Source organism: Bicyclus anynana, chromosome 1, assembly GCF_947172395.1.
Source record: "Bicyclus anynana chromosome 1, ilBicAnyn1.1, whole genome shotgun sequence".
Classification (NCBI taxonomy): Eukaryota; Metazoa; Arthropoda; class Insecta; order Lepidoptera; family Nymphalidae; genus Bicyclus; species Bicyclus anynana.
In genome coordinates this window covers 14,842,274-15,086,066 of record NC_069083.1, presented here as the reverse complement: position 1 = coordinate 15,086,066, position 243,793 = coordinate 14,842,274, and the positions used below count along the sequence as shown (strand labels likewise).

The following is a 243,793-nucleotide window of genomic DNA, read 5'->3' as shown; positions in this document are numbered from 1 at the left end:
AAAATCTTGAATTTAACGTTAAGCAAAAAACAATCAATAAACTTAAACAAAAGGTAAAAAAATATTTACTACAGATGTACTTTTATCTCTGTTGTTAAATGTTGCAACATTTGTACACACATTTTCCAGTGCTATTATTCCTGAATTTAGTGCCATTGTTAGCATTAAATACTCATTTTTATTCTTTATCAGGTACTTACTTATTTTCACCATCTTAATTTACAATGGTGAATAAATTAAATATAACTTGGAGTTTTGATAGTGTTAATACATTATAATTTTGAATAAATATAATATAGATTATACCAAAATCGGGCATCCCATCTGTGTTAATTGCAACTGTATGTAAGATGTTGTTATGTAAAGGTGCTGTTTTCACAAATGGCTATGTATGGAACCTATAATATATTTGACGTCTACCCTCCAAACTACTTTAATTTTTAATTAATTGTTTCATATTGATAGTGTATGAAGTTGGGACTTACTTGATATTAACCACACACCACACAGATCAAGCTGTAGACTTGAAGTATGTATAGGTTCCATTATGTTGACAATGTAATAATAATAAAATTCCAACAATGTATAAAATATAATAAATATAATTATATGGTTTCAATAAATTTAAGTGCACATATCTGATATTCTTTTTCATTTTCAAATTCTACTACCTAATCTAAAACCCATAATAGTAATCTCACATAAGTTGCACTGGTAGCAAAATGATATATCACAATAAGCTTATTATTTGTAACACAACAAACAATTTATTTGTTTGTTTTTGTCTTGATAAAGTCTGCCACTATGGTCGCTACTTCCTCAGAGGATTTTAAAACAAAAGCATGTTCCACTTTCTGAACTTCTATCATTTGCAGATGTGGAGTGAACTGCTTCAATTCTTCCATATACTCAGTTGGAGCCCATCCATCTTTAATGCTATAAACAACATTTGTTAAATGCTTAATTTTATTAATGCCTTCTATATTCAATGACAGAACTGTGTCCATTTCATTGAATGCCAAGTAGAAGACATTCTCTACTATGTCAGGATTTAATATTTTCATTATAGCACAATTAAGCTTTGGAGATAAAGATTTTGTCCACAAATATATGCCTATTAAGTTACACAACACTTGGTTGGGCAGCATATACAATAATGTGCTTAAAAACAAAATAAACCTGTAAATCTTCCTCAGCACATTGTTAACAAACTTGCCGTTCTGTGATACTGCCATTTTTTGTATTGTAGGAAACAATAAATTTACTGATGAAACTCTTTCAACTAAATGATTGTGCTTCTCCAATATTTCAATAATCATCCAGGCACCAATAGAATGGCCTATAAGATGGATTTTACAATTTTTATGAATATAATTTTCAATCAAATCTAATTTGTGTTCTAGTTGATCCTTTAAGTTAAATAAATATTTGCTATTTTTATCTAGACTTTCTTCATGGCCTGCATGACCTGGAAATATAAAGTTTGTTGATATAGGATTTTACAATCATTAATGTTTTTATCCACATTAAAAACATAACTTAGACTTACCAATAACACAAACAGGCATCAACATACTTTTATAAAGTTCAGAACCAAAGTCTATATAAAAATCTGATATCCCAGGGTTTCCTGTTATACAAATTAATACATTCTCAGTGTTGGTGAATGGATCACCCCAGGTTATTAAAGGAGTTTGGATTTTATTAAGGTTTTTGTAAACTCTATTCATTGTTGTAGGAAGTTATAGCAGAAACTCAGCACTCCAATATGATTGAAAGCCTATACCGTATTGTTAGATTCTGAGATGAGATTGTGTAGATGTCTTGAAAACTTTATTTTCGCAGACACAGAATATTTGAAGTTTTTATGAAAACTTTTTGTGTCATGTATGTTTAATGTTTAGTTTCCCAAATCCCAAATTCCCAATACAAATTACAACTTGAAGTTAAACTTGGCTCTTGGATTGGATTGAGCAACCTGTAAAATTAATTGGATTGTATTGGTTTAATCATAGATAGGTAGTTATTAAATTAAACTATGAGGTGCGGGTTTAACTTTAATCAATAATTTAGATTTTATTTCTAATTTCCATGGATTTCTGACGTCCACCACTGTCTATCACATTTGACTTTGACTTTGACGCAGTGTTGCCAGTTGGGTCTTGTGAAATGAAAAGTTACCCGAAATATTAAAAAAGTAACCTTTTTGTGTAAAAAGTAACCTTTTCACTAACTACTCTTGCTTTTTGCGTTCCACAGCATGGCTAAACCACCATTTCAGCCTCTGGGGGCTAAAATAATTTTGTTTTTTTGTTTATTAACTGTCTGTTACGAATATTAGCCAAGTACTAAATTACTATAAACTGAAGGACATTTTACTCGTAAATAGAATCATCTTAAGTAATTCCTCATGGGATAAGAAAAATACAAATAAAGAGCAAGAATTAAAAAAAATTGACGTTAATTTCTTAAATTCATACTTGATTTTTTTAAGAAATTCAATGTGACTGCAAGTTGCAACTTACTTATTTCGCAACGTCAATTGTAACGTCTTCATTTATAGTGAGATTGACACAGAAACATCGATGATTTCTTGAGCATTTGTCCGCATTTCTTGATTTAACGACCGTTCTGTTTTAGATATACGAAATTGTAAATAAATTTTAAAAATTCCTAAATATCACGTAAAAGTAACCTTTTTATTCATGTAACCTAAAAGTTACCAATGCAGTCAAAAAATCACCTAAAAGGTTACAAAAGTAACCTTCTGGCAACACTGCTTTGACGTGCAAGTGCACAACACAAATCACAAACCTAGTTTCGTCAAACCAAACTAAAAAAATTGTAATGATTTTATCATTTATTGTTTTATTGTAGAAATAACAAATATTTAGTCATTTCAATAATCAAAATTCAAATACTGCACACTCTAAAATATAATAAAAATAATTTATTTTGCTATGTAAGGAAAACATCGAGTAAATAAAGTATAGCTTAATTTAATTATTTATTATCATCACAGTCGTCCTCGTTATGTCATATTATATAACGTTATTCATATTTATTTTATCGGATGACAGCAGTTAGGTGCCTCAACAGGACAAATTTTAATTTCCCGCTTTATATTTATAACGTCATAGACCTATAATATATTGTACCAGCGCGGCTTCATCTGTGATTAGCTATATACTATACTAAATATATATATAGCTATATATATTTAGTAGCTTTCACTATCTTTTTAGCCGGTTGCGGGTTGTGGCTTTCACCTTCATTTGTGGTGTGTGGCTTTCACTAGTCAACCTTAGACTATTTATGGTCGAAGTCTCAGACCAATTATTGTATAGGACCTGCCTAAAAGCATAAACTCGAAAAACTCGAGCCGCCTATTTTGAATGGAAAACACATTCCTTTCTCGTGCGAGGCTAAGTACCTGGGTATTACCTTAGACCAGAAACTTACTTGGAACTCTCACGTGGATGGTACACTAAAGAGGGCGAAAACAGCCCTCGGTATCTGCAGTCGACTGGCAGGAGCACGATGGGGGCTGAAACCTAAAATAACCCTCTGGCTCTATACAGCTGTGGTGAGGCCGATTGTATCTTACGCCTCAACAGTTTGGTGCAGGAAAACGATGCAGAAAAACACTCAAAGTAAGCTTAGCAGTCTTCAAAGATCTGCCTGCTTGCTTATAACCGGAGCCATGAACACCTCACCTGGAGCAGCTCTTGATGCACTACTTAACCTCCCGCCCCTGTTTCTCTACTTGGAAAAGGAGGCAAGAGAGGGCATGTACAGAGTAATCTGCCAGAAAGAGGTGAACTGGCTTTCTCAAGTTATGAGGAACCTACAAAACTCAGTACTTGATATTCCAGTTCTGGGGATGCCATCAGACACTATGACCCCAAACTACTACTTCCAAAGGAACTACACCGTTGAGATACCCGATCGGGACAGGTGGCTAAAAAATGAAATAACTTGGAAAGCGGGAAGCCTAAAGTGCTACACCGATGGTTCCAAGTCAGGAAAAGACGTAGGCTGTGGAACCTATGGAGAGAAGCCCAGGGTGAAAATTCACCGGAACCTGGGAACGTATACCTCCATCTTCCAGGCAGAGGTGTACGCCATTATTGATTGTGCGGAAGCCTTGCAGCAAAACAACTACGTTAACAGAACTATTTATATTCACTCTGACAGCCAAGCGGCTCTTTCAGCCTTGTCCGCGGAGGTTATTACCTCTAGACTTGTTGAAAACTGCTGGCAATGTCTAAATAACTTGGGCAACCGTAATCAGGTTATCCTTCGCTGGGTTCCAGGGCATGCAGGAATAGTCGGCAACGAAAAGGCGGACCAACTTGCGAAACTAGGCGCGAGGTTACCACAGACAGGACCTGAACCCTTCTGTGGTATACCTAAAAGCCTAGCCAAACTCACCCTGTTAACTTACTGTTACTACGACACCCTTATTCGCTGGAGAAAACTTCCAGGAATGAATCACTCAAAAGCGCTAGTAAAATCCTTCAATAAGAAGGCTGCTTCAGACCTACTAGCGCTTAGTAGGAAAAACCTATGTATCTTAGTGCGGGCACTTACCGGACACTGTGGACTCAATACACACATGTTCAATCTTAAACTCCGGGACACAGATCTGTGCAGACTCTGCCTAGAGGCAGAGGAAACACCTATGCACATCTTATGCAATTGCCCAGCTCTAATACATAAACGCAACCTCCACTTAGGGCATTACACAATGGATCCAGAGGAGGTGAAACACATCCCAGCCAAGAAACTGCTGCTGTACCTGGCAGCAACCAGTATTGGAGGGGAAATCTAGTCAGTGGCGATCACAATAGATCGGTAACGGTCAATGTGATACAGGACCTCAAGAAGACCTGCAGAGCCGCGACATTAAGAAGAAGAAGAAGAAGAAGAAGATAGGACCTGCCTCGCTAAACGTTACTTTTCTGTCAAAGTATATGATCAACGATCTAATGCGATTATAAAAACTATCTCTATAGAATCGATGTTAAATAGTTGTAATCGTGTTCGTCGGTTAAAGAGCTCCGTAAAAATACCTTTTTGTGTAATTGAATTGTGTAAAAAACGGGCAAAAACTTCTAGATCAGTAGAAGATATATACCAAATCTAAGCTCGTTTTCTTCAGAAAATGACAGACAATTTTGTTCGTGACTATGAGTGCGATACAGGTCCTTCTATAATTGGTCTGAGGTCGAAGTAGCCAACCTATAGATATCATAGATCAAAGAGCCAACCCAACTTGAATTTCTCGATGGTTTGGGATTTCCTTCCGACCACAGAGTACACTCGAATGATGACAAATCGTCTCGTCAATAAATATGTTCCTTGTGCCATAGCATTATATTCATAGGTATAATTTTAATAGGTACCTACATTGATTCAGGTTCAGTCCAGTGTTGCCAGAAGATTACTTTTGTAACCTTTTAGGTGATTTTTTGACTGCATTGGTAACTTTTTGGTTACATTAATAAAAAGGTTACTTTTACGTGATATTTCGGAATTTTTTAAATTAACTTACAATTTCATATACCTAAAACAGAACGGCCGTTAAATCAAGAAATGCGGACAAATGCTGCGAACTCATCGATGTTTCTGTGTCAATACAACTAACATTCTATTAACTTTTAATACCTTTCCAGTAAAAAATATGAATAATAGTTTGTTAAACAAGGGGCTGAACAAACCCATTGTATACGAGGTGTTTCCTTTTTGTTCCATCTTCAAACTTAGGTCACAATTATTCTCACTATAAATGAAGACGTTACAATTGACGTTGCGAATTAAGTACCTACATTGACATTTCTTAACTTACTTATATTAAATTATGTATGGTTTGCTTATAAAATGTTATTTAAAATATATTAACCATATCTAACTGTTCTAAACTTATTTCTTATCCCATGAGGAAAAGGCAATCAATCAGGGCCTTACTTAAGATGATTCTATTTACGAGTAAAATCTCCTTCGGTTTAAAGTAATTTAGTACTTGACTAGTATTCGTAACAGACAGATATTAAAAACAAAACAAAATTACTTTAGTCCCTAGAGGCTGAAATGGTAGTTTAGTCATGCTGTGGAACGCAAAAAGCAAGAGTAGTTAGTGAAAAGGTTACTTTTTACACAAAAAGGTTACTTTTTTTAATATTCCGGGTAACTTTTTACAAGACCCAACTGGCAACACCGGTTCAGTCACTAAAAGTTTTGAAATTCAAACTTCCTGCTTTTCTAACATCGAAACCCGAACGATTTTTTGTAGCTTATATTAATTATTAACTTTATCTTAACGATTGCCCAATATTTTGTATAGTTATCAACAATTTATCTACTTAAGCACCTACCGGTTAACCTTGATATTTTAATATGAGCAAGACGTACATAGAAGAATTATTAGAAAGTGATGATGAACTACCGTGTAAGTACTCTGATTTTATTATTGTCAACTAAATCTTGTACCGAATCGTAAATCTATGTTCAACTCTATTACGCAATTTGTAGGACAATGTGCCTGTTAATTATTTATTTATGTAACTATAACTCGTGCACTTAAACTTGCAATCTATACTAATACTATATAGCTGACGCGTTGGTTTGCTTGAACACGCTAATCTCAGGAATTACTGGTCCGATTTAAAAAATTCTTTCAGTGTTAGATAGCTCATTTATCGAGGAAGGCTATAAGCTATATATTATTCCCGTAGGTATTCCTACGGGAACAGGCACGTCAGCTAGTGCAACAATAAAAAGTATAGCTAGTTACTGGTAAGTAAAAATTTTTGACGACCTTGATATGATACAAGCTTGATAGTACCTTATAAATTCATTAAAATATTTCCCAAACCCTCGACTTAAGTTCAAATTTAGTCTTTACTTGATTTTGGGCCATTAATATAATAATTATTATTATTATTTGATTTCAGTGGAGTACAATGAGGTTCCAGCTATCCCTGCATATCTGATAGAAAATCGTTTTGACAAGTTAAAATTCAAGTGGCTTGACAAGTGGATACAGCCTTGTGAAAGAGAATCCGAACATGTACTCATAGATGAAATCAACATTCCACATCCAAGCATTTTCAGTCAGCTCCATAGCAAACCTATTTTAAAAAAGGGTGTCCTTAATAAAAATGATTTGTTATGCATAAAATCTATAGAAGGCAGTACTGGTGACTCCACTATCATTTGGTTGATTAATTTTTTACTTTACAAAGATTTACAAGCAAATTATTTGTTTCTGAAAAGTTGCCTTGTAAGTTGTAAATAGATATTGTAAATTTATTTGAAGCTGACATTAAACACCTGCATTTTCAGTAATTAATTACCATAATATGTTATAATAAACAATCTAACCTCTAGGTTTCAGTAATTTTAATGTACTATAAATCTAACCTGTATTATAGTATATTAAAATTACTGAAACCTTAGAAAACCTTTCTGTTATATACACAAATGAAACCATAAACCTTGTTTTGTGTTTGCTGTGGTTTGTCCTTTTTTAACTGGTGCAACTAAACAATACATTGTATTAATATTCGGCTCACTGTTGAGCGTGAGTCTCCTCTTACAAATCCTTAGTCCATCACGCTGGCACGGATTGGCAGATTTCACACATGTAGAGAATTAAGAAAATTCTCAGTTATCCTCACAATGTTTTTTTTCCTTCACTGTTTGAGATAATGTAATAGTTGCGAGTATTAAAAAGATGAAAGAGTGCAAAAGGATATGATTAAAAATTAATAAAAACAATGAAAAAATTAAAATTTTAGTTTATTTGGATATCTAATTATTTCTAATTCCTGATTTTCATTAAAAACTAAAGTTTTTAATCTCTTGTTACGTCTTGATTTAATTAGTTCTATTCCTTTACTTATTACCTCTTCTAATGGATGTGTCCTCAGTCCATCAAAAGATTTGGCTGCAAATTTGTAACAACGTTGATATAAAAAGCGATGACTAAACGCATCTGGGAAATGCTTAGCAACTTCTTTCCATCTAATATCACTCCAAACTTTGTATGGAAAAAGCCTCAATCTAAAACAACATGAATATATACTTAGCAACTGTTGTAGAAAAAAATTTAATTAACTTTTGTAATTTAAAACTGGTTTCACGTAAACAGGTTTAAAAAATCTTTTTAACAAAAAAATAACATTGTATGTGCTACCTTCTGATGACTTTGAAAGTGGTGCCAAGTCAGTGACATATTAATTAAAACATTTCATGAAAATTAAATGGGACCAATCTGAAAGTATACTCTTTCAAACGACGGCCTCCGTGACACACTGGTGTGTGTTGTGGATTTACAAGGTCCTGGGTTCGACGACTGTGACGAGTCCGACTGCTCTTACCGTTGAGCTATTGAGGCTCTATTATCTGTATATAAAAGTTTTACATAATACTTACATTTTTAAAACTCTTTTTATTATTTTATTTCCTTTTACATCTGCCTTCACAAACAATTGTGCATGAAGTCCATCATACCAAAACCGTTGTAGGCACAGATATTGCTGATCCATATCATTTTCTATTTGTAACCAAACTGACTTGTCGAACTTTCGTTGTTTTAGATTGTCGACCACAGTTTCACCTGTGTAATTTAGCAGCAATTTTAAAAATTTTGTTGCTAAAGTTAAAGTCCATTTTATCGGTTTTCTGTCAGGTTTTCCTAAAAAAGTAAAAGATTATAAAATATTTTCTATCAATATTTGATTGATCTGTGAGAGATTTACTTTTTTCAATTAAAAAAAAAACTAAACCTAATAATAAGTCTTATCCAATCCATTATGTAAGCCTCATATCTATTCTATCATATTCATTCATTTTCGTGTTATTGAGTAACGAAAATACCAACTTCTATATGGATTTAATTAGTAAGTCTATATCAAAACATAATGGCAGATGGCAGTGCCTGGAGTAACATCCCCTGTTTTCACAACATTTCCCTCCACTGCTCTGTTCCTAATGATTGTAGCGTGATGAAAAGTATACTACAACCTGCCCAGGAGTATGAAGAACAATTGTACCAAGTTTTGTCAAAATCCGTAGAGTAGTTTTTCTTTGTATAAACAACATACAGACAGACAGACAAAAATTTTACTAGTTGCATTTTGCCATCATATTGATCACTAATCACCCTCTGATAGTTAATTTGGAAATATATTTCACGTACAGAATTGACCTCTCTACAGATTTATTATAAGTATAGATAAATTAAAATATTGCAATTTTACCATTACACAATTGTTCAAGTCTTTTATAAATTCCTCTAGGGTCTCGACCAAGAACTGCTGATGAATATAGACATGCATATTTCGGATAATGATAAAGGCACACTCTCATTACATTTTCTTCATATTCCCTGTATCTGCCCCTAGTTGGGCTACCATAATAGCTTACAACATGTTTATACACTTGATAAAGATTTCTTTCTAAGCCCTGCGCTAAGAAAGATACGACAAATCTTCTAGCAATTTCTTCAGGTGTTGAGGGTGATCTACATTTATCCTTATTTCTCCACCTTGCAAGACATATTGGTTTATTTGGGACACCAAACATCTAAAAAAAAATAAATGAGGAAATTGAATATTAGTAAGACACATCTTTCATTGGATATGAATTGCTAAGGCAATAGGCATACCAGCAAAATCTCTAATGTACTTAAAAATCTTGACCTGTCTAGAACTGCAGGAAAATCTTTAATATAAACTTATAATAAATCTGTAGAGAAGTCAATTCTGTGCATGAAATATACTTTCAAAATAACTATCAAGGGGTGATTAGTGGTTGATACTGATGTCAAAAAAAAAAATTTTTGTCTGTCTGTTTGTTTGTATGTTCATTATAGAAACAAAAATTACTCAATGGATTTTAATGAAACTTGGTACAATTATTCTTCATACTCCTGGGCAGGTTATAGTACACTTTTCATCACGCTACAATCAATAGGAGCAGAGCAGTGAAGGGAAATGTTTGGAAAATGAGAGAAGTTACTCCATTTTTACAGTGATACAATTATAAGGGCTGTTTTAAAGAGGTCTAAAAGCGGATGAAGTCGCGGGCGTTCGCTAGTCTATGCTAATATTATAAATGCGAAAGTAAGTCTGTCTGTTATCTTTTCAATGCAAAACGGCTGAACTGATCAAGATGAATTTTAGTATAATGTTAAATGGGACCTTGGAGCAAACTTAGGGTACTTTTTGACCCTAAAATAATAGAAAGGGGTGAAATAGAGGTGGAGTTATTTTTAGAGTTACTTGTACAGTTTTAAAAATTTGCTCATAAATCATAAAAAAAATATGAAATATATATGTATAATATATATAAATAATTCAAGAATTTTTAAAATTCAACCCCTCGTGGTGTGGTGAAATAGGAGCTCAAAGTTTACATTTGATTTTGTGTAGCTAGTATGTAATAAACACATACCTTCCGAAATTTCTTCCAATTTTTCTTTATGATTTTACATTCTTCAGAGCTTATGGTATCAGTTCTAAACCTTTCTGCTTTGTTGTCCAATTCACTTTGTTCCAAACGTCTAGTAAGACAATTAAGCTCTTGGTACCATGGCTGATGCCAAGTAACAATCATACTATCTTGTTTACTCAACAATGCCTAAAATAATAATCTTTATTAATACATATCATGTCATGAGGACTCAATAATCTTGATACTGAGAATCTTTAGAAGGGTGGATGACAAATGAGCAATAAAATAATGACTTTGCTCTTCTTCTAATCTTTTTTTATAATTATTCTTTACAAGCTAGCCCATGACTACAATTTAATTTGTATGTCTTTGCCGGTAGGTGGGTATCTAGCCACGGCCGATGCTTCCCACCACCCAGACCTGGATCAATTAAGAAAACCTCAATTAGCCCAGCTGGGGATTGAACCCAGAATCTCCACCTTGTATATTCACTGCATCACAGAGGTTGTCAAACAATGTCATAAGAATATTATTTTAATGAGCTTGTAGGAGCTGTATCTATCTACAAACTGTCCACATGCTTGTCTGTAACCCTTATAAGAGTTGTTTTTTAACACACACTGAGGATGTGATAACTTCAAAATCACTAAATGGCGCATCAGCGAAAGCTGCATAGTCTATAATTATAATAAAAATAATAAAAACATAGAAAAGTAGAGTAAAGATCTTCACGTGGTAGGTCCTGGTTGATAAACCAGAACCTTTACCAAACAAACAAACCAGCACATTATTTTTAATTTTTAGAGATAAACGAAGAGTTTATCTCTTTATTACCATAAAAATTTAACGAAGAGCTAAAAATATAACCTAACCTGTATAAATTCCTCATTTTCAGCTTGTATTTCCTCCAAATTTGCAAGGATATTGTCCATTAATGAAGGATCAGTTATATCTTCCACATTAGTAAATAGTTCTTCCATGATTTTCAAAGTTTAAATTAAAATGAGCATCACAATAAACACTACCACCTGACACCTTCCGCATTTGCATTCCCGCCGCCCGCCGGGTGCCACAGATTAATAGATTATATAAGATACTTATACGCAAAGAGTAAATTAATTTAGGGTAATACTACGAATCAGATCACAGATAGTGCTTATCTGTCAAACAATATCAGCCTCAGACTATGTACCTGTGATTGGCTGAATTTGAGTTTTGCTTTTAAAAGCTTAATATTTTTTAAACAGATCTTTCAATCAAAAGTTATTGGTAAAATACCTCTCATATCTTTTATAGACCTATCCAACGATACCCCACACTATGAAATAAACGCGTAAAAACTTCATTCCCACTTTACAAGTACCTAGAGGTCTCATAAAAAAACTTTTTTCAAGATTTTATTTTACGACTTTGTTTACATTTTTAATGTACATACCCATGCTAATTTTTGTTTTTAATGTATATACAGCTTTTTAGTAGTATTAGTCTTTGCTCTAAGCCGCAGACAGACGGACAAACGGACATGGAAAAACATAGGCGTAATCCTAATAAAAAAGATTTTAACTAACTAGTATTATGTATCAAATGTTAGCTAAAAGCTGTTCTTAAATTAGTTTTTCATACCGAATTCCTTAGATACATATAGGTGACAAAGCCTAATTCATTCACTTATCCTCAAATTCATATTAAGTGGCCTTTTTTTACGACGACAATATTTAAAGCTATGTTTTATAGTTATTTTTTTACCTATTAAACAAAGTTTATTTTTTTTTTTATAATTAAGGATTCTAATCTAATTTAATTGTATTGTAAAACAGCACAGAACGTCATTAACACTCATTAACATCATCATCAATAACAACCACCCGGAACCCGGGACAACTCCACAACCCAGAAGTTTAAAAAGCCACGGAGCACCCATGCCACAAAGCTTAATTTTTTTATAATTAAGGATTCTAATCTAATTTAATTGTATTGTAAAACAGCACAGAAAGTCATTAACTTATAATAATTATTACACATACACACACACACACACACACAACTACACGCACGCACGCACTCACACACACTTATGTACTCCATTTTCAATTCATTTTCTTTTGATGTGTTATTTCCTTAGAACGTATAATAATATATTAATTACTAGCGAGAGCGAGACCTTCTGACACAGGTTTTCACTTAAAAGAAGGTCTCAGCCCTACTATGTAATGTAATGTTTATAAAACGAATAAAATTCATTTTCATTTTCATTTTCATTAACATTATTATAATTATGCCACAGACGACAAATCCAAATGAAGGTACTAATCACAGATGATTAAGATACTATTTTGCAGTTTGCACTTTAATGTAGTATCATATTAATCTGTGCATTTTATTTTATTTCCTTCTTTGTTCATTTGTCGTCTGTGTATTTATAAATTTTATTTAGTGTTTTGCTGAGAAAAAGAATTTGGACTTTTCGAATTTAACCATGAATTTTTTCATTAATTAGTTTCATATCTTTAATGTTTGATATCTACCGGGTTTATTTATCCCGGATCCTTATTAAGATGTAAGGGGTAATGGTATGTTAAGGTATGATGTAAAATACATTTGAGCTAATTCAAAAGTCTGAATTCATGTTGCTGCGAATACACCGTTTAATAGTATTGGATTATATTACCGTTGAGCGAATTGTTTATTTGTATGTTCAATCGTATAAGTTTTGTAGCATTAAATGTTTACGCGTTATAGGTTATTACTTGTTAAATCTCATTGTTATCAGTTGCTAATGGTAATGGCAATAAATGGAATACAATAATGTTTGTGTCTCACGATATGAAGTCTAAGAAGAAATCCAAGCCCAACATTCTACGAAGAAAGCCTGTGCTTAGCAAATCGTTAATAGTACACAAACCTGAATCTCAAAATGTGCAATCTCTACTGGCACCATCTTTTGTGCTTGACCCTAAAAGCAATGCAGTAGAAGAACAGAAGTCTGAAAATTGTGATGACAGTGGTTGTTCCATTGAGAAATTAGTACCTAAAGTAGAAGTCAGTCAGTGCAATACTCAAGAGGTGGTTGAAAATATTAGTGAACATAACAGTTTAATATATTTTAATACTATACAACAAAATGGTAAGTGCATTTTGAATTACATTTTTTTTCCATCTAAAGGCAGTTGCATATCTGGCAATCCCACATTTGCAGCTGGTGTTGAAATATAAAAATAAGCTTCTATCACCATCAGTATATTAATAATTTGATAGTACTACCTACCATGAAAGAAGAATTCTTATTTATTTATATATATTCTTTAAAGCACAAAAGAAAAACAATAACAAAGAAAATAGATCAATATAAAATATAAATCTTAATAAAATTATTGTAATTATTATTTTTTTAAATATAACTGACTTCAAAACATTAATGTAACCACAAAACTAAAAAGGGAAAAATAATAATATAATTTTTTCTACCTATTGATCACTTTGAAGGAGGTGCCAAGCCTGTGTGACGTTGATACAGTGTAGTGTTATGGCACAGCAGTGCAATGTATTTTATTGTTATTAATGTGTATTATTGACAAACCATTTTTAATGTTACTAATCTAATGCTATTTTATTTATAAACATAAACCTGGGAAACTTCGAGTTTGGTAATGGGCTCATTAGTAATGCAGATAGAAGACTTATTATATTATTTTAAAGAGCATTTGTTATGTTTCTTTTTGTTCTGCAGAATATGCTTGTATAAATCTCATAAATAAAACTGAAATAGATGAATTAAATTTAATTTTGATTGTGTCTTTTCTTTCAGATAATGAATTTGGCCAAAATCAAACTGTAAATATAGGAACACTACTTTTAGGTGATGTGATAAACCAGGTATGCAAGTTTTTCATAATTTGTCTGTTAAAAAATCTCTCGTGCGAATGAGGGCTTAGTTGACTGTCAAGGATGTCTTGAACCCTACACCATTGTTACACAAATCTGGGAATCTGCTCTGAGTTTTTCTCTCTGCCACATGATGGACCTAGTGCCCGCACAAAGAATCCATGGAATGCTAAGATATTTCTTCTCTTTCCAAGTCACAGGAAAAACAACCAACTTCCCAACTGAATTTACTTATAGTTTGTTAGAAGAATTTCTTTCTTTTTATATCTGTGACTAAAATTGATATTTGAAGATTGTTATTTGAAGCTGTATAAGCTTATCACTGGTTCAACAAGTTGTAAAGAAGGCCGGAGATAGATACCAAAGCTCTGGTAGAGGTCTGGCAGTTGTCAAAATGAATAAACCAGTTTATTAGTTCAATAATTATTATCAGAGTCGAAATTTATATAAATTTTGAGAGCTGTTCAGATTGTAGGTCAGTCTGTGAGTAATGTTGTGTTGTTACTTGGAATGAAGGATTCCTTTTTATATAAAATTCTATGAATCAATACATATAAATGAAGTTAAAGTGTGTCTGTGATTTAAAAAAAATAAATAACTCCCAACTCAAGTTCAAAATTTTGTCTCTTTGTCTGTTTGGTAATCTCTGGCACAGCTGGACTGGACTAGATGGTTCGTTCGGGATTTTTTGATACACTGAATTTCACGTGGACAAAGTAGCAGGCGTCCGCTAGTTTTATTTATAAAACTTGTATGTTGTATTGACATCTTAAATTAAACTGATAGCAATGCAATATCTATACTAATATTCTAAGCTAAAGAGTTTGTTTGTTTGCTTGAACGCGCTAATTTCAGGAACTACTGGTCTGATTTGAGAAATTCTTTCATTGTTTGATAGCCCATTTATCAAGGCAGGCTATAGGTTATATATTATCTCTGTATTCCTACCGGAACTGAAACCATGCGGGTGAAACCGCTTTGTTTCAGCTAGTCAATCATTAATGTAAAATTTGTACTCAGATTTTATTGCAGAGAATTGCATTTACCTTTATGTCAGCTAACTAAAACAATACAAGATTACAATTTTCTTTGCAGAATGTTCCAGTAATTGAAAGTGACCCTTTATTGGAAAATAAAGATAAAGAAAATCAGGCAAGGGGAACATGGTGTTTTATTGAGAATCCTGAAACAATAATACTTAAACAAAGTAAGAGATATTTTGAACTAGTGGTGGTACAAACAGTACATTGTACATTGATACAGGTTTTATACATTGATTTTCATTTCTTACAGTTGATAACACAGATGAAAGTTTGATAGGATATGATGCTGAAAAGCCTGGCAATACAATAGAACCAGCATATTTAGAAGAGCCAGCACAATTAACTAAAATATCTTCCATATATAAGGTAATCTTTTCTTTATACATTTATAAATTACTAGCGGACGCCCGCGACTTCGTCCGCGTAAAACTCGATGTAAACTTTCAACTACCCCTATCCTACCCCTACCTACCTCTATCCTACCCCTACCCTACCCCTACCTACCCCTATCCTACCCCTACTCCTACCCTACCCCTACCCTATCCCTACCCTATCCCTACCCTACATGTACCTTTCTGGTTGATTTTTTACACCTTGTGTTTGAAAAACCCAAAAAATCTTACGGAACCCTATTTTTTCCAAAATAAAATTAAGCCTATGTTACTCGTGGATAATGTAGCTTTCGAATGGTGAAAAAATGTTTAAAACCGGTTCAGTAGTTTTTGAGCCTATTCATTACGAACAAACAAACATACATACAAACAAAGTTTTCCTCTTTATAATATTAATAGTATAGAAAAATGGCTTCCAAAATTCCTCTAAGTACTGATTAAATTTTTCCAACTAAAGTATCCTATAACCTTGTATGTAATAAGGTCTCGTTTAAATTCATTCAGTAGTTTCTATGTGATGAATAGTCAATATTAAATATAGACAAACAGACAAAAAAAAGTATAGATAATATAGTAGTCTAGGTTCAGGGAACATTTTTACAATTGCTATCGTGTCAAGTATTATTATCATTAAATATAAAAAATAATATTACTATTATAACCATAATTCCATAAATTCAACAATTTTATTTACAAAGATTTTTTGAAAAATTACCTTAAAAGAAAAAGTAAAATAAACATGGATATTTATTGTAATAGTTAAATAACTTTTTCAGTGTGACATATCATATTGTAATGAAGAATTCGTGACTAAACAAAAATTAAAAAAACATATGAGTGTACATCAAAAGGGTAAGGTTGGGAAGACACAGCGACATACCACATCAGAGTGTCCAGTCAAGAGGCTCCTTGAAAATGACGTGGAGGTGCCGTGTGGAAGGGTATATCTCACCAAGGAGGAACTCATGAAACACTTAAACGATGAACATACAATTGATGAGGCATTTTACAGGTAACAGGTTAAATCTTAAGTGTGGAATTTGGCTTCTAAAAAACATACCTACATTGAGAACCTCGTCCTTTATTTAAGTTGGTCAAAAAGATTTAAACAATAATAAAATCTTGTCAATAGAATAGAATAATGTTGTTTTTGTACAATAGTAAATGTTAAGGTCGGTTAAGATGGTTCATATTCACAACAAAAATTTGCAAGAAAAATTCCGTTTGGTCTAAAATCTAAATTGACTGTGCAGTTGCTCGGAATGCGGACGTCGCTTCTTCTGGGCGTCTGGTCTGCGGGCACACAGTCGCGCGCACGCGGCGGTCGCGCGCGAGTCGCTGGCGTGCCCGTGGCCCGGCTGCGCGCGCGTGTTCCGTCAGCCGTGCCGCCTGCGCGAGCACGCGCGCGCGCACACCGGCGACCGGCCCTACCCCTGCCGCTACCCGGTCAGTACAACACACGCGGCGGTCGCGCGCGAGTCGCTGGCGTGCCCGTGGCCCGTGGCCGTGCGTGAAAGTATCTCAAGTGACAAATTTTTTTTTTTTGTTTACTTAGGTCCATCAGTGATTTTTCTAGGTTGGAGGTCGCTACATTAAGCGCCTCTTCGTGTTATGGTAATACATTGGTTGGTCCACCACACATCGCTTTGCACGGTGGATCGCTTTAGCCTTTTCGTCTTACCAGGCGTTATTAGCAATTTGGCAAGACTGTTTGTGTACTCTAGCAGTTTATTGCGTTTTTAGTTATTTCTTCCTTACCTGTCGGTATTTCGAGATATTCATGCATGTCTGTTGTTTTAGTGAACCAAGGAGCGTTTAGTATTGTGCGGAATACTAGGTTCTGGTATCTCTGGAGTATTTCTATATTGGAATGACTGGCTGTGCCGCACAACTCTAAGCCATACGTCCAGATTGGTTTTAGAACGCTCTTGATGACAAGAAGAAGAGGCGAATAAAATGATTGTAACGATCGTAGTGTTTGGTTTCAGAACTGCGGGTGGTCGTTCCGCACGGCGAGCAAGCTGCTGCGGCACACGCGGCGGCACACGGGCGAGCGGCAGCACGCGTGCGCGGCGTGCGGGCGCGCCTTCCTGCGCCGCGAGCACCTGCGCGACCACGTGCAGCGCCACGCCGCGCCCCGCGCCCGCCACGCCTGCCCCTCCATAGGTGCGCCACTGACTGCGGCCAGTCCGCAGTCCAGTTTGACGCCCTCCGTGGCGCAGTGGTATGCGCGGTGGATTTACAAAACGGAGGTCCTGGGTTCGATCCCCGGCTGGGCAGATTGAGATTTTCTTAATTTGTCCAGGTCTGGCTGGTGGGAGGCTTCGGCCGTGGCTAGTTACCACCCTACCGGCAAAGACGTACCGCCAAGCGATTTAGCGTTCCGGTACGATGCCGTGTAGAAACCGAAAGGGGTGTGGATTTTCATCCTCCTCCTAACAAGTTAGCCCGCTTCCATCTTAGACTGCATCATCACTTACCATCAGGTGAGATTGTAGTTAAGGGCTAACTTGTAAAGAATAAAAAAAAAAAAAAGTCCTACTGGCCACCCCTGACTCTGGCCAGTCCTACTGGCCACCACTGACTCTGGCCAGTCCTACTGGCCACCAGTCGGCCTTGCGTGCGTCGTCGTCTGTCGACATATCCGTGAAGAGAAAAAGACATTGTCGTTGTGTGATATTGTCGATTATTGCCTCAGACTATTTACCTAAGGACCTGCCTCGCTAGACTTTTCTATTATAAAAACTTTAGAATCGATGTTACATAGTTGTCTGTAAACTTCCAGTTTAGTATAAGATATACCTAATCTAAGCTTGTGCTCCTTAAAAATGACGGACAATTTTGTTCGTGAATTTGGGTGCGATACTAGCGATTATGTTATTTTGCGGTTTGAGACTATTGCGTGGCATAGAAAATATCGCTCACTTTTTGGTTCAATCGCGTCTCTTCGTTCAACTCTATATGTCGTACCACGCGTCTTATGTAGGGGACTGACTGGGCATTTGTGTGTGTGTTTGTTGTACTACGTGGTCGTCGAGCAAGGAACACGCAGGCGCAAATTGACCCTAAATTTAGTCATAGTTGCCTCAATCAAAATCGACCATGTGGGATTCTGAACATAAACTCGCTCGATACTTTTTTCTATTAAAAATCGTTAATGTCTTTTAAACATATTTTTAGATTGCCAGCAGAGTTTCTCGAACAGGAGTTCACTATACTTGCACATGAAGAAAGTCCACAAATCTGAGGACAAAGTCCCGCTGGTCGCATCTACAGAAAACAATGAAAAAATTAGATTTGTGGTAAGTTACAAGTTTTGAGCAGTTCACATTCTCAGACTCTGACTTCGGCAAAGCTAAGCCGATCAAATATAATATTATCTATATTTTCAAACGCAAATCTAAAACAGTTTTCTCCCTAATTAGTCGAATTAACCTATTATATAATATAATATTATTCTTTTAATTCTTTTTATGTATCTATTCGAGTACTAAATTACGCATGTTGAGGTAACCTATAAGTGGGTCTATGACACAACAACTTCACTAATCTATGTTTTTGTAAAACTCAATTTTAATTGTCATAACCTGTTGGTACCCTATAAAAATAAATAAATAAATAAATGTTAGTATAATTTAATTTTGTATTTCAGGTAAGTTTATTGGAACCAAGCGAGAGCAGCAGCATTGAGCCCGCTGCTGTGGAGGTGAAGGGGGAGGCTGAGGTGCTGCAGGCGCAGGCGGGGGAGGTCGGGGCGGCGGAGGAGGAGGGCCACTCGGCGCGCACGCACTGCACGTGGCCGCTGGCGCGCGCGCCGCAGTACCAGCCCAGCGACGAGTACGTGCTGGAGGAAGACGTGCCGGTATGTATCTCATACTGATGTGCCGGATTGTTGTAACTGTATATCACCGAAGATAGATATGTCACTAGCGCGTCAGAACGGAGGCGAACAAAGGCGGCTAATTGTCTTCATTTCATTGAGTCGCATTAACGAAAGTTATTTAAATAAATAATAATATATAATGTCGAGCTGTGTGTTCAGGAACTGTAAAAACTGTATATACATACATAAATGTGTAATGGAATTATACACAAAATTGTGCATGAGAGTTCTGCAGGACTATTTTTTTTTCATGCATGAGATACCGCATGGCTATGTTTTTTTCTTCTCTACAAGTTAGGCATTGACTACAATCTCACCTGATGGTAAGTGATGATGCAATTTAAGATGGAAGCGTGCTAACTTGTTAGGTGTAGGATGAAATCCACACCCCTTTCGATTTCTACACGACATCGTACCGGAACGCTAAGTCGCTTGGCGGTCGAACCCATGACCTCCATCTTGTAAATCCACCGCGCATACCACTGCGCCACGGAGGCCGTGAAAAACTATTCAAGACTGAAGTATTGTCTGTAGGTGGAGCAATCAGAAGGGTCAGAGAGCAACATATATACGGTGAGAAGTGATCTGTTCCTTCATGGAAATGTGCTGCATAATGAAGATAGCGAGTAAGTTTGTTTGCATTACAACTCTTATTATTTCTAGCTAAAATTAAATCTAGTCAACTCATTTTCAATTATTTATATTATTCGTAGTATTGTAAATAGGAAAGATTTGATTGTTTGTATGTATGGAACGATTTGAAAAATTCTTTTACTGTTGGAAAGCTACACTACCCCAGAGTGCTGTAGGCGGTATATTATCCCCGTATTCCTGCGGGAACGAAACTACGTGGTACATAAAACCATTAAATCCTTATACTCCGTGTACTCGTATATGACATGTCATACATAATTATGTGGATCACAAGCATCCTTGGTTGACCACGTGTGTATTCTATAGGCAGATGGCTCAGTGTTCAGCCGTGTCGGAGGGCGAGGGCGAGGGCGACGGCGACGGCGAGGTGGGCGCGCCGAGAGCGGACGCGCTCGCACTCGACGCTGACATGTTGCTTGACGCGCCGTCTGTGCATTTTGACCAGGTACCTTTCACAATGATACTCCATACTTTGTAATATTTTTGCGCAGCAGCGGCGAAGAGTTCATGCCAGCCGATTACCGCCGGGTTACCTTTAAAAATCCATGCATATTCATTGTTGTACTGTAGGAAATAGTAGTAGGAAGTAGTAGGTTGGCGGGAACGACTTGCGATATAAGGCGCTCGTCGTACGGTCAGTTTCAGTATGCTCGTGGCTTTCGAGCCGTTCACATTTCTTGTTGTGTAATTTTAAGGGTTACTTGGGATAGGCGGGGAGAGTGACTTGAGTGGAAAATGGGAGTGTTTGTTAACCTATCAAGGGCGCCCTAAACCCTACACACAACGTTCACAAGTGCGTGACTCCACTTAAGATCATTCTCTTCCATTCTAGGATATTGTTTTGGTTACAGTTTGATTTGTGAATTTAGTTGTCCTGACAAATATAGTGAATCATAATCTTTGTTCGACATTGGTTCTCTTATTTTTTAAATCCACTTTTGGAGTCTTCTGCTAAAAGTACTGTATACAGAAACCTGAATTTGTATCACGCAACATGAATTTCCTTTTCTTTAGGACGACTTACCTTCATATAAATTGTATCCTTCGCCTTTATTATGATCGTTGAACTTGTGTTCTGTTTGCAGGAGGGCCTGTACACGGATGCTGTGGACGAGTCTTCCTTCCGTGTCTTCTTGCTGAGCGGCGAAGAACTCGTGTAGGACTCGACACTTGTGAGCGATATTTGGGAGGCTATTCTGTAACGATATATACAGGCTACTCGGTGGTATTTCCCATACCTCTAGGGTTATATTCCTTAAGGAAAATAATAAAAAAATATCTAAAGAACTTGTGTTTTAAAATGAATTGTATTAGTTCTAAAATGATTATGCATGTATAATAAAAAATAAATATTTTTATCACTTCGACAGTGTGAGCTGAGTTGCGAACTCGCATCTATCGCTCTCTGTCTATATTATCGTGTTAAACAAAGACAGATAGATATTAATTCGAAACTCGCACTTGCGTGTTACACTAAACATCGTTACTAAATAGCCCTCCCGAACACTACACTAGATCGTCTAACTTAAGACTGAACTTTCAATTGTTCGATTAAATTAAATTAAATTTGTTGAAAAAATTATAATAAAATGCATATGACATTAATTGTAAAGAACTGACAGTATTTTAGTACATTCTATATTCCTGACATTATTTTTAGTACTACAGCAAAATTTAGCTAAATCTATTCATGTAGATGATTGATTTATATCAACATGGACTTGGAAGGTATGACTTCATTGTTATTTACGGACACTCATTATTTTCATTTCTTGACTTTTTCCATGTCGTATTTGCATTAGTCGACAAGTGAAAGAGTCATAGACAATGTGGTTACAATATACATTATGACTTAACATAGACAAAATATAGACTCAAAGACAAATACACATGAAACACTACGAAGAATCCGCTATTTTACACGCGTTGACGTACTTTTCGACTAAATATCTTATTCGAATTATAACTTAATATTTATATAATGCCATAATTAAAATGTGGCTAAAAACGAAGCTGCCATAAACACGAACGATGTAATAGCGCTATATCTTTATAGAATGTAGGGCTCATCGGTTTGAGTCACAATTCCTTAAACGCACCTGTTTTCCCTATCCCCTAAACCTACTATATGGGTATTTTTGAGTAATTTTTTACTCAAAAATACCCATATTGTAGGTCGTAGTCGAGGCATCTTCTAGGCAAGCGCGTAAAATTGTGAGCTGCATCATTGTTTTTAATTATTCAAATAAAATGAAAACTGTTTTGTCATATCGAAACGAGGAGGTAAGGATCACGCCGATTGGTGTGGAAATAGAAAATCACCTAAAATAGGATAGTTGACACTTTTTTAAATGGTCTTAAATTGTTCATTATCGTTCTACTAGATTGAAAAAAAAATATCATATTTTTTCAGACGTGGTTACATGATAATTTTAATTTTTTTTTTGGCATTACGAGCCAGCCTGTCGGCCATGATGGTCTATATTTCAACTGTTTCATGACGTCACGTTAAAAAATCCTTTACAAACGGAACTCACTCGACTTTAGTCACTGCATTACTAAACTCAGTCGAAGCAGTGACAAAATCATATCACGCACTTTTTATATGACAGAACACGATCACACTGTTCAGTTTTGTTATTTATAACATACTACTAGTTAAGTTACGTAAATTTGGAGGGAAGTTCAGTTTTAAGTTAGACAATACTTTGAACTATCTAGTTTATTTTGTTATACGTTTATATCACTGCGAGTGATACTTGTAATTGGACAACTATATTTTAATGATAAATTTGCCTTGTATAGTATACGCCAAACTTCTCGTCATTTCTGACATTCTAAAACGTGGAACTGCAAAACTATTATGGTCTAAGATCCGGCAATAGAAATATATACTCTCATCTGTTATTCATTAACTATAACTGATTAGGGTATATAAATAACATTACTGTTACTGTTTATATCTGGCTATCTAATGAGGGAAGGAGATTATATTAAAAAAAACATATGCATATAACTAGGCAACCTATGTGCAATGTGTCAATGTAAATACATACATACATTATCAACCCATATTCGGCTCACTGCTGAGTTCGAGTCTCCTCTCAGAATGAGAGGGCAATAGTCCACCACGCTGGCCCAATGCGGATTGGCAGACTTCACAGACGCAGAGAATTAAGAAAATTCTCAGGTATCAGGTTTCCTCACGATGTTCTTCCTTCACCGTTAGAGACACTTGATATTTGGCTGGTGGGAGGCTTCGGCCGTGGCTAGTTACCACCCTACCGGCAAAGACGTACCGCCAAGCGATTTAGCGTTCCGGTACGATGCCGTGTAGAAACCGAAAGGGGTGTGGATTTTCATCCTCCTCCCAACAAATTAGCCCGCTTCCATCTTAGACTGCATCATCACTTACCATCAGGTGAGATTGTAGTCAAGGGCTAACTTGTAAAGAATAAAAAAAAAAATATTAAATTTCTTAAAATGCACACAACTGAAAAGTTGGAGGTGCATGCCCCTGACCGGATGCGAACCCTCGCCTTTCGGTTTTGGAGGCAAAGGTTCATATCCACATGGCTATCACGGCACCAATGTGAATATTTTCTACAATTTATTTACTATCCCAAGTAAATAACAGATGAGAGTATATATTTCTTATGCCGGATCTTGTACTATTATAACTATGTGAACCATACACCTCGTGTTCAGAGCGAACTGAAGTTTGGCTGCTATACCTACATCTTACACTTTATTTAAAAGCTCTCGAATGTAGACAGTGTTCACAAGATCTAAATTCTATGTTTTACAAGTTATGTAAGATGAGTTTAGTAATGTATGAAGCACAATTTGTAGCGCTATTCTGTAATGTTTTTTTCTATATTTCGACAGTGTCTCAGTCATTGTCTAACACAATAGGCTAGTAGACACTTTTTTTTTTGCGAAGAACTAATTTATGGGTGTTACTACATAACACTCTATCTAAAGATATAGTGTGATGTCATGGCACGACAGAGGTAGAGATAGTAATCCGTAACTCACACTATCGAGTTATAAAACGATCTTTACAGAATAGCGCTACAGTAGTACTATTCTGTAACGATGTGTCTACAACTGAACAGAGTGAGTCTCGAACTATTTAGGAACGATGTTTTGTATGACTCGCAAGTGCGAGTTTCAAATTCACCTCAATGTCTCTGTGTACACAATACTATAGACAGAGAGCGGTAGACACAAGTTCGAAGCTCACACTGTCGAAGTGATAAAGACATCTACAGAATAGCGCTACTGATCTCTTATGTGCGCAGACATTATGTGTGCTACTCGTATAAAGTTACATAGATTAAAGCAACGTAGAACGCAGAATACACATCACCTTTCTTTCACCTAAAGTCTACAAAAACTGTGCGGTTACATTTTGTATCATATTGAAAAATAATTCCAAAACACAATAAGTAAATGTCGTGAATCTTTTATAGTAAAACTAAGAAAAGATTTGATCAGTTTCATGTTGTGCAGTTATTAAATTGATACTGATTCAACGGGAGTGAAACCTTAATTAGTTTTTATTGATGTGGTTTTACAGTAGCGTTGGTAACCCTGAAGAAGCTGTGTTTAACGATCTCTGGTCTTCCGCTAAAATCTCTTAATTTACTATATTAAAAAACACTGAAAATAGAAATATTAATAGCTTATCCTCGTGTTTGGTTTAGTTTTGTTTGTATACTTTTTGAAGAGTATAGGATCGTAAAGGTACTTATAAGTAGTTTTTGGTTCGGAAGGTCAAATCGCTAGATTAGCTATCACACTATTATCGAAGTTTGTTTTCACTAAACAAAGCCCAAATCCAAACTATTGTAAACGAAATGCGAAAAAGCAGCGAAATGGTTTTCGAGTGCGCGTATTGCTCGTAATTTTAGTTTGTGATAGATTACTTAATTATTATTAACGGTATTCAATGGCGCGTCTGATTAACAAAATTATTAAATAGAATAAAATTAGGTGAATTATGTGCGAAATTATATAGTTAATATGAATTAAAAAGTACAAAAGTCTGTGCATATATAGGAAAATAATGAATGATGTGGTGCAATAAAATATTTAACTTAGCAAGTATAAGATTACTTTTGTAATTTTAATAATTGATAAGATGACTGTTTAAGTTTTGCAACATACGAAATTTCCAAAACAGTAGCACTATTCTCTAACGATAGTTCTATAACTCGACAGTGTGATCTTCTAATAGATCTCATATCTTTTTATACGACTACGGCGAAGTCAAAAGGAAGGGTAATTTTGGCACTCTATGTATGTATCTATGCATGTTCCACCGTAGCGCCTAAACTATTAAAACTATTTTAATGAATGAGGTGTCAAAAGATTCGTAATAATAGCCCGAAACACCTGGTACTCATATACCACGTCCACGTCTCTACCTTAGCCACTTTTGTACCTAACATTTTTCGATTTATATCTGAATTATTTTCTTGTTTCGTCCTTTTTAGACTCTTTTTAATGTAAATTATAATTTCGGTTTAGAGGGAGACAGATATGAATTCAAAACTCACAACTCACACTGTCGGGTTATAAAAATATCATTACAGAATAGTGCTACGGGAGTCATAAAGCTTAGCCAGTCGCGGATTAAGCTAACTTGATCTCTAAGATATTAAGCTCTTAAGCAATCTCCCCCTGTGGGCCACATATCCCTAAACTATAAAAAAATAATAAAAAAAAATTTATTAAGTACCTTAGGATAAGTACCTATCTAAATCGACCTCAATTGAAAACGCGCGGATTGTGAAATTGCTTGAACTTTCGCGTGCTCTATTTTTATCTGACGTATGTATTCGTGTAATATCTGGTACCTCCCTAGACGGGCTAATTCAGGACTGAGCTTACTATCACACTAACTAGTTACTACATCGACATCACAAAAATACACTGGTGGTTAATAGATACTAATATGTGTGATATTAAATCATTTAGATCACATTTTGCTGCATAATTCAACCGTGTCAATGCCAGAATCATGCGATATAGCGGTCGTCCATCGCAAATAGCAGTCTAATTCACTATCTTTGACGTATGCTAGTTGACATTCTACGAAATTGAGATTCTATGTAACACATGTCATTCGGTGCCTACTGGTGGATAATACAGTAGGTAGGATAGACATTTCTCAATTGATTTAAAGTTTATTTTAATAGGTTGATAATAAAGACCAAAATAGTGAATAGGCTAGCAGGTCGTTTTGATATGAAGATGTTCCGAGATGTCTGTTAACGAATACTAGCGACAACACACCATTTTATTGCTGCGAAGTATGATGAAGATTGTAGTATGTGTGTTTTCTCCCATAAAGTTCCCGTTTTTTAACAATATTTAAAGCAACTATTTATATTTTATTTTACAGTAATGTACTCAATTATAATAACTTACACTTTACAGTTTACTATTGATTTTAAAATATATATTAAGGAATTTTTATAATGTTGTTACAATACATCACAATACAATACTTTTACGAGTATTTTAATATCTTAATTAAAAGGAAATATCCGAGAAATAATCCCTTATTAAAAAGCTCTGTTGGAGGAAGAGACGTTATAATTTATTTATTGACATCTTATTTATACGAACTTAAACAATAGTAAGTATACAATTGAATTATATGTTTGCTTCTTACCATGACATCACGAGAGTTTACCAAAATTTTGAACTAGCTAGTAAAATATATATATATATATGTAGCTCTGTGATATAGTACAGTTTGGCAAATATATTATTCTGGAATATTACAAAACCACTGTACTATAAAGAAAGTTGAAAATTCGAATATTTTTGTATTGAAATGATTTATTTATTTGATTATTAAAAATTGCACTTGTTGCTTGAAGATGCCAAGAAATTAATATGATCTCTACATGCCTTCTAAATTATTGATTACGTATTGTTATAACATGTACCTAGTGTAGTGTCTTGATGTATGTGATAATGATTTTGGTAATTATAATGTACAATACTGTTATGGTTAATTTTAATTAATTTTACGTGTAGATAATAAGCGACTGAGGGTTGTTATTGATCGAGGAAGTGACACTACTACATTATTCAGTATACTTATTGAACTATAAGTCTTTTATTCCCCAAAGACTGTTTTTTTTTGCCTTTGAGAGTAGTAGTAACTTGTTTATTTCAGTGAAACGTTTGATGGAATAAACGAGGATCTCTATTGCATTGTATTATGAAATATATCATAGATTTTATAACTATAATTGAAATAATAATGTCATGTCCGGGGTCTTAGCCAAGTGGCACACCGATTCTCTTTCTACAATCGCTAACGCTTCAAAAGTAACAAAATGTATGGGAATAACAGATCCGATCGACAACTTGATCAAGTGACCTGATGATAGTGAATGTCATTCCCATACATTTTTTTTAATTTTTGAAGCGTTAGCGATTGTAGAAAGAGAATCGGCGTGCCATAGGGCTACAGGCCCAGGTTTCACTCGATATATTGATTAATTGTCCAGCCTAAGTTAGGGGTAATGTTCGGGTAAGCTGAAAAGTGTTAAAAATATTTATTTGGAAATATTAAAAGTTATCAGAGGTCGCGAAACTAGTTTGTTTTTTGTTAATAAAACAGTTTTTATGATTCTTATATGGACCTTAGATACGTACCTAAAGATGAAGACATAATTTTGCCTACATATTGCTCGCCTTCATCCCGTTGCAACGAAAGAGGGTACGATATACAGGCTGTCCCGTAAATAGTACGACTTACTCTACAGTATGATAGCTGACATCAAAGCCTACTAAAATAACGCAATATATGTTAGCCGAAATTTCACGGTGTGGATTTTGTACAATAATCAATATAACTTAAAAACCGTAAAATTTCGGCTAACATTTATTGCGTTATTTTAGTAGGCTTTGATGTCAGCTATCACGTGATATTTACGGGACACACTATATGTACCTATATGCCATTTCTTATCTACCGATGCAGATGTTGATTTCGGTTATAATAATTGCAAAGCATAAATAACTTTTCAAACTCGTTCTCTGATACTTACGTCACCCCTAATTTTGGAAAATGGTTTAGCTAAGTAATGCCTGTTAGGTTAAGTTTTGTGTCTATAGGTTAGGTTATAATTATTATAGTGTACATATAAAAAATATATATTTTGTATATTTTAACATAATAATATGGTGAGATGCTTATTTTTTGAGACTGTTGTCCATAAGTGACCTTTTGTTAAAAAAATGTAATTTTTTAAAAAATTGTTTTTTATATAGCTCCTTATTTGCGGTAATCAGTTGGTAGGTAGTTGTATTAAAGTAAAGTATTGAGAAAACTAGACGAAGGTTGTGTAACTACTGCCTAATAATAAATAATTTATTAAATTAACATAATTGCTCACTAAGGGCTTGGTCCGCATGAATCGGCTAAGGAATTCTTAAATAATAACGTACGTTTTATTGTAATCGACGGATTAGTTTATCGTTCTGCTGATAGTCTAAGACCCGGTATTATAAATATATACCCTCATCTGTTTTTTATTAGTGATAAGAAATAAATGATAGAATTTAAATACTAAAGTTGCCTAGTTAAATTGCGGTCAGACACATTTTTCATACAAAATCTAGGAAACCATGAATTAGACCAAAAGCAACCTAATATAGTTAAATTAAGCATAAAAGAAATTTTCATTTGACATATTAGATGACTAAATAACTGTAAAATAACATTACAGGACTGTTTATAACTGTAACCCCACAGTTGCAGTGTGAAATCAAGCCACCTTTATTTTTTCAATTCTCTTGGAAATGTGATAAAACTTCTGTATGATTTTTCAAATTCATAAGTTCTCAATGAATGAGATTAAATAAGTTGAAAAAAAAAATATATATAATCATTTAATTTATCTAGGCAACCTATGAATATTTTCTATCATTTTTTTCTCATTCCAAATAAATGACAGATGAGGGTATATATTTCTTATGCCGGATCTCACACTATAATATTTTAGCTGATCAACGCGCCTTAACTCCTATAACAAGTATAAAAAACTTTAAGTTGTTCTTTATTATTTGTTATAAAAAAATCCAAAACAATACCATAAGGGTGCACATTGAACTTTCTGAACTGGTAGTGAAGTATAGTTACGACTTTTCAAAACAGCTTATAAATTGAGTAAGTCACTTATTTATAAACAGTTTTGATAATTCATGGTTTTTGTACTGACTCGCGCATAAAAGGAATAAGGGTTCCGTTTTTGTACCATGTACGTTCGGAACCCTAAATATTAATATCATTTATAAATCTGCCAACATAGGTTAGAAACAACGAGTCTCTCTTTAAGATCGAGTTATCTATTTAAGGTCGGATTATATCTTATAGACTGAATTAGTTTCATTCTATACAGCACGTTCGTGGGTAATACCCCTTCTGTTTAATAAAAACGTACGGCAAGTAGGGAGCTCGTAATGAGAAATTCTAAATTATATTTATATAAATGAACTTTATTTTGTTGCTATTTTTTGTTTAAGTATTTTGGATAAGTTATACCTACTCGTATAATTGCATCGCACAGTGAAGTCGCGCTAAGTCAATCTTAAATTAGTCACATATCATTATTTAGTTATGTTATTTTAATGATTATATTGCAATCGATTGCTTTGTGTTTATGCAGATTTTGCTATATTATAGGAATAAATGTTTTTCGATAATTAGATGACTTTTATTGTAATAAAACTAATTTTCATTCAAATTCACAGCCGCCACGAGTTATCACTTACGCCATCCACTCACGATCAAGTTTACCACCAAGCCTGCAGGATGCTTAGGAGAGCTTTTTGTCTAATCGACTGTTGCAAATAATATTTTGGCAGATGGATGTCCACTGCTGGACATCTTGAACTCTTTGTAAAGACTTCCAAACACCACGGACTTGAGCTGCCTGCATCCAGTATCGAGGTCGACGTTGGTGGAGGCATTTCTGGTTGTCGGCTCCCATATGTAAAAGTCAAAATTCATTTATTTCAATTAGGCTTAGTTTACAAGCACTTTCGAAATGTCAGCCTCCCTAGCCAAATCTATGGGAATGACAGATCTTAATCACGTGACCTGTCGATAGCAAATGTCATTCCCATACATCTTTCTAGTTTTCGAAGCGTTAGCGATCGTAGAATGAAAATCGACGTGCCACTTGGTTGGGGGGGCTGGTTATAATATTATTAGATAATAGTGATAATAATTGGTCGAAAACTTAAAATTAAAGTTACGACCACACTTCGCGCTAGTAGCAATTGTAATAAAACAACAATATCAACACATCCAATTAATATTAAAACAACATACACATAGATTTATAACGAATGTAAGGAGAAACTTAAAATGTATACAAATAATATACAAGGTTTCGAGTGGATTTGGCCATTCGTGTATACAGTTTCCATAGGATCGAAAACTGAACGATGGTTCAGAAGTTCCCAAACTTTTTTTGGCTGGTTCTGGTGGACCCCCATTTCCCAAAAACTCGATAAAAATGTGAAGATTAGATCTAACTATGGAGATTTGCTTTGCAGGTGAATTTCAACCACGAAAATTAAAAAAAAAGTGACTATTGATTAGTTAATTAAAAAAAACAAAGTTTCTCAATCAATCAAGTTTGAAAATTTTACTTTTTTAAATCTACTTACAGCACAATCAATTCTCACATAGTCGTTATATTTTACTTGGAAAACTCTCCATTTGGTATGAAACCAGATATATTTTCGTGGATTTTGCAATTAAGTGTACCTCCGTTTTTTTGTCACGCCAACGTAGATCCGTCGAGTCTCCCGTGGACCCATGGGGGTCCACCTAGACCACTTTGGGAATCAGTGGTTCAGGACAGACGTTCTAGCGCGCAAGATAAATTGGAATGCATTTATATGAGATTGAGAAGTTTATTTAGGTAAATTATCTAAATACCTGACAAAATTATGTTAATGTAATGCAATTAATTCAATTATTCATTAGTTTTTATATTCAAGTCACTACCTTCATCGACGCTCGCAATCGTATAGCCTGTGTGATTATACATATATACACATTTTATATTACATTTTTGTCTTAATCTTGCGCGCTATAAACTTTGGTATATCTAGTAGGTAATTGCTATTTAAATTATATACATTCATAATTAATATGTAGTTATATACCACAGCCACGCTATATCATAAAACAAATTCAATTACATGTTATTCGAGTACGAAAAACCACGGGTAAAACAATATATTGCACTTAATAAGTATGATATTTGTAATATATCAGTTATGCCAAATGTTATAGTTTGATCAGAAATATAAAAACCCAGGATTGGGGGCGCAACCGCTGCTTTTAGCTGTCTGTTTGGTACGTTGATAATGATCCACACAAGATCTGGTCGCACATGATCCACACACGGCAAAATTAGATAAATTGAGCTCCTTTTTCCGCAATTTTATTTTATTTTTCTGGTCATGCTATTATTTAACTTAGATAAAAAATTAAGTTATTGTGTATGAAATTAGTTAATTCAAATCACAAATATGTATAGGAGGTATAATATTTAGGTAAACATTTTATTATCATTAGTTATGAATTTTTGTTCTACTTATCTAAGATTAAGAGTATTTTAAAGTATCAGGTAAATATCTATTTTACGTAGGTATTCGCTGGTTATATTTGCTTAATATATTATTTATTTTAATTAAAATTTAAAAATACCTAAGTGTCCGAAGACAATTATGTTCTTTAATATAATTCTCTATCCTTAATGGTACCTACTGGTATTTATACTTGACAGGTGTATAAATTTAAATAGTATACAAAATTAAAAATATCATTTTTATTAAAACACTTTGGACAGTTTTCTATAAAAGTTTATAATTGTTTTACCTAAATAGATAGTCTACTTGTCCTATCAAAATATAAACAATATTAATTTAGTATGAGTATCGTAAAAATAATATTTTAGGTATTTATATAAAGGTCCGAAATATACTGATTATATGTATACTACTAGTCCGCCCGCGACTTTGTCCGCGTAGAGTTTTGACAAATCCCACGGAAACCAAGGATTTCCCGTGATGAAAAGTAACCTTTGTGTTATTCCAGAGTAGAATCTGTTTCCATTCCAAAATTCAGCTAAATCACTTCAGTAGCCGTAACGTAAAGGAGGAACAAACATACACACAAACTTTCGCCTTTATAATATTAGTGTGACTAGTCTTACCTTACCTTAAGGTAAGGTTATTATTAGTTAATATTAGTGTGACTAGCCTAGCAGACGTCCGCAACTTCGTCCGCGCAGAAAACCACTTAGGTATAACGTATAAACATTCCTCTTGAATTACTCTTATGTTTAAGTCCTTTGCGAGTTAGTTTAAAAGATCTTACATATGGTGGAAAATGACTTTATACTATTTTAAGAAGAGCAAGCTAAAATAACTGGAGTTAAGAGCTATAAATAACAAAGGATTTGGTTTTAGGTATATTGTGCTAATTGTATCGACTAGACGTAATTTATATTGTTCTTCTTGTGTAATAACAATAAAAATTACATTCTTTCAATCGTTCATCAATATTTATTAAGACTAGCGGACGTCCGCAAGCAGTAATTTCGTCCTTTGACGTTTTTACATACGTACTCGTAAATGTATAAAAATTTAATTAAGAAAATAACCGTCTTCGGACACCTATATTGCTTCACACACATATCCATAATAAGTACGATAATGTAAGTCACAATGCCCTTTTAAATCCGCAAAATAATATCGCATATCTATACATTTCTAAATATAAGGATAAATTCGTATTCAAATACACGACTTACGCAGTTTAAAACCTTTACATTTTGTTATAACATAAAAATACCTTAAAAGATACGGAAACCATGAAAACAGAGTCTATAGCTAGAAGTGAAACGTCTTTGCAATTTACTTTGTCACTAGCAGACTCTCCCGTAGGAATACGGGGTTAAAATATAGCCTATATTATAGGCTATATTTTATAGGGCCCCGAGTGTCATAGGGCCTATAACACTCGGGGACAGTGTAGCTTTTAGTGAAAGAATTTTTTTTTCATATCGGTTCAGTAGTTTCAGAGCCTTTTCAATGCAAACAAACATACAGACAAACAATAAAATCTTTCCTCTTTACAATAATAATTAGTATAGTATAGTATCTACCCGCGCAGAGCCCATTTTTAACCGACTTCCAAAAAGGAGGAGGTTCTACGTTCGGCTGTATGTATGTTTTTTTTTTTTTTTATGTATGTCCAGCGATAATTCCGTCATTTGTGGACCGATTTTGAAAATTCTTTTTTTGTTTTGAAGGGTTTGATTCCAGGGTGGTCCCATTTTTTTCATGTCAGGATCTGATGATGGCATCTTGGAGAAATTGAGGGGAACTTTCGAAAATCGTAGGGACGGCTAGTGCGTTTGTTTGTGTTTCCATAAGGTATTTTAAACCACTACAATTTTATGAAGGTCTGGAGTTGGTCTGATGATGGAGCCGAAACACAGACGATGGAACTCGTCAACGATTTACAGCAGGTACCTTTTGTTTGGGCTTGATTTATTTGTATTGATGAGAACTTTCCACCTAGATGGGTTGTGACTGTATTAAGGGTCTGATGATGAAGACGAAGGACAGTTAAGAGAACTCCTCAACGGTTCACAGTAGCTACCTTGTGTTTGGACTTGATAAATTTGTGTTGATGAGAACTTTCCACCAAGATGGGTTGTGACTGTATTAGAGGTCTGGTGATGAAGACGAAGGATAGTTAAGGGAACTCTTCGACGGTTCACAGTAGCTACCTTGTGTTTTGACTTGATAATTTTGTATTGATGAGAACTTTCCACCTGAATTGGTTGTGACTGTATTAGGGGTCTGGTGACGAAGATGAAGGAGAGTTAAGGGAACTCCTCGACGGTTCACAGTAGCTACCTTGTGTTTGGACTTGATAAATTTTATATTGATGAGAACTTCCCAACCATATGGATTGTGACTGCATAGGGGGTCTGGTGATGAAGACGGAGGACAGTCACCTTTCACGTTTTTCTGAATATTCATATAACGTGTGGATAAAGGGGGAGTGAAATTTTGTATATGAGTTAACGTAGTATTTTTAAAATTGGGATTGTACGACTTAGATACTTATCATAAGAAAATAACTTTTCAACTAATTGCTTATTAATTTTGGTTACACTCAGTAGGTGTGCTAACACTAAAAATTAAAAAATAAAAATTTTAATAAAAAAAAATTCAACCGACTTCCAACTCAAAAATTAACCTAAACTAAAAAGCAAAAAATAACATCTTACCTATGTGCTACCTTCTGATCAGTTTGAAGGCGGTGCCAATCTAGTGTCATGTTTTAATTAAAGCCGTTTCTGAAAGAACCACAGAAATTTTGTAATTTAAACGGCTTAAATAAAAACATCACTGGCTTGGCACCGCCTTTAAACTGATCAGAAGGTAGCACATAGGTAAGATGTTATTTTTTGCTTTTTAGTTTAGGTTAATTTTTGAGTTGGAAGTCGGTTGAATTTTTTTTTATTAAAATTTTTTCTTGGATAAGTAGTCCACGTTATCACATGAAATGCACAGATGCTTATCTGGAATATTTTCTAGTAAGTTCGGTTTAGAAATTGTAGCAAAACTTAGAAGAGGAAGGAAAGTATTGGTCATGTTTAAAAGATGATTAAAAATTATTTTTAAAAGAAAAAAAAATAAAGTAGTTTTTTTTTATTCTTTCCAAGTTAGCCCTTGACTACAATCTCACCTGATGGAAAGTGATGATGCAATCTAAGATGGAAGCGGACTAACTTGTTAGGAGGAGAATGAAAATCCACGCCCTCTTTGTTTTCTACACGACACCGTAACGGAACGCTAAATCGTTGGGCGTACATCTTTGTCGGTGGTAACTACCTAATTATTTAAATGCTGCCAACTCAAACTGACGTTTCACTTCTTCGAGTATATTTAATAAATCGCTATCTAGTACCTATGCGGTCACACCATTCCACTTGGAGAATGTCTGTCTGGTGGTGCAAAGGGAAGTTCTAAACTAGTGGTGCGAATGAGGGAAGTGGATATCCTGTCCCTGCAAAGCGAGACGCCCCACAGTACGGCGTAGAGGACGATTAAGCTAGCGGCTGTTATTGCGACTATGATGCTCGCGTCCCCTGGCTCCGCCCAATTCAGTATTTCGTAGATGAACGGGTTCCCATTGCTGAAAAATTAAAATTTTTATTGTATTTATGAATAAAAGAAAATACATATATTCACTTTAGTGTCTCAAAACTACTCGACGGATTTTAACGAAACTTTGTACAATCGTTCTTCATACTTCTGGGCAGGTTATAGTATACTTTTCATCACGCTACGATCAATAGGAGCAGAGCAGTGAAGGGAAATGTTGGGAAAACGGGAGAAGCATCAAACGCGTGGTAGGGTAGGGATAGGGGTAGGGTTAGGGGTAGGGTAGGGTTAGGGTAGGGGTAGGTTAGGGGAAGGGTAGGGGTAAGATAGGAGTAGGGTAGGGGTCTGGTAGGGGTAGAGTTGGAGTAGGTTAGGGATAGGGGTAGGGTTGAGTCCCTACTCATCCTCTTTATGGTAGGGTAGCTGTAGAGTGGGAGTAGGGTAGGATAGTAGTAGAGTTTCACGCGGACAAAGTCGCGGGCGACCGCTAGTTATTAATAAAATAAAAAGACCAATATATTACATTATGTACCTAGCTAGTTATGTACCTATCTACCTGCGTACTTACAGTATTAACATTCTCATTGATAGCTGTGCCTACCTGCTCGTAAATTACTTGCTTATGACTACTTATTAGACATTAGTTGTTGATAAGACGTAAGAAGACCCGGATCTTAAAAATGTTTTTTTTTACAGAGATTTTATCTACCTTCTCACTTTCAAAATAGGTAATCATTTCATCATTATCATCATCATAATTATTAACGGATCTTAATTCTTTGTGTGTGTGAAGTCTGTCAATCCGCATTGGGCTAGCGTGGTGGACTATTTGCCAAGCCTACTTATTCTGAGAGGAAACTGAGCTCAGCAGTGAGCCGAATATAGGTTGATAATGAAAAACCTATACGTACGTGTTCTTTGCACATGATTAGGTAATAAATATCTGACTTATCTATGGTAGGTAAGTACTTAGGTATAAATATTTAAGTATTTATTTAGTAGGGAGGTACTTTACTATCTAAATACCTACTTAATAATTACTATCTAAACGTGCTATTTCGCCATTTCACCTTGACAAGAGTGAGGCGGAAATGAAAACTACAAGTCACCACGCAGTGTTGGTAACGTTGACCAAGCGGATGTTATGTTTTCTAGCCAGTAGCCACAGTAATCAAACAAAGACGCCTAGACGTTTCGTCAGGTCTGAGACTGTTATGCACCGAAAAACGTGGCACCATTATGTAGAACTTAGGTAAAAATTATTACTGCTAGCGTACGCCCGCGATTTCTTCCACGTGAAATTCAGATTTTCACCAACTCCCGTGGGAAGCATGAGTTTTTTGGGCTAAAAAGTAGCCTATATTTTGCTCTATAACCTATTCTATCTTCCTGTGAAATTCTTGTTGAAATTGGTTCAGCGGTTCAAAAGATTAGCCAGTACAAACAGAAAGACAGACCAGAAACAGCCAAAAATTAAAAAAAGTAGTATGCTAATAATATGAATGTGGCACCAATATTTTTAAAACTGCCTCGCTGGTTCAGTGGGTAGCCTATGTGTTTCGCATCACGAGGTCCCGGTTTCAAATCCTGGATCGGAATATTGAGTTTTTTTTCCAAGAAATTCTCAATTAAAATTTTCAGCCCGTAGTTGGGAAGTTGTGATGACACTTGGAGAGCACATAAAGCTGTCAGTCCCGGTTATTATCATTAACATTTGATGGTGGTCGTTAATGATTTTAATGTTATGTCTAACCCCGCCAACCCGCCTTGGAGTGTGGTGGGCTTAAGCTCCATATCTCCTCGCCTATAAGGAAGGAGGCGTGGCCCTGTAGGCCGTCAAATTAAGCTAATGATAATGGTATTTTTTAAACACGTATTAATTTAACTCGTATTAAGTTAACTGACCCATCGGTGCCACCGGCAGCGTAGTAGATCCCGGAGAAGGCAGCATACCACAGCCCCACGCCCAACGGCTGGTAGATGTGAAGCAGTCGTATGGGGGTGCGCGCCATCGCTATCTCTACGAACGCCACGCACGAGTTGAACCCGTGGGTCGCTAGGTCCAGCCAGAACCCCTCTTGTTCCCTTTGCTCTGTAACAGACAAGTTCATACGAAAGTTACCAGTTAGTAGTATTTTATGTTGTATAGTATACAGGTATGTGCTTGCGCTTGACTACAATCATGCCTGATGGGAAAGCGCTGATGAGGTCTAAGATAAAACGCGCTCGCCTTGAAGATGCCTATTCACTTTTGCCTTGAAGGTGCTCAAGTTGTACGTGTCTAGAAACATAGAAGCCGGAAGGGCATTCCACACTTTAGCAGTTCTTATTATATACGTTGATGCGAAACGTTTCGTGCGGATCGACTGGATGTCGACAACAAGAGGATGCCTTGTTTACGGTGTCTCGCTGTTCTGTGGTAGAATCATAGGCGTATATAGCGGGTGGGTCGGGTGTCCCGGGCCCACCCTAGAATGGTCCAATGCCTACTCTAGAATTCCGGGCTACCGATTTAAAATTCTATGATGGACGCCAAAATACAAAATATACAAAGAAAAATCAATAAAATCATTCGACCCGTTTCAGAGGCCAGCGTCCACAAACGTTGTAAACGACATTTTTTATAATGAGTGTCGACTCTGTTCAGCGGTATGTCAGGGGTTGGCCCCTTAAGGTGGGGCCTGGGCCCACCGTAGGAAATAATCCTAGATACGCCAATGGGTAGAATGGAGATGGAGGAACTAGATTGTGGAATTCCAGTGCACACTCTCCAAAGTAAGTACCATATAGCGAGAGTAGCAATTGCTACGAGGCTCGCGCAAAAGAGGGCCCCATAAAATTCTCTTAATTATTAATTATCTTTTTTAACTTCTAGGCAACGGAGCTGGAACTCTTTCGTACCATGCACTTCCATGAGCTTGTGGCATTTTAGCAACCCTGCCGTAAATCGTATATTTACGCCACTAATTACAATTTACATTATAATGTGTATACATATAATATTACATTACAGATGACCCAAGTGTTCTTCGATGGTGGCATTTCCAAGAAATGGTTTGAGTTTTTTTAACTGTAGCGAGTTAAGATTTCACTGCTCCCGTATGGTGAATATCAGTGTCATAGGGGCATAAGTAGGGTCATAGCACTTTTCTAAACTTTTACGTATCTATACTTACTCTTACTATGAGTTCCAAATCACACTTTGGGAGGTCTCTACAAGAGTTGTCATGTAGTCTTGTACTCACCGTACCTACCAAAAAGTAAATAAGTCTGATTTTAAAATAATTTCTGTACAAATTGTACGTACTTATTAGTAATAATAATAATAATATTGTAATATTTTGTTGTACTACCTGTTAAAAGGTACTGACAATTTCTTTCTAGATTTAGTACCTACCTAGATTTTCAAGAATAACTTCTCTCTTAAATTCTGTCTTGTATAGGATTCGAAAAGATTCACTAGGTAGAATTTCATTCATAACTTTTCAGAGTTCTTAGTTACTGCGTGTCTTGATTAACTCCGGAGTTACAAGCCGATTTGACACACCAACGATTTATTTTGTTTGTATTAACTTTTAAAATCGTATTTATTTGTATTAACTTTTAAAATCGTATAGATACGTTTAACAAATCGTGAATGATCACGAATGCTTACATTCACGATTTATTGATGTGCGGATTACGGACTTGCTCGTTAGACGTTGGATATTGAAGCTGCTTCTATCATTGTCATCGCAACCCAAGATCAAATGGTCGCTGCTAAACGCGGTTTGTAAATAGGACTGATATACAAACCAGGGTTGTAGAGCAATATCCAGTAGAGCGCCGTGATGATGATCGCCATCGTGATCGCTATGTTGTAGAACAGCCAGTATATGCTCACGTACCATGGCAACGCCGATCCATCTGTGAATATTTTGTATATTTTCTATAGTCAATTACTTCCATATATATAATATACATAGGTATGTAAGAGTAGGTAACATGCTTCTTGCTCATTTGTGACTTATAGACAGTTTCTGTAGCTGTATGAAAAAATTCGTTACGTATTTAAATAATTTACATTACAAATAATGAAAAATTTCACGCAAACAAATATTATAATAATATGTCTGTGTAATATATTGAGTCTCTTAATACACTTCATTTACATCCTTATCTTGACTGTTCGAGTAAGTAATAAATTTTTAAATAAGACCAGAATTAAATTCAAAGGACACGGAAAGATAGGTATTTTAATAATAAGTATAAATAATGTAGGTAATTTAAATTGATAAAAGAAATATTTAAAATTTTTGAAGTTTAAATAATTTATGAACCTGATATGTGAGATAAACTGTAAGTAGCACCACCAATTTTAGTTAAATTAATATTAACTTAATAGGTAATTATTATTTCCGTTTACCTAATATTTATTAAAAATACCTAGGTACCTGTCAGTATTACCTGATACTGATAACGCCTAAATAAAAATTTGCAGATAGTTTTATATGGATTACGGTGATCAAAGCTTACCTACATATCCATTATTCTATAATGGTGGTTAACAAATAAATAATAATTAATATTATATCCAAAATAACCCAACCAGAGTTCTAATAAGTGGGCTCAGAATCACTCAGCGCGGGATTTACAGGGAGCCGCTGCATGCTGGCGGCTCGAAATCTTAGTTTTTGGAAGTCCATGCAAGAGGGCTATGTCAGATTTTATATAGGGTCGAATCGAACCATTCACGCAGCATTCTTGCACGGTCATATGTTCCAAAATACTGTTGTTTGCACAATAAATGTTTATTAATGGGAATGTGACACGGTTGCTATGTAAGCGGTGGTTGTAATATTATGTCATAACACGACACATGTGGGCCAACGAGTGAAGGCAATCGACGCGTGGCGCTTGCATAGTAATCGAGCTAACAGACGCTTGAAAAGAACGAGAACAAAACGCTGTTTACAGTACATTATACGGCGATTAGATGGCTCCAGCAGACAAAGGTCTTTGCGAGTATTCAGTGAAATGCAAACATTGCACGCGTTAGCGTATTCGTAGCCATTTAAATGGTAAATATTACTTAATACAACGTGAAAGCTCGACGCTTGTGCGTTTCTTTGTCTTCAAGGTCATTTTTATATATATTTATAGACACAATAGATATATATATATAGGTATATATTTATTGTGTCTATAGGTATGATTGAGAGCCTGTAGTTGGATCTTCGTGATTTTAGAAAAACTGAAAGTATGTCAGCCCATGCTCCTTCCTACCATAGTTAAAGGTATGGTGGGTAAGTATGGGATTGTTGTGGTTGCTATGGGAGGTTTTAGGTTCGGACCCTTAAACATTCAATCTAAGTTTGAATCGAGGGTAGTTTTTTACACGCACTTTTAATTTTTTTTTCTTGGCATAATAAGAGAAATCATGTCCGTATTTTCCGGTCACTCACTCATACCTTCGTGGCAAGTGACAATTATTCAAAAAACACTGTTAAAACTTCAAACTTTAAGAGTGTCTAGTGAAGGGTTAAAAGCTCAGCGTCTCGCTACTCATATCTCGTAGGAAATATCAAAACATCACGTTTTATACTTGGACATTTTATCCTTGAAACCTACTACTACCAAAGGCATCATTGTCGAAACTGCCTATTGAAGGTACTTACTGTGACAGGATCACGAGCTGAAAAAATTTTAATAAAAAAAATACAACCGACTTCAAAACCTAAAAACGTACCCACTAAACTAAAAAGTGAAAAATAACATCATAATATGTTCTACCTGCTGATCAGTATGAAGGCGGTGCTAAGCCGGTGATGTATTAATTCAAGCCATGTGAGAATATCTTATACATTTAGATTTTGCAGACAGTATTGTTTCTTGTGGCTTGTCAGAAATGGCTTAAATTAAGACAACACCGGCTAAGCACCGCCTTCATACTGATCAGCAGGTAGAACATATTATGATGTTATTTTTCACTTTTTAGTTTAGTGGGTACGTTTTTAGGTTTTGAAGTCGGTTGTATTTTTTTTATTAAAATTTTTATTATTTTTTAATTTTTAGTGTAAAATTTCATCTTAAACGAATATATCAGACCCCTAAAGACAGTCACTACCCATCTTGGTACAAAATTCTCAGCAATACAAATTAATCAAGCCCATGCACAAGGTAGCTACCGTAAACCGTTAAGGGGTTCCTATAATTGACCTTGGTCTTCATCATCAGACCCCTAATAACAGACACAACTCATCCAGGTAGAAAGTGCTCAGCAATACGAATTAATTAAGGCCAAACACAAGGTAGTTACTGTAAACTGTTAAGGAGTTCCCTTAATTGTCCTTGGTCTTTATCACCAAACCCTTAAATGACAGTCACAACCTACCTATGTGGAAAGTTCTCATTAATACAAATTAATCAAGCCCAAACACAAGGTAACTGCTGTAAATCGCCGAGGAGTTCCCTCATCTGTTTTATGGCTCCATCATCAGATCGATTTTAAATCTTCATGAAAGTGTAGTGCTTAAAAGTGCTAAATGGAAAAGTTTACGAACACAGTAGACACCCATATAATTTTCGAAAGTTCCCCTTAATTTCTCCAGGATTCCATCATCAGATCTTGACATGATGGCAATGGGACCAAATGGGGACTATACCGTTTCAAACAAAAAAAGAATTTTTGAAATCGGTCCAGGCGTCTTTGAGTAATCGATGTACATACATAAAAAAAAAAAAATACCGACCGAATTGAGAACCTCCTCCTTTTTTAAAATTACAAAGATATAGCCATCATAAGCTCCTAGACTATAACGTAATGGCGTTGTGGAACTCACAGCAGATTTTCTACTTACGACTTAAGTAGGTACTGGTCATAGGTATTATGATGGAATTTCCAAATTAGGGTCTGCCTGTATCCTGCATCTCGATGACTGTCTAATTTTTTGTTGTATTGCTTCTTCGTTCGCTAGTTTACTCTAATTAAATGTAAGGGCGTGCATAGAGTTCTTGGTTCAGGGTAATGTGTACTTGACAGTACGAATACTCATTACAAACTATTACTGTCTTACTCTTATATAATTTTAACACTTACTTATCATTTTTATTTTATTGGTCAAACAAATTTAAGTTATTCTATAAAATTATAGTAAACTTCATATCGTATTTATTAGAAGGTTGTAGTACACCAGGAAGTACACGACCACGGGTTGCCATTCATTTAGTAAGTAGTTTTTAACCTTTCAAAAAGAAGTGGGTTCTATATTCGGTTGTAAGTATTTATATTTATACTTTTTTATGCTTTATATTTTATTTTGCTGGGGTATAATAAATTAAACCCAAGCTAAATAAAATTTGTATAATAAATTATACAAATTAAGTGACCAATCGACTTGAGAACCCCCTACTTTTAAAAATAATTTATTAAAAAAAAGTGCAAAAAATGCATTACTAAGCGAGATATCGAGCATGTTTCCAAAACATGCTTGAAGCTATAGCTATACAGACATGGCTTCCTTGCATTTTAATACAGGTAATTTAAGTGTAGATTATAATAGTACGTACTTGCATAAGTATACTAAATTATAGTGCTAAATGCGAAGTAGGTACTAGAATTAATGAAATAATAAATGAGAACAGGAAAAAAATGGAAGTATGAATGATTAAATCATTTCGATTTCTCGGCGTGCGGGAAAACCAAAAACTTTCTTGGATGACTTCCTACGTAAATACTGTATGTAGTTAATTATTATTAATACTTTGTGCTTAAAGTACGATGACTTGACTTTTAAACTAGGCGCGAACAATTCAAGTACCGCATATCACAACATGGTAGGTATTCCTACATTGCACAATTCCTTAAAACCCAAATCAACAATACACGCAAATTACATATCTATTTATGAAGAAAATCTTTTTCTATTTTTGATTTTTCATAGTTTTCTACAGAATTTCATTTGTCCGCATACTTATCCTGGAGTTTGGTGATTCTGTTTAATTTTTCCCCAATTTCTTTTTCAGCTTTCAACTTTAACAATTTTCAAGGGCTTGTAAATGAATACTGGTAAAAATGCATTTAATTGATCAAAGAAAATTCCTGGTTGTTGAGCAATTTATGTAAGTATACCTATCTAGGTTCAATACTTTTAATGTCCATGTAAATATTTATGTAATTGATTTTATAATTGCTAAGAATTTTACCTTGTGATACTTATTACCTATGTGTGTTTGTTAATACAAAAATTTTCCCTGTAATTAGCTAAATACGCAGGAATATTAATTAATTAGAAGTTCCACAGTTACAGATTCATATGAATAACTTAGATTTCCCTGTCTTAAATATTGTTTATAAGGAGAAACAAAATCTTTAAGATAGCTAATCTCAAACAATAGATTATATGCATGATTCATCTTTACGTCCATATAATATAGGTATATCGCCCGTTATTTAATATATTAGTTAAGTTACTTACTTAAACTAGTTACTAGTTAAATCCAGTAAAATATCAAAGGATATTTTTGAACCCTAAAACAACTATTAGTAAAGGGAAGCTTAAGTTTACAGTACAAACTATTTAAACTCACACAATTATTTTTTAAACTGATTCGAAAGTATCTAGTAAATATACAGTTTATAAATCTAAGCGAAATAGACTAACCAGGTAACTGTTTGCACACAGCGAGCAGAGATACCACTGTGCCACTGAGGGTCAACAGGGTGACCATCAGTAGACCCCAGTTCGTCAGGTATATGAGCCAGTAGGGAGTTGGCGACGTTGTTATTGACCACACGAAGATGCCCGCCATGATCGTCGCTAACAGCAGCCGAATCACCAGCATCGGCACTGGAGAGTCTCCACGCTGCCATGACGTCAGATAAAAGTCCGACAGTCTTTCATGAGACGACACCCACAAATCGGAGAGCGAAAAGCTCTTCCTAAAACATTTCACCATTTTTTTTTAATCACTAACAAACACTTCCAGTCATAAGCATTTTCCACAAACACTCAGAAATTCAGAACAAACGTCTGATATCTACGTATGTTTTGACAAAAATTTCGTAATACATCAGGTAAACGTGAGATCTTGTCGAGAGTTAATCTTCGTTATCGATGAAGTAGCATTATCGCCGACCAATGATCTACCATCTCAATAAATGGAATATAAAATAATCTATATCTTATAAACTTTGCTGTCTACACTCGAGCGCAGTATGTGTAGAATGAAGTATCAGGTATATGTGAAGGAAATACCTAATCTGATAAATTTAATAGTAGTTTTACTGTTGTTTTGGTTAGATATCACGATCGCGAATGTAGTTTACGTTTGAAAACGAAGGCGAACACGATCGCTCGCCGAGGCAGCGGCGCCGTTGACAACTGACTGCGTTTGCAGCCGCTCTCGGCGGTGCACTTGCGTAAACTGTGCTGCTTTATGTAATCACTGTTGTGCAGATCCAAACTGGTTCTCGTGCCCCAATGTCAAGATATTGCCTTAGCGATTACGTTAGCAAATAAGCTCAAAGGGATGCGTACACAATTCATGATGACGCGCACAATGTATACGATTACTATCTACTATTGTTCTCGTTATCCAGCGGAGTATATTAGCAATTGGCAGTTGTTTATAAAAAGGACTAAATAAATTTACTAATATAAGGTTAATTTTAGTGAATTAAGCAGATTTTTATAGGTGTATATCTTTCTTAAGATTTATATGGAATTCAATAAAGCTTTATTATTATTATTATTATTATTATTATTATTATTATATCTTTCTTTGTAAATGATTAGCCGACGCCTCGCGGTTTCCCGTTTCCGTGTGATTACAGGAATAAAATATTATATCACTAACAAGTAACCTGGTTTTCTTGTGGTAAAAGGAATTTTAAAATCGTTCATTAGATACAGACTAGAGATTAATGCCTATAATACCAAAAACTTTACCTCTTTATATCAACGGCCTTCGTGGCGCAGTGGTATGCGCATTGGATTTACAAAACGGAGTTCCTTGGTTCGATCCCGGCTGGACCGATTGTGTTTTTCTTAATTGGTCCACATCTGGCTGGTGGGAGGCTTTGGCCATGGTTAGTTACCAGCAAAAACGTAGCGCCAAGCGATTTAGCGTTTAGGTGATGTCGTGTAGAAACCGAAAAGTAGTGGGGATTTTCATCCTCCTCCTAACAAGTTAGCCCGCTTTCTTTCTAGACTGCATCATCACTTGCCAACAGGTGAGATTGTAGTCAACTTGTAAAGAATAACAAAAATATCTATTATTTGTATCTAAAGAATTTTCAGAATCGGTTCAGTAGATGTAGACTAGACTAGAATGTACAAACATTCTAGTATTCTAGAGGTAATGTTTTACAACATTACCTCTTTATAATATTATAGATAGATATAGATGGATACAATTTATGATACTTACTTATTCAAACTTACTCGTAGTTTAAATTTCAGAAGTTAGTAATTTTCATAATTTATTTTCTTAATTAGGCATGATGACATTTTAATGACTGAATCAATTGACCTACAGTTGGAATTGAGTAAGTTAAATATGTACTTCATTTTGCATTTCATTAACCTACACACTGATTATTCTGTTTGTGTTTGTTGATTTTAAAGATAAGGTCGCCTAATTGAAAAATAATATAGTTTCTATGCGTCAATGATCTTAGAACACATCTTAGCACAGCTATATTATTTGAAATAACTATTATGTAATATTTCTTGATGGGTTTTTTGTTCTACTGACTAAAATCTAACCTGATGGTAAGCGATTATCTATACTAATATTATAAAGCTGAAGAGTTTGTTTGTTTGTTTGATTAAACGCACTAATCTCAGGAACTACTGGTCCAATTAGAAAAATTCTTTCAGTGTTAGATAGCCCATTTGTCGAGGAAGGCTATAGGCTATATATTATCCCCGTATTCCTACGGGCATGGGAACCACGCGGGTGAATCCTCGCGGCGCCAGCTAGTGTAATATGAGATGGAAGCGGGTTAACTTGTTAGGAGTAGGATGAAAATCCTCACCCCTTTCGTTTTCTACACGTCATCCTACCGGAACCTGAGCAGGAACGCTAAATCTTTGTAGCTATGTTGTAAATCGTTTCCAATTATCTCAGAATAATCTGAAGGCAAAGTATAAAGATCGCGAATAGGAATGCAGCCGTTGAAATTACTCTTTTTTGGTGTAATTTCAAGAACAAGCGATTTGTCAATCTGCGTATGCCCTATCGTGTGACGTACTTTACAGGTTAAATTTTTGGATACAATGCGTGCTTTATAATAACTTCATCTAATCAACAATTAATAACATCATCTAATCATACAATTCTTATGAATTCATTGAATACATATCAGTGGAAGATCCATTAAATGTACCTAAGTTCAATGGAAACAAGGTAAATCATTAATTGACCTATATCAAAAGCCTATTACAGAAATTATCATGCACCAGATAGTCTTTACGAACATATTAAGTAGGTATATTAAATTAATTTGTAACATAACCATTGTCTTCAGGTAACAGTTGTAAAATTACTACGTCATTTACTTGTCTCATTAAGTAATTAAAATTTATTTTTTAATTAATTATAGAAACTGTTGAATTTGGTAACGATTTCAGTGAAGATACTTCATTTGGGTTGTAAGACATTTTTATAGATCGTTAACTGTAAAATTAACTAAGTAGGTACCTAAGTACCTATTATTAATTTGTGACTAAACCTCTCGTTTTATAAATATTATAGAAGCCTATGAAAAGTATAGTTATTATCAAGTCTAAAACAAGATGCAAAATAACTTACAAATAGGTAAGTACATAATATGTAACTTAACTAAAATTATCTTTTCGTAGGTTAATAATTATTAATTAATTCTTCACATTGTTCCACTCTGTGACTCTGATGTCATATAAAATTAGAACACCCGTTAATGATAATGCATTATACAAAATCGTAACTTTTGGTTAATTACAATATTAATCATTTTAAAAGCTACTTGAGGCGTGAATAATTTAATAATTAAGTTTTTGTCATTACTTGTAAAAAAAGGGAACGGGTCTCTAGACTATAAATGAAATTCTAATTCTCTACGAATTCTTGTTGTTGAATTTACTATGGATTAACTCTGAGGATTTTTATCCGAGTTAATTCATCGATAGAATCCGAGTATATCCAACGTTTATCTTAACATCAGTATGAATTTACGGAGGATCGAATCAGATTTGAGCTAATTATCCACTCTCTCTTTAACCAGTGCCTGGCAAAATAACCTGATGTTGTTCACAATTTGTGTCCCAAACATTTCAATCTTCCCCCGTTTGCCTCCTCTCCTTTATGTTAACTACAGGACTGCCTTCATCCCTCTACCGACTTCAGCGCAATAACTCCCAGCGCAGCGCTTTGGAGATTCGATGGGAATTTCAATATTGGTGGTAACGTTTTCTCGGGAACAACTCAGTTATTGCTGGCGTGCTCAGAAACTTGCGAAAATTTAATTAAATTTTCTTTAATATTGTTTAATAACTGAGTAAATTTTGTTACTAAATCCTAAAGGCTCGCAATTAAATATTGTTTAATATTTAAGTAAATTTTGTTTACGTCATCAACCCATATTCGGCTCACTGCTGAGCTCGAGTCTCCTCTCAGAATGAGAGGGGTTAGGCCAATAGTCCTCCACGCTGGCCCAATGCGGATTGGCAGATTTGTTTAATATTGTTTAAACAATATCTAAAGAACAAAAGGAAAGTTAATAATATAGGACTGAGGGAGAGACTATAAGCCAGTACAGGGATAAACACTGAATGAGAGAACAGTTTAACAATAGTTTCGATTTTTATTAAAACAAAATAACAAACTTAGTTGGCCTAATCTATTACAAAAAACGTTTAAATGCTGATACTCTTACGTTGCTCCCCAATATACATCCTGAATACTTACAATAATTTATAAATGTAACATATTAACAATTTTATCTATTTTCTATATTATTTTGCAGACAACTGTACAACCTTTGTATGAATAATGGTCGTTAACTTATTCTGATAAAGTGCGTTAGTTAAACATTGATTATTTGTTTTAGATAGCAAACAATGTGTTGCGGAACTGAGCAAACTTACACTAACTATAGGTGGGCATTCCTCTGATGTCCTCATTGCATACAAAAATACCAACGTACTGAAAGGGCGGACAAAATAAGTATATCTACTAGTTAATGGGGTGCACAAGAATGATGTCTTCCCTGAGGAATCATTACAATAAGGTATTTAACTCATATCAAATATAATATAAACAATATTAAACTCCAATAGTACTTGGTCCGAAATACATACCAATTTGAATTAAAAATAGTAAAAGATTACTTTAGAAATTCATGTTAAATATTGCGAATTTTATTTAATTTTTCCAATGCCGAAAACACTGTCGGCCATTTCGTGGCGTCATAGTATTAGTAGGTAAACTTAAACACGTCAAACTAAAGAATGTACGATTTTTGCTGTAATTCGATCTAAATGCTTTAACTCACAATTTTCCTGAAATGTCGTTAAATACCAAGACGATAATTACTTTATTTTCGGTATTAAGATTAAAAATCATTGTTTTAAATAAAAACTGAAGGCGAAAAATAATAAACAAAGCTTGCTTGACGTAATGTCACAGATAACCTAATTCAAATTGTCATTTTTTTTATAGTGAATACCCAGTGGCGTGCATAAGGGTTCTAACTAAAGTGTGCACTATATATGAGTCGTAAAAATGGAGAAATTCTTCACCAATACAGTTTCGTAATATTTCCTCAGAGTAGGCAATTTGCAATTAATGAAGTGCATGCCACTATGCATACCCTACTTAAAATCCTTGTGCACACCACTGCTAGTAGTGCTGTTGGATTAATGGGCGAATTGATCACGTATTAGCAGCGTTGTTCCGTAAAGCGACATTCTCGTCCGCACCCGCTGCAGCAGAGGAGCGCATGATACGTCCGGCGAGGATGTCTCGAGCCGCAGCCAGGCCGATGGTGACGAAGTGCAGGCATACGAGCAGCAAGCCTGTCACAAACACTACTAGTATGGTCGGACCGGGCTCGCCCCAGTGCACTACGGGGTATATCCACGGCTCTCCGAGGCTGAAAAACAAGAGAGAGATATAATTTATTTATGCCTTTGGTCCAGTGGTGTGGCTAAGGATCACGAGGTCGTAGGTTCGAGTCCTGGGTTGGGCTATGAAATACTGAGCTTTTCATTCTTTCTGTAGAAACTTTTATTACAAATTTTCAGCCTGAAGTTGGGAAGGTTGTGGTGTTACACCCCCGTTCTAAACCACCAATACGCACTTTTTTTTTAAATATGAAAGCCTAAAAAATTCAAAATTCTTTTACTTATTGAGCTTTAAAAATTTCCAAATGTGGTGGGTCTATACTTCTCTATCACCTATCCTATAAGGAGGGAGGCCTGGCTTTATAGTAGGCCGTAGGTATAAGTAAAATAGCCTGATATTGATGTTATTGGGATGGCGACCTCTCAGCGAAAGTGTATTGTTAGTTACCTCTCACTAGGTGAACTTAACCAAACTTGTTACAGGCAAGATCTCTGTAAAATACCTGCAAAACGTCATAAGATCCAGTAGTTTACAGTTTAGGCACATAATATATATAATTATGTGATATGTACAAGTTTAAGTATTGACTAACTTTTTGTTTTTTTGATGAAAATCTATACAGCAATTAATACTTATATTGTTTCGTACTAAAATGTATTTTTTTATTAACACACCATTTTTGTTACTTTTATTAAAATTAAAGTTATAGCTCAGGATCCGTGGAGAATTTTTACAATTGATTACTATGAAGCTAATTTTAAATCTTAGTAGCTTCATCAACTTTTATTTTTTCAAAAATTCTTGTTTCTGGTAGCAGAAGCAGAAGATATCTGGTAACGGCCGGAACGAGATAAAGTACCACGCAATTTGTAGGATATTGTGGTTTCAAAGTTGTTTAACTATTAATTAAACAACAGTAACCTATATCTAATGATACATGTTGGGACGAAAATACTTATAAAAGAGAAAATAAAATGATATTCAAACAATATGTTTAGGTGATCTAACAAATCATCATAACAGTTATTGTTGCATGTGAACATTTCGTGAGAACTGAGGCGGATGATCGTGATTAAACAAATAAGTAGTACGAAGTAGGTAAAGCGTATGCCTACCCAGCATAAGGGCTTTGTCTTGTAATCTGTTGGTTATGGAAATTTAGTATTGTTCTCGTGTAAAATATCGATATTCATACGCTTTGAGAGCTAAATTTCAGTAAAACAGAAAAGACCGTTTCAGTTTTTCTTTGTTTCCTTTTTGCTTGTCTTATTATTATTTATACCTAAGCTAATATTATAAGCAGGAATATTATTCATATTTTTAAACATAAGTCGCAATATTTCACTTTAATATTTTGCTAAACATAAGGTTGCGTGGAACAGATATGGCCGCCTTTTTGTATCCTACTTCACTTTTTCTTATTTGCTTGTTTGCTTTTTGTGTGGTGTACAAACGAAGTGTATAGATAAAGATAGCCCGATCAAGCCCTGATAGCCCAGTGGCTATGACCCCTGCCGCTGGAAGGCGGAGGTTCGAATCCAATTTTAAATTCTTGCGGTGCAGCATAATTACCGAACAAGTAGTAAGCAAATAGATGCTGGCAGTTTTTTAAATTGTATATAAATTAAGAGTGTGCATTAGCATACCTACTCTTAATTTCATCATCATCATCATCATATCAGCCGATGGACGTCCACTGCAGGACATAGGCCTTTTGTAAGGACTTCCAAACATCACGATATTGAGCCACCTGCATCCAGCGAATCCCTGCGACTCGCTTGATGTCGTCAGTCCACCTGGTGGGGGGTCGGCCAACACTGCGCTTACTAGTGCGGGGTCGCCATTCCAGCACTTTGGGACCCCAACGTCCATCGGCTCTTCGAACTATGTGCCCCGCCCATTGCCACTTCAGCTTCGCAACTCGTTGAGCTATGTCGGTGACTTTGGTTCTTCTGCGGATCTCCTCATTTCTGATTCGATCACTCTTAATTTACTATTATGATCATTAGATTTCTATGGGTGTTCAAACAAAATTACTAATATCTTTGTTATTTGTGCATTTATGTTTATAGTTCACATATTTAAAAAAAAAACACATTTAATGTAAGGAAGCTAAAACGGTATTAATTTTCATCTAATTACGATAAGAGATTTTGAAATTTTATAATCTTATTTATTTTACAAATATCCAGACAATCTTTGCTTTTTATGTATAAATTAGTTAACATTGACCATATTTACCTGAATGTATCATAAAAATCAATATATTCGAACCTAGTCATCATCCCAATTGAGTAGCTTTTTTTCTCAGTGCAGTACTTACGGGTTAATTCCCCCAGCGAGGTAGTAAATGACACTGAACACCACGTAGGTGAGCGCGAAGAGGAACGGGTGCGCCACGTGCAGGAAGCGGGTGGGGTGCGAAGAACTCATCAGCATCAGCAGCATTATGACCGTGTTGACTGCGTGCACCGCTATGTCCAAGCCACGGTCCATTTCTTCTTGGAAATCAACTGGAAAGATTTATCACAGCGCTATTAATTTGAAATGACAACTTCTTATGGGAGTGTAAACAGCTTCGTAACGTCTCCACTCTGTCTGGCCACCTTTCCTATCACGCGTAGCAGGTTTAAGTTATCACTTCTGTCGATCGTCTTGAGACGTACACGTTTCTTTTTTTTTAAAGTTAAATTAGGAATTTATAAGTTCCATTTGAGACAGCTCTGGTTTAGTATTTCTAAAAATAAAATTTTTAAAAATAAAATTGGCAATTGTTTTTTGTTATATATATATTTTTTACGATCTTCATTAAATAAAAGTCTTATTGCTTGTCTTTGTTTCTTTCTAAATAATAAATGGTACATAGTATCTATAGATTATTACTAAAAAACCATTATTTTTATTAATGAAAAAATAAAAGCGAGTGATCTCGCGCCGATTTGCTGTGAAAAAAGCTGTAGGCAGATAAGAGTAAAAAGAAAAAATTTAAAATCCAGTTCTAATATTAACTAGTCAAGGTCGGATACAGAAAACAGTAACCCTTGGTGTGTCAGGAGTCGCGTAGGAGGAGTATTATTTATATATTTTTGTTTATCAACGTTGTGAGAAATTAAAAAAATGTATCTATTATGAATAAATAAAGAAAAAAAGATTTTACCATTATATAGTAAGCTCCAGTAGAAAACGGTGATGATGAAAGCGACAGGAACAGAGACGTTGTGAAGCACCCAGAATGTCTTCACGAACCATGGTAAATTCAAATCAGCGCCTGTTTAGTAAAATATAGCATAAATATTGAGCAGCGTAAACAAAAAAATGTTTTTTTACAGGCTTGGAAGTCTTTGATTCAGAAATGCTTTCCGTACGCTTTGTTTGTTTTGTTTAATCGAAAATCATAGAAATAGATTTTTTTAAATGACTGTCAGTTAAATAGTTATGATTTCAAAAATTTTTAAATCGTATATTTTTGAGAATTCCGAAAATAATTGAAAAATTAGGATTACATGATAAAGCGCAGCTCGCTCACTAAGTTATTAATTTTTATTATCTTTAAAAATTGTTTTAAATAAATTGCCAGTTGTTGTTGGTGTTCTTATTATCTATACTTATTATAAATATATATAAATCTGTAGAGAGGTCAATTCTGTACATGAAATATATTTCCAAAATAACTATCAGAGGGTGATTAGTGATCGATACTGATGCCAAAAATGCAAAAAGTAAAATTTTTGTCTGTCTGTCTGTCTGTCTGTCTGTCTGTCTGTCTGTTTGTCGGTCTGTCTGTCTGTATGTTCTTTATAGAAACAAAAACTACTTGACGGATTTTATCGAAACTTGGTACAATTATTCTACATACTCCTGGGCAGGTTATAGTATACTTTTCATTACGCTACAATCAATAGGAGCAGAGCAGTGAAGAGAAATGTTGAGAAAACGGGAGAAGTTACTCAATTTTTTAAGCTTCCGTCGCGTGTACAGCCTTAATGGTTAAAGTTACATATAAATCATGTATGACGGAAATGTTCTCCTTAAAATTATCTATAAAAACACAACAGCATATACAGGAAGAAATTTTTTTTAGTGCGGATATTTTTATATTTTGTACATAAACAAAATTTAATGATCACGTATTTTTTCTTTTTTTTTTTAACTCAAAAATAACAAAATTATCGTTAGCTAAAGTTATTTACTTTTGAACAGAATTTTAGGGTCACCCTATTGTGCGTTTATTTTATTTTCGTTTGATACCTAAAGGACGTCACCAGATCACTTTTAAGCTGAATATATCTTGTTTAGTAATAATATGTATATTATTTTGTTATTTTAGAGACATAAATTAAAAAAAAAAAATTACATAAAATGTATCGAACTGTTTGTAGATTTATATTCTATTAATGATACAGAACCACGAAAAAAAATATCCGCACTAAGGACCGAATCACCCTGTACATGTCTATCTTTTATGGTTGACTCACAATAACACGTGTAACTCCCGATAGCTTAGCAGTTCGGAGCTTTCTAATTATATTTGTCTACTTGGGGGATGAATAAAGAAGTGCAGCCTTAATAAGTAGGGTAGGGGCAGGGTAGGGTAGGGTAGGGTAGGGGTTGGGTAGGGTTAATGTAGGGTTAGGGGTAATTGAAAGTTTACATCGACTTTCACGCGGACGAAGTCGCGGGCGTCCGCTAGTGTTTAATAGATTTCTCGCGTGTGAACAAAATTTGGCCAATCTCGCAACTTACAGTAAAATGGGCGGTCTGAAAGGTCTCTAAAGAAAAGCCATTTTTATTAGTAGGTAGGAAATAAAAAGAAAACTGAAATTTGAACTTTGTTATTAGGTATACTGCTCTTGAAAACCTTAGATAATGATACTGCTGTCGATGATTTAAGTTTAAATTAGAAAAATAACTACTATAAAGAAAACAAATAGGTTATAGCAGAAGAGTTTATAGCAGAAGTTTACGGGAGTTTACTTTAAGAGTAACATTATATTACCTACAACTAGATATTGTTTCAAAAGTGTTTACATAACATCTCAAAACACAACCTATCAAGTAAACAAGGATAAAACAGATCAAATAAAAAAAAACTTACTGATTGGCCCATACAAATAAACACGAGCCGAAGTTGCAACTCCAAATCCAGTCGAAGCGACCATCAATCCCAAGCCCCAATGTGTCAAATAAATGAACCAATAACCAGCAGAAAACGGGCTTATTATGTAAAAAGTGAATGAGGTTATTACTATTCCCACCGATGTTAGTAGAAGTAGCAACCTCCATAATAACAGTGGTACAGCAGAACGAGTGTTTTGCCAAGTGCTGATATAAAAATCCGTTGGTTTTGGGTGTTCCAAACCTAACATAACCAACTTGCACTCTTGCTTAAAATAATTTACGATGACACTCATGGTTACTAATGTTACACTAATATCAATAGTGTCGGCTATCGTATCGCGTCGTATTGCATTATCGTGTGACTCAATTGCTGTTATCGATGCCAAATTGTAATCTAGTTTCGTGTTCTGAATCTTATCCGTTCTATGTATTTTGTGATTTATTTTTGGAGGACTTTTAAGAATTGTAACATTAGTCACATAAGTAGAAGATTTTTTATTCGTCGTCGTCGTCGTCGAGATTAGGAGTTCCATTGTAGCAACAGTGCTGCAGAAACGGCTGTTTATCGATCGATAGGGTCATTGAGGTTTTTGCAGTTGCTTATAAGCTTGGCTACACTATACTTTATACGGTCTATTTAGATATTGACATTGCTCTTATTGTCTCACGATGTTCTGGTTGAAATTATATAACACAAATTGATACTCAAAATAAGATAGAAATAGGCTGTAAACAAATTCACACAATAATCTTTCTTTGTTTTCTTAAAGTAGGTAGATACTTACCTTCCCACATAACCAGTTTCGCAATCCTACGTAGATGAAGTAGGTTAGGGCCAAGTCCCTTAAGTTTTAACGAATTCACATGGTTGCAGCTTTTGAAAGTTGTAAAATATATTCATGTCTTTAACTTTATGATCACTCGACAATACCGCCTGCCGTGACGAGCAGTATAATAAATTAGCAAAATGCTTAAAATCGTAGATACCTACTAATTCACGTAATTCATCTACAGAACCACACGAAACCCCTTCTCAACTTCATCTTTATCTTCAGTTGTGTTAGTTGCAACACGCGCGAAACTTCAAAGCCTCGAACATCGGCAGAAAGTTAGTCGGTGTTTTAAAGGATATTTTGGAAAGTATATTTAGTAGACTCGAATCGACGCCGTTCCTCCTTCATGTTCCTACCATTTTACCGCAAGACATCGGGTGGGTTGTCATCCTTATGTTCTTTATGTCCCTAGGACGCGCACTTCCAGGGCTTGGAATACTATCCCAAGTCTGTGTTTCTTGGTTCTTATAACTTGGATATCTTTAAAACAAGAGTGAGCAGGCATCTTTTAGGCCAACGTGCCCCTTTTCAGACGATATCTACACTTACCGTCAGGTGATTCATTTTACTTTGAATAAAATCTATTATATTGCCAAATACCTAAATAATATCTTACTACCTATATTACCTTGTTTTTTGAATCCTTGTCAATCGATAAAAGGACAAAGTGTGAATTGTTTATTGATCCATCTCTACTTTGACATGGTAGGTGCATAAGATAGATGATTGAAAGAAACACTATTAGGTACCTACACGACCGGAAATAGGTAATAGAGAGATTAAAAAACAAAGACTGTCTTCATAAAAAAAATATTTTATTATTTCCCATAATGTCTAAAAATCTCATTCTTATAATATTTACACTAATATTCACATTAATTATGATAGTGTTATTATACAATTGATAATAATTAATTGTAACTAAATAGCTACCTACAAATATTTAAATTTCCATAATAATAGGTTATGTATTTATAAAAATTCCATGTTCATTCATTTATTTATTTATGTGTGTAATTTTTAATCGTTATTTCGAAACTACAAGTAAAAGATAGTACCCATTGTACGTGTAAATTATAATACAAAATTATACTTAATACAAATATTTGGAAGTCCAGATAAGTACTGTAAAAAATAGGCAATATGGTCAGGGCATACATATAAAGAGCAGTAACCAGCATGCTCCTAGTAGCCTTCAAACGACGTCAATTGGCGTGCCGTATCCGCCATATTTATATTGTTATGACGTCATAGCTATACATTAGCTATAGCCTATTACATAACGTTAGGTTTGGGACTTATATACTGTTCAATAATAATCTGAGGTTTGGAGAAAAAGTTTTCTTTTAGGGTTAGATTCACAAAATGACTCGCGGGAATGTCTTCAGGGTTAGCGTCGAATAATGGAGTTGTAGCAAACATCAGTTTTGTGGTCATAGATAGGGCAGTTCTAAGCCTTCTTCTGTCTGATATCAGACAAGGTGCTTTCTCGAGAACATTAAGTCAGTTATTCCAATCATTGGCCTTTAAGAGCTAATATGAAAAACTCAATTTTTTGAAAATTTTGTCAAACTATTTCGGGAAATTCCCTGAAAGAATCGTATTAGACAACTTAAACCGTTCAAAAATAGTTAACTTTAAATTTTAATTTTACGGATTTACCTGAAATACTGTATGTACTACATATAAATAAATTTTTGTAGTCATCGTGAAATACGAAGTTCCAAAACTAAATTAAGTTAAATATATGTATTTCGCTCACAATTTATACTTAACTTAAAAATATAATATCGTATAAGACCGTTATAGTAGATAATAAATAAAATCATAAGGAAGCCATTCTCTATAAATATTTTTATCTAGACTCATATCTCAAGTTATGAATTAATAAAAATATTATAATGATGACATAATAATTCACGTATACTATATCTAAAGTAATCATTGTAGATTCTATAAAATTATATTTTCTTTGTTACTAGATAAACACAGATAGCACAGTGCACGGCTAGGCACCAAGAAGTAGACACAAACTGTAGTCTGTACATAAGGGTTCATTTACATTGACGGCAATCAACGGCAGTCGACTGCAGTCGGCGACCGCCGTCGACTGTCGTTGAGACGTCGCCGATTGCAGTCGACTGAAGTTGACTGCCGTCGACTGCCGCTGAGACATTGCCGACTGCTGTCGTCGGTAGCAGTTGCTGCTTGTGTGAATGAACGCTAATGGAAAAGTCCTTGTTCAGACAGAGCTCTGAATAGAGAGCTTCTGGAGCGGTTACTTAATTAGATTTGCTGTGTACCTATACTCGTATAGCAAGCACATGCACAATGCATATGAGAAACCTATCTTGCGTATCTGCGATAGGCTAATAGTGTCAATTTTTTTATTTCAAGTAGGCCTTTTGAAACGTCCAATTTGATTATTTGTAAAGACCCCCACCGGATCGGAAGGCAGGTCAGTGTGCCTAGTGGGAGTTTTCAATATTTGCATACTGTTACTATCGCGTTGACGTAAACGCGAATTCATATGGAATTGAAACAGTTGTCCAGTAGTGCCACTAGATGGCGCTGTTTCAATTTCTTAGAAATTCGCGTTTACGTTAACACGATAGTAACAGTGAGATTTTACGTTATTTACGTTATTCCTAAAGCTAATCAACATTTATATACTACTTGCTGCAAATAACAAAATTGGTTATTTGAGTAAAAATACATAAACATAAACACATAAGTATTGTTTTTGAGAGTATTAATAGGCGAGGTCAAATGTATTCTCGTTTCGAGAACAACGACCGATGGCATCCCTGGCTAGACTCAGTAATACTGTGATGAAGTGGATCACAGTCACCATGGCGAGTGAAATGATCAACATAATCACCGCAGGGCCCGGGTTGGACCAATCCAGTACAGGGTATATGAAGTTATGTCCAAACCTGTAAAAAACAAAAGAAATGAATTAAGGAAAGGTAAAGACAGGTAAAGATTAGACGTTAAAAAATTTGTCACTAAAAAAAAGGTATATCTGTAATTCTACGTCGATAAGTATTTATTCATTTTGCATATAATATCTTTAATCAATATAAGAATAAGAACATAGGATAAGATAATCAAAACATAATTATATAAAAAATCCAGTTAGTAGCAACTGATACTGAAAAAAGAAATCTAGGAATCGATTCCCAAAAATAAAACGATAAAATAACTTTTAAGTTGTATGGCCATATTAAAGAATAAATAATTATATCTATACTTTATAAGATTAAATACTTCAATCTTCATAACAAATAACTTTATTTATATTTTTTTACAACGTCTAAAAATCTCATTTTTATAATATTTACAATAATATTCACATTAATTATGTTAGTGTTGTTTTATGAATGGATTCACAAACCGGAAATAACTTTTTATGTTAAGTATGGCCATATTTATAAACATGGATTAAAATTTAAGCATCAACTTAATTCAAAGTAAAGTGACCTTTAAATACTCCAAGTTATTTTGGAATTCAAACTATCGTGAGTACGAGTAGTATTCATATTAATTGAATATGGTATGGCTCTGTTTGGGTTCGAAACTAGTCGGGCATACTCGATACGATGTTGTATCACGTATTTTTAACCGACTTCCAAAAAAGAGGAGGTTCTACGTTCGGCTGTATGTTTTTTTTTTTTTTTTTTTTTTATGTATGTCCAGCGATAATTCCGTCAATTATGGACCAATTTTGAAAATTCTTTTTTTGTTTTGTAGGGTTTACTTCCAGGGTGGTCCCATTTTTTTCATGTCAGGATCTGATGATGGCATCCTGGAGAAATTGAGGGGAACTTTCGAAAGTTGAGTAGAGACGGCTAGTACGTTTGTTAGTGTTTCCATAAGGTATTTTAAACCACAACAAATTTATGAAGGTTTGGAGTTGGTCTGATGATGGAGCCGAAACACAGACGATGGAACTCGTCAAGGATTTACAGCAGTCACCTTTTGTTTGGGCTTGATTAATTTGTATTGATGAGTACTTTCCACCTATATGGGTTGTGACTGTATTAAGGGTCTGGTGATGAAGACGAGGGACAGTGAAGAGAACTCCTCGACGGTTCACAGTAGCTACCTTGTGTTTGGACTTGATAAATTTGTATTGATGAGAACACTCCACCTAGAATGTGACTGTATTAAGGGTCTGGTGATGAAGACGAGGGACAGTGAAGAGAACTCCTCGACGGGTCACAGTATCTACCTTGTGTTTGGACTTGATAAATTTGTATTGATGAGAACTTTCCACCTAGATGGATTGTGACTGTATTAAGGGTCTGATGATGAAGACGAGGGACAGTGAAGAGATCTCCTCGACGGTTCACAGTAGCTACCTTGTGTTTGGACTTGATAAATTTGTATTGATGAGAACTTTCCACCTAGATGGATTGTGACTGTATTAAGGGTCTGATGATGAAGACGAAGGACAGTGAAGAGAACTCCTCGACGGTTCACAGTAGCTACCTTGTGTTTGGACTTGATAAATTGTATTGATGAGAACTTTTCACTTAGATAGGTTGTGACTGTACACACGCAGTGGGTATGCTAACACTAAAAATAAAAAAATAAAAATTTTAATAAAAAAAATTCAACCGACTTCCAACTCAAAAAATAACTTTAACTAAAAAGCAAAAAATAACATCCTACCTATGTGCTACCTTCTGATCAGTTTGAAGGCGGTGCCAAGCCAGTGATGTTTTAATTAAAGCTGTTTCTGGAATAACCACAGAAATTTTGTAGTTTAAACGTATTTAATTAAAACATCACTGGCTTGGCACCGCCTTCAAACTGATCAGAAGGTAGCACATAGGTAGGATGTTATTTTTTGCTTTTTAGTTAAAGTTATTTTTTGAGTTGGAAGTCGGTTGAATTTTTTTTATTAAAATTTTTTATATTTAAAAAAAAAAGAAATAGTCCTGTAGAGTAAGGAGTTAAGTTTAGAAAAGAGTACTTACGGATCGGTTCCTCCAGCAGCGTAATATATCGCAGTGAATATGACATAGACGGCAGCAAGTATGATGAGGAAGTAGAAATGCAGCACATTGCATGGCTGGCGGGCGGTGAGCAGAAGGACTAGCATCAGAATACTGTTCACTAAGTGTATGAAGTAGTCTAGGGTCGGGTCTACGGCGAAATCTTCATCTGGGGAGTAAAAGGATTCAAAATTTATTTATTTTTGTTGAATTATTTTATTTTAAATAAGTAACAATGGATGAGTGATGAGCCGTGATAGCCCAGTGGACCTCTGCTTCCGATTCCGGAGGGTGTGGGTCCGAATCCGGTCCGGGGCATGCACCTCCAACTTTTCAGTTGTGTGCATTTTAAGAAATTAAATGTCACGTGTCTCAAACGGTGAAGGAAAATATAGTGAGGAAACCTGCACACTAGAGAATTTTCTTAATTCTCTGCGTGTGCGAAGTCTGCCAATCCGCATTGGGCCAGCGTGGTGGACTATTGGCCTAACCACTCTTATTCTAAGAGGAAACTCGAGCTCAGCAGTGAACCAAATATGGGTTGACTGATTTGTGAATAGTTTGTTTGTGATATCTACTAGGCAAGCTTACTAATGTCTTTCTCAACATGGCGGCAACTGTAACTTTATTATGTAACTCCAAAATACGGCTATCAAATGAATGGGTTTTCTGAGAAGAATATGACATATGATAAACAAAGATTCCGACGAATTGAAAACCTCCTCCTTTTTTTGAAAAGTCGGTTTAAAAAGTATCTAATTATCAGGAAATTTTTCGATAAAAAGTTCATTTTCAATTTATTGTTGAATGTTATTCGTTATCAATTTTTTATTTCCTGTAACACTTCATGGTTAGGTATATTATGCTCTATGATCTCTAATTCTATTGCTTCGGGCGGTTCCAAAAGTTAAACTAAAATTATTAAAATAATAATAAATAAAAGTTTAATTGGACTAATTCTAAGTGTTTCACTTAGCAGCACAACATTAAATTCTTTGTCTTTTAATGAAAATATTTAAATCATCTCGAATCTTGACAATTTATATTTTATTGGTGATTTATAAAAGTTTATTGATCCGGGATACATTTTATCTTTTCTTGTATCTAATTTTTTATCTATCTAATTATCTTTATGGTACCCGTATTTTAATATACCTGCAACATTTATCAAATACAAGTAGCCGCCGTGTGGATTCACCCGCGTGGTTTCCGTTGCCGTAGGAATACGGGAATAAATTATAGCCTATAGCACGCGGGGATAGTGTAGCTTCCCAATAGTGAAAAAAATTTTCAAATCGGTTCAGTAGTTTCAGAGCCTTTTTATTACAAACAAACTATCAAATCTTTCCTCTTTATAATATTAGTAACTTACCGGCATTAGCTAAAAATATCCAGTAGAAAATGGTGATGAAGAATGCCAATGAGATCGCTATGTTATACATCACCCAGTAAACTTTGACGTACCATGGCAGTCCGTACGTATCATCTAGAAAAAATAGACCTGTGCATTAGTACAACAATAATTTTGGCACCAATTTTACATTGTGGTTCAAAAGTTAATGGTACAATAGAAACTAAAGACATTTTTCGAGCTAAGCCGCTGGTCTATAGTAATGTAGAAGTAATATTTAAATACCATGTTGATAGTAGGTATTTACTCGTAACTTATGTTATCTGCATTATTATCTATTAGCATAATTCGCAGATTTACAATAATTTTTATTACTATACCGAAATGCAAGTGTTTGTGTATTGGGTAGGAAATCTACATGGGTAGTATTTTTTTATTTATTTAGTAGCAATATTAGTGACACATAAAAGTAAAACGAAAAATATGGACAAGGAAACACTTATATGAGATATCTCCCCGTGACCCTTTGCAGTAGGAGGTTGTAAGAAAGAATATGAATAGGAATAACAGTGGAGAATAAAAAGAAACATTACAATAAATAAGTAGCGTGGTCGATCGAAGCTCCAAATTCCTTCTTCTATAAGGAAGTCTGGCTCTGTAATGGGCAGTTATATAAATATTAAATGCTGATTGCAAAATTGAAAACAATATTAGTCCAATGGATATAAAGTTGTTGGCCCAGAAGTCCTTTACCTTTCAATTTCTTATTGTGAGTGAAATTTTAAAAATAAGAGTATTAACAAATTGCCTGAAAAAGTATTTCTCGCGAATGTTTAACGTGATTTATAGCGTTATCTACCAATTTTATATTCAATATTGTTTTTAATTTTGCATTCACCATTTAATGTAAAACAAAATATTCATATAACGGCATTATAGAGCCAGACTTCCATGAGGAAAAGGGGATCTGGAGCTTCGATACTTATTTATTGTAACTTTGTTTTTATTCTCCACTTTTTTCCTATTCCTATTTCTTTCTTACAACCTCCTACTGCCAAAAGTCTCTGGCAGAAATCTCTTATAAAAATAAGTGTTTCCATTATTTATTCACTTATCTTTTTTTTTATTTTATTCATAAGAATAATCCTTGGCATCTGAAATAAGAATGACAGCACCACTTCTTCAGAAAGACAAGAGACCTACCACTACTAATTACGAGAGCTTGTCAAACTTGACTTTTTCTTTGCAATGTTTTGCAAACTCTTCAAAGATAACCGCAAATTGTTTGTCAGACACGTTTGATTTAACAAAAACCGTGATCGTAAACTTCCTAAGGCAAAAGGTGCCTGATTTTTTGTGGAAATTGTGTTGATTATACATTTATTTACTTACCAATGGATCCTTGGAAGTGTGCTACATATGAAACTGCAAATCCAAAACCACTTGCAAAAGTTATAAACAGAAGACCCCAATGGGTTAAATATATCGGCCAATATGGCCCAGCGCCGAGTTGTGACGTTAGAATAATCGACGCTAACACTATGGCTAAACACCCAATAAATAGGATCCCCCTGATAAGCAATAGAGGTAATGCTGAAAAATTTCTTTGAAAGCAACTTAAGTAGAAATCCGATGATGTTTCGTATTGTAACGTCCACATCCGATATTGAAACTGTTGTTTAAAGTAGCTCCTTATTGCACCCATTTTTAAAAAACTAGACCTGATGGTTACACGTTTAAATATAAACTAACCGTTTTGAGGTTGGAGGGACCAGTCAGGTTGTAAATACAGAAATTGTACGAAACTTATCTGCTACTATTACCTACTGATAAGATTTGCGATCGATGCTATGGACTGTGCTGTGAACAAATCATTTCACACTACATTGTCCACTCGAGCTATGTAGAAAATAACCTATAGTTAGGCAGATACTACTAAGCTAAAATCAAAGATTCTAAATACCACATACCACTATTACCTACCGACTTATTTATTAGTTACCACTGTTAGATTGTCTTCACATTTTTAAAACAACTTAGTGTGATTCGAAATTTTCGAAATGAAATTCATGTTAATTTAGCAACATTTCATTTTATTGATTGATTTTTATTACTTTAAATTAGGTACCCCCCTTTGATAGCTTTTGCTTATTTCCTTCTAATTGACCAAGTATATTTTTTATTCTAACATACAAAATGATAATGTTTTTATTAGCAAATTAAAATAGATTACCGTCGAACCAAATGTTTCCTGATTATTTGTTGGCATAGCTGATATTGAGTCATGTAGAGATATCAATTATCATTACACATATTTTTTATCATTATATTGCAAATTAACGTGCCATTGCCGATAATCTAACTACTTTACCTCTTGGTAATTGATTATTTATTATTGTATTACAGTGTAGGTCATTATAACTAACGTTCTTGTTCTTCTTCGTATACCTCTCTATTACTGAAATCAGAATTGTTTTTTTTAAATTATCATCTTAATCAAAGTTTAGTTAGTTATTGTCCAAACGTCTTAATGTGATTGATTAGCCAAATTGTAGTTTTTCAATTTCTCTTGTTCTTAAATTTTCATAAGAATAAATGTTACAGCTCCTTTATTTACGTTCAAGTATGTTTCTACGAATCGTATCGTATCGGAAGCCCATAGCGAAGACCATCAAGCGTTAGCTTTAGCGTTTTCTGTTCTGTGGTTAGCGTTGTAGAATCTGGCAATGATCAATGAGTTAACCGGATAAAACTATGCTAGTTATATCCGGTAATCACTAGTATCCGATTATATCACTGTAGTAATACCCGATGATCACTGGTTTTCGATTATATCACTGAGTTAGCATAGTAATATCAGGTGACCACTGGTAATCGATTATATAACTGAGTTCATCATCATCAATAGCCTGCATTCGTCTACTGCTAGACATAGGCCTTTCCGAGAGCGCGCCACCACACACGATCCTCCGCCTCCCTCATCCAGCCACTTCCCACTACCTACCTGAGTCAGCATAGTATATCACTGAGTTAGCATAGTAATAATATCCGATGATCACTGATGATTCGATTATATGACTGAGTTAGCATAATAGTAACCGATGATTGGTGAGTTAGCATACCTATGTACTTTGTAACTATGTATAGATTGCATCACATCTCGAGGAAGTTCTTTATGTTTCAGTGAATTTTTGATGTGACTAATAAATACAAAGATAATCAAAGATTACGTAAGAATGATAACTTCTTTTTTGGAATCAATATTGGATTTGATTTTTGTTATCAACGACTACATACGTGTAAGTGAGATCACTGTCCGAAGGCTATAATACATATAACTAATCGACGTAAAAATAGTTGGTAAATGGTACTTACGAGTAGGTATATGACCGACTCCGGCCTTTAGGAATGGCCCTAGGACTTTGGTCGCTTTTGGTATATCTTTTTTAATTTCACGGGGGTGGGAAAGCTAACCCCCTGCCTCCCCTTGGTGATGTATTTGTGTATTAATGACATTGTCGACCAATAGTGGTGGAATCAAAATTACGTACGTACGTACATCGCAATGAAAGACGGGAGTGATAAGTTTGTCATTCTGTGTGGGGAAAAGGCAGTAAGTATGATTTTTTTCGATGTTAAAATGTTTCAAGTTGAAACACAGATAGGCTTCAATTCAGTGTGATTATTTTTGTTCTCTTATTCTCATGCGATTTCTCATGCGGTTCGAATCCGGTCCGGGGCATGCACCTCCAACTTTTCAGTTGTGTGCATTTTAAGAAATTAAATATCACGGTCTCAAACGGTGAAGGAAAACATCGTGAGGAAACCTGCACACCAGAGAATTTCTTAATTCTCTGCGTGTGTGAAGTCTGCCAATCTGCATTGGGCTAGCGTGGTGGGCTAGCGTGGTGGAGACTCGAGCTCAGCAGTGAGCCGTATATGGGTTGATAACGACGATAGTAAACTGGACAGCCAGGTGATTCGGATGGTTTCTGAGCCTAGCTTTGTAGTTGTTGTTACTGGGTATTATATTTTCTTTCACTGTTGGCATTTGTAGAAGCTCGTGAATTTCCGTTATTTTAGATATCACTGCGCGTTCCACACTAACTTCAGTTTCAACGTGAATAGATGACGAGTATGAAAAATTGGATAAACCTGAATTCGGGGACAAACTTATAATTATAAAATAAAAAGATTCATAGATCTCAAAATTTTAATATTAAGTACTTTACACGAAAAAACTATCACAACACTAATTCTTACAGCATTAGTTACCCTACCATTTTAGAAATATTTGCTGCATATTTAGGAAAGGTATTTATTTTTCTTATTTGGTTGCTCAAACACAATCAATAATATTATTTCCAAAAGTGGTATCTCGGGAATATAACATTAAGTATTATTTTCATAAGCGGGCTACAGACCTGCAGTTTTAGCAGTCCGTAGGCAAAACTGAGAACTGAACTTTTTTAATTGTACAGTTTTTCTAAGGTTTTTGACTGAAAATTCGATTAGAAAAACTGTAGGTACAGTTAAACTGCGCGGTTAAAACTTAAGGTCTGTAGCCCGCATTAGGAGCAACTACAAATTTTCAATAATATTGTCTGTGTGTGAAATTATCTATAGCCGTATGTGCTTATTAAGTTAATAGACAAAATTAGATCCTTGTTTTTCCGCAACATGACGAGGTTACAATACTTATTAACAAAAAAATATCATAAAAAGTAAATGTACCATAAACACACTCCAATAATAAACCATTAAAAATCTACACTAAAATCACAGAATTCTTTAAAAGTCCATTGAGTAAATTAGTTAAATCTAAACACATTATTTTTAAATGTTTTCCTTACATTATTAAATGACCGGCGCAAGACCTACCCTTAATCTATGATGTTTTCGAAACAGTAAGCCCAACTTTAGCTTAAGCAATGACGTATTCCTACCTCTACCTACTTATTTCTTTGTACAACTGGTTTATTCGCATTGTTCAATAAAGTTCATTGTCGACTGCGTACATACGAGTACTGTCACCTTTTCAGAGTAGTTTGAACTTTCGATAACATCGAGTGCTTTGGAATTTTTAAAACATTTTGGTTAAGATTAATTATTTAATTCATAAAAAATTCATGGCGATGATTCTCATATGTAATATATATTATGTGAGAATATAATAATAATAATATGCTCTCGACCAAATTGTAATTTTTTTTCGGTCACGGTGGCCAATTTCATTCTGAGATTAACCCTGTACGCAGGAGATAATATAGTGCACAAGTGTGTGCATAACATGAAAAATATCCAATTGACCATCCATTTAGATTTAGAATAAGTCTCTTTAGTCTAAGTCTCTGGTCTCTGACATAAGCGATTGAGCCGATTGATATTACACTTGAATAACTGAAGGATTGACTGACTGCTTAAGCATTGAAAATAAGTGACAGTAAAAGTAAGCAATTAGTAACAAATATTGTAATTATAATTAGTAATAACTTATTATTACTAATTACAAACTTAATAGGTATATACTTTACTTGTTACTAATTACGGTTCTGTAAATTTATTTTTTATTGAAAGAGGTGAGGTTTCTTTAATAAATCTAAATATTATGTATTAGATAATATTAAGTTTAACTTTACAAAGTACGTAGAACCCACTCACAAAGTGTAAATAATTATTCGATTTTATCTATAATATAATAGAAGAAAATATTTGCAATACTTCTACTGATATCGGCATATAACTTCGTTGGGTTTTTAAAAAAAAAAAAAAATGTCAATAGGTATAGGTGCTAAATATCTGCTTACAACGACCCGATAATATAAACTGAAATAAATTAAAGTTTTCTTTTTTTGTTACCAAACACATCAAATTGCCCCTTGGATAAACTTCCACCAAAATTTCTTTTTCCGAAGCTAAAACCAAATTAATGATTTAATCGTGGTTGCTGTTGGTTATATGAAGGGTTAAAGCCGTGTTTACCTGTCTCATTTTGATTTATTCGACAATTATTTCGCTTTCATAAAATTAAAACTAAATTAAAAATACGCCTTCTTGTTGTTTCTGAAATCTATTAATGTCAATAAGGCAAAGCTCACTGTCAAACTATTGGTATCAGTCGGTTGACTTTATCCTTCGAAAGACATTGACCCCCCGGTGACGCCACTGAGGTCTCATTAAGAGTTCATTTACATGAGCGGCAACTGCTACCGACGACCGCAGTCGGCGACGTCTCCGCGGCAGTCGATGGTCGCCGACTGCAGTCAACGACCGCTGTAGACCGCCGCCAAGAGTCGACGACTGCCATCGTCGGTAGCAGCTGCCGCACGTGTAAATGAACACTAAGGAGCCTACGGCATTTACACAATCAAAAAATAAAACATTGAGTTGGAGAGTAAAATAATCCATCAGCCCTGCATTCTCTAGAGTTACAGCGATGTGACATCGCTCATTTCCATGGCAAGTTCCAAAGAAATGAAGTTCAAATTAATTTATAGGCGAATATTGAATCGACAACTAAAAAACTAGAGATGAGTAGCAGAATCACACTTCAGGTCGCAGACAGTTAGAGCTGAGTTTTAAAATGTAGTCCATTGTGCATACCATTATTAATACTTACGTAGATTTTTAAATGTATACATTAGGTAATTTTCATATGTTGTAAGTTGTAACACAATCACTTTAATCCTAACCTACACATCATTAAAGAAGTCTACACAATTATCACTATAGTCAATATGGCTAAGCTTCGAAAGCATCGTTGTATTCTCCACTTTTGTCTTTGAGGCATTTTCTGGCGATGAAGTTGCGTGCTGCAGCCACGCCCACGGTCAGAATGTGCATCAGAGCCAGGAAGAGCGCAGTCAGGGTCACCACGACAAGCGTCTGTATTGGTTTCGCCCAGTTGATAACTGGGTAAATAAATGCATTGCCCCATCTGAAATTGAAAAATATTTCATTTGAATATTTAAATAGTAAAAGTTGCAGAGCCGTGATAGCCATGTGGATACCTCTGCCTCTGATTCCGGACGTTGTGGGTTCGAATGCGGTCCGGGTCATGGACCTCCAACTTTTCAGTTGTGTGCATTTTAAGAAGATATTTATTTCACGTGTCTCAAACGGTGAAGGAAAAACATCGTAAGGAAACCTGCATATCAGAGTATTTTCTTAATTCTCTGCGTGTGTGTAGTCTGCCAATCCGCATTGGGTGGTGCGTGCGCAATACAGCGTAGTGGACTATTGGCCTAGCCCCTCTCATTCTGAGAGGAGACTCGAGCTCAGCAGTGAGCCGAATATGGGTCGATAATGATGATGCGATGATGATGAAAAGTTGGAATTTTTTACATGTTATCTACTATCATCAGATGTTTAAAAATTAAAAAGGCTTACGCTTAAATAGCGGAACACGCTTGCCCAGATTATGCCTACCTGGAAGTTGTTCAAAATGTAGTTGGGTTAAAAACACAGACGCGTACACCCGTCTGTCAGACGGGTGTACGTACAGTACTGCGTAATAGTACACACTTTTTGCTTAGGTAAGTATTAGAAACGTGGATACAAAACGTTTAATTTTGCCAAAAACTTCCGCGTCTTGCTTTTAAAAAAGGAAGAGCGACATGGTATGTTCCTGAACACACTGTTCAAAGTATATTTGGTAATAAAAAGAGTGCAATATTACGACCGCATTGAAAAGTGACGATGAATGATTTTCCCTTTAGCGTCGCTAACCATCATCTTTGATAGCGGAGATGATGGCTTTACGAGTATGTTACTCGTACACTGTCAATAATATTGTCATTATAACCCTATAATGACAATATTAATTGAGAATTTAATTAAAGAGTTAGGCTGCCTAAAGTTTTACCCTTGCATGAAGTAGTACCTATACCTATTATTTTATTTTGGGCAACTTATATACGGGATCTTAGACTATAATAATGATGTTGTCCGCGATTGACAGCTTAAGAAGAATAGACGAAAAGCAGGCATATTCTTTACAGACGCTTAATATAACGAAAACGAAAAGCCTAATAAATTTTCGTTTTTTCCCATAGTCAGGGTAGGAACCTAGGTTAACTTTTAAAACAGACAATTAATTAGTTTCTTATATCTAACTCTATGTTAATGGTGTATTTAACGCGTAGAGCGTGTGGAGCAGTCAATGACTTGTGCATTAGTATGCAATGAGCGATAATTAGATTATATTTTCCACCTTGACTTGTTGTGGATGACTTTCCTAATAAGAATTAAGGTCGCTTCTTCAGTGCTGTCAGAAGGAAAATGATTAACTGGACGTAATTTTCCGCCTTTATAACATAATATTTACGGCATTATTCAAAGAGTGATGACATACACACATACAGAAACTTTCGCCTTAATAATTTTAGTGTGATGCACCGTGGTAGGTATATAAAGTGATGTTTATCTATATACTGTTGTATCTCTTGGTGCATTGCTAAATACAGTGGAAAAATGGTACCAATAATATAAAGTCCAAAAATAATAGAGTCGAAAAAAAAGAAGATTGAAAACAAAGAAAGAAGACATAAATCAAGAATTACAAAGCATACTATATGAGGTCAATTGAAAAAATGATAATGTAAGTAGTACCTACTAAATCACCTGCCATAACATTTTGAAAATTTGACCGATTTCTCTTCTCCGTAATGCTAGCTACAAACGGTCAATTATTCTCACGTTTCTGTAGCACCGACGACTATAATAGATCGTGTGCTGGTCACTGCGTACATGACTTCTATAGTATGTCGCGTGAGTATTGCCGTTTGCTTTTCAGAAATGTGAGAATAATTGACCTTCAATGGCGACCTTAACATACACATTTTGCTCTTTCGGTTTATACCTAATTCAATTGTTTTACTACCTACCCACGGCTTATTTTATTTAAAATAACGTCAATTTATAAAATACATAATTCATCAAAGATAACTTTATTACCCTGTGCTGCTATGACTAATGTTTGATACTTAATATTTTATTAATATAATGTTTAAATAAAAAAAAGCATCAATATTATCTGTAAAATCCTTACACTATATTTAACTCGTCAATTCGAACGCTATGTGGTGTTTATTCTTCGACAAGTTAACTAACATAATAACAGCTTCAATAGGCAAAAAGCCTTGCATCTAACGAAGAGTTTTAGGGTTGCCCATGCTTATTAATAAATTTATCGATTAATTTCATGGCATTGTTTATATCTAGTTTCATATTAGGTACTTATCAAACTACAATATTGGGCGAAGAAACTCAGGCATTTACTAAATTAAGCCAAATATACAACAATACATTATAAAATTATCTAGTTATTATATAGGTGGGTACATAATGATATGATGATAGTTTTATTTTGATTACACCTACTCAAAATAAAATACGATACTATCACATACACTAATTGTGAAAAGAAATCATTGAAAAGTGAAAAAAATATATATTAACAACCTGATTAAGCAACAGAATAGGAAACTATAAATAATAATTACAAGTTTTAATTGCTAAGATGCGATATTTTCCTAAACAACCTTGTACTATAAGATACGAGGAGAAAAACATGGCCTCGTCGAATTATCCTTATAACAATTAAACTGATGAGTTTTCTTTTTAAAAGCTCTTTAAAATATATTTACAAAAGGGATTTTTCCAATAGGAAAATGAGTACAGTGTACAAATCATCATCATCATCATCATTAACAGATGAGCGTCCACTGCTGGCCTCTTGCATGGACTTCCAAACAAAACGCTCTCGAGCCGCGAGCATTCAGCGGCTCCCTGCAACCCGCTTGATGTCCTCGGTCCACCTGGTGGGGGGACGACCAACACTGCGCTTTCCGGTGCGGGTCGCCATTCCAGCACCTTGGGACCACAACGTCCATCGGCTCTTCGAACTATGTGGCCTGTCCATTGCCACTTCAGCTGAGCTATATCAGTGACTTTGGTTCTTCTGCGGATCTCCTCATTTCTGATTCGATCACGCAGAGAAACCCCAAGCATAGCTCGCTCCATCGCCCGCTGAGTGACTTTGAGCCTTTTTATGAGGGCTACAGTGTACATATACATTATAAAATAAAGTTTTCCATCGCGGCTGCCCGTTTGTACTTGTGTTCCTGATAAACACGAACCTACATAAAGAATTTTTATGCAGTTTTCACCAATAGGTATGATTTTATTAATTTGATTTGTTGGTTGGTTGATTGGTTCGATCCCCGGCTGGGCCAATTGAGATTTTCTTAATTGGTCCAGGTCTGGCTGGCCCGGCTTCGGCCGTGGCTAGTTACTACCGGAAAAGACGTACCGCCAAGCAATTTAGCGCTCCTGTACGATGTGGTGTAGAAACCGAAAGGGGTGTGAATTTTGAACCTACTTATTAAAAGTTAGCCCGCTTCCATCTTAGATTGCATCATCACTTACCATCAGGTGAGATTGTAATCAAGGGCTAACTTGTAATGAAAAAAAAGAGCCCACAAAAACTCAGCTAAGGTTTATTTTTTATATTTACCACGTTACCACTAAGGTTTATTTTACGTCGAAGAATAACGATCATAATAATTGTTGGAAGAATTATTTGGAGTAAAGGTTGAAGACACGTTAGCAAGTATAGCAATCTAATTTCACAAAATAACTGTATTCAATGCCTTGCATTGCGATTGGCAACCCTAATGAAAAAATTATGTAAAGGTCAAAATCGGGACATGGATGTTATTAATGTTTAGTTGGTACTCGGCGGGTACCTACATCAGATTTACGTCGGTTTTGCAACGAAATTGTGCAATCTATTTATGTGCCTACTGCCTTTGATCTATAGGTTAAGGTCATTGCTATCATATTAGGAATGTTTAATATTGGTAGTGATAAATATATCTATTGGTTTTTTAAATACATATCACGGTTTATTTCTATAACATTGTCTAATAATAATAATAGGAGAGGTGAACGCTACTTCATTTAACTACTAATTTATAGTGCAGTGATGAGAGAATCTAGGTATCAAAAAGAGACTAACAATTAACCTAAATTTTAGAGTGCATGTATCTATATCTATGAGTCCTGATAGATATGACCTCTGCCTCCGATTCCGGAGGGTGTGGGTTCTAAACCGGTCCAATGCATGGACCTACAATTTTTCAGGGGTGTGCAATGTGCATTCTCTGCGTGTGTGAAGTCTGCCAATCTGCATTGAGCTAGGTGGATATTGGCCTAACCCCTCTCATTCTGAGAGGAGACTCGAGCTCAGCAGTGAGCCGAATATGGGTGATGGTAAAGGTAATGATGATGATGATGATGAGTACCTATCTGGCTTGACTTTCCATTGGTCTTTTGGGCTTTTTATATATTTTTTTCCAAAGTACGGAGTATTAGAGCAAACAATAAATAGGTACCTACTCAAATCTGTTAAGCGATTTTTTTAAGAGTTTTAGCGAGATAACACTTAATTTTGATGTCTACAGTATTATTTCGACGAATTTATTATAGCTAATTTGATTTATTCATGTAGCAAGTAGCTAGAGCCTATAATGGTTAGACCTTTGCCATTTAATAAAAGTTAAACGTATGTTAGTCCACACGTTTACCGGTGATGACTTTTATATGATTATTTTATACTTTAGATAATAATTATGTTACGTGCCTACAAAATCACCGCAAGAAGTAATCCTAATTTAGCGACTCCACTAAGCGCACACATGCATAATTTCTTGTTTACACAACTCGACATTATAGACAATATTTATCTATTATGAGTTTAAATAACTTTCGTTGTCTAATAAGCGACTAAACGAAATTAAGACAATTATGCACATTTGTCGGCCTCAGTTTTGAATCGCTAGTCCCCTATTTCTAATACAAAATATCGTTGTTTACCATTGTTAAAAATAGAAGTGCGCATAACTATGAAGTTCAGATAATATATCATTATCTGCACAGGGGGTTTATACCTATTTTCAGCAGGCCTATTTTTTAACTTTGAGTAACTGCAATGGTATTAGGTTGTAGCGGTTGGTAATTACAGAACGACCTACACGAATATTACCAACTAGCTTATTGTTAGTGATTGTTAAGTCACATGATTTCGTATTCAATATTAATCAATCAACATATTGATTTAAAATTACTAACTTGACATTGTGATTTTCATTAATAACGGAATATGAAAAATGAATATGAAAAATTATTGATTTGATGTCAATATATTTTTATATCTATATGTATATTAAGTTGCTAATATATACTAAACTTAGTGAATAGGTCAGCCATTTACACAGCTTTTACAAAATGACGAAAGTCTGGTCATTTCAGGCTCCTAGATCATTCGAATAACTATGCAATATTTCATCATTTAATCAAAGTCAGAGAATAAATTATACATCAATACCATTTATATAAAATTAAAGTGTATGTCTGTCATTTCATAATAACTTTTAAGCCTCAATAGCTCAGTGGTAAAGAGGCCGGACTCGTCATCGAAAGGTGGTGGTATACAGGATGCTCGGCACTATTTCCCATAACTCTAAGGTTATTCTTAATTAAAAATGTCTAAGGAACATGTGTTCTGAAATTAATATTTCCGGAGTAAAAAATATTTCTTTTGTAAATAGATCTTAAATTGTCTCCCTTATATCGCATCCTTATATTATGACCTAGCAAAACTTATTAATTGATAAAATCATGAAGTAGCTTACTGGTGAAGTGCGAAGTGCCAGTATCACTACGATTACGTATTTTAAAATGCAAGAATAGATAAAGGCGTTGTTACATGGATAATCGGAATAATTTAAATTAAGAACGAAAATTTAATTTTTTTTTTATTTTATTTTTATTTTTTAATTTTTAAATTTTTTTTTTAGTTTTTTCCACGTGGGCATGATTTGTATAGTTATTAGGATAAGTTAGCTTAAGTTCCATATTGTATTCTTTCTCAATAAAAAAAAAAAGTTAAAAATAAATTAGTTCTGCAGTTTGGCTCCTATAAGTGGACTTGTCAGCAACTAGAAGTTATGGGAAATCCGCAACACCCTGTATATGAGTCGACGAGCTATCGTGAAGTTAGACACCACAATAAATCAGTAAACATCGTCTGTTTGATAACTAGATACATACGAGTGCAAATACGAACAAGGTTTGCTTTACCAACTGTCAAAACTACATTATTTATGTAAACAGCTTGTAACTAAACTTTTGTATCCGTTTTTGCTAGTTTGCCCTTGAAGAAGGGAAGGATATGCTTATATTATGGCTTATCGTATTTGCATCTCCATTTCTGACACCAATAAATATACTCGTAACATACGACATACAGATATTTACTTATTTCTTGGCAATGCTAATAAAAAAATCTCTCAAGTTACGACTGATGTACCTATTATTTTCTTATCGTTTGAAAATAAGTAGGTATGAATAAATTAAACAAAATCGAAAAGATGAATATTATGTGTAGCAGATATTCCATGGATTCGTATGGACTCGAAATGATTGCTGTACAAGATGTCTGAAAGTATTAGGCGTAAAGTTTAAAAATAATAATATACGTGTATCTATTGCCTTATAGACGTAGCCTAGTAGATATGACCACTGCCTTCGATTCGGAGGGCATAGGTTCGAATCCGATTCTGGGCATGATCCTCCAACTTTTCAATCGTGTGCATTTAAAAAAATTAAAAATCACGTGTCTCAAACGGTAAAGAAAAAACATCGCGGGGAAACCTGCATACCTGAGAATTTTCTTAATTATCTTCGTGTGGGAAGTCTCCTAATCTGCATTGGGCCTGCGTGGTGGACTTAGGCCTAACTCATTAAATAACATTCTGAGAGGAGACTTGTGCTCAACAGTGAGCCGAATATGGGTCGTAAGTGATGATGATCTACTGCCTTGTAGACAGGGAAATCGGATGAAAAATTATGGTTAAAAATTAGTTCTTCGAGGTTGAAGTAAGAAGGGTCAAGGTTTTCAAACGGACGAAGTCGCCGGTGTCTGATAGTTAATTATACATTAATGCTTTGTTTCTAACATCATAGAGTTGAATGGATTAAGCCAGCCAACAAGCAATTAAAAAAAATATACATCAATCAATTTTTGACGGCCTCCGTGGCGTGGTATGCGCAGTGAATTTACAAGGCGGAGGTCCTGGGTTAGATCCCCGGCTGGGCTTGAGATTGAGGTTTTCTTAATTAGTCCAGGTCTGGCTGGTGGGAGGCTTCGGTCGTGGCTAGTTACCACCCTACTGACAAAGACGTACCGCCAAGTGATTAAGCGTTCCGGTACGATGTCGTGTAGAAACCGAAAGGGGTGTGGATTTTCATCCTCCTTCTAAAAAGTTAGCCCGCTGCCATCTTACTAGTAAATTACATCACCACTTACCATCAGGTGAGATTGTAGTCAAGGACTAACTTGTAAAAAATAAAAAAAAAATCAGTATCAGGGGTCATAATGAAATGATTAGGACCGAAAGTGTATTCACTACCGACTTCCCAACTTCATTACGGTTAGTATAAGTAGCTACAGATTTACCAAATAGTGGATATACCGCAAATAATTATAATAATAGTCGTACAATATAAATACCAAATATAAACTCTGATAAATACAGATGATGATGATGATGATGAGTGATAGATTAGGTAGATATCCTATTAAGTAGGTAACACAAATCACATGTCGCAACTCGAAATAATGTCGTAGGTACCAATTGGTCCTTTAAACGCACTTAGTGACTATAGTTTGACCTACAAATAATTTAATGTTTGTTGTAACTTGACGAAAGATAATTAGCAAGTAAATGTCAGACTTCGAGAGACGTTCGGTGTACATTATTTAATTGACTGCTATGACCAGTTTTAGGATCGTCTTCAGCTATTTTATTCCTTAGTGACTACTGCCTATTCTAATTCAAGAATATTTTAACCAGTACTGACTTTTGGACCTTAGATAGTAGCGATAACGACAGAAAAATATATGAACATCGCAGAAAAATAAATTAAAGTTATATACGTCATGATCAAGTTTTTGATACTTTTTTTAGTACTTAACTACCGGATATCTCCATCTTTTTTTTGTTTCCGATAGGAATCTTTTCCTTATCTTGAACTGACTTGTAAAAAATATATGTACCTATGTATTTTCTGCTTAATCTGATTTTTATGAAGCTAAACTATTCGTGAAAGCTGCAAGTTGTGGAGGTTAGTGCGACTGTTAGATTGTTATCAATTATCAATCAATCAAGAAATCGTTAGATATTTGTTAGTAATTTTAATATCTATCGATCTTTGTAATAGAGGTGATGACAATTTATTAAACTGTACATAAATTAGGAGTATGTTAAAAGTAAAACAATTTTGTTGAAGTAACTTTATACGGGTATCTGCGATTATTACTTTAGGAGCTACAGGGATTTAAATCGTCAATTTTGCGGCGCTGTTATGGATTGTTATACATGTTTCTTTTTCCTAATCATTGGTTAATATTGACCTCATTTACCCGAATCTCTCAAAAATATCAATATATTGAAATCTTGTCATCTATTCAGCATGGATTGGTAGATATTATTGGCAGTGCTTTACGAAAATTATATTACTTACTTAAGTACTATTGGAAAACCTGAGTAGGTAAGTACTTAATATGGCCATTTGAGTTTTAGATCAATCGAAAACTGGGCCACACAATTTAGTATGCTAATTACAATTTCCGATATAAGTACATTTCTCATATTTGCGAGCATTTAGACTAAATATCAAGTCTAAGGTATATATATTTTACTTTTAAAGTTGTAACCTGTTTCTAAATGGTACGAAAAATTGAAGTCATGGACAACTACATTTTCATTTGGTATTTAGGTGAAATTTTAATGACGGTATCCGGCTTAGTTCCGTAGCTGGCAGTTCTTTTAATATTTTAATGTTAATGACTTTACTAGCAACAGTTTTAAACTATGTATTTCGATTGGTTACCGAAAGATTTAATTTGGAATAGACGTGAATATCTATTTTTGGAGTTTACTCCTTAAGAATCGATTTTTTATATATAAGGCGCCCGGTATGAGAAAAATCCGAGGGGTAAAACCAACTGAACTAACGAAAAAGTGTCACGTTTTTGGTGCGCACCTTTAGTGCGCAACTTTCTAATTTAGCTGTGAGTGTATTGAGACGTACATGGGGTATGCTGTATAGGCGACTATACCTATACAGCATATATGTATACTATATGTTATTGGGCTTGTTTGTTTAATGATTATATCATACATTGTAAGAGTAAAATATATAATGTGAAGTATATTATAAAGTCTATTAGTTATTTAACAATTCTATACATTTAGTCTTCTTTAACATAAGTATTACTAAAGCCCTACTCGATGTGCACTGTTTACCAACAAAAAAAGTGTGTATGTTAAAAAAAACAAAAAGCTAGCTCGAAGCACGTCTCAATACTCGCGCCTTATAAGTGAAAGGTGCGCAACCGAGGTGCAGCAGGCCGCGGCGTGCGCACCCGCCTACAGCGTGCACATGGGTGCGATGTGCAAGTTGTTGGCGGCACAGCGCACGGTGAAAGGTGCGCAGAATAGGTTGCGCACAAAAAACGTAACGCATGTCATTTCATAACTTATTGGAGTTTACTCCTTAACAATCGATTTTTCATTTATACCCCTCGGTACGTTTTTTGTGCGCAACCTATTCTGCGCACCTTTCACCGTACGTAGCCGCCATAGCGTGCACATGCCTAGCGCGTCCGCACGCACGTGCACGCTGTTGGCGGGCGCGCACGCAGCGCTGCACCTCGGTTGCGCACCTTTCACTTTTCAGGCGTTGCTATTGAAAAGAGTAAACTCCATTCGTGCGTCGGAGCTGACACACTTTTTTTTTCCCAATAATATAGATGCTTAGCAGACATCGCTATTTCCCGTTAAATCGCCTTTTTGTTGTCTTCGCCTTACTCGCCGTACTTTGTGGTTCTGGGTTATCTGTTTTTTATCTACCCACTTTTTATGTAAAGTTGCATCCCAACTACCTTACTATCAATAACTGGATTATGTCTAAAACCGGTGTCATATAAGTCAAGACCATATGAAGTCAAGAAAGTATGTTTTCTGTGAAGATAAAACAAAAACATTTTGATTACCTATTAGAAACACACACATTGAGGAATGAGGTGAGATAAAAAAAATTGTAATTTTTAATCTATCTAAAAAATAGGAGGAGGTTATGAATTTGAATGTGTGTTTATATTCATGATGTTATTATACGATTATACGAAGACGACTACCGAATTGGATGATTCTTTTTTTTAATTGTAGGTAAACTACTCGTATGATAATGTATGATTTTTGAAAGTGCAAGTTGAGTACATAGCCGGCTTTTCATAGCTGTCACCCTTTCGCTGTCACCCTAGCTGTCAAACTAAGAGTCTACTTGAAATAAATTGATGATGATTGATGAAAATTTTGAAGCTTGGTTTTTTTTAATTTTGTAGACCAGCCCCCCCTAGCCAAGTGGCACGTCGACTTTTTTTACGATCTACGATCGCTAACGCTTCGATAGAAAAATGCATAATGTAGAGGAGAGAGAAAGAGAGCTGTGATAGCCCAGTGGATATGATCTCTGCCTACGATTCCGGAGGGTGTGAGTTCAAATCCGGCCCGGGGCATGCACCTCCAGCTTTTCAGTTGTGTGCATTTTAAGAAATTAAATATCACGTGTCTCAAACGGTGAAGAAGGAAACCTGCGTACCAGAGAATTTTTTTTAATTCTCTGCGTGTGTGAAGTCTGCCAATCCGCATTGGGCCAGTGTGGTGGACTAAGGCCTAACCCCTCTCATTTTGAGAGGAGACTCGAGCTCAGCAGTGAGCCGAATATGGGTTGATAATGTAATGAAATAATGTAGAGAATAGACGTGCCACTTGGCTAGGGGGGCTGTTTTAGAATCATCATCATCATCATATCAGCCGATGGACGTCCACTGCAGGACATAGGCCTTTTGTAGGGACTTCCAAACATCACGATACTGAGCCATCTTTTTTTTTTTTTTTTTTTCTTCTTCAGGAGGGGAAATCCTCATGGACACCCTAAAGGGTAGTGCCGGACTCCTACCGGCTAAAACCCCTCCTATCGCCCTGTTAGCCGTGTACCCGCCTTTCAGCCTATAACACGGTAACATTTTTGTCTGTCTTAAGTTCTTGTTATTTTCCTCCTCTTTTCCTCCTTTTCCTTTTCCCTAATAATATCCTCAAGGAAATTACTGATAACATTCCAATTTTTATCAGATTCCAGCATTTTAGATACCAAATTTTGTACACTAATATCGCCCACCTTTGCAGAAACTTCTCGTCTTTCATGTTCCCACTTTACGCAGTGGAAGATGGTGTGCATCGCATCATCTGTATTCTTACAGTACATGCATGTGGCATCTGGTCTTTTACCAATACCTGCAAGATAGCACATAAAAACGCCATCTCCAGTAAAGCACTGTGTAAGTCGATATGTCATTCGGCCATGCCTCCTGCTGGTCCATTCTTCTATATCAGGAATAAGGCTGTATGTCCATCTACCTTTAGATACTGAGCCATCTGCATCCAGCGAATCCCTGCGACTCGCTTGATATCGTCAGTCCACCTGGTGAGGGGGCGGCCAACACTGCGCTTACTAGTGCGGGGTCGCCATTCCAGCACTTTGGGACCCCAACGTCCATCGGCTCTTCGTACTATGTGCCCCGCCCATTGCCACTTCAACGTCGCAACTCGCTGAGCTATGTCGGTGACTTTGGTTCTTCTGCGGATCTCCTCATTTCTGATTCGATCACGCAGAGATACTCCTAACATAGCTCGCTCCATCGCCCGCTGTGTGTTTTAGAATAAAGCTTATATATACTTACGGGTCGAGTCCACCAGAGATATAATAAGCGACGGTGAACAAGAGGTACGCCAGCGCGAAGTACAGCGGCTGCATGACGTGGAGCAGCCGGCTGGGGTGCGCAGACATCATCAGCTCCACAAACATCAGGCCCGAGTTCACGCCGTGCAGCATCACGTCTAGTATCGGGTTTGGGGCGTAGTTTATTTTCTTTCCTGCTGTAAATAATCATAATTTTAGATTTAACCATTAACTGCCTCGATGGTCCAGTGGTTAGCCTATGAGTCTTCGAGTCATGGGTTCAAATCCTCTTCGGGCTTTATGAGGTACTGAGTTTTTCAGCCCTTGGAGAGTACCTTTTATATTTTCATCATTAAGCCGTCGGTTATGGTCATGATATTAACAGCTGATAGTGGTCGTTAATGAATTTAGTGGTCGTAAATGAAATCACCCTAAGCTTGCTAACCTGCATTGGAGCAGCGTGTTGGGTCTCTATGTCCCTCTATATAGAAGCTTATATGTCCCTTGACGTGTGAGGAGTGAGGAGTGAGGTCTGACCCTTGTATTTTTTTTAATTCTTTACAAGTAAGCCCTTGACTACAATCTCACCTGATGGTAAGTGACGATGCAATTTTAGATATAAACGGGCTAACTTGTTAGTATGAGGATGAAAATCCACACCCCTTTCAGTTTCTACACTGCATCGTACCGGAACGCTAACTCGCTTGGCAGTACGTCTTTGCCGGTAGGGTGGTGACTAGCCACGGCCGAAGCCTTCCATTAGTACCCTGTAGTGTGCCGTTAACATAAGCTGATAATGCACATGCTTATCAGCCGATAGACATCCACTTGAACATAGTCCCCTCTTAAAGTCCGGCCGCTCAGAGATTATATTTCTGACACCTATCAATGTCACCTTTTTATATTTGGTAATTAATTAATTGTTAATAATTTCAGCCCAAAATTAATACGTTTATTGAAAGTTGGCATAATTATATTATTTTTAATATTATTAAGGTTAAGTTACATCGCCCATTCGATCACGACCTGTCAGACGACCTGTCAGAAATGCAATCTTTGAGTGGCCGGACTTTTTTTGACGGCCTCCGTGGCGCAGTGGTATGCGCGGAGGATTTACAAAACGGAGGTCCTGGGTTCGATGGAGCTGGGCCATTTGAGATTTTCTTAATTGGTCCAGGTCTGGCTGGTGGGAGGCTTCGGCCGTGGCTAGTTACCACCCTACCGACAAAGACGTACCGCCAAGCGATTTAGCGTTCCAGTACGATGTCGTGTAGAAACCGAAAAGGGGTGTAGATTTTCATCCTCTTCCTAACAAGTTAGCCCGCTTCCATCTTAGACTGCATCATCACTTACCATCAGGTGAGATTGTAGTCAAGGTAGCCCTTGTAAAAAACTTGTAAAAAAATAAAAAAAAAAGGACTTTCAAGCAACACGGTTTTGAGCCGTCTATATCAAGCGACTACCTGCTCACTTGATATCTTCGTGATATAAATACATGGAATTTAATTGAAATCGTTTCTAATACTGAGTTAAGAATTTATTTTCTAAATAACCGTAGATACGTACGTGCTCTTAAAACGGCCCAGTAGAAGAGCGTGATGAGGAAAGCCACGGGAACAGTGATGTTGTACAACACCCAATATGTCCTGACATACCAAGGCAGCCCTTTGTCATCTGAAATACGAAGGAATTCTTTTAACAATCGTGACATACTTATACTCAGTGTCGTTGCTATCCTTTCAAAAAAAACATTTGCTATGTCTTTTAAACCTGCCGGCCAATTCACTAACTTCACGTATGTTCGCTACCTTATATGATTAGCATCATCATATAAGATGAAAATCGTATACCTACATATAATAATCATAACGAAAATCACAATAGCAAAAACACTGGTTATTTATTTGATCTTAGTGAATACGAAATCACGTGACTTGTATGTAGTGCACGGCATTTGCTGAGCTGTACACCCCCTTTCTTTTTAAGGGTTACAGACGGACATGCTGTCATAAGGATAGGGTACTGACTGTCTGTAACTTTTAGATTTGAATAAATTTATTTTCTTTCTTTCTTTCTACTTAAGAATTTCTAACAATGGCCAAGGGCTACCCTACCCGGCAATTTACTTACTCGTATATCCAAAACAATCTTAATAATTTTACTTTAATAATAAAATCACATCACACATCACATTATCAAAAAAAAGTTTGTTACAACGTTTTACGACATTTTTAATTTATCATTAATTTGTTCACAACCGGGACAAGCTAAGATCGTTGACCTGAGATTTACAATATTTTTTGAAGTCTCATGATTGGTTTGTTTGTTCGTTTTCTTAAGCTTGTTGTTAACAGAAAAAAACAATACAGCGAACTTTTTGAGCAAGAAGATTGACAAAAAAAATGATTTTTCAAGAAATATACTTTTATTAGCCTATTGTTTAACCATATTTTTATTTATACATCATAATTATTTTCAAGTGAGGTGAGCGTTCCCCTTTTAGTGTATATCCACCAATGTTAGTGAATAAACAAGCAGATCAGTTTTCTTCCTTTCCAAATGGTCATAGAGACAGAGGATTTTTTAAAATGAAAATTAATAAGTTCACATTCTATTGTTTATTTGTGGGTTTATATTTTATGCAGACGACATGTGTTTCAACATTTTGGATCCGAAACATTCCAAGTTGACGCATGTGAATGACCAAGGACAAGGAGGCATTTACCTTGATCGAAAGAATGCCATATCGAGGCATTTAATAGATATCATCTCAGATTATTAAGCAAATCTATTCTGACAATATCTTAAACAGTATTAAAATCGATGCGAGCTTGTTTGTTACGAACGATCAAATACGATCTTCGTCGTATATGTCTGACATATAAGTGATTAACATAATAATTATTCAATATGTTGCTAATACAGCTTACGGCCGTTTTCAATAACCTATCTATCCGCAATTGCGCTTACTAAAGTTAAGAAAAATCTATCTTTCTGTCCATATCTGCTTTTCAATAACAGATAGTTTGACTATGTAAAGATAGTTTGACTGTTAGATAATCGAGGATAGCTATCTATCCGTAAATTTGAGTAGGTTATTGAAAACGGCTGTAAGATGGTACCTACCTAATTAGGTTGGTACTAACCTAGGTCCAAAACCAAACTAAAATCTGAAAAAACTAAAAATTAAAATCTGTTGAATTTAAGGTTTTGTGCTTAGAAAAATATAATAAGTGAGTATATCTTTTCATTTGTTATTAACTTATAATATAACTCGTCCAATTTGTCACGATACTAAAATTCGGCTATTAATATTATGTGATAGTTATGAAGCACAAACCTGTTACACCAATTAAGGAAAGGTCGAAATAAAGTTTACCACTTTTATCGCGTGAGACCTTGATAACATAAAAGATATTGATTTCTCATTCAAGATCAGCTCACATGTCAGATTATTATGTATTCCGAAAAAACGTGTCTCTCGTTTATGTTACTATTTTCACGGTCAGCCACTCACATTCTCATAATTGCTGGTTTTTGTGTTGCAATGCAACATAATGGCATTAAAATTGATATTGCGATAAAATCTCTCAATTTTTGTACGCTAATTGTGGTTTAATATAACTATTATTACATTTTAACTGTTATTATTTCTAATAGACATTAGGCATGCCCATCATCTGAAGGTTTTTGTTGTTCATATAGTTACTACGAGTTTAGCCAATTAGAATTTGGTTTCGTAATAATTGTTGTAATAAAGTAGGTACCTCGTTGGTCTATTGAGTATTCAGCTGTAGGATAGAATCCTCATATCAGAACAAAATGAAAACATATCTGTAGGTACCTGTATCAGCGTTAGAGTGTTGGTCATACAGAAGACCTATGATACATAAGCCTCGGAAGACAATACGTACTGATGATAACATAACAATTAGATATAACAAGAGCTGTTTTCATTAAACAACTATAAAAATATTTATGTGATGTGCTGTCGTCGATAAATCTACTTGTCTGCGTTAGAACATTTAGATTCAACGACTAGGTGTTGTGTGTATGGGTATATTATTCGAATGGTGTAAGCAACTTTATTTATTTACTAGCTGACGCTGCGCGGTTTCATCCGCGTGGTTCCCGTAAGAAAATGGGGATAATATATAGCCTATAGCCTTCCTCGATAAATGGGCAATCTAACACTAAAAGAATTTTTCAAATCGGACCAGTAGTTCCTGAGATTAGCGCGTTCAATCAATCAAACAAACAAACAAACTCTTCAGCTTTATAATATTAGTATAGATTTATTTACTTACACAACTTAGATCCTATCCCAAATAAAATCACAAGCTAATCTCTCAAAAAATGTGCTTACAAGATTAAATCTAGGTACCTACTTAATTGAAAGAATTGGTATATTTGGCATATTAGCACATTTAGATAAAGAAATGTATAAAAACGGGTATTTTTATCATGTTAATTGTGTGGAAAAGTGATCAATCATCAAAATATTATACATATTTTATCACAATTACTAATCGTTACTGTTTGATAAAGAATCAGTCATAGACCTTGCTTCTTAACGGACAGCGAGGCCGATTTTACTATGCAATACACGCATTTACGAGTATGTACCGACATTACGTCCGCATAGCCTCATCTTTGACGTTGTTTATTGCTTTTAAATGCTTTGTTATAGGTAATAATATACACAACTTCACGAACACACTCAATGACTGAAAAAAACTTAATTAACCTTACACATTAAATAAATATTTAATTGTTCTAAATTACTGTCATTATATCCATACCTACCAAAAAATATTGTTTGTATAATAACGAAGTAACTATAAATGCGGTCATATTTTTTCTCTTCTATGTATATTAGCAAGAAACATAGGTATTATTTGTGTAATTATGTTATTCAATTGTTATGTAGATTAACTGAGTAGGATATTATGAATGGTATAAAAAAGAAACAACTGTAAAAAACAAATAGCATACATAATGACAGGCTTTATAGTTTATTTTTGTTTCTTGCAGTACAATGTAGCTGCTTAACAATTCTGTAAAGTTAGAACTCACGTGAGTTCATTATCACGGTAACTTCTTTGTAAGAGACGAAAAAGTACATTTTAATCTTAGTATTCTGCAAACATAAAGTTTAAATTCGAATAAGATAGGCGAACAGTTCGCCGACGAGTGTAAAATACCGGAATCGCACGGATGATGTTGAGTTTGAATAAACTAATACCATCGATGTATTAAGATAGGATAGGTCTGTCTACGTGTCAAGCGGTATTTTTCACGTTTGACTCATACCTGATGGAAAGTGACGATGAGGTCTAAGATAGAGCGCGTTTACCTAGAAGATTCGTCACCTATTCTATATCGATGGCTAATACATTAAATATTGCCCTATCCTATGCATATATCCTATATACTTTCTAATGCAGGTCAACTATATCGTGTACGAGTACCTACGCACTGTTGCCGGGATTGATGACGCCGTGTGCCAATAACATTAATTTTGTTAGCAGAATGGGAGCGTTGGCTATTTGCGTTTTGCAATTATGTAGTCGCTAGTATCTAGGAGAACTCATCATTATTAGCTCAAGGAATATAACATGCAATTCTTAAACGGAAATACTGAAAGAACTCTGGTTGATCTATTTATCATTATCATTATCATCGTTATCAGCCGAGTTATGTCCACTGCTGGGCATATGCCTCATCGCGAGCAGCCAGCATCCAGCGGCTGATATATATATGTAATACGAGCTATGAACAACAAAAGGTAAACTCCCCTTTTCCCAACTTGTATCAAAAACGAGGTTATTAAAAGTTGTTACTAACTAGCTGTTTTTTTTACTGAACAGCTACAATGTCCTACAAATTGCGTGGTACATTATCTCGTTCCGACGCTCAGAAAATTTTATTACCTGGTAACCCAGTTAAATACCAGAATCAAGAATTTTCGTAAATATAAAGTTGAGTGTCTCAAGATAACTCACGAAAAATTAACTGGATAGTAATAAATTGTAATAATGCTCCACGGATCCTGGGCTAGAACAGCAAACACTACACTTTGTTAATTTTGGTAATAATAATAAAAAAATAGCTGTAGTGGTTTATCGACTTCGGCCATATCATTAAAAATCCGAGCTGTGATAGCCCAATGGACCTCTGCCTCCGATTCCAGAGGGTGTAGGTTTGAATCTGATTCGGGGCATGCACCTCCTTAAGTTGTGTGCATTTTAAGAAATTAAATATCAGGTGTCTCAAACAAGAAACATCGTGAGCAAGCCTGCATACCAGAGAATTTTCTTAATTTTCTGCGTGTGTGAAGTATGCCAATCCGCATTGGGCCAGCGTGGTGGACTATTGGCCTCTTTTTCTGAGAGGAGACTCGAGTTCAGCAGTGAGCCGAACATGGGTGATAATGATGATTAAAAATCCGTTTACCGCATCTAAGCTAGGTCAAACTTACCAGGTAAACTGCCATTAATTTTCTTTACAGTAACTATGATTCCGAAAAGTGACTCGAGGAAAATGAGAATCAATCCCCAATGCGTCATGTACAGCAAGAACATTTCTCGAGGTCCCCAGAAGTACGCCGTCGACCAGGAAATGATGGCAACCGACCACACGAATATTGGCACCCTCCAGAATAGAGGTGACAACCTTCCTCGCCATGACCTTCCAAACTGATCTGGCGTATCATTTTCTTCCTTTAGCGCGGCAGTACAACACGCATAGCAGTTTGTGGGCGCTTCCTCTTTCCATTTTTCTAACTTCGTCATTTTCATTTCCATTTTGTTTCTATAATAACGGGCTCTTTATAGTAATAGACTCCTTTCCGTACAATGACTCTGTGAACAAATACGTACCATTAGTTGTCTCGTTTCAAGTTTATCACTAAAACCAAGTATCTTCAGATTATTTGAAGGTATAACCTTAATGACAAAATAATTCAGTTGTTTAACCTTAACCCAAATTTAGACTTTGGTCAAAAAGTGCTCGTACCAACATGTATTCTGTGTGAACGACCGTGAGAAATGAATTAACCTCTCCGTAAATCGTTATGGTCGCGACGCAATGTCTAGACTTCGCCGTCCCGGCAAAGCTTGCCGTCACGATTCTTCTCTGATTGAGTATTTGCTGTGGACACCCTTTTGTGACCGCATCAGCCTGTAACAACGTCTGCCAGAGTCTAGGGCTAGAAGAATGTAGGAGATAGAACGAGTCTTAGTTTAATGCCTGCCGTTACAAATTAGTCTACGTGTACGTGAACTACCCTCCTTCTATCAGGTCACCAAGAAATTTCCAATAGCAGTCTGGTGCAAGCGGAGAGTACGTTATACGTTTATATAGTATAACCCATTTCATTATGTGAGGAGACTCGAGCTCAGCAGTGAGCTGAATATAAAGTTGATAATGACGATGATGAAGTATCTCTAATAGCATAACATCGGGTAGAAGTTTGTTTATTTTTTGTTTAACACAACAATTATGAGCAAGCGATCACGGCATGGTTATTAGTATTTACGTACTTTGTCGTTCTGTTAGAACAAATTATTATATCTACTCGTTATTAGAATAGGTAATTAGAAATTACCTAGATGTTACACGCGATAACTATAATCAGTTACCTACTCTACTAGCACTTAGCACTTTTGATATAATAGGCCATAATAGGGCAAGGCCATTTTATTTTGTGTTACGAATCCACATTGATGGGTTTTTCTTATTTGAAATACATGATACTTAATAAATTCTTACTTTTCTTGTAGCATACAAAATGTTCTATCCATATCAAGATAAATATGTGCCTTATAAATATTTATATAAATTCTTGAGCCTTATTCAGATTTGAATGGGGAATATTTACATGGATTCGTGGCAATGGCCATAGATAGTCCAACGTTAAGGGTGCTGTAGATTTAATTGAGCGTCGCGTGGACCTAGTAGATTATTATATTACCTACATATCAGAATTAGGTGATATAGTAGGAGACCCCATATTATGATAAAAATGTAAGTACTCCAGCGTGAGGAGCTAATAGGGGGAAAAGAATCACAGACTTCAAAGATAATTTTTATTATTTCTCCTTCTGGAAATTCTCAGGTTCTTTCAAAATCTTTAAAGTGTTCTTTCTAATTATTATTATAATATTATAATTATTAACGAAGACCAAAACCAATTACTCAATTAGGAACCCTTAAATTGAGTTGGAAATCTAGGACATCTAACTTAACAAGCCAAGGCCAGCTGAAAAGGTCATCAATAGGTTATAATCGTATCCTATTAAGTATGTATTTTGTGCTGATAGTTGTACAATATTATTTTCATGCTACATAGTTATTTGATTGTTTAGGATATCCGTTCATCAGTCGAGCGATTGAGAAAATTGCATTCATAAGATTTATTTAAATTGTTTTCCATTTCGCTTCCCCCGTTTAACACAAATCGCGTGTCGATGAAAAACATAAACAATACTGCACTGTAGTGTAGTGTACTTGGGTAATTGATTCACGGTCATAGAAATCGAGGGAAATGCGTTATAACTGAGGCGAGGATGTTCTGCAACTAGTTTGTGTGGTCTGGTGTAAGTGCTGGGAAATGGATCAAACTCAGGTGCGAATTGAAAAAATTTTAAATCAGATAATTCATTTATCAAGATCACGCTACAAGATCATCATATCTGCGCTATGTCAGTGACTTTTGTTCTTCTGCGGATCTATATATCTGATTCGATATATAAGATCCGCAGAAGACTTTGGGCCAATAGTTAACGACCAAGCCTCGAATCCGTAAAAAGTGAAGCAGTTAATGATAAACATTAAGAGTCGTTGTTGGAATGTAAAATGTGTCAGTTGACGTTGTTAAGTTCAAAACACTTGGTTTTACATGAACGTCTTTAGTTCGAGGGAAACACCTACAAGAAGAAAGAAAGAAGAAGAATGGTGGGCGTTAAATATCCTGACCCTTCTAGCTTCAATGATAAGACTTTCATACATAGTTTCCATATCCGCCTTTAAAAATCTGTCCTATTTCTTCATATGTGTTTGTCTTAAAAATAAATTTCTTTAGTTTGTTTCTTTCATATGTAAATAGTCAGTCAGTTATTTGTCAGCATAGACTTGCCACACTGCTCTAATGCTATTTGGGTATCTGCGGTCTCATTAGCGGTGTAACAATCAAGAAAAAATCAACAAAAAATTCAGTTCTGTTATTTGGAGCCTGGGAAAAATTGCAAGATTTTGACACAACTAAGTATATAAAGTTATAGTTCAACTACTAAAACATAAAGAAAAGTATAAATTAGACAGCGTATCTACTAAAATTAAGAAATTCAGAAGGACAGAATTTTATTAATAACAACAAGAAAAAAAAAATCATAAAACAAAACCAAATAAATTACTTAAAATAAAGCAAGGTGCTAAAAGCGGCTATAATGATAATTTGCGTTGCCAAATTATTTTAAAGATATTTATTACGTATATTATTATGCAGAGTTGCACCATAGTAATATCACCTTTATTATGATCAGCCTATTTAAGTCAGTGCTTAAAAAATTCTGTGCTCAGAGAAAATCACCTTTTCATAAAACGTAGAGGTCCGGGAAATTCCTGATGATCAGGGATTTTACGAACCTGTTCATTTTTTTTTAATTCTTTATAACAATCTGCATTTTTTATAAATTGGCATTGGATTTCCAGATTGATTAGCAGCGCACTAAATATTAGCACAAAGCGTATTTCTATCAATTTCGCGTATTGTTGTTCGTAGGTACCTAATTGTATATTGTTGTTGTTGGTAGAGTGTTTATGACGTCAATAGATACAAATCTGATACGTCATATTATGCGTCAAACTTTAAAAAAGTACCATTGTACGATTATATTTGCACGACTATTTGTGGATGTAATTCATACATAGTAGTAGCTTATATTGGGCCTCTTGCCAGGGATTATTTATAATTCACTGGTGAAATGTCAGCTATAAAGAATTAGGTAGATTTCCATAGCAATTTGTTGGAATGTAGACTTTCCCCACATATGGACAGATAGGTCGAGACAAATTAATAGGTTAAAGGTACTCTACTTAACTTGTAGAGTAGGTATGAGACTATAAGATATGAGCGACTAGATTAAGACAGAGAAGAGATTGAGTGTTCGTTGCTTGTTATATACAGGTACCTATATCGTTCATATTTTGGGGCAATTTTTGCCGCTTTACCTGCTCTAGTGAGTGCAAATCAAATCATAATTTGCATATAACAAGTGGTGAAAAATGACAAACAATTGAATTATAGGTAGATAAGTACAATGTCTTCCCGTTCAGGGGCGTCCAAATTTTCACGAAATTTTTGATTTCTTGGTACCTACAGAGTTTACACGCCTGAGTCATTAAAATATAATCATTAAATAAAACCTTAAAATATACCTAATAAAACCTAAAAAGGCAGTGCGAGGTCTCGTTTAATAAGTCTCGCTAGCTCTTTTCTTGGGAAGGTTATATATTACAGTGTGTCATTTTAATTAAATTACGCTATTTTAGTTGCAAAAGCGTGTTTGCTAAATACATAATTGTGGTAATTTTGTCATGTCATTGCTATGAAAAATAAGATTTTTGTAGCAATAGAGTTAAATACATTTTGTAGCAATATAAATGTATTACATATAGACACCTACTGTAATAACCTTACCCTAAGCATCTACCTCATCAATATTAAGGCAAAGATGGGCAGGGCATTTGAAATGGCAGTACCTATACTAAACTGAGAAAATAATATACTTAAAATATCCCTTAAAGGCGTTATTTACTTGATACGTCACAGATAGAACATGCGTATCACGGAATTAATAAGCGTCATTTTATGATCGTATTTCCGGAATACTTTTTTAAATGTCGTGAATGTTGTTGTTGTGACTATAATCGTAAACGTAACTTACATTCTTATAATCGTGTAAAGTGTATCGTAAAGTGTTTCGCGCCATGCATTTTTCCTTATTCAATCAATTTATGCACTTGTTACTCTTTGTATTGAAAAAACCGAGTAAATTTTTTTCTTGTTTACAGGTATACCTACCAGCAAAATCTCTCTGTAACCTGCTTGAAGACTTTGGCCTCTTTAAAACTGCAGTAAGTTCTATATTAGGATATCCAAAGTTGCTCTAGTAAGATCCTATCAAATTGGGCTGGGCAGTGAGCAGGGTGACCAACACGAGCCGATAAGTGTGGCTTGTTATACAGGTACTCCCTACAACCGGGTCACAACTCTAGGGCTTTCCTCGGAGTTTTTCTCTTTTCCAAAATGGACCCGGCAACCGCAAGGTGAATATCCATGGAATGCTAAAATATTTGTCTCAACACTTAATCCTGTACGTGCTATTGATAAACGGGAAACCTATTAAAAAAAAACAAAGTTCATTTATTTCAAGTATGCTCAGATTACAAGCACTTATGATACGTCAGTTGACTATCTATAAGGATTCTAAGGTTCTGCTGAGAAGTTCAGATTCGAGATGTAATTCCGTATAGAGACTCTTGAACACAACTGTTATGATGTGGTATTTTTTGTTAAATGTTGCAATTTTGTGTGTGCCATTGCTTCGATAGATAATGATTTATTGGGGTTACAATTAATTAATGATTTTTACGAAATAACCAGGTATAAAATTGTAAAACTGATAAATTGCTCTTAAACATATAAATAATAAATATGTCAGGCAACCTTGAGGGATTGTAAAAAACATTGAGTGTTTACGTAATTTTAATAATTGCAGCAAAATGTTAATAAAATATTAAAATGACATGTCAGGTCAGTGTCATGTAAAAACAGCACTGGTGATTCGAAGTATCCTCTGATTCTACAATGTTATCTCCATTAAAGAGGAACGATTATTTTGATTGTTTGTTTGGAACTATCAGGCGGAAATCTCCGAAACTGATATTAAAAAATTCTTTCTTCAATGGAAAAAAATGGCTTTCACGATTCAAGAATAGTATAATAAGAAAAACCAATTAGGTATTCATTAACTTATTAAATTGGTTTAACATTAATTAAATAGATGAAAGTGGTAAACTTATAAATACGAGTAAATATCGAGTAAAGTGAAGCTTTCATGATATTTCATTGTGGTCTAGCTTATTAGAAAGTTCTTCGTAATGAAAAGCTGAAAGACAGTTAGCCCATGCTTCTACTACAGCTATGTACCTACGTCATCGAGGCAAGTTTGCATTTCAGATCATGGTTTTGGGACTTTAGGAGCAGTGGTATGCAATCTATATGCATAAAATTAAAAGCACTGCTGCTTTGCCTCCATCTAAGGGTTTTGGCGTTGTAAGGATTTAATATTATTTTCGCACCTAGTGCTTACTCTAAATGAAAATCTTGTTCACACCACTGTTGGAGAGATAACAAAGCTCCTAACCCTTAATAGTCCTAGTAATGAATCGTTCTAGACTCGTATGATGAAAGTAATTGATTTATATTTTCCTCGGGTTATGATGAGCAACTAGTAGCCAGACTTCGTGACAACCATGATAAAAACACTGCTAAAGACTAAACTTTTTGGATCTTTTAGAAGTATAATTACAAAAGCCTATTAACTACCATTTATTTATTCGACAATTATTGTCTTGTATCAATTTTTTATACTTATAATAAATCTGTAGAGAGGTCAATTCTGTACATGAAATATATTTCCAAAATAGCTATCAGGGGTATCAGGATGCCAAAAATACAATCAGTAAAATTTTTGTCTGTCTGTCTGTATGTTCGTTATAGAAACAAAAACTACTTGATGGCTTTTAACGAAACTTAGTACAATTATTCTTCATATTCCTAAGCAGGTTATAGTATACTTTTCATCACGCTACGATCAATAGAAGCAGAACAGTGAAAGGAAATGTTGGGTAAATGGGAGAAGTTACTCCATTTTTACAGTGATACTACTGTAAGGGCTGGATTAAAGAGGTCTAAGGGCGGACGAAGTCGCGGGCGTCCGCTAGTCATAAATAAAACATGAATAAAAGAAATTCCTCATACCCCCATTTCAACCCCAATTTCACATCCCTACAAGACGGATGTTTCTTACATCCGTCCTTCATATATGGACTAGCAAACGCCGCGCGGTTTTACTTACGTGATTCCCGTTCCCGTAGGAATACGGGGGTAAAATATGTAGCCCATGTCACACGATGAAGACATCGTGAGGAAGTATCTACCTAAAAATTTTCTTAATTCTCTTTGTGTGCCTCTTATTCTGCGAGGTGACTCGTGCTCAACAGTGAACCGATTATGGGTTGTTGATGATGATGATGATGATACATGATGAAGATGTAGCTTTCTAATGGTGAAAGAGATTTTAAAATCGGTCAAGTAGTTTTGAGGTTAATAATAAAGTACCTACCTCTTTAATTATAATTTTCGTAATTAGTGCAAAATATTAGTGATGCCTTGGAGCATTCATTTTTAATATTTTTAAATCTAGTTTATCTACCTATTTAATTATTCTTGAAATAAAATATTTCATATTATTTTTCTTACCATTTTATTACAACCGGATACTGCAGTAGATAAAACAAAATCCAAATTAATATTTCAACTACATTTAAAATTAGCATAAATAAACAATTACGCGGGCGTTTAACTGTAACTAAATTAAATTAAGTTTAATATTTAATTTATTTAATTTGTTAATATTTAATTAATTAAAGTTTTGATGAATTGACGAGATAGAGCGCGCGCCCGCGCCGCCCGCTCAACCAGCGCGAGACTGCGGTTACTGCGTGCGTACTACCGACTGCGTAGTGCGTACTATACTGAACAGATGATTTAGCAGATGGTGCGATCAGGGCTGCCAACACGGCCGGACGTGATTATGTATTCTGATCGAATAGTTGTAATCTGACCGCAAGGCTACAATGTCTACGAAGTTCAAGTCGTGTTGTGGAAAAATCTATGGAAAATTCTTCGAGGGATTCGACAGAGCTAAGACTAATCTGCGAATTCAAGTCGTGCTGTGGAAAAATCTATGGAAAATTCATCGAGGGATTACATTCATCAGAGCTAAGACTATGACGTAGTCTACGCAGCTCAAGCCGTGCTGTGGAAAAATCGTTGTAAAATTATTTGAGGGATAATATATGCAACAGAGCTAAAAAGACTAATCTACGAACTTCAAGTCGTGCTGTGGAAAAATCTATGGAAAATTCTTCAAGGGATTACATTCATCAGAGATTATGATGTAGTCTACGCAGCTCAAGTCGTGCTGTGGAAAATCTTTGTAAAATTATTTGAGGGATAATATATGCAACAGAGCTAAGACTAATCTACGAACTTCAAGTATGGAAAAATCTATGAAAAATTTTATGAGGGCTAACAATTATTAAAGCTGAGGTTCTTCTACGAACTTCAATTTAAAATTCTATGTGGGATAACATTCAACAGAGTTAAGACTAGTTTACGAACTTCGTGTCGTAGAAAAACCAATGGTGGTTCAAATGAGGAATAATATTTAACAAAGCAAAGTGTCAGTTTGAGGCAGGCCAGTTTTGATTCTCATATGCCTGTAATTAAACCGTCAACCATGCCCTGATACTACAACAGCATTTCTGCTTAGTGGCAGATATAATCATGGCATTATGCTTTGCCAAACAAGCTTATTCACAGAGTTGCCATCATCATAATCATTAACTGCTGGACATAGTATGTCCGGCAGTCCTCACAAGGCCACTCTTTGGTGTTTATTAAAGAGTTTTACTACTATTAGACGATTAGTGTAATTATTTGGAAGAATATCGACTTATTTAAGCAAGTTCAAGGCACCGCACGGTGCAGTAACTGGAGCAGCCCTGCGTGAGCGCGCGTGCCGGTCTCAAGGTGCGCGAGAAAAAATCGCCTTCACGCATCGCCACTCGCTCCGAAGCCGCTACGAGGTACGGCTGGCCGCATACTGGCGTCACATTAGATTATACTGTGCTGGTGTTGTGTAGTGGCATGCACAAAGTTTTTAAAAGGGTATGCACTATACGTACAAATAGTGAAATGACCATCTTTTGCATAATCCGTATTACCTGAATAATATTTTATTCTTTTCCTAAGCTTGAGGTTGTTTTCTTGTTTTGTGGCGTGCAAATAAAAAGTATGTCTGTATGTTTGTCTATTATCTTTTCACGGTTAAACTAAATTGATTGTGATGAATTGTGGTTTAATTTTCAATGAAAGTCTGTATCTATTCAAGTTTATTAACTCTCTCTCTCTTTCTTCCCATCCAAATTAACGAAAGAGAGAGCGATCTTTTCAATTTCGCCGATTGTTGACCAATGTCAACAATAGGTATATCTCTCTTTTTCATCACGAGATATTTTGAAGGACCTCCTAACTCTATTATCGAGGAATAAGGATGCTCCACTGCTGGAGGTGGACTGACGGCATCAAGCGAGTTCAACATTCGCTGGATGCAGGCGGCTCAGGTTCGTGACGTTTGGAAGACCCTACAAAAGGACTATGTCCTACAGTGAACGTCCATTGCTCCGGTTTCGGAGTGTTACGTACGTAAAGGATTTTCTGACGGATCTGAGTGACTTTGTTGCTTGGATTAAATAAATAAATTATTCACTATAGCTAACCGATCACAGAGTGAGTATTTCATGCGATAGTATCAATGTGCGATCAAACTAATGCCACTCCCACACTCGTTGAGCAATCTCGCGCAACCTCTTGGGACTATAACTCATTGTTCTGTGTGTTTGTAATAGGTTTTTATTTTATAAATACAATCTGAAGCCTTTGATCGGACGGTTTGCTATTGCAAAGCTATTTAATATCCTATTCATAAAGACGTTCAAAAACTCTTTGGTGTCTACTTCACGGCCTTAATGAACGTAAATATTCCTAGAGAGGTCTTGAACTTAAAATACTTACCCGCATGGTTTAGGTAATTATTCAACATTTTCTGTAACTTTGAATCAAATAACTTTTATTTCGACGACGAAATAGCCCAGTGGAGCCTTCGATTCGGAGGGAATAGGTTCGAATCCGGTCCGGGGCATGAACCTCGAACTTTGTAGTTATGTGCATCTTATTAATTTATTATAAAACACGGCTAAAACTTACAATGATAACTCATAATGATCATTATCAGCCGACGATGGGGTCCACTGCTGATAGGCTATTGTGTTACGATGGTTTGCTTAATTCGCAAGTGCGTATTACGAATTCTCCTCTATCTGTCTCTTTCTATAGAATCGTGTCAGACACAGTGAGATAGAGGTGAATTCGACACTCGCACTTGCGAGTTGTACAAAACATCGTTACTTACAGAATAGCCCTGGTGGACTCAGGCCTCTTGCAATTCCAAACCACCTCGATCCTACACTGCCTGCATTCAACGGCTCTCTGTAGTCCGCTTGATGTTATCAGTTAACAGTGGCGTTTTTTTGACCGGTGGTAGCCTTGGCTAGTTACCTACCTACAAAGACGGTACCGCCAAGCGATTTAGCGTAGAATGAAAATCCACGATCAAGAGGATCGTGGATTTTCATCCTTCTTTTACTTTCAGCAAGTTAGCCCGTTTCCATTTTAGATTGCACCATCACTTACCAATTGCCATCAGGTAAGATTGTAGTCAAGGGCTCACTTGTAGAGAGTAAAAAAAAATGGAAAAGCCTCTTCCATTAATAGTAAAGTCACAGAAAACATATGTACAAGTATAGTATAAATAGTTCATAATGAGGCACGTAAAGTCAACATCGACGTCATCACAAACGCCTGATGATATAAAATTAGTGAATTGGTTTGTTGGAGATTTGCCTTGTATTTATTGCAAGGGGACTACTCCTATATAATTCTATTATAAATATATTTTGCTTTAGAGTTAGAAATATTATTCGTCATTTATTGAAAAACTTATATTTAGAAAAGCCCGCGACGATTATTAGATCTTCATCTAAAGTTTGTGTGGTTGTAGTGTATAATCTCTGGATCTATTGAATCCATATAGAACATTTTTAGCAATAAAAAGCCACGTTATTTGCGTGACTATACATTTGCGACATAGGCTATATTTTATAGTGTAGCCCTACGGGAATGAAACTATACGTGAAACTGCGCTGCGGGGTGCCTGCTAGTCAATGATATATAAATTTTTGTATGGTGATCCTCGGGCTGAGGTTGAGCTTGGTACTGAGGTCATCCAGAGTCTCTGCCATAATGACAACATCGTCGGAAAACCGTAGTTGAGTGATGTACTCGCCATTGATGTTGATGCCAAATCCATTCCAATTCAGAAGCTCAAAGACGTAAGTTATAGTTCGAAGAGCGAATGGACGTTGGGGTCTCAAGGTGCTGGAATGGCGACCCCGCAAATGATAGTGTTGGTCGACCCCCTATAGGTGGCCCGAGGACATCAAGCGGGTTGCAGGGAGCGGCTGAATGCTGGCGGCTCGAGATCATTGTGCTTGGAAGTCCATGCAATAGGCCTATGTCCAGTAGTGGGCATCCATCGGCTGATAATGATGATGATCCTCGGGTGGAACTAAATGTGATATAAGAGGAAATAAGTAGATAAATGAAAAGCTTCAGTATAAGAACAAAATTTCTATTATCACGATACATTATCATAATAAAAATTACTATTATTGAATCGGAATTAAATCCATTATACAATATTCAAAATTCAGCTAATACAATTTGTACATGTTCATGTATGAACCTACGAGTATTCAGACAAGGTATGCAATTTAATTCCTCAATAAACTACCATCACATATAAAATTATTGCTTTTAATGATATTACCCTCACTACTTCGGCAAACGATTATAACTATAATAAAAATATTCAACTTCTTCACAACTACAAAATCCATTCAAAGTGTATAATTGAACATCCGTTTATATCTACAGACATTTAGCGTGCCAGACACGTACCGTGGCAGACAAAATAATATTCTTCTATGTAGTGTTTATTATCATATTTATGTCTATCGTAACGCGCAGTCGTTAACAGACACGGACCGTGCCCGGCCAGTATTCCCGGAAAGAATATTTTGTCGGTTCATGTCTGTAGAGTCCTTTTCATGAAACCTGAACTAAAATTGACAGCGCCTTATACAAATGACAATAGGACCGCCATTACCAAATGACAATTAGCGCCATTAATACATTAGCGCCGCGTCTGGGGGACTTCTTTCATGAAAAGGACTATAAGTGTCTCCAGCTACCTGCTGGGCAGTGTGAATAGAATGTCTGTGGGTGTCTGCCACGCTACTTGTCTGTGACGCACTCTGTCTGTATATATATAAACGGACCTTCAGACAACTCATGCCACACACCGTAACGTGCACTTCATACATGCAAAAATGCCCTTCATACCCTAAGGATTCAATACAAATCTGTATTGGAGAAGGAATACTCAATTTTGTGTAATATGTGCCTACTACACAATCAAGTTTACCGTCAAGTCAGCTTCGGGCTAGCGCTCTGCAGACTTGATCGTAAATATTATCTTGAGTGGCTGACGTTATTTTATAGGTAAACTCCGCGCCACGAAAGAAGTCCTAGTTAGTCAACATAGATTGATAAATAAAACCAAGCCACGCAGAAAAGTAAAGCCAATAAAATAAAAAAAGCCACGTTGAACATAGCCCGGTTTTTTATTTCTTTGGTGAGGCTTTGTTTAAAAGTAGGTTTAACCACAGAATACATAATAACTACATAATACTTAGTGATATAACTTAAATAAATGCCAGTGGAACGCCATCACATCACACTTGAGAACAATATAAATTTTTAAATAGCGATAAGTATACATTCAAAATATTTAATACTTCTAAAAGTTAATAAATAAAGGGCTTAAACAAAATAGGGCTTCTTCACTACTTTATATGCCAATTTCACAAGTACTTTAGTAAAGTGTCCGTTGTACGACATTCATAAATATATAGTCTGGCAAGATGGTTGATAACACTCCCATGATATGCGGGCGACGTGGGGAAAGACTACGCGGGTGTGAAATCATGCGTGCGGGGAAGTGAGGTTTCATCAGTCGTGGGTTTTTCATTCATCGCTACACGCCCCCCGGCCCGCGCGGACCATCGGGAGTGTTACGAACGAAGTTGCCAAGCCATGGTCGTCTAGCTTAATCGCAGTCGATTGAAGACGATGTAAACTAACCACGACTTTGATCATCTAGCTGCAAATCATTTATCAGTCAGTCTATTAGTATGTACATTTTTGGTTCAATGTTCAGAATTGAACTTCTAAAACATATTTAAAGTAGGTATTGATTGTAGAGATTGTGTTGACGGCATGATGTCATGCTTATTGCGACCAACACACGATCAGTTGTACCAGCTGTCAAGCCGTTAGCGCTGCAGGCATGTGAGACTACTTGATCGTCAGTGGCTGACATAAGATCCACAAGAAATGTAAACCTTTTTAAAAATCAATTTTAAATTCTGCGCGTCGCTCACGCGCTACACATTGGTTTCTTTTTTATTTTGCTGTAGGCAGCAAAAATAGACTTTGGCTCGTCGACTTCGCCGAGAAAGGGAAACTTTCATCGCTACGTATAGACATGCACATATTATGACGAATTAAGCTAAAACTTATAAACTAAACGCATTCAACTTAAACTAAGTAGCGTGAAAACCGCATCACAGTTTTGCCAGAATATTTATATTCAGGCTAGGAACGATTAATTAAGCCTACAAATCACATACAATCACTGACAAAAGTTACAAATTAATCATCTCGTTCGCTTACAAACACCTATTATATGCACAGTAGGTACTTTAGTGGAAATAATAATGCGTAAACTTATTTAAAATAAAGGCAAAATACACAGCCTAGACTACTGCTAAGTTTTATTCTACGAAATCATTATTTACACATGATGTTCAACTTCTAAGAAAATGCATAATATTGTAGGTATACAAATAAATATTTCTTACACAAGCCACACACGTTTAAGTTTGCCGTCCTGCAGGCTAGTTCACTATTTTGACATAGACTAGTTAGACTTACACGAAATTGAGATTCTAAAATGATATCCAATGTCTACTGGTAGATATCACGTAGATGTCATTCCTCAATTAATTTGATGTTTATTTTCATAGGTTGATAATAGACCAAAATATAGGTCAGCAGTTTACAATGTGCAGTGAGGATGTGGGCAATGAAAAAAATATCAGAAATTCTTAATTGTTACGGTTTTTTTCAATGCTCACATCTCCAAGCGTGATAATGATATCAATCGATCGATCGGACAAACATGATAGTGTGTGGCTGGCATTATAATTATTAGATAGGTTTTACCAAATGTAAATTAATGTAAATGTTATAATGTTCACATTCATTTTATTTATATATATTGTAATCAGAGCCGGCCCGCCCATACGGCGAACGGAGCAGTCGCTCCAGGCGCCAAATCTTAGAGGGCGCCGAAATGATAATCCTACTCAACCGTAGACAGTAATGCTCCTAATATTCAATTGGTCACCCCAGAGTATGGTCGAGATCTTCGCGTTCCATTCTTACTTTACACTCTTTGGTCTAGGTATCTACATATTATTAGGGACAAACAGGAAAGGCGCCATAATTGGATCTCGCTCCATTTTAAAATTAACTTCGGGCCGGTGCTGATTGTAATAGCTATTGTATCTATTTATTACAATAGGATCGATTATTACCATTTAACGGAGTTTTATTAACGGCAGTGGTTTTCATCTGAATTATTAGTAGGTAATTATGAAGGCTGGGATAATGTATGTACCTATGTAACATTTAGGAGTAGGTACCTACATACATATTTTTAGTAGCAACCTTTTTAGTTTATAGAATGTAGAGGAACCTATATTTAACCTAGGTTAAATAAAATAAGTTAAACATATAACCTATATTTAACCTATTATGGATTAGTTTCGAATTGGTGATGACGTAGGGCACTATTAATTATAATTTATTATTCGCTAATAAGTCCATACCGACAAAACTTTTGGCGTGTATTCATGAGGATTTCCCCATTTACTAAGAAAAAAATTATCTATGGATTAGTAGCTAATCAGTAAAATATTTTTCCTTACGGAAAGTACTCGGTAGAACATCGCTAACACGTATACAGGATAAAGTCCTACTAATAATATAATTATGTGTGTATATATGTAATGATTATTGCAGGACAATAATTTCTATTAGCGTATTAAGGAAGTGGAATTAAATGTACAAATTTATTCTCAAGGGAACGGGAACTAGGCGGGTGAAACCGCAGGGCATCCCATAAAGAGGAAAGATTAGTATTTTTATATGTAAAGAATAAACTCGGAAACTACTGGACTTCCGTGGCGCAATGGTATGCACAGTGGATTTACAAGGGCCTGGGTTCGAACCTGGGTTGATTGGTTCAGGTCTGGCTGGTGGGAGGTTTCGGCCCACCTGTTAATTCATTCAATAAACAGGTGGGTGAAGGTCGTTTCTAATACGGATCTTGGTCTATTTAGAAATCAATGGCGTAGCTACCGAGGGGCTAGTTGGTGCAATGCCCCGCGGCCTTCAAGCTTCGGGGGCCGATCGAACTGAATTAGAAAATTTCGAAACGAAAAGAGCTGATGATAAAGTAACTTAGCTTTTTATGTATTTGTATATATTTAATATTTTTATTTATAAAACTTAGCCAGTTCTGATAGGAGTTGGGTCCATTTTTTTTTATTCGCACCAGGGCCCTGTGTTACCTAGCTACGCCACTGATAAAAACATATCGAAGTGTTGAGACTTGACAGTAAAGTGACAAAAAGTTTCAACTATAGGTACCTACTTCACTGGTATAGACCTAAGTAGTTAGTAGCGTGTATCAAATGACGAATTAAAGGATTTGGTTCAGTTACAAAAGAAGATGGATGGATGCATCGATGGTGACATTGTAAAAAGTCGATATGACAAAAAATTTTAGTGAGACGGGACCTATGAAGCTATTATTAAAGACTATGCGAAATGCTCAGTTTCTAAGTGGGCCAAATAGTTCCATGGCCTGAGCGTAATCGTTTATTAGCTTGAACAATACGCACGTCAATTATAGGGAACATGATATACGTCATTCTATTGAATGCCGTCATCCATTCATATAAACAATTCAAAGATACTTATACATAAGAGTAGTAGGCATCCGACGTTAAACGAAAACGAATGTAAGCCATGACGTGACGAATGTATGCCATGTTTATGCCAAGTCAAACACTGTATCTTCAGATACACTTGGCAGTGGCGTAGCGTGACTAGGAGGGGCCCCGTATCAAAATTAGCTGGGAGGCCCAATTAATTAAAGGTAAAGATTTCCCACAAAAAAAAACGAAAATGTTCGCTTAAAATAATTATGACAATGACTTAACCTATGTGTTTCCAACTTTTAGGCGCACTTGTGGATTATATTTTACTAATTTTTGCTTTTAAGGGGCCCCTGTAGTCCGAGGGCCCCGTATCATTGATACGGCTGATACGACGGTAGCTACGCCCCTGCATAATAGTATACACTATTTCTAACAAATAGTAACTAAAATCTATAACTGCGATTTCTCAACAATGGGGATGATGACTAGGTTTGAATATATTGATTTTTATGATACATTCGGGTAAATAATGTCAATGTTAACTAATTTATACATAAAAAGCAAAGATTGTTTGGATATTTGCAAAATAAATAAGATTATAAAATTTCAAAATCTATTAATTTTATTTACCATAATTAGATGAAAATTCATACAGATTTAGCTTCCTTACATTAAATGTGATTTTTTTCAATAAATGAACTATAAACATAAACGCACAAATAACAAAGATATTAGTAATTTTGTTTGAACGCCCATACAAACCTAACGATCAGCGAGCCAACGACGTCACTAAATCGTGCCATTTTGTATGGAGCGTTTTTCATGGATCCGCGGCAGCGCCGCAAATCTGACCCTTTATATCCCTGAAGCTCCGAAAGTAATGATCGCAGATACCCTGTTGCTTTTACAAAATTGCTTTGCTATTAGTATACTCTTAATTTATATACATTATACAATTTAAAAAACTGTCATCATCCCTATTGATGTTTTGTAGATACAGCGTTTTGTCATGTCATGGCAGTATTGTTGAGAAAGAAAGAAATGATAAATAATAAATCGTAATACATGAGTGTTTAATTGTAGATGTTGTTATTTAATACACTTGTAAAATGTTTGTTGGTTTTAGTACTTATTAATGTCATCTAACAAAATATATTGTAATCATAAATTATTGGCCACAGCCTTTATATTTTACTGTGTAAACAATACTGGTCTCGTTTAAAAGGATATAAATTATTTAGTTTTTAATTTAAAAGTTTTTCTATCAATTACAAACAGCTAATATAGAAAAAAGTCAAAAAGTACGGCAAAACTTTAGTAATACGTAAAAATGCTACTCTACCTACTTCACTTCTTCTATATACTTTGAAAGTTAATAGTATTTTTATCTTGACATAAAAACTTTACTAACTAAAGGTTCAAAGGTGATTTGAACCAAAAGTGGTTTTACTAGAAAAATACAATAACCTGACAGAATATGCGTTTCTACTTGTATTAATGAAGTAATAGTAGATTATTTTAAAGCATGTTTGAAAAACATTTTATTTAGAGGTATTTTTGGCCATAAAACGTTTGGCTTTATTTGATTACATACCTAAAACCTAAAAATCTAAAGCTAGAAAACGTATACAAACAGTAACTAAAATAAATGCTTTACACACTTATCTATCTAAAACTGATTTCAAGTATGCGCACAACTTGTTAGTTGTATGCGGGGGGGGGGGATGGGCTGAATGACCATAACCACAGATGTACGCGTTGTACTTACGTATACATTACACGCATACTTATGCATTTTCAGTAGTAGTAGGTACCTAATTACCTACATCTTTTCTTGACAGAGTTCTTGACAGAGTCCCAGCATATAAGTAGGTTATTGCTCTTCTTATTTTGGTCGGCCATTTGACTCCTAAATGGACGACCGGTCGTCCATCGTACCTGTTACGTGACATGTAAAAAAATATAAAACCCACTAAGGGCAATAGGCGAGCACAGTATCATGCTCCGCGCGATAGAGGAATATAAAGATTTTTTAAATGGCCCACAACGGTAGATTAAAACCGCATTCCCTGACTATCGGCTTCTTCAACGCAGACGGGCTCACCGATAAAATACTCGCGGGCAGCGAATGGCTAAGCAGCATTGTTGTAATCTGAAGGGTTACCGGTCTAAATCTTAATAAATAAATGCGAAAGGTCATTCATCACGAAATCTCGAAAACCGCTTGACGTACAAAGATGAAATTTGGCAGGGTGAATGGTAATTTTGCGACAAGGGCGTATTAAGGAGGTCTAAGGGCGAAATCGCGGGCGTCCACTAGTATAGACATATGAGGCTTAACTTCTATAATTCATGATTATATAATGATTTATTTATTTTGCTATCATCCGCGAAAATTCGGCGAACCCATGCGACAACGTCACCCAGGTCCGACAAAATCCTCTCTACGTACGTTTCACCCCGAAACCGGAGCATCCTCAGGAGATGTTGACTCTACAACGTGCAATTGCAAAGTTGTAGAGTCAACATCTCCTGAGGATGCTCCGGTTTCGGGGTGAAACGTACGTAGAGAGGATTTTGTCGGACCTGGGTGACGTTGTCGCATGGGTTCGCCGAATTTTCGCGGATGATAGCAAAATAAATAAATCATTATATAATCATGATGAACTTCCGCAAAGTAACGCCTGCTTCTATCCAATATTCTATAATTCAGGTTTATGTACAGCAGACATGTCCTTTGTATGAACTGCGAAGTGTTGCTCTGTAGGCAATGGCTTTCCGCTGACTATCAGGTGGGGGTTCCACTTGGTTCGTCAATAAAAAGAAAACATATAAGTAGGTGCACACTGTTTTACTGTGTTTGTGTCAAGATCTTTATATGCAGTGGTCCCTCTCTTGCTCCGGCCCTTGAGATGTTAAAAAAGCCAAAGCCTTACTCTATGTACACTGTTTACCAACAAAAAATTAACAACGAGGGTATAAATCGCTAGTAATTTCACACTTAATAATAATTATAATTAATTGTTCTTATATTAATGAAAACATATTTGATTAATACGCTTAAAACATTAGGATTAATGACATGCGTTTTTTCACTATACATACCTTTTATACATACCTTCATTTCTAATTTGTTTCTTGGTAAACAGTGCATCGAGTGTGGGTTTCAGCCTAAGTAGTTGTGCGCAAACCATACCTACAGTGCCTACTTATTGTAGTTTTGCCCTTAAAAATATAATTGAGCCTGATCCTAGTTATAACTAGGATGGGCCTATTGAAATGCAAAATTATTAACATATTATATACATTTAGTAGATATATACTCAACGTCATGTACCGAACTCATTTTCTATATTTATTTTTACAACCACCTAATATCGTGGTATTCGAAGAAATCTAACTTTGGTTCGTCAGCTCCTTTTCTTAAATATTATTTAAATATTAATTTATGTAGTTTAGTTTCTTTAACTTAGCTAACTGTTATTAGATACACAACAAAAAGTCTATTTTTCTACACTATACATAATAAACAGCATATATTTATTACGATATTTGTTCTAGATTATTGCTTATTTAGTAGTATATAAAATAAGCAAAATACTGATTTTATAAACCCGACAAAACCTAGCCTGTGAGCGATTAGGTGCTGGTTACCTTAGAAAGCGAAGAAACATTTATTTACAGGCTGAGGGACCGTCTACTTCCTGAGCTATGCCCACACTTACCTAGTACTACTTAGGTACATAATGAATCTACGCGAGCACGAATATTGCTTAGACATTTCAACTAAGAATCATTTAAGAGTAATCTAACGGATCAAACACCTTAATACTCCATAACTCTTACAAAGTACGGTTTGCTTCCCAGAGGCGGTGCTAGTGCAATTAATGATAATAAAATTATGTTTAATTTTAAATAGACTTAGTAACTTAACTAACAGTTTAATTGGCAGACTCAAGACAAAAGTTATTCACGCGTACTGTAATCTCTATGACCAGACACAAAAAAAAATACTTTGGAAGTGGAACAAACACTTTTTAGCAATCTGTAAAGAAATTAACTTATCTAATTCTGCTACTTAAGTTTTTGAAGTACAAATTCTTTACGCCCGCTTGACTTCAAGAGTAAGCTGGTAAATGTGTTACGAAACTTGTAATCGGGCGAGGTGAATGGACGTCGAGAGAGCTAAAGAAGTTTTACTTCAGTCGTGTGGTCTAAAAATCCAAAGCACACTCGTTTTTTTCTGGTCAGGCCTTTTTGCGAGGCCTCCTTAACCGTCGGCCCAACCTAGCTCCGCCACGGGTGCCACACATTGGAGTGTTAATTACATATGTGTCGATCCGTTGTCGGATGGCTCAGTGCGCGGGCAGCGTGAAGCGGTCGGAGCGCGCTGGCAGCACCTTCGCAGCGAGGCGGCTGCGAGCGAAGGCGAGGCAAGTTGCGACTCCGTGTGCGAACATCATGACCGCTGCGCAGAGGGCCACGAAACCGAACGCCGAGCCTGTAATGACGACAGTTTCTGTTAATACATTGTAGGCCATGGCAGATATAATATACAAGGTAGTGCTGGTCACCCTAAAGTAGGTATAGTCGCCCCATCAGTACCCATCATAGTTTATTAGATGTTTTATTGCCTTTTATCCCAAGGTCTTGGGAATTATTTATTTTATTTATTAAAAATTATTTATTTTTAATAAATAAAAAAGCGCTGAAAGCCCCCTGGTGACGCCGCTGAGATCCCATTAAGGATAGGCTCCTTGATTACTCAGAAAAAAAGGCCCGGCCTATTGGGCCTTAGGGTAAGTCCGCCACTGATTGTAGGAACGTGATATAACAATTATGGGCACAGCAAAATAGCTTAGGTGTAACTAAATACAAGTATTTACAAATACGTCATCGTCTAACTATTTGCTATCGCGAAAAATATATCGTAGGTATAGTACGATTTCTCAGTATCTATGGGTGGTCATGTTTACAATGAAATAGTAAACCTTGCAAATATGATATTATCATTTCTCAAAAGTCGTATTACAGATACTAAAGCATATCGAATATGACCAGGTGTAACTTTGTGAAAGTTAATCATGAACAGAGCTAATTGATTGATTTTGTTAGTCTCCACGAAAACTCAACGAATTTAAGAAACTTCAAGACCGGAGCATTCTGAAGGTGTTGATTACATGCAATGTTCAATAGTCCACGCTATTCAACATTGTCGCTTGACCGAAGTTCTTCGTACTAACAAATGTAATATGGATTTTATACTACACTGAGTGGCGTGCAGAACTGAGAAGGTTATGGGTCAGGGTGAGCACTACGGAAGACTTAAAATCCGTTTTTCAATACCATATAAAAAGTAAACCTTTGTTCGTATATCTGCTTGTAAACGTAATCGTACGTCACTTACTGCGATAATGTTAAATACGTAATGTTTTATCATCTGAGCATAAAATCACATTGGTTGCGGTAGTTTTCGCTATATATACCTTTGCGGTAGATTAACTACTCTAGAAGAGTCGGCACCTTAAGTTCAATTAATCAATTGGTGTTAAATATAAAGTTAAAGATCAAGATGACAAGTCGTCATCTAATCAGATGTAATTTAATTCGCAAAAATGCTTATGACATCATTTTCTCTTGTTCATGCCATATTGTTGTTAGAGCAACTGCGATCGAATGTGATATTCTAAATCAGGGAAATCCTTTTATCACTTTGTTAACGAAACATCAACAATAATAAATTATTTGTTTGTTACCTGCCTGCTAAAATAGCGCCTCATCGCAACGAAAGAGGGATCGATATTTACGATTCAGTACGATAAGGGTATCAAACAAACTATTTATAATTTGTTGTATAATCTATTCATCTTTAAAGAGCCTATCACGGCTCTTTAAAGATGAATAGACCAAACCAGACCAGACCCAGTGGGCCTCTGCCTCCGATTTCGGAGGGTGTGGGTTCAAATCCGGTTCAGGGCATGTACCTCCAATGTGTGCATTTTAAGAAATTAAATATCAAGTGTCTCAAACGGTGAAGGAAAAACATCCTGAGGAAACCGGCTTACCTGAGAAAAGCTGAAAAGGCTGAAAGAGTGGATATTATTCGGAGAGAATAAAATATGTTAGTTTGAATAAATTAAATCGCTCGACGCGTTAATGAATTACAATACTCTTGCCGGATATGTAATAAAAAAAAAAAATCACGCGGAGTCGCGTCTCCTAGTATTATTAAAATGATGATATTGAACTTGCCTGGCTTATTCCAGTCCAGTGCCGGGTATATCGCTGGTAAGCCAACGCGGTCGGTGCCGCCTACCGCCCAGTAGAACGCGCTGAAGAGCCCGTAGGCGAGGCCGGCGCCTGCGCCGAACAGAGCATGCGCAGCGCGCACTGGGTGAGCTGTGACCGCCAGCTCCAGTAGCATGACCAGAGAGTTGCCGCCATGCACCAATAGGTTCAACGCGTTGATTTCATGGATTCCTGAAAGTACCAATTGTTTTTTTATTAAAAACTTTCATGATTTAATATCGCTTTTATTTACTAAATTTATAAAAATTGTATTAATAGACAAGCATGCAGATTTTGTTACATTGTTTTTGTTGAATCACTGCTTCATGCTCGCGAATGGGTCACCTTACCACCGACGCTGTATGCAATCGACAAACTAGTAACTGGCAATCTAACTGAGAGAAGTGTCTTGGACAAGCTCAATTGGATCATTCTGCCCATTGCCAATTCTGATGGATATGAATTCACCCATGTTCAGGTAATAGACGTATATTAACTAACTATGGTTGGTTTAGACTATTACGCTTCCAACATTTACATTCACCCTCACCTTACCAACCTATTATTTGATCTCCTTTTATTAACTTTACGTGAACAAACGGTAAACCGTGAAAATGCACATATATGAAAAATTGGCGGTGCATGCCCCGGTCATATCCACTGACTGGGCTATCAAGGTATATGACTTGCTTTCAAAAAAATATGAGGTACGTATGAATGTCGCTACATATGTTTTCTGTCGCAGACTCTCGGACTATATTTCTGTTCAAAGTTATCTTACCCTGTGTTACCGACGTAATTCAATTTCAGCGTCACAGTATGACGCGTGCACGTGCACGATTATCGCCTTCATCGATACGGCCAGCCCCGCTAGCCAAGTGGCACGTCGATTCTCTTTCTACGATCGCTAACGCTTCGATAACTAGGAAATGACTAGAAAAATGTGATCTTGATCACGTGAACTGTCGTTAGCAAATGTCATTCCTATACATCTTTCTAGTTTTCGGAGCGTTAGCGATCTTAGAAAGAGAATCGACGTGCCACTTGGCTAGGGGGCCTCAGACACGGCTACCATTCCGATCCCAGCGAAACACAAGACAACGACTAGTTACGGACTACTGTATGTGTAAACAGAATTTTTAAAGCTTCAATATTTGCGCGGTTAAGCCGGGCTTCTTTTACTCATTCTTAGCAGTTATCAGTGTTTAAGACTAATTCATATTTAAAAGATATAATAAAACTACACCAACACTATAAAAACGCAAGAGTTTATTTATTCCTTTTTGCAACGAAGTTCTTTTATACCTTTAGCAGTGGCGTAGCGTGCCTGGTAGGGTCCCTGTTTCAAAATTACTTTGGGGTGTCCAAATGACGGGTAAAATTTTCTCACAAAAGAAACAAAAATGCTTAGTTAAAATAAATATGACAGTGACTTAACCTATGTAGGAAGTTTCCAACTTTAGGGCGCAAACTTAATTCCCGGGGAAACAAATACTTATTGTATTTTTTTGCTTTTGCCATTTCATCATATACAGTCCGGGGATCAGCAGAACATTTTTAACAAATGGTTTTTTATTATTATAATGATACCAATGATAATTGTATACTACAGATAGGTTATGTAACTACGAAATCACCGCAAAAAGTGATCCGAATTTAGCCATTCCACTGAGCGCATCGGTAGGTACACGCACAATTTTGTCTTTAATTCCATTATATATTTATTTTATAATTCCTCAACACACAACTCGACATTGCAGACGATATTTAGGTATTACTTGTTTAAATAACGTTCGTCGTTTAATAAGCGGCTAATTGAAATGAAGTCAATTTTCCACATTTGTCCGCTTCAGTTTTGATGCGCTAGTGCACTATCTCAAGTATAAAATATCATTGGCTGATACGGCGGTAGTTACGCCCCTGGCCTTTAATTAATTCGATTTAACTGGCAGAAAACGTCACGTAACGCAAAAACATCAATAATTGTACTAGGTTATCAGAGAATAATAGCATGTTATTAGTATCTGTGCAATGTCAATAAAAATTTACAATAACCTTCCACACCATATACGTAATGAGGAGAAAGATATTGCTTTCAAAAAGAAATAAAGGGACTTTCTGGTCGAAAAGTGCTATTACGCGGTAAATTACTACATGAATGATAAAGAAAACAAAAAATAAAATCGGTAGGGCAGGGGTAGGGTAAAGGTAGGGTAGGGGTAGGGTGGGGATATGGTAGGGGTAGGGTAGGGTAGGAGAGATAGAGTAGAGGCAGGGTAGAGTAGGGGTAGGGTAGTGGTAGGGTAGGGACGACGACTTTCACGCGGACGACATTGCGAGCGTCCGCTAGTAAATAAATAAATCTATCTACACCCATTTCGAGGTTGATTTATACACCCATTTCAATAGGTGGAGAGACTTTGAGTGGTGGTCCTCTTATGAAAATTCCCAGGGAAGGGTTTTTTACATCGACGAAGTATTCTTTATATATAAAAAAAAAAAAACTAAACAAATCTTACTCGGATCGTGCACGAGGGTCCAGTAGATGAGCGTGATGACGAAGGCCAGGTCGGTGGCGATGGTGTGCGCCAGCCAATAGGAACGGCACAGGATGGGTGTCCGCTGGCGGCGCGGCATTGACACCTCTTCGTCTTCGCATGCTGTTGGTATTTACAGGATATGAATAAATAATGTGAATTACTAGCTGACGCCGCGCGGTTTCACCCGCGTGGTTCCCGTTCCTGAAAAAATACGGGGATAGAATACAGCCTATAGCCTTCCTCGATAAATGGGCTATCTAACACTGAAAGAATTTTTTAAATCTGACCAGAAGTTCCTGAGTTTAGCGCGTTCAATCAAACAAACAAACAAACTCTTCAGCTTTATAAAATTAATATAGTTATGAAAATAGAATAGATGGCCCAACTAATGGTAATCTCACTTTAACTTTTTTCAACATTTTATTTATTTATTGGCACAGCAACAATGGAAATAAAAAACATTAATAATATTCTATACAGATAATTTATAGTGCTTGTGCTAAGCGAAGCCATTTCTTAAAGGTATATACAACCACTTTACGATCTGGCTATTTTAATAGCCCACTACAGGACTATTAAAATTATTATTATCACAATTCTATATGAGAGAAGATTTTGAAGCTTAGATCACGTTGCTTCGTCTTTATATTAGACTAGCGGACGCCCGCGACTTCGTACACACGAAATTTGGTTTTATACATATCCCGCGGGAAGGGAAGGGATTTTTTAGGGATAAAAGTAGCCTATATGTTGCTCTATAACCTCCTCTATGTTCTAGTGAAAGTCCCATTAAAATTCGTCAGCCGTTCCAAAGATTAACCCGTTTAGTATTATCATCTTTGAGTATACTCGTAATGTATCAGATAATGACCGGGACTCAACATGCCATCGTAGGCAAGAGAGTGTCGCGCTATATACACTACTAGCGGACGCCCGCGACTTCGTCCGCGTGTAAAACTCGATGTAAACTTTCAACTACCCCTATCCTACCCCTACCCTACTCTTACCCTACTCTTACCTACCCGTACCCCTACCTCTACTCCTATTCTACCTCTACCCTATCCCTATCCCTACCAACCCCTAACCTACTCGTACCCTACCCCTACCCTATCCCTACCCTACCCCTACTCTACGACGATTCGAAAGTACCATGAAACGTTTCTTAAATATACCTTACGCACCCCCGCCTTAGTGACGCCCACTTCGCAAAGGGCCGTGCAGCAGAAATCGTAATATTTTAAATTCGCCATAACTTCAAAACCAAATGTCCAATTTTAATTATTCTACGCCCTCCGAATCGAAGGCAGCGGTCATCTCTACTGGGCTATCACGTCTCTAGGACTAGATATATGCAACACTAATAATAATCGTTCTACGTAAGGTCATAATATAATCTCGTATGGTAACAAGCAACCGGATGGTAAGTCACCCACGCGCGGTGGACATCAATTACCATCTGTTACGGCATCGGCTCGGCCGTCACAGCAGGAATGAGGAACCAATAAGGATAATTGTGACGGGTGGCCGCTTACTGAGAGTTTAATTGACGCGAAATTGTATCAATCAACTGCACTGTATGTTGTAGGGCTGCCAAATGGCCCGGGAGGGGAACTTTTCGATTATTATTTTACAATTTCTGTCTTAATATTGTTTGATATTATGAAATATTATTAAGTTATGTAAGTTGATAAGCGTAACATAGACAAAACTATAGATTTAGATAAGCCCTTTCATTTGATACCCATATTGTAGGAGTACATTAAAAATAACTATTCCGCCATCTTGGGTAGTCTGCCATATTGTATTTAGAATAACGTCATATAATATATCGTGCATTGTCATCCAATCTTAACGTGTATACAAAATTTCAGCTCAATCGGTTGAAGATGTCTACATCAAAATTGGGCTCAAAGAATCCACCGTAACATCCTACATATATTGCAAGTTATGATGATGTTTAGCTCTCCTGATGGTAAGTGATGATACAATCTAAGATGGAAGCGGGCTAACTTGTTATTATCGAACCCAGGACCTCCGTTTACATGGCATAACACGATTGCCGGATCAGCTACTACTATACCTATAACTGTAGCCGTGACACTGGATAAAATTCATTGTCACGCACACTCGCGGATGCAACAATACTAGCCGCTAGATCTGATCGCAACGTTATGGAAAAACTAATTTTATCTGATAGTCAATTGTTCACCGTTTTTTGTGTTTTAGAAATTACTTCATAATGCAAATTATATGCTAAGTATAGTATAGAATAGGTAATAAAAAGTGAATAATGTCAGCTATCTATAGTATTAGTATAATATACTAATAATGTTGTTAAATTTACATTAAAACAATTAAAATCAAGAGCATAAAAAAGTAAACTATTAAAGCACCTCCGTAATGTAGGTAAATGCTAATGGCTATCAAAAGCTACCAAGGGGTAATTCTAATAATACCTAATCCAAAAAACACAAAATTAATGGAAAATGTATTTCAAGTTATCTAATGAAATCACAAAGAATATTCAAATAACAAGGTGCTTCATTTACATGATTGCCAATAAAAAATCCGAAAATTGAGAGAAATCTAATTTTGAGAGACGGGAGGACACACTATTTTAGGGTTCCTTATCATTTTCAGAATATATAACAGCCCACTTCCTAGTTATAAAAGAAATATAGAGGAGGACATATAAGGGAGGGGATTAAGAACTTACCACCACTCTGCTCAGATACGAATTTTCAGGCTTAGGGTGATTTTGGACTCTATGACGATTAACGATCACTATTAGACGTTAATGATGACATCTATACTAATATTATAAAGCTGAAGAGTTTGTTTGTTTGATTGAACGCGTTAATCTCGGGAACTACTGGTCCGATTTGAAAAATTCTTTCAGTGTTAGATAGCCTATTTATCGAGGAAGGCTATAGGCTATTTTATCCCCGTATTCCTACGGGAACGGGAACTATGCGGGTGAAACCGCGCGGCGTCAACTAGTAAAATAATAAAAATCAAATTGCTTGAAGTTCACTCCAAGGCGGCGTAAAATCAACAATTTTCTGACTCCGGGCTCATAACAATTTTACTGAGAATTATGAAAGAAAAGGTCAAAACTTGATCTCTCATCATCATCATCAACTCGTCTTCTGAAACCACGTAAGTCAACGCGGCGATTTGCTTTACTTATGTACCTACTTGTGTTTTATAGTTATTAAGTTACTTTATTTTTAATCGACTTTCAAAAAATGAAGAAATTCTATGTTCAGCTGTATGCATGTTTTAAATCTATAGATATAAAAGAAAGTCGTGTTAGTTACGCCACTTATAACTCAAGAACAGCTGAACCGACTTAGCTGAAAATTGGCAGGGAGATAGTTTAGAGCCAGGAGAAGGTCATATGATACTTTTTACTTTTTTTTTTAATACTTTTTTTTACAGCATTCCCGTGTGACTTGACATGAAACGCAAAACGCAAATGAAAGCTATGTAATTGACGAATAATGACAGATATGTAATGACGTATGGATGAAGGAGTAAGGTAGGAGTAGGGTAGGGGTAGGGTGGGGATAGGGTAGGCGTCCGCTAGTAAATAAATAAAATACAAATTGAAGCTATGCCTTATGATAAACTTTTCTAATATTTGTTACACGCGACATGGCGTCAAAATAAGCATTTGATGATTGTGTTGACACGCGACTCAATAACTCGAGTTGATTGTACCAAATGAGCAGTCGGGAATTCTTTGAAACGCTAACGGACTAAATCACGCAAATCTCCTTGACATTGCTTACTTAAACCATTAAACACAAATCAAAATAACATAAAGCTTAATAATGAAAATATTATTCAAAGTTATAAATTAAAAGGAGTTAACAAATCTACGTTTAAATTTTAGCTAAATTGCTATTTGAGAAGTATTCTAGTATCTGTAGGAAAGTCTTATTATAGTGTTAAGGATAATATAGATGATAAAATGGCTTGGTGTTGAACTGCACTATACAATTGTGTACTTAGTTCTAGATAAGTCAGTTTGTAAAATGATGGTAAACAAAAACATAGACCTTGGCTAAGTTTCTTGTGGGCTTTTCTCTGACCGAGGCGCTTTGGAACCCTCATAACTTTAATTTTAAGTTTTCCACTTTAATTACCACCTTAATGGTGGTAATCATGACATAACTTGACATTTCAAAAGGGCTTGTAAACTAAGCCTTATTGAAATAAATGAAATTTGAATTTATTATGAGGGTTGATCAATCTGTTTTGGTCATAACCGCTTTGTGACAAACTTTAAATGTAATTCAGAATTTGAATTTATCGTAACTTTGATTTAATCCTTTTCACATTTTGGTTATAAAGATTGGTGCTGAATCCTTCAGCTGATCTAAGACTAAGTTTTAATGATAATGATGAATGGTTGCGTGAAATAAAGTTTTTCACAGATTTTGAAATTCATAAATCTAAATCTATAAATAGGTCGTTTGTCATCACATACGTACGTAAATTGAATGTTTTCTGATTTCTGTAACGAAGCACAACCGCCAGCGCAAGAGCAGCTTGCAGCACGATGAGCAAGTAGCCCCAGTTGGTGAAGTAGATGAACCACTTGAAGTAGTTCAGCTCGACGGTTGGCCCTTCATACAGACGGGGTAGACGTTGACAGGCGAAACTTGATATACCGATTGAGAGTACTGTAAGGAAGAGGAGCCACCTGTAACAATAGACAGAAAGAGACTTATGTATAAAAATGAAGCCTAGAGTCATAATCATCATCATAATATCAGCCTATGGACGTCCACTGCAGGACATAGGCCTTTTATAGGGAGTTCCAAACATCACGACATCAAGCCGCCTGCAACCAGTGAATCCCTGCAACTCGCTTGAATTCGTCCGTCTACCTGTTGGGGGATCGAACAAGACTACGTTTTCTAATGCGTGGTTGTCATTCCAGCACCTTGGAATCCCAACGGCTCTTCTAACTATGTGCCGCGCCCAATGCCAGGTCACGCAAAGATACTCCGAGCATGGCTCGTTCCATTGCTCGTCGTGTGACTCTGAGCCTTCTTATGAGGCCTATAGTTAGCAACCAAGTACCGCAAGTTAAAACTTAAGGCATTACTCTGCTTAAGGTTTCGAGACAGTCGAGACTTGAGAATAGGTACCTACACAATTTTGCCCGCACGGTTTTTATGGCCTATCTGTTTGTACCGTAAATGTCGATTTCTGTTATCATCATCTTTATCATAATTTTAACGGTCCACAGGACTGGTCTGCCCTCCTTGTAGCAGAGGGTATATGAAGCTTAGGCCCACCACGCTGATCCAATACAGAGGTGCTAATTTATGATTTTGTAACTATCTCCGATCTTTATCAGACCTTATTGTAATGACGGCTTATTGTGCTCTCCGAGACACGAACACGCCACCATCAACTTCCCAACTATGGGCGGAGAATTTCTTAGAATAAAGAAAATCTCAATATGTCATCACCCAGTTCTGGATTCGAAACCAGGCTTCGTGATCAAAAGCCACATAGCCTAATCACTGGACTAACGAGGCAGTTGAAGAATTTTTTTTTTACTTGCCTTATACTAAAATGAAATAAAAGCTTGTAAACGAATTTGATTTGATTTGCACACTTTTTTTATTCGAAAAAGTCGTCGCTCATTCATGCCTGGTGGAAAGCATAATGAGGTCTAATATGGAGTTTGCCTAGAAGACGCTTATGTACTCTTGCCTTGAATGTGCACAAATCATCAGTATCAAGAAACACAAAAGCCGGAAGGGCATTCCTCATCTTCATTGTTCTTTTTATACTACGAGATCCGGCATCAGAAATATTAAATACAAAATACATTAAAAATGTCGATGCCAACGTATGCACTTTATGAGTGGTACACTTACGCAAAATATTAATCTATACTTAGTAATATTATAACGCTGAAGAGTTTATTTGTTTGATTGAACGTGATAATCTCAGGAACTACTGGTCAGATTTGAAAAGTTCTTTCAGTGTTAGATAGCCCATTTATCATAGGCTATAGGCTATATATAATATCCCTGTATTCATACGGGACCGGGAACCACGCGGGTGAAACTGCGCGGCGTTAGCTAGTTAATAATAAATACTTTGGGGTTTATCTTACCGATAAAGAAGGTACGAAGTAGCCGGCTGTGTCCCGCCTTGCCACTGGCAACAAGCGAACACGTGAGGAGGCGAGTGTTCCAGGTTCAGGGCTCGTCTACTGGCCTGCCAGATTCTGCCCAGCATCGCCGGCTTACACGTTTTCTTCATTGCTAGGGAATAAAACAATAAACTGTTATTATTATAAGTAAACGTGATAGCCCAGTGGATATGACCTCTGCCTCTGATTCCAGAGGGTGTGCGTTAGAATTCGGCCCGGGGCATGCACCTCCCAACTTTAAGGTTATGTGCATTTTAAAAAATTAAATATCACGTGTCTCAAACGGTGAAAGAAAACATCGTGCGGAAACCTGCATACCAGAGAATGTTCTTAATTCTCGGCGTGTGTGAAGTCTGCCAATCCGCATTGGGCCAGCGTGGTGGACTATTGGCCTCACCCCTCTCATTCTGAGAGGAGACTCGAGCTCAGCAGTGAGCCGAATATGGGTTGATAATGATGATTATAAGTAAACAATAACCTAACCTACTTTAAAAACTCTTAATTAATGTAATGTGATTTGGTGATTAAATTTATATATATCAATATGATGAGGTAAAGTTTGTAAGGTTGTAGAGGGTAATCTGTGGATATGCTAAACCAATTTTGAAAAGTTTCCTATGAGTGTTATAAGCTATAGTCCAAATGGGATGAGTGCGCTGGTGCTACAGGGGCGGGGCGTTGTTTTTAGTATCCTTAAGATCTGTCAGTAACATCAAAATCATTCTCTCAATAAACAATTTATGTAAATTCGATATCGTTTCCATATCATCTTACTCGTAGCAATAATCCAGTGTAAACTTCGTTGAAGTACTTTTATATTACGGATTTTACTTTGTCAAAGCTGCTAATGCGTAGGTTGATCTTCTGACTAACTTATCCAACAAAGTTAAATTGCTGAGATGAGGATAAATTTTCATTTTACTCAATGGGATTAACGCCAAGTTATGGATATTATTTTATGCATAGGTTCTTCTTGATGGCAATAACGGAGGTAGACTTATGACTTATATACCAGAAATTATGTGTGGGCAAACTTCTGGCTCCCCCACAAGTGGGTGCTCGAAATACGGCGCTGCACCGCGAATCGAGTGCCTTCAAGTATGGGTTAGATCGTTAGGCAATGAACTACTTGCGGTCAAAAGGTCGAGTGTTGGCCTAGGTTGGTTGACCCTAGCTGACGGGCTATATGAAGAGTGTGTGATATGTGGAGGTCGAAAATGGTGTGTTTCAATGTGTCACCCGTCTGCAGGCCACAGCAATCCGCTACCCAGCCACTATGCACTTTAATATCCAAATAAATTTATCGTCCACTACAATTTTTTCATATACTCGTAAGTTGGTTATATAAAGTCAAAATAAAATAATTATAATTCAAATCAATGATTTTTTTCAGTAAGAAAATAATTTCGAATGTATACTCGTATTTAAGATTATTATGGTAACACAAGACGTAAACTTAAAATTAAATGTACCTACCTAACCTATGCCGATTCCAAATGTAATTTATTTTGAGAAGAGCCCGCAAAAACACTTGGGTATTATTTTTGTTATAACTATTGCTGTTCCACAAAATTATATTAAGCCAGAAAACTAGCAACTACTAGGTACTGAAACCATTACTTCCAAAATTTTTTGTAATCAATATTAATATTAAAATGCCAAAGTAAATCTGTCTGTCTGTCTGTTTGTCTGTAACCTTTTCACGGCTAAACGGCTGAACCGATTAAGATGAATTTTTGTATAATGGTAAATGGGACCTTGGGGCAAAACATAGGGTACTTTTTGACCCTAAAATAAATAGAATAGAAGGGAGTGAAATAGGGGTTGACAGTTTGTATGGAAAGTCCTTCATTATTCGAGTTACAGTTTAAAAAAAAATTGGTCATTGATCATAAAAAATGTGAAATTTAATGTGATTCAAGATTTTTTTAATTCTACCTCTAAAGTGGTGAAATAGGGGTTGAAAGTTTACATTGATTTCCACGCACACGAAGTCGCGGGCGTCCGCTAGTTAAAAATAATCTTTTATGTTAGTCTGTATCTTAATAGTCATTTAGATTGTTTTCGTGCACAGTACCTACGTTATTTAAAGTGTGCAAGACTGGTTGACCTGATTTTTATTTTAGACTACATCAGAAAACGGCTTACTTAGTATTTAGTTTCTAAATTATCAACGTCCAGAAATTACATGGTTACTTTTTCATATGTTAAGGTTGAAAATAAAATAATGAAGATCATGTAACTTTGTATAATTTTAGTACCTAACAACAACACAACACAAGTTGACCTTGTTCTAGTTTTATTTCAATACACCAATCCCGGTAAACAATACAATTTTGTATGACATTCATGAAAAATTTGCATGTTATATTTGTCTAATTGCATTCTAATGTCTATGTTTATGCTCAATGATATTGAACTTGTAATCACAACAAGCATTTCTTTATTAAAATCATATTAATCAGAATTCCGATGGCTAATATATTTTGCTTCCCGATAAAGACGTTCAATGACAACTTTATTGGGAACGCAGCTTCGTTACACTGATAATTCCAAAAACAGACATCGCATTCAGATACATTAGCTACTTAGTTAAATCATACTTTCTCGTTAGTAATGATTATGGTAATTATCCACAAGGAAAACATTAATTCAATACTAGAAGACCCGGGAAATGTTTCCCTGTATGTTAATGAAGAGATGATACTTCTAAATTTTAATATCATAAATTGATTAACGATATAAAATAGAATGAGAACATCATCATTATCACCATCATCCTCAGCTTTTTTACGTCCACTACTGGATATAGGATACAGGATTAGGACTTGTACTCATTTGATGCCATCAGTCCACCTAGCGAGTAATCGCCCGACAATTAGGCACCCTAATATCTGAATCTGAGCTGTGTTCTTCTGTGGATCGTCGTATTTATTCTTTGATCCCACAGGGATACACCAAGCATAGCTCATTCCAACGCCTGTTAAGTGACTGTGAGCATTATTATGAGTCCCATAGTTAGCAACCAAATTAGTACAACAGTATCATCACTGGTAACACACACTGATCTTTTCAGCGTAAAAAAGGACTCTTGGATCTAAACTTCGTTTTTTTAGAATTGCAAATTTTTGTAAACAAATATGGCCGTATTCATCACTGACATTAGTTGTGACGTCATCCTAGGGATGGGCCGTTGATGAACTATATCGAGAATTAACTACTACTAATCGAATTAAATTTGATAAAAGTCAACTTATGAAGTAAAATGACGTAAATTTTATAATTTTATAATTTCTGGATTCTGATATATTTATTGGCATATCTATTATTAACCATCGAGCATAATATCATATATTATTATTTCATCATGTCAAATGTATGGTATCTGGTAGACCAAACTGAGTTTAAGTTCGAGTACATAAACATGTTCGATGTACTATCTCCTATGATGTTTGGATTGAAAGTGAAGGACTTTTTATTTAAAATAATAATGACGGTGATTCATGATACGGCAGAGTAATTTTTTTTTTGCTCATCGCTAAATTGTTCGTCCCTTCTCGAAAATACAAAGCAAACATATACAGGGTGTGGCGTAAATAATGGATAACCCTGTACCTGCCGAAGAGCCTCCAAATGGGCTATTCGAATATAGATTTTTTTTTATTTATTGAAGTTTCGTTTTGAGAAAAATGGCTTAAGTCATGTTTTTATAAAAATGGGTACTTTCACTTACTAATTTTGCTACAGTAATCTCAAATTTTGGAATTTTCTTTTTCTGTTTTTTTTATAATATAGCTTAAGAGTTGTGCTACTGTTATTGATAAGGAATTTCTAATTCGTTACTCTAGTTTTGGCAAAAATTAACATGAAAGTTCAAAAAAGCCTTATTGATTATTCAGTTTGTTAATTTTGTACATCATATGGTTTAAAAAATCTCTATTAGAGCTGATTTGCCCATTATCTTAAAAACATGCTTGCTTAATGCAGATTCCGAAACGGTATAATACTTATTACATATCCCGATATTTACGAAAAAAATTGGCAATAGTCAAGAACATGTCCTTGTTTTATTTTTATTAAGTAAATTATTAAGCTATCACAAACAAATTATCTATTGCAATTTAAGTTGACTAGGTTTACCAGTGGGTGTGTGGGTTGTTTTAAAAAATAAATAAAAAACATAAAACGATTTTTTTTTATTGAAAAAGCTAAAACACAAAAGTTTACATTTTAAACTAAATGTTCAAAATGGCCGCCATTTGCGGCAATGCAGGCCCTGCAACGACGGATGAATGACCTTTTCAGGCGTCGTACAAAGCCAGATCTCTTTATTTCGTCAGCAGCTTGAAAAATCCGGACCTTTAATTGTTCCAGGGATGTTATCTCCGTCTTGTAGACCTTTTCTTTTAAACATCCCCAGTAAAAAAAGTCGAGAGGATTCAGATCAGGAGATCTTGGCGGCCACAAAAACCACTGCCAGATAACCACTGGTTACAAAATGATGGCCACACCCTGTATATACAAATCTTGTACTTGTATATTTATATTTACTATTGAATGAAAGTCTGATGCAAAGAATAATATTTTAGTTTTACGTACGTTTTCATTCTACGTACATACAAATATTTCTATAAACTATTCAATTATTTTAGAATTTAATGAAACTAATTTCTAACTTGTTTATTATACAGGATGATAAGTAAAAGTACAATGTGTTTATTATAATATTATTTAATGAAAATCAAAATGATGTGGACGATGATCCAAATGGTATGTTTGTTTACATTTTATATCAATTGTAAAAAAAAACACTTTATTTAAAAACTCACTTCTAAGTTGGCAACACTAATCACACAGTCAAAATACGCGCGATATTAACTATCTACCTCTTTCCGTTGCATATTAAATAATACCTATCAAATAACATTTTTTTCACTTGTATCTGTCTGTTATAAATTAAAAGAGTACTAAAAAATTTAGGCAGTATTTGTCAACGCATTATCTTTTTTTAACATATAAGTACGTAACTAACTAAACAGCGATATTACGATATCGATACTGAACGGAATACATTCGATATTTACAATCGGTAAATCGTTCATTTTTAATCTGTGGTGACCATTTTACTTGGCACAACCTTAGAGAGACGAAACGTCAAATTAACATTTAAATGTAATCTGTGTGCATAATTTCGTGTTTAATTTCGTTTATTTCTAAAAATTTTGATTAAACCCTGTGTAAATTAAAAAAATGTTACGTTTGTATGATTCTCCATAGGTGGATTGTAAAGAACAAAGTGTTTGTGCGTGTTTTAATAGCTTGATGGTTCTGGAAACTGTTATAAAAGTTTGGCATCGACAAAAGGGTTTGTTTATTTACCAAATAGCGCAATTCATGATGTTGTGTATTTTCACAAAAATATATGTTCGTAACTTAATAAAAACTGCAACGTAGATCTTCCGAGAATATTTATTATCGTAAAGTTATTGAATAATAATACTTTATTAAAGTTTTGTTAAGAGTGCAACGCTGGCGGTATAGACGGACCACAAAGTCTGAATTGCCACGAAGATATCTCTTGGGGTCTGTAACCGTTTCAGTAGGTATCTAGATTCTTGAATGGTAAATTGATAGTAATTTTAGTTCAATGGTCGAAAGCGGAAAGACTACAATGCTAAAGTGTAGCAATCAAGATACACTAAGCGATCACAATGCTTCAATGTATGTGATATTGAATTATGCAATTTAACCATTGAATAGTTGTATAGGTCGAGGAATAAAGTGTAAACGGATGACAATGTGTACAATTTAAGTGGCAATCGGCTTAGCGCTTGTGAATAGTTCTACAGAGTTTCGCAATCATTATGTATTCTATGTATTTTAATAAATCTAAAACAAAATATATTTTTATGTATATCATAAAAATGTATTTTGTTTTAGATTTATTAACGAAAATCTCTTCCTTTTTCTTAATATCCTATATTAATATCATTGATCCTTATCTTACAATGGGAGTTTAATGTCCTTGATCTCAGATAGATTTAATTTATTCCGGATTTTAATTTAATTACTTGATAAATATGATTTTTAACTTCATGCAATAAAAATAAGAACATCGTAATTAAATTATCATAGTAGGTACCGTATTTCAAAAAAAATGTTAGGTTATTTATCTATAAATATAGACAACCTAATCCAATCCTGCTATTGAGTACATCTAGTAGATATGCTTTATTATTACATTTTAGGGAATTTATTCGTTCTCAAAACCAAACTTAATTTTTGTCCAAGATCGTTTTACATTTATCAGAGTTTATTTCCACAGGAGGCAACTTTTGACCGTTGCCCAAAGCCTATCATAACATGTTGATTGTGAGTCGAGACAGTTCAAGTGAATGTCAATGTTTGAATTGCAGTCAATTGGTTACAGTTGTTGTTGAGCGGTTGCCGATAGATACTACCAATTGACCACCTGCTCAAGCTTTAGTTATGGAATATTAAACGATCCGACCAACGTCAGCTAAGGAAAACATTAAAATACTGAACGTATGTAGTGTATGCATAAAGCAACGGCTTTCATGATAGGCTTTTCAATGAGATGAAGGCCCACTACAGGACATAGGCCTTTTCTCCTATGGCGATATAGAGGGGAGTGTATGTAATATATTTTTGGAAACATGAACCCTACCATTCCTACCATCTGAAATAGATGAATAAATACGAGTATAATCCCTTGGAAATTTCAAATCGACATTTATTGTAAAACCGTAAGATATATTTTGTCCATGATATATCTTTGAATATTAAACAGTTTTAGACATTGTTAGACTAGGCATAGATAATACACTATTGGACTAAGGCCTTTAGTAAGTAAGGTCGCTTGGACTTTAGTATTTTAGTCGAGTACGGCCAATTTTTGGATTTACCGCCCGAAAATTGTTCGTACTCGACTAAAATACTAAAGTAGTCTGTACGGCCTATAAGTTTAGAATTTGCTATTTTTTTATTATTGACTTTTGTTTGGTTTGGTAGGCTTCCGCCGTGGCAAGTTATCACGTTATTTGCAAAAAAGTATCGCCAAGTCAATAATGAACCGGTTCAATGTCGTGAAGAAACCAATCAATTTTACCACGACACATACGACACATCACGGCTGTATCGCGTAACATTCGATAGGATATCGATAATATGTAGATGAAGACTCCTGCACCCTGGCACTATTATCAAAATAATTAATGGCTAATTAATGTCAGATTTTGGGTGAATTTGAAAAGGAACAACACTGATGTTTTTTTTAATAAAACTTGAACCTCATGTTTCGGATTCAATATACAAATAAACTGCTTGAGATACATTACCCAGTTCTCAAAACAAATGTACTCGGACTTTCCTATCCACATTTATCAAATTGTAGCTAATGGACATGTCACCAGGAATACGTAAATAAATACAACGGTGTTTATGATACAATCAGTTATGAAACAAGTATTGATTATATATGACGTAGATTTTGTATATAAAACGTATAAATGTTTGCTGTTAAAAATGTAAACATGAGCACGAGGCAAGAGTATTATAAACCCATCAGTGTCGAGTTTTGGAGTAGTTTCGAATGTCAATGAAAGACATAGAGCTAACATCGATGATGGATGTTATCGTATATAACTTGGCAACTTCGTTCGTAACACTCGCGATGGTCTGCGCGGGCCGGGGCGTATAGCGATGAATGAAAAACTCACGACTGCACTTCACTTTCCCGCACGCACGATTTCACGCCCGCGCAGTCTTTCCCCCCGTCGCCCATATATCATGAGAGTGTCATCAACGAACTTGCCAGACTATAGTTTTTAAGGCAATGTACGCGTTATTTAGATAAATTATGAGCGCCTTCACGAGAGAAAATGTTCTATTGCTGTTGAGATTATGGAGATAATGTCTCCAAAATTGGTCAGATTTTTAGTAAAATACTAAAGGAAAATTCATTATTACGCGTATTTAATAAGCCTACATTAGCTATTATAAACTTCTTCAAAGGAACGGTGTTTTTATTAATTTATAGTACCTAATACTGTTCTTTAAAATGTAGACGCTTAGGTCCTATAATCCAGACTCCAGACGGTATAATGACTAATACACTTGAATCGCTGTTTTAATTGATAACAATCGCATAGTTGCTAGTAGGCACAAGTAAATGACCACCTGTTCGTAGCTCATTCATTCACTGATCATAGGCATTTAAATGATCTTAGTAGTCGTGGTTACTAATTAAAATAAATTGAAAATTACTGAACATTCACAAATTATTTTATAACGAAATCACATCGAAGTATATGAAACAGACATAGATTATTGGTATGGCGACCCCGCACCGGAAAGCGCAGTGTTGGTCGACCCCCACTAGGTGGACCGAGGACATCGAGCGGGTTGCAGGGAGCCGCTGGATGCTGGCGGCTCGAAACCGTTGTGTTAGGAAGTCCACGCAGGAGACCTATGTCCAGCAGTGGACGTCCAGCGGCTGATAATAATGAAACTAGGAGTACGTATGCAAGTAAAACTATATAAAATGAGGGACTACCACTAATAAGCCAACATACCTATACCTAATAGTAATAGTCAACCGAAATTGTGTTATCTATACTAATCTATACTAATATTATAAAGCTGAAGAGTTTGTTTGTTTGATTGAACGCGCTAATCTCAGGAACTACTGGTCCGATTTAAAAATACTTTCAGTTATAGTATAGTATATTATATTTATAAAAAAATTAGGGATCCTTCCTGAAACTCTAATAATGTAATCCAAGGTGTACAAAAGTTTTGTTTACATTGCGTGCGCTGCAAAAACTATTGATGTTAGAATAAAATAATGCACTATAACTTTGAAGAACACATCATTTCCTACAAAAAGTTGCGACAGCATCTACTATCTTCTATATTTTAGCAGATATACGACCTTTTGTACATTATGTAATATAAGTGGACTATTTATTATACTTTAATAAACATGAAAAAATATAAATAGAAGGATGTAAAATAGGGGTTGAAAGTGTACATCGATTTTCACGCGGACAAAGTCGCGGGCGTCCGCTAGTATTGATTATTTCAATAATTTCAGTTAATGGTCTTATAACGAAAAGCTTCGATCAACACCATGAGAAGCTTTTGCTAAACTGCTGCAAGGGTCAGATACAGAAGGCAGTTATTCTTGAGACGACGCATATTGTGAGGAGGTTCCAGACCTCCGGTGTATTCAATGTACCACAGCGCGGGTTGATTTATTTATAAATTTTTAATAGTGATTTTTTATTATTAATAATAATCCTCTATTCTTTGAACGTAGTAAATAGGTAAGCTCAAAGTTAAAACCTACTTGAAAAAATTTGTACTGAAATTACTTCAAATTGTTCGACAGGCAAAAAGCCATCAGCTACGGTTAGGATTCCGCGATAGAATTGACAATGAAGGGTAATTTACTAGATGATCGTTATATCTATTAATTGGAACTCGATTGAGTCTAATATTGAACATCTATCTAAACAAATTTTATACTGACTGGTTGGCGTGAGCATGTTATTATCTTTAAGACGGTTCTTTGTGAAACAAAAATCTAGAATGTTTATTTTTTTAAACGTATTGTTGTGCTCCACACTATTGGCGACCTCGATCTTTGCGTGATTTATTATCGCATAAACATCTTCTGTACGCATTGATTGGCAGAAAACCTTCTCACCCAGTTTCTAAAAAGCTAATATTGCATCCAATTATTAAAGAATAACTATTAATTAACAGTAAAAAAAACATCTGTTTTGTAACAACTTTTGATAAACTACCCTCCTCCCAACTTGCATCAACAACGAGGTTATTAAAAGTTGTTACTTTTTATTGTTGTACAACTTAACAGCCACAATGTCCTACAATTTGCGAGGTACATTATCTCGATCCGACACTTAGAAATTTTCATTTCCGGGTAACTCAGTTAGCTACCAGAATCAAGTATTTTCGTAAATAAAAAAGTTGATCATCTCGATGAAGTTGATCAACTTGAAAGATGAAAGATGAAGCTTCATCGAGATGAAACTACTCACGAAAAATTTACTTGATAGTAATCAGTTGTTGTTGCAGAAAAATGTTCTATATATTCCGGACTATTACTTACATTACGGTTGTAATCTAAATTGACGTTTTAATCTCGTTATGGCATCACATTTCACGAAGCGAAGCTAAGATGCATATTCACTAGTACTAAATAAATATTCATTAATTTTCAAATAATTATCAATCTGCATATTTTGGGTCGATCAAACGTTTGTACCTACATAATATTGATTAATCAATGCTATACATTAGATGATATTTATGTTACAAACATATCTTGATTATACATTATACCTTGTTCAGTACATCTCGCTCTATTTGTATTTTTTTCACATTTATTTATAATCCGTGTACCTACCTATATTTTCATCTTGACGTTTTATCAGTAGGTATATTTTCGGTTGATCAAACATGATTAATCAACGTATTTTTAGCATAATCATAGCTTCCTTCGATTATCTATATCTTGTTCAGTAAATTTCCCAGGCATTTAGTTAACGTCAGGTTTCATCATCTTTTCAGAATCTGGGAGATTGCCTTGCTCTTGATTTGTATTTTTTCACGTAGTTCTGTTTACGTTTATTTATAAACCATTTACTTTACTTTTAAAGAAAATGTAGTGAGAAATCTTAATTAGAAAATTTAGTTTTATTTCTTCCGTAAATGAAATCAATTATGGAAATCACAAGAGGGTTAAAGCTGAGAGATAATATTAGATGATAGTGATACGTAGCTTAGTGGAAAGTAACTCTTTGGTTCACAAGGTACAACACAAGTTACGTATGATGCTACATACAGAATACTTATAAATTAAAACTTATATTTTACATAATGAACTAAAATCTCCTAAGATTATGTTTTTATCATTTGTAATTGTGTATTTTTTTTCAATTCTTAAACCAAATTTGCAGTAGAGTGGTAGAAGTATAATAGACTCACGCGACAAATGTAAACTTAATGCTCTGGGCTGTACCATGTCCCATTTTCTCAACGTCCATAATATCAAATTGTTCAATGTTCTACCTATTTACTTGGTTTATTGTATTTCTGATATATTTATATATAACTTCACATTTCTGCACTCCTCCATTAAAACTAAACACACTCCAAAACGCAACCTAAAAAGAGATCCTAAATTTTCTTATCACTGGATACTTTGACATGCCTAGGTAGGTATATATGGAGGTAAATATTTGATCCCGAAAGATTAAAAATCATTAACTAAATAATATTACTGAGCAAGCAAACACGCATACCCATCAAAACTATAACATACAACAACAACGTATCTAGACTTACACAGATCCAATTTCGGCAACCTCATCCTTCGTAAAATGCCTATTCAGTTAATAGGTTCATTGAAACAACGCCGTATCAAAACAAACAACTTTCAGCAGATGTTATTGCAAATAGCGAGTATTCGTATTTCGTATTGCTAGCCGGTGTTTATGAATTAAGGAAGACATTCGTCACAGCGCGCTTGCGCGCGGCTCGGAGCCCACTGCGGTGCGAGGTGGGATGTCAATATCGCGAGTAGGCTAAGAGCATGCGTAGTTCATATACGCTCAAAAAACGCATTTTTCCAAACTTTAATTTAACTTCCCCTGTTAGGGGTATATGTTGTTCAACTCACTTTATTAGTCATGAAATGAAACTACTTCCTGACGTTAAATATAGTTCACTTTAAATATAATTGTGTAGCTATCTTTAATGATAAATGGCAATCAATGTTTTGATAATAATTGAGCTAAATCTCGGAAACTTAAATTATCTATTCTAATCAAGATCATATTTTATTATATCAACAATATTTTTGACTTTTTATCTGCGGCGGGATCTTTAATAAAACTACAGCAGCTTCAGTAGGAGTTTTGTCGAGAGCAAAAGAAATCCAAGGTTTAGAAGAACATACATACAACATTTAGGGGAATGGAGTATCTACGCTTACAGTCACATTTACATTACTGTACTTTTTCAAACCTAACAATACCTAAAATTGTCTTTAGTTAGTATGGGCCATGCTAACCACGCTATCATATCTCATATAATTCTAAAAAATAATCATATTATAATAAAATCCGCTGTGATATTGTCGTAAACATTTTTAACACTGTCTTTTCGAGTGGAAAGAAAAGTCATATTTAAAATACATAGCAATTATTCTGTTAATTTTTTTATACAGCTACTAGCTCTTGATCTACAATAACCCTCTATTGGCTTGCCGGCTCGATTGGTATTAATTCTTCCATGGCTAAGTGGTCGCATGGCGTGACAAGCCCAGTCAATTCCGGCAAATATTTTTTCAAACAATCGATTAATAACTATATTTGTTCTAATAAAAACAGATGGCTTTCTGATTTGTTACAATTGATGTGACCGCGAATCGGTAATTAAATCACTAACAACAGCTGGAAGGACATTCTGGACCGACGTCATTAAAAGGATTTTAATAGTAAGGTACATAAAGAAGTAGGGCTCCTTCTGGCAAAGTTTGTTCAGGATAATACTACCACCATACTTGATTCTGTTGCCCACTACAGCCATCAAGGCTATGGTTGAAATACAGGCATATGAGACTTAACACACATGTCTTAGGTTGACTGGCGACGCAGTGGCGGATTTACCTGTAGGCTAAGTAGGCTGGGGCCTAGGGCGACAGATTTTGTGGGGCGGCAAAGGCCCAAACAATTTGTCATGCAGAAAGAAACATTTTATATACATACCTATAGAAAAATAAAGTATCGAAAATTTAACTAATATTCTAGTACTGTACTAGTAAGAATATTAGTAAGTGTTACTTATAGTCACACTTTTTCATCTGTCTTACTAAACTGTTTGAAGCTGAATACTCTCATCTGTCTTTAGATGAAAAATGTGAGTAGGGTAGCGAATTTCAGACGTCATCAGTAGAAGGTAAAAATTTTAACGTTTTAGTCCTTTACCGTCCCTATACTAACAATGGCCATTTAAAAAACCCAGAGGATTATTAAAGTACTTCTTTTCCACCCTAAAAGTACCTGCGTTATCCCGGACTAGTACCTACCTTTTTTGTTTTTTTTTCATGGAGATTTTACCTGGTTTATTATTTTTGACATGAATTGCTTTACTTTATTACCAAGAAGATCTGGCTTTGATTACCAGCTTGACTTACTCGTAATTAAGGACTTTATATTATTGTCTAGGTAAATTGGATGTCGTGTAGAAACCAAAAGGGGTGTGGATTTTCTTCCTACTTCTAACAAGTTAGCCCGCTTCCTGCTTAGATTGCATCATCACTTACCATCAGGTGAGATTGTAGTCAAGGGCTAACTTGTAAAGAATAAAAAATAATATATATGATATACATATATTACTGGTGTACGTATGATTGACTCCGATATAACTTAAAGTTCATTCTTAAAACGCAATCAGATAAGTAAAAATTAAAAAAAATAATCTATTTTAATTTTGGATTAGTGCTTAGACGTGTAAATGACCTAGGACGGCATCTACGCGGGAGATCAACCGAATGTCTGTATCTATCTTTTTTTAGACTTTAAATATAAAATGTACGTAAAATTATAGCTTGTGTAAAAATCGCGATCATAAAGTGAACTATGGTTACGAACTTGCAATTTGTATTGAATATCTACTATAAATAAGTAACCTTAGTTTAAGAAAAATTACAATTTAAATTATTAGGTATACTTAAAATCTAGACTTGTGATAATGTAAGTACCTACTTACGAGTATATGTATTTGGTTTATTTACTGTGTTAAAGGCAAAAATTTTATTTCTGTACCTAAATAGGTACATTAAATTATATTTGTTATTTAAGTTCGCAATTATCGTAGCTATTTAAAAGTAAGTTATAAAACCACATTTTATTTTATGATTCCTTTAATAAAACTACGTACAGGATAATTAGTTACATAATATACTTTAGTACATACTTATCAATATACCTATTCGAAACTTATAAATCTCTACTGTTAATCTGTTACTGATAAATAAGTTTAAATTTAATTTGTCATGATTAAAAATCAACCTCTCAATAAATATTGTAATAATTTAAGATGTAGGTAGATAGAATTATACCTATTAACCTTATTATAATAAGTGTGTAAGATCATATACATATCCTATAAGATCTGCTTAAAATAGTTCCATCAAGTTTAAGTTATTATCCTTTCATACTTCTTCATACGCGGGTACTTATGAGATTACAATTTACCAGAATTAGTAGTAACTAAATTAAAAGGAACGAACATTAAATCATTACAAATATGCCACACACAGTTGCCAATTAACAAAAATTACATTTAGGCTACACATCGATCTATGTATTATTTACGTCAGTGAGGATATGTAGGTTTTTCTAATTGTAACTTCTGTTTACAAATTTGGAAAAATATTAAAAATTACACTCACCAGTATCAGTATCCGTAGGATCCAAAGGAACCAGCACTAAATGTTTACACATATTTGTAATTGTAATTTTTACAATTGTAATTGTAATTTCTGTTTACAATAATTCCGCGTGGGTGTTCAATGTCACATGCTCCCGGCGGCGCGGTATGGCGCGTGCGTGCACTTGCATCCGTCGGTCCCGCACTGCGATAGACTACCGCCCGCTGGCAATTTAATAGGCCAGTGATTTCCAACCTGTGCGTTGGAATACCATAAAAATACATATCAAATGTTTGGCGCGGCTGCAACCTCTATGCTTTTTACCGACTCCCGCATAAAGGTTATGTTTTCAGAGCGTATTTATGACTGTAAAGTTATATTTACAGATCCTAATATATTGTATCGTTGTATTATTTTTTTTTGTTCAAATCACTTGTCTAACACAAACAGGAAAACTTGACGTTTCAAAAGTACTTGTATTTTTAACCGACTTCAAAAAAGGAAGTTCTCAATTCGACACGTATGTTTTTTAAAAGCTTTTATTTAACTTGCAATATAAGTAGGATGTTACGGTGGATTCTTTTTTTGCTCAATTTTGAAGTAGATATCTTCAACCGATTGAGCTGAAATTTTGTATACACGTTAAGATTGGATGACAATGCACGATATATTATATGACATTATTTATATTTCTTTTATGTTTTTTACCCCGTAACTGCGTCATTTATTAACGAATTTTGAAAATTTTCTTTTAAATTCAAAATTTTAAATATTTTTTCGCATAGCCTTTTAGATTTAAAGCCTCACATGGATGGCCCTTTATATTCTTCGTTTATGTTTATTTGCTCCAAAATTTCATTTTATTTGTTACGTTGCTGTCCTTTTTGGAAATATTTTCATTTGCTTTCATATCTAGATGTGTCTCTTAAAGATACTCTATCCAAAATCCTAAATTTACAGTTTGATGATAGGACTACGACCCAAGCCATCCATCATTGGATACAGGCTTTGCCATCACACAATCTGGGGATGCTTCTTGATAACATAAATCTTCGTATAGCAGTATGTTTACGTTTGAGAGTCAAAGTTTGCTTGCTTGCAAAGGTCATCATGGACGGAGTTGCAGCAGAAGCGCTGGTCGTTTGTATCGCCACGGTACTATCAACGTTATAGTTCGTCGCAGTGAGAACCTCCCGGTTTGTTCAGGGATGACGACAAGAAGCCCGATGGGATAACTATAGTACCGTGGTCTATGGAACGTGCCTTAGTAAGTAACGCAACCTGCGTCTCATCTCGCGCACACTTCGCAAACGCCTGGCGCAGTTGCAGAATACCCTCAATTCCTTAAGCGTCGTAAATACTCAGTCTTATCTAATGACTGTATTTGTGGCGCTGGCATTGGAGACTTTAGGCCCTTGATAATCAGATAACAAAAAAAAATTAATTCTATGTCTGACAAATTGATCCATGAGTGAGGTGACCCAAGAGCTGGCGCTTACTTGAGACGTCCCAAAGGATAAGTCTTGCCATCCAGAGAGTTAACAGCATCCAGCGTATTGGGTAGCTGCCTATGGGTGAACAATTAGATGGTGTGTATTTGTTTTTGATTAAAAACTCGCATTTTTTATTTTCACTTACCTTCGAAACCCTTTGCTACAGGTCCTTAAAGTTTTATCTTTGACAGTGCTTTTCGAAGGGTTGCCACGAAATTTAGTCTACATACGCTTTTTAGTATAGTTAGTAATTAATTCGTTTAGTGCAGTGTTGATTAACTATGTATTCCAATTTTGACTGCTGACGAGAATCTTGCTAAATAATGCTTAATGCTAAATGCTAAATGCTTAATGCTATTAAGAATATTTCATATAAACTATTTATTTATTAATAAAATAATGTACTAATATATTGAGTACCTTGAGAATTTATTTTGTATTTCAAAAACTATTTTAGACAAATAAAACAACAAAATATTCTCCATGAACAAATGAAAGTTTTCATTGAATAAAGTTACTTTGATTTTGAGTTTGACATAAACTTTGAATGTGCAGGTAGGTAAGTACCTACTCGCACCGCTGCACACATTACTTTTAATATCTTAATCGTTTTGCATAGCACACAAAAAATAGCGTTGCTTACCCTTTTTATTATATTTTAAGTTAATTGAGTTAAATAAGTAAGAATTCTTTAAATATTATTCCTTAAATTAATTTAAAAATTTCATAATGAACTGCATACCTACATACTTTGAAATAACTACTTGGGTGGGTAATTAAAATGGGTAATAGACAGTTTTTGAGATAGCATAGTGACTTGTTCTGCCAAAGTTCAAAAAAATTAAAGGCGCTATCGTCGCCCAGTGATTATTATTATCGGCACGTACTAAACAACTTTTGTATTTTCTATTTTAGGCTATATTTTTCACAACTAGGTACCATTTAATATGAGTATTGTGTAATTATAAAAAAGGAGCTCCATATTTATTTTGTCGATCCTAAAAAAATGCTGTACACACCTGTAAATGGCTGGATATATTATCCACGATTATTGTGTACTTTAATATTTATAATATGATATGTACTATGCCTTATGTACTAGCTGTAGGTGTTTCGAATAAAATAAAATAAAAATAAATATATAAAATGATTAATAACCCTTCTTGGCAGTCAGGTAAAAAACATGTCGAATTGAAAACCTCTTTTTAACGTCGGTTAAAACAAAATTAAGGATTTAAATTGTTCTCACTGAATCAACATTTTCAAGCATATTTGAATTTGTAAGGATTTAACACCAAACGCTCGTCAGGGTTGACACAAAGACTTTAGAGCCTCAATAGCTCAACGATAAGAGCGGTCGGACTCATCACGGAGGGGTGGCGGTTCGATCCTCGCCCCGTTAGTCTATTTTCGTACACACTCCTAATACAGTCTTTCCCGACTAGTTGGAGAATGGGAATATTGGCCATGTTGAAAAGATGTGGCAAATATTCTTTAAAAAAAGACTTATAAATTCATACTATAATTTTATGAAAAAAATTGAATAGTTTGTGAATCCTTGTCTTATTTGCGGTACAGTTCCGCACAATACGGTGAACGATTTATTATTAAAACACTACATCCAGTCTTTTACTATATGGACTGTGTGTTCGTTTTCGTCCTACTAAAAAAAGGCAGAGGTTCTTAAATTCGATGCGTATGCTCTTTTCTTTTCTTTTTTAAGTTTGTTACCTCTTATCTCCGTCATTTATTAACCAATTTATAAAAATTCTTTTTATATTTGAAAGAATTTTTCTTGAAAACCGATTAAGGTTTTCTTAATTGGTTCAGGTATGACAGGTGGGAGGCTTCGGCCGTGGTTAATTACCACCCTTGTACCTCTTCCAAGTTAGCGCGCTTCCATCTTAGACCGCATCGTCAGTAACTAACATCAGATGAATTGCAGTCAAGGGCTAACTTGTATTGAATAAAAAAAAGCTACATTCATACATTACATACTAAACAAATAAACAAAAGTTAAATAAAGGCTTTTAATAACAACACGAACATCGCCAGGGGAAAACCCAAGCGGGTTGGACACGCGGGGAGGCAGGTGCACCCCACACCCCCGGATCACGCCACGCGCTACCTGCCTGTAGTGTGACCATGTTTAAAGTGGGATAAACACTTGACGAAAGGTAGATACTATTTTAGCCCAGTTAATATGATGTACTCGTAATGTGCCTCATTATTTGGCGTGTTTAACAGTCTGACCAATTGACAAGACAATTGTCAAAATTAAAAATATTTATTGCTTTAAAAACACTTGACAAAATTGTTAAAGTATGTATAATAGGTGTGTAAAAAATATTACTGTCATAGTGTTTCTACTGATCGTTTTAATTGTACGAGAAATATCCCGGAAAATAGGGAAGTCCCGTTAATGATTTTAATTCAATTTGTGCATCCAGAAGCAACTACATTTGAGCCCGTTTATGTTGTATTAAATAGATAGTTTATAGTGGCTCGTTTGTCTAGTGATTAACCTAAATAGCTTTGAACCACAGGGTCCTAGAGTTGAAATCACGGGACGTAGGTACCTATTATGAAACAAGGATCGGTCCTGGTCATTAAAATCAATATAAAAAGATAGCTATTCTAAAATGACGTTTGGTGCAATTTGCAAGGGTGAGATTCGAATTCACCTCTATCTTTCTCTTTCTACAGTATCGTGTTAAACAGAGAGAGAGAGATGTATTCTAAACTCGGACTTGTGAGTTGTACAAAACATCGTTACAGAATACCTGCCCAGCTGATATTAATTGTTATAAAGTCAAACAGTTATAAAAATGGTGGTGAGTGTTAGTTTCACATCCCCTCCCCTACAAGGAGGGAGGCCTGGCCCTGTAGCGGACTTTTAAAATATAATATAATAATGTAGCCTTTAAAATATAATATAATAATATATCATTGTCACTGATTGTGCCCTCTGTTGTCTTCAGGATGCCCTCTCGGATAGTCCTCCTCCAGACACTTCCATAGTACTCTGTCTCTTGCTTTCCTTCTCCATGTGCTTTCTGCTGTCTGTCTTAGGTCATCCTCCCATCTTTAGCATCCCATCCTCTTTTCATTTTTCCTGTCCTAGGATACCACTCTGTCCCATCCTTTAAAATAGACAGACAATAATCACGATATTGAAGTTAAGGGACTAACCTATGGAATTGACTAAAATTATGGATCTTTTTACCTTTATTTCGGTTTTGTAAGCGATAATTACGACCTTGTTTTAAATGTAATACTCTTAGAAATAATTAAAATTCGAAAGTTTGGTGACACTACCTACAGACTTGATAATATCACGGGCATGCTTAATTATGTATCCTACGTGGTTACTAGAGTTAAACAGTTCGCCCGTGAACAAGGTATGCAACTTTGCACGTAAAGTAGTATAGACGATAAGCTCGTATATGAATATAAATGGCACTTTTAATCATAGAGCTTTCGGGTTTAGATATTACTAAATAAATTAGATATATAATCGAAGTAAGCAAGGGTTTATCAATACCACTCTTTTGCCACTTCAAAATTGTCTATACAGTATCTTTTGGAAAAAATACTGTACTGATAAACCCTTGCTTACTTCGATAATAGCGAAAATTGTGTCGTAGCTGACTTGCTATTCGATCTCAACGCGTCGTCGTGGCTTTTCATTGCCACCACGCGTTGAGATCAAATAGCATGTCTTGCTCATGGTTTTTCTGTGATTGCCACAACGCGTCGTGCGCATTTTCATTAGAACCGTAACACGAATTTCGCCATGTAGATGTTTTACTGTGACCACAACCCGTTATGAGCTATTTTTCCACTCACTGAGCGTTTTCGATCATTGAGCGTAACATATATATAGATTATAAAATTAGATATTAATAAATATTACTAAATATATTTTTTTAATATGAAAAAGGCAGTTAAAGCCTAAAACTGTAATACTGTTTCGGAGGGGAAAGGTAAGCAAACTGTAACCAAAACTTTATAAAAATTCATATTTAGTCCATGACATAAATGGTTACACTACGAGACCGAATGAGTCTCGTAGCAGGAGTAAACATCTATGTAGGAACAGAAGTACAAATAACGTCCATGATTGCTAAAGGTACAACGATGTAGGTACCTATATTCAAAAAACTGTAAATTACTCGTATTGGCTCAGTAGCGCTATTCTGTAACGATGTTTTTATAGCTCGACAGTGTGAGCCTGGAATTCTACTCTATTTCTCTCTATCTAACACGATACTTTACGACATACGATAAAGAGAGATAGAGATGATTTCGAAACTCAGACTGTCGGGTTATAAGAACATCATTACAAAAAGTACCTCTCACTAAGAGGAGTTCTTATATGTGCAACATATTAATTCTCTGCGTGTGTGATAAGTTTTCCAATCTGCATTGGATTGGAATGGCCAGTGCAGTGGAGTATTATTGGTCTAACCCCTCTCATTTTGAGAGTAGACTCGAGCTGAGCAGTAAGTCGAATATGGGTTGATAATGATAATGATGATATTGGATAGAAGCAGGCGTTACTTTGCGGAAGTTCATCATGATTATATAATAATTTATTTATTTTGCTATTATCCGCGAAAAGTCGACGAACCCATGCGACAATGTCACCCAGGTCCGACAAAATACTCTCTACGTACGTTTCACCCCGAAACCGGAGCATCCTCAGAAGATTTTGACTCTACAACGTGCAATTGCAAAGATAATGATGATGATGAATAAGGTACGCTAAGCTGTTTGACTGAGATATGTAAATATTGAATCAGCAATAGTTTGAGGACAAATCCGCAGAATCCCCATCGTGTGGAAACTCCCACAGACCCCGGTTCGCCCTAGCCGTGTTAACACCAATGCTTTATTCATTAGCTTTCAAAGAACTCGTACTTTAATAATAATAATTTATGCACACAACACTTTTGAAGTATAACTTTCAGTGTTACAATATTTATTTTTACCTATGTGTTATTTATTTTAACATTACCAGCTTATTTCTAACCCTATAGAGAATTTTTCGGAGAGGGGATATGGAGTTTAGACCCTCCACGCTGCTTTAATGCAGACTGGCGAGCGTCATCTCCCTTAAGGCTTGTTCGGACTACTTTAGCAGCTTAGTCGAGGAGCGTAAAATTTAGCTGCTCAAAATGCCATAAATTTAGTCGAGTAGGTTAGTAAATAGTTTAGTCGAGTCAATCCATTTTACTCTATTTCAACGGGCGATTAGCGCCTCCCACCACGCGTCCACGCTCACTGGTTCACCGGCTAAATAAGTCCGAACTTGGCGAATTAGTCGAGCTCATTAGTTGCTTCTAAAATCATAAAATGACGCTTCGCTGGAGCGAAGAAAAAACTATGAAAATGATTACAAAATATTTAAGGAATGTTAAGTCCACAGAATACTGTTACAAATAAATGCAGCCATTTTGATTAGCTTAATGAGTTTATTTAATGCGTTGCAGGTTGTTCATGTTGCAAATCACCGCTCACTTGTGAACTATACTCGAACAAAGTGCGAACGATTTTTGGGCAATAGCAAGTAGTTTAGTACGCTACTCGAATAAATTGCTAAAGTAGTCCGAACTAGGCTTTAGGTGTCCCACAAATCTTACCTTATTCTGAAGTGCTGTACCGTAATGTACGAACATTAGGGCTCGAAATTAGAACGAATATTTAGAACGACAGTTTTTTTTTCTAATACTTTTGGTTTCCGACATAAACTTTCACGTGGATTTTACGAAAAATAATCTTATAAGCATAAGTACATACATAACTTATACCTTACCTTTTCATACCTTAGCCTCATAATTACTACGTGGAGCAGAAAAAAAACCTGTTAAAATCTTAGGTAAAAAATATCTTAGTTTCAAAATTAATGTAACCCTTTATATAATTTTATTTATTGCTTACAATTTTATTTAAATTACGTAAAAAAACATAAGAAATTAATTACTTAAACCATATATTTAAAAATCTTACCAACGATTTATGAAAGATAAAGTTATAATTATACCTATTGACGCTGAATTCTGTTGTGGTTTAATAAGATAAAAAATAAATGAAAATTAAAAATTTAATAAATACCAATTATCCCTAATATCAATTATAATATAGAAAATGTTCGCTAAAAATTGTATAAAATTAATTAAAAATTAAAAAAATATATATATATGATAATCTCAGATTTAAATTAAAAAAGACTTTCCCCATCTGTTAAAGGAAGAAAGTGAACTTTAAGAAGAAACCTTTATAAAATTTTAATGTTAAAAATATATTGCGACTAGGGTTGCTTAAAAACTCCTGATTAAACTATCATTAATAGTAATAGTTAATAACGGTTTCTACAGCCAAATCGGTCCAGCCGTTTATGAGTCATAAATAGTGTAACTAACACGAATTTATTTTTTATTTAAATATAGATAAATACGGTGGAGGTGGCGGTGAAACTACTGGACCAATTTGAAAAATTCTTTCACCAATGAAAAGCTACTCGTACATTATCATATCCTATATATTTTTATCATCGTATTCCCACAGGAATAGGAACTAGGTGGGTCAAACCGCGGGGTTCTGCTATCCACTCATAAATGTTTCCCTTCTCCCTGCAACAGGTTAGGTATTTTTAGGTGATTTCTTTTCAGCCATAAAAAGAAAGGTCAGATAGTGAGGTACTTACGTACCGTAAATTGGGCGAGTAAAGGAAGCCTTCGCTTTCAGCATACGCAACACAAAATCCCATCCGTGCGTGTCTTGGGCCTAATGTATTGGGATAAATGCGTATTGCTTACTTGCCTTTCTTTTACCGATAGCTATTTATCTGCGCTTTTGTAAATAGATTTATTACTAGCGGACGCGACTTCGTTCGCGTGTAATTCAGTTTTTTGCAAATCTCGCAAAGACCATGGCTTTTTTCGGGAAAAAAAGTAGCCTATGTGTTAATCCAGGGTATTATATATCTTCGTTTTAAATTTAAGCCAAATCGGTTCAGTAGTTGCGGCGACCCCGCACCGGAAAGCGCAGTGTTGGTCAACCTCCCACTAGGTGGACCGAGGATATCAAGCGGGTTACAGGGAGCCGCTGGATGCTGGCGGCACGAGACCGTTGTGCTTGGAGGTCCATGCAAGTGGCATATGTCCAGCAGTGGACGTCTATCGTCTGTTATCGCCGTTTCGTGTTGGAAATAGTAGTCTGTGACGGATATGACGTCGCTCGATCTCGTGTTGGCTTCAGTGTGCTCGTGGCGTTCGAACCGTCCACATCTCTTGTTGTGTAATTCTTTATGGGTTACTTAGGATAGTCGGGGAGAGTGACTTGAGTGGAAAAGGGGAGTGTTTGATATCAGTCAAAGGATCCTTTAACCCTACTCACATCGTTCACAAGTACGTGACTCCACTCAAGGTCATTCTCTGCCATTCTAGGGTCTTATTTTGGTTACAGTTTGATTTGCTAATTAAGTTGTCCTGACAAGTGTTTTGAATCATAACCTTTGTTCTACATTAGTTTTCTTATATTTGCAATCACCTTTTATGTCCTAAAAAACGTCTGATAAGGTTTGTAGCTAAGTTATACTTTATACAATATTTTAAAGTTTAATACCATTTGCGGTTAATTAGTATCGTAGCAAGGCGCTCGGTCGCATACAGCGCGAGAAATGTCAAACGGCGCATCTATTTGAAATTCAAATTAACAGCCAACAGGGATGTACATGGGCAAGTTAATTAACTGGGGAGCTGCGAGAGTCAGGGATATGTTACACTTAAATCTATATCTATCTGAATAATTATATGTGAAAGGTCACTCACCATGAAATCTCGAAAACCACTTGATGTACAAAGATGCAGGGAGTTAGTTTATAGTTAGTACCTAGACGTCCGCTAAAAACAGATTTTGTAAAAGGGCCTGATTAAGGAGGTTTAAGGGTGGACGAAGTGGAGGCGTCTGCTAGTATGAGTACTAGAAACGAGAGTAGAATTAATCATGTGACTGTAGTTTATAAAAAAAACAACAATAAAAATTAAGTTGGGGCAATCAGAATCTTATATAACCTTTTAGTCAATTTTATAAAGTTTTACAATAATATTAAAACTACGTACCTAAATATCTATAACTACATATTATAAAAAATAAAAAGAAAATATACTAAATTTAAATTATATCTAAAGGCTCAGGCGTCGTAGTATTCGTCCGAATCGACGATCATAGGTAAAGTGCCCAGAAGGCTGGCAGTATTGCCACGTTGTATGGCAATACTAATTCTTTGGCCTAAATACAGGCCAGCCTTCTGGTCACGGGAGGTGTCGATTAAACGCTTTGCAATTTCTTTGTAAAGAAAGCGTGTACTCGGACTACTCGGACCCCACGGTCCTAGTGTTTCGACCGCAAACGGCTCAAATATGTAATCTCCGACGAGATTGCTATATTTGCGCCGCTTGAGGGTCTCTGCTGATGCAGCAGCAACGCCCGCACAGCCCATCGTGCCAGGAAGATGTGAAGGCGCAAGGGTGTCTACGCAAGTCGCGTCCCACACCAAAGGCCTACCCATCTTCCATGGCATCAAAGACATGCCGTCTGGTCTCTTACCATCGTCACGCGCAAAACCGTTAGGTTCTAAAACGGCTGGTACGCCGGCGGTGACAAGAGCACGACGTATGATGTCGTTCAGGCTAGCGTGCCGCGGAATACGGCCAGTGCTCCTACTGCAAGAAAGACCGTGGTGTCAGAGTTTATCGACTAGCTCTCCACAGATACAGCGATGCGGAAAACCACACGGAGCGCCTAAGCGAAGGCAGGTAGCGATACGGAAAGTTGTGTCGTCCAACAAGGTACCAGTGCTGGACGAAGGAATTGCTTGTAGCCAAAGCTCCGATTCCCATTCTCCCACAGCCAGCAAACAGGCACGCTCCGCAGCGTTGGAGGAGGTACTAATAAATTCCTCTCTTACCAGTCTGCAGAGCGGCTCATCCCACTGTCTCTGGGAAAATAAATTTTTTGATAAATCAGTGCTCGGACAAGCTGTTTTCCAAGCATTCATGGCCTCGGTCTTATACGACACTTCAAAATTAACCAGTGTGGATGCTAAAATTTTCCTGGTTAATTCCTCCGTGGCGTGGACCGAGGACAAGAAAGCTGGTAAGCTAACGTCAGAAATTTTGCGAATGCCAATGCCGCCCAAGCGTACTGGTAAAGTCGCCTGTAGCCACACTCGGTCATTCAAAGCCACATTTAAAATTTTACATAAAGAATTTTGCAAAATTTTGTCAATGTGTGCCAAAGCTGGCAAGTTTTTCCAAAAAGGGGATGATCTTAGACAATGCGTAAATTTGGGGACGAAAAGACAATATCGAATAATAGTAAATGCAGATTGTATAGTAATTTCTAATAATCTGTCTGAAACTTCATGAAAATTTTGAATCTTTTCCTCTATAAAGGATCAAACCCGTTGTCGAAAATTGGGGACCCAAGGAGGCGCAGGTTCGATTTATTTAAAATTTTAATATTGGGTGTTAAGACGTTGAATTTTGATATTGCCGAAAATTGGTCTATTTTATCGCTAAAAAAAACTACACATTTGTTGGAATTTAGTTCTAAACCAATTGATTGAAATTCATTTTTTAAAAAGGTCTTTAATAATTGTGTCCAAATCACCTCCTAAAGTCCCATCATCTAAATACTACATGTTTAATTTTGAATTTAGCTGCCGAATTATAGGGTGTATCGCGAGACTGAAAATAACTGGTCCGAGGGGGTCACCCTGCTGACATCCTACTGCAGATTCCAAAAGGTTGTCTTTATAGAGTAATTTTGTGGGGTACCTGTAACATTGCCAAAGAAATTTAAAAATTTTGGGGGTCTCTAATTTTGCTTGAGTCAGCAGAATGTCCTTGTTGACAGAATTATATATCTGAATTATTATTCTTTATCAGAATCTTAATATTAAGTCAAGAAAAGTCATTCATCACGAAATCTCGAAAACCGTTCGACATATAAAGATGATAGGGTGGTAGGTTATAGTTAGTTGGTATCCGTTAAGAACGGATTTTGCGATAGGGCCGGATTAAGGAGGTCAGAGGGCGTCTGGTAGTTGTATAATTGAACACAAAAAAGCCTACGTTTAAATTTCTTGGCTGTCTGTTCTTCACGATATTCTTTGGACCTACTGAACGGATATTGTTTTATTTTATCAGGTAAGCTTGAAAATCTATCTATTTATAATGTTATACCAACACCAATAAGAATTTTTGGAGTTTACTCCTTAAGAATCGATTTTTCATATATAGCCCCCGGTATGAAAAAATATGGAAAGTAAAATTCGATGAACGAATGACAGCGTTACGTTTTTTGTGCGCAACCTATTCTACGCACCTTTCACTTTTCAGGCGTAAGTATTGAGACGTACATAGTGTATGCTGCGAGGCAACATACACCTATTTAGACAGTCGATCTGAAAGAGAATGAAGAAGAAAAAACTGAAAGAACTCCATTCGTGCTTTTTTGTATTTTTGTCTGCGAAAGAAATAAGTCGGATTTCAAAAATAAAGTAAAATGGGTTGATAACAATAAAAACTGTATCTCTGTTTGCAGGTCGATGACAGCAGAGCCTCTTTAAAGTTTATTCAAAACAACAAACAACCAAAAGTAGCATATAATTTCGAGTACAACATAAAATATAATCCCTGAACAAAGTATTTATCAAAGGCAAGCGACTGGCGCCAGTTTAATAAATAATAAAAGCAAATTAGTAGGTAGGCTGAAAATGAAACGCAATTCGCGTCTCCTTTTAAGAATTTATCGTATACGGAGGTAATCAACCTACGTTCCAAGAGGATTCACTCCGCTTTATGAAAACTTCGTAAGCCTATACCAAGCAAAGCCCGCAACCTTGTTTGCGATACATACATGGTAACCATAAGCGTTAGCTTTTAGCGTTTTCTGTTGATTTTTTCTGTGATGTTAACGATAGTCTATGCGTCAATCATATCACAATAAAAAAAGCCAGTGTTTTTCTCCAAGGTCCCATTTATCTACCTACTAGTTTCACCTGCGTACTTCCCGTTCTCGTTAGATTATGGGGATAAAATATAGTCAAAGACACTCAAAAATAAAGTGGCTTTCTTTTTTTTATCAAAAGGAAAAGAGTTTTCAAAATCGGTTCAGTAGATCCAGAGATCACCTCTTACAACACCACTTTACTTCTTTCATATCTATACTAATATTATAAAGCTGAAGAGTTTGTTTGTTTAATTGAACGCGCTAATCTCAAGAACTACTGGTCCGATTTAAAAAATTCTTTCAGTGTTGGATAGCCCACTCATCGAGGAAGGCTATAGGCTATATATTTTACCCATATTCCTACGGGAACGGGAACCACGCGGGTGAAACCGCGCGGCCTCAGCTAGTATTAGTATAAATTCATCTCTATAGGCTCAGTGATTTAGCTTAGTTTTTTGTGATGAGGGGCGCTAAATCGCATGACAATACTACTCACAGATTGGTAGCTACACACTGTCGAAGCCTAACATAAAACCAGCCCTGATCTAGGAAATATGGCTAAAAGAATTACTTGACTCGAGATTTTTTTAACCATCGGTAGGGACCAACCTAACAAGTTTAACTTGAGTACATCGACCGCTATAAGCTGTTAACTCATAAACAAGACCAAGAAATAAGAGACAGAATCAAGACCGGGAACCGCAGCAGAAAAAACTGAAACCGGTAAGTGCCACAAGTCGAGAGCCTCTCTTACCGAGAGTTACATATTTGTTCCTGTTGCCGTGGAGATCCTTGGGAGTCTGGTGACAAGGGCTGGCTCATTTTTAACGCAAATGATTAGCCTGGCTGTCCGACGGAAATGCAGCGAGTATTCTTGTCACCATTCCACGTGGGCATGATTTCTATAGTTGTTGGGACAAGTTAGCATAAGTTCCCTATTGTATTCTTTCTCAATAAACAAAAATAACAAATTATAAAAGTAAAACGCGGTAGTATAGTGCGACATGTCACCAGGGGGTGTGAGGAAGATCACTGTAAATTGTAACAAATGACTTGTCTGAAACTTGGACGCCATTATTATTTATTACCTACGAAGATTTCGAAACCGTACAAAGTTGGGGGTAATCTCGCCTAACGCATTACTTTAGGTTATATAAATTCGAAACTTCTGTTCAAGAAACGTTAAATTTGATTGTTTACGGCTTAGAGACGCCTACAGTTATAGGAAATTTTCCAAGTTAGGTACCTATTAAGGGATAGCATAGAATTTTATTTTATTTTGTAGATACCCAAGTATACAATTATATTTTTGATGGGCAAAATTTCAGCTTACTACCAATTAGTTACATGAAAAATCAATTATTACTTAAAAACACATTTAATTGTGGCGATATAATTTTCGTACTACTAATAGATACTCGTAAGCTATGACTAAATATTGCTGGCTTAGGTATATTTTAATACATAACACAGTTTTCTACTCTTTTTTTGTCATGGGTTGCTGTGCTATTTTTTTAAAAACCTGTAAAGCGTCAAAAATCATTTGAGAATTTTTAAGAAGAATTTTAATTAAAAAAGTACATATTTAATTTCCTATAAACTATTAACATATACGTAACTAGTACTACTTCCAATAATAAATAGGTAACTGCCAATAACGAGAAATTCTAATTTCGACATAAACAAGCAATCTGTGAATAAAAAATATACGAACAGAATTTTTATTCAGAGATTTCTTTGATAAATCAACTAATAGAGCTTTCCAAGAGAACAAAGCATTTGAACTTGACCTGGTTTACGGCTCTCCTACACAGGCATTGCTAAGTCAATATTCTGTTTTCCGATTGCTTAGGTTAAAGTATTCTGTACTGACGCCCGCGACACCGTCTACAAAAAAATACAAGGATTTTATTAAAATTTATTAAAGTGAATAAATCCTACAAAATAAAAATAAATAAATAAAATAAAAACCCAAGTGTTTGATTTATATCAAAATGGCGCCCATAGAGCCACTATGAGATGACAATTGACATCAAACGTCAAATCGATTACTGCATTGAAAACGTTATCTATCCGCCATTATTACCCTTATTAATGGTGCATTTCTTGGAAGATAAATATTATTTCGAAAGATTAAATATTAAAGTAAATTCGTAGTTTTGAATAATCAAAAATAGTTTAAAAAAATTTCGTTTATTTCTGCTAGGGTACTATGACTGATCCTGGGCTCCATACATTTTTGGACCATTTTCTTTTGGTTACACACGTCTCTCTAGCCTTTCGTAAGTAATTCAGATTTTCAAAAATCCCGTAGATTGTTCCGCTATAAAAGTAGTCTACGTGTTAATCTAGGCTATAATCTATTTTCATTATAAATTTTAGCTTAATATTTTCAGTAGTTGCGGCGTAAAGGAGTAACTAATAAACACACACCCGTGAGGCCGTCAAAATATTAGTATTTCATAGGCCGACCCAGGACGTCGTCATCTGAAACCACAAAGCCTATTCACTGCACCAACGAGGCAATGGTTATACTGGTGATTAAATGTATAAATATTTCACACAAAGCTGTAAGACTATAGCATTATCTGCGAGATTTAATACAGGGTCACAATCAAGAATATTCCTCGCCATAAAACGGGTGACCCGACTTCGCGGCGCCGCCTCCCACGCCGCCACCGCCTTGCCCTTATATGGTACTTACTGTTAGGGGGACGTATCACAGGCTGCTACGCTATTTACACGTTCCAAATACTTTTACTCCCAATACTTAATATATTATATATTAGTTACTCCTATAATTTAAAAAAAATCGCTGCGGAACATTTGAGTGCCCAAGCAACGGAGGTTCCTCACTCAGGGCTCCAGAGTGAGGAACCTCCTCACAATACGCGCCGTCTCATGAATCACTACATACTGGATGCGACCCTGATCCAGCAGTTAAGTGAAAGCTTCTAAAGGTACCTATAGGTCGAAGCTTTTTGCTACAAACTGAAACGACTATCGGTGATCCACATGGCGATAATATCGTGAGCAAGTACCAAGTCGTTATAGATCTATGGCCCACGATTTTGATACTGTTTCTCTTTTAGCTTTAACCAGATTATTTATTTTATTTCCTATTCTTTATTTGTACACCTCAATTAAAATAAAAAAATAAAATATCATTGAAACATAAACATAACAACATGGTCTTACTTTACTTCCAATTTTTATTATACAGATTAGCGGATGCCCACGAGGAAATAGGTGAGATAGGAGGTTTAGAGACCATTACTACTAGAAAGTAATTCAGCATGAGTATGTAGGTACATTAAAAATGTCGACAAAGGCTTAAAATATAATCCTCAAAGTCATAAAAAAAGATACCTCCTATCTCCTCCTCCTCTCCATTTCAAGTGGATATATATTTTTTTACTCGTTTATCTTCTATGTAGTATGTTGGATAGGTCTTTAAAAAATATGGTGGATCTAGAAACATAATTTTGGTACAGTAGCGCATACGCACTTGGCCGGTTTTTATTAAAATATAAAATGGGTATAGTAAGTTATCCTTAAAAGATAGATATAAGTCATCACAGACTTTTTTGTAGATCAATAAAAGAGAAATATGCCACCAATACATGTAGTTATGGTAGCGTTTTCCACATGTTGTCCACGAATGCTCCAAGGCGGCTTGATTTTTTCCGACTCTTAACAACGCCATATTTCAATCAATATACACAAAATCTTAACAAATTATATACCAAAACCTTTCATGAATCACTCTATCTGTTGATGAAAATCGCATAAAAAGCCGTACCGTAGTCTTCATTTCATTGCGAACAGACAGACGTGGTGGAGGACGATTTTATAATGTACCTATACTCATAGATGTAAAAAATATATATATTGTACGGTCAAATTGAGAAACTTCCTCCTTTTTTAGAAGTCGGTTAAAAAAACATAGTTGAATTAATTATACCGTTTACAACGATTAATTCATTATCGACTTTGTATCAGTTGATAATAATTAATGAAAAAAATACCAATATAAATATTTTTTTTATTTTTTCAAGTTAGCCAATGACTACAATCTCACCTGATGGTAAGTGTAACTTGTTAAAAGGAGGATGAAAATCCACACCCTTTCAGTTTCTACACGACAACTTACCCAAACGCTAAATCGCTTGGCGGTACGTTTTTGCCGGTAGGGTGATAACTAGCCACGGCCCAAGCCTCCCAAATTCAAAACTATATTAAGTTATATAAGCAGGCGTTCCTTTGCGGAAGTTGATGATGAATTTGCTGATGATAGCAAATTAAATTAATTAGTCACTATTCGAAACTATATTATAGACAGAGATATAGGTACATAGATAAAAATTCCGAGGTAAGTTTTCTTCTACCTTAAGATCAAGGCCTATGGTAAACTGCCCTTAGGCAGGCTTAAGAATGTTATATAGGCACATAAATAGGATTGGCGCCGAATTATTTGTACCTTACACGTATTATAAATCCAAATATTATGCCTAGTACATCATTAACATAATCACTAATATGATCCTTATTAAGGTAATTAACATGATCATATATGTGGTCATTAATATGATCATTAACATGACCATGTTATGTTGGTCACATTGGCCAATCTATCACATTGGTTAAATTGAAACCTCTATTGTCACACGGATACGGGGCTGGACTTAAATCTGAGGAGTCTAGGGTTCGATTTTCGGACTTTGTCTTGACTATTATCGTACCGTCTTTTAACTCTGCCGAAAGGGGAATTTTGGTCACATTTAAAGACATCGCTAATATTCTTAAATCGGTCGGTTAAGTTGGTCGGAAAAAAATAGCACCAAGCTATTTAGCGTTCCGGTACGATGACACGTAAAAATCCGTAAAAACCTTAAAAATGTTTCATGCCCCTATCCTATCCTTAATTGTAGCGTTTTTATAACTCGACTGTATAATATAATGTCGTTGCTCGACACTCTCACATTCGCCTCTCTCTATCTAACACAATATAGATAGAGAGAGATAAATATAAATTAAAAACTTACACTTACGAGTTTTAAAATCATCGTTAAAGTACAGCGATGAGCCAAACGTTTAGTATTTTCAATCATACAGCTATGATTGAAAATACTAAACGAGGCCAAGTAAAGGAGAAAAATCTTTAGAAATATATGTATAATAATTGCGAACATCATGAAATATTGTAAAAAAAAGTTCAAATTTTTTGCAGAGAATTTGTAGTTAATAGATGTCCGCTAAGAACGGATTTTGCGAGGGGGCCGGTTTAAGGAGTTTTAAGGACGGACGAAGTCGCGGGCGACCCTAGCGGTCGTTATATTAGGTATATTTAAGAAAATGTGATTGTGCATTTTGTTGAAAGCTTTTGTTAGATGAATAAAGGCACAAAAGGTTGTACGGAAGGCTTAAGTGGGTCCTTTGTTTGATGCACTATTGCAGGTAGTAAGTCAAAGGAGAATGCCAGATCCTGACCTGACCCAGCAACTTTATTCCTTTTTTGTCATTTTCGAATTGCAGAAAATGTTAATTAACTAGAAATACTTAATTTTCATATAATATTTATTTTTATAAGCTTTCTCTTCTATTTATTGTAATAAGATATTTATTGTTTTAAGCTCCGCAATAAAAAATGTCAAAAAAGTAAATAAATCCATTAAGTCAAGTCCTTCCTTCCTCCTTCCTTTATCCTTATTTTTAATATGGCTTAATTTTTTAGATTAAAGTGCCCTCCTCCTGACGCAGACGGGTAAATATAGCCTGTTTTTCATTGCTAAAAGAATTTTAAAATCGATTTAGCCGTGAAAGTGTAACAAACAAACTCACTTTCACATAAATAATATATCTATTAGAGGACGCTCATGACTTCGTCTGCTTGAAATTCAGATTTTCACAAACCCGTCGAAAACATGGATTAAGTCAGGGTATATAATATATCTTTGTTCTAAAATATCAGCCAAATCCATTTAGTGTTTTTGTGTGAAAAACAAAATATCCATCAATACAAATTTCGCATTATCATATTTGTAGGAAGTATGGATTATTAATATATTTTACAAGGGTCAAAGGATAGGGTGGCTTATTGGAAATCTAATTTTGGATAATAAATTTTGGTATGAATGCGGGATGTAGCGAGATTTTGTAAATTTCGTTACTTCCCTTGCGTGTTTTGTGTCGCTTGCTCGAGATATACCGGATCAGAATATAATCCAATCATCGATCGACAAATATTTGTTTGGATTGGTCTTCCCTTCAAATATTATATTGGTATCAACGTGTATCAAACATTGGTACATCATTAGCAACCCATATTCAGCTCACTGCTGAGCATGAGTCTCCTCTCAGAATGAGAAGGGTTAGGCCAATAGTCCACCACGCTAACCCAATGCGGATTGGCCGACTTCACACACGCAGAGAATTAAAAAAATTGGTACGGTGCCGCGTAGAAACCGTTATCATTTATCATGATCGTTATTACCCGATGGACGTCTACTGCTGGACATGGGCCTCAAAGCACAACGGTCTCAAGCCAAACATCCAGCAACTACCTGCAATCTGCTTGACGTCCTCGGTCCACCTAGTGGGGGGTCGATCAACTCTGCGCATTCCGGTGCGGGGTCACTATTCCAGAACCTTGATCCTGAGGAGCTGGAATCCCCCAACGTCCATCGGCCGTTAAACCGTTATGGGTAAAAATTAGTACCTGAAGATAGTCAGTCCGCTTTCATCTTAGACTGCATTGTCACTTATCATCAGGTGAGATCGCAGTCAAGGTCTAACGTATCATGGAAAAAAACTACAGATTGTTTTTGATGCAGCGCACTGACTTTCCAGACGGGATGATTAGCATTCCGGTACGATGTCGAAACCGAAAGGAGTGTGGATTTTCATCCTCCTCCTAACAACTTAGCCCGCTTCCATCTTAGACTGCATCATCACTTACCATCAGGTGAGATTGTACTCAAAGGTTAACTTGTAAAGAATAAAAAAAAAAAGAGAAAACTCCTAAATGCGATCACATTTAGGCTCAAGTTTATGACCACTTTGCGAGGGAGGCTAATCGCTTTTTTCGCAGTGTTCATAAATTATAGCCTTACCTTTTCGCTGTGAAAATCATATGAAAATTCTACTGCCTCGTTGCCTCGTTCTGGCCTCCAGTCCTGGTTGTGAAAAACTCCACCAACCCTAATTTAGGTATATTTATATATTATGTGTCATAAAACTACAAAATCTATTTGTTTTTTATTAGTGAGCGGATTGGTTGTTAAACGTTTATTAACAATCAATTCACAATCTGTGCGAACCTTTTAAAGTCCTCAGAACTGTCGCGACGACATAAACGAAGTGAATTTCAATAAAGATGAGTTAACCGCTACGAAACGAAACGAATTACAGATAGAGTGAAGCTCTTTCAATGTCTACAGTGCTTGCGTTAAACGAGAGCTTCTAGATTTTTATTAAAACATTTCCAACTACGTAGTTTTATCGAGGGTTTTCTGAATAAACTATATTGAAAACGACTTTTAAATAGGTTTCATGAATCCGGATAAAGTTTTCCTTATCTCGTGTTGTTCTTTTGGATGTTATCGGCTAAAACCTTCTCCGAATTGAAAACTAAGCAACATTAAATCTACTTCTCAGTGTAAAGGTTCGTAAAATTATATACAAGCTATATTTGACGGCCTCCGTGGCGCAGTGGTATGCGAGGTGTTTACAAGGCGGAAGTCCTGCGTTCGATCCCCGACTGGGCTGATTTAAGTTTTCTTAATTGGTCCAGGTCTGGCTGGTGGGAGGCTTCAGCCTTGGTACCACCCTACCGCCAAGCGATGTAGCGTTCCGGTACGATGTCGTGTAGAAACTGAAATTGGTGTGGATTTTAGTCCAACGCTTAACAAGTTAGCCCGCTTCTATCTTCGATTGCATCATCTCTTACCATCAAGTGAGACTGTAGTCAAGGGCTAACTTGTAAGAAATAAAAAAAATAATAAGGTACGGAACCCTAAAAACAGCTAGATTATAATATCATTGTTTCATTTCAATCTTGCTATTGTAAACGAAGAAAGTTCGTGCTCCATAAATTTCAGAAAGCTCTGGAATATGATTTACACAGTACACACACTATTAATCACAGTTAAACTCTCAGTGAAATGATATCAATTTATTGCAAACGAAAACTTAAATCCCGGAAATTTTCTGTAGCTTAGTATTTCATCGACTTCCAATAAAATGGTGGAGGTTTTCGATTAACTTTTATGTAGGTACGAGTAATACAATTGCGTATTGGAATATTGCTCAACCACCTTTTTAGGGTTCCGTAGTCCACAAGAAACCCTAAAAAGAAGATAGTTTTGTCATGTCCGTCTGTCCGTCCGCAGAGACTATTCCTACTAGAAACCTGCAAATTAGCATGAATATGTAAATTAAAAATGTCAAGTGAACAAAGTCGTAAAATAAAATCTTCAAAAATATTTTTTTAGGAGACCTTTCCTACATGTAATGTGGGGATGAATTTTGTTTTTGCTCGTTTATTTCATAGTGTGGGATATTTTTGGGTAAGTCTTTGAAAGTTGTAAGGGGTACCAATATATTTCAATTTAGGGATCCGTTTGTAAAATACTAAGCTTTTAAGAGCTACCCTCTACCGGCTAAACGGTTGTTTATGGATACGTGAAAAAATTCACGAAAGTAGGATATATAATGAAATTAGTAGGAAAACTATAACGGCAAATAAGCAATTTCTATTTAAAGAGTAGTAGCCGACCAACTTAAAAAACGTGATTGGAAATCGAAAAAAGGATAATTAATTTTACAAATAAAAATATTATTTATAAAAAAAGGTATAGAGATAAATAAATATGGCTGTGGACCAGAACATACGCCACTTCATATCCCGGAAAACAATGGCGTACGCTAGTCTACAATACAATACAATACAATCATCATCATTCATCATCAGCAATCCTTGTTCGGCTCACTGATGAGCGCAAGTCTCCTCTCAGAATGAGAGGGGTTAGACTAATAATAATCTACCACGCTGGCCCAATGAACACACACGTAGAAAATTAACAAAATACTCAGTTTGAGACACCTGATAATTAATTTCTTAAAATGCACATAACTGAAAAGTGCATCCCTGGATCGGATTCGAAACTACGTCCTCCGAATCGAAGGAAGAGGTCATTTCCTGTCACGGTTCACAATACAATACAATATCTACGTTATACTTGTTTTTGAAAAAGGGAAAGTTCTTAAGCGCGTTAATTAATGACTACATGAAGTGCTCTTATCGCGAACAGCTGTCGTGATGTTGTTACCAACATTGGCCGACTGAAATGTTTGTACACCGTAACCGGTTTAGCAGTGTGTCGAAGCAGTGAGCGACCTACTTCACGATCGCTCGATGCGGAGCGCTGCCCGCCCGCCCAGAATAGACGCAGCACGTGCGTCCGCCGCGGCTGACGTCGCTCCGGCCGCGTCCACTCCGCGGCAAGATCGCGCCGAGTTCGCGCCGCGAAACTAGCGCGAATCACACAAAACTTCACCCAAACCGCGTTGTGATTAAATGCGGAGCTTATTTAAAAGTTCACCGCACAAACTAACTAAAAAGTTCCGTCTTCAGACTTTGCGTCGGATTTTCTTCCAAAAATAAATAAATTTATTTATAACCTCGTCGAGTTAGAATGTAAACATTTTGTATCTTTCCTATCGTAGTGGCCTTGCTTGTTATCTCTCACCGGTGAAAGCTTATTGTCGCGTTTTTCGATAGTTAATTGTGATAGTTCTATTTATGTAAGTGTTTTGTGTGTGTTAGAGTTTACATTTATTAGAGTTGTTGAATACGGTTGGATGTATTTTTGGTATTAGATTATTGTAAGCTTAAACGAAGATACGCAACGATGTGCCTTAACGAGTAATATTGTCGTCTGTTAATTTGTACGGCGGCCGTGAAATTTTATCTTCGAAGGTTAACTCGAGTCTGAGTCATCGCTTCAATATGCAGATAGTTGTTTTGTCTATTCTGCTTCTTCTACCAGAGCCGGCACCTGCTTGGAGATCTGACACGTAAGCTTTATTTTTAGTTTTCGAGTTTAAACGTCTACCGCTATCTATATATGCATAATAAATAATAAATTATCTAACAAAATAGAATCGTATTGAAATTTTACGATAATTGTATCGAGGAATAAAGACTACCTATCGTAAAAACAAAAATAAACTTGAACTTGGTTCCGAAGATGGCTTTGAGATTAGGTGACTAAACTCATTTTGATGTTAAGGATTATAATATTCATTTATATCTTCTCTTCAACTTCTAATAATGTTTATTTCCAAAAAAACGAGTGTGTCTCGAGACGGCCGACAGATGTGATAACTTAAAACTAATTGCTTTAATTAATTAGACATCCTCTATGGTCGGAGAGGTGTGAAAAACATTTTGCCAGAAACAACATAGATTTTTTTAAAATAGTCTGTGATGGGTCGTCTCTAACCTATGGTTTGCGCTAAAAGCAAATTATCACTCCGCTCCAATTTCACTTTTTAAGTCCAATAATGTAGTAAACACGCTAGTGTAGTGTTTGCCCACCACCCAAAGGCTATTCTGAAACCCTTCCAGGTCGTTCAGAACCCATTCATGACGTCACCCGGTCGTGGGATTTGTTACTCACGATCTCAGGAGCGCCCAGACTGATACATTCCGGTCTGAAGAATGACCAACCTAAGGCCTAAGCCAAGATCAGAGTCTCAAGGAAGACGCATTTAGAGATTCGTTCCGCTTCTGCCTTCGGGCACCATCAGGTGATGCTTCTGATACGCTCACCCAAAACCCCCGGTGACTCCGCTGAGGTCTTAATAAGGAGTCTACGGCACTTACACAATCAGAAAAAAAGCGAAAGCTTAAGATATTTGTTGAAGCTTTTCGCTATAAGTCCATTGACTGGAACGACTATCGGAACAGTAACGATTGACTCAAGATAAGATACTGTTACACTATTCATTCATGCGTAAAAGAGATAACATTAATTAATAGATTTTACCACGTATTATGTGTTTACTTACCTACAAGAGCGGTTTTAAAAAAGTATTTTTTGAACCTGTTTCATTTACCCTTTACTTGCTTAGTCAACTTCTGATGATGGTATGAAATTTATGATTCTATAAGTTTGAGTTGATATCATGTTATGAGGTTTGGTCGGTTTTGAGTATTTGCAACCTAAGTATGTGTTAAAAAAAGTAATCTCTCGATGATTCCTTAAGTTTCAAGTGTATTACTTAGAATATATATAAAAAATATTATTGGAATATTGAAAGGATCTTAAAAACTTAGGTTTAATATTTTCAGACGAAGATTTGGGCACCATTTGCTATTAACTCTTAACTACGAAATGAAACTCACTGGATTAATTCCAGTTTTCATTAGCCTTCCTTAAATAAATTTAGGTTATTCGATACTTCGTCGAAAATAAAGGCTTGCTATATTTCTTTAATTATAGCTTGTACCCTAGTTCTTAGTCTTGACGAATTCAAAATCGACAGCTAAAATAGGTGTAATAACAAGCCTTTTTCATTTGCCGATTTTAATAGCTTTTTATTTAACTAGGGTCAGAGAATGGGCAAGAACATTAGGAGAAGAGTTATGGCGTCTGAGCGAATCACTGACGAAATCAGACCAAATCAGGATCGTAAGTAAATACTTTAGCGTTATTACGTTTATTTATTTCTATCACGTAGCCAAGGGCGATCAAATTGCTGTTGTTTAGGTACTTTCATTTACCTAAAGTATTTCAGGGACTATCATTCATTTAAGAGAATTGGATATTGGAAAATCTACCTTTTTTGTTTTTCTTTTTTTTATTCTCTACCTTGACTACAATCTCACCTGTAAGTGATGTAGTATGCCCGCTTCCATCTTATATGGCATCATTACTTACCATCTGGTGAGATTCTAGAAGAGCTAACTTTCAAAGAATTAAAAAAAACAGATTTTATTTAACCTCTTTTAAATATTGGATAGAAGCAGGCGTTACTTTGCGGAAGTTCATCATGATTATATAATGATTTATTTATTTTGCTATCATCCGCGAAAAATCGACGAACCCATGCGACAACGTCACCCAGGTCCGACAAAATACTCTCTACGTACGTTTCACCCCGAAACCGGAGCATCCTCAGGAGATGTTGACTCTACAACGTGCAATTGCAAAGTGACTTTGCAAGATTTTATTTACTTTGAGGCATTGTTACATGATTTTCGGGTAGTTTTAAATAATGTTATATCAATCAATAATCGTAATTAAATCAATGTTAATATTTACAGAAATACAAACAAATGAACGCTAGTGTTAAAAAGAAAGATGGTAAACAGATTTTGGATTCGTCACTGCGTTCCGTCAGTACGATGCTTACAAGAAAAATTAATGCTGTCAAGGTAACTATTACTAGACATACTCGATTCTGAAAACAGAATGACATAGTTTAATTACTATAGATACAGGATGCTTGGGAGTATTTCCCATAACTCTGGGTTATATTTTTGGAAAGTTAATTAAAAATGACGAAGACCCCCACTGCAGTAGTCGGAAGCAGTTGCCTCTGCCGTTGGCAACATGCTGCTCGTGTAAATGAACCCTATGGAAAATGTGTTCTATAATGAATATTTTATGAACCCTATGGAAAATGTATTCTGTAATGAGTAAAAATATTTCTTTGTAAATATATCCTAAATTGTGTCCTTCGCATCCTTATATTATGACCTAGCCAAACTTATTCATTGATAAATATCATGAAGTAGCTTACTAGTGAAGTGCGGAGTGCCAGTTGCAATATCTCGTCGATATCCACAGTCTTACCACTACGATTATCTACGTATTTTATAATGCAAGGATAGATAAAGGCGTGTTACATGGATAGTCGGAATTACTCGAATTACTTTTTTTCAAATACAAAAAGATTCTTTTAAATTAAAAAAGAGAATAGTTATGCATTTCGGAAGTGGACTTGTCAACACCTTGAAGTTATGGGAAATACTCCCGAGCACCCTGTATATCTTTTAAAAGAGCATTTGGTAAGTTTATTGTAAAATCATACAATAATCAATTTTATTAGAACCTTTTTTAATTTTATGTTTTTTCACAGTGTATCCATGCAACAGCAGAACGCCTTGCGGCTGAGTTTGTGTACGACAATAGAACAGATTATACATATTGCTCGGCCAAATATTCGCAGTTTTACGACGAACATGGCACTAAGATTGAAGGGGCCGACGAAATACCTAAATTCGCACTAAACAACCCGCACTACAAAGACGTGTCATTGGAGAAAGATTCCCATTTTTATGATATTAATGTAAATACAAGCACAAGTTGCATCCATGTTCCAACAAACATTTATTATCAAGGTAATGGATTACGAAAAGCGTAGTATTTGTCGACCCCTTACTAGGTGGACCGAAGAAATCAAGTAGGTAACAGGTAGCCCCTGGATGATGGCGGTACAAGGTCTATATTAGGGGCGTAGCTACCGCCGTATCAATGATACGACAATGATACGAGGCCCCCAGACTACAGAGGCCCCTTACATGTGAAAGTAAATAAACTTAATCTGGTGCTTCACGGAAATAAATCTATAATAGAATATAAATATTAAAAAAGCAATATTTTTTTCAGTCTAAAAATGGAAACATGCTAAATATCCCAATAGCAAGCATGTTTGTTTCTTTAGTGAGAAATCTTTAACCTGCCCCCGCCCTCCAACTAATTTTGATACAGGGCCGCTTCCAAGGCACGCTACGCCACTGGTGTTTATCGTGGTGTTTGGAAGTCCTTGCAAGAAGCCTACGTTCAGCAGTGTATGTCCATCGACTGAGAAGAATGGCGATGAATAAATTATTTAGTCGAATAGTCCAATCTACAACGTTTCACCATAGAATCTATATTTCATTTACTAGTTCTACTAGCGGGGCTTCAGTATAGTCAATACATGACAATGTTTCATTTGCTTCATGACTAGCTGACGCCGCGTGGTGTCACCCGCGTGGTTCGCGTTCCCGTAGGTATACGGAGATAATATATGCCTTCTAGCCTTCTTCGATAAATAAGCTGACAGACTGACAGAATTTTTCAAATCGGACCAAATGTTTCTGAGATTAGCGCATTCAACCAAACAAACTCTTCAGATTTATAATATTAGTATAGATTTAACAGAGTTGTGACAAGCTGTATTGCTAGATTGTATATTTTTCAAAGCTGAGAGGAAATTTACTAATGAATTACACATTTATAGAGACTGCCGCACTAAACGCAATATTATGGTCGAAACAATTGGACGAAGTTTTCATAAACAACTACAAGTCTGATCCATCACTGGTGTGGCAGTATTTTGGAAGTGCACACGGCGTATTGCGTTTTTACCCCGGAATGCCATGGAAGAAGGGTGGAGCCGACACGTATGACTGCAGAGTCAAGTCTTGGTACATAGAAGCGGCGACATGTTCCAAAGATGTGATCGTTCTCTTCGACGTCTCTGGTTCAATGACGGGATTTAAAAACTATGTAGCGAGGAGGACGTTGGACGCTTTATTAGCCACTTTGTCTAACAACGATTATGTTAACGTGTACAAGTTTAATTCCACGATATTGGAAGTGGTGGACTGTTTCAAAGGCCTAGTACAAGCGACGCCGGAGAATGTGGCGACAATAACAGATGCTCTCGAACCACTGGAAGACGGTAAAAAACCAAAAGTAACATTGGAAGGCAACGCTAATCTCACGACGGCCTATATTAAAGCTTTTAAGACTCTTAAGGAGGTGAGCCTCTTATTTATAATACTACTACGGGAATAATATATAGTCTATAGAGAAAAGAGCCTCGTTAAATGGGCTATTTAAAACTGTAAGAGTTTTTAAAATTGGACCAGAAATTCCTGAGATAAGCGCGTTCAAGTAAACAAACAAACTCTTCAGCTTTATAATATTAGTATAGATTAAAAGATAAAGTTCATACAAATCAGATCTTGTTCATAGATCGAATTGGTTTGCATTTTTGTATGCTTCAAATCTCACGCCCCGCGGTTTCACCCGCGTGGTATCTGTTCCTGTGAGAATACTCGGATAAAATGTATGATAAAGCCTATGACACTCACAAATAACGTGGCTTTCTAAAAAGTTCTTTAGTAGTAAAATAATTTTCAAAATCGGTTCAGTAGATCCAGAGATTACCCCCTACAATACCACAAACTTTCTCTCTTTATAATATTAGTACTGAGTACAGATAATGAAGAACTCGCTTTTGTGTTTGTAAATGTATAGTCGTAATAGGTATACGTTGTTAGAATCAAAACAGACAATTCATTATTTAATTTAGGTAGCTCTTATTACATTTCATCTATCAACCATAGAAAAAAAGAAAATCTTTCTTTTTACAAAGCTCTAAAGTTATAATCCTGTCTCCATTTTAATCAACGCCCTTGCCATTATCAAAGTGACAAGGTCAAAGGACGTGTCTCTATAAATTGCCGTAGTCAATCAAGGGTTTATCTTACTTAGGGTGGTAATTGCTTTAATTATCTCGCAAAGTGAGATTTCACTCTTTAGCCCTTTAATCAGACTTCGCACTTTGTTCTTCTTTAATGATAGCCCTAAACTGGAATACAAATTATTATACTTGCACCTGATAAATTACCTATTAGGAGTATATTTTTAGGAGTAGTGGGAAAATATGAGTAAGGTTTTCAATTATCAACTATCTAACTATTTCATTTCGTAATTTTTGTATTTCATACGTATAAATTGAGAAGGACCAGAAGTGGGATTTCGCCCGCGAGAAGAGTGTCCGTTTTCGCTTGAATTTTGATCCCTCTGAGATAACTAAAGTATTGGGCTTACAATTAGGTATTTTTTAAATAGAGTGTAATATTAATAGGACATATTTTCGACAAATTGGCAGGAAAGGAGAAATATTAGTCAAATGGCTATTTTTTTTCCTTAGACGGTTCAAACTTCTTTCGAATCCTGGAAACTTATGGAGTTTGAGTCTTTTAACTCACTGAATTATTTGTACATAAAAAAATACAGATTTGTTGATCCCTCAAACAATTGATGCTCGTTATAGTTAACTAATCTATATACTGTTCTATTATATTTTATCAGGAAAGGGAAAGGAAGCAGTGTAATGTGAGCAGTACTCAAGGATGTAATCAGTTGGTGATGCTGATAACAGACTACGTGCCTGGAAATCTAACGGAGGTGTTTGAGGAGCATAACAGAGAAGTGGTCGATAATAAGACTTACATACCAGTGAGAGTGTTCACATATCTTATTGGTAAAGAGGTGACTAATGTCCGTGAAATACAGTGGATGGCGTGTCTTAACAGAGGTAATAGTGTTGTGTTTGATTTACTTTGCTAATGCAATTATTTTTTCTAAAACGATTTAGAATACTTTTAACTTTAAGTTTTTTAGAATACTAGGCCGCGACTTCGTTTACGTAAAGTTGTGGTTTCCACATTTTTTCCAAACAACAACCAAATTCATTCAGTAGTTTTTGCGTGAAAGAGTTCATACCATCATTACAACCAATTTTTCGCAAATCTCGCAGGAATCATGGTTTCTTTCGACAAAACTCCTGTGTTAAACAAGGATATAAATATATTTTCAATGCAAATTTCGCTTAATCTAAAAAATACGAGCTATTACACTCACGCCTCGTACATCGTCTCGAAATCGCCGTGTACTTCGCCTTGCGGCTCGTCTCGCCGCTCGCGCGACAGTGTAGTGAGATCAACTATTAGATTATTGGTTTAGATTAGATGGGAGGTCTGTGATTTTGGTAGTTAGTAAATCTGATATTATTTGTTTAAGGTTACTTCGTGCATATCCATTCAGTGGAAGAGGTTCAGCAGCAGGTGCTAAAGTACATCAAGGTCATTGCTCGCCCCATGATCTTGGAAGGCAAAGACCCACCCCCTACTTGGACACATGCAAACATCGATGATACGGTAAGGCTTCTAAGGTTTTATTCTTGTTAATTTTTTTTTTAAAGAATATTTGCCATATTTTTAAATATGATCAATATTACCATTCCCCTCCAACTAGTCGGGAAAGACTGTGCTAGGAGTGGGTACGACAATAGACCAACGGGGCGGGGATCGAACCACCACCCCTCGGTGGTGAGTATGATCGCTCTTACCGTTGAGCTATTGAGGCTCAATTAAAGATTTCGCAAGTTTTATTGGGAATACACCCATTCTATAGGCTGACCTATTATTAGGCTAGCCGCGGTTTTAGTTTGTGAGTTTGTTAGAACCTCAGACACTCTACTAACTAAACTCCTTATAATATTATAGTATAAATCAGATTGTTATAGTATAGATGAGATTTTTAGCTAGGCTTTCACGATGTTCTGAGCATTTTTCGCACTGAGGCAGGTTGTTGTGTACAGTTTCACTTGATTCCTTATCGGCTCATCATGAAATTTTGCATAATCACTGTTAATGATCCAGAAAACGGCACTTATTATCTAGAATAAAATACGGCCCCCCTAGCCAAGTGGCACGTCGATTCTCTTTCTACGATCGCTAACACTTCAAAAACTAGAAAGATGTCACGTGATCAAGATCTGTCATTTCAATACATCTTTCTAGTTTTCGAAGCGTTAGTGATCGTAGAAAGACAATCGACGTGCCACTTGGCTAGGGGGGCAGATCTTTGCATAGAGAATGGCGGTGTTCAGACGGTTGTTTAGCATAAAACTCATCGAAGAAATATAATCATTTAAATGGATAAATTACAGCATTTTCAACAAACTTATAGTTTATAAATAGAACTCTATTTGTTTTTTATGTAAGTAAAAGGATCAAAATTCTAAGGCCATGATAAACAGAAACCTATTCTCGTGCCTTAGAGTGGTAAATATTTAATAGCCATACATACTCTGACTGAAGAAGTAGCGCCAACCTTGCGTGTTTGAATAAATGAATATCCCTGTTGTACCTACTTTATACCGTTACCCGAAGTTTAGGTAAACTTGTTCAAAACAAGGTTACTAACTGGATCAATATGTACTTTGCTGTACGTTCGCAACTGATGGCAAATTATTATTGCTTTTCCGAGTAATAACGAGGCGAAGTTCGAGAAGCAAATAACATTTCGTAACAAGAGTAACTACGTTTATCTACCTATCTTAGTAGATATCATTTGAGTTTGCTAAATGTCAGAAATTCTATATGTGAAAGTTGAAAGACATAAAATGAATTTGTATTTATTTTTGTATTAATTTGAAGTAATGTAATATTATTAATACATATTGATATCTAGTAAGGGTTTGATCGTAATGAGAGGAGGATAGTAAGCTGAAAGTTCTACGAAACTCGTAAAACGTATTTTGGTTATCTACAAGTAAAACTTGTCTTAAGTCTTTAACCTTGTAGCCGCGTCTAAGGTATTCTATAAATGAATTTACGGTCGTAAAAATAATATTTTGCGAAAATGGCAATAATTTTATTGATCGTGCTATAAATGGTAGTGTCACCCACAAATTTTGTTTTAAAGATTTATAATGCGTTTTTGAAAAACTCGCTCTGTCTCATTTAGAGGTTGACTAATTTTTGGTTAAGATGACTGGATTATTAATAATGTTCAGGAGTGGAAGCAGCTGTTATCATCTATCCCTGCATCATCATATTTCTATGATTGTTAAATACATTTTTTAATCATTTTTGGTACTCGTAGGTCAACGTATTTACTACGTCAGTGGTTTCTCATCTAATCAAAATGTACTTAAGTACGGTCTATAAAAAAGTTCTAACATTAAAAACTTGCGAATGCTTTTATCTTCGGTAATGGTCCGGTTGTTGGTATGCTCTTTGTTATCTAATAGTAGCTCATTACCCCTCAGAATAGCGTTTTACCCCCGACAATTACCCCCAGGCTATGAACCGCGGATCTACGATCGCTACAACGCTACGCCGTAGACGTATAGTAAAGCCTACGAGTAACATATTCAAGCAATACTTACCTTCACTATACCACAACCTTTCTTTATGAGTACTGTTTACCAACAAAGAAATTAGAAATGAAGGTAGAAAATCATGTCAATTCATAACTTATTTATTTTAAATTATGTATGGTTTGCTTATAAAATGTTATTTATAATATATTAACTATATCTTATTGTTCTAAGCTTATTAATCAAATTTATTTTCATTCATTTTAGACCATATTAATTATAATTATTATTAGGTATGAAATGACTAGTGATTTATACCCCCATTTTAAATTTGTTTGTTGGTAAACAGTACTCTTTTTTTTTAAAAAAAACAATTTAGAAACCGTCAATAATTTAATTAAAATAACTACTTTGTTAATGAAACATTATAGTAACTTTCGTTATTTGTATGATTTGTGGTATATTATTTTTTTTATAAATCTAGAGAGTAAAACATATAGTTTATTTTTCAACCCCCGATGCAAAAAGAGTGGTGTTATAAGTTTGACGTCGATGTATTTGTGTGACGTTGTAGCTCTCAAACGGATGGACCGATTTCGATGCTGTTTTTGTCATTTGAAAGCTAAAATCGGTGTAAGACAACAAGCTCCTTTTACAACACATTTTTTATATTAAAATAAAAAAAAAACAAGTTTCTAAAATCTAGCTCACATATTATTGCAACACCATTTGGACTTTTCTGTTATTATGGAAAGAATTTCTGAAATAAAAGCAAGTCGTTATTCTAGCTAATTTTATGGCCTTCAGGATATTCAACTTTAATTTTTAATTTTATTAACTTTGTTTCTTTCTCACACACAGTAATTATATAGTTAAATAAAATTTTACCTCTTTCCACAGAGAACTAAGAAGTGGGATGTGAGCAAAGACGTCGAGAAGGTAAGTTTCAAAGTTACACAATTATAAAGTTTTAATTGATTTAGTTCTAATTACTTTGTTTCTGGAGTTAATTGTTTAATGTAAGGAAGTAATTAGGCGATTCTACTGTGTTGTAATCTAAATGAAGTACTAAATATTGATGTGACATTACTTGTTATATAAAACTTACTAGCACACTCTCATGATTTTAATCGCATGGCTCCCACTCCCGTACGAATATGGGGATAAATATAGCTGGTAACTCGCTAATAATGTAGCTTTCGAAAAGTGAAAGAATTTTTAAAATCTATGTAGCTTCCGTATGACGTACCTATTCGTATCAAGTAAAATTAGTTTAAACTAAAGTAAAGCCTCGTGTAGTTCCCGTATCCCGTAGGGATAGTATAGCCTATGACACTCACCAATAACGTGGCTTTAGTGGTAAAAGAATTCTCAAAATCGGTACAGTAAATCCATGAGATTACACCCTATAATACCACAAACTTTATCTCTTACTAATAATAGTATAGAGTAGTACAGTTCGTGCGGATTTACTTGACACCTGACTCGAATGATGTTTGTACTGTGTTTGTTTGGTTGTGTTTAGTAGCCAGGTTAGTTGTTTAGTTAGACTTTATACTAATTTACTATATGGACTAGCTGACGCCACGCGGTTTCACCCGCGAGGTTCCCGTTTCCGTAGGAATACGGGGATAAAATATAGCCTATAGCCTTCCTCGATAAATATCTAACACTGAACTGAATTTTTCAAATCAGACCAGTAGTTCCTGAGTTTAACGGGTTCAACCAAACAAACTCTTCAGCTTTATAATATTAGTAAGTATAGATTGTGCATATGCAGATTTTGGGATAAAATTTTACAGAAACTATCGAAATATTGAAAGACATTAAACTTGACTGTTCAAAGTACTTAACTTGTAAATAAGCGAAGCAGATTTGATTCGACAAATCAATTCCCTGAACCTGCTTTCTGATCTTTCGCAATTGTTCTTTGTCACATAAAAAAGAACTTGAAAAGTAGTTCGTTTGAAGTTTGAATTGACGCGACAACAAAGGCGCTTCGTAAGTGCGAATCCAATTATTTCTAGACACGTGCTCCTCATAAAAAGAAAACGGCAAAATGCGCCGAGTGGCTCTCGTCTTCCTACTGCGGTACGAGCTTTTCATAATTACAGTTGAAATAAAGAGATTCTTTACCTTGAGCTTTTTATGTTGGGTTTTTCGTTATAAACCTATTTTACATAATTTTTATTGCGTTCTACTTTTACTCATATAGATAGTGATGTGTATTGTTTAAGTATATTTATTTATTATTTATTGAGAAAGAATACAATAAGGAACTTAAGCTAACTTATCCTAATAACTATACAAATCATGCCCACGTGGAATGGTGGCAAGAATACTGGCTGCATTTCCGCGTTTTTTACTTGGTTATTTTGTTAAGTATCTTCCTTTATAAAGGAAAACGTAATATTTATTAGTTTTTGAAGCGGAAAACAAATCTTTTTTTATGTTTTCAGTTATTAAATTAAGTAGGTAATTTAAAAAAATTAATCTTTTATTTTATTTAATTAGATTTGTTTCAGTTTCATCTTAATCTTTATATATAAATGCGAAAGGTCATTCATCAGGAAATCCCAAAAACCGCTTGACCGTACAAAGATGAAATTTGGTAGGGAGGTAGTTTATAGATAGTAGACGTCAGCTAAGAACGGCTTTTGCGACCGGGCACAGACCGGGCCCGGCGGTTAAAGGTGCTCCCCAGGGGTACAAGAAAAACTCTATACTTCATAGCCCGATACAGGCATTGAAGTTGAACCCATCCTCAAGATTCCAAGTAAACTCAAAGTCAAAATTAATTATTTGAATGAGACTTTACAAGCATTTTTGAAATTCGAATTTAAATTGGAAGCGATATGGTAAGCGAAGGCTGTACTTTATTATTTTAACTTTTTTTAACGCTCGTCCGGACACGGTCAAAAATCTTTTTAAAAATGCGAGTATATTTACGAATGTGCATAGGCGGAAATTGAATGAATACTTTTTGGGACTTTTTCGCAGCAGCGGTTCGCAATACTCACACAATGATTATGCTGTTTGTTTTACTACCCGCTAATCATTTTTTTTCACAGTGAAACCATCTGTGGTTTGTGTTGTGTATATGTGTAAAAAAATATAAAAAAACCTGCATAGACAACCAGTATATCAACAAGACTGCAGAACTTTTATTCAATGATCAAAATAATATTTTGTAGCCGGATGAAGACAAACTGGTGACGTCAGTGGCAATACCTGCGTTTGACAAGACAGACAAGAATGGCAATAACGCTTTACTGTTGGGGGTCGCTGGTACCGATGTGCCTATAGACAGCATTGCTAAGCTCGCACAACCTCATCAGGTTTGTATACAGAGAATACTTACGACACTAGTAGTAAAAGAGAGAAACAAAGATACTTCTATTTACTACTAGATACTAGAAGTTAAAAAGAAAATAGGTTAGTTGATACTTTTTTTAAGACGAATACATATTTTTTTTTTATTTTTTTTGACAATATCCTGAAGCCAAAACGCTATCGGCCATGATGTCTATATTTTAAGTGTTTCACGACATCACGTTAACACTAAACCTTAACCAAAGTGAATGTTTGACAAAGTAATAATTAATTAGTTAAAAATGTCACCAAAGAAATAAACGGCAAGCAAACTTTAATTCCTTAAGTGACATCAAGTAACATCGTGACGTCACAGAATGGACGACAGCTTTTTTACTTTTGAAAAATTTATTAAATACATAATTTTCAGGTTAAGTTTTCTATGAAATCCCTAACTTTTATTATTTGATATGGATATATTTCGGACCCTTAGTCCTAGTACTACACAAAATTAATATTGTTTATATTAAATTTGATATGAATCAACTACCGTATTACGAAGTAGTAGTGGAGCTATTGGTGATAGAGATTGTATAGTGTGTAGTTGTACAGGCTTCTGGGGCTCAACACCTATAACATAGACTGCTTCGTCGATAACCCCTGGATGATATAACAAAAAAAAATACGAGTACGTACTCGTAGAATGTAATTCTTGCATGCTCTACGAAGTGACTCAAGTATATGCTTTTAATAACTAGGTACTTAGAAATATTTTGAGTTGTTTGGTTACAGCTTGGCGTCAATGGATATTCATTCATTGTGAGCAACAACGGATACTTGCTGTTACACCCGCTGCTAATTACTAGCGTAAGTACCTATTTTATATTCATCACTTTAATCTCATACTCGTAGTTAGATAACTATGGGCTTCGTAAGAAAGCAGTCACTCAGCAGGCGATGGAGCTACGCGGAGTATCTCTGATCGTATCAGAAATGAGCAAATCCGCAAATGATCCGAAGTTACTAACATAACTAAAGTAAAAAAAGGGACACATAATTTGATGAGAAGTTGGACGGTAGACGTTGGCTTGTTTCATTCACCTTACTAGGTGGACGGATGACTCGGATTGCAGGAAGCCGCTGGATGCAGGCGGCTTAAGACGGTGTTTTGAAGTCCTTAAATGACTGTGTCTAGCAAGAGACGTCTGTATAATGATGATGATGATTATTTTTTTCTCGATTTCTAGGAAATACGAGTAGCAGTATATATTCAGCTTTTTCTTATCCAAAGACATCCTATAGAGGACATTGGTACATTATTATGATTGATCTATTTTCAAGTAAGGTTTTATTTTTAGATCAACAAGGAACTTCAAAAGAATTATAATAGTGTCGATTTCGTTGAAGTGGAACAAGTAGATGATGGGAAAGGACCTAGAGAGCTGGGAGACAAGATCAAATTATTGAGGGAGAATTTGGTCAATGCACGCGAGGGCAGTATGATGGAGGTTGAGGTTCTATACCATTATGACAATATGAGGTAATTGTAAGCAGGTGTTACTTTACGTTAATTGTTTAATTTATTAATCATCTACACTGAATAATAAAACTTTGCTAATCTACACGAGAATCTGACATCTTGCTGTAGAATGTACCTTGAAAATATTCTTCAATAATTATTATTTTTCAAATTCATTATGGACATATACATTACCTGTAAGGTAAATAGAATTATTTCCAAAAAGTGTAATAAATATAAATACAAACTGTAAACAATATTCCATGTTTTCTGTTCTCAGGAGGATTGCGCGCGTGAAACACGATTACTTTTTCAACAAATTGGAAGGCACTCCATTTTCGATGGGTATATCTTTACCCATGGGATATGGAGATACAGAACTTATGTTAAAAGATAATCCCCTTGAGGCGAAACAAGGACAAGAGCTTGTCGGTGTTAATGTTACCACATACTTCGATTTTGCTTATAGAGTTCATCCGGATTGGTAATAATATTATTAATAAGTTTATTTTCTACCTATTGTGTACCTTGAATTTCAAGTAGATTATGTAAAACTTACAGACTAAAATATTACAGGGTCTACTGCAAATACCATTACTTAGAGGGCCATGAATCGCAAAATGCAGAGATCGAAATTTTTAAATTTTTAGTGAATATATCGAGAAATGAAATAGATATAACCAAAAAACAATATGGAGAACAAGCACCAAGTGTTGAATTTGACGTTAATGGTAATTATATTTATTAGTATGAGAATATACAGACATTGATTTATTCCATATTCTAGACCTAAAATCTAGAAGGAAAGAATAATTTTTCAAACAAAGCATCTAGTTACACTTAAATATACTTAGAAACTGTGATGGACATGCCAATGCATAGCTTTAAGCAATGTGTTAAAAAACATTTACTTAGTCGAGCGTACTACAACATTAAAGAGTTCCTCAATGATAAAGATGCTTGGAGCCCGTTGGATCAGCTTCCACCTTCACACAGGAAGTAAAACTATAAGAAATATAAACAGTAATTGTTATCAATTGTAAATTATAATACTGTATGACTTTTTCAAAAGAGCAACTGTTGAGTTTCTTGCCGGTATCTTCTCAGCAGAACCTGATTTCCGAACCGGTGGTAGAATGTGAGCCTACTTGAAATAAATGATTTTTGATTTTGATTTTGATTTTGAAAAGAATTGTATTAATAATACTTTTTATAAGACACTTACATTTATTTACTGTTGACAGAACACTGTAGCACAACGCCACTGGGGCGAGATGATTACTACTGCAACGAAGATTTAGTGAAACAATTAGTTTTTGATGCAAAACTTTCAACTCCTTACTTCAGAACTTGGGAAGCCACTGATGAAGAAAGACGTTTGGCTGAGAAATACAACGTGAGCGTTCGCTTTATTGCTACATCTAGTGGAATGACTCGATGGCATTATATTTATGATGACACTAAAAACGAAAAGGTTGATAAAGAAGGAAATAGAATGAAAGAATATCCTGGAAAGTATGTAGTTCTAACGTGGTGGTGATTTTATTGCATGTTTAGAACGATGAGCTAATCTTATATGTTGTGAACTTTTTCAGAGTGTTCGGTGACCATTACTACAACGCAATCGAAGAGACCTGGTACAAAGGCGCAGTTTTACAACATATGATAGATAAAGAGTCCCTGGTGATAGCCACAAAACTCCCCGTGCTAGATAAAATTATTAAATCGCGACCACCTGTTGCTAACAAAGATGGAGACATTATTATTACAGCTAGCTATGCTATATTCTACAAGGATGGAGATTCGAAGACTCCTGCGGCGGTTGTTGGCTTCCAGTATATGTTTTCTAATTTTCAAGATATATTTTTTAAAATGACCGAGAGTACAAAGGTATGACTTAGGCCCTCATAGACGTTAACGTATTTACTTATTATCATAGTAATCAAAGTGGTTTTGCTTCCTTCCTGTTTCCTAATATTTCGCGTTTGGGTTCAGATGTACCACGTTAGATTATTCAAAATTGCGCTTGAAAAACAACAATAAGGAAATACACTCTAAATAGTCATGTCTGTTTAGGACTGAATTTAGAAGATTCAGAATATTTTTAAACATCGAAAACAGTCGCTCTTCAATTACAAGACTGGGTTAATTTATATTCGCAATATAACTTAAAAGCTTCAAAATCAAAAGTTTACCATTCGATAATAATTGTTATAATTTATGACATTCTACAAATTAATATAAGCGTCGCAGGTAATCTTTAATAGACACGATAAACTGCTACAAAGGTTTAACCAGACATCCCGGTAGTTCATCAGGGTATTATTTCCCTCATGGCTTATTCTGTCACTAAATTCACAATAGTATAATATGTATACTACTAGTAAGTAAAACTACATACGAAAATACTGCCGCTGTTACTGCTTACAAAAATAGGACCACATTGCCACAATTATTTAGGACAATCCCGGTTATATATAGGTTTTTCATGCAAATCTAGCCAACCAGGAAAGGATTGACCATAAATCTAAAATTAATTTTTAGAATATTTCTATTTTGTGTCAAAGTTTTGCAGTACAACTTTTTAGAGTAAATATTTTGTGCGCTTTTCAATTTAACTACAAATTGATTTATTTTCAGGGCGAGTTAAAATGTGACGAGGATAGTAACTACGATTGCTATGTCATAGATAGCTCGGGATACGTAGTAATGAGCAAAGACAGTAAGGATGTGGGCCAGTTCTTCGGATCAGTGGGGACTGGAAAGCATACGCAGCAAGTGATGCAATCCTTCGTTGAGAAAAATGTGTTCGAGTATACGGAGGTGTTTAACTATCAAGCTCTGTGCCCTGATAGCATACGAGAAGTCTCTGATGCTAATTGTGGTTTCTCTGTAGACACAGTAAGTATACTCAACTAGCTGACGCCGCGCGGTTTCACCCGCGTGGTTCCCGTTCCCGTAGGAATACGGGGATAATATATAGCCTTTCTCGATAAATGGGCTATCTAACACAGAAATTTTTTTTTAATTCGGACCAGTAGTTCCTGAGATTAGCGCGTTCAATCAATTAAACAAACAAACAAACTCTTCAGCTTTATAATATTAGTATAGGTACTTGCTAAACTAAACAACAAAAACATTATACGTGTCTTTATTTTAATTTGTCTAAAATACGAGTACCAAAAGTCTTAGATTTATATGACCAAAAGCAAACATTATGTAGTAAAATATATGTTTCTCTAATCTAATCTAATTTTGCATTTCTTTTTCAGCCCTTACGTGTTGTATCGAATTTCTTCAAATGGTTGTTAGTTGAGGCCTTTTTAGGAATATTTAATATTTTTAATTGCATTAACCATACATATGCAGTGAGCATCCACAAAGTGTACGATTACGGTTAGTATACATATATTTGCTTTTACTTTTACGGGCCAACTGTTGTTGTGTTTGAGAAAGACACCACCACAGAATGCTGTGGTACATGCAAACTTCATTAAAGGAAATTAAAATTACTATTTTTATTATTTTTAATACCCGTAGAGCTTTTTGGGACGAAGCTCGTCCAACAGCATTTCCTATCTGAAGGGTTTAGTTATTGTTGAAATTACTGGCACATGAGGCTTAAAAGTTAAAACCTATGCCTCAAGTTGTCAGGCACAAAGCATCAAGCAAGTATTATACACTGTGAAATGATACTTTGATCCAAGCGATGTGTTTTACTTAACGTCAGATGGGCCGTCTAATTATTCCGTTAAATATCGTCGTTAAATAACAAAAAAAAAAATAAAACAATTTTGAAACAACTGTGCATTATAGCGATCGTCATTTTTATAAAACATATTATCTTTATTACAGTGGCAGATGATTCCGAATTCCTAGAAATAGAAACAGAAACAGAATCAAATTCGTACGAAAGTACGACAACCAACGTTCCACCAATCAAAAATGAAACCAAAGAGCCCAAAGAAAAGGAAGACGAGAAAGTGTTTTCTTGCGATCACAGCATCACATTATACATACTGAACCAGTCACACTTCTTAGACTCCACGGGATTGTATGTCGTTGTAAATGGTGAAGAAGATAAATGTAACCCACCATATTGGGCTACACTGGTTACAAAGACCAATCTATTGTTAGTGGTGCTTGAAAAGGGGCCGTGGACGTACGATGGTTGTAAGGAGCCACCAAAGATAGAACCGATACCAACTCCGGCATCCCGGAAGAGTAGCGAACCGTGTCACAAACTAGACTTAGGAAGGTTACCTCGAAGACCATTGGAAGGATGTTACACTTATCATGACAAGGTAGATAGAATATTGATTGACTGCATTGTGTTCCACAAAGCATGTTAAGAAATTATGGTTGAGATTAAATAATTTCATTCTTGTTTACAGGAAAGAAACATAACGGAGTGTGGTATAGGAAGCCTTACAAGAGCTAACATTGTGACACATATATGCATGATCCTATTAGCGTTGTTAGTGTCGAAACTATACTTATGATAAAGATAAAAAATATTTATTGTTAATTACAAAATGATATATTTCGTCCCATAGATTTGTACCTTTCTTACTTTCGGAATAAACATATTTATCCTTCTTTGTTTCATTATTTCATTATTACCTATTAATTTAAACCTGTGCCTCTAAATACTTGGTTAGGTATATATTACAGGTATTTAGTTAGAAAGTTAGATAAGTCTAATCAAGTAAATAAATGAAAGGGTTAAAAAAAATTCATCAATTTCAATCTATAAACATTTCTTTATTACCTAAATTTAAATCCAGTAAAGGATAATTTAATCATTTACAAAAAAGATATGTCCTTTTGACACACTAACCCAGAGAAGAATGAAAGAATCGATGCGCTCTGCAGTTGAAACGAAACCACAAGTTCACACAATCATCGCTCATAATATATCGAAAGCAATCGAAGGAAACAGAACTGTATCAGTAGGTCCGCGCAACAGGAGCACGGCGCATGCCCGACTCGCCGCGATTGTACGACTGCGCGACTCACCTCAATGCCGTTATCAATGTCGAGTGCTGACGAGAACAAGAGTTCCAAGGGAACATATCTGATAAAATTCTATTAAATAGTCAGTTAATACGTCTCTATAAACTATCATGAAAGCTCATTAAAAGGCAAACAGTGCAGTAGATGGTGCAAACTGAATTAAGAGTTTCTGATGTGCTACCGTGTTTGGATTTCTACGTTATTCCTACTTCTTTTGTTCCTGGACTACAGGGATTGCTCTTCCAGTATACAATATGACGTACCTAGTAAAATATCCTTTAATACGTAAGTACTAAGACATAAAGGATAAGTATTTTCTAATGTTATACAATCGATTTTTACTTTTATTTAATTCGCGCTGTGCGGAAATAGGTAAATTAAGATTAAATTTTGAATGTTTATGTTTTAATTACTAAATATTTATTTCACGTTAAAATATGTCAAAGAAATTAGTATAAGAACAAAAATTATATAATTTAATTAAACAATTTTAATCATGTAATAATTCCGTAGCGTACAAGCATGGGCAGTTAAACTTGGAACTGAACTTTATCACTTTGGCGAATTTATTACAAGAAAAAAGGAAGTACAAGATGTAAGAATATTTTTGTCTATTGCGTACCAAGAATTTTAATTACGTTCAAGGTTAAACAATCAAACACATTTGTTTCCAGAGTTTCAAATCCGCGCAAATCGAGTCGAGAGATGGTGAGAAATTGGTCCAAAGTATGGCAGACGATATACGAGCGATGATGGAACTCAAAATCAGTGCAGTCAAAAGGATAGTGGAAGCTGCAGAAAACATGGCTTTCGACAAACAAAATGAGCCGGTTAACGAAGATTTTCAATTTTTCAACAGCAAAGAAATGGAAGACTTGTATGATGATATGTCATTGACTACGACACCGGAACCTGATTTCACAATGGAAAATTGGATAAACCGACCTATGTCAAAGAATATGCATTTGCAAGTGAATCATCACTTTTCTCATATACCTGTTAACACTAATTATAGTAGCGTGCATGTTCCAACTAATGTTTACGCCTGGGGTTAGTAGTCTGTCAGAAAATAAAATTTATTCCTGAATATATTAGATCAATATTTATGTGAAATATTGTTTTAGCTCCGGAAGTTATCAAAGGAATTCACTGGTCAGAGGGTTTAGATACACATTTTATCAATAATTATCAAAGCGATCCAACATTATCTTGGCAATATTTTGGAAGTTCAACAGGATTCATGAGACACTACCCAGGTAAAACCATTTAGGTTTATACATATTTTATTCCGTACTTATAAAAAAGTCACAAGATAGCAGCTCAATGACAATGCTTTCCCTGCGATACTTGAAAACGTAGACAGTTTAATTTCCTTTCTTTTTTGTTTGTAAAGATCTGAAACCAACTGAATAAATCATAGTATTATTTTTTTGTAAAGTTTTAATTTATTTGTTGTTTAATTTATTCTTTCGCAATAGGTTATTTCGCAATTTATATTTTATTAAAACCTTTTATTAAATTCTAATACAGCAATGAAATGGCGAGCAGATCCTGTAGATATATACGACTGTAGAACAAGAGCGTGGTATATGGAAGCGGCTGCCAGTCCGAAAGATGTTGTTATTTTGGTCGACCGAAGTGGTTCTATGACTGGCCAGAGAAGAGATATAGCTAAACACGTAGTTACAAACATTCTAGATACTCTTGGCAATAACGACTTTGTTAGCGTAATGACATTTGCCGATACTGTGGAAGAAATTGTTCCTTGTTTTGAAGATTCACTTGTCCAAGTAAGTAATCAGTTAATTACTGTAAGACTACTAATCAGTAATGAGTATTGCTTTAAATAATTTTTATTTAAAATTCATTTATTTTAAGAAAAATTATTTTAAGCAAAATCAAAAAATGCAATTTCAGTTTTAATCAGTTTAATCATCACACACATGAAGATGTTCAGGTATTATGTATTGTCCTTGTAATTTACAATATGTTTTAGGCCACTCTTGCAAATCTACGCGAATTGAAGCTAGGCTTGGATAATTTTGATACCATGGAAATAGCAAATTTTTCAGCGGCATTGACCAAAGCTTTTGAATTACTTGAAATTTACAGAAACAATAGCGGTGGAGCAAATTGTAACCAGGTAAATTGAATCTTAAATATTTTTGATAATATGTTATCATGTTTAGATGATAAAAAATTTCTTGTAACAAATATAAGAGTATGCATTTCTTGTCAGGCTATAATGTTGGTTACTGACGGCGTTCCCTACAATTACAAGGAATTATTCGAGAAGTACAACTGGAAGTATGACACCCCGGTGCGGGTGTTCACGTACCTGATAGGTCGCGAGGTAAAGGTAGTACCACTCCAGGTATTACTGTGTGTTGTAGTCATTGTGCGACCTGCATAATGCCTTCCTTATCGTACCTTCTACCAGTACACCTTGAATGTGGTACTCTTCTTTCTTCTATTTCTACCTGTCTAGCACGTCTGCACCGGTCATGTATGTCCAAATACCATCATCCATCTATGTCGCTTCTATTATGGCTTTTATAGTATAGTAGCACTTTTATGTAGTTATATTATTCTGTTATTTTAAATAACTTTATGCACTCTACTGTTTTGTGTCACTGGATGCTTACTTACGAGTTATATAATAGTTATTTTTAAATCTTACTAGTTCCTTAATTACTTAGCTACTATTTGAAATTCGAAACTAAAGTTAAATTGTTACTATGTTTTTCTAAGATTAGCATTCATAATCGTAAAAAAAATTGAAGCAAGTACGATTCTGTATTGCTACTATATACTGTTCAGTTTATTTGATATCAGTCTCATGAATACAAATTAGCTAATGGTTATGGGATGGGTTAAAATGAATGGCGACTCTTATAAATTATAGCGACAGTGCTTAAACCTCACCTGCACACTGTCATTTTCGATTCAATATCTACGTATGACAACACCTATTTATTCATATGCATAGCACTAGTTAAATGATGACAATCTTCGTTATTAGAAACATGCTTCAAATATGGTTATTAATTTCATATTAATAGGTAGAGAAAATTTAATTAATTTATAGCTTCTATGCAATAGAAAGAGTCGTTTAGTAACAAAAAAGACTGTAGCCTTTTGTTTGACGCTTTACCACAAGGCTGCATCGGTCATCATATCACTCGTATATAGAAACGAGCACTGTGGAAACGATGTTGAGGATATCATAATGTCTAATGAGGTTGTACCAGGTGGCGGATGTGAGAGAAGTGAAGTGGATGGCGTGCGCGAACAGAGGGTTCTATGTGCATCTGAGCACGTTGGCAGAGGTTCGAGAGAGGGTGTTGGAACATGTCAACGTGCTGGCTAGACCGCTGGTGCTGCAACGAGAGAAACATCCCGTTGTGTGGACCCCTGTTTATGCTAATGTTACGGTAGGTAACGTCCATAAATCTAACGCTACAAAAACAAATCTTGTATGTTTTAAATTTTTGTTTTACTGTTTTCTAATTAAATAATGTTTTGTAGGATCCTAAAGTGGCAGACTACTTGTGGGAGCAACGTGAGAGAGCGGAGCAAAAGGAAAGGTTTATGAGTCAACGACGTGATAAAGTACTCTTCAATTCGGAACAGGAGCAAAATAGACGGTGGAAAATAACGCAGGTAAAATATAAATATGAAGTTTAGTATAAAATAAAAGTTTTTGTTTTTTTTAATTAACGCTGGTCACTTTTCTCTAAATGCTAAGCATCATATAATAAGCTGAGGATCTTTAAACTGTAAATAGTTATGATTTATTTTTGGTGAATTATACTAAACTACTAAACTAAGAGTAAATTGTGCATTTTAGATGAAACAGGGTCAGTATAGTGAACTCGGGAATTCGCAATATCAATTGATGACTTCTGTATCGATGCCTGTATATGATTTGCGACATAACGAGGTACGTTCCCGTTTATTTTGGATTTCACTGATTTGACATGAAACCACTCATTTGATTCTATCCCCTGAAAATTGTCTAAATTTGAAAAAGAGCCCGGTCATTTTTAAAATTTATTTATTAGTGAAATAATTTTGATGTTGATGCTTATGAGATTAGTTGTCTAACAGAACAATGTTATTATGATAAGTCTCTTTTTCAAAACAATGTGTGTAAATCAACTTTTCCAAATTTTAAATACGTTCATGCATGATCGAGAAAAATTTTATTAATGAAGATTTTTACAGATTGGTTTATTACGTTTTCTTCTACATATTATAATTGGACGTAAGCTATCCTTTTATTGTTGTACACATTTTCTATGACCATTATATTTCTTCTTCATGATTTGTATGTTTCATAATCAACTACCTTTTAATAATATTCAGTTTTGTTTGATGGTTTCCCCTCAGAACATCACAGAGAATGTACTGATAAATGAAGCTTACTGGGTATCAGTTACAAAAGAGGTACTACACTTAGAAAATTTTGACGATTTTAATGTAAAGTTTTTGCAAGATAAAAGACATTTTATACGATTTAGTTTTTTGGATTTCAGTAACGGTAAATTCTTATTTGGCCCCGTTAGCGATGCATCTGTCCTCGATAGATGTGACCGCGCCGCGGTCTCGGTCGCTACTGACCGCATAATGTGTTGTTTAACCCTTTTGGCTTACCGTAGTATAGTAGTTTTCTACTAGATAGTAGGCGTAGACCAATAGGGTGTTATGAATTAACTTTTCTATCAGTTATCAAGGTTACTACTTTTGTGCAAGAATTATCATCTATATTACGCACACTATCTAATCGATAAAACGTATTTTTGCCTGATTTTAGTGATGTCTTCGTAGAGACATTTTTAAAGATTGACTTGTATTATGACAGTAAATGTAAATATTTTTCATTAAAAGTTTTATGCAGCCCGCCATGAGAGACGAATGGGGCTTTTGTTACTTGAGTATTTATTAAATTTAAAATATTGTTTCTAAGAATGACAAAACTTTTGATATACTAAATATATTTTAGTGTAAATATAAGTTTTCTCATTTATAGAGGAGATATTTATTAGTGCAGGTTGTTACAATGCATTTACCTATATATTGTTAATTTTATTGCATTCGTACGTCAACAACCAATCGCAGTCCGTAGAGGAGAACGGCCAAAAAGAGGTAGGCACACGCTCTCTTACACTTGACTGATGAAGAATGACCGATGAAGTGAGATATGGGATGTTAGAACTTTTTATGACCACAATTGAACTCAGTGCATTACAATGTTCTGAAACAAGTTTCAGATATCAGAAAGACGTATAGTGAGAAGGATCATTTCGTACCATACTGAAAGTAATAAATGAAGTTGCTTCATATACCTATTATATGATTAATAATTGTGCAATGTCAACAGATTCTTACAATGGACCGGAAAGGTTACCAACTACCAGCCCATCTAGAACGTAGTGGGTTTTAGTTTAAAAGTGTAGTGTTTTTGATGAAATATACTTATACAGTAATTTTTGATTGTGTAGAATGCTAGAACCTGTAATGAAGAATAATTTATTAGATATCTTCAAATCAAGTAGTTCGTAAGCATAATTATACCTAACGGGGCGTAGATGCTAGACGAAATTAATATTTGCTAGAGATAAGCAAACTTTTAAATATTTGGATTATTCAGTAGAAACTTATGATAAGAATACCTAAATGGGTCTAGTAGTATCATAACATTATTTTATGCATTGAAGTATATTTTTTAATATCTAATAACCATACAATACCATTTTTGGATGAGTAGCAACTTTTCTTGGATTTTTATGAATTGTTTCTATAATATAATAATATTTAATAGATATTGGTATAAAATTTACCGATTATCTTACAAAGCAGTTGTCAAATGATTACAGATGCGTATCGCTAGATTGTTAGGAGTTGCGGGGACAGATGTTCCTCTATCAGAAATCCAAGCGCTGATGACACCATACAAGGTAATTGTCATATTACCTCTATACTCGCACATACGTAATAAAAATAACTCCAATGGGCTCTTTAAACGATCCAGATAAATAACTTCTACAGATCCAGACCCAGGACTGTAGTACAGTGTAATTCCGTTGGATTGTATGATGATGATGATAAATACTAAACAGTCTATTTCACTTTTGTTGTAGAAAAAATAGAGACTTTGATTGGAACTTCTAACTAATCACTTAAGATTAAAACTTTGTTTTTGTATTGTGATATTACCGATTCGCTAGTTCAGGGAATATTAACTAAACGGTTTTATATGTTACAGATTGGGGTGAATGGTTATGCTTTCATGGTCACGAACAACGGATATATTCTAATACATCCGGATTTGAGGCCTGTTGTAAGTACTAATTTACCTATCTACATTACGATACCTTTAACAAACATTTTATAGACATATTTCATTTCATTACACATCTTTTAAATTGCAGTTTCAGCAAATATTAAAGCCGAGTTACAACAGCGTAGACATGATTGAGGTTGAACTTTTTGATGACGATCGAAGCCCAAGGAACTTCAGTAAAGAATTAACAGCGGTAAGTACCTAATAAGTTAAATCTAGACGAGAATGTGGGAAAATTATGAATCAACTCAGAATGTTCATCTTTTCAGAATGTTTATGTTAATATAAACCATATGGTTTATGTTATTATATTAATATAAGTTTGGTATGACACGTTATGCGAGTGGATGAATGCCATGAAGTACTTGGGCAAAGAGCTTATGGATAACATTCTGAATATTTAATACAAGATTTGTTTTGAGTTATTAAATGATCATCTGAGTTTGTATCAATACTTAGCGAAATTAAAAACATCAATAATTAAAATTTAAATAAAAACAATTATTTTTAAACTTTGTTTTAGCTAAGAAAAGAGATCATCGATCAAAAAACTGGGAATAAAATGATGAACGTGAAGTATCATATGGAGGATATGGTGAGTTGATCTTGTTTGCAATTAAAATCTGAAATTTGAATATTACACCTCGATCTTTCTCGATCGATCAATCCTGACAAAGCATACTCGTATCATCAAAATTCATTACATGAGATGTTATGGTTCATTTTATTAGCTAAATTTTGTAATTCAGTCTACATTATGATCTTTCGCAAAGGAATGCCTAATGAATGTCCATCATGATTATCTTAGAAACGGGTATCTCGAGGCAAAAGGCACTATTATTGGACGGGAATCAGTGACTCACAATTCACTTTGGTGGTTGCCATTCCTGAAAATTATGGTCGCCATCGCATCACACCGCCTCCTACAGACGACATCCACCGCCTATCTTTGACGTCTAAAAATATATCAGCAAGACAATATTTGTCCGACAAATGGAGTGTTCATCCGGATTGGTAAGATATCGTAAATATTTCTTAACTATTGAAATTTAATTCAGCACAGACAAGAGATTTCTAAAATTTTATTGATAATTTTCCCTTCGCCTATTATACTTAATATCATCTGCACCTGGGGTATGAGAATTTTGAGATTATGTTTGTTTTTGAGATTATTTCAAATCAGCATTGGGCAGCGCATTGTAAATCGTGTTCGTAGTGTGTTCTCCCAAATGGTGCTTTAATGGATGTTCTCTTAACATCAGGTGGGCCATCTTATTGTTCCGTCAAGTATAATAAACACTCCAACTGGTTTAATTTTATCTGTAGGCTGTATTGCCGTCACTATGAGCGTACGTTTTCATCTCCTGAAGAGGAGCTGTCGTACTTCCTGGAAAGAGTAGCAAAGCCTGGCTGGCGGTGGCCGGCGAAACCGCGACCGCCAGAACACCACAAGAATAAGGGACATGAGAGACATAACGAAGGTAATTTACTGCAGATTATACTTATTAGCCTAATTTTACTAACAGGTGTGAATATTGAGGAAGATCTTATCTTCAAATTCAAGAAGATAGTATAAAAATATCATTATGTTAAATACTCGTCTATAAAGAAAATTATTATAGTAGGGGAGCCCGGGATGCTAAATTTGCAGTTACTCGAGCGTCATTGAGGCCGATTACATTTGGTAGATTAAATTATAGGAAGAATAAATGGTTATTTACTTTTTCCGCTTTTAGCGGTGGAAAAAAAACTACAGATTTTAAAAACAATTTTTATTACTTTGGCTTACTGAAATTGTAAGAAAGCGAAATTTTAGCGATTAATTAGGAGATTATTTCCTTATAAATAAGTAAAAAATTAATCGCACTCGTACCTCGAGCACTAAAATATAAGGGTTTAATTTTGTAACTTTGAAACCCTCCCATTCCATTACGTTACGCTCAAATCGTCAGATTTTCGAAATGTGCAGTTTTTAGCTATAAACTCACCTACCTTATTTTAATCTGACGTGCTGGTTGAGTATTTATGCAGTTAGTTTTTTTTGTTTGCCCTAAACGTACCCACCAATATTAAGGGCTCATACTCGGTGGAGGTACTCGACAAAGTGTAAGGTATAGTCCCTTATGTTTATCTGCCGCGCTCGAGTAACTGCAAAAATCCCCTCTTCGGCTCCTCTACTATTATGATGCAGTAAAGGAATTTAATCTTTTTAATGTATACGTCAATTAACAATTGTTTTTTTTAAGTAAAGCTTTTATATTTTAGCATCAGAAGGGAGAGACAGAAATAAGGCGCCAAATGTTACACCACGAAATGAATATTATTGTAAGTAATTAACAATATTATTACAAGTAATAGGTATTAAATAACAAGTATTTAGTTATCTCCATTAGGAAAAAGAGTTTTCAATAAAGAAAAGTATACCTACTTACGTAACTATATTGCAGGTGATATTTTTATTGTTATTAATATTATTATTATTATTATTTTCATCGATGTTTTATTTTTCTGTATTTTTGTAAAAATCAATATACCTACCTATTTAGTTTTAATTTTGTTCTTAATTAATAATAGTTTACATTATTAAAAGGTCGCTGGTTTACATAGGATGTTGAACTGTGTACGTGGCGGCACCTGAACTGGGTCCTAACTGAAAATCAGTGCTGCATACTTTTTTTTTGGATAGGAAGTATGTAGCAAAATGCTGAGTTAGGGCCTTTTTCTAGGTTATGCCACATATTGCAGGGCGTTCTTTTTTTTTTGTTTTAGCTATAAGCTATATATTTAAAATTTACTATTGTAATGTGTGGCACTGCCTAAAAATAAAGATATTTCTTTCTTTCTTTATTTCTTTCTTTCAATATCAAAAAATAATTTCCAATTAATCGTAAATAATATTTAAATTAGTTTAGGCATCAAACGAAAATTTGTTTGATGCCTGCCTATTTGTCTTGTAATTTTTAGAAAAATGTATTTTGTTTTGAATGACAAAGAAGAATCTATTTAAATGAATATTCTCCTTTGTCTTTGCTAGGCGACCATGGATTAATGCAGGCTCTGGTATACGACGCCAGGAATACAGCGTGGTTCAACAAGAGCATATCGGAGTCAGCGTCTGATGATAAAGCGTAAGTAGTAAACTGGTTTATGTTACTTAGTTCTTCATTATCGTACGGGTTGTCATGAAAATTATGTTTTTGGGGTATAAGTAAAATATATTGATAGCGGATGCCTATTTCCACAGTATTTAGCTAGATTGTGTACGTGAGTGCGGGTGGACTATGTAATTTCATGACGGTGGTTATATACCTATTAAAATTTTTATCGATTTCATTAATCTAAAAACATTATATTTTCAATTTCACTCATATACGCAAGATTTCATTTCAAATCAACAACTACTTCTGTTTATTGGGTTAATATTATACTATTGTCATTACGAAAATATGGTATGAGTAGCATTCTTTTCACTTTTAACGTGGTGGAATCTCAAGTGACACCTAAAATATTCGTACTTACCACCACCGATACTTAACTACCTCGTAACCATCGTAACTTTAATTTTAAGTTTTCGACTAATTATTATCACATTATCAAATATAAATATTATTAACTGACGTTTCAAAGGTGCTTGTTACTACACCTGCCTTACACTAAAATAACTTTATCACCGACAATAATACATGATTGTAATCTACTTATTACAAACTATCTTATGTTACCAATCCTGCCTGGATAGCCCCTTAACAAAAGTGATTGGATTGTTGCCGAGGTAAAGTATATAAAATGGAAAAATAAATATAATTTACATAACTGTATGACTGTCAGGTTTGATGTTGTAATACTAGTTTTCGTGTTAAAACTATCATATATAACTGGGCATTAGAATCTAAGAATATTGATGCTCTTCAACATTTAACCCAGAAGTCGGCTACTAAATAGGTTAAAGATATTTTTTTGTTATTTGTGTATTATTTATGCTTTCAAGGAGTGTAAGTCGTGTGGTTTAATTTTCTTTAATGCAGCTCTTGGAGTTTAGTAAGTTCATAGTATTCTTTGGAAACTCGTGTTACCTAGTGTTACCTATACTTCAATTAATTATTATAGATTGTTTCTACTTCCATTAATGTAAATTGAAGTCTATATTTAAGAGTCTCTATCTATGGACATGCATCAGGGCTCCGATTTATACTAAAATTATGGACATATCATTAAAATATTAAACAATAATGTTTTAGATTATGTTTTGCATTTTCGAGAATCTTTCCGATGGTATTGTTTGACTAGAATTCTAAGTTAGGTACTAAGACTACAATTCATCATAAAGTTATTTATAAATTAATCTAGGCTTAAGTGGATCCGAGGCATGATTGTAATGATACGGACATCTACAACAAGCTCTTCGCATATCCTTTGTCGGATAATAACTTCCCGTTTATCTAATTGAAGTTGTAAGTGTTAAATAAATAATTTACATTTGGAATATTCCTGAATTAATATGTTTGGTTATAGGACCGAGTTCATTCAACGTTTTGGCTTCATCACTGCATTCCTCGCTACACACAGCGGTCTAACGAGATGGGAAACGCATCCTCCTAAAGATCACGATGAGAAGTAAGTCCCTGAGAATGAAACAAGTAAAACCGAATACACTTAACCACAATCCAGAAACTATCATCATCATCATCCTATGATGGGCGTCCACTACAGGATAGGCCTTTTGTAGGGACTTCCAAACAACACTATCCTGAGCCGCCTGCATCCAGCGAATCCCTGCGACTCGCTTGATGTCTTCAGTCCACCTGAAGAGGGGCCGACCAACATTGCGCTGGATAGTGCAGGGTCGCCATTCCAGCACCCAACCCCGCTCCGCCTATTATCACTGCCTGCAGTGTCGCGATTCGTAGAGCTATGTCAGTGATTTTTCTGTGGATCTAATTTCTGATTCGATCACACAGAGATACTCCTACCATCCTCGTACCATCGCCCGCTGTGTGGCTCTGAGCCTCAGAAAATAGTTTTGTTTTTTGTTGCTTTTTAGAAGTGACTTCGGCAAGCAATGGCCGCGTGCAATAGACGAAGTCTGGTATCGACGGGCCGTTGAACAGCACTACGTGGATCCTCTAAGTTTTGTCTACAGTGTGGATTTGAGTACAGAAAAGTTCCCCCTCAACGTGAGCAATGCTATGGTGACCGCAGCACACGCAGTTTTTCACGGAGACGGGCATCGAAAAACACCAGCGGCTGTTGTCGGGTTTCAGTTCAAACACGAACGCCTCGCTGAATGGTTCCAGAATATAACTTCATCCGTGCGTATAGTTTTGCTTCTAGTTTATCATTAATTACGTTGGCGTGTAAATAGATTTTCACCATTAATATCAAAATGTCACTTCCAATGCTTCCTTTTTTGTACTTTGGTCTTTTGAAGGGGTTTTTAGGCCTTCGTTTTGGATTATTTACACGTATTATGGGTATTTTACGTTGTGGGTTGAGTTGCTATTTTTACGCATAACGATACCATCAATTATAATTGATGATGGCCTGGAAAGAAATCTCAATTTATAATATATTACAACTTTTTTATTGTATCTGATTTGTAGTGCGAACACAGCAAGGAATGTGTAACGTGTAACGTCACAGACAACTGGGACTGCTACTTGGTTGACAGTAACGGATGGATTATCGTAAGCGAAGACAACAGTCAGACGGGGCAATTCTTCGGTAAAGTAAGTAAAATATTAACATGATCTAAAAGTAAAACTATTCACAATATTTTTTAATCATTTGCATCTTGCAGATTCGTCCTGACATTATGATGAAACTGGTAGAAGAGGAAGTGTTTAAGCCGGTTCATATTATAGACTATCAAGCTGTTTGCTTTAGGGAAAAGAAGATTACAAATCCTGCTACAGCCATTTTGACGGTAAAGTTACTTACCAATATTATTAAATTAAATTATCAAAATTAACATTAAATAAAGAATTTATAGTACATGTTAAATATTTTCAGCCTCTCGAAAATTTGCGTCTGATCATGGGGTGGTTTATCGCAACTACGGTTTGGTTCTACAACTCAATTACGCTCAGTTTAGCTCAAGCTTCGAGCTTTTCCTTTGACTACGGTATGTTTTAAAACTTCATTATGGTCAACCACACAATTATATATAGTATCCGTTGCATTCTCGTTGCATATTAAATTAATGTGAAGAAGACTTCAGTAAGTGAATCGAGTGTTAGCAAATCGATGTTACTCTTGAGCGTTGTCAGCATGTACTGTACAATTTTGCATGACAACGGGCGCTGCAACAGTTAATCAATGTATTTCTCTATGTTGTTTATAAAAAAAAACTATATGTTGTATTTGCTGTGGCTAATTCTGCATTTTTCAATTTACTGACAGAAGTGTAACATGAAAATTTATCAAGTTCTTTTACATCTTTGACATAATTAACTATGTAAAGAAAATTAATAACTTAAATATTGGAAACATGTGTTGATGTGAAGCTTTAGGAATAGTTGAAATCTATCTCTTTGCTAACTTCTGACTTCTCACGATAATTTCGAGTCACTGTCGCACAATTAGGATCAAAAATGCATGCGAGTGGTCTAAACTTAACTCGAGATCGTTTTAGTTCATAGCAACATCAAAATTATCTCATGGAGTCATCAATTGGATGTAGCCAAATATATAATGACAGTAGTAACGACTCCATCTTATTTTCAGAGTTTGTTTCAACCACTGGTGAGTTTATAGATCGAACACAGTAGAGTGTTGCTCTCTGGCACAGATGGATTCTCGAACGTTCTTTGTTATATTTTATTTCAAAGTTGACCCGTAGTTACAAATTTTGAATGCGCATGTTTCATACATAAATAAACCTTCCCATTTCGTCACAAACATTTTTTAATTGATTGATTTTTTAGTTAGGGTGTGTGATTTGTATGATATCGGTGCATGATACGGTGAACATCTGGTACATATGCTTTCTGCCAAATGAATGTGCTACACTTTTCGCGCAAAATAGTGTCTACAGTTTTCTCAATAATATTTTAAGATACTTTGTGAATATTTTTTTCATTTTGGTTATTAGGTTCAAGTTGCCAAGTTTATTTTTACTTAAGTTTCGATGGCATGTATGTTCTGCGGTGTTTTTTATTCTGCTGAGTTATTTTCTTCTATAAGCTTTATGTCTTCCACGATGTTTATATGTTTGGCGTGCGTGTATATTTTCTTGTTTATAGCGTGTAAAATAATGTTTTTATTCAACTTTTTTGTACGATTTCATATTATCCTTCGCATATTTAGGAATCAATGGACTCAATTATGAATGTTCTCATTCAACTGCATCTAACTTGACCAGAACATTTCGAAAAATATTCATATGCATGTAGGTACTGAGCTAGATAAATATGTTAGTAACATCATTAAATACACAGGTTCTTATCAATACGAAAACGACGAAACTGACGACTCTACAATGACGAAACCGGCGACGACAAGGATACTTGAGAGGGACTTCGAGAAGCTTGTACTGATAAACAGAACTAGGCCAACACCGTGCGATAGAGAGATGTATTTATACCAACTGGAGTATAAGAACCTTGACGAGAAACTGAATAAGCCTGTGAAGGAATGCGACAGACCGTTCTACGCGCAGCTGGTGAACTACACGAATATGTTGTTGGTGGTGGTAGACGCGATGTGCGCTAAGCAGGACGTGCCCATATACCCAATAGACGCCAACGAAGTACAGTACAACGAGTCGCTGCCGTGCTTGAAGCATATGCACCCATTGTACAGGAAACAGCCGAATTCGTGCATTCGAAACCATACAGAGGTAACTGAGCTTAATTGCTATTTTCTATGCATTATTTTTTTTTTATTACTTACTTACTTACCATAACATCTAACAAACTGCCGAAAGTAGGTAGACATCAGCGGCGAAGCGTTCATACAGGCCGATTCCGGTTATTGTAATGAATATCTATGTGTGGATGTATCAGAAACCAAAATAGTTTGTATCACGTGGTATGGATTACCTTTACTTTGGGACGGCTTAATTTTTAGATGTATAATTATTTAAAAAAGAACTTTTTTGAACACAAGTGTTACCCACACTGCAAAACTCTATAATACCGACATATCCTCAAAATAACGGAAAAAGGGGTAAAGTAGTAAATCTTGTTCCACCTAGTTATGGCAATACTGTAAACTTTTTTTGCCTATAACTTTAAAGATTTTTTGTAGAAGTAACTTTTAAATCAACAGTTAATTGATAAGTTATTATTTGACAAATTGTTTAACATGTAGGAAACATAAGTGAACTAGCTAGGTATTTATATAAAAGTAATAAAATTCGAATATTTTAGGAAAGCAACATCGACATGTGTGGCCGCTGCAGTCTACTATCCAAGAGCTTCCTATGGATACCGTTGAGTGTAATTTGCCTAATTCAGTATTTTTAAAAATGTGGCCAAAAAGCATTTATCTACCTACTGTGCCCAAAAAGTTTCGTTACCAGTAACTGTTATCTATTTGCAATAGTTTAAATGAAGAAGTGTTATTTTTGTGGAGAAAAAATATAATTTTGTTTATCCGTATCTAATTTTAGTAGAAAAAAAAATACATGTCATATCACATATCAGTTTTATTGTAAGCAATGATTGATGTATTGTAGGCATCATCTAAAAAGTCCTAATATATTGAACTGCATTAAGCGTCATAACTTTGATAGAGCGATTAGAATAAATCTGTATATAGTATGGAAAGTTCGTTGATGACACTCTCATGATATGCGGGCGACGGGGGGAAAGTTTTCGGGGAAGTGAGGTGCATCGGTCGTGGGTTTTTCATTCATCGCTACACGTCCCCCAGCCCGCGCGGTTCATCGGGAGTGTTACGAACGAAGTTGCCAAGCTATAATTTAGGCGTCTCCTAATTTTATGAAGAATCTAATAAATATAAAAATACCATATCAGCTACAGGTACCTATATTATTTAAAGTTTCATATTGACTTATTTAAATACTTTACTAAAACTCAACTAGGATTTTATTATGAGATGAGAGTTATTATAAAGTAGATAGGTGTGTACATAATCAAAATTTTTAACTGTCAGGATTTTAACTTGCTGAAATAACTGAATTGTTATTTTGGCGCAAATTGTTGTAAAATATACCTAACCGTTTTTATTTCGCTATCCGCCATTTTTGCATTTATACCTATGTGGGTAAATTTTTGACAACAAAAAAAACAGTATTTGATTAATTTTTATTCCGTCCTAGATTTGTTTACTGTGGCTGGAGTTATTTGTATTATGTAAAACTCAGTTATGTTTAGAAGAAATTTCGTATTTTTATTCCTTAGGTTGTAACTATATCTAAGAACAAGATAATTCTCAGTGTTTAGTACCTATATTGAATCTCATAATTAAATAATGTAAGCAAAATAGTACATATAATTAAATGTTTTAAAATTATATTGTGAATATTAGATGTTTTAAAAGCGTCTTTCTCTTTCCTTTACAAATATTGTGATTCATTTGGTACAAAATAAATGTTTATTGTATTTCATAGTGTTTTATTTTCAACTTCAACAATTTATCAACTAAACTAGGTACACTATTTCTGACAGCACTTCATAAAAATGCATATAAATTAAAGAAATTAAATAATTTATCAATATTTAAACATGGACAAAACAGTTTGCAGAACCAAGTAGGTAGTAAAGTTTTTCAAAGGTCTGTGACAACAACCTGTCATCATAACTTTTTTATTATTCCTCTTTTCTCTATATAATATTACATTAATATCCTCAAAAATAGTCTAACGATCGTCATATATTTAAGAATTAGTTTGTTTATAAAACTCACCGCTTTTTACTAGTAATTCTTATTTCTCACTAATTCACTGATATCTTTGAGCCAATTAACTTTTTCCAGCATTATCTGCTTTGTATTTGACAATGAAGTCGTTGATGTCATTCATGATAGCCTGGTACTTCTGCTGTCGCAGGAGAGACTCCTGCAGCAGTTCGAGAGGCTCGCCTCCTTGCAAGAAGGTTTTCAAGCTGTGAGTGGTGCCGCCGCCTTCTCTGTGCTCGGTCACTCTGTCCTGTGGGTAGTTGTATGTTCTGATCTTCTCGTTTCTATTGCTCTGACCTATCTGCAAAAGAATGAGGAACTATATATATCATTTAATACTAGCAGATGGGAGGAGTAACAAAATTTTAAAAATTGGTTCAGTAAATTCAGATAGACTACCACTACAAACTCACAAAGTTTACCTATTTATAATATTAGCATAGGTTTGAAAAGGGAACTTTGTAATGTACCTTTTACTTAACTACCTTACCTATACACCCATTCAGTGGCACACACTTCATATAAGCAAACATTTACTGCTTACCCTGAGGACTCATTACAAACTTATATTGGAGAAGGAACTTTTAACTTTGTACTTTTTGCATGCCCAAACAATTCTATTTTTAAACAGGAGTAGATATTAACCATAAATTATTTTTTAAAAGATAATTATGACTAATTCCTGTTTGCGCCCTTTCAACTTTCTATGCTACAGCCTTTCTTTATGAATACTGTTTACCAACAAACAAATTAAAAATGAGGGTATAAATCACTAGTAATTTCAAACCTAATAATAATTAATTAACTTGTTCTAAAATAATGAAAATAAATTTGATTAATAAGCTTAGAACAATTAGATATGGTTAATTTTTTATATAACTTTTTATAAACAAACCATACATAATTTAAAATAAATAAGTTATGAAATTACATGCGTTTTCTACCTTCATTTCTAATTTCTTTGTTGGTAAACAGTACTCATTAAGAAAGACTGTAGTATAGATAGTTTGGTTGCCGATGAATTTATTATAGCTCATTATTTACAGCTTAGGTTGCCTGGCTCAGTGCAGGACATTACAAGATGTGTTACTTGAAAGTATGATATGCAGTTAAAGATAATTGTTTACTACATAAGGTCAATCTGCTTTATGCCATTATCTATTACTATAAAAACAACATACCTGTGATTTCCTTTCACTGTTAATTTTGGAAGACTGTTCATCTATTTGCTTCTGTAGCAGCAGTGTTCTTAACTTCTGTAAAGCAATCTCTTTGTTCTTGATCTGTGATCTACCCTCCTGGCACTCTACCGTTGTACCTATAAGTATGATAACATTTTTTCTGAGTTTAATTTTAACACGAGTTTTCCCAGGTTCATAGTAGAGCTCGGGTAGGATAACGAAATTACAATTTTTGAATTAGCTTAGGTCTGGTTTGGAAACTAAGACAATTTCTTAAAATTCTAAGTATTGACTGTGCAGATGCTAGGTAAGTCATGTGATTGAGAGAGACCCCAAATAAATCCCAAAACTTGAGTGAAAGTTTGAAAGGCCTCTTGAAGATGTGCCCCTGTTCCGCCAAATTAAGGGTCAAACAGTTAAGGGTATACTGTAAATAAATTATATCATCCAGAAAACCTAGCATCTACTAATGATATACATATCTCATGAAAAAAGAGAAATGGAAAAAATGTCAACCAATGGCAGCTGTGTTGTCCCAGTCCTATCTATTTCATACCAATGAAACAAAAGTGATAAGTGATATTAATTTATTACAAAATTATATATCACACGTCACAAACAGCGAAGGAATAACATGGTGAGAAAATCTAGATAACAGAGAATTTTCTCAATTCTTTTTGTTTGTAAAGTCTGCCAATCAGCATTGGGACTATTAAACCTAGCCCCTCTCATTCTCAGACAGGACTGGTGCTCAAAAGTATGCCGAATATATGGGTTTAGATAGTTACCAAATTAGCATATAACCCAGTATCTCAGACTTCCCAGTGTCAAGTCAATATAAATTGTATTTACATAGTGTGAAAAATAAATTAATCAATCAATAAAAAAATTACTTGCCAGTATTTAATGCCAAACTTTCATTTGAGCCCATGACATAATTAATATCACTGGCTTGGAACTGCCTTCAAAGTGATCAGAAGGTAGCACAATACAATGTTATTTTTAGCTTTTCATTAGATTACCTGTTGGTATGTGGGTGATGCGCACAGCACTGTCTGTGGTATTAACATGCTGGCCCCCTGCTCCACTGGCTCTTTTGGTCTCAATGCTCAGGTCTCGGTCAGGTATGTCCAGCTCTAGGTCACTGGGCTGCGGAAGCACAGCCACAGAGATGGTACTCGTGTGAATGCGGCCCCCCTTCTCAGTCACGGGTATTCTTTGGACTCTATGGACACCGGCTTCCATTTTCATTAGTTCCGGTGCACCTGCATAGTAAAGGTGAATCTAATATAAGTACAAAAATCTTGTTAGAGTGATTGTGGTTGCACTCCTTCAAAACAGCTTGACCATTGCAATATTTGACAAGTATGACAACATATTGTACGATACCTTTTAGCTTTACCTCCAACCCAATTTTTAATTCCAATTTTACAATTAAGTAAATTCTGAGGCCCATGGTTGGTGCTATAGAAAATGTTACATGTTTTCCCTATTTATATTTAAAAATGGCAGTCTGTGAGCCTGTGAAATATCGCCATCCTATGTGCTATCTTATATAGTCCTACCAGTTATTATATAAAATAGATTATCACAGATGTGCATTATAGATCACAGATCATACTGTTGATAAAATAGCCCTTACCATAACCCTTTATCAGCAAAGACACCTTCCTTATGCCACCAAGATCAGATTTCTCCAAAGATGCAATATCTACCTCCCACTCTTTATATTCACAATACGATTTATACATATCTAGGAGTTCTCTCGCAAAGAGCATAGCTTCCTGGCCACCAGCGCCCGCTGTTACCTCAACTAAAACACCTCCGTCAGTTAAGAATGGGTCCAAAACTATTGACTGTAATTCACCATCAACTTCTTTCATGCGTTTTAAGTATATTTCCGCTTCCTCTTTGATCATTTTCTTTATTTCTTCGTCCTGTCCTTCACGTTTGTTCAACTCCTTGAGTGAATCTATACTGTCGTAAAGACTGATACGTTGTTCCAAAGCTAGCACTATGGGTTTTATTTCTTGGAGTCGTCTCGCTTCGTCGATGTTCCTGCGAGGTTTTGTTTCTAAAGTAGCATGTTCCAGCATTAAATGGTTTAAATACCTTTGCACGGCCGGGTCAGACAAGTTTACAGTGTTTTGGGCCGAATATCGACGGAGAATTAGATTTTCTAACTTGCATATTGATCGTATAAATGTAAATCTTGGTAAAGACATGTTTTAAGTAGAATATTATATTAATTATGGATATATTTTATTAATTTCGAAATCTCAGTAAAAAACAAAAATGCAAAATATTATTTTCGAATTTCATAACAGAGAACAGACCATAGAATACAATTTGGAACAGACGGCTAAAAATTTTTTATTTTCATGTCAAAGTCAAAGTCAATCGTCAACTTTGAAAGAAATAAGTTTAAACTAACAGATATCTACGCCATCTATTAGTGAGTAGTAATAGTAAGTTTTGCGTAAGGCGACATCTAGTAGTGAATAATATAACTTCTTCGTTTTAGTATCTTTAATAACATATAGATGGCGTAACTAAAAAGTTATAAGCACGATAAAAACGTATAGAGGCGGATTTATAGTTCAAAAGGTAATCACAGAATACATTACAATTATTCTTGTAATGTTGTTTGCTTCTTTGCTAGGGATATTGAATTTAATAGAGTAATTCGATAACCTTTATTTGCATTGCATACAATGCATTAATGACAAGTTATTTGTGTGTGGAAATTATTTATGGAAAAATATTTATAATGGCAAATTATGGCATTTCTTACAACGTTCATCCAACTGGTCGTGTACTGAAAAGTCAATGAATAGTAAATGCTTCTAAACAAAACCAACTGTATTGTTGTAATATACAAACATAAAGGGACCGTATCTACATATCTATTGTTACAGACCGTATCTATAACAATATATCGTATACCCAACTAATTATACGTACCTACCTATCTACAAATAATACCTACAAAATGAAAAATTCAGTCTCGTATAAGTCCTTATGGTGAGACTACATTTTTGCGTCTATGTGGATGCTACTGTTAGGTAGGTTGTTGTGGTTCCAGGTTGTGATTTGCGGCAGCCTGGTATGGTGACGGTGAGTCCTGTACACCAGGACACGATCTCTAGACTCAAGATTCATAGACTAATCATTAAATAAGGTAGTTTCCACCTAAACATTTCGTTTTAATGAAATTGTTAGGAGGAACAAAGGTAGGTGCAAGTAGGGTAGGATTACAAAGGCTTCCCCACAGACCGCAAGGACGTAGGTCATCTTCTTTTGGCATGTTATTAGATCTTAATAGCGAACAGGTGGACAGCTATTGTTGGCGTTCAGACCACATCGTTTCCTGCCGTTTTGTATGAAATTAAAGGCAAATGAGGCTTAACACCTATGCTATAGGTTGAGGGGCGCAGAACCGCGCATTGTAATATAATTTTTATGAAAGGCACAATAGTCTACAAACCTCAAATGTCCTGCATACTCTGTCTGTTAGGCACGTATTGGTTACCTACCTATAAAGGCTAAGTCAAAGTTAAATTTAATTTAGTCTTAGTTCACAAGCACTTTTCAAACGTCAGGTACTTATAATAAGTAGATAATGTTGTAAGATAAAATAATTATGATAATAATTTGTCGAAAACTTAAAATTAAAGCGCGAGAAGAGCCCACAACAAACTCAGTCAGGGTATTTTTTTTGTTTATCATCAAATCAATCAATCATCAATTTTACAAATTTACCTAGAGCTAAATACACAATCGTATAGTGCAATTCAATATTAAGATTTTTTTATCGTCTAAATAATCTTTAACACCATAATAAGATTTTTGCTATAGGTAGGTAAGTACCTAAGCTTGCATGTAATAACGACCTATAGACATGCCCAAGATAAAAAGTAGCTAGGTATGTGGTAATCCAGATTAAAACTATTTCCATTAAATATGTAGTTACATTTATAGCCAAATGCGACGTACCTAAAGGAGAAACAAATAAAATACTGGGTAAAATACTCACACTAAGACGACCTTTCGCCTGTATAATAATAAAGTGATCCTGTTGGTAAGTAGCTTGCCCATGATTTGTGATAAGTAGGTAAACAAACAACTTACTTATTAAACCTACCTATTTTTATGCAAGGATAAAATCTTGAACACCTATAATAATTAGGCAAGTCCGCATGGTCGCCGCATTATTCGTGCAAATGTGCCATTTGAGTTTGTTCTTAATTTCTCTAAAAAATAAGAATAGGCCAATTTTCTTTATTATTTAGGTAGGTGTGCGGTTAAGCACATTGTATAAGTTAGTGTGGTTAGTGTGCGTGTTCTATTAATATTCAAATGCGAATAGGTAGGTACTTAGGTAGGTACCTACCTAATATATATTTTTTTAATTATAGTTTTATTACTTTGTGCTCGATATAAGTAAATCCAATCTAGGCTTCACCTTTAGGTAGGTACATTTTATAAACCTGAGATAGGAACAAAATCAAGCCATAGATAGATAGATATATCGAGTAGCTATTAATCAGTCTTTCTTTTACATTAGACTAAATCTTCAAACCCATCCAAAAATTACCGTTAATAAATTTTCAATTAAATTTTCACCTTCATTATTATTTATTTTTTTAAATATAATTTCGAAGCTTATAATTATTATAATACTAGCAACTTCATCCGCGCGAGTTTTTTACAAATCCCGCGAGAACAATGGATTTTCCGGGATAAAAAGTAGGTAACCATTCCACATTTCAGCCAAATCGCTTCAATAGCCGCAGCATAAAGGAGGAACAAACATACACACTTCCACACAAACTTTCGCCTGTGATTCACCTATAGATATTCAGTAAGTATACCTACATACTCGCACGTACATATAGGTATATTCACGTATATTCTCATAGTATATTCATAGAAGGCGGCGTCATTTATCAGGAACGTTATCACGCTCGAACCCTGAGGCTGTTTAGAGACCGTAACGACATAAATAAATCACTATTAGATTCCTACAGAAGACATATAGGACATCTAAATACCTATATCTATCGAGTGACGTGCACATTGTTTTAACCCGGGTACGTATTAAACGTATAGATTAAACAAAATAAACAATACTACCCGACGCCCGCGGTTTACCTAGCGCAGTTCCCGTTTCCGTGAGAATACATAGAAGATAAAATATAGCCACATGACATAACACTCAGAAATAACGTGATTTTCTAGGGGTAAAAGGATTTTTAAAATCAAAAATTAAAAGTTCAAAATTTATTTATTTCAATAAATTTTACTTAGTTACAAGCACTTTTGAAGTCAGGTTATGTCATAATTTAATTTAATCTAATGGCGTTAATAATAGTCGAAAACTTAAAATTAAAGTTACGAGGGTTCCAAAGGCGCCTTGGTCCGAGAAGACCACAACAAACTCAGCCAAGGTTTGTTTATGTAAGTAGGTATAAATTTAATCGGTCCAGTAGATCCAGAGATTACCCACAAACTTTACCTCTTTATAATATTAGTATGTAATATTAATAATCCAAATATTATTAACGGTTATCTAACCAACTAGATTACCTTTAGGTGATTAATTAACTGTATTAATTGATATTTTCAGGTGTTTCAATTTCCTTAGAGCCCTGTATAAGTATCTAGTTGATCTAGAATCTAGAATACTAAATTTTAAACACGTTGAGTTATAAATCGACATAAAAGAATCCGAAAACATGTATTTTTAGAATTTTAAATTAACTAATATCTTTTTAGTATGCTGTAGTTCACAGTACCTATCACTAAATAATTCCACATTCCATTGTAATATACTTACCTATGCGATCTTTTAATCTATGATATTGGAAATTATATATAATTTATCGTGGCCTGTCTACTTTATTGGAAATGTTAAGGTTTATTTAAAATCAAAAGTACCGAGTATTGCTGGTTACATTATATAATATAGAGTAGCAAATGACACGGTAGCTTCTGTCTGTCCGCTCGTTTGCTCAAACGGCATTGAATTAAATTGATAGCGTCTTATATGCTGTAATAGCGGCTAATGCAGCATAATTACAGGCGGACGGACGGTAAGGGCGAGCTCACAATGTAATTGCTCTTATGCGACTTATTTATAACGGTGTATAATAGAAAAATCATTATAAAACACTTGTCACCATTCTTGTGGTTGAGAAATATTTTTGTTGTCTCAGATCTTGGATAAGTAGGTACATACTCGTAATATGTCGGTACATTTGTGAAAATTTATACAAATACTTATGATTATGATTAAAAATGCGAAAGTAACGGCGTTCGAACCCGCATCTTTTTTAAATTAATTTACATGTTAGCCCTTGACTAGGTAAAATCTCACTTGATGGTAAGTGATGATGCAATCTAAAACGCCAGCGAGTTAACCTATTAAGCGTAGGATGAAAATGCATACCTATTTCGGTTTCTACACAACATCGTACCGGAACGCTAAATCGCTTGGCGGTAAGCCTTCCATCTCTGGCAATCTGGAATTCTTTTCAGTGCAATGCAAGAAAATAACTAAGTCTCTAATTAAATATTTATGAGGTAGGTACCAGGTACTTTGCTATCGAATGACAATGAAGCCTATACCTACGAGAACGATTCATAAGCTATTCATAAGGTTTTATGAATAGCTTATGAATCGTACTTGTAGGATCATAAGGAAACCTTATGAATCATAAAAAACTTGTGCTTGTCACTTCCAAGCGAGCACTGCTTCTAGTGTAGGTTATGTAACTATATGTTGTGCGAATCCTGGTATTGCCTCAAGGTGGACCTTTTGGTAGGATGAAGGATTGAGGATGGAGGATGAAGGAAGGACCTATTAGTTGAAAGTTGCAGTAGGCACAGTCAATAAAGGGCTTTTTCTTGCATTTCAGAGGTGTAGATAGGTACTAAGGAGGTACATGTTACGTGCATAACGAAAAAAATACAGCGCCTGCAAGTGGCATGTCGATTCTCTTTCTACGATCGCAAACGCTTTGAAAACTAGAACAATGTATGGGTATGACAGATCTTGACACGTCACCTGTCGATAGAAAATGTCATTTCCATACATTTTTGAATTTTAGTAGCGATAGCGATCGTAGAAAGAGAATCGACGTGCCACTTGGCTACAGGCCCAGGTAGGTACAAGCAGTTCCTAATGAAATGTTCCTATTTCTATAAATGTCACTGTGAGGCTTGTGAGGTATGTGAACTACCTACTAGTAATCTGTTTGTCGTAGACTTTGTGTCTCGTGTGGACTCGCCCTTGCTGTCCGCCGCACGGACATGTTACAGTCGTGCGTCACATTAATGAGTAAATTTGTCTTGTCAGTCTGGAGGAGCTTACAACTCGATTAAAAATGTCTTTATACACGAAAGCCGGGCATGTTATCGATTTGACAAGTAGGCAATCACGGGAAGTCATTCATTTTTATAAACACATCGAGATGTATTATATATCTGGTAATACCTACCTTTATATTATATGCCTATTAATACCTGCCTTTGAAGTGATAACTTCTCATGGGAGAGTAAACCGCTTCGTAACGTAATGCGTTACTGCGTCACTATGTCTGGCTTCCCTTTCGTATGCGTGCACTTCTGTTTAGCGTAATATGAAGACAGGATATTTCTAAGACCGACGAAACAGACGGAATGACACTTCGAAAGAGATGTGAATTTCCTCATTTCTGACTCCATCACGCAGAGGAACTCCAAGCTTAGCTCTTTTCATCGCTTGCTGAGTTTCTGAGCCTTCTTTATGAGGCCCATTGACAGCGGCTTTGATCTGATACGTCTATCGCATTGGAGACCTGCCACACGCTCTCGTTTTTTCACCAACCACAAAGTTAACCTGATAATCAATAATATTGTATAGGTATACAGCTAGGCTAGTTCACTAACTTTGACGTACGTTAGTTGACATACTATACGAAATTGAGATTCTATATAGCAAATGTCATTCAGTTCCTACTGACAACACTTCGTGCGTATACCTATCATACAGTAAACTACAAACGAAAGGTATAACATTTCGCAGTTGATTTGATGGTTATTATAATAGGTTGCTGGTAAAGACCAAATTAGTGAATATGCCAGCAGATCAGCATCTATACCTACAAGCTAAACCAAAGAAATAGTACAATAGATTTACTTAAGTTAGTTTTATTAATCCCAAGCTTTTCTTATTTGATTTTATTCTTACTTACCAAAATCCTTGCAAAAATAAATGGCAAACCAAAAAAAGTGCCAAGGCAATAATTCTTTCTTGGGTTCTCATTATAGTAGAAAGTATAGAGGGATGCGGACCATTTCCCGGGAGAAATGGAAACACCCGTCCGTATCCCGCAAATATTGGCTCGCTTAGTTTACTCTCCCACTCACAAATGACCGAGCTGTTAGTGGGTATACATAGATATAGAACCTTTTTATGTAGGACTTTATTACAAGAAGCTTCAAGTGCTTTTAAACCCATAAATACTGGTAATTCAACGTTCATAAGGACGAACTGGAATTCAGTATGTCTGTTTTGTTTGTTTTTAATACTTTATTGAACAGGACAATGTACAAAGGTGAAATATGTTGCCTTATCACATTTGTTAGTCAAAATATCATCTTGAAAGTCAGAGATTAGATTTTGTGTCTGGTTTCATATCCACATACGTACCTAATGTAATAATTTCATGTAACAGGCATTTCGATTTCTACATTTTCAGTAGGTAATTAGAAGAAAATCCTATTAATATTAAGTATAAACGAAAAAGTTTGTGTGAATGTTTGTTACTTTTTTACTCTGGATTAACACACATACTTTTCATCCCGGAAAAATCTATGGCTCCCGAGGGATTTGTGAAAAACTAGATTTCACACGGACGAAGTCGCGGGCGTCCGCTAGTAGACTATAGTCATCATCAACCAATTCTTATCTCTCGAATAAAAATATACTCCATAGTTCAAAGCCGAATAGCATAGAATAATTTCACTAACGAGACTCCTTATTAATAATAGTATACTAGCAGACGACCGCGACTTCGTCCGCGTGGAATTTAGTTTTTCACAAATCCCGCGGGATGGATTTTTCCGGGATGAAAAGTAGAGTAAAATCTACTTCCATTCCAAAATTTCAGCCAAATCGCTTCAGTAGTCGCAGCGTAAAGGAGGGACAAACATACTTACACACTTACACACAAACTTTCGCCTTTATAATATTTGTGTGATGTGATGTGATTAATATTAAGTCAGTTAATGATTTTGAGACACAAAAGAGAAGGCAAATCCAGGTTAATCTGTCAGCGGTAGTTTCTGCCAATGGGGCATTAGTCGTGGACCATTTCCCTCGTGGCAGAGTGCTCGCCCATTTCGCTCACTCCGCCACTTAAATAAATATCGCACGTTTGCGCAGTATTACCTCTTACACTGCTTTACACTTTGCCGCGAATTTATTGCTTGTAAGGGACTTGTTGGATTTATGTATGTGCTTAAGGAAACTGCATTGCACTAGATAAATAGGTACTGTATTGTATAATGTCATGATGTAATATTGGATAGAAGCAGGCGTTACTTTGCGGAAGTTCATCATGATTATATAATGATTTATTTATTTTGCTATCATCCGCGAAAAGTCGACGAACCCATGCGACAACGTCACCCAGGTCGTCTTTTATCCTATAAAAGACGAAGCAAAGGTCGAAAACGACACTAGTGTAGAAACCACGGCGCCGGTGTCATCGCGCGACGCCGCAACGCCAAAGAAAAATGGAGCCACCCCGCGGTTCCAAGCCACCCAAGGACGCCGCTGTTGCCTCGACTTCAGCGAGCACGAAGACCAGACGCCGCTCCACCTCTGGCGCATCCCGGGACAGATCGGGACGCGCTGAGGGAGAGAGAAGCTCTTCGCAGCAAGGAGGAAGCGAGATGGGTGCCCCCCGCACCCCGTCGCAGATCCCCCGCGCCTCACCGCCGCGCCTCACACCCGCGGTCGCCCGCGCTGAGCCCATCTCGCTCGCGCAGCGGTCGAGCGAAAGAGATGGTGAGTCATCTTATAAGCCCGCCGCACACCCCACCCGGCACGAGGTACAAGCTGGAGGCCAGCTATACCTTAAAGAGAGCCGCGAATCTCCGCGCACCTCCGCCAGTACTCCCGCCGCGCCTGTCGCCCGGCCGGAGCAACAGGTAGATAACGCGGAGCCACGCACCCCCGCCGCGCGCCCGCTCCGTGATGTTTTAGCGTCCTACGAGCGGACCAGTTCGAGCGCAGAGAAAACCCACCAACCCGCTACCACAACCGGCGTGGCGGGTGAGAAAACGAGCAGCGAGCCACACACGCCCGCCGCATGGCCTGCACGTCGCGACGCCCTTCCGTCGCACACACGGCCAGCTGCGAGTAGTGGGCCAAAAGAAGATGGGCAACGGTCAAAGCCTGCAGTGGCCAGACCTACCCAATCTCCAAAATCCAAACTCGAAGCCGATTGCCTAATTTTATATCGACTAAACAAGGCAGGCCTCGGATCGGATGAACTCAAGGCCGCCCTGGCCATACACCTGAATGACCGCCAGCGAGTACTGGACAATGAGAAGGTAGAGTCTCCCACAGACGCAGCCTCCGACGAAGAAGACATAGAGGAAGCCTGCCAACTAGCAGCGCAAACCCCGATTCCAGCGGTGCAATACACCGCGCCTCTAAAACGTCAGCGTACCGAAACCGACTTACACCCGGATCCTAAGCTGGCGAAAACCTCAGGTGAAGAAGCGCTACCACAGCGCGATCCACGCCTCCGAAGCCGCTCCAGCCGCATCATCGGAATGGACACCGATGAAAGCGAATTACCATCGCAACCGACTACGGCGCCCGCGCCTCGACCATCCACGAGTTTCGCTGACGCAGCGCGCCCACGACATGAAGAGCAGAAAAATAGAGACCGAACAAAACCCAGCTCTACAGGCTCTACCGACTCTACCGGCGGACAAGTCCCGCCAGCACAACCACCGCCCAAGAAACCGCGCTACCCACCGCTTGTGGTAGAGCAGCTCCCGAACTGGGCATTCCACCTTCGACAGCTGAAGGATAAACTTGGCAGAGCACCCAACGCTCGCCCCTTCGGGAGGGGAATAAAGTTCATCCCAACCGAAGAAAACGAATATCGCCTACTCCAACGATATCTCACAGAATTGGAGAAAACGGAGAAGATCTCGTGGTTCTCCTATTCGCTGCCTCAAGACAAAAGTCTGAAGGTAGCGATTAGGGGAGTTCCAGTTGACACACCACCTGCCGACATAGAGCAAGAGCTGCGAAACTTGGGCTTCGAGCCGGAGCTGGTTCGAGCCATTCGAGCCCGCAAAGGACGCCCGGGTTGCATCTTCCTGGCAATACTTAAACGGACTCCCGATACTCTACCGAAGATATATGAGGTGGACGAACTCCTGTGCATGCCGGGAGTCCGCATCGAAGCATGGCGTGGGAAGAAGGGACCCGCGCAATGCCATAGATGCCAATTGTTCCGCCATAGCTCCCACATGTGCCACAGACGACAAGCCTGCGTGCGCTGCGGAGAGGAGCACAGCGCGCACATGTGCCCACGTCCTCTGGAAGAACCAGCCACCTGCGCCAACTGCGGTGGCCCGCATCCTGCAAACAACTCCTCCTGCCCTGTATACCGCAAGGAGGCCAGAAATAAAAAAGCGGGTACAGTGGCAAGAACGACCACCACACGCGAAGAGGATCGTCCTGCCCGCTCACAGACTAGGGCGGAGGAAGACGGCGCGCCCATTGCTTCGGGAGGTTCTAACATAAGAACCCCAGCAAATGAGCCCACCGCACGAGGCGCCCCCGTAAAAGGGAAGAAAAAGAAGAAGAAGAACCCTAAGAAGAAAAAACCCCAAGAGGCGACACAGAGCGCCACAACGGCCTCCGCTCCCAAAGAAGCGGCTCCGGGGAGAACGACGACGCACCCGCAAACGGAACGTAGAGCTGACTCTTCCAACATCAGTACTCAGTCAGCTCTACAAATGCTAACAGACGTTCTCCACGCAATACAAGCAGGCGAAGACGCGACCACCGCAATCCTCAGAGGAATAACCCAACTCCTCCAGTCCAATGCCTAAGCCACTGAGATTGCTTTTCTGGAACGCCAATAGCCTTAAAAGAAAAAAGGCTCTCTTTCGGACGCTACTACGAGAGCAAGATATAGATGTGGCGCTTATCTGCGAAACTCTACTTGCCTCCAAAGACACAATAAAGTTCCCGGGGTACTTCACTTACCGGGAGGACGATCCTCCATCGACGCAAACGAAACGAGGCCTCGCAATCCTAGTACGGAGAAGACTGGTACATCAGCTGCTGCCCTCCGTAGAATTGGAGACCTTCCAAGCAATGGGCGTGGAACTCGAACTGGCTGGACGTCCGCACCGACTATACGTTATATATAGACCGCCGACAAACAGAACATTGGACATGCAAGAGCTCCAGAAAATCATAGATCCCCAAATACCGACAGTACTGGCCGGGGACTGGAACGCCAAGCACCCAGCGTGGAATTCGAGTACCACGACTCCAGTGGGTAGAGCACTCCTTGCCGAAGCGGACCGAAGAGGGTACCAAATTACCGGCCCAGAAGTGCCCACCCACTACCCCTTTAATGATGACCACTTACCCGACGTCTTGGACTTCGTAGTGGCGCGTGGACTTCCAAACACCCCCCCACTTGAAGTCCTAAATGATGACATGGGATCAGACCACTTGCCAGTTCTTACCACCCTGGACGCCGGCACCGCGCCTAGCCCGCAACTGCCTCCAAAGAAAAGAATAGACTGGGACAAGTACACGTCTATCATTTCGGACACCATCCCGACTGGATCGGCATCGACTCCAGAACAAGTAGAGTCCCTTGCGTTGGGAATTACAACATCCATCCAAGGGGCTCTAAAAGAAGCCACTACCGAGACCACAGCCCTGCCCACCAAATCTTCGCTTCCCCACAAGATACAGCAGCTTCTGGAGAGGAAACGAAAACTCAGGAGGAAATGGCAATCCAGCAGATGTCCCGTGCAGAAAAGACAACTAAATCAGCTAGCTGAAAAGATCACCAACCAGCTAACGGAAAACGCGGCTGACGAATGGTTAGATCATCTAGAGACTGTCAGGGAGGACCAAACCTCGCTTCACAAACTCTGCCGGACCTTCACAAAGGCCCCCACTCCAAAGACGCCACTGCTGCACGATGACGGTAATCTCCGCTATCGTGCAGCAGATAGAGCTGAGATACTGGCCAAACATCTCGAGACCCAGTTCTCACCGTTCCCGGACAGAAATCCCGCCCACACGCAGCAGATCACCAGCGATAACCAAAGGTTCTTCGATGACGAACAAGAAACAAGCGATGCCGAGGACAAACTCTTCTTCTCCCCGGGTATGGTCAGCACAATAATCAAAAAGACCAAACTCAAGAAAGCCCCCGGAGCAGACGGGATAACGAACACCGCGCTCCGCCATTTGCCACGAAAGGCGGTGGTCGCTCTGACCCGTCTCTTCAATGGAATCCTGCGTTCGGGCCATTTTCCCGAAATCTGGAAAGTGGGACATATTATTGTGCTGCCAAAACCCGGAAAGAACCCCAGGAAGCCTGAGAGTTATCGACCCATCACTCTCCTCCCCACGACATCGAAGATCTTTGAGAAACTGCTCTTGCAACAACTGCTCCCTTATACAATGCCTAGGCCGGAACAGTTTGGGTTCCGTGCGGAGCACAGTACAACACTGCAGCTGATGAGAGTACTTCATGTCTTCACCAACGCTCTCAACAAAAAGGAGAAGATCGTGGCGGTCTTCTTAGACATGGAAAAGGCCTTCGACCGAGTCTGGCACGAGGGCCTAATCCACAAACTAATAAAGACCACCACCCCCAAGAAGCTAATGAAGATCATAAAGTCCTTCCTAACAAACAGGAAATTCCGAGTGAAGGTGGACGGGGAAATCTCCGAAGAATTCCCCATCAAAGCGGGCGTCCCGCAGGGAAGCTGTTTGTCGCCGATGCTGTACTCTACCTTTACTGACGACATCCCAGTCCTCCCCGGGACTACACTAGCGCTGTACGCGGACGATGCGGCGTACATAGCCACGTCGCTGAACCACGCACACGCTACCAAGAAGCTCCAAAACACCCTGGACTCCCTCCCTGAATGGTTGGAAAAATGGCGCCTATCAGTAAATGTGGGGAAGACTCAAGCAATCGCTATGGGAAGTGGACCCAAAATCTCCCAAAAACTGAAGTTGTGTGACCAAGAAATCACTTGGCACAACACAGTGAAGTACCTAGGTCTAACAATTGACCGGAATCTCACAATGAGGCCGCATATCAAAAATGTCGCAAATAAAGCGAAAGTGGCCACACACGTCCTTCGACCAGTGCTCTCTTCGTGCCTGCCGCTACGGATGAAGCTGGGGGTGTATAAGACATACATACGCCCCATCCTGACCTACGCAGCACCAGCCTGGTACTCGCTCGCGAAGGAGAGCAACAGGCGGACCCTCAGAGCCAGGCAATCCCAGGCCCTGAGACAGATAGCGAACGCCCCTCGGTACGTCAGGAACCGCACTATTGCTAGGGACCTGCGTATCGAGGACCTAGACTTGGAAATAAAATCCCAAGCCATCCGAGTCTTTGCCAAAACAGACGCGTCGCAAATGGCCCACATCAGGGATATTGCGCCATATCATGCTCGCCCGCCTGAGAAAAGGGCATACCCGAGGGATATACTAACCCAATAGCCCAGATGAGGCCCCATGGCGAGGTTGCCGCCTAGGCAACCACACCACGAAAAACCAAGAGGTCAAAACCAAATAAATGCAGAATAAACCACAAATGCCCCCAACCGGAGGCAAATCCAAGGACCGCTCTATCTTTATAGAGCGCGGTAGAAAACCACGCGCAGAGAGCATATGCTCTGGTCGCGTCTCCCCCCCGGGCCCTGCGGGCCCGGAGAGAAGATATACTGATGAAAACGACACTTTGCAATTGCACGTTGTAGAGTCAACATCTCCTGAGGATGCTCCGGTTTCGGGGTGAAACGTACGTAGAGAGTATTTTGTCGGACCTGGGTGACGTTGTCGCATGGGTTCGTCGACTTTTCGCGGATGATAGCAAAATAAATAAATCATTATATAGTCATGATGTAAATCTAATAGCATCTTAAAAATCACATGGGCAGTTGGTATATTAAACGAAACGTCCAAGTGGACGACCATCGGTTGTTAATGCTGTGTCTTATATATTGCGGCCATCTACTTATAAAAATACATAGTTTATAGAGGACAAATATTATATAAACTGATGCAATTAACAATCACATATCTATACCTACCATGACTAACTAAATAATTTAATTTTAATTTTATAAATTCTAAGATTTCCACGATTAAAGTTATTTTTATTTGAATTAGCGTGTCTAGGCTTGAACACAGAAACACAGAATGAAGATGGCGACATATGGCCGCGCGGGGATGGTGTTGAATTAATACATCACCGGCTTAGCACCGCCTTCATACTGATCAGCAGGTAGAACATATTATGATGTTATTTTTCACTTTTTAGTTTTGTGGGTACGTTTTTAGGTTTTGAAGTCGGTTGTATTTTTTTTATTAAATTTTTTTTTATTTAAAGTTGGTTGCGTGTTGGACTATCGGCTAGTTCAGGTTAGTAGCCTATTAGCCGAGCGAGTAAACGCCTTGATTGTTTTCATTGTGTACTGTGTATCCAGATCTTTACAGAAATTTATTTTTGACGGCCTCCGTGGCGCAGTGGTATGCGCAGTGGACTTACAAGACGGAGGTCCTGGGTTCGATCCCCGGCTGGGCAGAAAGAGATTTTCTTAATTTGTCCAGGTCTGGCTGGTGGGAGGCTTCGGCCGTGGCTAGTTACCACCCTACCGACAAAGACGTACCGCCAAGCGATTTAGCGTTCCGGTACGACGTCGTAGAAACCGAAAGGGGTGTGGATTTCATCCTCCTCATAACAAGTTAGAGTTACCACCCTACCGCCAAAGACGTACCGCCAAGCGATTTAGCGTTCCGGTACGACGTCGTGTAGAAACCGAAAGGGGTATCCTCCTCCTAACAAGTTAACCCGCTTCCATCTTAGATTGCATCATCACTTACCATCAGGTAAGATTGTATTCAAGATCTAACTTGTAAAGAATAAAAAAAATTGCAATTTTTAAATTAGATAGCTACGCAGTCGTAGTGCATAAAACGTGCATACTGCGGGTTTTTTATTTAAAGTTGGTTGTGTGTTGGACTATCGGCTAGCTCAAGTTAATAGTCCATTAGTGGAGCGAGTAAATGGCTTGTTTTTGTTGCGCCTTGCAAATTGCATTGTTTTGTATCTCTACATTTGTCAACACTTGACGACATACCTTCCTAGGTACTTTTCCAGTAAAAGGTAATTAGGTAAAGGTTATTTTTATTTATATTTTTAAAATTGATCACTCAGTTGATGAGATAAGCACAAACTTCGATGGAATTTTGAAATAAAGAAGTGAAAAGAGGCGAACACTCACCATGACATAAAACGTGTTGCAGGGAGCTGGTATTATGTTTGGACTTCCAGCTGACTGATGTGATATGATGACCGATTTAATTTCCAAAAATCAATTGCGAATATACCTACCTACAGTGATAGCCCAGTGAATATAACCTCTGTCTTCAATTAGGTTCGAGTCCGGTCAGGGGCATGAACCTCCATTTTCAGTTATGTGCTTTTTAAGAAATTAAATATCACGTGTCTTAAACTGTTCAGTAAAAACATCGTGAGGAAACCTGCAAACCTGAGAATTTTCTTAATTCTCCACGTGTGTGAAGTCTGCCAAGCCGCACCTCTCATTCTGAGAGGAGACTCGTGCTCAACAGTGAGCCGAATATGGGTTGCTAATGATGATGATGAAGATACCTACACACACGCAATATTCCTACACTAACAGCGCATGCTATTCCTTACTATAACATAAATCACAGCTAAGTAGGACTTAAATCATTGAAAGTTTTGCGATGTTATCCGTGTCGCCGAATTTGTCTCCCCGCAGCGAGACGTAGTTCCATTTATTTATGGCTTACCAAAACATTTACCCTATTATTATTATGTTGTTACGGCTGTATTAAAGTGCCATAAAATTTATGATGCTTGCAAATTCTCTTACAAGGCAATCCGAACTTTAGCTACGTTATTATAAGGTTCAGTTTAAGTATAGCCGTTTCTTGTAGGGTAGAATGACAAACGCGGAACGTCCCCTTCGATTACGGTGTCGCAAAGAGGCGAGAAGTCTCCGTAACGCGACTCAGCATATTGTCAAGTTGGGGCTGAAAGGGGTTCCGGTGAATAGCTACGTGGCAAATTGATTTTGATTAAATTTTCTCTTTATTCGCCGTGTGAATGGTTCAAAAGCGGCTTTTTGCCTGTCTTTAATTACGATTGTTGTTATTATGTCGACTGTTGTAAACTTTGTGAATGGACCAAATAAAATTTTAACGGCGTCCGTGGCGCAGTGGTATGCCCGTTGATTTATAAAACGGAGGTCCTGGGTTCGATCCCCAGATGGGCCGATTGAGATTTTCTTAATTGGTCTAGGTCTGGCTGGTGGGAAGCTTCGGCGGTGGCTAGTTATCACCCTACCGACGAAGACGTACCGCCAAGCGATTTAGCGTTCCGGTACGAAGTCGTGTAGAAACCGAAAAGGGGTGTGGATTTTCATCCTCCTTCTAATAAGTTAGCCCGCTTCCATCTTAGACTGCATCATCACTTACCATCAGGTGAGATTGTAGTCAAGGACTAACTTATAAATAATAATAATAATAATAATAATAAAAAATATGTCGGTTAATAGAAATGAATGCGTAAGGAAGTGAGAAATATTATGATTTGTGAAATTTACATTTGATGTACCTACCACCTACGGCTTACGTATTTCCCGTCCTTCAAGTTTGAAGAGCACAAACTAGACCCCATTGATGAGCAAGCTACTGCACCAGCCACGAAGGAAAACTAAGTAATAGTCATAATACCTTATACCTAAACTCTTATATTAGGTCCTAACGGCCTATTTTAACTGCTATAGGTCCACTATAGGGCCAGGCCAAGGAAGGACCTTTGTATAGGAGTAAGTAAATAACATAAAATCTCGTGGATGTGGTATAAGTAATTCGCCAATATTTGTTTTATACTTGACGGCCGCATGACGCGGTGGGTCCCTGACCAATGACCCTGCTTTCATCATCGACGGCCGTGGGTTCGATTCCCTTCTAGAAATACCCCATTCCTATTCTTCGATATTATATCCCTTTATGATACATCGGCCATTATTTGATATTTTAATAAAAGATCTACGAATTATGGTAACATCTAATATCTAAGGTTAATTAGGTACGTTTTGAATTTTAATGATTCATACTGATAAGTAGACTTTAAAAGATTCTTCTACTTACCAACAGATGCCGGTATGTGTCGAATCTTTCCAAGTTAAAACCTATGAATATTGGAGTGATGAATTTAAACGACCAAATTTAATTTTTAAAAAGTGCCTAATTAGCGGGTCATAAACACCATATTGGGATAAGCTTTAGAATTATTTTCACTTTTGGTTTTTACTTGTACTTTATCTTGTTAATGTTCAATAAATATCTATAAAAACTTGCCTTATGATTTTATAATAGTGTATTAGCCTCTTAAGACGAAGCAAAAAGGCTATTACCGTCTCAAAAAGGCTATTACAGTCTCAAAAAATAATAACAGCCGTCCTTCCCGCAACTAATCAAACAAATTTTCAAATCTCATCCATCACGTCAAGCGTAGGCGCTAATTCACAAGAAGCTCATTTGGACGGAATAACCATCTAAAGCCCCGTTTAGGTTAACATAAGCTGCATTAATCCGTTTTTCATTAGGCCGACGACTTCGAGTTTAATGACTCGGACTTACAGTTCTTGTAGAACATAAAGAAATAAGTTTTGTCTGTTTGTTTACTTATTAATTGAAGATTGAAACTAAGGTTTTATTTTTATTGTTTTTATTAATAAACTATATGTTTCCATTAGGTATTTTTAAGGTAGCATATAGGTACCTACCTAAGTATACGAGCGCACGACACCCGACCACGTTTATTTTTTCAGAATTTTCAATAATAAAATAAGATAAAATATTTATCGCAAAATAGAAAATAGGTTGCCCTTGTTTTCTTAATATAAAAAAAAATAGCAAACGCCGCTCGGTTCCTACGGGAACGGGAACCCGCGTGGTTCCCGTATCCCGAATACGGGGATGTAATATAGACTATATAGCGCTCGGTAATAGTGTAGCTTCCCAAAAGTGAATGAATTTTTCATATCGGTTCAGCAGTTTCTGCGCCTATTCAATGCAAACAAATAACCAAATCTTACAATAAATAAAACAAATAATATTTGTAAACATAATTATTATAATTAAACTTTTACAAAATTTTCGAAAGCTCGTTGAGTTTCATATCGGTTAGATATTTTCAGCGAGTTCTAATTCAGTAAATTCCACGGAGATATTTCATTTTATTAACCGACTTCCAAAAAGGAGGAGGTTCTACGTTCGGCTGTATGTATGTTTTTTTTTTTTTTTTTTTTTTTATGTATGTCCAGCGATAATTCCGTCATTTGTAAACCGATTTTGAAAATTCTTTTTTTGTTTTGAAGGGTTTGATTCCAGGGTGGTCCCATTTTTTTCATGTCAGGATCTGATGATGGCATCCTGGAGAAATCGAGGGGAACTTTCGAAAATCGTAGAGACGGCTAGTGCGTTTGTTAGTGTTTCCATAAGGTATTTTAAACCAATACAATTTTATGAAGGTCTGGAGTTGGTCTGATGATGGAGCCGATACACAGACGATGGAACTCGTCAACGATTTACAGCAGGTACCTTTTGTTTGGGCTTAATTTATTTGTATTGATGAGAATTTTCCACCTAGATGGGTTGTGACTGTATTAAGGGTCTGATGATGAAGACGAAGGACAGTGAAGAGAACTCCTCGACGGTTCACAGTAGCTACCTTGTGTTTGGACTTGATAAATTTGTATTGATGAGAACTTTCCACCTAGATGGGTTGTGACTGTATTAGGGGTCTGGTGATGAAGACGAAGGATAGTTAAGAGAACTCCTCGACGGTTCACAGTAGCTACCCGGTGTTTTGACTTGATAATTTTGTATTGATGAGAACTTTCCACCTGGATAGGTTGTGACTGTATTAGAGGTCTGGTGATGAAGATGAAGGAGAGTTAAGGGAACTCCTCGGCGGTTCACAGTAGCTACCTTGTGTTTGGACTTGATAAATTTTATATTGATGAGAACTTTCCACCCATATGGATTGTGATTGCATAGGGGGTCTGGTGATGAAGACGGAGGACAGTCAGACAGTCAGTAGGTTTGTTCACACTCAGTAGGTGTGCTAACACTAAAAATTAAAAAATAAAAATTTTAATAAAAAAAATTCAACCGACTTCCAACTCAAAAATTAACCTACATTGGCTTGGCACCGCCTTCAAACTGATCAGAAGGTAGCACATAGGTAAGATGTTATTTTTTGCTTTTTAGTTTAGGTTAATTTTTGAGTTGGAAGTCTGTTGAATTTTTTTTATTAAAATTTTTTTTTACTAAAGTAGTAGGTTTCATTCACCATTCCTGGCTGTTTTATTAAAAACTACAAGTATTGTATGTAGATGTAGTAGGTAAACACAGTTCCTATTGGTATTAGGTAGGAATCTATACCATAAACAATACAATTTTTAAAGGTTTATTTTGATCTTAAGAAATCACCGTCCGCTATGTTCTCAATGCCAAACCAAGATACGGATGAAGTTTCAATAATATATTTATAGAAGATAATCGTACCCTACGCTTTTCCTTATAAATGAAAGTTTAAGATTCGAACACATTAATTTCGGCCATGATTTTTTGCCCATCTCTTTTCTACGGCAACAGAGTTGTCTTTCCATCTCGCTCATGTCGTGCGCGCCGACAAGTCTGTGAGAGCATTATAAACGCCCTCATCAGACAAAAACTAATTTTATCTTCAAAAGGGATGCCGACCATAAAAGTGTAGAAGATAAAAACCTTTTAGAACAACAAACAGACAAATAAACCTACATATATGTATGTACTTTCGTGGGCGTGGTTTTTTAATCTTTCAGAAAGCAAGCAAATACTTATTTGTGTAGTAGGTAGGTACTTACCTATTCGGCAAAATTCTAGTCCGCTCTGAAGTATCAATACGCTATATAATACGCACATATGTTTTTGTACACTGTGCAGCTATAAGTACAACTCGCGTTCAGAGCAGACTCAAAATTTGGCTTCTACTCGAGATTGCAAGAATTGAAATGTAAGACACTTAAGGCAAAGGTGAAAAGCTCAGGGTCTTACCAAAGAATTTCTAAAGCTAAGTGTCCGCCGATTAGGGACATGATTTTTTATCATATTGTAGAAAATTAAAAAAAATACGTAATATTACACAGACAAACGCGTTAGTGCTGTCAACTTGCCATCCAAAGGCTAACCGTGTTCCTGAAATAGAAGATCAACAACAGCAGCAAGAACAAGAATGGCGATGAGCTCTGTAAAGAGCGTTTATTTTTCAAGAGCTCTAGGAACCTACTGATAAAATAAATAAAGAGCATTAATAACTCAATAGTAAAACCGGATTCAACATCGAAAGGTCATGTTTTCGATTCCCGCCTGTATCTACTAACTGGAAGAAAACAAATAAAAAAGTACGGCAGATATGGCTAATTTAAAAAAAATATATACAATAAACTTTCTTGTTTATTTTTTTTAATTTTCCTTTATTGAATAAAGGAAATAAATGCACAAGTAAAAAGTAAGTGAAAGTTCTCTATAAGTTAAAACCCAAGTCGTAAATTCGTTGTGTGGTTTCAGTGCGGTGGATTAGAAACGGCTAACTGAATTTTAGTCGGCGTTTAACGCAATTAGTCGCATAAATTGATCTGCGGCTTAACTCGAAGTTAAAGCTTGTATTTACGATGCCTTTTAAGTGAAATAAATAAATCACTACCAGTAGAGCGCACAGCTTGAGTGCGAAGTGTGTAATTTTTGAAGGATTCCCCTTCAGAACAATTGATATACAGCCAGCCTCAGGCAAAACATAACGCTTAGGCCACGAAATTTTCGCCTGTTCAAGCGTTAGCGTCGAAAACAACGTCAGGGACATTTATAGAGATGTGAGTGAGATATTTATCGTGCATTCGATAGTGTGAAATTCAACAAAGTCTACCTTTTAATTTTTTGAGTGATGTATTGTTACCACCTGTGATAATTCACAATACATTCGTTTTGAACACTTGACGTGAAAGCTTGCTTGAAATCGAATCGCTGCGAGTTTGGCAACTGTGTGATAGAATTCATGCCCCGCAGTTGTCGGTGCGTTAATTTGCTGCTATAAAATTATTTAACAATAGACTTAACGTTAGTGTCTATCGCTGATTTTGAAGGATTTTAGTAGATAGTACAGTATCTATTGTTTCCCCCCATTTGTGACCTTTTTGTATTTCACTATACTATACATTTATGTTTTAACGCTCGACGCTTATACTAGCTACACAAAAGGAGCGTTGTGAGTCGTGGCCCACCAGTAGATTTCATGCCCCGTTGTCGGTGCGTTGATCGGCTGCGTTAAGAACAATAAGCTTAACGTATTTAGCGTTTAACGCTATTTTCAAGCGATGCTAATCGCGAAGTATATCACAACTTTTTTTAATGAATTTAAGTGGATAACCAGCCATATTTTCAATTGTATGCATTACTTTACCTAAATTGCGACTTCTCTTATATATCCAACATTAAATTACTAGGTCTACTAGGACGAATCTTCATAATCATTAACATTCTTTTATTAGGACGCATATTCGCAAACATATGAAACGTTAAAAGAACATTTTACAATTTCACGCGTCCGAGTGTGATTTTTCAAATTTCCAGCGATGCTAACGTGACCCGGAGCGGGATCCATTTATGATCGGTGCACCGAAATGGCCGACAAATGGGGGCCAAATGAGAGGCTTCGTCAGCCGGCGCGGCCGCAGCGCTCAACTGACCGCCTTTTGATCGATAACCGACGGTCCTTAGCGTACGGACCGCATACATTGCTGCATGCATTCTGTATGAAAACATAACCAGAAAACTCGCAAAACACCACGGATTCTGCTTCGACGGGACCTAGGGACCGTGAGCTCAAAAGTATTCTGACATTTGGAACAATCCGTATGACTAATTTATTAGGATCCCATTAGTATTTTCGCAGGTACAGATGGTATGGTTATGCCACAATAATTCATATTAAATTTTAAAAAATCAATATTAATTTAATTCAACTAGGCTACAAGCACTTTTGAAATGTCAATGTTGTGTAATTCTATAGACTCTATCATTTTGATGGAATCTTTAGAAATAAGTAGTCGGTAATATGTACAAAATACTTTTTGTCTGTTTTATTGCTGTCACTTTCACTTAAACATTGTTTATAATCGCTGACAAAATTGTTCTTGAATGCGATTTTACTATCATTATGTCCATTTGGAAAATACACCTAAATGCTAAAAAAAAATCATTTATTTTATAAAATTATATTATTTAAAATATCGAAAAATTCGAAACTAAGAATAGTGCAAAATCAACCCAGGAGAACTTTGTCGTTAACCAAGTGCAATACCAATACCAGCTACACCAGAGAAGTCGTCAACATAATTATCTATTATTTTCCAAAATGGTTTTCAAACGCATCTATGTTTTCCGAAGACTGCAACGCTCCCGCAGTCACTCGCACTAAAGAAGCAATGTATGCATACCCCAGCGAATGTGTACGCTCCATAGTAGAAGTGGCCCGAGGCACTTTTGATTATACGTTGAGAGAAGGCTGATCGCGTTCGACGGGCGAACACCTCGAGATCAAACACGAGGCGCGCCGACAGATATTTTTGTTTCTATTAAACAACATCCGACGTAATAATGTTTAACAATCGTGCAGCGATAATTTGGATAGAGAAATGCATAGAGTCGTTTGATGTTGAAGTTTTAATGAGCGCTCTTGTTTATATTGCAATTAGAATTTAATTGGGGAATTATGAGATTGATTGTCTGATTTGGAGGTTTAAAGTTTTACGATTTATGTTACCTAAAAATTTGTTATGACTAATCATTAAATCCTTTGATTTTTGATTACAAACGTAGCAGTTATTAAACATTTTGGAAGTTCGGTAGACAGTAAAATTTACTTCTATTAATAAAGTTGTTAAGTTGTACAAAAGGAGATTTTGAGATGCGAATTGTTATTTGAAAGATTGTTATTTCAAAGAATGTTATTATAAGCTCCAGTTTATTACCTGGTTTTAAATTGATATGTTTAACTGATTTGCCTAAAGTAGTTAAACTAACCAATAAAACTGATGGAAAATTGCAAATTGCAATAATTTTGCGAGAATTCTACGCAAGAATCCGACGAGCGACGACACCACTCCGATCTGGCAATCCAAGCCATTAATTCCTAAGTTTAAATCAATTATGAAATGAGTTCTTATTTATTTATTTATTAGGAAGTCAACGTTGTATACAAAAAAAACTTATGACTAATTAAATAAAACGTGCATTAGAAAATAATATATCTCATTGTACACCCCACTTACAGGCTAACTCAACATCTATTTATATTGTAATTAAAAATTTTACAAGAATGCGTTAAGCGACTCTACAATTTTCTCTGCGCTCTTTATCCAGATAAGTGGAGTCGAGGCATCTTGGATTGTTATTAAATATTTGTGTTGTAGTGCGATTAGCGCAACTCACCGGCTAATTTATCGACATCGATTCGGCGGTGCTACAAACGAACGATTATTAGCCGATCTAAACAATCGGTTCGAACACATCGATTAGAAGTCTCTTTTGGCGAGCGTCGGCTCACAGTCACGGTGATTCGCATAAAGCTTTGTCGATCGTCGTCACTCCGGCCATTGTTATGATGACGTTAAAAACCTCTTACCACTCTTAAAATTTAACCCAACGACCATCAATTTCTTTAGTAGCGTAGGGTTCACAACTTTTTATAGTTCTGATGATGATTTATCGACTTATTTACATGTATTATTTTGTTATATATTTTTATACAGACAGGTACAGAAATAGACTGACTAGTGTCAACAAATGTCATCCGATTTCGTATATGTCAACTAGCACACGTCAAATATAGTGAATTAATTTCACAGTAGCTAGGTAAAATCCATTCAATGCGATCCATACGATGCGGAACAGTGGACGCACTTGTACCTATGATTTTCAAGACAAACAATACTAAAATCCGTTCGATGCGATGCGTACGATGCAGATCTGTGGACGTCTATCACAAAGGGGCAACAGGACAAGGGTTCCGTTTTTTCCTTTTGAGATACTGAACCCTACTACTACTACTATACACTACACTACTATATAAACGCTAAAATACTTAACTGTAGTAATTATATTGAAGTTAAATTGTAATTTAACCGGTGTAGAACAAAACGTCTGTTTGGCAAGGCTTCGTTACATAAATAAAGCCTAAACGCGGCTCATTGTCTATTAAGAATTACTTTTCTCGCGGCGCACAATGCATCGGCACAACTCAAAGCGGAGATACTTATCATACCGTGGGGTTACCATCAAAAACTGTTAACGTAGGATATTCTTTTAAATGATTCCGATTTCCGGGGAAGATCGACAAATCTGGTCAGAGCTTAGTGTATTGTTTGGTATTTCTGTCCTGTGGGTGTCTAAATTTTATCAACGCAGGTACATTTAACACGAAATCCAGTGTATCATCAGGGGTTATTGACTCAGTGTACCTATAATTTATTAACCAAAAATAAAATATTAAAAATAAACACTTTTTGTTGGTGATCAAACCACGACATCCGATCGAACCATGTTCCAGTTCGGCACTTTAGCGTTGTGCTATTAAGGCAATGTTTTTTTTTAAATTTAGTAACTGTTAGTGATCGTTCCAGAGACAAATACGTCTATTGCTCATTGGAGCAGAGCGGTGGGTTTAATCCAAATCTCCACTGCTATTAGGACGGAGTCTGACCCAGAAGTAGGTCATTTTAATAGGTTTTTTTATATTCTTTACAAGTTAGACCTTGAATACAATCTCACCTGAAGGTAACTGATGATGCAATCTAAGACGGAAGCGGGCTAACTTGTTAGGAGGAGGATGAAAGTCCACACCCCTTTCGGTTTCTACACGACATCGTTCCGGGACGCTAAATCGCTTGCCGGTACGTCTTTGTCGGTAGGGTGGTAACTAGGCACGGCTGAACCCAGACCACAATCGGCCCAGCCGGGGATCGAACCCAGGACCTCTGTCTTGTAAATCCTCCGCGCTTACCACTGCGCCACGGAGGCCATTCAGGTTGAACATGGCCGAGTCCTGTAAATCTGAAACGCATGTGAAGCCTACGAACAAGGCGCATTAATACGCAATAACCACGCCCCTACCACGAAATACTAGATCCGTTTGTATGGCCCTTTACACCGGCCCGCGCTCTGTATTTATATGCATTAATACCATTCAATTGTCTGCATTTCATGTTTCACTTCTTATAAAGAGGAATATTTTGATTATGACTAACTAATTGCCTGGTTGCTTGTTCAGTTGCACTTCATATTATCTAGGGATAATCAAGTTATGTAGAATACAACAGACTGAAGCTTTTGGAATACTATATTTATGTTACTTCTACCACAGTTAAAGGATTACATCCTTTAACTGTGGTAAAAGCTTTAGCTTTTAGCGATGTCAGTTCTGTGCTTTTAACCCTCACAGTTAAGTCACTGAGGTTTAATCTAGCCTTGGGTGATCATATAACAATAAGTAGGTACTTTAAAATCAGCAGCATGGTTATTTGCTGTGGGCCGTTTATAACGGAGGAAATTTAAAAAAATTCTAAATTATAAATTTGTTTATTTTAAGTAAACTCAGTTTACAAGCACTTTTGAAACTAATTTTAAAGATTCTACCACCGGTTCGGAAGGCAGGTTCTGCTGAGAAGAGCCGGCAAGAAAGGCACCAGTTGCTCTTTTTATAAATTCATATACAGTATGTAATAGTAATAGTAGTAGTAATAAAGTAGTAGTAGTAAGTAATTTACAGTTGATAACAACATAACAATTTATTATACTTCTACAATACAGTATACTTCCTGTGTGAAGGTGGAAGCTGAACCAATGGCCTCCAAGCACCTTTATCATTAAGGAACTCATTAATGGTGTAGCAACCTCAACTAAGTAAATGAAAAAAATAAGCTACTTAAACGAACTGCTTTGGTAAGTAACTTGCAAAATAATATTTACTGGTACTACCGGTGCAGTTGTATACAACATGGAGCCAGCTAAAAGCTGAATAATGTCTGGTTTGCTGGATTTTAAGTATGGCGGTGCAGAATAGTTTTCTCAGACTGCGTTACTCTAAATGTCCCTTTTTTCCCGGGCTATTGCTTGCAGGGAAGCCGTGGCTACCCGGTGTTGTTCCTTAAGCCGGTATCGCATATGCCTGCCAGTTTTGACTGGTGGAACTGTCATGTCATGTCCAAAATATCCAAGCAAATCAGCTTTTTGTCATTATTTTGATTTTAACATTTAGATAAGTAGGTACATGATCGAAACTACGACTAATGTAGTATGTAATTCTCTTTCAACAAACGCTAACGCTTCGAAATTTTAAAAAATGTATGGGAATGACATTCACTATCGACAGATCACGTAATCAAGTTGTCGATTTGTATTTGTCATCCCTATACATTATGTTAGTTTTCAAAGCGTTAGCGTTTGTAGATAGAGTCGACATGCCACATGGCTAAAAGTTCTAGATATAGGTAATGTTTTAAAATATAAATGTAGAAGACGTAATCAAGGCAATCAAGGACCTAGGTGCGGTAATTTATTTATTTTAAGATTAGTTAAACATATTTACAGTGCACAATAAACTTTTACAAGTCCACTGAAATAAAATAACAAAAAAAAAACGAACTTTATTGTATAATTGGGAGTTTTACGACAAACCTCAATGAGTGAAGACAATGTTCCCAGAATTTCGTACAATAAATTTGTAAACGATACCGCATAACTACTGTGTAAGAAACTAGACGGGTATCAAGATCGTCGCTTAAAAATAACGAGATAAACGTTATACATTACCCATTATTAATGAAACCAAAGCATAGATCGCCTCATAAAACAGCAATGGAATGAACTAAAGCAAAGTGAGTCGACAAACGCATAATTTTGGTAGAGTCAAAGGCACACCTGTGTTCCGAGGTTCAGTTTATGATTTTATAGCATTACACCTCGCTGTGGGATAGACCCCTGCTGGTAATTGCTTCATGAAAGCCTCGTAAACCGAGCGGTTTATTGGTCAAAAAACACTCATAAAAAATTAAATGAATTCATACAATAATTATTATCTACTGTTTTTCCAGGCTTTTTGGAGTCATATCTACTCGTATCAACTAATATTTCATTAAGTTTTAAGACTTTTAACTGCATTTAAGATGTTAACTATAAATTTTATGTGTCGTACTTACGCATTTTAAAATTAATTACTTACTTAAATTAATTCTACAGCTCATATAGGTAGGTACCTAAATTCCAACAATTACAGGTAGATAAGACAAAGTTAGCAACAGGTAAAAGGTCTTAAATTACATACCTACATATTAAGTGTATGAGTTTCGTTATAATACAACTTTTGAGTAGTATCTGCCATGAAGTGATTTTAATTTAGCGATACACACATGCGCAATTTAGTGTTTACTTACATTATATATTTATGTATATAGTTTTTACACTTCCTTACAAACACACAACTCGACATTGTAGACAATATTTAGGTATTATGTGTTTAAATAACTTTCGTTGTTTAATATGCAACTAAATGAAATTAATACACTTAAAAACATTTGTCCACCTTAGTTTTGATGCGCTAGTGTCTTGTCTCTTGGGTAAAAATATCATTGGGTACCTGTGCACATGATATCAGTAGGTACCTAGTACCTTTGATTATATTAGTACCTTATCCTTTACACCACATGTTTTTTTAATTGCTTCTTGTTGATAAATGTAACAATTAAATAAATAAGTAACAACATCTAATTGTTCACCCAGAGGCAAGGTACCCAATACACTAGCGCTATTACCCCTCTGGATAGCAAGGCTTAACCTTTGGGCCAAATAAGCGCCAGCTCTTGGGTCACCTGAAGCATGGACCAATTTGTCAGACATAGCATTAAAAATTTTTTTAGTATCTGTTGACCATGGGCCTAAAGTCTCAAAGGCAAGCGCCGCAAATACATAGTCATTCGATATGACCGAGTATTTACGACGCTTACAAAATTGAGCGTATTCAGCAGCTGCGCCAGGCGTTTGGGACGTGCGTGATAGATGAGACGCTGCCAACGTATCTACGCAGGTTGCGTCCCATACTAAAGCACGCCCCATAGACCACGGCACTATTGTCATCCCGTCGGGCCTCTTGCCGTCATCCCTGAACAAACCGGGAGGTTCTAATTGCGCAGGAATAGCGGCAGTGGCCAGTGCGCGACGAATTATATCGTTAATACTACCGTGGCGATACAAACGACCAGCGCTTCTGTTGCAGCTAAGTCCATGATGACCAAATTGATCCACGCGGCTACCACAGGGGCAGACGTGAGGCTCGCAAATTTTGACACCCAAACGTAAGCATACGGCTATACGGAGCGTTGTCCTATCAAGAACCGTCCCTAAGTTATGTGATGGCAAAGCCTGTAGCCAATGACCAGACTCCTTCTCAGACAACGCCAAAATACGAGCCTTGTATTTGTTATAATTATTTTATTTATCGTAAGTACCTAAATCAAAGTAACAACAAATAAATATTATATCAATCTAAGATAATCGAGTGTCAAATTTTTTTTTTCAATCGTTCCCTTAATTAGTTTTACGACGTACGTATGCGGTTTTTGTTGCAATGCGAATTGTTAGTTTATACAGTAAATCTTTTTTACCGAATTCTTTAGCGGGCGCGAATCGAACCCATCACCACTCGGTATCGAGTTCAGCCCCTTTACCTACCGTGGAACCGATTAACTAGCGATCATAAGCCAACTCATCAGAATAATTATTAACCATGCACTCTGAATACCGAAGCAACGGTATTCAAGCCATTAGCATGTAATCAATCTACAACCATTACAAACCCATATAAAATTAGATTCCAATACAAAACCGTACAATTTCGCCGTTCACTAGGCACATAAATCACATGAAAGCCATTCAAAGCCTCGATAACATGAAAGGAAGTAAAGCATATTGGTTTTGAGAGCAAATAAAGTGAAACACCGCCCGGCCGACAATGGCCGACATAATCTGTTCGTCATTAATAACATCTCTTCACACGTTCAGTGTTAACATGACAAATGCGCCGGCACAAAGCCGCCGGCCGCCGCGGGGCGTCCCAACGCGCACCCGATTTTCATTTTCGTTTTGCCACACAGATAGATACTAGATACGAGAAGTATTGTTGCTGGATCTTTAGTCTGATAGACGGCTTTGGATATATTAAGGTACTGGTACATTATGTATTAGGTATGTGGTAAAATTAGTGACGCCAGTCTACCGTCCGATTCGCAGCGGAAGCAGCAGTGAATTAAATATCGAAATACGGCTATAGTTGTAGTGGTGGTGTGGTTTCGATATTTTTTCGCTGACCACATCTAGCGTCCTGCAGTCTTGACGGAAAACCTCAATCGTGAGTGGCTGGCTTAAGGTTGTGTGTGTACACTAAAGAAGCATCTACAGCACGGCAGAAACGCATTGTTAAAATAAGGGTGATACATGAGGCGTTTACCATCGAAACCATGTTTATCAAAAACGAGTTGTTTATCAACTACCTACTCACAGACAAATTGTAATTTAATTATAATAAACTCACGCCAGTTCATCTTCGAATAAACACTCAACAAAGTACCGCGATTATTCATTAATATCTGATTCGTCGATTCTCTTTAACGATTCTCGATCACGTGACCTGTCGATAGTATATGTCATTGTTATACATTATTATATTTTCAAACCGTTAGCGTTTGTAGAAAAAGAATCGACGTGCCACAGGGCTACAGATCCTGTTTAAGCCGTTCGACATAAATACTCAAGTATATGACATGTATCTTCTTGTATATACACCAAATATAAGTATGTACCTAGAATACATTTGTAGTAGACAAAAATTTGACGGCCTCCGTGGCGCAGTGGTAATCGCGATGGATTTTCCAGGGTTCTATCCTCCGCTGGGCCTATTGAGGTTTTTTTTATTGGTCCAGGTCTGGCTGGTGGGAGCCTTTGGTTGGGCTAGTTACCACCTTACCGACAAAGATGTACCGCTAAGCAATTTAGCGTTCTGGTACGATGTCGTGTAGAAACCGAAAGGAGTGTGGATTTAATCCTACTCCTAACAAGTTAGCCCGCTTCCATCTTAGATTGCATCATCACTTACCATGGTGAGATTGTAGTCAAGGACTAACTTGTAGAGAATAAAAAAAAAGTTACGTGAACATACGAAATGTCGTATCGTCCATCCTAAAAAGCTGTAAGCCCAAGCTTTCATGTTAGCGCGCAGTTTGCAATTTGTAGAGCGCATTAAACAAGTAGAACACATAGGGAAACATAACATTTGCAGAGCAGTGAGCTCATGCAAATATGTACTTTTAATGTACAAATAGCTCGTTACATTGTCGTATAGCCGGCCCGCCTGTCCCGGCCGTGCAATTACTGCAAGTAGAAAATTAAATTAACACACACGCACGCCGTAACACAGGGGTAGGTGAGCTAGTATGCGAGACCCCTTAATATATTCAAATTGTCCTTATTTGCGCGTGTCTGCTCCGAGCGACGCGTATTTAGGGGGCTCACTTAAAGTGGTCAAGCGGATATTATAAGCAGCCATTTTGCGTCGGTCACTAATTGCAGGTTGGTCTCATCGCCAGTGCGGAGCGTCTTTTCGCTGATTACTATGCGGTTTGTATTTTTCGAATTAGCACTTCGATCGCTTCCGCTGTGGCCTATTGTTACGACCGACGTCGGTCGCATGTGCTAGATCCGACGCTAACCTTCGCTATTGGAAGCACATGATAATTGCGGTCGTAATTGAAATGTAACAGATGTTTTTCATTATCGCTTTGGTATTTTTTTTAAACTTTAATTACACTAGTGCTGACGTAACATTGAATACGAATGAATTACTAGGTTAAAAGAGTAGCAATTAACAGTTGAACATTTAATAATTAAACATTGAGAGCAGTGGGCTTTTCAAAATGAATAGGTAGCGGCGATTTTCATTATAATTCACTCGAACATTTTAACTTTTTGTTTTTAATAAAAACGACCCAATTAGGGTGCCTCACGCACTAGGCAGCCACGACCATGACTAAACTCTACTGCCCATTGTCGCAAAAGCTACGGTTGACCTACTCGTGCTTCGAGCTCTGTTGGCTGGAGTGACTCTAGTGAGGATCAGCAAAAAATGGACCTACGCACAACGGCCAACCTCTAGTGGCCAAGTGCGGAAAAGGCCCAGGAAAGAAGAAGAAGACTCGTTTTCGTGTAGGTATATCCACTACAGTTACTCAAAGCTAGAGAATAGGCCTGCTGGGGCCACTTTACCGGTTAATTGCGCGATATTATTCATTACGGTTTTTTCAAATAACCTGGGTATATAGCCATGTAGCAAGTGGATTCTCTTTCTGCGATCGCAAACGCTTTAAAAATTAAATAATGTGTGGGATTGACATTCGGTCCGACACGTCACGTAATCAAGTTATCAATCGTATATTTTGTTACGATACCTTTTTTTTAATTTTGGAAGCGTTTGCGATCGTAGAAAGAGCCACATGGCACAAACCCTGGTCGTTGTGGCCACTGGACGTGGTCGTGACCGTGGTCGTGGCTGCCTAGTGTGTTAAGTGCCTTAGCTCGTAAAGATGGCGTGAAACACAACGATTCCATCTCCGGTCGATTCTAATATTTAGTGCCTAACGCGGATTAATGTAATTTGTATGCTAATTTCCACAACCTGATTTATTAAGATGTTTCCAATTTGTTTCGTCAAAATTTAATTTATTTAAACTAATTTATGTAAATAAATATATATTGCTATTGCGTAAATGTTTGATTAGGCCAGTCTTTATTTATTTTTGAAAGATATTTGTGCCCATGTTGAATGTTTTTAGACAACAATGACTAATATTTCACAACTACTTTGGGATTTTAGCATATTTTAGTTTTGAATAGAGCGACAATGTAATAAAATATAATGGTATTGTGTTTTTGAGTGCATAAAAGTACGTTGGTTGGTAAGTAGATGTCTACCTTGTTTCTATTCTTTATTATTTACCGGCAACATTTCGAACGGGACACAATTCAATGCTTTTTTTCGGAAATAAACACGGCGAATGTAGATACTTGCACACTTTAATGCATGAGTTCCGTCACAAAGTGTTCTTACTTCTATGATATACTCCCATTATATAGGTACTCTAATGTCTTAATATTGACGCATATTAAATGGGTACGTAACAGTAGACTTCCTTGCAAGACCCCACGTATTATACTTTGAGGCAAACAAAGATTGGATAAAATCCTTAAATATTTTGATCACAAACCTGTCCATAACAAAAACCCACATTTACAACGGTCTCAAACAAAAAAAATAGACTCTGAACAAAATCGAGCGTGGCAATCAATAAAAATCCGAATTCGGCGTCGATACATTTTTTAATCGAGACCATACTTGATTGGAACCAATAAAATTATGTAATTTATGGGCCATCAGTGCTGCCCGATGTCCTTGACCCTCGCATCACGTCGATCGGTGTTAATCTGACGTGAACAGTATCTTAGGCACGCTGTACTGATTGGTTACCTAATGGTGACCACGACGAATGCATGAGGCTAGTGGGTATCGGGGTTGGGAATGTTAAGCACCATCCCTAATTTGAAGACGGAACATTTGAACCACCTGAACGATGTGGTATTTTTTACTTCTATTGTAAGAGTATATTGGTATCGATAATAAGGTATCTAATAACAAATTCAAATCGTCCAATAATCAGACCAATTTTAGTCAATATTAACGTTGCTAAGAAAAAAGTGACTTCCTACATATATATAGGTAAAATATAACAGCTTCTACTATAAAGTGTGATAAAAGTTTATATGACCAATCGACAAAAGCAAGAACGGTTAAACAATAAAACAAGAAGAAAAGTTTCATCTAAAACGTTTTGGATCTCGTGTTTCAGATTTATTTATTTAACTAAAAAATCATATTGTTTACTTCGTGTATTTGATTAGTGGTGGATCAGCTAAATATCATGATGCTAGTTTTAGTACCGATAAGGCTGCAAATGACAAAGTTATTGAAACCTTAGCGCAAACCTTTAGAGTTCAGAAGTTTGCTTATAATAGTTATTTAGGTTAGCATGTTTTCCGGATCTTGGAAGGCATTCAAAGCAAAACTAGCAGATCATATTGTGTTTCCTCAACTTCTAAATCCATATTAGTTTGTACTTAATACAGAAGAAAGAAGTTTCATCAATATCTATTTTAGGAGTACCTATTTAACAGCAAAAACATATTTTTGTTTGTTACCTACGGTTTCATTCACTGGATACAGGCGGCTCAGGATCGTGACGCTAGGAAGTCCTTACAAAAAGCCAAAGTCTTGCAGTGGACGTCCATCGGCTGATATGATGATGATGATGATGATGATGTATGCAAAATCTCAATCGAATCATTATGGAATTTTGGAAACACATTGACGAATTCCGAAAAGGACATAGAGTACTGTTCACCCAGACAAAAGTACGTACCCGTATTGTAAAAACGCGTCGTTATATTTTTCTTTTATAAACATCGAAAATTGTATAATGAAGAATGATTACCAAGCTTAGGATTACGAAACGAATCCGCGGCCGCAGGATTGTCTTACACTTAATCAGCTGTTGTGGTGTTGTGAACGTAAACCTGTGTCGGATGAAATGTGATGGAATTAATTTTTAAATTGCCGGGTTGCCGCATCAAACGCGGCGAATGGCTTTTAGAGATCCGCTTTCGGACCTGTTTGCATAATCTTATATGGATATAGTTTTACTGCTTTTGGAAGTCTGTTTAACTTTCGATGTAGTGGTAAGTTTTACAGATAAGCGTACAGTTAGCGCGTTGGTGTGAAGTACTAAATGTAGTAATACTGCTCAACCATACGCCCCGTGTTCAGAACGGACTCGAAGTTTATACATGTCACCGTTAGATTGTAAAATACGTTAGTTTATAGTACTATCACTCGTGATATTATAATCTACCGTCATATTGTGAACTGAAAATACTGATTACAATTTAACGTGTTATTTTTCGGTATATTATTATAATCTATCGGAAGTAAAACTGTTAAATTGCAATCTTGAAACGTCAACTGTCCGAACTAGCCCCTGATTGGTCGGCCTTATAGCAGACCGTTCTGTGTAGAGTTAGGAATGAAACAATATGACGGTAGATTATATTATCACGAGTGAGATTATAAACTAACATATTTTACAATTTAACGGTAACATACATACAAATCTGTTCCGTATATATACATATATATCATCTAAATCTAAAGCTCAACAGACTTCTCGGGATAGATGGACTACACACATCTAAAGAAAAATAGTAAAAACCGTGTACATAGGTAAGGATTGAAAATTGCCTTTCCTAAAAAACAACCCATTTAGAATGAGAAAACAAGAGTGATAGAATGAATAGAAAACAGTTTTTTTTTAATTATTGCTGTCTGTAAATTGAAAATTTCGTTCAGCCTTAGCTCACAAGCACTTGTGTATGTTAGTGATACTTCGTAAGTGTACAAGATGGGTTTACCGGTTACCGCGTATCTTTTAGTATCTACCATCTTTTCTGTAACAAGTTGTTAAATAAAATAATATAGGTACGTTTTCTTTAAAAACACTGACTTGACTATATACATCTCTTTCGATTTGGTTGTGTGTTACGAAATACAGCACCTGCTATGTAACCTCTTTAAATATTTATTATTGTACCTAACACACGAGCCCCGTTACCACGAGTACCGAAATTGATTTTATTTGTGCGCGGACTTCGTAACAAGTTTACCGTTCTATTTCGGTTTTCAATTAACATCGAACGAATGTATTTTTTATTTAGAAGCCGGATCTAATTTTAGTTAAGTATCTTGTTTAATAAATCGGTGATTTAAATTATAAACGTTTTACAGGACATAGTATATTGTTTTTATTTAGGATTCAGGTAAACTGTTGTTTTACGCAACAGATTATTATGGATTTTATATGTTACTTTAATCGGCATGTTTTGGTTATCTGGTTATCTGATGATTTATTTGCGTTTTGTGTATTCAACTGTACCTAGTAGATACTTGTAAGTACGCAGTTAGGTACTCTTTGTACTCTTAGTGACAAAGCTTGTTGCTGGAAGAATATATTATCTAGACCTCTGACCTACTATCGCCATGGATTTTTCTACCGCCGCTTTTTTCGATTTGACTAGGTATATTAGGTATTGGTGAGGTGGTAGATTTTCTTTTGTTTTATTTAGATACTTCTGGTGTTAATTATTTTATCATATAATCTTAATTCATTATCTATATAGATGCCGGTGAAACTACAATTAAAATATGAGACCTAGGCAGAATGTCTTCCTAGCGTACTTACTTACTATATGTTGGACTACTAGGTATTCAAATTCACTCAATACTGTCAAAACTTAATACGTAAGTATTCTTATGTTGTAAGTATAGGCAGCTTTTGTTGTAGGTACATCAATAATAACATCATTACTTTTGTAAGTCTCCACCCATACGTTTTGTAACATTTTGGCTCGCTCCCTCACATCCGGTACTATTGGGGGACTCCCTGTAATAGGTATACATTATTAAACAGAACGATAGCTGATATTCAAATTGAAATAGGTACATATATCTATTGATATGGTACATTTACATACCTACCAGATGTTGAAAAATGTTATTCTATCAATTAATAACATTATTTTTTTTTTATTATTTTTAACCTTTTAAAAATAGTAAAAATCCATGTTTAAAATCAAATGAAAACTTCTAGTTACCTACGTTAAAATTTTCAAGATGTGTTCTAGGTTTGTTACCTACTTAGTTGTTGTTAAAATGATGTTGAATGACTAATTAACATTTTGAATTAGGAATAGGTATTACTTTTCAAATCAGAAAAGAAAATTTTGGGTGTATTTACTGATTACTTTGCAATATAGTCCGCCAATCACCATCGCAGCTGCGTTGTGGGTCTAAACTCCATATCTTCTATTTGATAAAGAGGGACGCCTGGCCCTGTAGCGAGGCGTTAAAATAGGCTGATGATGATGATGATGATGACTTTACAATTCTTCAATTTGTTTGGTGGTAGTCTGCCCGAGCTAATTACCACCATACAGAGGTACTGCCATTCCTTCGGTTACGGAAAACCAGTAACTAGAGGGTTAGTTAAATGAAGTTGACAACTTGATATCGTAGTTAATAATATTGTGATGTTTGTTTATTTGGTAATGAACTGGCATTGCATTGAGTACCTAACGTCTACAAACTACAAACTTATATTACATCTTCCTTCCTCAGATATTGTCGATGAATACCTACAAAATATTCAAATTTCGAACGAACACCCTGTTTTAATCGTTTATTACTGAAGTGTACGTCGAGCACGCGAGTTATTGTCCGAGTTAGATCGAACGATTGAAATTACTAACACGATATCTCCACTAAACTAACCGGAACTCGTTCCGGAGAACTCGCCCGCGCACGCGTTTCAATTCGAAAAGCTTACCCCAAACTACGTAGAGGCTGCATACTTACCGTTCTCTGTGCGGGACAGTCCTATTTTGCTCACTGCGGCACGCTAGGTGGTGCGTCCTGGGGTGATAACCACCGGTCTTAATTCATACAGTGGCAGCTTACGAGTAGTATCGCCCAATCTCATAATGAAATATGAAAAAGGAGTAGAATGCGGCCCGAGGACACATAAAGAATAAGTTCAGGCGTGTCCTTCCTCAATACGGCAACATATCTGCAACGCATCAAACGGCTATTAGTATTATTTGTATAGAAAGCCATATAAGTGCGTCCAATGATCCGCATCGTACGGATCGCATCGAACGGATTTTATCTACCGTAAAATTAGAAACCCGTTTGATGCTATGAGTCCGATACGTACGATGCGGATCTGTGCACGCCTGGCGTAAAGAGCCATCATTTAAAAATTAAATTAAAGTAAAAATTTATCACAATGTCAATGTAAACAGAGTTTCTGTTTGAATTTGCCTACATTAGATTTTAGTAACGCGATGTATCATAAATGTTTTGACACTTTGAAGACCATCCTCGGATTACAAAAATCTTGGCGGCCCTACTTGAAAGTGCCTCAAACATCTACTATTAAATAGAACGTTTTTGTTTAAATCCGCGTCGAATCGGAAATTTGAATACTGTTGTTATTCCGGATCATCTTATATTTACGGTTTTTATTGGTTCGAATCATGCGACGGGAGTGCGCGATGTGTTGATGGGTTTACGCTTCGTCTACGAAATTCCTAGTGATCGATTTTACAGTCTCACCGAAGAGGATGTTAGAATTTTTATTGTATATTTTCATTGGAAAATTATACACACAACATAAAATTTTTAACGGAAAAATATCGAAATCAATTTTTTACTAAAAATGTAGAAACCAGTGTTTGTATCTAGGTACATTAGAAATATTTTTTACATGCTGATTTCAATCTATAAGTACTAATGTTATGAAGAGGTAAACTTTGTGGTATTGTAATCTCTGGATCTAGTGAACCGATTTTAAAAATTCTTATATCACTACAAAGCCACGTTATTTGTAAATGTCAAAGGCTATATATTCTCCACGTATTCTCACGAAAACAGGGATTTGTGGTGTAAGTCTACTGCCTTGGAAACTTTTTACGCATACTGTTCAATCCAACAAAAAGGGGGAAAGCTCCCAACAATTAGTAACGAAACATTAGGCGGATCATACGGCACCGTTTACCCTTTTATCAAAGCGGCAAAAGTTTGTGAATCTTTGTCATTGTACAATAGCTTTTTCCCAAACGCCAGGCCCGCTTCACGGTGTATTACGAAATCATAAAATAAAATGAAATAATGTTTATTGTGACAGCTCTTCCCGCATGACAAAATACGTACATTTATAACGGACAACAATGTTGTAAATAAAGGTTTAATGACCGTGTCACAAACGGAATTACTTATTACATGTGCTGTATGCGGCAGCGGAGTGTGGATAGCAGAGGATATGTTTAGAGTTAAAGTTTTCTTAATGGCTTTATACAGTAACTAGCAGACGCCTACAGTTCAGTTTACCACAAATCCCGCGGGAACCATGGTTTTTTTCGGGATGAAAAGTAGCCTATGTGTTAATCCAGAGTAAAATCTATTTCCATTCCAAATTTCAGCCGAATTGCTTCAGTAGCTGCAGCGTATGAGAAACAAACATTCTTACGCACTCACAAACTTTCGCCTTTGTAATATTAGTGTGATATACCTACCTCTTCGTAACAGTGATCTTGTTAGACGCCGAGGATTTTCCATTCAGACTGCAAAGCAGCATTAGTATTTCGGAAGCTGGTGGGTATGTTCGGTCAAGTTCAAATGAAATTACATGCAGCCTTAATAGCAGTTTGAAAAATAAATAAATAAAAAAAAACAGCTAATAAAAAAACTGCCTCCGTGGCGCAGTGGAATGCGCGGTGGATTTACAAGACGGAGGCCCTGAGTTCGATCCCCACTAGGCCGATCGAGGTTTTTTAATTGACCCAGGTCTGGCTGGTGAGAGGCTTTGGCCATAGCTAGTTACCTACCAGCAAAGACATACCGCCAAGCGACATAACTTGCAAAGAATAAAAAAAACATGTCATTTTCAATATGTTACTTTATGTGGTTCGAAGTTTCAGCTAGTTATACTCGTAAATATGTAACCATTGTAGTGAGTGGCTACTATAAAGTGCAAACCGCGTTTACAGTACAGCGCTGGTCAAACAACGCAATAAATTACACTGCCAGCATAATAAAGTGACGCCGTAAACAATGGATTGCGGTTGTGAAGGAAAAGAAATCAAAACAAATATTTCATGTCGCAAGTCACAACGCACCCGCATCTGCGACTGCGGAATTTGTCACAATGAAATACGGGGATAAAAATTGTAATGGAATTGGATCGCGTCGCGTCGCGGCGACTAATAAATCGGCTCACCGCAACGTCGCGCCTCGTAACTCAAGCTCAGTGTGCCGCGAAATCAATAGCTGTGTGCAATATTTCTTTGAGATATATGTACCTATTGGATAGCTGGTTTTCAAAATTTTGCATAATTATATTTCAATTAGCTTTTTTTGGTGTACTTGCTTGTTTTGATGAGGGTGAAATTCATCGAAGTTCTACCGGATGGCAGTGTACGACGAACCTACAAGAACACCACCAATAAAGATTTTTATTCCTTACTAGCTGACGCGCGGTTTCACCCGCGTGGTTCCCGTTCCCGTAGGAATACGGGGATAATATATGGTCTATAACCTTCCTCGATAAATGGACTATCTAACACTGAAAGAATTTTTCAAATCGAACCAGAAGTTTCTGAGATTAGTGAGTTCAATCAAAAAACTATTCAGCTTTATAATATTAAGTACAGATATTTATTTAAGTATTCCATAAATACCGTTTTTTCGAATCTTGTATTTTTGAATTATTAATATTATTGTATTGTATTTGTTTTTTTAAATTAATTTTAGAAAACTCTTTTCTAAGTGTTCGTATTTTTTATCAAAACCGGCTTCACCCAAGCATTTTCTACCTGAAAATCAGAAAATTATCATAAAACAGTAATTTGTAAACTAACAGTTAAATTTAATTAAAGTGTTTTAAAATTTAAACGTATTAAATGAATGTTGCTATGAAACATTAATTACTATTGTGGTATGAGCAGTCAAAACGTCAATTCGTTTGAAGCGCTGACCGAATAAACTTAATGGAAACATGGCGTGCAATCAAACGGGAACGCCAAGAACAAGCATAAATTTATTAACGATCCTAAAATATCACCACATAAATCGATATTCGAACTGTCAGTTTATCGACAATTATTCTTAATTGGATTATGGCAGCCGTGCGCTATCCTGCGGGTGCGGCTACGGTGGTAGCGGGGAGCGAGAAAACTAGCGGGAAAATCTCATCGCGGACTATCTTTCTACATATCAAGTTTTATTTTAAACCATATATTTCGTATAGTACATGAACTAAGGGCCCGAAATATATATTAATTTAAGTTAAGGGTTTAGAATAGCCGATTGTAATACAGGCCCATGAGGCTTCACAGTTAAAATCTACTTTATGGCTCATATTGTAGGATACATTTAACGAAGTGTTGCTCTGTTTAGGTGTGAACTTTGGGTGGTGGGGGGCTTCGGCCGTGGCTAGTTACCACCCTACCGACAAAGACGTACCACCAAGCGATTTAGCGTTCCGGTACGATGTCGTGTAGAAACCGAAAGGAGTGTGGATTTTCATCCTCCTCCTAACAAATTAGCCCACTTCCATCTTAGACTGCATCATCACTTACCATCAGGTGAGATTGTAGTCAAGGGCTAACTTGTAAAGAATAAAAAAAAAACTTCAGGTGACGCATCTGCTTGTCGCGGATACGAGTAATAAAGTCACCTGTGGCACTACATGCGACCAACGAGATAATCTCGTGAAGAGAAATAGACAAAATTCAACAACTACGACTCTACCGTCATTGGACAATAATTTGTCTATTTCTCTTCATGTCTTTGTTAGCGCCACAGAAGGCCCAATATGCGACTAACAAAATATCTCGTGAAGAGAAAATGACTAATAGCAGCAAAAATATCGCTCTTTTTCGTCGTTCATCGTCAACGCAACGCAACCAATAATGTTATTAATGTAAAAAAAATATTCTTATGTTAAATACACGTATGTGTATTTTTAAAAATATAATACATTATTATTATCTCCAATGTCTCATACATTGTACCATACCTACATAATAAATAATCGCTCCGTGTCTGGCAAACGCTCGTTACTTGCAGACATATCCATCAAATTTGAACTATTACATGCGAATTTTCACTGCATGTTTATATCTATATTCATCTCTTACTCCAAAAATAACGTTATTGTGTTTATCTGTACATATGTAAGTGCTTCTAATCTAGATTGATGGACATTTTATTAATAATACTGATACTGATATCTTCAGATTAAAGTAAATAACTTTCATCGTATGGTAGTTACATACCAACTTTTTTACTGATAATATAATAATTATTCTTTCTTTAAAAAGAAGAGTCCAAATCTACCATCACCTAGTGTGTAAAAGTTATAGGTATACATATATATGTGCTTAACTTACTCCCTAGATATAATCTCAATGTGATACAGTCAAGAAGCCTTTATGCTTCTGAGTTATAGGCACTTGATTTCGATACCCCTATGAATAATAGATGTTCGTATTATCGTACCTATTCCTAGCACAGTCTTTGCAATAACTTGTAGAAGAAGAAAATATAACAAGACATTCCAAATATCTTGGTAAAAAAAACTTCATCATCCCTTTTTAACTTCTGGGATATTTTGCTTATTTTTTGTGGTTCATTTTTGAGACCCTTTCCTTCTTCCTCCGATATGACATTAAATGACGGTAGATGATAGGTACATAGAAACATTTTCTGCACAGTGAGAACTTTTTCCCGACAGTAGCCTTCATTTTTAGCTAAGGTACATCAATTATACGATATAGAAAATTCCTTTTCTGATACAAGCTCGAACTGAGTCCGCAGGGTAGGCAATGAATTTTGCATTTATGAAGTGCACACCACTAGTTACCAAGACTCGATCGCTCGTCTCCTATCCCGTGTACCGCACGTCAGTCGTTTCGCACCGCCGCCGCTCGCTGCTCCTCCGCAGAGACAGCGCGGCTGCATCCGATTGGTCGGCGGAATGGGGCGGACTCTGCGCGACGCCTCTTGCTCTCTCGTCAACTAGAACATATTTAGCGTGTGTGACATGCGCCTAATTACTTCTACACATTCTTAATGAGGTGATTATTTTACCCAAACCCTTGGTAAATGCTATTGGTGACTCACGTCTCCACAGTTAGAAAGTTCCGTGGTCTTGATTTGTCCACTCATAGGTGGACACCTACTCTATTCTCTTCTTTGTCTCTTTGATGGACCAGCAGGCTAATGCACTAACTTTGACGTATGCTACTTGACATAGGTAGGGTAATTCCAGGATAGATGCCCCAGTGGGATAGATGACTTGATTTTTATTTCACTATGTTAGGAACACTGTGAGAGTTAAATTTTACTGTAAGTAACGAGTCCTCCCCCTGCAAACCTTAGTGTCGGGAGGAATTTCGAACGGAGTGCATACGCTTCGTCTGTGTGAGTAAAAATCTTCCGCGGTGAGACGACAAAAGGCGCCAAAATAAGATTCGTAAGTACTTCCAACAGTGTATTTTTTCTCTCGCTTATATTGTCTATTTTTTTTCTATTTGTCTGCATGCATTTAAGATTAGCCTATATAATTGATAGATTTTATAGTAATTGAAACTCAACTTTTGTTTTTATTGATAAGGGCATCTATCCCCTACAAAAAATATAGTTGCCTCGTTTTTTATTAGGAAAGATGCCCCTAAGGGCAACTATCCCCAACTGTTTGTTATAAGTGTTGTGTTGTTGCAGGAGAGTAAATATAAAAGAAAACGGGGTGTTGTCTCTCGTACTATAACCTACACCGAAAACAGTAGGTATGCTAACAGCGTTTGAAGAGATGAAAAAGGGAAAGAAAGGCGTAAATCAGATTTCTAGAATATAAGGAGTACCATCTAAAATATTAAGATGAAGATTTGCTATTAATGGCAAAAATAAATTGACATTAAGTACCTATGTCATAACTTATTTTCAAAATAACTGTATATTTACTGTTGTTTTAAATTTGATTTTTACTTTGTATTCTATTGGATCATATCATTGTAGTTACTGTCTGGCATAATTATTACTGAAAAAAAATATATATCTAGCATTTATTTTTATTTATTTTAGGAAAACATCCTATAATAACGAAAAACGACTCGTGGCTCTTACATTCAAATTAGGAGAAGCTGGATTTTCACCGGACTGAACACCAATACGTCAGTTAGTATATTATTTCGCTAAAAAGCTACAGCTAAAGCATAACTTTGACTAAGATGACCAAGAAATGAAAATAAAAGTTATATAAAACACCACAAAGACTGGTTATAATAATATAGTTCTTTGATTTCAGAATAAACCAATTACAATGTTTAAACTAAGTCGTCGGTCCCCACTAGAGGCACCTATCCTCAGAAGTTTTTTCATGATAAGTCATCTATCCGCCACAGTAGGCGTCTATCCCATTTTTCAGAGGTCCAAAAAATACAATTTACACAAAATGTACACAGTCTACATCAGAACGGTTCAGATAATATAGAACATTAAGAAATATATTTAATATCTCCCAAAGAACGCTCTAAGATTCTAAATTTCGGAGTTATTTGGCATTTTCGAAAAGTGGGGCATCTATCCTGGACTTACCCTATACGAAATTGCTATTCTATGTAGGGTAAGTCCAGGATAGTTGCCCCACTTTTCGAAAATGCTAAATAACTCCGAATTTTATAATCTTAGAGCATTGCGTTCTTTGAGAGATATTAAATATATTTCTTAATGTTCTATGTTATCTGAATCTTTCTGATATAGACTGTGTAGATTTTGTGTAAATTGTAATTTTATGGACCTCTAAAAAATGGGATAGACGCCTACTGTGGCGGATAGAAGACTTATCATGAAAATACTTCTGAGGATAGGTGCCCTTAGTGGGGATTGGCGACTTAGATTAAACATTGTAATTGGTTTGTTCTGAAATCAAACAACTATATTATTATAATCAGTCTTTATGGTGTTTTTATATAACTTTCATTTTCATTTCTTGGCCATCTTTGTCAAAGTTATACTTTACCTGTAGCTTTATAGCAAACTGGTATGCTAACTGACGTATTGCTGTTCAGTCCAGCGGAAATCCAGCTTCTCCTAATTTGAATGTAAGAGCCACGAGTCGTTTTTTGTTATTACAGCATGTTTTCATAAAACAAATAAAAATAAATGCTGGATATATATAATTTTTTTCAGTAATAATTATGCCAGACAGTAACTACAATGATATGATGCAATACAATACAAAGTAAAAGTAATTCAAATTTAAAACAACAACTCATACAGTAACATTAAAAATAAGAATTGCTGTTAACGGCAAATCTTCGTCTTAATATTCTAGATGGTATTCCTTATATTCTAGAAATCTGATTTACGCCTTTCTCTCCCTTTTTCATCTCTTTAAACGCTGCTAGCATACTGTCTTCGGTCTAGGTTACACTACGAGGGACAACACCCTGTTTCCTTTTATATTTACGAGGCATTATGCTCTCCTGCAACAACACAACACTTATAATAAACAGTTGGGGATAGTTGCTCTTAGGGGCATCTATCCTAATAAAAAACAGGGCAACTATACTTTTTGTAGGGGATAGATGCCCTTATCAATAAAAACAAAAGTTGAGTTTCAATTACTATAAAATCTATCAGTTTACATAGGCTAATCTTCAATGCAAGCAGACAAATAGAAAAAAAAATAAAATTATAAGCGAGAGAAAAAATACACTGTTGAAAGAACTTACGAATCTTATTTTGGCGCCTTTTGTCGTCTCACCGCGGAACATTTTTACTCACACAGACGAAACGCATGCACTCCGGTCGAAATTCCTCCCGACACTAAGGTTTGCAGGGGGAGGACTCGTTACTTACAGTACAATTTAACTCCTACAGTGCTCCTAACATAGTGAAATAAAAATCAAGTCACCTATCCCACTGGGGCATCTATCCTGGAATTACCCTATCTAATGTCAGCCGGTGTCTATACTGGTATCAGGCTATCATCCAGTAGCTATACGTAGTAGTAGTAGATGTCATTTCTCAATGTTGACAATAAAGACCGAAATAGTGAATAGGCCAAGAAGGGTTCCGGTTCAAATTCTGACTCAGGAGCTATGCTGTCTCACGACAGGTCGTCAGTGATGGAAGTTCATCCTCAAAAGTCCATCCTACGAGTAATTCGTTCATTTTCATTACGTTACTGCAGATTTCGCCTAAAAATTTTTAAAATTGAAGGCACTGTTTTTTGGTTCTTAAAAATTTAGAACCGAAATTGCAGAGAATTCAATATCCAAGTTGTATATTTTGGCCGATAGAGCGAAAAAAAGATTCTAAGCCATTTTTTTCGATACTTGGATATAAGCACCCCCTTCATGACGAAACAAAAAGAAATCTGCCGTATACTTTCTTCTGAGTTTCAGTGTAACTTTGGAGTGGACAAGCTTACATCATAAAAATATCTTGCTGTTTTGCCAGAAAGAGAAAATATAACAAAATTAACGAAAGAGATTCCACATTATGCCAGAAATAATCTTCAACATGATAATGGCTTAGGATTCGATTCAAATTAGTGAGGTATGTTTTAGTAATTTCAATCCTATCCCGGTGCATTTGATGTAGTTATACTATCCTAATACTTTCCTATTGGAAAGGTTGAACCGATTCTAACGGTAAGCACTTTCACTGGATGATAGAGGAATTTATAAAACACCATATAGGTTACTTTATATCCCGGAAAAATCAATGGTTCCTGCGGGATTTGTTAAAAACTGAATTTCACGTGCACAAAGTCTCGGGCGTCCGCTAGTATACCTATAATATGTTAACGCAGGCGAATATATTTTATTTCTGCCCATTGTTCTGTACCTGCTTGTACTGTTCTAGCAAGCTGAAACTCCAATATTACGCATGGTACGCATGGTTCCTCAACACAAATAGTTTTATTTCGATACCATTTCGGTATTAATTCGTGACCCGCTCTCAATTAATAGCGACGTAATAAAGCGCGCTCAAAGGTTGCCGCAGAGACATAGCATTAACCGACTAATGGGTTATGATTATGATATTTACAGCTACACCCGACGGACTTAAGCCCCGGTTCCTTTGCCGTCCTTATTTTATAACTTTTACTTTTGAGGATCAAAATAATCAGAATCGAAGTAAACTGTGCATAGTATAGTAGATAAATAAGATACAAGGCAACTTATCATTGCAAGACACCGGTTTATCAGAACTATGCGATGTCACGCGCGGAAAATATTTGCGCTAAGATTTTTCGCTGAAACCTACTTTACAAACAAGCTACTAAAAACATACACTCGAATTGAGAACCTCCTCCTTTGTTTAAAGTCGGTTTAAAATATCCTATGAATATAGAATTAGCTTTTATTATACGAATAAACTAGCAGACCCGGTCAAGCTTCGCTTTGACTTTTGTGCACTTCTTCCCTACCCCTCTACCCTACGCTACCCCTATCCTACCCTTACCCTACACCTACGCTACCCCTTCCCTACTCTACCCTACTCTACCCTACCCCTACCCTACCCTATCTACTATAATAAAACAATAAGGTTTCCAAATCCCGAAACCGGAAAAAAAGTGGAAATTAAATTAAAGAAGAAAATATACCCGCATAGAGCGGTATAGAGTGGAACTGCACCTTATTCAAATGAGGCGGCTTCGAGCAAAGCGTTGCCTAAATATTAGTTTAATATTTGGGAGATTGTATCGGGGTTTGACTCACACAGCGTTGTAACTTGTTTAACAACAATTATTATATTGTACTGGGCATATTTTTCGTCACTGAAGATACCCAAGCTGGGATTGCTGCTTTTTCATGTTAATATTATGACAGCAGCTTCCTTATAAAATACAATAAATAATAATATAGTAATTTTTGACAATTTTAACTTTAAGGGGTGTATAAATGAAAGTGGAGATTTTTTAATATTTTTTTTTTATTTTTGCAGGTCAAGTTTTTCCACGTTGGCTAGGTTACACGCTTCTACCTACTAGTACAAGATAGTCTAGTAGTAGACAGTAAGATAACACAATAAGTCTGTGAATGTAATATAACAAGTTGAACCACGATACGTTAAACGAGTTACAACCGCAGGGAAGTGAGTTGAATAAATTATGTAAATAGTATGAGGCGGGTTCTCGCTTTCTTGTAAATGATTTGGCGTTTTGCGTCTAATGGCCGCCGGAGCCCGGTCCGCGCACGGATCTGCGTATTAGTGCTCGAATTATTTAATTACTATTTATAGGTCGGGCGTGCCGGCACGCAAGCGCTGCCGTGTGTACGGGGCTTTTAGTACTTTCAATAAATACACGAAATCACAGAATTACATGTACTACGAGAAAGTCTATTGTGTTTGTATGACTTTATCTAGACTAATAATATAAAGAGGAAAGATTTGATTGCTTGTTTGCATTGAATAGGCTCCGAAACTTCTGAACCGATTTCAAAAATTCTTTCACTGTTTGGAAGCTATACTATCCTTAAGCTGCAGGCTATGTTTTATCCCATTATTCTTACGGTAACGGAAACTACGCTGTAAAACTGTAAGGTTCCGCTAGGATTGTATAAAAGGGAATAAAAGAATGAAGATAAAAACTGACTAGTTTGGTATTTATCAATTGGCATCAAGGATGCGATTTCGGTATTTTACACTCCGCGACAAACATTTGCCTAAAACATGTCTTAAACAACTCCCAAACTCCTACTCCCAAAGTGCTGGAATAGCGACCCCGCACTAGTAAGCGCAGTGTTGGCCGACCCCCAACCAGCCGGGCTAGCATGGGCAAGGGATAAAATTTTTATCCACCCATTATATCCACACGTGGGGTAGGGGTGGGGTAGGGGTGGGGTAGGGGTGGGGTAGTGGTGGGGTAGGGTAGGTGTAGGGTAGGGTGGGGTAGGGGTTGTGTAGGGGTGGGGTAGGGTAGGGGTAGGGTAGAGGTAGGGTAGGGGTGGGGTAGGGGTGGGGTAGGGTAGGGGTGGGGTAGTGGTGGGGTAGGGTAGGGGTAGGGTAGGGCAGGGGTAGGGCAGGGGTAGGGCAGGGGTAGGGCAGGGGTAGGGCAGGGGTAGGGCAGGGGTAGGGTAGGGGTAGGGTAGGGGTAGGGTAGGGGTAGGGCAGGGGTAGGGTAGGGGTAGACGTAAAGAAGGGTAGAGTAGGGATAGAGAATAAGTGCACTTATGTCACAACGAAGCTTGACCGGGTCCGCTAGTATGATAGATACTATAGATACCTACTACAAACCACCGCAAAAAACAATCACCAAACAAAACAATGCCAACAGAAAACAGATAAATAATATGCACAAAATAACCAAATATTATCAAATTTACGTTTATTTCGGACTATTAATATACCTAATGCCAATTTATAAGATATATACAAATGGGTTGACAAGTCTTTCCCTCCGTTTATCCACCGGGGATATTATATCCACCGGCGTGCCCATGCGCGGTGAGTGGATAAAACGAGTGTGGGGGATAAACGTTTTATCCTCTCCCCGTGGATAAATTTTTCCCTTGACCGTGCTAGCCCTGCAGGAGGACGGACGACATCAAGCGAGTCGCAGGGATTCGCTGGATGCAGGTGGCTCAGTATCGTGATGTTTGGAAGTCCTTACAAAAGGCCTATGTCCTGCAGTGGACGTCCATCGGCTGATATGATGATGATGATGATGTCTTAAACAAAGGACAAACCCAGTCTCCATTCAAACTCGATCCCAACTTGTAATGATACAGAGCTGAAAATTGGCCATAGATTAAGACAATTAAGGAGAAATCATGAAGCCAATATTTGAAGAAATCTATATATTTGCTTAATCAGTTAAACTACTTATTACCTAGGGCCTAGGGCTTGAATTATTTCTCAAAGTTTGTCGGCTGTGCTGGCATGCAAACGCTGACATATGAGCAGGTCTTTAAGTTATTTCAATAAACATGCAGAATTTGATTCCGTATGTAAGAAACTGTTTATTCTATTGACAGGATAGAAGGTTGTAACGGTTTATGTAATTAGACCCTTTATTTTTAAAGTATAAAGAGCATTTTTCTTATATTTTCTACAGGATGGTATAAGAAATCACGTTCCTAGTCACCTGACTCAGGCGTCCTGTTTCTGCTTAAGTTTTCTAGTACAAGTTCATGATTATGAATCCCGAATGTTATCAGAACACAATAAACTAAAAAACTTCTTTACGAACGGTCCCTCGGACCAATTCACAACAAAAAAGATAAAACCTCAAGCACGCTAAAGTCAAGACGTCCCATTTCAATTGCCACTTTACGGTGCACATTAGCGTTTTTGTACAAATCACCCGCGCGGTTCCTACAGGGTGACCATACTTATGATATTTATTAGAAAGTTGCTGACCCGGCAAATGTTATTTTGCCTAATTGGTATTAAAAAGGTTTATGGTGATAGGATAAAAATTAAGGTTAATTTACTTCTACCCTACCATACCCCTACCGTACCCCTACCTTATCTCTACCCTACCCCTACCCTACTCTAACCCTCCCAACACACTTGATTATTGTTTAGAAAATATTTTTCTTATTCATTAAACTAAGCAAATAAGAATTCAAAATTAAATTGTAAAGTTAAATTGAAAAGTAAAAAATATTTAATGGTCACCTAATTGTAGGGCAAACTTGAAACATTATAGGATGATGTAAGAGATAAATAAGTATATGTAAGAGATAGATAAGGTATAGTAAGCGGCTTGTAAGTTGAACTATGCGCAGAAACACATTTTCCGGTGTTAGCAACTTATGATACGGTGCCACGATTAACCGTGTACGAAATTTTCAATGATTTCACATGTTTAATGTACCTATCTGTCATTTAGGTTCAACTTACGTGCCGGTTTCTGTAAGTATATAAATATTTTAAAAACATCACAAATGTAATTTGTATTGAATAATTAAAACGTAGTATGTCTGACTTCCCGGAAAACGCCATTCACATCTGGCAACACTACATTGGTCTTGCTTAATTTTGATGACGGAAAGATTGGCCATGGTCTCAAAAAGCGAGACCATTAAATTCGCATTCCGCCGAGTCGCGAAGAAAACTGGACCGGCCCGACCGAGGTGTAAACAGGGCGGGTTTCTACCTCCTCGTTTCCAAAGTAGTGACAAATGGTAGCGGCATCTTTCATCTCCTTAACTCTTCACCACCGCACTTCTAAAATAAACCGTATCATGCAGAAATATGATTCATTTTGAATTGTCATCGTACGGTGATTAACCAAATGATAACGCAATAATGAAATTTGGAAATAATCGCAAATAACTTTCGAAAAGCCTTTACCGCACGTCCACCGGAATTGAAAAGGCCAATTACATAATGTACCTTCGTCAAGTATGTTTATTAAAGGGGATGATTTAAAGAACACCTGCTAATTTTAGGATCTAGAAGACAACTTAGCTTAAAATAAAATTGTCAGATACAATTTAATTTAAGTTTAACGGCACTTACTGTGTTTATCCACCAGGGATATCACACAGTAAGTAAATGACATAATGTCAATTGAGTAATAGGTTGATAATAAAGACCAAAAAGTAAATAGGCCATCTGGTTGGTTCAGTGAATAGTGACTATATGACTTCGGACCACGAGGTCTTGTATACGAATCCTGAGTCGGGCTATGAAACACGGAGTTTCTTCTAATAAAGGGGAATGCCCACCGGCGAATCCATCGTCGGCCCTGGGAACCCAGTAGTATAAGAGCCAGTGTTCCGCAGACTTATAGTGTATTAGCAAATTCCACATTAATGTTAGGTATAATTTAATTTCATTATTATACAAGTAGAATAATTATCCTTATTTTTTAGATATAATTAAGTAAATTTCTAGGTGGTTAGGAGAGGCCATAGCCGGGATAGGGCCATGCCCTTTCCAGTAATAAGGGTTCCTTGTGGACTACGAATCCCTTATATTATAAAGGGCAACATGCACCAAAGTATAACAACATTTATTATATAATATTCTTTATTTGTACAATACTACAATGATTAAAATGATAAAAAAAACAAGCAAAACAGAAACATAAGAAAAAGTAGAATACAAAAGGCGGCCTTATCGCTCAAGCAGTACTCAGGCCATACAGATATAAAATGGAGATAAATAGATGGAATAAGGACAAGTTTACGATAATAAGACTCTTAGAGTCGCATTTTTATGGGGATAGTCATATTTTCTAGTTGTGGGAATCGAACCTACGACATTGGTATCTAGAACCGGACCAGACGTGATTGGTGTCTAGAACCAGTCAGTGGCGTGCACAAGGTTCTTAACTACGGTAGGCACTATGCATACCAATTGTAGAAAATGCTAAATTCTCCAATACAGGTTCGTAATGAGTCTTGGGTAGACAGTCCCGGGGAGAGCCATTATCGAAATTATCGTTCAATTTTAATATTATAGTCCTTTTAAACTTTGAGCCAT

General features: G+C 36.1%; 13 protein-coding genes and 1 long non-coding RNA gene across 35 annotated transcripts; 6 read left to right on the top strand and 8 right to left on the bottom strand.

Annotated features, from left to right (window-relative positions):
- Nucleotides 1-584: 584 nt before the first annotated feature.
- LOC112044246 (lipid droplet-associated hydrolase) lies at nt 585-3,040 on the bottom strand. 2 transcript variants are annotated; one of them, XM_024080019.2, is made up of 3 exons: nt 2,815-3,040; nt 1,550-1,978; nt 585-1,468 (listed from the first exon to the last, which is right to left on the bottom strand). In XM_024080019.2, the coding sequence occupies exons 2-3, from the start codon at nt 1,728-1,730 to the stop codon at nt 768-770; spliced, it is 882 nt and encodes a 293-aa protein (XP_023935787.2). In that variant the 5' UTR covers nt 1,731-1,978; nt 2,815-3,040; the 3' UTR covers nt 585-767. The 2 variants fall into 2 exon arrangements, with proteins under 2 accessions (XP_023935787.2, XP_023935786.2); XM_024080018.2 differs by lacking the exon at nt 2,815-3,040 and having other exon boundaries at nt 1,550-2,137.
- Nucleotides 3,041-3,634: 594 nt separating this feature from the next.
- Nucleotides 3,635-4,493, top strand: LOC128198145 (uncharacterized). The gene is made up of 2 exons (XM_052881976.1): nt 3,635-4,406; nt 4,477-4,493. The coding sequence occupies exons 1-2, from the start codon at nt 3,635-3,637 to the stop codon at nt 4,491-4,493; spliced, it is 789 nt and encodes a 262-aa protein (XP_052737936.1).
- A 447-nt stretch (nt 4,494-4,940) lies between these two features.
- Nucleotides 4,941-7,096, top strand: LOC112044261 (uncharacterized). The gene is made up of 3 exons (XR_008251087.1): nt 4,941-6,451; nt 6,738-6,798; nt 6,957-7,096. It is a non-coding gene; the product is annotated as an uncharacterized LOC112044261 (long non-coding RNA).
- A 690-nt stretch (nt 7,097-7,786) lies between these two features.
- LOC112044260 (uncharacterized) lies at nt 7,787-11,549 on the bottom strand. Of its 2 annotated transcripts, none has more exons than XM_024080057.2 (5): nt 11,334-11,549; nt 10,462-10,647; nt 9,267-9,591; nt 8,440-8,701; nt 7,787-8,067 (listed from the first exon to the last, which is right to left on the bottom strand). In XM_024080057.2, exons 1-5 carry the CDS (start codon nt 11,439-11,441, stop codon nt 7,791-7,793), a joined length of 1,158 nt encoding a protein of 385 aa, XP_023935825.2. In that variant the 5' UTR covers nt 11,442-11,549; the 3' UTR covers nt 7,787-7,790. The 2 variants fall into 2 exon arrangements, with proteins under 2 accessions (XP_023935825.2, XP_052739214.1); XM_052883254.1 differs by having other exon boundaries at nt 11,329-11,465.
- A 1,310-nt stretch (nt 11,550-12,859) lies between these two features.
- LOC112044247 (zinc finger protein 76) lies at nt 12,860-30,050 on the top strand. 5 transcript variants are annotated; one of them, XM_024080025.2, is made up of 13 exons: nt 12,860-13,031; nt 13,201-13,585; nt 14,267-14,334; nt 15,439-15,550; nt 15,637-15,752; nt 16,555-16,790; nt 17,032-17,224; nt 17,767-17,944; nt 18,959-19,080; nt 19,431-19,640; nt 20,196-20,287; nt 20,622-20,760; nt 21,401-30,050. In XM_024080025.2, the coding sequence occupies exons 2-13, from the start codon at nt 13,267-13,269 to the stop codon at nt 21,473-21,475; spliced, it is 1,860 nt and encodes a 619-aa protein (XP_023935793.2). In that variant the 5' UTR covers nt 12,860-13,031; nt 13,201-13,266; the 3' UTR covers nt 21,476-30,050. The 5 variants fall into 5 exon arrangements, with proteins under 5 accessions (XP_023935793.2, XP_023935791.2, XP_023935788.2 ...); XM_024080023.2 differs by having other exon boundaries at nt 12,860-13,041; nt 13,232-13,585; XM_024080020.2 differs by having other exon boundaries at nt 12,860-13,041.
- Nucleotides 30,051-30,648: 598 nt separating this feature from the next.
- On the bottom strand, nt 30,649-44,952 carry LOC112044258 (protein rolling stone). 2 transcript variants are annotated; one of them, XR_008251079.1, is made up of 5 exons: nt 44,195-44,952; nt 39,348-39,458; nt 37,458-37,644; nt 34,558-35,583; nt 30,649-34,396 (listed from the first exon to the last, which is right to left on the bottom strand). XR_008251079.1 is itself a non-coding variant. In XM_024080054.2 (4 exons), the coding sequence occupies exons 1-4, from the start codon at nt 44,487-44,489 to the stop codon at nt 35,364-35,366; spliced, it is 813 nt and encodes a 270-aa protein (XP_023935822.2). In that variant the 5' UTR covers nt 44,490-44,952; the 3' UTR covers nt 30,649-35,363. The 2 variants fall into 2 exon arrangements, 1 of the variants encoding a protein (XP_023935822.2); XM_024080054.2 differs by having other exon boundaries at nt 30,649-35,583.
- Nucleotides 44,953-48,430: 3,478 nt separating this feature from the next.
- Nucleotides 48,431-57,767, bottom strand: LOC112044256 (protein rolling stone). The gene is made up of 5 exons (XM_052881972.1): nt 57,638-57,767; nt 54,736-55,128; nt 52,798-52,908; nt 51,964-52,153; nt 48,431-49,668 (listed from the first exon to the last, which is right to left on the bottom strand). Exons 1-5 carry the CDS (start codon nt 57,765-57,767, stop codon nt 49,449-49,451), a joined length of 1,044 nt encoding a protein of 347 aa, XP_052737932.1. The 3' UTR covers nt 48,431-49,448.
- On the bottom strand, nt 56,422-63,902 carry LOC112044250 (protein rolling stone-like). The gene is made up of 4 exons (XM_024080030.2): nt 63,338-63,902; nt 61,967-62,080; nt 60,577-60,763; nt 56,422-58,527 (listed from the first exon to the last, which is right to left on the bottom strand). Exons 1-4 carry the CDS (start codon nt 63,648-63,650, stop codon nt 58,344-58,346), a joined length of 798 nt encoding a protein of 265 aa, XP_023935798.1. The 5' UTR covers nt 63,651-63,902; the 3' UTR covers nt 56,422-58,343.
- Nucleotides 63,903-66,144: 2,242 nt separating this feature from the next.
- LOC112044249 (protein rolling stone) lies at nt 66,145-94,645 on the bottom strand. 3 transcript variants are annotated; one of them, XM_052883322.1, is made up of 6 exons: nt 94,365-94,645; nt 87,833-87,997; nt 87,297-87,678; nt 82,382-82,489; nt 80,817-81,012; nt 66,145-68,882 (listed from the first exon to the last, which is right to left on the bottom strand). In XM_052883322.1, the coding sequence occupies exons 3-6, from the start codon at nt 87,619-87,621 to the stop codon at nt 68,687-68,689; spliced, it is 825 nt and encodes a 274-aa protein (XP_052739282.1). In that variant the 5' UTR covers nt 87,622-87,678; nt 87,833-87,997; nt 94,365-94,645; the 3' UTR covers nt 66,145-68,686. The 3 variants fall into 3 exon arrangements, with proteins under 3 accessions (XP_052739282.1, XP_023935796.1, XP_023935795.1); XM_024080028.2 differs by lacking the exon at nt 87,833-87,997 and having other exon boundaries at nt 80,817-81,009; XM_024080027.2 differs by lacking the exon at nt 87,833-87,997 and having other exon boundaries at nt 94,365-94,644.
- A 3,757-nt stretch (nt 94,646-98,402) lies between these two features.
- On the bottom strand, nt 98,403-132,656 carry LOC112044262 (protein rolling stone-like). Of its 2 annotated transcripts, none has more exons than XM_024080059.2 (6): nt 132,438-132,656; nt 117,893-118,043; nt 116,247-116,458; nt 111,727-111,867; nt 109,172-109,399; nt 98,403-107,420 (listed from the first exon to the last, which is right to left on the bottom strand). In XM_024080059.2, exons 1-6 carry the CDS (start codon nt 132,487-132,489, stop codon nt 107,275-107,277), a joined length of 930 nt encoding a protein of 309 aa, XP_023935827.1. In that variant the 5' UTR covers nt 132,490-132,656; the 3' UTR covers nt 98,403-107,274. The 2 variants fall into 2 exon arrangements, with proteins under 2 accessions (XP_023935827.1, XP_023935828.1); XM_024080060.2 differs by lacking the exon at nt 132,438-132,656 and adding an exon at nt 129,326-129,512.
- Nucleotides 132,657-154,373: 21,717 nt separating this feature from the next.
- LOC112044253 (voltage-dependent calcium channel subunit alpha-2/delta-3) lies at nt 154,374-173,317 on the top strand. Its single transcript, XM_024080046.2, has 19 exons — nt 154,374-155,008; nt 156,546-156,627; nt 157,263-157,373; nt 158,081-158,342; nt 159,227-159,750; nt 161,092-161,317; nt 161,803-161,939; nt 164,789-164,827; nt 167,083-167,226; nt 167,993-168,067; nt 168,559-168,740; nt 169,000-169,203; nt 169,296-169,450; nt 169,964-170,234; nt 170,315-170,609; nt 171,360-171,620; nt 171,992-172,115; nt 172,575-173,023; nt 173,114-173,317. The coding sequence occupies exons 1-19, from the start codon at nt 154,941-154,943 to the stop codon at nt 173,219-173,221; spliced, it is 3,717 nt and encodes a 1,238-aa protein (XP_023935814.1). The 5' UTR covers nt 154,374-154,940; the 3' UTR covers nt 173,222-173,317.
- A 423-nt stretch (nt 173,318-173,740) lies between these two features.
- LOC112044251 (voltage-dependent calcium channel subunit alpha-2/delta-3) lies at nt 173,741-189,650 on the top strand. 12 transcript variants are annotated; one of them, XM_024080032.2, is made up of 29 exons: nt 173,741-174,020; nt 174,249-174,330; nt 174,410-174,785; nt 174,860-174,991; nt 175,266-175,525; nt 175,732-175,878; nt 175,975-176,088; nt 176,987-177,169; nt 177,264-177,398; nt 177,586-177,678; nt 178,128-178,184; nt 178,830-178,883; nt 179,615-179,695; nt 180,004-180,078; nt 180,170-180,274; nt 180,605-180,676; nt 180,890-181,095; nt 181,408-181,562; nt 182,347-182,406; nt 183,116-183,209; nt 183,821-183,853; nt 184,594-184,695; nt 185,123-185,390; nt 185,682-185,807; nt 185,879-186,004; nt 186,091-186,202; nt 186,805-186,822; nt 187,518-187,918; nt 188,451-189,650. In XM_024080032.2, the coding sequence occupies exons 1-29, from the start codon at nt 173,908-173,910 to the stop codon at nt 188,544-188,546; spliced, it is 3,876 nt and encodes a 1,291-aa protein (XP_023935800.1). In that variant the 5' UTR covers nt 173,741-173,907; the 3' UTR covers nt 188,547-189,650. The 12 variants fall into 12 exon arrangements, with proteins under 12 accessions (XP_023935800.1, XP_023935799.1, XP_023935802.1 ...); XM_024080031.2 differs by having other exon boundaries at nt 175,975-176,094; XM_024080034.2 differs by having other exon boundaries at nt 173,742-174,020; nt 175,975-176,094; nt 178,857-178,883.
- On the bottom strand, nt 189,639-193,465 carry LOC112044254 (peptide chain release factor 1). Its single transcript, XM_024080047.2, has 4 exons — nt 192,766-193,465; nt 192,146-192,388; nt 191,124-191,260; nt 189,639-190,243 (listed from the first exon to the last, which is right to left on the bottom strand). Exons 1-4 carry the CDS (start codon nt 193,346-193,348, stop codon nt 190,007-190,009), a joined length of 1,200 nt encoding a protein of 399 aa, XP_023935815.1. The 5' UTR covers nt 193,349-193,465; the 3' UTR covers nt 189,639-190,006.
- Nucleotides 193,466-200,906: 7,441 nt separating this feature from the next.
- On the top strand, nt 200,907-203,252 carry LOC128198142 (PHD finger protein rhinoceros-like). The gene has a single exon (XM_052881969.1). It carries the CDS (start codon nt 200,907-200,909, stop codon nt 203,250-203,252), a length of 2,346 nt encoding a protein of 781 aa, XP_052737929.1.
- Nucleotides 203,253-243,793: the final 40,541 nt, after the last annotated feature.

Excerpts from the sequence above, each read along its gene's own strand:
- LOC112044246 (XM_024080019.2), bottom strand. The coding sequence starts at position 1,730 with ATGAATAGAGTTTACAAAAACCTTAATAAAATCCAAACTCCTTTAATA. Across the intron at positions 1,469-1,549 it reads GATGCCTGTTTGTGTTATTG|GTCATGCAGGCCATGAAGAA; the intron begins GTAAGTCTAAGT and ends TTATATTTCCAG.
- LOC128198145 (XM_052881976.1), top strand. The coding sequence starts at position 3,635 with ATGCAGAAAAACACTCAAAGTAAGCTTAGCAGTCTTCAAAGATCTGCC.
- LOC112044260 (XM_024080057.2), bottom strand. The coding sequence starts at position 11,441 with ATGGAAGAACTATTTACTAATGTGGAAGATATAACTGATCCTTCATTA. Across the intron at positions 9,592-10,461 it reads ATTGGAAGAAATTTCGGAAG|ATGTTTGGTGTCCCAAATAA; the intron begins GTATGTGTTTAT and ends ATTTTTTTTTAG. Across the intron at positions 8,068-8,439 it reads ATAAAAAGAGTTTTAAAAAT|ATTGAGGCTTTTTCCATACA; the intron begins GTAAGTATTATG and ends ATGTTGTTTTAG.
- LOC112044247 (XM_024080025.2), top strand. The coding sequence starts at position 13,267 with ATGTTTGTGTCTCACGATATGAAGTCTAAGAAGAAATCCAAGCCCAAC. Across the intron at positions 15,753-16,554 it reads AAATATCTTCCATATATAAG|TGTGACATATCATATTGTAA; the intron begins GTAATCTTTTCT and ends TAACTTTTTCAG. Across the intron at positions 16,791-17,031 it reads ATTGATGAGGCATTTTACAG|TTGCTCGGAATGCGGACGTC; the intron begins GTAACAGGTTAA and ends TTGACTGTGCAG.
- LOC112044258 (XM_024080054.2), bottom strand. The coding sequence starts at position 44,489 with ATGGTGAAATGTTTTAGGAAGAGCTTTTCGCTCTCCGATTTGTGGGTG. Across the intron at positions 39,459-44,194 it reads TGTGTGCAAACAGTTACCTG|ATGGATCGGCGTTGCCATGG; the intron begins GTTAGTCTATTT and ends AAATATTCACAG. Across the intron at positions 35,584-37,457 it reads GCTGCCGGTGGCACCGATGG|CAATGGGAACCCGTTCATCT; the intron begins GTCAGTTAACTT and ends TTAATTTTTCAG.
- LOC112044256 (XM_052881972.1), bottom strand. The coding sequence starts at position 57,767 with ATGTCTCAGCGGCAGTCGACGGCAGTCAACTTCAGTCGACTGCAATCG. Across the intron at positions 52,909-54,735 it reads TTATTTGTATGGGCCAATCA|GCGCTGATTTGAATTTACCA; the intron begins GTAAGTTTTTTT and ends TTTACTAAACAG. Across the intron at positions 49,669-51,963 it reads CTCGCTGGGGGAATTAACCC|CCTCGGAGAGCCGTGGATAT; the intron begins GTAAGTACTGCA and ends CTTGTTTTTCAG.
- LOC112044250 (XM_024080030.2), bottom strand. The coding sequence starts at position 63,650 with ATGGGTGCAATAAGGAGCTACTTTAAACAACAGTTTCAATATCGGATG. Across the intron at positions 62,081-63,337 it reads ACACTTCCAAGGATCCATTG|ATGATACGTACGGACTGCCA; the intron begins GTAAGTAAATAA and ends TATTTTTTCTAG. Across the intron at positions 58,528-60,576 it reads GCTGCTGGAGGAACCGATCC|GTTTGGACATAACTTCATAT; the intron begins GTAAGTACTCTT and ends TGTTTTTTACAG.
- LOC112044249 (XM_052883322.1), bottom strand. The coding sequence starts at position 87,621 with ATGGAAATGAAAATGACGAAGTTAGAAAAATGGAAAGAGGAAGCGCCC. Across the intron at positions 81,013-82,381 it reads CTGGGCCGTTTTAAGAGCAC|CAGGAAAGAAAATAAACTAC; the intron begins GTACGTATCTAC and ends GATTATTTACAG. Across the intron at positions 68,883-80,816 it reads ATCTCTGGTGGACTCGACCC|ATGGGGCAATGCATTTATTT; the intron begins GTAAGTATATAT and ends TTTCAATTTCAG.
- LOC112044262 (XM_024080059.2), bottom strand. The coding sequence starts at position 132,489 with ATGTGTAAACATTTAGTGCTGGTTCCTTTGGATCCTACGGATACTGAT. Across the intron at positions 111,868-116,246 it reads TCAGAAAACATTCAATTTAC|CATGCGAAGACGAAGAGGTG; the intron begins GTACGTATGTGA and ends AAATACCAACAG. Across the intron at positions 107,421-109,171 it reads ACTGGACTGGAATAAGCCAG|GCTCGGCGTTCGGTTTCGTG; the intron begins GCAAGTTCAATA and ends TCGTCATTACAG.
- LOC112044253 (XM_024080046.2), top strand. The coding sequence starts at position 154,941 with ATGCAGATAGTTGTTTTGTCTATTCTGCTTCTTCTACCAGAGCCGGCA. Across the intron at positions 164,828-167,082 it reads TGAGCAAAGACGTCGAGAAG|CCGGATGAAGACAAACTGGT; the intron begins GTAAGTTTCAAA and ends AATATTTTGTAG. Across the intron at positions 169,204-169,295 it reads TATAGAGTTCATCCGGATTG|GGTCTACTGCAAATACCATT; the intron begins GTAATAATATTA and ends AAAATATTACAG.
- LOC112044251 (XM_024080031.2), top strand. The coding sequence starts at position 173,908 with ATGTGCTACCGTGTTTGGATTTCTACGTTATTCCTACTTCTTTTGTTC. Across the intron at positions 174,331-174,409 it reads GAAAAAAGGAAGTACAAGAT|AGTTTCAAATCCGCGCAAAT; the intron begins GTAAGAATATTT and ends ATTTGTTTCCAG. Across the intron at positions 183,854-184,593 it reads GTGATTGGATTGTTGCCGAG|GACCGAGTTCATTCAACGTT; the intron begins GTAAAGTATATA and ends GTTTGGTTATAG.
- LOC112044254 (XM_024080047.2), bottom strand. The coding sequence starts at position 193,348 with ATGTCTTTACCAAGATTTACATTTATACGATCAATATGCAAGTTAGAA. Across the intron at positions 191,261-192,145 it reads CATCACCCACATACCAACAG|GTACAACGGTAGAGTGCCAG; the intron begins GTAATCTAATGA and ends TCATACTTATAG. Across the intron at positions 190,244-191,123 it reads ACAGTGAAAGGAAATCACAG|ATAGGTCAGAGCAATAGAAA; the intron begins GTATGTTGTTTT and ends ATTCTTTTGCAG.
- LOC128198142 (XM_052881969.1), top strand. The coding sequence starts at position 200,907 with ATGGAGCCACCCCGCGGTTCCAAGCCACCCAAGGACGCCGCTGTTGCC.